The sequence below is a fragment of the Falco biarmicus genome, chromosome 5 (assembly GCF_023638135.1).
Source record: "Falco biarmicus isolate bFalBia1 chromosome 5, bFalBia1.pri, whole genome shotgun sequence".
In the NCBI taxonomy this organism is placed as follows: Eukaryota; Metazoa; Chordata; class Aves; order Falconiformes; family Falconidae; genus Falco; species Falco biarmicus.
This window is the reverse complement of record NC_079292.1, coordinates 34,677,264-34,902,633: the sequence shown is the minus strand read 5'-3', so window position 1 is coordinate 34,902,633 and position 225,370 is coordinate 34,677,264. Positions and strand designations below refer to the sequence as shown.

Here is a 225,370-nt window from a genome sequence, read left to right as displayed (position 1 = left end):
TAAAGGCAATGGCGGAGTGAGCAGTGACCACAGCTAAGTCTCTCAAGGTAGCTGGAGGTCCCACAGTGGAGCTATTGCACAGTAGGTTGATGAGAAAACTCCCCTTCTCCTGCTTCTCTGCTCTTTCCTTTCTCCCCACTTCAGTCTACCTGGAAAGCCCAGTACTCAGAATGGCTCCCTACCATCACTGCTTTTCTGGCAATCTCCTTTTTGCACCTTTATTTCCCCACATACAAGGAGGGCAAGGAGCAGGGTGCTTTCACTGGGTGTCTTCCACCAGGCTGCTTCTCCTGGTGCATCTGCTGCCTGCAGCACCCTGAGGTGATGGCAAGGACAGGCAGCCTCTGTCCCCAGGGCAATTCGTGGAGCTCTGCATCACTGCAAATAGGCCCATGCTCAGAAGAGCAGTAAGAATTTAAGATAGCAGTCAGCAAGAATAGAAAATAGGGGTTCACGCAGTTACACTAACATCAGGTCTTTTTATACCATTAGAGTGGTGTTACCCTGACTGCACACACTAAGGATGAAGGCCATTGTGGTTTTTTTATTCATCCATTTTGTTCAAGAAAGGGCAGCAAGCGGCTACTCACATTTTTACAGGAACTGGAACCTCTGTAATGTGTCTGTCCACTCTGCCAGGCCCAGGTGACCAAAACAGGAACTGCATTGTTTTGGTGTCCCATTAAAGGCCGGTCTAAGCACAGCACTCCCACAGCATGCCCACTCAGCTCACTGTCCACTGACACTCTCGCCCTTGCTCTCACTGACCTGATAAAGCGTGGTACAAATTGAAGTTGTTTGGGCTGTTAAATAAGACCAGCTGTGTTAATTTTATCTCCACTCAAAACACAGCAAAACAAATACACACAGAAAGGGCTTGACAAGGGGAAAGAGAAGAAGGAAATCAATAGGGAAATAAATAATGTTTTTTAAGCTTCTAAGAGGGTATTAAAATAATGCAGATTAAAGAGCAAACAAAAGCTCTGAAGCAAGCTGACGGTGTGCTTTTAAGTGAACATGTGTGGGTTTATACATTCACATATGCCCTACAGGTGCACTTGCCAGCTATCCAACCAAACTGTATAAAAAGTATGCATGATTTTCCCTCCTTTCCCTCCGCTCCATCAGACATGTTTACTATAAAAGAAGCTGAACAAGTTTGCTCTCTTCCTAATAAAAACTGTTAATAATTATTTCAAGCATACAAAAACTTACTGCTTTGCTTTTCCTCTTAAGCCAAAACGATCAGTAAGATGTTCTGTTTATTACTCTCAGCACTTCAGCCATCACCCTGGTTTTTAGACATTGGCTAGAAATTTAGTAGGGAAAGGAATCACTACCATCTCTTCAAATAGTTTATTTGGCTTTTGGCCTCAGTTTCTCTGCAGACATCTGTGAGAAAATTGTTGATAGTCTTTGATGGAGTTAAAGCCTGTCATGAGATGGGTCCTGGAGCAAGTTTGAAGGCCAGCTCCCCCTGGTTTCTCGCATCAGAGACTAAGTTCTGCCAGTCTGGGATTAAAAGATTGAGCAGAAAAGCGCACAGAAGCCCTTACCGCCCCTCTCCCCTTGAGGCTGACAGGGAAAGTGTCATGTCCATCAATAAGTAAGAATGACAGAGTGGGGTGCGGGGGAAGTACAGAAAAGCTGAACCATGGCATGCTGTTGGGATTTAATCCAACCTGGCTGCAAAACTGGTGGTTTTGATAAGAATGGCATGTCCATCAAGTATTTCCTGGTCTGTCAATCTGGTAAGTCCCATCAGAACTCTCATTTCTCACCATATAGAAAAGCACAGGATTATCTCACTGTGAAAATTAAAGAAGTCACATAAAGCTGCTTTAAGAATACCCAGGGCCTTGCCATATATCCACATTGTTTTATACCAAATCCATAGAAGACTGGGCCCATTGTGCATCCAGTAGACTGCCACATTTTGGGATGGGTCTTGCCGCTGCAGTGAAAGTGTTGTCCTTTTTCATAAAACTCACAAGGTTTGTTATGTCCAGTATATTGCCAGTAACCCATACCAGTTCCTGGGACATCTGGAACTGAGCCAGCTGGCTGTACCCAGTGCACAACCTATTGTAGAAGTGAGAAAAACATAAAAAAACTAAAAAAAAATATGCTTTAGTAAGCAAAGAAAGGAAGAATTGCTATTGGTGATCCCCAATTTCCCAACTGCCTAGATGTCAGAAGAGAGCGAGAGAGGCAGAAAGATTTCTTTAAAGATCTTAGTTCTATCCCATTTGTAGATGCCCTTCTCCTAAAAATTTATCTCTGCAAACAATTCCCAAATCTCTCACTATCTTCTTCCATGTAATTTTCATTCTAACTCTTCACTTCCACATCTCTGACAATCAGTAACGGTTAAAACTAAATCTTCTGTCCATTTTCCCTGATATTTCTACTGTCTTAACCTCACACTTCCTCCAGCCCATGATCAGGGACTGTTTCAAATTTTGCGCCCTCTTTTAGTCACTGTATGATCCAAGTCTATGTGCCTCCTCCTGCATAATAGCTCACAGATTCATCCTTTCTCTTAGCAGCTGGCTAAGGGTCATAGCAGGATCCCATCATTTTGCACTTTGTCTGTAATAATCTGGTCTCCAGCCATGTTCCAGCACTACTGCTGCCTTCACTTCCATTCAAAACACTGAGATTAGAACCACGTTCCTGGCTCATTGCTTTGGCTGCATCACCACTCTCCTTGTGTCCTTCCAGTGGCTTCGCATTTTCTGACACAGGCATCTTATCTTTGCCTTTAAATCCTTCACATTTAGCCTCACCCTATCTGTCAAATATATTGGCCTATCAAACTGTCAGCTCCTGCCTGTGATCTGACAAAAATGACAGCCTTGATCATCACGTTTACTTCTTTTTTAGCCATGTCTATGCTTTCATCTGCCTGTCCCCTATGCATAAGGAAAACTACTATGGAGAATTCTTAATTTAACCTCCCCTGCAGGCTTCTGTGTCTGGGGACAGAAAAATAAATCCCGTAACTCCCTTCCTGCACTGGCCAAGCAAAAGCATACCTGCTAAGCCTTGTTCACTTTATACTTGTTTTATCCTTTCATCTGGCTACCGCTGAGTTCACCAACCACGACATGGAGAGGAATTGTATCCTTTGCTGTCTGCCTCCAACCTGCACACCACCGGGGAGCCCCTGCTACTTACAGAAGTGGTAGTGGTGACTGAGAGGAATCTCTCTGGAATTGTTACTGAGGAATGTTTACTAAGGAATCCAAATCACCTTATTTTTGTAAGGGTGAGGGACCAGGCCCATGAAAGGCCTTAGGTGCTTAACTTAATGTTTAGATGCCTAACCTCCCATGGAAATCAGTAGCAAGTACCTTACAGAAACCAGACAATCCCCAGCTCTGCAGGCATGTCTCTGAGGCCTTAAGCCTACTAATGGCTGCAGCGGCAGGTGTGTGTGGTTACCACTGCCCATGCTCAGCTACCGAGCAAGGGTTTCCATATAACTGCATCTCTTCCCAGCAAGCAAAGCTCAGTTTCTGGGGCAGTGCTGTGTTAGTCTCAGATTATCCTGCTTCTTCGTCGGCTTTCTCTGCCTTACACATTATCCTCCTTCTCTTCTCATTTCCTCTTCTGCCAGTCAGTGAATGTCACCCCTAGATAATGACAGTATCCTATAGCCACAGTAATATTCCTGCTTACACCAGCAACGTGCTGGCCAGTTCCAGCTGAGCTTGTCACTCGTCTTGCTCCCTTGGCCTAGTTACGCGTTATGAAAGCACTGCTTCATGCCCTCTGCATATGAGCTTTTCCATTATGGTTGCTTAGCTGCCACAGCCAGGATCTGCCTTTAAGGTAGTGACCTCGTCACAGACTCTAGCATTGCAATGATTGATTTTAGTGAACAAAGGCATTTATTCCCAGCTATCATTATTATTCTGTTTGCTTAGGTCTTGGGAACCTCTTTAGGCTCTCGGCTTGATGTGCTCCGGGAGCAGTTATAGCACTAGATTGCTCAGGACTTTGAGACAGCTAATGGGTATTAATGACTAGACTCATTGTCGTATAATGGCAGAATATGGGGAGGCTGTTATACTCAAGTAGTTTTGGCCACCTCCCCTTCTTTCACAGCGGCCAAAATCTTGTAGCTGAACTGTTTTGCCTAACAAAACTGTGGTCTTTCTGGCAATTTTTCATTTACTGCTCCTACTACTATGACTTCTTGGCAATGAACCTTAGTGTAACAAGAGTTATGATATGGAGTTAAATGACAGAGTATGGAAGAAGTTGTAACTTTATTAACTCTTAGCCACCAAAGTGGAATGGTGTTATATTTGGATTTTTTATTCTTTTGATGTTTCTAGAAATCCCACTGAAACACTACTGACTAAAGTTCAGTCACTCATAAAACTTTATAGATCATTAAAATTTCTGTTTATTCCAGCTCTGAGGGAGATGTAGGTTACACTGTTTTAGATGTTACTAAGTTTTATTCCTTAAGGACCAATAAAGATCAGGCCCAAATTAAATCCCAGAGATTTAGCTTAGAGGTTAATTTTTCCAGTGGACAGCCTGCAAAATTAAATTTTGTCCCAAAGAAATCACATTCATTTATGCTTAATTTCATCTCCCTCTGTGTAGAATATGGACCAAAAGTCAGGTAAACAGGAACCCTTGTGGCTTTGATAAGATCCTTCCCTGTCCCTTACAGGAGGTGATACTTTTTAGTTTAAAACACTAAGTTTAATTCACTCCGGTTCCCATTTCACTGGGCCTTGTACCCTGACTGCTCACAAGTGAGCATACACAATCTTACTCTGGTCCCATTCTGGATGAACCAAGTCCCTGAAAATCAAGACCCTTGAAATTTCTGGATTACAAGTATTGTTTAAATATATGTGTAAGCTACATGGTGCTGTTATGGCAAAAAAAACCCTCTCAAGTGCCTTAGTGGGTTCTTTGGACAACCCAACTAAGGTTTTTCGGCAGCATGTCCAGAGGAGGAAAATCTGTCTTAGACAAAGGGATCCATCATAAGACAGTGAATTTGATCATTGTGACTTGCTTCCACTATGTTGTGGTTATTTGCTTTTTTTTTTTTTTTTCCCCGCTTCTTATCCATAATTGTACATCTGTTTTCTCATTTCCCAGTACTGCTCCAGTATACTGGCTTCCATATATATGCAGACCTGCCGAAGGCAGCACTTAAGCACATCTATAACCTTCGGCATGTGAACTGCCTCAGGAGACCTTAGCTTGTGCTTGACTCTAATGAGTTTTTCTGATCAGGGTGTTTAAATATTGAAATGCTGGCAAATATTCAGATAGGAGCATCAGGTAATTCTCTTCAGGCTTCCCCAGACTCAGTACAAGTTTTGCAGGGTAGTTACTTTTAGGTGCTGTCTGTGTGCAAAGCTGAAAATGCCAGTGATTTTACCATGCTAAATCATCTTCCTGGTCAGTGCGTTCTTTTGCTGTTTCAGCTTTTAGTGATGACTAAACTCGTAGAGAAATCTTCAGCTACTCTGAGGTCAAAAAGCTCTCCGTTCCATTGGAATCTCTATCATTTAACATGCCCTGTTGAGGCTGCTCTTCTCTATAGAAACTTTTTGAAAGCTTTACAGTGTAAATGCATGATTTATGTGCAGTCCATAGTTCACCAGTTTCAAAGGATCTGCTTTTCTGTCCAAGAGCTGCATAAATACATCATGTTTTTCCTTTTTATAGGATTACTTTAGAACAAACACATTGTGTTATGATCAGTAATTAAATCAATAAATCTCTGAAACAATTCACAGCTTTCTGATTTATCTGAATGGTCAGAGCAACATCTTGTGTTCACATTGTGCTCTTTGAAAATTACATATGGCTATGTTGACAAGTTAATTTTTTCCATGCCATCTCTTTCTCACTTCCTAATGAGACTGACGGCTGCATATAGATCAACTATTTTTCATAATGTACTTTCTGGAGTACTTAGCACTTATGTTTTATATCAACTTTTATTTCCAGAAATGAATTAGCACTTCAGCCCAGAAACCCCTCTAATGTACACGTATTTTCCCAAGTTTCACAAATAACACATGCAAATACCTGCACAATGTGTATGTGTGTTTGTCAAGGAGAGGAAGGAGGGTGTATCAAAACATTTGGATCTTCAGCTCAGACAAGCATGCAGAAGTTTGGATGTTTGTTCAAAGTCTATCCAAATGTATCTGAATCTTTTGGCTCTGGAAATCAATCGGAAATCTTGCAAGGTCAAAATTTCTCATGAGATTACCTCTAATACCTCTTCAGCTTCACTCCGGCCAGTAAAAATACCACAAAATACTCTCTTGTCCACTTTTTATCCCAGCTGAAAATGGAAAAGATGAGGAATGTGAAAATTAAACAATTAATCAAATTTTTTCCAACCCTCAGGAAAAGGCTTGGTTCAGTTCAAATTTTTTTCTCAGGGTTTCAGGTTTGCTCTTGTTTTATGCAAACTTGTTCACAGAGTCCAAGTCCATATGTGAATTGTACTCATTCTCGTGGTCCGAACTGCTCCTGTTAACTTTGATGGGCTTAATAACAGGTCCATAGCCTCCCAGTCTCAGAGTACAGTGTTTACTAGGGATTTCTGTCCTTACATGCAATCACATCCCCACTGTATTCCCATTTCCTGCCATTATGGGGTACTTTTTTCAACAGCTCTCCTGACAAGTAAAGAAAACACTGCTCTATACATCTATTTTAAACTGTGCAGAGGCCTACTCAAGCCCATACATCACACAAATTATACTGGGCTAATGTGGGATTTAATGTGATGCAGAGGTATTTTGCAGGAATGTTGCATATCAATGTACCATGCATGGCTTTTCCCCACCAATGATACCCTGAAACATTATCTTCCGCTAAGAAGGAATTCCAGGAGCACTTTTTGCCCTCATCCTGATGCTGCAAAGACCTTCTTCAGAATAGGTGACCTCATGAAGTTCCTTTCATTTCCTAAAGCCTAGGTCTCATGCAGATTAAGAAAAGTTTTAGATTATTTATCTAAAAACATTTCATAAAATCACTGTGATCTGTTACCCCAAGCTTGCATGTAAAAAATCCCACACCATTTTTAATAAATAAAATAAAATAAATTATGTATTAACATGCAAATACCATTCACTGCTTGTACCCAAGGAAGGTTTTGAATAGTTGCTGATTGTCACAGAATAAGTGGTAGCACCAAAAAGAAACATTCCAGATGGAAATTCCTCTTTATTCTTCTTCATTCTGCTTTATACTGGTAAATCACATGTCAAGGAGATTATTCCAAAATTAAACTTTTGCCAAAATGTTCCGTAACCAAAACAGAATAAACACACTGTTCTTGACCACTTCACAAGAAAGGAAATTAGCGCCATGAAATTGCACAAAATATATTATTGGATTGTTTGTTTTTCTCTTAAAGAAGTTCATCATATAACAGATGAAAGGTCTGTAATAATTCAGGAAAATATAATAATATAGTTGCTAGCACAGATTTGTATTTTCACTTTGCTTCAACAAATGTGAGAATGCCAAGTTTTCATTTCTGAAGGTGTCTACATAGCAGTATGCAAAACATACCTGTTTTTTTCTTTCAGATTGTAATGCCATCTCTGTTTATTTTCCCACTTGGACTGCAAAGAAATTAGCAGGGGTTGTATGTTTGCCAGTCATCTTGCTTTGTTCTGAACACCACTATTAATTTTGTCTAGAGTTTGATGATTCAGTTCTTTATAGTCTTCTATACATCTCATAGATAAACACACACACACTGTAACAAAGAAAGAAATACAAAGTACTTAGCCCAACAAGAAACCTTCACTTTTCCAAGAGGTCAATGAAACAGAAGGTGGTTTGGACACTGATGATGCAATTCAAATGACTCATTGTTCTGAAGTCATTGGCTGGCATGAGGCAAGTAACTTTACTGGGATTAGTCCCAGTCTTTTCAGCTCCTGAATTGCAGCTGCACTGAGTTATTCCTGGTTAGACATGGGAATTAAGTTATGGGAAAAAACGGACCAATAATGTTATTTCAGCAGTCCAGAGACATGCCTGCCATTTGGTTTAGAAGTTACATAGATAGGTTTATTCAACATTTTCAAAGATTTGAGTTTATTTCTTAATGGTGTGCTTACCTGTCTTCAGCATTTTTCCTCCATTCCCAAATTACCACTAAATGGCAATATTCAGTGAGACTTCAAGTCATAAAGACCAACGAGAACTTGTAACACCCTAAAATGTGTGCTTCCCATGCAAACCAATTCAAGCTTACCCCATGGTGTTCGAGGTTTAATGGGGTGGATTTTAGAAATTTTGGAACTATGTTTATGCTAGTAAACAGGTTACAGTCAGGACATCACTGTGAACAATTTCCCAGGATCATCTGTTAAATATAATTGTCCAAATACTTCCCAGTTTTGACATAAGACAATTAATACTCTCCCAGATAATGTTAAGGTATGATACAGGGCTTAGCACAGGGAAGACTTTTCCCAGGAGGAGCATGGACAAGGTCGTCCTGTTCAGAGGACGAAACACGTTTACCAATCACAAGGTCTGCCATGGCACTTCTCCCTGAGATTGACACCTGTCCCATTTTCTCTACTGTAGAGATCAACTGTCTGTATGCAGGGTAGCAAGTTAATGTGCCTTCTGGGGATGTGGTGGTCAATGCAGCCAAAAATAGAACTTGAGTGAGTTTCCATGAAGAGAGCCAGATCTTGAACAACTGCATTCTTCACCAACAAAGACCAAGATATATCTGAATTGGACGTGTTTGGAAGAGTCCTTTACATGTCACTTGTTTGACAAATGAGCTACATATCTTCCCTCATGCACAAGAAAATAAATTCAATCATAGCAGATGAATTTTGAGCTGATGGAAACGGATTTCTGGCATATGAAAAATAAATCTGATAGTATTTTTATACTTAGAACTAAACAGCATCTGCACAGATGAGAATGCAATTACATGGGACAGCAAGTAAGAAGTTGAATTCCATATGAGATTTTTTTTTTATCCTGAAGACTGGCATAATTAAGACTTATCACAACTGTTACATTGTGTTAAGCAGTTATAAAATTCTTCCAGTAGTTTGTACATTCCTTGCACACAACTAAATAATTCTTTTTCTCTCTTTCTTATTTTTTCTTTAAGAGAATTTAGTCATTATAAGTGGTGCCAGATCTGTAGCACTGGAAAAGAAAGACCTCAGCTTTATGGAAGGTAAGGCAGTGAGTGGCAAGAATGCAAATGTATTTGTGATGCACTTTCACTTTTTAGCTTTACAATGAAAAGTATTACTGAAATGTCCTTTGTTAAGAGCTGCTACTATGCTCTAAATGCATCTTTCTATGTGTATGAGCGTGTGACAGAGTAAATAATGGAAACATTTATGCATCTGTTTCATAGGGTTGCCTTTTCTTTCTTCAGCAGAATGAGTCATTGCTGTCCCAATGAGGGAACAGCAGAGGAGCTGTCTCCCAAAACCAGTGGCACTCTCCGTATCCGGTGTTCAGGAGGTTGCAACAAAATCGAAAATATCACAGATAGAGAAATTATGGGAACCCAACATAGGTATCCGGGTCAGATTGCAAGCAGGTTTTCTGCCGCCAGAAGACATCCTGTCTTTTCTTCCCTCGAGCTTCCTTTCCTTACTCCTCAGAACCGGCACCACAAATGCAGAAGGCAACTCTATGACCTGTGACAATCTCGGCATCCATTGGCTACTGTTTAAACAACAGCCAAGGCGAATCAGCTATCAGTCCTTGTTTCATGCTCATCCATCCTCAAACCAGCTGCACAGAAGGACAAGCATCCTGGGAACAGGAAAGAGGGTTGGATCTGGAGATAAAGGACAAGATAGCAGAGCTGATGCTCTTGTCTCTGCACCTGCAGTACAGCATGCATGGCAACCTTGATCTTACACAGGGAACCATACCAAATTGCGTCAGGAACACTGACATTTCTGTGATGGGAACAAAATACATACATTTAGGAACTTGACTAAAACCAGTTACATATTTCTTTGGGGAATGCCAATGATAAATTACCAAATTTGGTAACTAGATTTTACAGAAGTATGACTCTCGTATGCGTCCAGAAGAGAAGATTTAAAGCGCAATGGGATAGAGCGCGGTAGGAAAGAATTCCAAATGGCTGCCACTAGTGAAAACACAGTTTTAATCTGTTGTCTAAGTAGAAACATGCAATTTTCCAGAGTATAATTAGAGTTGGTGAAGTTCTGTGTCAAGAAAAGGGCAAAAATGGTTTAAGGTAAGTTAATAGAAAGGCCACAGTTCAGTGCCAATCATTTAAAATCAGTCTCTTCTGACTGCGTATCAAACGTATGCAGACTGCTCTGGTTTCAAGCTTATTGGTTTGGGATTTTCCAGTGCTCTGCGCTGCTTGATCAGGAACACATGAGACCATAGAAGTGTCAAAGGATATCATTGGCAATATCCCAGTAGCAAATCTTTCCTCTTTTCTTGCACGGTCCATTTAATTGAACACTCGTATCAGTGGCAGATTCATTGCAAAACACATTTTTCATTTTTATGCCCTTTTTATGAAAACTGTAAAGTTATATGCTTAAAAGACTTTGGCTAAAAAGTTATGTGAAAATGGGTAACATTTACTTTTGCTAAACTTGGGGTGGAGTAAGCAGTTCACATGTCAATAACCTTGAATATAATGTATTTTTATTAACATTTCTATTTACAAGCTATTACCAGATGTCTGATTTAAAAACCATTTTTGAAAGACTAAATTCAACATACCTGCTATCCTTATGCATCTGAGGGGTCCAGCTATTCATACAAGATACATTTGGGAATACTGAAAAAAAGCTGGCTGATGTTTTTCCTTACTTTTACCTTTTTATGCCAACCTAAGTATATCTTAAGTACATTGCAGAAGCTTTCTACCCACCAACGGGTGTTCCGAATACTGGCACTACCTGAAGTGACCCAAGCTGACAAAAAAATCAGGGCCAAACCTGAGTCCCCTTTTTTTATGGAAGGAAAATTCCCATTGACGTCAATGGGAGTTTTGCCTGACTGCAAAATAAAGAAATTGGCCCCAAATGATATCTCCAAGGGGGCTTTACTCACAGCACACAGCTGTATGTCATGAGCCAGATCTCCAGGATTCCATTATTCTTCTCCCACCCATTAGTGAACTTAATAAGCAAGCCAAAGTAAGAATAATACCTCTGCTCTGGGAAGCGAGGTTAAAAAGTGTGCCACACATTCTGCATGTACATGCGCAGCTTACAGTCATGTCATTGTTCTTGGAAGGAAAGTTATAGTAAGAGGCCACCATGCTTGCTACAGTAAAATGAAGGGAATTCACAACAGGGTCATCAAAGCCATATAGTGCCATAAAAGTTAGCAATGAAAGGACCTATGATTAGATCCAAAAAGTCTTAGGCCCCCGAAAAGGGTTTGTTTGGGGGTTTTTTCAATTCAGTTCATTTTATCCAGTGACTTCTTGATATAATACACAGGACCAGTTCTCTGAAATAAAGATCAAGAGTCCAGGACTCCCCTCCTTCAGAAGATTGCCCAGATCACCCTCTTTTTCTCTGGCCCAATGAATCTTGGCTCCTTTTTTTGCATTTACTTTGACAAAATGGACTAAGAACACTTCCCTATGCTTCCTCACAGCCAAGGATTAAGGCACCCTAGTGGGAGGTCTGAATCTGCCTGTCCCTAAGATGAAGAGCACCTGAATCCAGATTTTCTGCACCTCCAGGCTGAAGATTCACACCAATTAGATTATTACATAGAGGAGGATGGGGAAGGTGTCTTTATGCTCTAGCTTTATAATGAAGGTGGCACCCACAGACAAGTTTTGTGGGGGGTTAAATACCAGGGTGTGCATCAGAAACATCACTGTGAGTCAAAAATCCTGTAAGAAACAGAACTTTAGCAATACCTATTTATGTTCCTTTACTGTCTGAAGTGGTCAGTGTTGATATTTGCTGGACTGTTCTCAAGTTGTGTGTGATAAAGGTCTGACAGGCTTACTGCATGATCCATCCACATGCCACAGCTACCTGAGACCTACCACCTTGAAAGCCTCTGACTCTCCTTTTCACTGATCAACTTATGTCATTGTGGATTAAAGCATGGTGCTTCATTCATTTCAGCAGTTGTACGGGCTCCTGCCAGCATCTTCCAGGTCAGGAAGTGGGCCATTTCTGCACAGTCCAAAGAAGAAACACACACCTTCCCCATAAACATGTTCAGCATTACTGTGAGGCTATCCTCATACAGAAGTCAAATAAGACTCTGGTGTGTCAGCCATTCCTCCCTCTTTTACGTCACCAGCTAACGTAGTGAGGGAACATTCTGCTCTGTCATCCAGATCTTAGATGTTAAACTCTTCTCCTCAAGACTGAAAAAAACCCTTGTATTTTTTTCAAACTCTGACCTGATTTTCATGATCTATTGATGAGTTCTCAACACAGGCGCAGGTTTCAAACTTAATTAAACGTAGGTATCTGTCAAAGAGAAAAAGCAATTAGTATACAGAGTTATGTTTTGAAAATTAATGCAGAAATTTCCCTGACATTGACACAAACTTTAGAAGTGCTGCCAGCTAATGTGATCAAATTGATCTCCTAAAGCTGGAGTGACAACACATGTATCACCTTCACCAGGCTTCTTTCACAAGATGCTTCTTGCAGGAAAAAAACTCTTGTCAGCCTTTGGGAGTTAGTGAGCCTATACTGCAGCAGGCCTGGGTGGCAGCCAGAAAAGGATTGTCTTCAGAGGATCATGGGTAATGCCTTGCTAATTATCTATAATGGTAACCTGGTAATGTTTAATAGTGGGTTAGGCATTGCCTTCCCGTCTGTCAGATGTTATCCGTTCAAGGAGAAAAATATTTGTAAGGTGATTTCACTTATGGTTTCAACATATTCTAAATGAACAATCTTTGTTCTCCCACAAATGGTATTGTGTTGGGTAACACAGTTGACAAGGTTTCATAAATCCTTTTCCAAGTTCAGTTTAATTACAGTTCAATATTCTTTTGTTTCTATTAACCCAGGTAAATAAATAGTGAACTGGCAATTTTGAGCTGTGATCTATGGCATAGTCCCCAATGTACTGGCACACATGGAATTCTTGCAGATCACAAATCTGCAAGAAACATATCTGTGTCTTCCAACAAAATGTCACCAACCCCTGAAGGAATCCATATTTATACTTTGTGTGGTGTGTTACAGCTTCACATTGGAAGCAGGCAGACTCTAAAGCAGCACGCTTGAAACAGAGGGAGAAGGAAGATTCGTTCTTTGAATCTTGCTCTTTCCAAGTACTAGAATCGCAAACCATTTAAACTAATTTATCATATGATGAAAGCAATTACCTTTCCTGCTGCCCTGTTCTTTCCCTTTTCCACAGAATTCCTTTGTTATTCATTATAAAATGATCCTCTGTGCTTTTCCTCCACAGCTTAATACCCCAGTTCTCTGCTAATAAAATGTGTATTTCAGAATTCACTTTCCCTCTTTGTGGTAAAAAACCCTTTTAATCTCTAACTGGCAAAGAGTGACCATAAAATTTAACAGATTTTGGTGAGATCCTTTATCAAAGAAACTTCAAAAAATCTCAGCTGTTACACGATAAGCAACTGCTTAAAATAGACAAAGCAAAGACTGAGGCTAAGAGGTCACTTTTTATAGGAGTATATCTCTGTTGTCCTATGTTAGTCTATTCTGGAATCAGTTTGGTTTAACACATTTACACAGGAAATGGATGAACAAGAAGGCAGCAAGACTATCATATAAAATAAACCACAGTAGCCATAATCAAGATAAATGAAAAGAATTGCAGAAGAATTTCATAATATTCTAGGGTTAAGAAAGAAAATGGAATTTGAAGTTTACTATTGACAAGCGCAAAGCAATGCACAGAGGAAAAGTTCCTTATGGTTCATTAATTTATTAATTCTTACTGTTAAGGAAACCAGTTCTGGGGTGATGGTGAATAAGTACCTACAAAAATAGTGTAATGTTCATTAGTGATCAAAAAGATAGCTAGAACATTAGGAAATATTGGGAAGGTAATTGAGAACAAAATGCATCAATACGAACCATGCAGTATATGCATGTTGAATACGACACACAGTTCTGGTTCCCAAAGGATATAATAGAAATAGAGAAAATACAGATAAAAATGCCAGAGTGATTAGATTGAAACAGTTTCCATGCATGGAGAGATGAGGAATAGTAGGACACTCTTAATCCTTGATAAAAATCCTGAAGCCTCAGAGGAGACTGTGATGGGGAGGGTTAGTGGGACACATTAATTCACTGGCCTAGACACGTGCATAGAAAGCACCACTAAAAGCTACAATAAGCAATGACAGGGGGGGAAACTGGCACATGGAGACTGGAATCTTCTGACTAACAGGATCTGGGGGAGAGTAACAAGGAAAGATAATACTTGCCTTGGTCCTCCATTATTCTTTAAGTATGTTGTCTCAGGCATCAGTCATTGGTTGTACTAAGCCAGAGAGTCTGGCCTTATGTGGTAGTTTATCTGTTCTTAGAATCTCCTCAGGTGAGATTCACTTAATCTCCATTTGGATAAGGGTTTCTAAAGTGAAGAAACCTACACCTGAAGTTGTCACCAGTGGCTCTCATTATGCAGAGAATCAGGCATTTTGAGGACATGATTCTTCTAAAGTAGTTTAGACACCTACCTCAGAATGAGACAAATCGTACTCTACAAATGTTTGTTTCTCTCCATTGACTACAAAGGGAGCCAAAAGGGATTTTTTTTTTATTGTAGATGTTTATATTGAGTCAGGTGAATTTCATCCACTTGATCTATTCTTTTTCTCTGCTACTATTGGAATAAAACTGTTTAGGAGTACAGCAGAGCAGAAACAAGGCCAATTAAGCACTGTAGATGCGCATTCATGACGAGTACCCAAACCACGTTCTGAACTATGATTTCCAGGGATTCAGAAGAGAGGCAAATGGGCTTATGTGGCAGTTCAAATCTTGTGGCTTAACGCTGTTAGGCAGCTAAGCACCATGCAGCCACTCACTCATGGCCCTACAGCAGGATGAGTGGGAGAATCAGAAGAGTAAAAGTGAGAAAACCTGTGGGTTGAGATAAAGACAATTTAATTGTTTGAAAAATTGGAGGGGAAAAACTGACAACCCAGAAAAACAAGCTGACGCAAAAGGAAACAATTGCTCATCACCAACCAACTGATGCTAGCCAGTTCCTGAGAAATGTCAGCCCCCACCAGCCTCCACCCGCCCCCAGCTTGCATTGCTGAGCATGATGCCATATGGTGTGGAATATCCCTTTGGTCAGTTGGGGTCAGCTGTCCTGTCTATGTCCCCTTCCAGTGTCTTGTGCACCCCCAGCCTGCTCACTAGCAGGGCAGTCTGAGAAGCAGAAAAGACCTTGACACTGCGTAAGCATTACTCAGCAGTAACCAAAATATTCCTGTGTTATTGTTTTCATCATAAATCCAAAACATAGGCCCCTACAAGCTAATATGAAGAAATTTAACTCCATGCCAGCCAAAACTAGTGCAAATCTGTATAAGGAAAACCTCCTATAGGTAATTTGTAGTCACTGCCTCCACTATGCTCTAAAGAAACGTTTTTGCTATGTGTCTGGTCAGGATGTAATGAAATGTTTCCTAGGAGTTCTCCAATGGGTATCAGGGAAGGCATGAGACCAGCCCCTTTCAGCAAAGTCTGTCAGTTAACACTGGTGACAAGCTGAGTTTACATGTATGTTACACCTAAAATGCTGAGTAATTGAAAGACTGTCTTGCTATCAGTACTGGCAAGTACCTCCTAGGATTTGCTTTTCACACGGTAACTACAAGTAACACTACCTGCACATACATTGCCAACACACAGGGAAAGAGCTGTCACTACATTTTACCATGCATGACCTCTGTTTTAACCAAAACACTCCACTAAAACCATTGTGGTTATGCTTAAAAACACAACAAGATCAGGTACGCAGAATTTCCATCTTCAGTGGTGGTTCAAATTTCTCTCACGTCCAAGTTCAAGGCAAAAAGGATGTGCTGTTTCCTCTAGATTGGCTTAAAAAATGAAAAATAAATATTTTTCATGGAGTCTTACAGGCTTTTTGGCCTTCCTGAATCACACTGCGTCTGGAATTCTCCACCCTTTTGTTTGGGTGGGAGACCCAAATGGAACTAGCTAGCGCAACCTTTGGCATTCCTGAAGTTTTGGCAATCTGTTTAGGCTAAATAGGTCAACAGGGTGGAAATAGCCCCTAAAGCTTCGAACTCTATCTGAAAGTTAAAACATCACTAGCTATTTTTATCAACACATAGGTTAAGCTCAGGCTCTCATGAAGCATAAAAAACCCCTCATATGACAATGTCCAAAGAGGTCAGCAACCCTGAGTTGGAGAAAGGCAGGGGGAGAGACTTTGCCTGTTGCAGCCCCAGAGCAAACTTTAAAAGGAGGAATTAGGAATGATAAGGAGAGTGTTCTGGACTGTTGTGTTGGCTGCATCACTAGAGGCAGGGATTCTGAGGCAAAGGCAGAAGAGGTGTGGCTGAGCCCTGTAGACATCTATGATGTGACTCCAATGTTTATGGAAAGAGAACTGCAGCCAAATATTTGGAACTCGATGAGCTTTCTCAGCTACAAATAGCAGTTATTCCAACAAGCAAATGGGCTTCATACTAGACTTTCTGGACCCTGGCTTTCTCCCCAAGATCCTCTGTGCCCTGTCTTACTTCCTCATTCAGACTCTTCTTCCACCACTTAAATTTCATAAAAAACATCACAAATGCTTTCAGTATACGAAAACTAAGAAATCTCCAGATGCAAGGGAGTAGGAGCATACCAGATAACCTACTCCTTCCTCCTTCTTTAATATTATTCTTACATTAATCCCATGAGAAAAAAAATAATTTTTGTGCGAATTACAATTTCAGTATTTACATGCTACAAGGCAATGATAATCTAAATTGCCATCTATGCCAGCAAAATGACACTTGAGGGTAAATGACATCTGAGTAAACTTGTTCATGTAGTGTCACTCATCCCAAATATCTCCTAGTTTCTTTTGAAGTTTTAATGAATGGAATTAAGACTATAAGGCTGATCCCAAACTTTGTTCTAACCAAGTCATGTCATATCAGTGACATCACAAAAATTCTTTGTACATAAACCCAGAATCTTTGTTTATCGGACGTGTGGCTACATGATGGTTTAGTTTCATACAGTTTCTTAAAAACTACAACATTCAAGTATTCAACTATCGAACTATTTTAACAAAGGTGACAACAGTTGAATTTAAATATTTCATTTTTAAATCAGCAGCACAAGGGCAAGCATAGATCATAGATATCTGTCTACGTATAAATGAGTGTGTGTGTTTGAGAACACATATTAATAGTTATAAGGAATAATTATGGGAGGGACAGTTTGTTTTAAAATGGGACATGGCTGGATATTCATAGGGAATTTGGGATGTCCATGATGACTATAGAATGAACAAACTGACATTGCTGGTATTATATACTTTCAAGATCATCCAAGATAATTTTTTCCTTGTTTTATTTTAAAGTCTCTGGTGTTTTTTGTCTAGAATCCTGCTGAGTTTATACACTATCAGACTTAACTTTGGTCATCTTGGCTGGTTCACTCATGGTTTCAGTGCTGTCACATGTACAGAATTCCGTATTGGCTGCATATGTTTATATAAATGGATTTACATTTTCAAACTAGCAGTATGAGCTTATGCACCCCTAAATTATGAGAAAAGTCCCAGCACATAAATAGCTGTCTGAGTACATACATCTAAAAGACTCAGAAAAGCATGCAAAGTGGTTAACCTACCAATATATAGGCACATACCAATTTTGCATACTGAATATATTTGCACTAAGAATTAGATTTTCCACTCTTGTTGGTCTATATTTGGAGATGGTGGAGAAAAGGGCTGCAAAAAAAGCTGATTGTATTTCCTTAATCCCAGGAGATCTGTGTTTAGGGTTTTTTTTATTTTTCCACTCAATTAAGTGTCTCAGCAAACATACCTCAGGGTCAGCCTGTACCACTGTCTACGTATGGCAAATGGCTATCATTTATATCAAGGGCGATCAATGCACAAGATACTTCCATACTGCCATGATCTTTTTGCAGCAAAGGATTCCCTTGCAGCAGGAAAACGCCTGATGGTTATGCCAGGTATTTTAAGTTCACTTTATACCACATAAGCAGACAGAAGGATTTAGTCAAGCCTGTTGTAGGTAAAGCATTCCATACATCTGAAAAAATTGCCCTGGATGCCATACTTCATTACAAAGACCTTGATTTTCTCTTTACAGGATTTTAGTTTCATCTGGAGAAAAGCTACAATTTTATTCAATCTTCTTATATACATGCTAATATATTTAGTCTAACACCTCTACATTAAATACAATTCTGTATTTAATGGTTTTGCCAACACTTTTATTATAAATGTTGGGTTTCAAAGGTGTCAAGCTCAGCCAGAAAAAATTGGTAAGTACCACATTTGTCTTGCATAACTCTGTGTGTGTTAGGAGCCTATTCACCTTGCAATAACTTCCAAGATAATCCATTTGGAGTATTTTGAATACCAGAGTGAACTGAGGTCGGACATTATTAGGAGAGACAGAGACAGATTGCCAGCTGGCATAAGCCATTCCAAAAGCTACACTTATTTAAATTACCAAAGGATCTGATACTTAGTCCACTAAAAAAAAATGGAAAACTTAACCAACTGAGTCCTTGTACAATATGTTGTGACCAGATTTTTTAAAACCTGCAATTCAGGGCATGTACTCCCCAGCACTGAGTCATACTGCAAGGGAAGCATCCCTGGCATCAGCAAGCATATTAGTGGATATAGCTCTTACTTTTAACCACATGCAAGACAGACAATATGTTGTGTCGCTTGAGAGGACAGATGCCTATTTCCAGTCACAGGATCTGATGCAGTCCTCTATTACAGCACTGGAAAAATGTTAATTGCCTAAGTGGAAGAGACAGGAAAAACTTTTGCCTTCATGAAAATGCAAGAGAAATGAGCATTCAAAAGTTTGAACCAAATACAGGTACTAGTTTCATTTGTTGGGATCATCCAGGCCAATTTGGCCATTAGAGCAATGACTGTTCTAAACTTTTTAAAAGATATTTTCAGTACTGTAACCAACACTATTATTATTGATCTTCCATTCTAGGTATTTCCATCAAAAAGCAGACATCTTTTAAACTGAAATCTGATGTCTGTGACAGGTTATTTAGCATTTTAGGCACTGGGCAAAGCATTAGTGCAGTCTATAGGCCTGGTTTTCACACATCGTAAAACAGGCCACCATAAGAAATGAAGTTTTTCTGAGGTATCTCTAAGCAGATGTTGGACAGACCCCAAGCAAATTCAGGAAGAGGTCAGTTCTGCTTCAGTCTCTGCCCCCGCTTTGCTGGGTGGCCTTTGAGTACCTGGCTGCTATTTCTCCAACCAGAAAATATGTACACTGATATCCATCTCCTCAGAAAGACCATGAAGCCACTGAAGAAATTACAACTAGTGCATTACAGACAACCATGCACAATCACCAGTGCATAATTACTTAGTAATTATATTTTTTATTAGGATATCAAGACCTGGATCAATGCCATCACAGGTTTTTAGCAGTCCTTAGATTACACGATCATCACACGTTTGCCTTGTTCTGGAATGGTAGCCTTAAGGATGGAAGGGAATTGCCAGGGAGCAGCTGGATTGGGCCTGTCCACTTCAGGACAAGCCAGGAGCTGCAGGCAACCCAGGCACAGGCCAGGCAGTGGCCTTCTGGTGGGTGCAGGCCTACAGCCCCCAAGCAGGGCCATGGTGGTGACAGTGACAGCATTGCCAACCCCCTGGTGATGGCTGAAGGTGGTGAGGGAAAGCAGCAGGGCCAGAGGCCATCCAAACAGTCCCACCAGGCTCTGCAGGGCCTGGGCTGGTCACAGGGCTGCTGACAGCATGGCTGCAGTCAGACATGGGTCCCAGCCTGTGCCTGCCCTGAGCTCCTGATCCACAGGCGGAACTGGGGGTCCTGGATGACCTGCTGGAGGACAGGAACATCTGGGTTACAGAGTCCCCTTCATGCCAGACAGTTCCCATTCATTAAGATCCATCTGAAAACTGCTAGTGACTTGCCTGCACTATTGCACTAGGAGGGCTGCTCCACAATCTTGCACTTATGGTGGCTAAAATATTTCTTCTTGTTCCCAGCTTGATCTGAACACATGATGTATTTACCACGAAATTCCCTTTCAGTCTTCTAGAGAATTTATTTTAAACTCTCCCACAAAGCAGAGCCTCTGACTCCCCATCAGTCAACTATCCCTCCTCTGTTCCAGGGCAGCTTGCTTCCCTGAACACAGTGAGCGCAACTGCTCAGTGGCCGCCGAGGATCGCCTTCCTCCCCTTCTCTCAGAAATATCTCACCTCACACAGCCTATACTCCCTTGTGCCTTCAGCTTTGTGGGGTGGCCCTGTGATCAGCTAGTCTTCTCTATTCTTCTCAACCTTGGGATAGCACATACACCTCTTTCGATGTGTCTATTATTTTTGGCTAATGAACCCCTGGCTTATTTCAAAAACATTTGTACATTTTCCTCATAACATTCATTGTAATTGTCAAAGTAATCCAATGCTTCTCATACGATAATCTGTTCCTGCTGGATATTGGCAATACCTCTTCACTTTGTGGCATCACGAAACCTCATGATCATCCTCCAGACTTTTGTACCACTTTCAATAGTGAAGATAATAAATAAAATCCACCCCCAAATGTGCTGCATTGTTCTCAGTACAACACACTACTGGTGGTCTTACAATTACCAATAGCATTTGCACTCCAATTTGTGTCAGGGAAATTAATGTCCCCAAAACAATGCCTAGTAAAATTATTTCTACATTAATGTTAAAGGGAAAACTCTCAACATGTAAAACTGATCTTAAATATCTGTTCACAGAATAATCGTCTTTATTTCTTCCCCAGATTGAATATCTCCTGTCTTCTATGCATGCCCCTTTTTCTCATTGTTTTACAGCATTCTGCATGTAAACATGTACAATGCCTGCCCAGTGCATTTATCTTACTTTCTTCTTTGAATGATGCATACCCTTCAACAGGTATTTCTCGGTTCATCTGACTCCTCTGTTATGCCTCTTTTTATTTTCTGTAATACTTAATTTCATGTAAAGCATCAGTTGTTCATATTCATCCACTTTCTTTTTGAGGTTCCTTACCTTACTTCTTTCAACCCTTACCTGTTTCAGTTGTTTCTTTATGATTTCATGCAGTTCTGTAGCTAGATTACATGAATTTAGCTGCAGCACTCACTTGAATATGACTCTACTCATTATTAATACTTTATTCCTTTTGATGTTCTTTTCTTTTACAATAACTTTCTACCCTTTAACTGCTTTTTTTCTACCCTTCACCGACTTTCACTGTTGCTGTGAAATAAGAAATATTGAAATAAGAAATAAGAAAGACTTGGAGATTACATAAGCATCTCTCAACCTTCTCTCTGCATCTACCTGTTTAAAACTTTTCTTGTGAATTAACAACTTACTTCCATAAGCCAGAACCCACAAACTGACCCAGTATCCCAGTTTTTTATGTTATCATAACCTCTCTCTCTTTTACTAGAAAAGATAGCAGTGCCACTGAGGTCCCCTGTTTTGCTTCTCTCAGGATGCTACCTGGCTGGCCTAGTGCTAACATAGCAATTTATTTTTCCCACCATAAATTCTTTTTGCTGTTTTTCTCTCTATTTACAGGCATCCCAGATCCCAAAAAAGGGTATGCCACTTTGTCCTCTGAGCTTGTTCTGGTGACAAGGCTGTTGATTCTTCTCAATGAGGAATACCAGTCACCCAAACCTCCGTATTTTCCATGAAGCCATGAAGAAGGTTCTTCCATTTGTTTAAAACTAATTTCATCTCATCTGCATTTCTCTTTCAAATCAGACATGTATCACCTATTTTCTCCCTTTGGTTCTGATCTGCAGCTATCCTTCATAACCATACCTTATTTTCTTGCACCAGTGCTGTCTTCCCCTCTTCCTCCTTCCCATTCCACCTTCCATGTTTTCTTTTGTGTAGCAGCTGTTTTCTGTTACCCTACTGCTCTTCTGCTAGGCAGTCTTTCTTGTTGGATATTTCTTTGGATGTCCTTTTCCACCTAGCTGTTTTCCCCATCTACATCACCAGATGTTACCTGCACCTCCTTGGTTACCTGTGTCATCTTCTCCTGTTCCATCACATCCCACATCCATCCCTGATGTTGAACTTGATCTATGGTTGCACCTTCAGTCATCCCAGCTTCTCTTCTAGGAGTGTGAGTAACATTTCAGCCAAAACTGCCTTCTGTCATAAATGCTCTAGAGGATAATACTCATCCTATAAATTCTGCAGCTGGTAATCTCTGTCTCTTCCTTGAGGCACTAACATCTTCCATTCCCAATCCCTAGCATTAACAAAAAATCAGGGCAAAATGCAAACCCAACCACACAATCCCTTCCTGTATCTTCCTTACTGTTTCATATATTTTTCATTATCTAACAGCAAGAGGACACAGAGAGGTCCCTCTGCATAAGTCAAAATCTATAAATAATGGGCTCAAAGTTTTTAAAAATAGGAATTTAAACTTCTGAGGCTGTGTTTGGGCATTGGCTTGAATTTTCCAAATGCACGGCTGTCCACAGCTCCCAGTGATCTAGGTCACTAGAAAACTGAACTGGTGCAAAAAGAAGACTTCAGGGCTTAACTTTAAGCACCTTAAAAAAAAAAATCAAAGACCATATACCAATAATCTTATAATTTAAACAATAAACATTGCCCAAAGAAAGTGTAGAAGTGAAGCAGTGCCTGAAACACTGGATCTCTTATGTGCCTGGACAGGTAACATTTTAGAAAGGATCTACAGGAAAATACATATCCCAGAAATGCAAAACTCATCTCCATGATATTACTGGGAAGCTTTGCATTTCTAATGTGCACTGAGATCCCAGAAAAACTGAGTTACTTTTGATGGGTACATTCTGAGTCTGGAGTCCATGTAATAAGTAGTACATCCACAAGTTAATGTGAGTCTGAAATGGTATCAAATCTGGAAGTGATAAGTATCTCCCCATGAACTAACATAAAATGGCATTTTATAACAAGAACTGCAAATGAATTACATGGTCAAGCAGTGATTAAAACTACAATTACATAGGGAAAGGAAATACTATACAAATCTGACTAGCACTTTTCCCCATGGATGTTGTAGTCTTTTCCTCATGATCCTGCTCTAGATTTCCCTTGACCAGACAAAGGTAACAATGCTAAATTGAGACAAACAACATTATACTAAACACGTTATGACTAACAGTTACGATGCTAAGAAGCAGTGACATTTTCAGGAGAAGGTTAACTGAGTATTGGAACACCTACCTTCAGGAGTGCCCAAAGCAATCTACAGAATGGAACTGGGAAGGAACCTGTGGCCAGAAACCTCATAAACACCATGATACAATGGTGAGATGTCTACACTGGATAAAGAATGCATCCTATCAGGAAAGGAGGATGAGCTTTGCCACATAGGTATACAGATACCGTATTTTTATCATGGCTGGAAGTCCCAAGGAAGTAAGTGGAAATTTCCAGCCAATAAGAAATGTTCCAGGCTCCTTTTCCCAAAGAAAACTCCAGAATTATTTGGTAATGGGTAAATGTTATTAAAATATTCATTCTTAGTATTATTTTCTTTCCCCTAGTAAAGTAAAAATTATAATAACTTGGTGAAAAACCATAGCTGTGAATTGCTAGTTATTGCTGGCATCATACCCAAGTAGCACAACATTTTTCCTGCCTGCTGTGCAGTATAGCTGGCAAGTTCCTGCAAATTAATGACCTACTCAGAAACAGATATTTGGACAATATTTTGTGAAGGCTGGAACAGTCTTTATTGCTAATATTGAGGGATAAGCAGCTACGCAGAATCAAGAGAACTACAGGAAAGACTATGCAAGTGTAAGAATCAATCCTCTCCATCTTTCCTCATCCCCAACACAGAAGAGTTGGTCATTGACTCCTGATTTCTAATGTGAGCTGCTAAATTTCAGTCTAAAGCTAGTGCTCTAGTAAAATGAAACACACTTAAAACCAAACTTCTGGTGAAAGGGGGTGAAAAAGAAGTTTAAAGCGTCTTTTTTATTTTGTTTGCCTGCCTTTTTGCCTTTTTCTCCTAATATATCCCGAACCTTCACACACACACACACACACATGCACACACACACCAGATTCTGAGAGTAGCAAATGCTACTCAAGAAGGCATCGAGAATTTCTTCTTCTGGCAGAACCATGTTCAGGGACGCATGCTGATTATAGCACACTACATGAATATTGCACAACAGTATTAACCTGTCTGTCATTGTGTTGTGTGAATAGAATAACTGTACTCTCTCAGTTAAAGCACTCCCCACAGGAACTGCAGTGACATAGGAACTGAGCAGACAGCTCTCTCTAAAAAGAGACTGGCACAAAGAAGTTTCCTTTTTTTTCCAGAGAAATTATTACTATTTACATCACTGCATTGAACATTTACTAAAAAACTACTTTAGACAGTACTGATCATGGAAAAGGACTTCATTGGAAATTAAAGTATGCAGGTCTCATATTCTGTTAAAATCCTTCGGATTCAGCGTAATGGAGGGCCTATGCAAATCAGAATCTGTTTACTTATTATACCCTCCTACAGCTGCAAAGCTGTAAATTACTACATTGGTTACTAGGAAGAGAAGACCCAGGCCCAAAATTTAAATATAAGGGCATGTGGGAGGGTATGCACAATCTGAAATGTTTTCATATTTTCTGAAATCTAATGAGTTCAGATAATTACAGAATTGAGAAAAAAAAAATCAGTCTGTTTTGTATCAAGAAGACAATTGCATCAAGAAGACACACTTGGAGCCCAATGCTGAGTAATAAACCACCCGTGCAGTTTCCATTTTTGACTTCTTGCTTTTGGGGGATGTGTGAAATAAGCTGCAGATGACAGTCAAATGCACAGGCTTTGGTAGCTTCTTTCCAATGAATGTATTTTCCTGGACATTTGCTGTTCTGAATTTTTACAGTGTGAAAGTAAAAAGAAACAGTTGTGCAGTTAAACTGAGGTTTCATTTAAAGGAATTGCATGATGGATTCATTACTGAGATGGCAAGTACAGCTCAATCTAGTCAATATGGAATTTCCTTTTTCCATTCTCTAGATATAACAGGACACAACAGGCAGTGAAATAGGCACTTAGTCACTGTTTTTTTACAAATCTTAATTCCTTTATTGCCCAATCTTGCAGTTGTGAACTTGCCAACATTTCTCTTGCCATAATTCCTGCAAAAGCAGGCCCTTAAATGTGAAACGTAATTAAGATGACCTTTAGCTGCCTTCCATAGTTCGCCATCCATAAGACTAGCAATCAAAAAAGAAGTATTAATAAAATAATGTGACATTTGTTTAAAGACACCATATAATAGGCTAACTACATGTGCTAACTATGGGACTGATTCACAACACCATTACATCATTTTATTCCCCACAAGAGTTACCACAGCAAGAAACTGCCATTAACAGAACGGGCTTTCCTATATCCAACACATGCCTTAAGCACTGCAGGAACTACATTTTGAGTACTTACTGAACGGTATTCAGAATTCAGGTCTAAGTTCCCAAGAAAACCTAGAGGCAATGAGATTTGCAGTAAGAGGCTTAACTCTGGCTGCATAGAGATAATTATACCAAACTGGATTCAGAGCCTTGGAGTTATATTTTTACTGACTGAGCATCTACTGTATAAAGTCAGATCCACACCCCTGTCCCCTAGGCATGGATATCTGTCTCACCTTTTCCCCACTCTGAAGAAACCCCACGTTTTTTATTTGGCCTTTTTCTGTATGTTGCTCTATGAGAGTTTCATGGATGACCAGTATGTCCTCTAACTTTATACTGTCCCCCAAGTGAGTTTTCATGCCTTTATATTTCAGACACATGCTTCTTCATTCACACCCTCTCTCCAGAGCTAAGGCTACAGAGATTTTTGTCTTACAAAAGCCTACCTTATGTAACTATGCATTTAGATGATGTCCAAGTACTCTTACACAATAATACACAGTGATGATGAATAATAAGATGAAAGAGAAATATAAACACTTAGGTAAAGGCTGCAAAATGACTATACAGCAATTTTCTGTTCATTATTTTACACTCTTTTCTAGTACTGTCAAAACAGAATAAACCAAAGCCAACCATGACAAAAAGGCAGCTACTTTTTCCAAATAAAACCAGCAGAATTTGACTGGTAACATTCAAAGTTTGAGCAATATCAATGATATTGTACAAAATGAATCAATTTTTTAACCTGAAAAAACAGTCATCTCTTGAAGTAATTGAGCACTGAAGCACTGTGTGACTTGGTACTGGATCCACAATGAAATATAATTATAAAAACATTAGGGAATATAGACTTTCATTAGTGATGTCAGCGGTGTCTAGATCCTGACTTCCTAATTAAGCTTCCAGTCCAATTTCTTCGGTGGTGTTCCAAGCCTTTCCTCCTTGATCATTTGACTATCTTTTAAAACACTGTATCTCCTCGTATGATGAAACAAATAGGGAAAAGAAGCCTCACACAAAACCACAAACACTCATCTCTGGTTCTCCCAGACCGTTCCACCATTCATACCTCTTTATGCTGTACTGTAGCTCCTCAGGATCTGTCTTTGTGCTGGTCCACTTCATGGTCAGCTAAAATCTGTGCATTCAAATCTGTACAAGTACATAGCTTTCATTATTTATTCCTTTCACATCAATGATAATGATGAGTAAGAGTTTCATTGGGCTTGCAAAAGTATTGACACACTCTCAAAATTAAAGGCAGTATTCAATTGTTTATATACTTTCTAGACCATTCTTTTTGCTAACGGCAAGTTTTCATATGTCTGATTCTAAAGACAGATAGCATATACGAGGGTTCAGGTGTGTTTTGCACACCCAAATATATTCTGAAAAACAGAAGTATGATTTTTTTTTCCCTTTCAGTTGCCTGCAGCCTCATCTTCTCAATCTTTTGCCTTCATGCATTTTTTTATTAGTGCTGTAATTTAAATATAAAATGAGTTTATCATTCACCTAAGCTAATCAGATCTGACTCATATGAATGATATTTGGGATTATGCCCTGCATGAGGAGATTCACTACCTCCCTGAGGACATAATTTTACTGTTGAGCTTTACGACCAGGAAGACTAATCAGTCTTGTGATGCACACTTCAGGATTTCATTATTATGAGATTAAATTTTTTTCTCTGAGTGTTGAAAGAAACTGGAAGTACAACTCACTGTTTTATATCCATGTGATGGATAATTTCATATTTGTTTTTACTTATTCTACTTTACGGATGAGAACTGTGTTCTAAGCAAAGAAAGAAGAAAAATTTTAAAAGATTTTATGAAGTATATAAAGTGCTCCAGCCTTTTTAATTGCTTGTGTGATACATATGAGGCAAGAGCATAAGCTCACAAAGCTTCACAACGGTAGCTTCTTCAACAGTACGTGAAGTGTGACAGCCACTTGCCTGACTACTCTCTCAGGTGATCTAAGCTGAAAAATGCTTAAAAAATCCACTTCTTATAAAGATCCCTGAAGTCTGGAGATTCACTCTTGCAGCACTCGGATACAGTTGTGGAAAGAGGAAGCAAACAGTTTGTATTTTCTTCCCATGTCCTGTAGACTCTGAAAACAGACACAGGAGTTACAGGGTGGTTGGTCTCAATTTATTTTCCTAACAAATTTATTTTCCTTTGTTATCATGTCACCAAACATCAGTGTCCTCTTCCTCCATCTTGCGCAGTGAAAAACATACTTACTGCATAAGGTCTTGTGGGTAAAGGGCCTGAACTGACAGTACACTTCCACATCCTAGGATTCTAATGGCTTTTAAGCATAGAAAGACCCCAGGACAGCAAAGTACTGAAGTTCATGCTGAATTTTAACCAAACGTCTGTTATCACTGCTTAGCACAGTACATAACTATGCACTGAAACCTTATATTGGACTGGTTCCTAGCAGATATGGTTTACATGCTTGAAGTACAGTCTGCTTACATGCTTTGCTGAATCTCGTTTACTTATCTTTGGGAAAATAAAATACTATATCACTATACCACCCAAAGCATCACTGGCAAAGAAAAATAAGATACTCAACAGATGTGAGAAGGGCGGTATCTACTGATGGGACAGAATGAACAGAAAGACTGAAAGATTATTACTAATTCACTTGCATTAGCACAGCAAGTAGGAGCCCTAGCCTTGGACCGTGACTACAGAACACAGAGCAGAAAGAGTCTCTCATCCCAAAACCTTACTCCAAAAGGAAGAGAAAAGTGATAGAGATGACAAAAGGCTAGGAAAAATTTCAGGTGGTGTTAAGAAGTGAAACAAATAGATGTCTGCTAGGCAGTTATGGTTGCACCCCAGCAGTCTACCCACTGATACTTTTTTTGCAGACATAGCAAGAGCAAGTTTCAAAGAGAGGTGTGAAAGATAAAAAATGGACTGGTTTTGCAAGTTTTATAGGGAGCTTTTCCCAACTGTATCAGGCTGCATCACTTGACAAACTTTGATTAGAAACATTAACAACTGAAAAAGCACTTTGCTGTGAAATTATGTAGGATGGCCACCAGAGACTCTGGCTTCCTTTCCTTAACTATTAAAATGTTGATAGTCAGCACTATACAGAACTTAAATTCATTACAATCGTAAGGGAAATCATCCGAGAGGAAGAAATAAGTTATAACATCCACTTACTGGGTAATTTTTGCTTTTTTCCTGAATATTTTGGTAACTTCCCTAATGTTTTCATCATTTGAACATTTTCATTTAAGCTTCCTTTGCTCTGTAGTCTCAAGTAAAAAGTCTGGAGTTCTACTTCTAATCAGCGAAGTAATCTAGCATTACTTTCCCCCCCCCCCCCCCCCCCAGTATTTTTAAGTCAACATTAGGTTTCTTGTTTTATTTTAGATTATCCTGTAAATTATTAAATTTACAGAAGTTGTCTATAGAACTTTTACTCTTCATTATTCAAATAACTGAGTGGAAAAAACTTGTTTGCTACTGGGCCTGTTAATACAGGTTGAATTCAGTGGCAGAAAGCAAACAGCTAAAATTGACTTGTTCAAGATTTTAAATGAAGATTTTAAATGAGTAAAAAATTATCACTCTCTGTTAGTTCCAAGAATAATAAAAAAAGTTTTCTTCATACACATTTTTTAATTACAAACTGGAATCTTTTTTTTAAAAAAAAAAAAACAAACATTTAAAAACTGAAGACATGCCCCTGAATTATCTACGTTTGTTTTTTTTAAACACAGCTTGACACGTTTTTCTTTGATACATATGATTTACAAACACTGCATATCAACTCCGTGCTCTTTATTTAAAATGTTTTATAGTTTTATAGCTCATACTTACAAAGTTATGCCAGTAGAAGTGGCTTTCACAAAAGGGATTAATCCTCCCTGGACTTGCATAGAAGTCAGTTAAAAACAGAAGAGCACAATGGTTCTTTCACCCTCCTCCCTCACATTTATGTATTTAAAGGCATTGAACATGCAAATGTTCCTCACTTGAAAAATGTTGCATTAAATTAGTTGACAGAAATTATGTGCAACAGGTCTTCTGTTTTGACCCTCAGTCAAATCTGCGCTTTGTAGTGTCAAGTCCAGCTGCTCTATTTGATATAGAGTGTGATTCGTGTGCTTGTAAACATGGCGTTTGAAAATACCAGGGCTTATTCTGAAACATTCAATTGGATTTTGCTTCAATAAGAAAGACAGAGAAAAAAACCCCAATAATATCAAGAGTAGGCACAAGAAGAACTGCACATGCAAAACTACATGTATAATTCAAAGGACAGATTCAAGCTCTTTTGAGCAGCAAAGCAGTTTAAATCTGGTAGAGGTTTGTTCACATAAAGGCAGCTAACTCAAAATATTCACTCCTAAGGATTATGGTAGAGGAAATGATTTGGGGCCAAGGGATCTTAGAGTGGGTGAGATTTTATCACTGTTAGTGCATACTATCCTCACTAAGAACAATAGAATTTAGCTAAATACAAAGAATGTCACTATGTTTTCTTAACAAAATGTGGTATTTTTGAAAGAAAAAATAAAAATAAAAGAGAAAACTTTGTATACCCAAGCAGTTCTGGAGATAGTAATCCTCATCCCAACCTCAACTTTTGAAGTGCATGGAAAGATGGAATACAGAAGCTGACAGGGAAGATTTACAAGCTCAAACAGGAAGGTGAATGAAGCAGTGCAAGAAAAGCAAGGCAATTTCCACTGACTGATCACCACAGTCTAATTAGAGCAACAGCATTATATCCAGTTCCCTCACCTAACAGTCACTGAGCCATAACGACATAAAAGAAACCACCGAGAGGGTAGGAAAGCAATGTGCAGTGGAAAGTTCCGTGAAATGTTCCTGCTGCAGATGGCTTACAAGGATGCTCAGAAATGAATGCTTCACGTGTATTTTGCCATAAATATATCCCTCGGGAGATTTGCATTAGAGTCAAGGATGTCTGTGTTGAATGGCTTTGGCAGTAATGAACCGCTTAGTAACTTTATATTTAACATGGAAAATTATTTCCAAAGTACGTTTTGGACACCAGCTCAAAAGTATAGCCAGTTTTTGAATTGTCTAACTAATACATAACTCTCACAGTGCATAATGCCAGCAAAACTGTTATTCTGAAGTTAAGTCTTTGTTGTGGCTGTTTCCCATTTTAATTGCATGGGAAGGCTGGGTTGTTTTTTCCAGGATCCATTGCTTGGACTAGGAGATAATGAGTCCCTCAATCATGTATTACATTTCTATAACTGAAGGGCCTAACCCATTTCATGTCTTATAGCTCCAGTTTGGTATCCAGAAGAACACCGTATTTTATTTCTGTTACATTGTCGATGTCATTCATGGTGATAGGAAGTGACGTATTTAGGGAGAAATGTATGAACCATGGACATGCTGAACCATGGACGCAGACGATACAGTGGCATTTGGTTGACAGTAAGCTGGTTGGTTAGATGTGCCTCCTTGTCTGGCATGAAACATAAGCCCTTCATTTCTGACTTCCATGTGACAGTCTTTTTTCTCCAGATGCTCTTTTAATGGTTGTTTCCCCCTTTCTTTTGTAACCTATGGTGTGTTTTGTTTAAGTTGATGCCGCTTGCCTAGGAAAAATGTTAGGCACAGATCATGCAGATCTGCTGTATATGGCATCAGTTGCAGGGAGTGCTATTCAGCTGCAGCCTTACTGTTTACCTTCTTCATATACCCAGGAGGAGCTGGGGCAGTGGGAAACATCTGGGCAGAGAAAATCACTTTGTTTCCTCTGCCAGCAAGGAGATCTGTAAACTCCCAATGGCTCTACCACTGCTATCTATCTCAGCTTGCTTCCGCTCCCCTTTGGAGCAGCAAACAGCAAAGGTGTCTACATTTCTCAGGTACTCTGGGCACTGTGGCAAAAGGTATTCCAAGCCAATGCTCGCCTTGTTACACTGTTAAGTACATTTTGCCTTCCTCTCATTTTCCATTTCATCTGTCTCCAGAGCCTTTCATTTGTAATTATGTTTTGGCCACTGGTTTAAGTGCGCCTGCCTATATAGAGCTAGCTTACAGCTACAGTTTATAAAGAAGTGGAGTTCAGATAGCAGCAGCTTGATATGTCTTCAAGTTGCAGTTCCATACAGTAAAACAGCTTTTACAATGGTGTTAAGTATACAGGATGTAATTTTGAAGGCAAGGTTTCTATTTCTACATGGTGTATGTTTCTTGCTATTCTAGCCTTAAGTTCAGTTCATAGTAACTTACTGTTCCTTTTTTCAATTCACATAGAACTAACTTACAGTAATTATTTGTTAAGGACCTACTAAATAATTTCATTATTCATAGTGCTAGAAATTTACTAATAAACAAGATCAAATTATCTTAATCTTGGTGCTTTATAATGGGGGTAACTGTATGAAGACTTACACACACCGGTGCTGGTTTTTTTAATGATGTATGCATAAAATACATAAATACATAGCTATATATGTCCTCCAGAGATATATATACATGTACATATACATATACATATATATATATATATATGTATACAAAAGAAAGTGATAGATATAGATATATAGTTAATTGGTACATAAACATTTTCTTATTGAAATGATATATCTAAACCCCCCGCCCAAAAAAAAGTGTCTGTAAACAGGGATCCTCACTTCATCACTGGTAGGGTCAACTTCTAACAAAGCCAAGAAAATTCCCCCTATATTTAAGGTGGTATTTTATTTATCACATATATTTGTAGACAACCTCCTGCTTGTTACAGGAATAACAGATAAAAGTAGTTTAAAAAACCCACACCTATACAGGCTGGTCTTTATTGCTTGGTAAAGAAACAAGTTATTTAGTATGACTAAACACAAGGACAGAGATAATTAGGAATGAAGACAGCAAGTCAAATTCAGAACAATGAGGATACTATCCTAAACCACAGCATCACTGGAAAACTTGTCAAAATCATAATTATTAACTACTATATGTTTTCTATATGGTATAGACAGAGAATATAATCCTTGAACAGAGAGATGTGTCTCAGGAATAGTAAATTCTTAGTAATATGGTATTAATGAGGTTATTGCTGAAACACACTGCTGCCTGCACTTTTAAAGGGATTTTGATGGCAGGGACTCAGAAAGAATAGCTAGGGGTCTGGGAATCATTCTTTTGTAGCCAGAGAGGTGACAAAAGCTCTATTCCTTTAGTTAATTAAGGAAGTGACTGGATCATGTTCTACAAGTACCCATGTGGGGAAGACATTTTTGATAAATTGATTTTTAGCGCAGCAGAGGAAGGCATAGTAAGACCCAAAGTTCATACTTAAAATGAGTGGTGTTTTCTAGCCATCTAATAATCAGGCCTCTCATAATCTCTGGTTTCAGCTGACGAGTCCTCAGCTCACAAGATTTTGTATTTTCTCTATTGTATCTTTCTGCAATGATTTGCAATTCTTACTGCTGATTCTCATGTTTGGTTCCCCAGTCCTCAAGGCAGTGCAGCTCTTTTCATCAGCTATCCTGAGCCTTTTCTCAGTTACCTGTTTCCCAATACTGTACTATCAGGAAGTTTCAATCCCACTTCTTTTAAGACTACCAGTGAAAAGATTTCTCCTAATACACCTTCTTAAGGATCAGTCATAACTACCTACCCCCCCAGCCTAATGGTTCTTTTTTCAATATTGCCCTAAATCACCTACCATGGTCATCTTACTGTTGCACTCTTAAATTCCACTTTCTCCAAGCAAGTAAGTAGTTTTCTTTTCAACAGCATAATGAGTGCATTGTAGAAGGACAGGCAGAATATATTCCTTTCATTTCCTTTCTCTAGAGAATTAAGTCATCCTATTGAAAAGAAAAGAAAAGAGGGAAGATCAAGTTAGTTTAGCATATCCTGCTTTGGTAAACCGATATTCCACTTCCCTTTATCTATAGCTTTAATGGTCTTCCCCTTCAAAACCTATTTTAAAACTAGATGTATTAATGAGCCAGACTCACAAGTCTGCAGTTGCATACAGTAGTTTCCTCTCCTTACACAAATATATGCAAAACGCTTGTCTTCAGTTCTAGTACTATCACTAACTCAGTAGGATTGATTTCAAATAATTACTATTAGACCTGTATTTCAGTGCAAATCTGAAAGAGGACAGCCACTGTTGAGTCTGTTACCCTTTCAGTAAAATCACTTGTAATATTTTTTTACCTGTTATAGTTATTTCCATTATGTCATTCCCAGTTATACTTTACTTTTGTAGCTAGTATTAGTCAACTTACTATGAAAAAAGCAGAGCAAATAATTTTTTCTTTTTGTGTCAATAGCTATAGTTTCTTTAACCTCTTTACCATTCAGCTACTTATTTTAGGTCTTTAGCTTCTGTCTTCATCCCTAGGTAGCTCTATCCTTGTGTTTAATGCATCAACACAGTGATTAATTGTTGCAGAGTAATCACCATCTTAACCTATACTTTGTCAGCTGCTTCCCTGTGGCCATCTATGCCCGTCAAATGCAAGGCAACAGACTGCTTCCAGTGAGGTTTGAGATAATGTCTTTTTTCATGATTGAGGTTTGCTTACAGGTAATTTCTGTACATCAGCTTACATGTGGTCACTTGTAAAGCTGTTACTATTCATCACAGGCATGTACCTGTACTTGTAACTCAGTAAAGTCTGGCCTTTTGAAATTCTAAGTCCATTTACAGGTCTGAATCTCTGCATCCTCTAACTGAACTTCCAATTGCCCAGTCCAAGGTTACTTTCTACAATGTCTTCCTTAAATAAAGACTGCTTCAACTACTTATAAGCTTATAAGCCTTTCTAGTGCCCTCCAGTCATGTCAGAAATTGTTGGTGAAGAAATGCGTGTGCCATAACAGCATAGAGATTTAACTCTGACTTCAGAATGATGTTTCCTAAAATACAGCTGCAAAATAAAAGCCTGTCATAATGGCATATTCCACTTTTTTTTTTTTTTCTCTAGTATAAGCAATGAACCAGATTATTTCAGTAAGCAATTATATTTTTCTGCATGTAAGAGTGGGGGAAAATGAGATTCCTTGCACTTTTGTTTAAAATTGTGGGAAATATGAAAAAAGAAAATCAGGCTTCTGGGGAGATGTTTGACTTAAATTCAGTTTTCTAAATGTTTTGACACCAGCAGTGTCCAGGAAGTATCACATTGCACGGAATAAAGCACAGCCCATACACCAGCGTAGAAGCTGCCTCCTTACAGCAATTATTCTCTTTTGTCACCTTTGCATGCTTATGCATGAAGTCTGTGGAAACCAAAACTCATAAGTTGTGAACTAAAATTCCTGCCTCTTAATGTGATCCTATAATGGGATGTCTCCCTGCCTTTCATTTAAGTGAAGCGATTTCAGCCCAAAAGCTGATCGAACTTTGTCCACTTTTTAACTGTGGAAGGTGAAACACATATTTTAGGCTGTAACTTTTAAGCATAACCTTGATACTGACTCCTGTTTTTTCCAGAACTAAAAGAGCTTTCAAGAAAATGAACTATAAAATTTTATTACTTTCCTCTCAGTTATTGGCTAATACTCTCCCCAGGCATATGTTTTCTTGTATTTTGACAGAACTACCTACCTGAGTGAAACCATGGCCCTTTTGACGTCAAAGGTAAAACTCAATTTCATGACTGGATTTTACCCTCTGGGATATATATTTCAAAGTACACATTTCAACAGTATAAAATGTCCTGTAAGCCCCATGCCAACACCACCAGTACCACACATAGTAGGACATTTTTTCATTGGCATGAACAATCCTGGCACCTCCCTTCCTGTGGTTTTGCTTTTTCTGTACATAGGCATTTAGATTTAATTTTTGGGAGAAAATGTTATTTATACATATATCTACATAACATTTCCATCACTGCTGGTACAATATAAATAACACTGTTAAGAAATAACAATAAATTTATGCTCATTTGGGGTTTTACATCGCTTTTATGTTAACCCTAAACAATTTTGTATTGATTTTACATTTATTAAATGCTTTTCTATTTTAAAGTCCATGGCAGTGTGGGGCCTCTATTATAGCAGAGCGGTTCTTGATCCTCATCGTAATGGGTATATTTTCAATAGTGGTAACCTTTCTGGCACTCTCACCAGATTACTCATGATACACTTACTACAGTGCAGTGAGTAATACACATTTAGAAACTGTTTTTCTCCATTCTATTTCATATCACTCTGAAAACCACCAGACAATACATTGTATTGTTTCTATAATGTCAATTTTTCTTGATAATACATTGTTTCTTTACCCCGTTAGGTTGAAGGATTCCTTCTGATGGGAAACCACTCCCGATTTGACTTAGAGACCCGTACTCACCGGAAATTCTCATTTGCTTGGTTCTCCAGGATGTCAGAGAACATAAACCTTCCCCAATACATTAAAGATGCAGTAGCACAAGGAATAATCAAAAGTATATGTTTTCAGAGAGGAAATTCAGAGAGGAAAATTTACAGGCTTTAACACAAAGATCACATAAAAATAGCCCCAGAGATTTAGGGATGATGGACCAATGCTCTTTCTCCAGTCTTTTTTGATAGAATCCTTCTACTTAGCAACAGCTATACCTATTTTATGAAAAAGTGCTTTTATTCTATCAGAATGATTATAATTTCATAAATAGAAGTTGAATCACACATAACTATGCTTCTTTAACAAAATCAGCATTTGAAAATTATTCTAAAATAACCGTCTCTGGTAGAAGACCTCTGCAAAACTACAAGTGAGTAACAGGCACAAGAACTTTTGGCATAGACAGAGCATACTTACAGGAACAGAGTTGAAAGGGCTACTTGGCTTTTGAGAAAACTTGTCCCTTGCAAGCGTATATAATCCTCACCAGAACTGAATAATAGGAAAGTTTATTTAATATATAATCCATGGTTCATAGGTTTGAAAATGTTTTCTTTTATCACAATCACCTTGTCTGAGCATGAATATATGAAAAAGTTTACATGAAAAACGTAAAAACTGAAACTGAAGATCAAAATTATCCAGCCCTTTATAACAAACAAACAAACAAAAATTATACATGGGATTTAAACAGATGTCTTCCATGTACAGGCTGCTCATATTTTCCTGCTCACTGTAGTGTTTCTGTATACAGTTATACTGCATGACATACAATTTTAAAATGCCAGAGAACTGTCATACACTACACTTGTTTTCATTGGGTGAACAACCTGTGCCAGAGCTCCTTGATCAAACACATGCAAGAGTCACACAAAATTCTATTAAATAGAACAGAAAAAACTGCTATCAACACTCACACTTATTGTAAATATTATTTTCCTACTCAACTGATCTGCTTCCTCTCTGATTATTAGGTTTGTATCTACTGACTTTATTGACATAATAACCTTTGCTTAACTTTATTTCTATAAGCCCCATAGAACCATCACTAAAAAGTGCTTATGTTTAGATTTACTCCTATTTGTGGAAAACTGCAGAGCTGTTTGCTAATTCTAAATAGCCTTTTTTTTTTTTCGCCCTACTGAAGAAAACAGAATTTCATGGAAACCACCAAGAGACCAACTCACCATCCCCAAACCTTTATAACTGGTGAGAAAATGTAGTCAGGAAAAATCTCATTTTCATTATTTGCTCTCACAGGGTATTTGCAGCATTGGCACTTTACACAACACGTTTTTTTTCTCTGTAAACTGAGCTTTTTTACCTTTTGAATTGTTGCGAGTCAGCAAACATGGCACATAGTGATATCAGTTTTATTCAGTTTTCAGATTAAAAGTAAGCTTTAACTGTTCTTGAAAATCCCTTCTCAATTCTATGGTTCACAAAGCACAAACTGCCCCACCATGTGAGCTGTGCCTTCAGGTACACCTGACTGACTCCAGTTTTCTGGCCTATCTTCACAGCTCAAAGAGAATTATAGAAGATAAGTTCTGAAGCAGTCGAGTGGCTACAGGGTACTAAAAGCGACATTAAATAAATGAACTATTGTTAGCTATCAGTTTGACTCTCTGCCAACCAGTTAAATGAATCACTTTGAAAAATTAAACAAAAAGAGGTTTAATTTGACATGACTGTTGTTTGACTTTCCGCTTTATTGTTTTAGTAGGAACCCAATGCCGATGCCATGCCATGCCAGCCAGAGAATAAGCACCACATATCTGTCCACTGCCAACCCATAACTAAGGCATTAAACCCCTTCATTTTTCACTTCCATCATTTGCTATTAGGAGTGAGTAATGTGGACCCGTAAGTCTACAATAAAGCTCCTGGATATTTCACAATTAAAATTTCTCTATCCTTTTAAAATGTTTAGCTGTTTTTATTTTCTCTTTATGTAATAAATAAGCCTGGAGGGATACCAAATACAGATAGCTAAACAACTTCAGTTCTTCTAGCAGTTTATATGTGCCCTTCAATCTCTTGGAAAAGGCAAAGGGCAGGGGAGGCAGGATTGTTGCAGTAAAATGATTTATGCAGTGAGTTTGGCTTGGTTGTATAAAAAGTTAATATTGGTATAAATCATCAGTTTGGCAAGTAAAGTTAGCAAGAGGCCTGCTGCCTGACCATTTACAGTTTTTTGTTTCTTCTCTTCAATAGGTTTCTTCTCCTTATTGCTACTTACAGTAAACACTCTGGGCCAAATTTTCCACCCTGTTACAGCATGCGACCGCATTGGCATTCATTCGGTAACACTGGTGTAACCCGGGCAGAAGAATTTGCTCTTCACATTTATAGGCTGACTTTCATCTAAGGATATCAAAGAACAAGCCTGACCAAAATCAAGTTCCAAGATCTAAACACTCCCAAACTTTGGGAAAGTACAGAGCCAGCCTTTGCAGCCAGATCCTTTTCTGATCCTTATTTAAGGCACTTCTGCCTTGAACTGAGAGGTGCAAATTAGTTACAACACTCCCCACACAGGGAACATTGTGAGTTATTAAAACCTGTGGTTTGTTTCAAAATCAATTTCTCATTTAGAGACGTAATTGTGGTTCTAGTGAGCATAAGCCCAAAACCAGTTCTGAATATTTTATTTTCTGCTTAGTGCTAACTCAATTGCATCAATAGTTTTGCCTCACAGAAAAAAAAAACTATCTAAGGAACTCGAAAGCTTAGTTCAAGTTGGCTGCAGGAAGTATTAAACAAAATGAACCTTTACTATGATACACGATATTTCATGTCTTCTGATCACAACAGCAGAACACCATTTCAGTTTCTTAAGTCAATCAATCAATTCAGTCAATGCAATATACTTCATGCAGTATTCAGAAACTGAAAAGTGAAAAATACAAAATTTTCATCACTACGGAAATGAGAAATAAATCATTATTTTAAAAGAACCTGCAGTAGGGGTCATTTGTATGGATGACAATTGGCTTCTGCTACAAGAGTTGCTCTAGGCATGCCCTTGCTTGCTTATGGACGCTGCCAGGTACTGAACTCACCTGGGTGAAGGGCCGGGCTGTGGCAAAGACACCACAGCCTGCTTCAGCGTGCGGTGGTGGGAACAATGGGCACAGGTCTTCTTCCCTCCCCGCAGAGGAAGCAAGGTCATGAAGCTCCCTATGACTTTGTCAATGAGCAGACACTAAAAGAACGACTTGGTAGAAGTAAATCCTAAACTTAATTAATTGCCTTCAATTTTTTCTCATTGATTTCTAAAAACTATCAGGGCGGGAAGGAGGAGGAAGAATAATTAAATAGAAAGTACACAGCCAGGAAATTGAAACGCTCCAGCCTTGGCATGGGACAACACCCTCTCTCTACACAGAACTCTGTGGAGCAGATTTAGATGAGAGCGAAACAATGTTTCCAAAAGCTCTAAGTCTGCCCATGTTGTCCTAAAATATGACCAGAATGCTAATGTAGCCGAGTCAAGCTCTGTTTCATGGACCTCCCACTGAGTTCATGCTTCATGCACTCCACAAAAAGAAAAGTTTTGCATGTTAGGCTAAAATTAACTCTTCCTTTTCTCCCCTCAGAATGGAGAGGCACTACACATGGCACTGTGGGCCAGGGAATCTGATTCCCTCAACTGCTGTCAACACCACTGGGCAGACTGTGAGGAGCAGTGCAACTACCAACAGCAGATTCTCTGCCATCAGTGCTGCACGTTGGGTAGTCCTTCCAGCAAAAGGATTGTCAGTCACAGGATTTCTGTCTGCCCAGATCAACCCCGTGAGCTGCTGAAAAGCTGTGTCAGAGCTGACTTCTCTGGCACATGGTTTTATGGATATCCATCTGATGAATCCTCTTGACAGACTGACCTCAACATTTAAGTGAGTTTTAATTTGGGGTTAGAAATGAATGGATGGTAAACAGTGTAAAAATCAGACACGCTCCTCTCTCAAAATGAGGGACTAAACCCAAGCCACCTATCTATCTGCAGTCTTTTCTATGCCTCAAATATCTGTTCCCTTACCACTCATATTTTACAGGCTGAAATTATTCACTCAATATTTAACAGCAGACAACATCTACTTCTTTATTTTCTGTGGGCAAGAGTTTTATAAAGTGAATCTGAGCTGTAAGCTCTTAAACCTCAAATCAACTACTTTCATATTTTCTAGTGTTTAGCATCAGAGAGCAACCAAAAAAGTCAATAATAGCTGTTTAATGCTTTAATGATCTTGACAGACTAACTGTAAGTTCTGTTTTGAAAGGAGAGAGAGATTTACAGGAAAATTTAAAAGCAGGAATATTATTTGCAAATTACTGAATGTACCACTTTTTCCATTTTAATGTATACCAATATAATTTTGAATAGTAGAAATATGATTACTTGAAGTTTCCCCTGAGAAAATATAGAACTATTGTATTCACTTTTTAGAACATTCCTTCTAACAAAAGAAATATGTTTACACAGCTTCTAGGTCAACATTCTTCAGAAGAAAGTCCCTGTGTATTTTTGTAACAATTGCCTTTTCTTTCCCTTTCATTCCTGCTACAAATCTCAGATTAGTATGCGCTAAAAGTGGGGATTTTGTGGGGTTTGAGATTAGATTTATTAGCTTTGCAAAATCTAATTAACATGCACAGAAACACGTATGTTACAGTCTACTAACTTATACCTTATTTCACAAAAGTAATAACAAGACCTTAACAAAATCACACTGAAGAAATCAAAAAACCCCAAACCCTTTGTTTAGAGTATCTGAGCCCTGAGAGCAGGGAGAGAAGAAAGTTACATTTGAGATCTGTACACACCATCATGAACCTATACATTTTGTTTACTCAAAGGTGAAAAAGAGACAACACACACCATAGTATGGAGTCTGACGAAGACTAAAGAGTATCATCTTTTCCACAGGGGCTCCATGCAAAAGCACACTTGAACAAAGGCACTAGCATTCGCTAAAGATTTTGTGCTGTATCCAGAAAGGATGCAGGCATTTAAAGCAGGACTGAAGCTGGAACTGAGACCCTTAGATCAAAATTGGGATCCAAATACAACCCACCAGTTGTTGCCCAATCTTGAAGTTGCTTAAATTCACTCAGTATATATGAGTCAGTGCTTTCTCTGCCATTGCCAGCCTAGATATGGTCAGGATCAAGAAAAAAACGTGTTCCACTAGCTTAAAATTTCTGAGTAACTGAACAGACATTCAGGGAGACATTTAACACATATTCATGGAATTGGACTTTCTAGGTGCAGCAGTTGTGAGCCATCAAGTTTATTTTTTTTTTAATAGCCAGAGGTGGGAGCACCCGATTTTACAGATCTAATAGCATTTACCCATGAAGTGAGAAATGCAAATTTAACAGCTTAAGGACAAATTTTGAGAGGACTCAGATTCTACCTCTGATGGCTAATATGGAGGCTTATAATGCAAAAAAGATCAGTTGTGATGCAGCAGTTTACAGCAGAGAGTATTTTTCTGAATGGGAGCAATACAGGCCGCTTGTTAACCAGATGGGGTATTCTAGGTTCTGGTGCTTGCTCCTGAGGCTGGAATAGAGACAACAATCAAGTCATCACTATGAGGTATGTGTCCTAAACAGAAGGTACAGAAACAGGTTTCTTCTTGGCCTTTTTGGATCAATGAATTTTGAATGCTTTTCTGGATGGTGTCCCAACTTCAATAGTATGGGCAGGGTGTAATTTAAAGGCATCTTTTGGGAAGTAAGAAATGTGCATTTCCTGCCCTTGGTTATATGAGACTCATGAATCTTAGTAAGTGCCCCTGCCACATCACATGACATCTCAATTTGGAACAACATGCAGGTCTGCACCATCACCACCACAGCACCCTGGGAGAATGAAACTGAAGTACGCAGCCTGAACTTGGAGCCTCAATGTGTTATGGCCAAGTCCCTGTTGTGATCTTCAAGAGACCAAGGCTGTGATGCTCACTTCAGAGTCCACTTTCCTGCATCCAGATTTGCCCCTCAAGCCAATAGCAGTGATCCCAGCTCTTTCAAGTCCTCAGATTGTTAGTCCTCAAGTTGTCAGTCTATTAAGAGAAGCAGAAGGCTGTTGCACTATCAGCAGATGTGTAATCAAAGTAACACACTGAACTTTGAGAGTCTCCCACAAAAAGTATTCTAGACCAGGCATCCAAAGGTAGAAGGATACATCTTTTGCAGCTGTAAGTCAAACTGACTCCTTCAGGAGAGAATCAAGATTCATAAGATGTCCTTCTGGCCCTGTGTGGAAAGTCCCCTGCACAGGCCTTTTGCAGATGTTCTTGGTTCATCCTCTGCCCCCATGCTCAGCACAGCTAACACTACCACTCTCCTCATGATGTGGGATCCAGTCTAGGGGCATATTGCCAATTTTTTAAACAGCCTTCAGTAGGGCTGGTCCTTAGGCTCTGAACTGGACAAATTGCTCAACTCTTATGAGAGTAGAAGTGTGTTCAAAGACACTTTTTAAATAACAGTCTGTGAATAAATTCTATGCTTTTCTTTTAGGCTTAGCTTGGTAGTACTGACAGTACTCTGGGAGGCTTCTTATACAAAAAGCATTGCAAACCTTGCCACTTCAGGTCAGTTAGTCAGGAATCTATCTAACACTTAAACTAAGGGAGCCATGTCCTCACAGGGTGTTTAACTGAAATCTATTTAAACTTTTAAGTTAAACCAATGCAACTTGCTTCTGCAGGCAAACTCAGGGCATGCTGCCCTGTATTTATTCTGCATATGCAGATCCTCCAAACAGAGTACAGGGTGTAAGTTCACAGGTTTCAGAATAGTCCGTTCCATATAATCCTGAATTAACTTGCAAAAAAAAGGCCAGCTTGTGTTTGTTAATGCCATTCCGGCTATAAGTTTAGTACACGTTGTTCCCTCTAATACCCTCATTGTTCCACATTCTTACTCCACTTGAGCACTGTGCTCACTTTTGGTGCAACGTTTATATCTCACCTATCATGCAAAACTCCTCATGCCATCACTAGCAGACCTACCAGGAGATCTAGAGACATTATAGCCCTTATACAGACCTCTAAAAAAAAGGCTTCTTCATTTATTGCTCTTTCCATAGCAAAACCTTTTCACTCAAAGCCAGTACAAGCCAGAGAGCATGAGCAAAGCTGACTATCTTTATTTGTTATAGCTGCTAAAAACCAAAGAGTAGGGTTGTTGTATGAGGAGGGAAGTGAACTGAGGTAGATACAGCAAAGATTGCCTGTCCTCTTGTACGTGTCACTAGTCAGTTATGCTTCCAAGACCTGAAACCCAAATTTTAAGAAAGATGAATATTTAAAAATTAAAAATCTGGTCACTTTTTAACTGAAACTTAACTCGTGTTTCATGTGTGGAATTAGGAGACCTTCACAAAACCTCTTGTCTGGCCTTGGATGATTCTGAGGTATTTTTGTTGGGCCCCAACCTCTATAAACTAGCCACTACTAACAACTTCCTTCTGTGAGAGGCTCTGTTTCAAGCTACAGCAAAACTCAAAGGTTAAGTCCAAAATAAACAGTTCCTGTAAAAGTAAATTGATAAATAGCTCCCCTGTAATCATATAATTAGTGGTACAATGTGTTAACCACTTTTGTGAAAGCAATTTAAATGCCCACTATTCACATTGTTAAAAATACCATTGACCCAGTTGCTTAAAAACAATTGATGAAATGAATGTTGGGCTTTGTTGTGGTTATTAATGTTGGGGCAGATCTTGCTGTGTACGAAATTTGGAGGTTGGGGCAGGGTAGCAAGGATCCACATGTGGCCTACTCACTTATCCCCAGTCATCGAATCCACTAGCCAAACTTCCAATATACTCTTTTCAGTGGAGCCCAGTGACAGAACAAGGGGCAACAGGCACAAACGGCCACACAGAAAGTTCCATCTGAATATGAGGAAAAACTTCTTTACTTTGAGGGTGATGGAGCACTGGAACAGGCTGCCCAGAGACGCTGTGGAGTCTCCTTCCCTGGAGACATTCGAAACCCACCTGGACATGATCCTGTGCAACTTGCCCTAGGGGAGCCTGCTTTAGCAGGGGGTTGGACTAGATCTCCAGAAGCCACTTCCAACCCCAACCATTCTGTGATTCTGTGATACCAAGCATCTGTAGCTATTAGGAAAAATTGTACCTCAACAAATTCAAAACATTTGATATCTAAAGCTTTAGTAATACAATCATACTTCATAGAACATGAACACCCAAGTCCAGTGATTTGGTCCTTGAAGGCTTTCACATCAGAGAACCCTGAAAAAAACCACAGAGTCTATCTCTTATGTTTGCAAACCAAGCAAAACTCAAGGTGACAACAGGGGGTTTAAGGTAATTTTCCACCTCTCCTTGGGAAACAGAGATCAAGATGATTAGGGTTAAGTATGATTAGGTCTAAATTAATATTGGAAATCAGTCAACAGAAACAAATACCCTCATTTTAACCTTACCCAAGATTGTCACCAAGACTGCAAAAATTCTGCAGTCCACAAAATGTTTTGTCTTTGTAAAAGGTCTAGTCCTTATGTGTGAAAACAGTTTTCCACTTGCCTTATGTAAAGCTAGTTATTATAGAATAACATTTCTCAATATGTAGAACATTCATTAAAATATGGACATACTTTGGTGGGCAACTCTCCTAAACAGAGGCTGAGCTGCCATTATTAAAAATCAAAGCTCTAACTCTTGTGCTTGTGAAAGGTGCCCACAAACAATGGAGCAATTGGTTCAGAAGGGTCTACCTGCAACTTATACTCTTAGACATGCACGAAATCCACTGATTACAAGAGGTGCTAATGCCAATACTGCTCACTATTCACTACTGATGCATGTACAAAGCACTTCAGTAGGAATCCTTAACCCAGTGTTTCTGAGAGTAAGCAGGAAAAATGGCATGTAATAAGGATAAACTAGAATATACATATGCTAAGGTGTTTGACTTTAAAAGCTCGTGGAAAAGCAATGGGTTTGATTGATTTCATTTTGAAAGTGAGCTCAGCTTCTAAAAGACTGAGAAGTACTGTTACAGGAAGTTGTAATATTTTACAGTAACAGCAGATATCCAAACAGCAACTAACCACTGCACACAAAATGCCTGACTTGCTAGTAACAGCTGTGCAGCCCATGCCTGTTTTTCTAAATTTTCAATTTTCAATTCTTTGCCTCATGGTCTTAGAGGAAGATTCTTTACCAACAAACAAATAAACCTACCTATATATTATCTTCCACTCAAATGTCATTTAACAATAGTTTGACCCAGATGAGCTGCTCCCAAGCTTTTATATCAGCACATGTAGTTTCAGGAACATAACCCCACTTCTGGCTGATGACCTCCTCATGAATGTTACAGCCCCCCTGCCTGTGAAACACTAACCTTGATTGTTAGTCACTAACTGTGATTCCACAGGAGAATAAGCAGAAATGTCAGCACCTTCACAAATAAATGTATAGTCAATATACTTTTCACTATGAGTTCTCAGTATGAATACAGACACAATCACGTACACAGGTATACAAATGTCCATTCAGGCAAGCCATTAGCTAACGAAGATATTTTTCCTACACCCTGGACAAAGAAAAAGGAAAAAAGAGAAGCTTATATTGTTACAGATATTTCTGTTTTTAAATACTCCAGAAAAGCTTTGAAACTCCAGTAATGGGCCAGTTCCTAGATGGACTATACAAATAATTGTGCAAAGAATCATATCCAGGGCAACAGTGTCAGAGTTTGATGTCTACATAAAGCAGTATTCTGGCACACATGGCTCCTATGATAGACTTGGAAGCAGACAAACTTTTTTTTGAGGAAATAGCAAGCCAAAGCTATTAAATAATAGACATGGTGTTGAAGCCAGTCATTCAGTCCCCACTGATTCAAATGTTCTTCCATACTAACAGGGCTTGGAACACAAGTCATACGGAAGAATGTCTTTTAGCATCAGTGATGAAAATAATGAAAATTTAGACTGGAGCTGTAAAAGCAAGTGGAAAATCTTGATGTAGGATCAGTGTTGCCAACTACTGTTTGTTGTGGAAAATACCTAGAAAGCGACTTTGTCTATAAAATGGACAATGTATATACTTTTACCAGGAGGACATGATAGAAAAAAAATAGCTCTAGATCAACAGGAAACACTGAGAAGGCTGGAATTTGGACTTTAGGAATTCAGCCTTTTGATGAATTCCATTCTACAATTACTCTTGTTCAGAACACCTCCTTTTCTACAAGTCCTTACTATTAAAAAGAACAATCACTTCAAAAGACCATCACCTGTTTGCCGGGTGCTAGCTCCCCTCACGGACTGTATAGTGCAAACACAGTGATTTCTGCCCAGCCTAGAGAAACGCAGCTTAGCACAGACCTAGGAAGAGATGCTAAAGGCAAAACCATCAAGCAGGTAATATTTCTGTTCATTTGCTTTCCGCTCCTTTTCTCACTTTGAGCGTGTATTTCCTTTTAGAAAATGGAATCAGGATGTACTCGATGTTCATATTTTTGTACTTTTAACAGAAAACAAAAGTTAAATCCTTCCATGACAGCTGCAAAGAACAGAGTAGAAGAAAACTTCAGCATGTTGGGAGAGGCATGGGGGGAAGGGGAGGCAATAGAGTTTCATTGCGTTGTTCCGGACACGCAGGAAGAAAGACAAGATGCAAGGGATGTGGTTTATTTTGGCTGCAGCTTTATTAACTCAACTCCTCTGGGAACAACCATCAATAACTTGTACAGTACAGGCCGTCATTCTTTTCATAATCATTCCCACCTGCTGGAGAGCTGCAGTTGGCCTCCTTTCTCCCATCACTCCTCCCATCCCTGCTCCCCCCTCCACAGCTGGTCACCAGCTCACTACTGACCACCGTATCCCCTAAAAAAGGGTAAAGGGGCTGGAAGAGGCAATTGTCTCCTCGCTGTTACAAACTTTAACAATTCCTACACCCCCTCAGCTTTTTACCTTTCTCTAAGTCCTGCTCCAGTTCATTTATCAGACATTCAGATCTTCATGGAGCAAATACCTGTATTGCACATCTGCCTTAGGGAGGGCAGAGCAATTAGCTCAGCTGAGCTTCTCCATCCCTCTGCCCTTTTTCCCAGAGAGTTAACAGTTCACATTTGCTGCTACACATAAAACTGTTATCAAACTCTGTGTATACAGACTCAGCAAAGTGCCTCAAATAGAAATAAATGCCATTTATCCAGAATGCTGATTATCATGATGTTTAAGATTGCTATAACAATGTTTACTTAGATCATTATTTGAAAATAACCATTTTAAATAGCAAAGGAAGTGGGTTTTTACACTGGTCAGAGAAAGTGAGAAGCAGAGAGGAATCTAATTTCCATGGGGTTTATATATGCATCAGATGATCTGCTGACCTCACTTTCTCAACTTTGTTTTTCAGCTCTAAGAATGGGCATGCATGATAGCAGCAAAGAGAGAGCGTTGAGGGCCTGGAATGAGAGTGACAATGTGTTTCATGAGAGCTGTGACAGTATGGAAGTGGGGATGCACCTACTGACTATCTGCACATACAACCAACCCCTTGGGTTGCTCACACATGGAATTTATATGAAATGTGTGCCTGCATGTATACCTGCTTCCCATCTTCCCCGGCAGGAAGATGGGCCTTACGTGTGCAAATCACGTGTGGAGGAACGAAGTATGAACAAATACAGCAAGAATTACAGTCCTATCAAAAGTCTGTCATTTAAGAAAATAGCAAATACACAATCAAAAGCATGCACAGAAAAGGTTTTATGATATAATGCCAGCCATTTATCAGGTAAGAGGCACAGAAGTGCTGTGCAAAATTCCATCTGGTATTCCAACGGTATGACCACTGCACCTTAAAAAGTGATCAGTTTATTTTTATACTTCTGGTCCTCTAACATTTTTTTATTTGTTTTGGCAATGTATCTACATTTTCTAAGAATTATCAGTGAACATAGGAAAGGCTTTCTAGGATCTTCAGTGCAACAAATGTGTTTGGAAATACTTAAATTTCTTAAGCCATTAAAAAGCAGTTGTATGCAGTAGCTATGCTAACATTGTCGTGTCATTTCAGGTAATTACCGCCCTTCTATAAACAACAGCTAATGCAGATCCAGTGACCCTTCCCCCTTCTAAACTGATTCTCTTTTCTCTCTTCTTATTGCTTCAGTAAACAAATTAAAATAATTAAAAACTATACCAGTTGCAGATGCAGTGGTGTAAGACCAGAAATGGGTCCATTCCCATAGACTTCAGAGAGAATGGGTCATTGGTATTCATGATGCTGGCTCCAGGAATACAAAATTAGGAGGACTTTGCATTTCTGTTTTGGTATTTATTTTTTTTTTCGCACCCAGTTAATAAGTAAAGTCAATTGCATAAAGGAAAAATGCATGTATCAAAATGGAACACATTTTCATCTGGCTTTCATATTTTTTAAATGAATTCCCTTGAAAATGAAGTATATAATTGAAACAGAAATTATATATTTATTGCTCATAAAAATCTATCATGTGCAAGATGTTGAATGTTGAACTACTTAGAGAAATTTACTCCTTTGCAGTTTTCACAAGAAGTTCCATTATGGGAACTGATGGATCTTTTCTGGAATCAGGGATATTTGTCTCCATTCCCAAATGCAGAAGAATAGAAATATGGTATTCTATCATTTTGCTGCACTTGGTCCAGGTCCATTCAATTTTTTTCCTAATGTTTTGGAAACATACAGACATGAAAACCAATGTCTGCCTGGCCCAGCAGGAGACAGTAAAATACTTCACAAACACCAGATGGGATTTTAACAATGTTTGTAAAATATAAAATGCTTGAAGCGTTCTCTGCAAACTTAAAACTGAACGTTTCATCTCATTATAAGTCTTTTTTTCACCTAGTGAATTCCTTTACATTTTGTGTTAGAAGACTGACACTAACAGACCTCTGACATTTAAAAAAAAAACCAGAAAAACACCTCTTTGGAAACTAATATTGATACATATGATAAAACACTCGTGTGATGTCACCAGTGTAAATCCTATGTGATCGTCATAAAGTGACTGCATGGTGTCTCAATGCTGGGAAAAAACATAATGACATTTTTTGCTTCATTCTTCTATTAAATAACTAAGGCATTCGTGGGTTTTAAGATATTGTATTATGTTTATGTTTCTAACCATCGGATAACACTTTAAAAGTAAAAAAGCAGACTGCCTATCCATCATCACATTGAAAGAACTAATGAGTCCCTACTCCTCCAGGATTAGGAATGCTGTTGAATGGAAAATTTTAAGAAATCTACATTTGCCACAAGATACAAAATGATTTAAACTGAAATTGTTTGGGGAAGATGAGCCAGCTGCACTGAATTTCTTATAAAAAAAAGGGAAACATTTCAAAAGTATTAAGAAGAGTTATTTAGATGGTTTTCTGACTAATTCTCTCTTTAATCAGTTTTCCTTTCAAAACTTTACTTTCAAAATGTAAGGCAGTAGCAGCTGAAATAATACGCCTTAAAAATGGAATTATACATTTATAAAAAATAGAAAAGAATAATTCATGTCAAACCCATAGTCAAATTCACAACCATTCTGAAACTTCAACGTATTGCCCTGGCAAGGGATGGACAGAATCATCAAAATCTTGAAAGCTTTCCCAGGAAGAAAAGTAATTTTAAACTCTGAAAAAATGAAGTTAATTTACATGCAATAAAATATAATGGTCTAGAAGGAAAACCTGTCTATGTACAATCAGCCTTGTAGCCTACTTGTTCTGTTAAATCCAAGCAGTATCTGAATTAACTGAATATTTTGAAGTGTATTGTACAGAACTGTTCTTATTTCCCTACGAAACATTTCTGCTTATAGGATACCTGCACTTTCCCAAACAAAGGATACACAACTCGCACACAGTGAGATAATTTTCTGCCGCCATCAGACAAAGCAGTTACTCCGAGGTTAGATCTGTAGCTGGCATTAGTAGGCATAGGTGTGTGCTTGCCTGATCCAGGAGCCCTGGCCTCCCTGACTTGGTAAGCTGCAAAGTCAAAGTTTATGGTTTCCTTTTGACAGCAACCTCTTGTGTTCCCAGCAGCCTCTTCTGGGCATGCACGCAGCTGGAGCTGCCACCATCTTAGGGCAAGTGACAGCCAGTGACACCAGAGCGCCTGGAGCTCCTTCTCGCTTCCTGGCAGAATACCGTGGTGCCAACGGGACAGTGGCACTGGCATTGCCCTAGAAGGTGGGTGGTCAGGGCCTCACTACTGAGTGCAAATACGAGCTTGGCTTTGGATGGGGGGCAGTATTCCAAACCCCTGCAACCCAGCAGAACTCAGGTGGGAGAAGAGGGGCCTCTCACCCACCCGGGGGCACTTCTGCATGGGCCTGGGGACAGCTTCAAGGCCAATCAGGATCACACTTGAAAGAATTTTAGGCAGCACCAGATGCAGGTAATGGTGGAAAATAGCTTTTTTGGCTGCTGCTTCTTCAGGAATTAGGTAACTCAGTTCAATGCAGTTTCAGCAATCTTCAACTTCAGCTTAGGGAGCTAAGTGGTAGTAATGCAAAATAGCTTGGTTTAGAAAGATTTAATTCCAGAAATGCCTATTAGCATCTGAAGGTACTTAGTAGAGTCTAGATATTTTTGCATCAGGTTTACCAGATTCTCTCAGTTGCGACTTGTATTTAACTTTAAAGAGGTGTCAAAGGAATTGTGGCCCCCTAGAATATGCCCCTTTTAGTTGTGACTCTTGGATGACTTTATGCACAGAAGTGCAGGGTGTCGACTGAAGTAAAGCCACAAATGAGTTATGCATGGCCATCTTTAAATCAGAACAGTATTAAGTGCCTTTAATTTTCCCTGTCCCTTTGCATTGTAGGCCAGGTTTTCACAGGGTGAAGCCTGATAGCCATATATTTTATGAGCCTAAATTTTTCACCAGCAAGTGCTGAAATTGCATCCTCAAGCACAGCCTTATTTTGAGAAAAAAGACAGTGATATTTGGTATGACTGAGGAACTGGTGAGGACCTACTGAATTCAGTGTAAACTATTCCACCAGCTTCAGTGGGATTCATGTTAACAGTAGAATTATAATTTTACTAAGAAATGAAAGATTTCTTTAGCTAATTGCATACAAGAAATAGCAAAAGGATGGAGTCAGGTATGACCTCTGGCTTGCTTTGTGAAAATCCCACATCAAAGGTCATCCAAGGAAGATTTCAGGAGAGCCAGTGGTGGTATAATATTTTTGTTATGCTTTCTGTAAAGTTGCTTGTTCTATTAATTTAGTAGCAGATATTACCATATCTACTGAAATGCTATGAATTATTAATTAATGATTTTTAGTCTCTTCTCCTGTGGTGTATTATTGCACTTCCTGAGGGATTCATGTGAATTATAGTTTGTGCTTTTGAGTTAAATATTTTTAAAACAGTAACACTGTCAGGATAAAGAAAAGCCAAAATAAATTCTACTCATGAAAATTTTATTTTGGTTAAGTAATGTATATGCATTGCCTACACATTTGGCTGCATCCATTTACAGACAAAATCTGCCTTCATAGAAATTTATGTGCAGAAACAAGGGACAAACTTTAAAAGCTGAAACACTTCAGTAGAGATCTTTTTACAAGAGTACTATAATTTGAGTTACTGAGTTCCACATGTGGCACCCCCTTGAAAACTACAGTAATTGTGAGTGTACAGTCACAGAAGAACTGGGTCCTATATATTCCTTAGTGAGAAAGATATAAAAAGTCAGTGTCCTGAGGGAATTCACAGATTTAAACCTATCTCACTATGCAGTTGTATACTAAAATACTCCTCTATAAAAGGGTGGTCTTTCAGTACTTTTATTTTCCAGTGATGTCATAGATTTTGTATCAATTTTACTCAGTTTACAAGTTAAAATACGCTTGTTCTTCCTCCTGTAAATGCCAACCCTCCAAACTAGGCCTGAAATGTAAAAGTCAGGATAGGTTCTCTCAATTTTATGCTCACCAGCATCACCAGTAAAAGATGCTCCACAGCTGGAGCTCCATTAGAAATGCTATTGTGCAAGACTGACAATAAACCAAACCACTCTCGCTGAATTTGCTGGCTCTCCAGAAAGAGAAAAGCAGCTATAACATACCGGCAAGGGCTCTGCCACCTTTGCAAGAGCTGCAAGCACTGTGTGCTCCAGCTCCCGTCTGCCTGCTGCTCATACACAAGTGTTGAAGGACAGGCTGCAGGCTGCTTCCTAAGGCCCGACTGGTGGTACATCAGTTTGTATTTCGGCCTGCACTGGCTCGCTTTCTGTTTGATTTTACGCTTCAGGGTTTCTTACCCTGAAGGCTTGAGTGCCTTCATGAACTCTGAAGGAGCCCATAACTATAGCCCATGAGTCCTGTATCTCTCCAGGTTACATGAGAACTGCCATCTAGGGACTCCACTCATCGCTAGACTCACCACAGTAAGCTGGCAAAGGTCAGCACACAGTGGAAGCAAACAATAGAAGGATAAATGTGCCATTTTGAGTGGGCACCCTGCCTTTATTCACAGTAATTGTCCTTAGAGTCACCTACAAGGTGAGGAGTTGTCTCTGAATTCCAGTGGGAAATAGGAAGGTGAATCTCCCTTCATCTCCTTTGAAAATAGTAACCTGCATGTCAGGTTTGATGCTGCAAGAAAAAAGTCTGATGGAGAGAATTTTTTTTCCAATTTCTTTTTGGCCATGGAATAAAACTGTCAGTAATTTGTGCTGGTGCGCGTGTGTCCAGATGCTGCTATTCAAGTAACACATCCTACCCAAGCTCCATGTTATGGCTCCATCCGTGTCTAGTGCCTTCGGCTGCACTAGGTTCTCATTCCTGTCTTCCTCTTCTCATCCAAGGGGAAGTATATGAGGTTGAATGAGTCCTGAATTATACTGCTTTTAATGGACCCAAATGCTAACAGCCTTTTCTGCGTTTCAAAATTTACATCTGGAAACAATAATAGAGCCACTTTGCCTATAAGTAACTTTATCCATGCTACTTACAACTTCACATTTTCTTTGTATTTCTATTTTAATAATTTGACAAAGAGATCTCTCAGATGCTGGCTAATTCTCCTTGTCTTGGCTAAAGGGTGCAGTGCACCCTTTCAGCCTCCAAATGTGATCTTTCTGTCTTTTCTGGAAAAAAAAGAATTTTCCTTTGAAGTTACTGAGGCAAGCCAGCGGTGCTGGTTCACCCGCCTGCTCCATAAAACCTATTATTCATAAACTGGAACACCTACTTGATGACTGCAAAGGCACAAGCTACAGGCTGGGATTCAGTACATTTCAGTAAACATTCTCCCATGTTATTATTACAGAAGACAAACATAATGTGTAGAAGAAATTATTTTAAAAGAATTTGTGCTTGTACAACAAATACACCTAATATAAAATGAAGATATAAAAAAAATAGATTTCATAGACTATAGACTGTATTTTAATGAACAATGCATGCTTCTCCTAGGATTTTTTAGGCAGCATATGGAAGATTTTTTTTCTTTTGCATTTTGTGATAGGATCAAACAGGCTAGAACTCAGACCGAAATGAGAGTAGGGTAATCATATTCATATTTTTACATCTTGAAAATTCACACATCCATATCAACAGCATAATCTGTTGGCCAATATATTGAAAATGTGCTAGAAAATAAAAAGCCTAATAAACCTAATGGCTAAAGCCATGCCCTTTTTTGGTTTCAGAAAGCAATTTCTGTTTAGCAATGGCCTTGATTCTTCAAGTGCATCTGTGCTGTGCAGTACCATCTCATGCAGCCACTTGGCTATTCACACGACTTGGGCTAGATCAGCTTTGCCTTTGTCCTGGAAGATGTATCCACTGTCTCAAAGCCAGGTCAGCTATATCAATACTCATATATAAAGGCATGTAAAAAACCCTGTTTTGTGTCATGATATAGCTCTTGTGAGTCAAAATTTCCGCTGACTTAAATTAAAATTAGCAAAATAGAGTAAGAACTGAAAGATTAGTCCCTACAGCTATAGAGTTAAGATAACCGTGGAAGGGAGTGAGTCCCTGAACTTATATTCAGCTCAATGTGAGCTGGTGCCTCTACCATGCATAACTACATCCTAGCTCAACTAACAGACTTTTTTTTTTTTCTCTTGTGGCAGAAAAAACAAGTCTTGAAACCTCACCCCTCAAAGCCCAGTATTCTCCATCATGTGTTTCAAAGCCAGGTATAAAGGACAGAGAAGTTCTTAATGTAGGAATGCTTGCAAAGCAGGTTTTTTGCTCCATTCATTTGCATGCATAGAGTTTAGAGTGGTAAACAGTGTCTACTGAGAGTCCCTTAACAGGGAATGTAAGTGAATTGTGCACAGCCATCTAATAAATGTTATTATATGGGGTGCTCCTAAAGTAATCACATAAAAGCAGCTATTTTTAAAAATCACCAGTTTATTGACTCTGTATATGTATCATACAAAGTCTAACTCTATCTGCATTCTGTTGTCCTGGCAACCTCTGTGTGACTGCTGAAACACTGAAGAGACAGATTGTTCACAAACCTGAAGGACTATTTTCCTGTTTCTGTGTATTACTACTGTCAAGCTCATTTAAGTATCAAAAGAATAAAAAAGTTACAGATGTGTTATTATAACTGAAATTATGTTAAGTAAATGTACAACATGCTACAAATCCAATCTAAGCTCTATTGTGACAAATATTACAACAGCACCTGGAAAGAATGGCAATATCAGCTACACACCTTCCTTCACTCTTCTGACAGGCTCAGTCAGGGGCACATGCCAGTACTACAATTAATCCCTTGGACTACACCATTGATTCAGCATTTTCAGCAAGTATCACCGAACCAAACCTGTAAAATACACACTGACTTCAAAGCCAGTTTTGCCAAAGACACTGTCAATGCCAGTTCCTCCTGGTAAAATAGAGGGGCAACCTATAAAAAGAATCACAAGGCTTCTCCAGGTTATGTCTGTAGCTTCTGACTATGATTTTTTTCTATTTCTTGAAAAACTGCCTAGTAAATCAAGGGTATTTTGACCAGGGAGGACTAACTGTGAATACAGTGTCCTCATCAGGACTATCATCATAGAATTACCAGAGTGCTTTTTAACCTTCCTCCTTATATCAACTTACATTGTAGCTGGGGTCATCACTGCTAACATATGATTTATGTGGTCACCCTGTTTTTTAAAATTTCAGATTGTTCTTTCAGAATTGCCCTTTGTATATTGGGCTGTAGTAATGCCAGAAAAAAAGTCCATCCTGAAATATGTCTCATAATAATTCTGGTATCATGTTTGTAAAGGCAGTTTTCCAGAAGATTATTAGAAAAAGCATAGTCCCTTTTTTCTGATAGCTACCTTTAACTGAAATCACAACACAGGCCTCAAACAAATCTTTCATCTGGCACGTTCATGGCAGGGTGATGGGAATCTGTTGCAGCAAATCCATCTCACCACTTTTTCACATACCATTCAAACTGATCGGATAAAAAGCAAACTCCATGTCCATCCATGGCCTAAAGAGCTGAGAAAATCAGACTGGAGACCGGAGTGAGGGAAGGAAGTATTCACAAAGGCTATGTTTAACCTTCAAAGACCAGACTTGCTAGGCTACTTTAATTGTTGATAGAAGGAGATAAGCTCTACTGGGGGAAAAAGTCAAGAACGCCTAGATTGTGGCTTATACTCCGAATCATCTTCTAAAACAGCTTCTGTCTCTCGTGCATATTGTATGTTTCCCTATTTTCCTCTGGCATTTAAACTTCTCTTTCATATGACACATGTTCTGCCGTTCAGGACTTTGGGGAAGGACGGAGAGTTCACATTCATCCACTCTCTCTCCCGTGAATGGTTGTGCCAAACAGCTCTGTGGTAGCTGTTGGTCACAACACAGAGAGGGTGTTAAAAGCATTCCTTACTTTCATATAGCCGGTGCGGCCTTCCCTCATTGTACAGGCATGTCAGAGGTGATCACGTGAGCCCTCAATCTAAGAGATGATGTCCAGGATTCCTTTTGAAATCATTTGTATGTGGGTTTCCACAGCTTTATTAATAGCTATCGGTACAGGGGACATTCAGTCATTTTCCTCACTTCCTGAGGAGCTCCCTAATCTGCAGCCTTGTACTTTGCACCTGTATCACAACACTTCTCCTGCAAAGGCCTGGCGGTATGCCAAGGGTGAAACTGCAGAAGGTGGATCCAGGTCCCTTTCTTTATACAGGTAGAATGCCATTTTTTACCTTGGAATATAAAAGGCCTTTCAAGATGAACATGGGGTTAAAGGCTATATTATACAAACTCTTTTTCACAACTTTAACCTTTCTCTCACATTTAGGACAGAAACAGAACAATGTACGCTGGAAGGACTTACAGAGGTTATCTGGTTCAACCTCCAGCTCAAGGACCAACTCCAGATCAGGTTGCTCAAGACCTTATCCAGTTGAGATCTGACAAGAAACCAAAGTATCTTGAAATAAATCATGCCCCAAGCTCCAGAGATAGCCAAGAAGAATTGAGACATGGAATATGAAGTATACTGGAATAGTGAAATGTCTAGATAACAAGACTTATGAGGAGTGGCTGAGGGAACTGGGGTTGTTTAGCCTGAAGGAGACTCAGGGGGGACCTTATCACTTATCTGTAACTACCTGAAAGGAGACTGTAGGCAGGTGGAGGTCGTTCTCTTCTCCCAGGTAACAAGCAACTGGACAAGAGGAAATGGCCTCAAGATATGCCAGGGGAGGTTTAGATAGGATATTAGGAAAAATTTCTTCACTGAAAGAGTGGTCAAGCATTGGAACAGGCTGCCCAAGGAAGTGGTAGAATCATCACCCCTGGAGGTATTTAAAAACGTGTAGATGCAGGGCTTAGTGACATGGTTTAGTGGTGGACTTGGCAGTCCTGGCTCTAACGGTTGGAACTGATGATCTCAAAGGTCTTTTCTAAGCTAAATGATTCTGTGACTCCATGATTCTATAGTAGTTTTCTGTTGAGTTTTACACAGGATCTAGGATTGGTTAGACTGCACCCTTGCTTTTCCACTCCCTCTATCTCTTTTCGTACCTGAAATCACAGAAAGCAAAACTTGTTCCTGCCTAGTATTTTCTTTTCTGGTCTGTCTGATGCCCTTTCATGATAAAACTATGAGTACTTCAGAGTGCCTGGACATTTCAAATGCAAGTTTTATATTGCTGCTCTATTTTCAAGGCTCGATTAAAACTATTTTAATAGCCACTTGGTTACATTTTTGCCTCAAAGTGTAATTGTTTGAAACAAGCTACAACTCATGTCTTCTCAGTTGCCTGGAGCGCCTGCTGACCGTGCCGGAGCAGGCTCCGAGAGCGGCAGCAGCCAGCAGAGGGAGCCCCCGCTTTTAGCTTGGTCCTCTCTTCTGGCCAGTGAGCGAAGGCAGGAAGGCAACACCACGCGTACAGCTTCCACGCAGATAAACTCAAGCGTTGATGAGAGACGGTAGCCAAGTTACTTTTTAATTCAAGCATACGCATTTATCTCTTGGATGTGCGTGCGTTTGGCAAAACAACAAATAAAATCTATACCTTCCAGTAATAAGCAGTAAAAAACCATCCTTGGTGTGAATATACAAATGCACGGGAATCCATTCAACTTCTTGACAGATCAACTTGTAGATACGCTTGGAATCTTTTAATTAACCCTTGGCCTCATATGCCTCTTTGTATGTCACTGCTTTTTCAAAAGTCAAAATGTCTTCACCTACTGCTTCATCTTCAGTTCAATCACAGCTTTAGACTCCAACCTTGCAAACAAATATACGCACTTTGTCCATATGAAGAGTCCCAAAGAAGCTGCGCAATGTACAGGAAATAAATTTATTATATATCTGTCACTCTTCCAAAGAGTAGTTTGCCCTTTTAATGTCTTATTGAAATTTAATTGTTTGGGTTGTTCTGGGTTGTTGTGTTTTTTTCTTAACAGCTCTGTTATAACTCATGTTAATAACTCTTGTGAAAACATTAATAAAAGGTAGCATATTTTTCATGTGTTATGGATATGTTTTTACAGAAATGTCTGTAAACAGTTGCAATTCATCTGAATACAATTCTAAACTTGTTAGGTTTTACTCTGGTGAGGTACTGAGATAGAAATAGAAAGAATAACTTTGTATGCCAAACGCAATGGAACCAACAAAAAAGCCTCTATTATTTGGACAGACCGCAATAAATAAAAGCTGTACTTGAGAAACATCTATGTACCTGTTAATAAGTTTTCTTTGCATCTATCAACCCACAGCAATTGTAAGAGATGAAGCTTAGTCTTACCAGATTACTCTGAACTTCTACACCTCAAAATAATTTAATGATAAAAGTCACTTAATGTTGAAATTAATGTTGTCTCTCAGATACATATTCTTAAGAAATATAAAGTATGAGCTCTTACTGTATGGAGGAAGGTTCTCTTAAAAAACGCAGCATAAAAAACTTTGCTGATATACTGCTGGACAACTGTAAAACTGGAGGAAATTCTAAATGTTAAAGCTCCAAAGTAAAATATACCATAAATAATCTTTGATCACCACTGCAAATCTGAATTTAGGATTTCAAAATAGCTTACTTAGTCTAACTTTTCAAACCGTTTTTAAGTTGTTCTCAATTTGTAATTAAGTTGTGCAAAGTTAGAACAGCAAAAACTACTAGTGTCTCAAAATTAGCAGTTACAGTTTGAATATGTAAATAAATAGGAATACCACATTCTGAAGATTTCTGGGCACAAATGAGCATTACTAAAGAGTAGTATCTGATTTGACTGAAATTCACCTGTGAATAATATACTCCTGCCCTAAAAAAAGTTGAATACAATGCTACTGTATACACACATACATATACATATCATAATGCATTACCTGACAAATCCTAAAACACTGTATGGAAGGGGCAGATTTTGCTCTCTGTTACAAATGGGTCAAGCTGCAAGCTGTTGAGAGGACAGAATTCTAAAGCAGAATAAGAGGACAGCTGAATTCTGCATCGCCACCCACGAGCAACGCAGCATCCCTTATGAGTTGTCTTCTCTCCCCAAATCATTGCAATTCTATTAAGCTCCCATGTTCAAAGAAATACTCTGTAAAATCATCAGACCAACAGACCTGACACATTTAACTTCTTTCCATAATAATGTTTTCTAAAATTCTGCATTAATCATTATTATTCTTAATATTAAGGGCATTAAGTGTGTATTTGTTCCACAGATGAAGTTGTGTTCCCTGAAAAGGAAAACCTATAATGGCAATTAAAGTGAAAAAAGTAAAAATACACTGGTTTTGACTTGGTTCTTTTAAATCCACTCCAAATGGTCAAACTCAGAAGTAATTATTTTTCAACACAATGTATTGCTTTCTCCTTTTGTCATTTTCTTTCATTTGTATTTTTTAAATTCCATCTGTTTTTACCATAGAAATATTTAAGAGAAAAATTAAACTTGACCAAACGCTGCTTTCTATACTACTGCTGCTTCGGACCCATTCCAAGTGGCATTAGACTAAAATGATTAGCACTGATTTACTTTCAATCTTCTGTTTTACCTGTCTCATGGGCTCATATATTGAGCCAAATGCAGACCAAAAAATGTTCGTAAACAGAATATACTAAGCCTGGCCTTTTCATATTAGTCCTTGTTTGCCAGAGTTTCCTCTTTCCTGCATATAACTTCTCAAGGCTGTGCTGTACTGTAGCAGCAACTCTAACCATAATCAATGCAAGGATACTTTGGCACAGCAACCTTGATTTAACTATCCACAAATACATAAAATAATTAACATAGGTGCTTTGAACCACTTTCTAGAGGAGTCTATTACTCTTAATCAGCTTCAGAGAGATGCCTGAGAGATTAAATTTGGGTGGTATGAACACTCTCCCCTCATCTCCTACTGTCTCCATTAACTACTAAACAAAAGTTGCCAAACCCTCAGAGGCCTGAGTTATTAACAGAAATAGATATATTGGCTTCCATGACCAGGTCTATGAACTACGAATTTGAACTTCAGACGCACTTTAAAAAGAAATTCCTGCAGCAACCATGCATTTGGAAATTTCAAGGTTAATGACAGCAGCTGGAGGGATATTCAAACCATCCAGGATGGGCAACTCTATTAGCCTTATAAGAATCTTCAAGGTTCCCTGTGTGATCTCCATGGGCAGAGATAAGAATACTCACAGCTTGAAGCCAGAGGCCAGCAAGTGCCTTCCGCAGGTACCTCTGTCTTCAGTGATGGAAGATGAAGCTACAAGATGCAACACCCTGCTCTCCGCTTTTGTAAAGATGTTATGTGTCATGGGTCTATGCTGACACTCTGTTAAGGCGAGGTTTATAAATATAAAACTATTTCAAATAAGTTGCTTGCCTCAAAGGCAAACAAATCCTAAAATAAACGTTCCTGCCCTCAAGCCAGCTAACCAGCCTTGCCAAGGAACAGAAGAGCAATGCAATGCATGTTACAAATATGTTAATGTTCTGTAAGTCCCCAGTTCTGACATTCAGCCCACAAATGTATCTCTGTATCCTTCAGAAACGTTTAGTGCAAATATATAGCAACTCACAGAGTATTAACACTATGAGGGGCAGTGTTTGTAGAAGAAAGGGCATATAAACTTCAGAGTTGTGTATTTCAGCTGGCTTAGTTTATTGCAGGTACCAAGGCTTCTTGCCTTTTCTCCTGCAAATTTTTTGTGTGCCACCTTCCCTCCTCTTCGCTGTAAAAAAAACTCCCTGTCATTCCCCTGCTCAAAACCTCCTATTTGTGTCCCTATTCTCTTTGTTCAAATACAAGGGCTCCTCCAACTCAGCTGCTCTCATCCTCCTATAAACGTCTGTGCTGCAGTCATTCTTCCTTTGCTCCATGCTCCCCTGCATAAGGCTGCATAAGCTCCTTGGCAGCTGTAAGCGCACAGTTCCACTTTTCATCCCTGCTGGTTGCTCTGTCCAAATTCTTGAACAGTTCCCTTCTTCCACCTACAGCAGGGGCCCTGCGTGATTGCCAGCCACGCAGAAGAAACAGCATGTCTTGTACACCCATATAAGCATTCTACATGACCTGTGCCACTGGCAGGCTCTGGCGGAGGCTTTGTGCATGTGTTGAAGGTCACAAACCTGTATTTTGCTCCTTCCCTCCCTTTGTGTCATTTTGCATTACTGCAGAAGGGACTGTATCAACTCAAGAGAGTCAACAGAGGTGGGTAACATGTCCTGCCAGTTTATCACCATGGTACAAAGTGAGGATGAAGCACATGAGTCACAAAAACGTAAGACACTTCAGCATCTATTCTGGTTAAGTATGTACTAAAAAGCTTTATTGATTAATTTTGCCCGAGGAAATATGCAAATAGTTTTCAGAAACTTGTAGAAAAATGGAGTCCGATAAGGTATTTCCTGCTTGATTTTTCCGAAGTCCTAGTCAGGAACAGGAAAAGCACTGCTATCAAGATGATAGAGATGTTTGAAATCTTTTGGTCTTACTAACGGAAGATTCTTGACTTCCCTCTCTGCAAAGAAATCTGCTCTGTCTGTGCTTACACCTCAGAGGCCAAATACACAGACAGAAATAAAAATACAGACCCCTCCCCCCTTCTAGAGAGGAATTTACAGGAAAACAAGGTATTACACCATATTTAAAGCCTTTTGACAATTTGTTACAATTCTGTGCTTCTTAGATACATTTATTTTGCATGGCAGCTCATCCCAAAGTGACTGAAACTATTACAACCACTACAAAAAAAGAAAAAAAAATCCATTATTGTGACCTCCTTCAGACAACTACAAAACAATGCAATCACTCACTATACAGTATCATGTAAATACACTTCAAAAACCACAGGAACCCCAGGGTGTTTGCCACACAGACACAGTGAGAGAAGGAAGGATGAAAGGATTGGACAGAATTTCTACACAAACTGCTAAATTAAGAAATTATTCTATGCTTGCACGTGGTATGTATCAACTCTTGTCTTTTACCCAGAGAAGAATGCAGATCACCACAGCACATAGAGGACACAGAAACAGATCATGTGCCTCCACGCGCACACATATTCAAAGGTTTTATGTTTTACAAGTGTTAAGGAAAAAAACCCCACCTGCAGCCCTCTATGAACTGGAGTTCACTTCCTCACAGATGTGGAGGTATTGACTTTCCACAGGACTCCTGAACTTTGTTGCATTAAATGAACAATATTTTGGAGACCTTCTTCAAAGTCCCACTGACAAGCGCCACAGAATGTAGCACTGTCTGGACTTATCACTGTGCTATAATGCACAATAATGCATTTTTAAATGTTCAGCTCTGACACGTGCTATATATGGAAGAAGTAGCTATTGATTGCTTTTGTGAGGTGAGAGAGTCCCAAGAATACGCAATTCAGGAAACAGTGAAAGGGTTCATCCAACACAACATATCCTTCCAAAATTCACATCCTTCTTTCAGTCCTTCTGAGAAACAATTGAGCTCACTTGCCATTTGGGTTCAAACCTACTACGTGGCTTTCTGTGCATGTAAAATCAGGACAAATCAGTTCAGAGACCTGTTGCAATGATTTATTGATCAGCAGAAGGCACAGTTAAGACTACAATATAAATACCCGACTAGAGGAATGCTACAGGTGATTTGACCTGCCTTGCTGCCACACTCCCATGTGGTACAGTTCTTAAGAAACTGTATCGTAGCTGTACAAGTAAGAAAAACTTTGAATGTGCAGTTAGATACAGCTTGAGAAAAAAGACTGATGAGCCAAAATGAGAGCTCTTGTCTGTTTTCAAATATTAGTCTTTCTGATAAAAAGTATTATTCATCATCTAATGCCTTACCGTTCTTCATGTACCTTTAGACCTAGCTTACGCGTTCTCTTCTTTCTTCTTTTGGCTTTATGTGAGACCTACAAGGATAAGGCAACAAACCAGTAAATGTTAAAGAGTTAAAAAGCATCATTTAAAGTATTGTTTAAAGTGCCCAATTCTTATGTTGGTGAAATACCCATTTAATGCTTTTGCAGCCTGGCTGTAATTCCCTGTCACATCCACCTCAACTCAAAATAATAGAAGGTTCTCTTCACATAGTTTATTTCCACATCTTCACTTTAACACATGGATTTTATTTCCTAAACAGGGAATTGCTGTAATGCTCAGCTTTCATTCCCTCCAAACAAACATTCAGTAAATCTGCATCCTACGTATTTACATTTTTTCCTTGTTTCTTCTCCCGAATGCCTAGCTATTAAAACGTGCCTGGGCAATCCTGACTTTTCCACTAATGTTGCAAGCTTTCCTATCAGATATTTTCAGACTAAAAATAATGTTCATACCAGCATTTGCTTCAAAATTACATGGATAAGTCAACTGTCACTGTATGAATTGTGATAGTAATAAGGTTCTTCTATTTTTGTCCCTTCTTCCCATCAGCAACTTGACTACTGAATAATATTTCAGGTGAACCCAAGTAAATCTTACCTGTCAAATGTTTCATCTTGGTCACAATCGGCATACCAACTACAGAACTGTTGAGGGAAGAGTGCAGCTAGGTGGCACTGTGCCAAACAAAAGAACCAATATAAAAAGACAATTTCTAAAGATGCATGATATGGCGTGCATGAAAACCTGAACAAAAACAAGTTGATGACACATAATCCATAATATTATTGCGACTGACAAGCTGTAGCCATGTGGTAAATTGAGCAAGGGTAATTAAAACTCCTGTATTTCTTTCTGGTTCTAGAAGTGACTCTACCCTAATCATCCTACATTTCAGGTACCAGCATTTATCACTATGTAAAACAGAAATGGTGCTTGCCTTGGTCTGAAGAACATTGCATGGCTTAATACAGTGATGTACATACACATTAGGTTAAGATCCTCAGTGAAACATGATAGATACATGAAGCAAATGAATGTCAACATATATTGATAGGTAAATATGGAATCAAATGAACACAGTATATAAATACCCTTCTGCTGTATGTATAATAACCCTATATAGTGATAAATCTTAAAAGATGTGCACCATGCTGTAGGGCTAACCAGAATGAAAGGACAAATCAAGTGTCATGCAAAAAGGAAAGGATCCTTCTGCACAGATCAGTGGGCAGCTGCAGTACCACTCTACAGTAGCACAGCCTAAAGGCTACTCTTTCAATATATGACTCCAACACATCCAATGAAGAATTTCTTCTCCCAATGGGCAGAAAAAGAAATTCCACCCTGCACAAGAGCTTTATTTTCTCTGCAGCCTAACTGCATGGTTGTAGTGCCTTCTAGGAACTTACCCTTCATCCATAGCCAGAAAAGGGAAAAACAAGCTACAGTCAACTGTAAACTACCTTGTCCTTTGTTGCTATGCTTTTTACTTCAGTGCTGTATTGGACTTGCCTTAATATTTAAGCTGGTGCAGGATCTGTTAATGTTTCTGCTTCAAACTCCATTTCGGCTGGGACAACCGATCAATTCAGCATAAATTTCCATTGTTAAATCCTGTAGCCACACTCTTTTTTAAAATCAGTTCATCCAGTTTAAGCTTACAAAACAGAAATAGCAGTGAATATTTTGGATACCTGATTTTCTTTTTACAGTCCATTATTTTAAAATCAGATTTCACATAACGTCTAAAATCTGTCATGCCGTAAGTAATGAACTAAAAGATGCATGTTAAATATATATCTGCTGTGCATTCTTGACATGAATTGGTACGCTTTTGTGTGCTAACAATATATAATGCAACATATCATTTTGTTTTTTCATACACAACATTCCATAAAGATATCTTTTATACTGATAAAATTTAAGCTGGAGGGTTGTCACAGTATATTTCACATTCAGAAGACAGGGTTTTTTGCCTGAGTATCCAGAAGTCAGGAAGAGATTAGAGAGCTCTCTGCTGAGATCCCTAAGGGGTTTGTTTGCTACCTTGACAAAAGCTGAAGACCACGGATGGCTGTACCATGGATGTCACTTCAAGCGACCAGGACATTATGCTGAGCTGTCAGAACCTGCAGGAAATCTTACAGTTACAGTAGCCTTTTGGAACAGTAACAGCACCTCCTAGAGATGTTACCAAACTGACAAATGTTTTTCCTTTTCTCTTTATGCAGAACCAGAGATCTATGAGAAACATGAAATGGAAATAATTGTACAGCCTAATTTAAATGTACAAAGATAGGAATTATCCATATCCATTCCTACCAAATCCTTTTAATCCTCAAGCTACTCTTCTTTCACAAAATCTTTAAGTAAAATGGAAGTACATTACACATTTCAAAGAAAGTTGCTAGCTGAACAAATGCACTTATGCAAAATAAACATTCAAAGGAGGATTTTTACAGTTAAACCCTCACTACTAATTAATCTATGTCTAACTTCAGATAACTTGCACAAGCTGATAAATTCTCAACACAAAATGAACAAACAGTATACACTTTGCTTTCTAGAACAAACAAATTAACGTGTGCAATAGTCCCAGGTTATATAAATACTGTTTCAATACAGTTATGAAAAATATTTGCTTATTTGTTAACTACAACTATTCTGACTTTTGGCAGCACACAATAAGGACTCCATCTTGCAGTACAGATGCCCAACAGAAACTATTTCACCCTAAAAGAAAGTGAAGTATTCACAATTTATCAAACCATTAGCATGTACGTATTCAGCACAGAATGAAACTTCTTAAAAACCATGAAATTCAGTGACAAAAGTATTGCTGTTTTGCAGTGATACTAGACACGAGTAAGTAACAGTCAAAGTTTTTCGGGAACAGATCTCCTTGACAGGTATCACGGTACATAATGAAAACTCCACTTCCTGCAGAATTTTTCTCCTTAGGCATTTCTTCTGGACAATCTATGCTTTCAACCATTGTTTTTATTAGCTTAGGATAAGGCGATGCTTGGGGAAAAGCTTCCCAGCAGCCCCACAGGCCTAGATATACAAAACATTCTGGCCTGTCTAACCAGCCAGACAGCAGATTCCTTTTTTATTATTTTAAATAAAGCACTTGAGCTCCAGTACAAGATCCTTCTGCAGCTCAGATTACATCAAATGATGGTCCGGAGGTGGGAATAGGGATTATAAACTGGGTAGAATATAAAAGCATGCATTTTGTCAGCCTTTTCATTAGGCTCTCATTTCAAACTTAATTGTAAATTCAAAGAGAGTGTAGCAGAAAACCTTTAACTAATGCTCTCCAATGCATACCGAGTAGCCTGACCAACAATTTAGTCACCAGTCTAAACAGGAATTGGGGCTGGGAGCGGGTTATTAAACCAGCAGCTACTCTCAAGTCTGGAGCTTGCGGTCCACTTTGTTCACACTGAAAACTGGAGGGAAACAAAAAGGTTTTAAGAAATCGGCGTCCTCACCTTTCCCTCATCATTGGCTTTGGCATACTCGGCCACAGAAGAGCAATGCGAAGGCCAGTTTTTGCATGATAAGGAGCGGAAACCTCTGACAAGACGTGGGGCGCTGGGCGAGGGACAGCTCAAGAGCTTTCAACACCAGGCGTGCTGCAAAGGCAGTTTCCCTTGGCAGCCGGGCTCCTTCCCCTCAGCAAGCCTGCGATTTAACCAAGTGGGATCCAGGGAAGCGAGTGGATCCCCATCTCCAAATGGTTCACTCTGCAGCCGGGCAGCTGCTAGCTGACGGGCGGGTTTCCTGGCTGGAATTAAGGCCTGGGTTAGAGCTCCCTTCCCGCCCGAAGGTGCACCCAAGCCTCTGCCCCAGCACCCCAGAGACACTCCGCTAACCCCACCGGCTCAGCACCGTCCCCCCTTCTCCGCCCCAACCGACGCGCTGATTTCAAATGGAATGGCGGGGGTGGTGGTAGGGGGCGTCCCGCCCGTCCCGCCCGTCCCGCAGCCTTCCAGAAACGTCCACTGCGCGGCCCCCTGCCCTGAGGGGAGATCACCGCCCTGAGGCGAGACCAGAGGCGCAGCAGCCGCGGGCCGGCGGGCGGCGGGGAGGCGGAGGCGGGGGCGGGGGGGAGGGGGGAGCCCCCCCGCCTCCGCCTCCCCTCCGCCCGCCGGGCCCGCGGCCGCCCCCGCCCGCTCGCTCCTACGGCGGCGCGGGCAGGGCCCGCCGCGCTACGGCGGGCAAGGCTGGGGCGGCGTCAGCGGGCGCGCGGTGCCGGCTCCAGGGCTTTAAAGCAGCGTGTAAGCTGAGATGCTACCACAGACAGCGGCGCGGCGGCGGCGGCCGCAGCAGCTCCCCGAGCCCAGACGGGCGCCCGCCTTTCGCCCCCGCCGCGCCGCGGGGCATGAGAGCGGCCGCCCCGCAGCTCTAGGTATCCCCCGGGCCCCATGGCGACGTGCCGCGCTGCCCGCGCCCCCCTCCTCCTCCTCCTCCTCCTCCTCGTCTGCCTGCCGGGGCTGCGGCGGGGGGCGCGGGGCGGCGGGCAGCGCCCGCGGGGCTGCCCGGCGCCGTGCCGCTGCGAGCAGGAGGGCGTGCTCGTCCGTGCCGACTGCTCCGACCTGGGGCTCACGGCCGTGCCCACCAACCTCAGCGTCTTCACTTCCTACCTGTAAGTGTGGGCAGCCGGCGCGGGCGGGCCGGGGAGGGGGCACCGGCGGCCGCCCCTGCGCCGGCAGCGGCGGGGCGGCCCCGCGGGAGGGCCCGGGCCGGCCCCCGGCGGTGACTGGAGGAGCGCGGGGTCGGTGCGCTGCCGCGCCGCTGCCTGGAGGCAACACCTGACTTCAAATAAGATTCTAATCGGTTTTTAATCAGCGGGCGGGTTGTAAAGCGTTTATGGGTATCTCGCTATCTCGGTGCCCGGTCCGGCGCCTGGAGGATCGCTGTGTGATGTGCCGTTTAGAGGGTAATTAAAAGCGATTGCAACAGCAGAAACTCGATTCGATCTGCAGGGACTTTATCTTCACCTTTGCTTCCCGGGACAGGGCTTTGAACTGCGGTTGCTGCCAATTTAATCTTTAACAGATCTCCCCTTGGGTTGAGGAAAGGCAATAAATAAAGCGAGCTCCCGGGAGGCGGGCGGCGCTCGGAGCACGGTGGGGAGCCCCGCGCTGCCGCCGCGGCGGGCAGGTGCCTGTGGCCGAGCCGGGCCCGGGCCGGCGCCCCCCGCCCTCTGCCTCCGAGTACCGGGCATCGCCGCCGGGCCGGGCTGCGGCGCGGGGAGCTCCGCTGCGTCTGGGCGCGCCGCATTACGTGCACCGTGTAGGGACAGTGACGGCGTGAGCGGAGTTCTGTATTAGGAAACACCCAGAATCGTGTGGAAACTTTTTCTTTGTTTCCTTCTCTTTGGCAGAAGGGTCATCGTTTAGCCTCTCTTGGGTTTGTGTGTTGAAAGTCTTGGTGCAGTACAAGTGTTATTTTAGTGCCCTCCTTGCTGATTTTATACACTTCTTTATGGTTGCATGTCCAGTAGCTTGTTAATTTCATGCTTATCTTCCATATTCAGCGTACGGTGCATCTGTTTCTGAATGTGCTTGTCCGTCTGTCTACTTTGACATGCCGTTGACACGCTTGCTGCTATGGTTACTGTAAAGATGCTTTCACGGTACTGTGTGTCTGGGGTACTGAAGTGATAATTCTGAACTCACTTATCTGTTAATACCATACTTCAAAGAACATAAAACATATGTTGTATCTGAGAAAGCAGATGAAACTAACCTAGAAATGGCCTCAGAGAAGTACAATGTGACAGGATAGGCAAAGTAGAAATGAAGTGTAACCAATAAAATCTTAACTACTAACTATATGTTAGGAGAAAGTTTAGTTTAGTGAAAGTAGCATTGGTTTAGAAAGAGGGTGTGCAGCTGACTTTTCTGAATATTATACGTGTAAATACTGTTCTGAAATTACCTTAATAAGATCAGTTTTAGCTTATTTTGTCATAAACATTTCAAAGTCAAAGCTATTAGTAGTGTTACGAGGCAGGAGTCAGCATTACTGAATGACCGCTTACAGTACAGCAAAACTTCAGCTATACATAATGAAGAAAACAATATGACACATTCGAGGTCTGCCACTGGTTTCAAAAGCAGCAGGTCAGGATTTGGGGTATACACAAGACGTAATGTTTTCTGGTGCCTTGGAAAGTAATAAGCAGAGAGATAGTTAATGAAGGTATAAAGGCATACATAAGCTGTACATAGCCTGTGCCAAGAAGCAGATGCCCTAAATTCTTGGTTGCTTGCAGGAATGCTAAAAACCAAAAAAAACCCCAAAAAAACCCCCGTAAATATGCATGATGATGTCAAAAATACCGCTGCTGTGGTCTTCTGCCATTGAAAAGATACATACTTCCAGTAACCTGCTTCTCGGTAGGACTGTGATCTGGTCTGCACTTTTGTTTTTAAATCCTCTTGTCCTTCAGCAGGGGAATGTCTTTCTCCAGTCAAGAATTCCGTGTTGTTCAGTAGTTTATACCCTGAAGTAAAAAAACACCACTGGGACAGGCATACCCAGTCCGCGCACAGGCAGTATAACAGTGTAAAATACTGGTTCATACACATAGGTAGCTACACTGACCCTTTTTCTAAATTTACCATGCTGTTATCCTTGGATTGATTAGTTATTGCCTAATTATGCAGACTTGTAGCTCCTGCCTGCCTTCCAATAAAGAACTGTCAAGTCTTATTGTCTGTAGATGGCTAAGCAGTGGCAAATTTTAAAACACGCCTGCCTGTTAAGGAGATGTTTACCTCCTTGAGCTTGGTAGTGGGCAACAAGATGCTCCTTAATTATTTTTTTCTGTTCTTTTCCCCAGAAAAACAGAAATGTCTTTTTGTGCTGCGACAATTTTTACTTCAGATCAAAGCAGGAGATTAAAACTGTGTACTCACATTAACTCTCTTTCCAGCAAAACCTCCATCTACTCTAGTTGAATCTGTTCTTGTACAGTAGACATATCTGATAAAAAATGGTCTGTGGTACTACCTTGTGTTACGTTTGGACTCAAAAAGTTTTTATCTAATTTTCTGTCATTTTTATCTTACCTGGACACGCATAGGAAAAAAAACCCAAAAGGTAAAGGTTTTCTTGGTATGCACTGGAAATTGTGTGAAAAGTTGAAATGTCGAGGCCATTAAGATTTGTTTTATGTTGGGACAAGTGTGTACAGAGCATGATATATTATGGTGACTGAATTTTGCATGGTTTTAATGATGGTGCTCTTGCAGCAGAGCTAAATGTAGTCTACAGATGGACCTGCTACACAATTCTTCATTCTTATTTATATTCCCAGGCAGGATATCTTGCCTCCCATCAAAAAAATCTTTTTATTTATGATTATGTGTCTGCTGCCGTAAACTGTTAGACTTCTTAAGGACAGACAAGGAAAATTCAGGAGTTTCTTTCTGTTCCTTTTTCCTCATTTACTTTTAGGCTAAATAATGTACTCAATGTATTTAATGCAATTTCTGTTGAACAAATGAGAATTCCATGTGCTGATGAAGGGCAGCACTGAGTCTCTGTTTCAAATTAAGAACATGTCATTTCCCTATCAGTACACAGTGAAAAGAAGAAGCCAGGATCTACAGGTCTTTTGCACATGGGACCCTCATTAATTCTCAAACCAAGCCTGTGAGTTGGTGAAATATTGTTACCATTTACTGTGATGTGGAAAACTGAGGCAAAGAAAGGCTTACTCAGTTAAAGTTTATGACAAAGCTGGTAATTAAAGACAGAATGCCTTATCCAAACTCCTTTCTTTAACCACAGGCCCACCTTACTTCTCCTAAATAATTATTCATTAAAGAGAATGTAAAATCTGGCAACTCCTGTTCAAGAATATTTGCTATAATGTGTATAAAACGAAATCTGTTTTCATGTCTCATGTGATGCCAGTATCAAAGATAGCTCTTAAAGATTTTGAGGGTCTCTGTTACACGCCTGGATAGCACCGAAGAGTAAATTTGTTGTAAGTGCCAGGGCTGTCTAGTAGTTCAGATGTTGTGTTCTATGTGATGAAAAACTCTCAGTTGTAAACTGAGTAGAATATGAAAACATTCTGCTTAATATTCCACTTAAAATAATGTTACTAGCTTAGATTGACATAGACATGCATGCATAAATATTGCAGCATATAGTATGTTGCCTTTTAAATTGTAGTTTACTTAGTTATTTGGGCTATGTGTTCGCATTTAAGAAGTTTAATTTTGCGTACACTATAAATATGCATAGTAATATTTGGGAAGATCTGATTCATATAATTTTTAATTCTTCATAGAACTAATTGAAAAAATATTTTTCTTAATCTACAATAACATTTACAGTATTACCGTAAAATCTATGAAGAAAAAATCAGTGCATATAAGGTTCCAAACATAATGGTCTTGGAATAAATTTTCTTCTGCTTCATTCATTGCCATAATATTGTATCGGGTGATAAATACTCTGTAGAGCACACTCAAAACTCTATAGGGTATCTGAAAATGTTTAAGACTACTAAACACACACAAAAAAAAGACAAATAATTTGGGAGAAAAAAATATTTACTTTTTGAAGGCTAAGAAGTATATCTCCAAAAATTAATTACACTTCTGAAATAAGACATATAGTTGTTTCTGTGTCAGAAGTACCCAAAACCGCTAAGACCAACCCTTTGAGGTAAATTTCCACTGTTTTATTTGTTCTGATCTCACAGTGCGAACTCAAGTCTTGTCTGCATCCTCATCTAAGGTATCTTGGGAAAGACCATGGTTTTTCAAAGAGATCAAACAGCAAAGTACCTTCTTATGAAGAAGTAAGCTTTATGAAGTCTCTTACAACTTCCAGATCCCTTGACAAGATTTAGGTGTTAGGTAGTTAGTAAAATATCTGCTTCTTCTTTAAAAGTACTTCTTTACATAGCTACAAACTTTATAAACCATTTTTGCCTTTCTAGTTGAAAAAAAAATTGATTGCTGTGTGGTTTCTGTTAATAATCTTGTCTTGTCCCAGTTGAGGATGAAGGTGAATCCAGGTTCTGGATTTAGAATTTAGTATCAAATCCCCCTTTTGGAAAGAAAACTGAGTATTTCCTCTCTACTCATGACAATGGTAGGTATACAAAGATAAAATGTACACCTATATAAATCAGAGGTACATAAAAACTGAAGAAGTAACAAACTATGTAAAGTTCATGTTTACCAGTTTTCAAGGGATTTGCTTTAAATTTCAAATCATAACTTGTCAACTGAAAGTCAGTTTCCTTGTGAAAAAATTGTATTAACAATTTTTTTAAAAGGAGAATGTCACTCTTCCCGCTTGAGAATACAGTGCTAAAAGTAACTCTTTACACTGCTTCCTAAAGAGCCTTGTGCTGCTTACAAGGAGGGGAAAGACACACACACTACCTCTGTCCTTTGTAGCATTTGCTCAGTGGAAACGCTGCATAAATTGACAGGGAAAAGGAAGCCGTCTTTAAGCTGGTAGAATATAAGGAGTTGGCAGGGTGAAGGCACCTTCAGTTTGGTTTCATATATGGAGTGCATAGGACAATTGGCAGGGCAGAGGGAGCCTGACTCCAGCTGAGAACGCGTGCACTGGGCTGACCTTCCCAGTCAGCATGCCAGCAGAGATTAGACTTTCCTCAAGTGTTCCCTTGTTAACCCAGTCTTTTCTCCGATGTCATTTCAGATGCTTAAAATTGTTACTAATTTTGCAGCAGTCCAGATCACTTTCTTTTATTCTGTTTATTGGCTGAGATAATATTTCATCTACATGCACGGCTTTCTTAATTCCCTGTTGGTTATTTAAATGGTCTGGATTGGTACAATTTATGGTACTTTTCTCTGACTTCCTTCCTTGAACTGTCCAGCAGACCTGATCCTTTTCCCAGTAAAAATCATAGTAAATAAGGTGTGGTTCCTTTGGCTCCAAGTAAACTGGCTGAGGGCAGAACATGATGTCTTTTTGGCGTACCAAAACAGCTTTAGGCATCAGTTAGAAGAAAATGCCCTAACATCTTTAAAAAGAATGAGATGTGATCAAAGCATTCTTAGTCCTCAGAGATTTAGCAATTCATGTGGCAAATCCTTTTGCTACATGCTCTCTACTGTTTGCTGAGAAGACTTGAGAAGCTTCTGTACAATTTTACTGATCAGATGTGATAAATCTAATGCCTAGAAAATTATAAAATAAATAAATGTAGCTGGGGAGGTGTGTGGCCTGAAATTATGTTACTGTTACTTGTTGGAGTACTGCCCTCTTCTCTCTCGGAATCAAGGTTGAAATGAAAAGTCCACAAAACTAAGACAATAAACAGCTTTGACTATATATGACATTGACTTATGGTACCCCTGGTTTTAGTCCCAAGAAGCATTTTTTTTTTTTTTTTCTAAAAGCCTATGGACAGCAGCTTGGAATTTTTGAATTACAGACCTTGGAATGAGTACTACAGCAGCAGCACCCAAATAGAAAAAACATCCTGGAATGTCTTTGCCATGGAGATGAAAAAGACCTCCATAAGCTGCTGCTCAGAGAGATGTCATCACTCAAGCTGAGAGAACACAAGCCAGCTAGTATTATACTAGGTACCAGCAATACCTGGAACTCCAACCAGGCATGAAATGGGATAGCAGTGCAGATCTCCAGAAACGAGTACAGTATGTCCCCAGCCTGATACAGCCTTTGCTCAGACAATGCATTCTGTGTCACCTTCCAGTTTTATTATTTTGCTATATTTTACTAATTTTTAGCTATGAGCTTTGGGTTTTGGGGGTGGCAGCCACAGCACTAAGGTCCATCCAAAAAGGACAACTTGTATTTTCATTGCTAGATACTGCTGCAAAAAACAATTACCTGAAGTGTAGTGTTATCCAACAATGACAGTTACAATAATCAGCCGCTCCCAAATTAACATTTTATTGGTAACAAATGGGTTCTTTGGGCTCAGTTGTGTGATTTGGCTCCAGTCCTGCAAGTACTTACCCAGATAGTAAACTTTAGTGTCAGGGGTGTTCCACTGAAATCACATGTGCAAATGTTTGTCTGATCATGGCTTTGAATAATTCTAAAACAATTGGCCTCTTCCCCACACATCAAATTGTTTGTGTGGAATAGTTTCTCTAAGATGTTCTGCTACATTGTCTCATTACACAGCCTAAAGCATTATGTATATAATAAATAGTTTGAAAATTTTTGAAAGAAAGGCTTTTAAAATCTTACATGAAATTAATATTTAGTTTAATCTGGAATGCACTGACTTTCAACAGTATTAAGTTCTATAACTGCAATTAAGTAATTTTAAGGACTTTTTTGATAAAAAATGCTAAAACTTTTTGGATTACAGCATAAAGTATAGTCTTTTGGCATGTGAGGTATGGTATTGTGCGTTTGTAGATGTGTGTGTAAGGATAGGCTTTGGACAAATAAAAAAAGTATCTGTCAGCCTAAAGCAGTACAAACTATAGCTCTCACCACACAAAATCTCTCCCCTCTTTTGCAGACACTTGAATAAATGCTTTTTTTTTTTCATTGAGTTTAACTATGTTTACTGAGGTTACCAAACTTAAGCATTAAGTACTTAAGTAATGCAGAAGTATTTGCTGGATTGGGACTTAATTTGTGTAATGGTTGTGTATAAAATTAACCCTTTAAGTCTTACAGGGGTTTTTTTGTGCTTGCATCGTAACTTTTTCCATGAAAAGTAAATAATTTGATGCTGGTATTTATGAAGGGAAGGTAGGAGGCAGAAAATTAAAGCTGCTGTTCAGTACTACTACTTCTCTATTTTCTTCAGGTTTTTGCTGTTAGCTCCTCTACCAAACACTTCAGTCTGCCTTGCCTGAGGATGGAATAGTTACATCACTGGTATTACACAGAAATAAAACTTTCCTAGCCCTTGTTTTTGCAGCAGTAGGCATCTTATGATGCCAGTTATACCGTGTCTTCTGAATCCTGTGATAATATAAGTGCTAGTCTGAGTGAATGAGAGAACAGATGTGAGATGATGTCAGCATTAAGGGAACAGTAACAGCACTGATTTGTCATTCACTGAGTTTGTAAATGAGTCTCTGTATACCCTGAGGGGAGAAGTAGGTCATAGCTGGCAAAGGAAGAGAGTAAGATAAGGCAGAGCTCCCTCTCACCCATCACTGAAAGTTACCTGTTCTGAACTACCTTGATGAGTAACGTGCCTTTGGGCTTGATCAGTTTGGCATGGAGGCTGCCTCAGAAATTAAATCTTTTTCCTGTTGGTCTCACACATGATGAGGTTGCAGTTATGTTTTATGGTGGAGAGCAGACCAAGTTGTCCAGTGTCCAGAAATGAGATTCGGCCTTATGAAGGCATAGAAACTAAAGTTTCTTGTGTTTCTTGAACACCTTGGTTCACAGACATTGCCATTTTGGAAGCATGAGAAAAGGGCAGGAACTACTTCTGGGAACAGGGAATATGATCAGGTAGTTGTAGGTGGGATTCAGGTAGAGAGATCTTTGAGTTCTGCTCATGGGTACAGGTGATGAAGTATTTCACACATTTAAGCAAATCGTGTAACTTTCCTGTAGTCTTGCCCTATATATGTGATGGCTGGAACAACGACCTGCGTCTGAGTTTGACTCATTTGGTAATAGCTGATAAATGCTGGAGATCTGTAGATTAAAAACACTTAATGAGGTGCTAATTTGAGTATGACATGGCAAAATAAGGTGAAATCCCAAAGGATTTTCTTCCCTTCATAAGGGTGTATGCCTACCTTTCAGTTTTGCTCATGGCTGTCTATGTGGGCTGAACTCTGTGATATATAAGATTCTTATTGGAACAAGTGAAATTTATGCAGGTGTCTGAATGCAGTATTTGACCTGCTGACAAGAAAATACAGGATCCATATGCTTGGTGCAATATGGAAGTACTGCCAGCACTCATGCTGAAGTTGTGCAAAGACAAGGATTTGGAAGAGGGCCAAAAGAAGTGCAGGTTCAACCCTGCGACCTGACAAGGGTCTCGGGGAGTAAATTCCAGTCCTACAGTTTCCCTACATAAAACCTCACTATATTGACTCTAATCTGCAACAGGCACACACAATTACAGGAAGATTAGCAGAGAAGCAAAAAGTGCATTGTGAGGAGGCGGCAGGTAGCTTGGGAATCCAGCTGTATTGGTGCTGTAGAGTAGTGAAATGTGGCTCTCATCAGGCAGCTCAACCAATTTTAAACACTCAGAAGTGGCAGTAATGCAAATCACCATTTACTTTTGTGCCGTGTGTCTGCAGTAAGACTTTGTAGGGTACGATTACCTTGGCATAGTTATTACCAGAAACGTTTGTTACTAACTGGCTCTAGTGGAGGTAACACCTAAGTATATAGTTGTGACAGGGTAAAGAGTAAGGGTTTGCAGTACTGCCGCTGTGCGCATTTAAAAATTGAGTGTGGAGCACTATGGAAGAATTATTTGTAGCAGAGTAAGGGCTTTATGTGGTGTTATTTAGGCCTAGCACTGAAAAGGAACAATGTGAAAGCTCATGACCTGAGAATAGCATCTGGGAAGTTTTGTAAGTTCCTCAACATATGGAGTCTTCACGTTGCCTCTTACTTGTTGCCTGTACACGTGCAGAATAGTGTGAACTGCCGAGTACCAGAACTTTACTTCTTTCTGGCCAAGAGAGGAGATGTGAAAAGAAAGGGCAGGACAAGCACCTTGGAACATCCTGCCTGTCTGAAGCCCAGAGACAGTGCGGAACATAGCTGAACATATTCTTGAAATCTTGAAGTACATGTTTTTAGAATAAAACAAATGCTTACTGAATACTGATAAGGTGAAAACCTTTCATCTGGAATAGAAAAAAAACATTGTGTGGAAACAGATATATGTGGAAGAATATTGTAGCAGACATATTTAATAGGTTGTTTGGATGGAATATTTAAAATAAATCATTACAATGAATGGAAAAAATAAGACCCAGTGCCAGGTTCATCTCTGTCTGTCATGCCATGTGTGTAATTTAATAGACATGCCAAGAAAGACTTCAGGTAGTTTTTGCTCTGCTTATACTAATGGAGCTAGCTTGATTGTGTGGAATTGGTACTGCTAAAATAAATTTAATTTGAAAAATTTGAAGATCCTGGAAAAGCATTAACTAATGTAATTAAAATGAAGTATTCACTTCAGTTTTAATATGCCAGCTCTTGACAGAAAAGCTTCTGTCATTACTGTGCATGGTGCCTGTCTTTCTGAAATGAAGTCAATATTTTTTTAGAAAAAAAAAAAAAAAGATGTTAGGTATACAGTCCAGTGATCATTATTGCCTTGTTTGTGTCAGGATGTAGACTCTAGCAAGAGAGTTGTGTTGTATCATGTCAGGGAGTTGTGGTCAACTGTACAGGCTTTCCAGCAGTTTGAGGAAGGAGGGATGTTCTTTTGTCTTTCAGGTTTTTTGTTGTTGTCATTGATAGCATTCAGTGAAAAGAGGTTGGTTTTTTGGTTGGGTTTTTTTTTTGGAAGATGCTTACACAGCGCTGTGATACATTCATTCCAAAGAACCATCACATCAAATAGAGTTATCAAAATCACATTTCTGTACATATCGGTGCCTCAGCTGTTCTGCCTTTGATGGCTGCCTCCAGTCAATCTGTGAAGAATCCCTTAAACCTGAAGCCAGATGTGGTCTGTTTTCTACATTTATCATCAATCATGGATACAGCATCTTGCAGTCATATAGCTCTGTGTTCCTGCCTGTCTTACCATAGAGCAGTGCTGTAAGAGCATCAGATTTCACAAGGGATCTGTAATGTCCAGATTCACTGGATGGTATTATTTACAGTGTTGTATCTTTGTGTGGGCAGTATATAGGGAAATGCTGCATGCTCAACATGGTGCTAGTTTAATCTCCTCTGATAAGGGTTTTTGAAAACTAATTAAGATCCAATTTGATTCCCTATGAAACTAGAACTGAGACTCCTTTTAATCATATAGATTGAGCTTCTAATATGTCACAGTTAATTTTATTGTAGAGGTGTCTGTTGGGTCGTGGTGAGTCTAATATAAGGGAAGTTACTCTTTATTCCCCATCTGTATCACTGTATGTTGAATACACAGATTTGTTTTTCATATTTGGTGAATAAATAATTACCTAAGTACACAATTATAGTAATTAGTTGTAAATGACATTCATTAGTGGTTTTGATTATCTCAGCATGAAGAGCTTCTGTTAAATTGTTCACAGCTTTTACAAGGCAGCATTAAGGTGGTTGCTGTGATGTACTGACCAAGATTAGACCAAATAAATAATGACTCTGTGTATCATCATGTAACAATATGAATTTGGTAAATGGATGGATGTCCTAGCCACAGGAGAATTATAACAGAAAGACATAAAGGGAGAGAAAAATACACCTTAGCAGCAAAGCATTATGCCTGTATTCTTTCTGTCAGTAGTATCACTACTACGTTGAAGATAAATTAAATACATGTCTAGCTGTAACAGAATGAAACAAAAATCAGACGTGAAATAAGCCTTCTGTTTGTTCTCCATGTGTGAAAAGGCATTGTTTATCAGAAGCAATTGCAGCAATTAAAACATTTGGTAATCTAACATTTATTAGCAGGTTCAGACGTTAATCTGAGTGTTCTTCTGTGCTATCAAGACTGTTCACAATGAAGTGCCTTGGACCAGTACTAGTCAGTGTGACTGTAGAAGATGGGTATAAAGAGTTGATAAAGCAACTAGTGTATTTGTATGCTGTTTAACTCATGGAGCAGCTCTTGGCTTGTTAGGCAAACTGTGGTCTTCAAACAGTATGACAAGCAAATGCCTGAGTCAGTCCACTTGGGTGCAATTAGAGCAGGCCTGTTGCTACTGCCGTGACCTTGGGTGCGCTTCGGGAACGCACGGATCAAGACTATATAAGCCGACCTGAAATAAACAGCCCAAGGCTGCACCAGGTAGGAAGAATGACACAGAACAAAGGGAGCTCAAAGTTTTTCTTTATGTGCTACGGCACTGTTGTTGACGAAGATAAAATATGAAATAGAATTTCTCAATAGTTAAAGTATGAGAACAAGGCTTTGAAGATCATTCTACAGTGCTACTTCAGAGCATATAATTGTTAAGTATTGTAGTGATGTCATATATATGTTTTTCACTTCTAGTAAAAAAAGACAGGTTTTGAATATTTTGTCTTGTGTCAGGGCAAGTGTAAAGAAGTAACTGTGCACAGAGATTGATCTCAGTGCACAGGGTTTTAAATGTGGAGAAAGAAACACCAATAACATTCAGGCATGTCTTTCCTTCTGTGCCGTCATTCATCAGAATAGATAATGCAGCTTACGTGAAATCAAGAGGTTTATTTCCTATTATTTTTTTATTTCTGTCATATTCGTAATAATCATGTTGACAGGTTTGTCTCCAACTGCCAAATTTAGTAAAAATACATAATTAAATGTTCTCATAGGCAAAATGATGGTTAGGTTTACTGCTGGCATGAGATCATAAACTAATTTTAAAATTGTTGTAAAGCATTCAGAGAACAGATTACATTAACATAATATATTGAGTATTAACATATTAACACCTGACACAGTATTGGTGGATAAAAATTCCAACTAGACAAATGAAAGTACAGATTAGACTATGTAATATCTTCAAACATATGACATGAAACAAACTTGCGGTTTTCTCTAAATAAATAAATAACATTTAAGCATCCTGCTGTAGAGAAAGATGTTTGAGATGTCACAGTATAAGTATATACATAAGGCTCAGTGATACTAAAATGAAAGAAAAGTTGATTTTAATACCAGTTCTGTACCTCGTGCTACTCTTTTAGTATTTCACAAAGCACATGATGCAGTTGATTTTGAAAGATACTAATTAAGCAGAATTCAGCAAGGAGTAGAGTTTATGCTGCTTCTAAAGTCCAGGGGTGGGTTGGGGTACCTTTTGTCATTTTAAAATATTTTATTTTATAGATTACTTAGGACAGCAACACTGCTCACAAAGAAAGTAGCAGAGAGTTTTAAGCCTGCTTAGAAAAGCAGTCAACTCATAGATGTCCTGGGAACTGCTCCACTAGTCAGAACTGTCATGCAGAGAATGTGAAATGTCTTTCTCTGACTCCTGAGGGTTTGCTGTATAACATTGCCTTGTCCTAGGGAGGGCTACTTAGAGGCAAGTGAGCCCCATTTGGACTGATCCACAGCTGGGTCAGTGAAGCACTGTTCCCCAGTTCTGTTAAAAATGGTGGAGATCTGTCAGAACTACCCATTTATTTCAGTAGTTGAAATCATTGGCTTTTCTGGGATCTTAAAAACCTTACATCTGTGTTCTTAAACTTTCACGTGTAGAAGACCTGACAATGTAACTACAAGCTTTGCTAGTTGTAGGTCAAGGTAAAATGATTTGGTTTATTATACATATTATGTTTTCTGGAGACATAAATATATGCAGGCTAATGCAAATGTGTGCATCTTCAGGTTAATGATTTCAGCTGCAGTGCTGTACAGTGCAGAGCCTCCATATACTCATTAAGGCTTACCTTTAAAGTGTGAAATATACTAAGATGTAAAAATAAATGTATTTTTTCTCAGTATCTGAATTTTTCATAATGTCAAAGTGGAAATACTCTTGAAGTTCTGTTATACATTAGATTTTTCCTAGGTATCCTATCTTCAAGGGAGTTTGGCAGTTACATACTTTTGGATACAGCTGCAGATCTAGCTGTTTTGTATTTGGAAGGAAAGACAGATCATGGTGTGACTGGTGTGACATCAGGAAAACAACAGGGGGAACTATCACCTCCATGTCATCTACTTAGTGCCTGGTCCCTTCCTAGTAAGCTTGTGTTTGCTGTCTGCATCTCTAAGTGCCTATACAGCTTTTAAGACCTCTATCCTTACCATATTTAACCTATTAAAGTAGGAAAGAGATGCCTTACACTGGAAAACAAAGCTTTTTGAAGCTTCTCAGCTTACTATTCCAGATCTGGGAACAAGTTTTTCATAAGATTTTTCTGGCTATTGAGTCTGAATTACATCTCTCACATTTTAAGACATTAACTGATAAAATGAAGCAGATTATTTCCTTTCTGAGTTGCAATTAGTAGAATACATACAAATATTGTGTGAGCCTGTATACTTATTTTTTACATTATTTTTTATGTGCTGTATCATGTAAATGTGCCTGGCAGCCACTTTTAAAATCTGCAAACCTATATAACTGTACTGATGAACAGCAAGAGAATGACTGGAAGTGTACAGGCATTACGGAATAAGACAGCTGTCTGAATTCAATCCTCAGATCACTGACTAGACTTCTGTTGTGTTCCTAGGTCCTTCCTCTTTGTGGAAGTGGTTATTCTCAAATAAATCTGAAAAGTGAGTGGTCTTGTTATCACTGAACTGTGTAAGCTCTGATGAAATACAATCAAATTATTGAAGAGTCTACAAATTATAAAGCAATTAAAATGGGCAAAATCAGAGTTGAATTATTAGGCAACCTGTATTCTGAAGGGCAAAGTAAGAGATTGCAAAATGGGTGAGACCAAGGTGATTATATCTCATTCTAACAGCAACCGCACCTAGGTGCTTTGGAAGATATTTAACTGCTACCTTATAAATGAAAACAAATCCCTGTTCCATGCTATTTTAATATACTTGTAAAAATTCTTACTCCTGAGAGCACACTGATCTTTCCTAAATGCTGTCAAAATACCTATTTCAGCTGTCTCAAGGCAACGGTTTTTACAGGTACAGATAGAGTGCTTTTTAATAAAGCTATCAATATTTAATATTTAGTACAGGAATCTCTTTATTATGAAGAGGATTGTTTCTCATTTTGATGAAGAGATATATCTATGGTCTAACAATTGTATTCATCTTCTTTCTAAACAAAACAATCTTAATCTTTTTTTATTGTTGTTTTATGCTCTTACGGTAAGTTTTAAAAAAATCCTTTAAACTAGAGTTCTCAAATCATGGATGTTCAGTCAATACGAAATTTCTTTTTTTCCCCCCAATTCTTTGCTTACTAAAATAAAAAAATACAGAGTAATCAAAAATCAGTGCCACTGCAGAAGCCAACTTTGAGAGCCAATTTTGTTCTTTGCTCTAATTACTGTGCCTGAAAGGACAACAGAATGAGGATGTAGTGGGCATGCTGGGTTTGATCCAAAATTGTATTTGAGGGTAGGTCATGAAATCTTATAACATTGGTGGCTTAGTGAAAAAGATGAGAAGGGGGGCAGGAAAAGCTTGATTTATATGGTTTATTTTCTGATACATTTTATCTATATGCTTTCTCTTCTGGTCCTATCGGAACAGAATCTCCTCATACAAAAGCATAGGAAACCAAAATGGACTTTTTCTCCAAGCTGTGAAAGGTAACAGATTTAGGACTTGCTAGATCTATAAGGAAAAACAATTTAGGAGAGGTAGACCACCAAAAGTGATCTTTCAAGGTGCCAGCACATGTGCTGACTCCAGGCGCTCCCAGCTGAAGCACAATTGCTGATTTCACTTAGCAGGGCAGGGCACTGGGAAAAGAACTTGCTTTCTGCAGCTGAATTCTTTGAGTAGGAGCTGCTTGTCTTTGCTGGTTAAGTTTCTGAATTCACAGAATTGGAAGAAGATAGTGCACAGAATTTTCTGGCAGATCGGAGTTGGAATAGGAAGCTCAGAAAAAATGTGCTTCCATATTAAGAGTCCCACTGCAACAGAGACAGTTTTAGATGTTAGGGCTGGCTTTCCCCCCCTCGAAGTCAGTGTTCCCACCCTCCTGCTCTAGGCTTCCTCTCTTTTTGGCTGTGCTGACTCAGCTGTTTGTTGGGCTGTGCTCCTAAGCAGATCTGTGAAATAATCCAGTTTAAAAAGAAACACATTTCTGGTCTTTGAAAAATACGTATCCTGTTTCACTGATCGGTTTTAGAATGTAGCCACATAAACAGCCAAACCAGCACAGCTGAGGGGACAGGGACAACTTGACTGGGAGTTCAGTGAGCAGCTGAAAGGGAGTGGAAAACTTTTCAAGTATCCTTGTACCATTGCAGTTTCCAATGCAAAAATGAACATACAGAAAACCACAGGGATGGAATTTTCTTATCTTTGATTTAGTTGTAGTCATATGCTCATTAGCAAAAGTCCTTTGCCTTGATTAATTGGGTGTAGTCAATAAACAGCTTTTTGTAAAAAATCTATTGAAGATACTTATAATAAGCACAATATAAATTCTTTAGACTATTCCTGATGAGTCTGAAACTCAGCAAAACTGAGCAGGTATTCTCATAGAACTTGAGTTCCTTTACTGTGGTTCAATTTATTAGTCAACCGAAAGAAACTTTTTCACCTAGACATAGCTTTCTAAAAACAATCACACAGAGCAGTCCTTGAATTTGTGAGTCAAATACAAAGTTTATGCACCAAATAATTTAAAATAATGACTAGGTAAAAATCTTTCCCAAAACTGGAGAAAAATACCCCCTCCACTCCCTGTCAAAACACCCACATGTGAAGTGTTTTGTCTGCTTAATGTAAACTTCACCCAAGGCATATGTTCTTAGCCTGTAGACCACACAAGACCATGTTTAAGAGAGTGAAAGAAGACTCGTCAGATACAAGCTTACAGTTGAAAATGCCACCTTACTCTTCAATAGCTATGAAATATATCATCCAGAGCACAGCTTCAACAAATTATTAGCAACAAGACTCTAATAATTATTATTGACCCTATGAAGAGCAGGAGAGCTTTTATGTATATACTTGACATCTTTCCACAAGAATGATTTCATTATTTTAGACACCGTGGCACTATTATGATGCAATAACAGAAAAAAAGCATTGTAAGAAGTGATTGCAGTAGCCAATTTCAAATATATTTGCTGGTTTTACCTTATTCCGTATGCGGAAAGGGATTAGTCTCTTCTGTCTCCCAGCTGCCATTGATTGCTTTGAAAATCAAGCCACTCCGAATACCAAACCAATGCTGAACAAGTAAAACAGATAAAAATACTGCAGTCATGTTTAATAGGTTTATTATCTCATATATCACTTTATCCAAGAAATCCAAAGGCTAGACATGTTTGTGTTTTTAAAAAACCGTAAGCGTTCTCAAATTCAGGGATGGAAGAAATGGTACACTTGGAGCACTAAAGAAAATACACCTTTCTAACTATGAATCATCTCATTGTGTGTCTGTTAACAGTAGCCAAAGACTGCACTTTACATGAGACATACAATAAATATGACATTGGTCAGAACTTTGTTTTGTTACTGAGATTTGTATTTTAACATTTTCAAGCCAGTTCAATATTTCTTGATTACCAAATAACAAATCCCCAAAATGTTTTATAATCACATTCCATACATATAGCATTAAAAGGATTTATATTAAACTTACAGCAAGAGAAACAGAATTTCATTTTAAAACATTGCTTCTCCTACACAGTATTTAAAACAAAAAAAACTGTTTTATATACTTCTGTAAAAAGTGTTTCTTAAAATTTACTTTTATTTGTTTTACAGTTTAGAAAACTCTGCAGGTAGCCTTAAGAGCCTGTTCAATTCATTATCATTAAATCAACAACCAGAGCTTCTTTCTGCCATTCCCTGGCAGGATTAATGGATTTTGGCATGATTTGTGCATTTAACAGTGAAAGCTCTTGCTGGGTAAGCTAGCAAGCTTGACTAATTCTCAGTTGTGCTAACTTAATAAACCTATTTTAAGGTTTTAACTTTGACTAAAGATTATAGGTAATGACTTCATGCTACTACTTTGAATACATGATACTCTAATATGATTATGATTCATAAGTGTAAATAAAATATTGAATATATGTTGTGTGGTACATGTGTGAAAATATGTATGTAATGGGTATTTTACAACATCTGTAAACTGTCATTTTTGTGGTTTACAATGAGATTCTGCAAAACAATTGATGTATTAATATTAAAACCCCCGCATATATTTAAATGATTGACATATTAAATGATACACAGAATCGCAACAGGAACAGATCATTTGTATTTCGAAACAACTTAAATCAGAAAAGTGAACAGTTATGATTTGATGTGATTTAAAGCTGGCTTGCTCAGCAAAGCCATTTTAACCTGTAAAGCATTCCAGTTACTATCAGGTTTTTTACCTTTCCAGACAACCCTAGAATCAGTATTCAGAAAAGCCTAAAGGAAGGAGAAAAGAGAGGAAAAAATATTTTCGGCCTGTCTGACAAGACTACATAAAAAGCTGGTGATCAAAGGGTCTTAAATACATGTTACTGGTGTGACAAACAACATTTTTGTCCCTTTATTAGATTTATTTTTCTTCTGAAAACTGCAGTGGCTAGTGTATAGTTTGTGAAAGAAAGCTGGCAGGGTTGTATTCTTTGATTCCTAATTAACACCTTCAGCCTCAAAAGAGAAGGAACAGAAATACCATAAAATGTTGCAGCTGCATTGTTATTCCGCTTGGTTGGTTTGTTAAAAGTCGGCTGGGCATTGGCAGCTGCAATAAAGGAAAAGCTCAATGGATGTTTTGTATTGTGCCCACTGAAGTGAAAGAAGGCAACCATTTTATTTTCAAATAGGCAGCTGCATAGTGATGTTTAAATGGAGCTAAATGTGAGATTTACTGTTAATTTATAGTAATTGGTTATAAATAAAGTAGCAGTATAGCTTGGCTTTCATCTGTTAAAGCCATAGAACACAAATTGGAGGGCGATGAGTTACGAAGGGTAAAAAGCAAATAGTAAAATACTGGAGCGATAGAAAATGCTGCTTGTAGCAGTTAGAAGGAGTAATGGTATTCAGTTTTGCAATGTAATGCAGCAGCCACCTTGGAAGCAACTAGCCTTTAGATCTGCTTTGAGAAGTAAAGGTAGACATTGCTTTGTCCCACTATAGTGAAAACCAAAATTTTAATGTTCAGATCAGAACCAAATGCAGCTCTGCCTGGAGAGCATAGGTTTGTATTTTGGGTAGTGGAATAAAGGAGGCATTTAACTCTGGTCAGATAAATCTCACTCACATTCAAAAAATGCAATTAGGGAAATATGTAAATCTAGATGTTTCATCACATGCTAGCTAAGGGGTTACCAGTTCTTTCCTTGCACAATGACTGAACTAAAGGACTTCAGTGTCTGTGTAAGAACCATTGTCCCAGCCCCAGAGCCCGTTGGAAACAGAGTCCAGACTGGCCGTGGGAAATACCTACATATTTGACACAGGCCCCATTTCTGAGAGAAAAGGGGGTGGAATAGAAAGTATGGAGATTTTACTGTTGCATTCTAATCAGCCATGATCTGCCTAATTTGCTTTGATCAGGAAGATAAACTAATTTTCCTATAGGCTGGATAAAAGTAATTAGCAATCCAATGCTTTCATGTTTTTGAAAAGGGTGAAGAAAAGAAGAGCAGAAATTGTAATGGTGGGAGCAAAACACCCCTTTTCGGCTCATCTGAAAGCATTGTTAGTTGAAAATAGGATGGTGCCATAGGAGAGAGGCCCCGATTAAGGTGGTTTTATGGGCTGGGATGTCATTGTACACCATGATCTATGATACTACGCAGCTAAACATTTCTGAAGATTAATTTCATATGAGTTTTAGTATATTTAGGTTCCATTCTTTTTTATGGAAAAAACATGTCCCGTATGAACAGTGTCTGCTGTTCTCTGAGGTCCTGTTTGATTTCACAAGGTATTTTGGTATCTTTCTCCACATCGCATTAGAATAATTCCATGGTTAATTACAGTCTGGATCTGCTGCTAGCATAAGGCTTTAAGATCAGGGTTTCTAAGGCCACACAGTGAAATCAAAAATGCCAGACAAAGCCAAATTACTGGATATCCCCGTTTCCTGATTCTGTTAGGTAATAACTGTGCAGTTCTGTGGGTCTGGGCTGTGACTGTTAGCCTGATGCACGTGCCAAGGTGTGCTGTGCCTCAGCTAAGTTTTCTGGGAGCTGTTACTCCTTGGCTTTGGCCATTCCATTTAACTATAAATCAAGATGCCTTGAAAGATACAAAAGTTTCACTGTAAAACCCTTGATATACAGACATAATGAAAACGTCAGGACACAGAACTGCCACCTTTACCCAGGCAGACAGTACTCAGCCTTACTCAAGTCCATAGGCTGCAGAATCCCCCATTTTTAATCCTTGTCTTTAAAATGAAGATTGCTTTGGAAATATTTATTGGCCATCTTAACTAGTATTAAACTAAGAAGTTTTCAAATAATATGTGTCCCTGTAATTTTTTATGTTTGCTGCCGATCAGCAGTCTGGTGCTCTGTGAGTAACGTGCCTATTATCATAAGGGAACAGATCTCTAAATTGTCCATCACACATGAAGAAATTACTGGGCTGCATTGTTTAGCTTTTAGCTATCTCACTTTCACAGGCTTGACTTACAAGGATATAGAAGATATTTCAGTGGTGGCGTAGGGGCATTAAGGGCCTAAATTAACCATTCCTTACAGAGGCCAGACAGAACTTCCATGAGCATTAGCGCCTCACAATTGTACATACTTCTGTGCTATGCAGTACTAACACAGAGAAGAATCATGTAACCTTAGGCTGTACTAAATGAAGGTTAACATCTTCCCCAGTTTTCCCCATCTTTTGCATGAATTGTGTAGTTCAGCAGACAGTTACAGCTACAGTCAGCCTGCTTAATAATTCTGCCTACATAGTGCTTTGTATTTTGAAAATTATATCTAAAAAGTCAGATAAACATAAGGACTCTATTTTATCATTTGTGTTGTGCTTGTATTGTAGTCCACAGCCATAACTGGGATTGTGCATTGACTGTGTTAGGAACAGTTAAAATACAGAGGCAGGCTCTGTAAAAGCTTTTGCAGGAAAAGAGCAGCTATTTCTGATGAATGGGAAAAACATTTTATGGTGTGGATAGAGAAACAGGGGCATATGTTCTATCTCAAAGACGCTCCTATTAAAAAAAAATAATATCCTTTAAAGACTGAGTTTGGAAAATTAATTTCCCCTGCCAGCAAGATGCATTGAGTAGTATTTGGGGGACACCACCACCCCCCGCCATGTTCCTGTATGATAGCACCCTTAAACTGAAGTACGTAACAGATTTTTCAGTTGTGTATGTCCTAAAATATGTTGGCATTGTGAACATCTGCAATGTTTGTATTCCAGCCCACATGATGTCAGCTGCAAAAGCTATGTTAGTTTGAATGTGAGAACATGGTCACAAAAATAAAAATTGATGGAAGAGTTATAAAGAAAAGTAGAAGCATTCATTGTAAAACCACTGAGAGCTGCAGTTAGCCTGGGAATACTGATTTGTTTTGCCTAAGAAGGCAGCACCACCTCATAGATAAAGCATTGATTTCAGATTCAGTCCTGTATTTTCTTCCATTTCCTTATTGCATTGCTTAGTGTCACAGCAAAATTAGTTCATCTCCCACTTTACGGTCTCCTCGACTCCTCAACAGTAGTTAACTCTTTATGTTGTTGTTTGAAAAGTAGTGTATAATGGAATATTGCTGTACAAAATGTGCAGGAGGGAAAAGCCAGCAAGCACACAATCACTTCAGCCCAGAATATTATCCCTCTACACCTTGCCAAGACATATCCTTCTTGGGTATGGATGGGCAGAAGTTGCTCCCCTGGCACTCTCAAGAGCAGAGACAGTGATTCTGTCTCAGACCTTTGAATTGCATCACATTTTCTGTAGGATGTGAGCTAGAGTGCAGTTCCTACAGCTGTTATTCACAAACCTGAGGAAGGACAGGGGATTGCTTTTGTCCCTCTTCAAATTGCACGGAAATTCATTTACTAAATCCTTAGAGCTTCTCAGAATGAAAACCATGAGGAATTCAGAGCAGCCATGACTTACAGGAGGAAAACACTGACCCCAGTTATGAAAGTTGTCCTTCTTCCATAGCATTCTGTTCACTATAAACCCAAGGGTTTTAAAGATGACATTGTCATGGTAATATGGAAATAGATGACTTTCAACATGGTACAGAAAAATAGTTCTACAAGGAGTACTTCACACTTTTGTGGTATCACTCATTTCTAGTCCCAAAGGATTCAACACACATATGAAGTCACATCTATGTAGAGCTTTTTAGGAAGACGTGTGTGAGCCCTACCCATGTTCTGAGCCATCTGGAAACCATCAGCAAAGCACTGAGCCTGACCTTACCTGATCACTAACGTTACCAAAAAGGATGGTTTTTATCTAGAGACACCTAAAAATCTGCATGGGAGAGAAACCTGCTCCATCTCATTGAACCTAGAAAAGTCTGACTACAAGATAGAAATTCGTGTGAAGCTGTGCTCCCTACGCTCTACTTTCATGAACACATCCTGAGTTACAGAGAAGAAGTATTTCAAAAGTGTTTGAAGTGTTATTACAGCCTAAAGTGCATTCACTTTCATTAGGTTTTTAGTAATTTTTAGTAAACCATACTTACTAAGTAATCTGTATTTTTAGGAAGACTTACCCATTCATATTTTATAAAAGAAAGCCCAACAATCAAGTTGCAATGCTTAACATATACTGGCAAAAGTAAAGACAGCTTCTTACTTTCCCACATAAAGAAAACTAGTTTCTTTCATTAAAATAAAAGCTTGAGTAAGCAACCAGGCATTACAGTATGCTTTGCATGTCAGAAAACTTAAATTGTATTGCTGTGGAGAAGGAATCAAGGAAGCATATTTCATCATCTCATTCCTTGCACCACCACTAGTACAATATTGTGCATACATTTTATCTTGTGATTTAGTTGCTCCTGGAGTCTGAACTACTATTCAGCTCCAGACTCACATGCTGATCTAAAATGCAGCTGTATAGAGTAAGCAATGTCTCACTCTCCCAACAGTCAGTGTAGTCCTAAGTCATTGGAGAGCATTGACCAAAAAGTCACCTATCTGAAGATTATATAAATCTTTCTAGATTTATCTGCCTACACTAGGAGCCCAGAAGCCTGTTTCACATGCAAACAGCTAACTTAGTGGTGTTAGGAGCTGAATCACAGCATCAGAGGTCAATGCAATCACCTAAGCATAGGCATCTATCTAGTGCACCCAACTTGCCTTAGGGTGTCCTAGCTGGCGTTCAGTTGTCCCTTCAAAAGGCAGCAGGTCATGTCATAGGTCATAGTAAATACATTTGCCAGGCCCACATGGATGTCTCTGGTAACCAAGGATGTTTCAAATGACTCTAGATGCCTATGTTAAGGAAGCTAAATTGAGTCTCCATTCTTTAATGCAGCTGGAACTTCATTTAGATGCTCACACATACCAGCCTTATGCCGTTTAAGGTGCTGCGAGTTATCTGATGTGTCTCCAGGGGGTACATTTGATACAGCCTCTACAGAAAGTGCATCCCCTACTGTGTGGAGAGTTTTGGTTGGAAGCCAGGCAGGATACTCTCAGTTGTCTCAAGAAGTGGCCCACAGATAAAAAAAATCTGGCCTAGTTTACTTTTAATCAGCCAAGAACCATGGCATATTTCCCCTAGAAATCTTTAAGACACATGAAGAATTGCAGTATTATTAACACAGTAACTTGTAGTGGGGGAAAGGGGCAGAGTTGGAGTAGAAAAACTCTTCTGTTTAAACTTCTGTGATAGGCTTCATATTAGTTTTACAGTGAGTTGGGCTGAGCGTGAATGATCTGTTATGCCGTGTCCAAGCTGCGGAGAGTTTTCATATTTAAATTATGAGGTCTCTTCCATTGATAGTAAAAAATGGGTAGGACATGACCGCATAGATGGACAATAAGGCAAATGAAAGAAGCAGATGCAAGGTGTGGCCTTCAGCCATAGTTCATGTGATTTCACATATATAAATCCTTAACTAAGTTTATCCCTTTCAACAGTACTAGAGGGAAGGGTAATCTTTGTGTATCCTTGTGAGGATTGGGCATTCTTGATGTTCACAGGAAGTTGTCCAGTATGGTGGAAAGGTTCATTTGTTCAAACAATGTGATCTGTCTGGATTGGGGAAATTTGACAGGGGTCTTTTTTTAATATATTTTTAATAGTATTAAAAAATTTGCCTAGCATTGCATCAGTGGCACCTCCAAATTTGCCTAGAGTCTCCAGTATGTGATCTTGTTCTGTTTTTCTTCTTTTCTATGATGCATAAACATTTTAACCTGATATAATAATATTATTAATAATAATAATGGAATGCCTTGTGTCCTTCTAAATAGCTTATACCTTAGCTTTGATACAATAACTTACTCGATGCAAAATGCAGAGAACACAAACATTATTAGGATATAAGAACAGCCTAAAAGAAGAGTTTGTGTGTTTAAGGGGCAGAGGTTCTGAGGCTTTAAAGTCTATCCATTTGCTTTATTTGGAGAAAGGTAAAATAATACAGTGTTGGCCTAAAATACAAACACAAGGTAGTATGTAGCATATTATAAATTATTAAGCCCTCTAAGTGTGTAAAGTTTTTATAAAGTAAAATTGTTGAATAATGATTTTTATAAAATTCTTGCCTTTCAATATAAAACAAACGAAAAGTCTCCTGACATCTGATTAAAGGAAACTTTAGACTGTTTCATTAGATAAAGCAATCAGGTTGTGCTTTAATCAGTTTCATTGTTGCATTAGAAGAAACATACCTTCCACTCTTAAAATAGTAATGTAATTGTAAAGTTGTCAGTCTGGGGTTCCTTTTTGAACTGATTACACTTGATAAAAATAACAAGCCATGACAAATAGCAAGGCTAGGTTTCAGTAATTCACTGAAGAATGTCTCTACCAAGTCTTTGTGGCAAAATGTCTTGTTTGCAGGACAAATGCAGAGTTGAAATAACAACCCATGAATACCACTGGTGAAATGGCTATGTACACAAGGTGAATGCTAAAGTTTTCCCTTCTGAATGGACCTTTTAATCCAGGCATTATCTAGGCTCTGAAAAAGTCTTCAGTGGCCTTACGTACAGATTAATGGGAAAAGCTGAGACTCAGAGTTGGGCTATTTGCAGAAACAGTTTTCAAGATTTACTGATGGTTGACAAATGCCATTTAAGCTTTCAAAGCCATCAATATGCTATTGAAAGGGATTTAGAGGGAAATCCTCCCACTATAGAAGACGAGGACTTTGAAGGATCTCGGTGGAAGCCCTTGGTCTCCCCACCCCTTCAAACCTTTCACTGGCTTCCTTCAGCATATAGAGCCCTGAAACGCGTGGCTATGGGAAAGGGGGGGGAGGTCCCTTTCAAAGGCGTTTGTCTATAACTGAATGTGCCAATCTGCTTTTGTTCGGGCATGAGAACTGAATAGAAGTGTTTCCAGAAAAAGTCTCTTGTGCTCATGGTCAGCTTTTCAATAGGCTTTCTGCTAATAGATTTTTAATATCAGAGCTGGAAATGGTGAAATACAAGTTTGAAAATTTTATTGAATTGAAAAATTGCCCAGAAAAGACTCTCTGCCCTGTAGCATTTCTTAACGATGCTACCGGTTCCTTCTTTAATACTGGCTTTTAAAGGAAAGTAACCTCATACATTACACATGTGACAAGACAAATCACCTGAGCTTTGAGTTTAATTATTTAAAATAATGCCCTGTCTTTTTTCCACAGACATTTTAAATCCTGTTTCTATGTTCTTTCTTTTCTCTGGTTATTTAAAAGCTCATTTTCAAGTCGCATGCCTTTATTTAAAAATGTCCATTATGAGATTAGGTTAGAAAAAAAGACACCTTAGATGATCATGTTTTTGTTAAAGGGGTTTTAATTCAAGATCAGGATGTCTTGAAGTCCTGTTTTTTTCCTGTGCTGTGCTGAATCTGCAGGATTTAAGATGAGAATTCTGAAGGGCTTAATAAAAGTGCACAAATTAAAAAGTGGCAGAACCCACTGGATGGTTCTGGAGATGTGATCTCTCTGGAATCTCCGGTGGATCATGCAAGGATATACTGGGGCTTTATTCAGGAAGTTCCCAACAGGTTTGTGTTTTTCAGGCAGAATGAATGCCAACAAACCCCTCTTTGCCGTCCTTTTAATAGCAACAGTATTAATGCATGTAGAGCCATGTGGTGCTGTCTTCTCCAGTCTGCCACAGGTATGTGAAAGTTGAGATCCAAATGCCAACACCATGACTGAGAGGGGCATCCTTCAACTCTGTAATCCTAACATCACTCCCCACATTGGACAGGAGAACGAAGCTAGCATGTGAGCTGAGGTAGTCTCTTTATACCTTGCGTGTGGTGTGAAGAACACTAGTCTGCATCCCACCAACTTCAACCCCCCCCTGAAGGGAAAGCAAGGCTGACTGGATTCTGCAGAGTGTGGAAAATAGGATAACACCTCTCAGCAGAAGATCTGCTTCTGCTTAGTGAGTGCCTTGACTATCTCTGTCCTCTATTTCATTTCCACCTGCACCATTTTCAAGCTGGCATCTGTTTTGTCACCATTTTGGGGAGGAGTTTAACAGTAGCAATATGTGGCAGGTGCTGTCTTGTGCACTCTTGTGCAACGTGAGACTAGTGGTCATCAGCAGTTGCTGTCATGTAGGAGGTGGGTGTTGCTGTGTTCATTTGTGCGTCTTGTTCATCTCAAGACAAATTAAGCCTGTAAGAGAGATTGCCTAAGCCTTTTAGTTCCAAAATGTTGATTCATCTTTGCCTAGAAAAGAACAATCACCATCCAGATTATTGTGAGTAGTCCTTCTGGTTTCCTGATGGAGCTGACTGGAAAGCTGAACTTCATATGAAAGAAAAAATGAGCAAAGGCTATGGAAAAGAGAGGGCAAGAAAAGAAAAATGAGGAGAATCAGCACACTGCTTTGGAAGCAGGATACCAGGAGTGAAAAGTTAAATACCTGAATAATTGGAGCATGCATGACAACCAAACAGAAAAGAAAGAAAGGCTGTAACAGTGAACAATACAGAAGTAAAAGAAACTGAAATAAACCACTTCCTTAGATTTTTGAACCTACTCACTTGAAAAAAAAGGTATAAGGATGATTCTGTCGGCAGAAAATATCACACTTTCCTCTCTCAGTGACCCAAACTAACGGCATCCCACCTTTAACTCAACAGATTTTAGAAACGATGAAAGGGCTGGAAAAAATATGTAGAAATCTTTCCAGTGAACCCAGCAGTACTACATTCACGACTCCAGGCAAAATGATGTGCTGTTACATGATTTCCAGAACTGTAAAATACTGCCTATTGGGTAGAACCTGGCATTAGGCACTCATAGGCCTGGGATGACGTCCTCCTCCCATGGGAGTCAATGGGAGTTTTCCTACCGGCATCAGTGGAGCCAGGTGTTTACCCCCAGGCACTGTTCTAGTGCTGACATTGACTTGCTGTGTTACAAGTTTTAAGACATGTAAATAATAGGGCAGCTGATTCTTTCCAGCATTTTTATAGCATTTGGAATAGCTAAAGAAAAGAGATCTTGGAAAATTCATTTCATGTGCAAAAAAAAGCAGAGCAGACAGGTGTAATATAGGAGATGCACTTCATCATAGGAGATCTACATATGCACACAGGTGCAATACATTTGGCAGCAACAGTTTACATTTGTTAAAGGCTTGTTTTAGTTTGTTTTAGCTACTGATGTTTTGTAATGTTGTTCAGTATTTTCTCCAGGAAGACCCAAAACTGATGTTTGAAACCTGAAACTGAGACACATCAGTGAATTTGAACAGCACCAGTTAATTGCTTGCCCTGAAGAGATTTTCAGTAACAATCACAAGAAGTGTTGGGTCACTGGCCTCAAAATGAGGTTGCCAAACAGTGGACTATGTAAACACTGTGAATAAAAGGAAGGAAACAGGGATCATTTATTCTGCATCAGAGTCTGCTGCCTCTACTCATACAAATATTAGCTTATCCTCTGAACAGTCCAGCTGATCTCAGTAGAAATAGTCCTGAAGTATTCTGCTTCCATGTATTAATTGTACAGCTCTGATCCCAGTAATTTAAGTATTGGAAAGGGAAATATTTTATACTTTTATACTAGAAGGAGCATAGCCCCTTTCACTGAAGATCGTGTTGCTATAACCACATGAAAAATACATGCCAGCCCGATCTGACACATGAGGTCTTTGCCGAAGATTTCTCCATGGTGGGGTAAGTTGTCTCAATCCTGCTGCTTGACCTGAACTGTTTAAAGCTTGCTCAGGTGTTTCAGTAGTCTGCCTATCTGAAGGACAGCTATTTAGCTACAAGCAAACAAAATGTGTGGAGACCAGGTACATGTGATGTCAGTATAAGATTTAAGGATGTGGTGTTTATGTATATTGAGACTATTTCATAGCAGCCCACATGAAGATATCTCATGATGAAAGAATTTTGAAAACTTAAGCAAAATAGAATTTACCTGATGGAGAAATACAGTGTTTTTAAATGCATTATCTTTGTACGAATCAGGCTATACATATTTTCTGGTGCTTACTGTTGCAGAAGTTTGGGCGTTCAATCTGTCAGTGAAAAATCTGACAGCTTTGTCATTTCTCTGAGCTCTGTAGGAGGTGTTGGAAGAGGCTGTCAGCCAGCCAAGAGCTGGCAGATCTGGAGGCCCATTGTATTTCAGCAAACAGGCTTTGTCAGGCATAAAGGGAAGATGTGTGTATAAAAATAATCTACAACTTTGTATATCTGAAGAAGATTTACAGTATTTGCATCCTAGGTATAGGATCACCCTGCACTACTCTAAGCCAACTGGAAAAAATCAGTTCTACTTCACCTTCCTTGTTTGTTTCACCTCTATACTTCAGTTTGTGGTGGCACAAACAGCAACAGCTCAGGGAACTGAATTGGACTAAAACCATTTTTTTTTCCTGCTGGATTTGTTTTAATCCAGATCAGTTGCCAACTGTGGTTCAACAGCATCCTCAAAAGGAATGGGCAGTGCTGGGGTGGGGAGGAGATCAGGAGCAATTCTTTTGGTAGCAACACTGGACAAAACTAAGTGTGCTGGTAATATGACATCAGTTGGGCTGTCCATGCAATAAAGAGAAGATTCTGTAAAAAATCATTTCAGATAAGCAACAACACAAAGTTGATCAAAGTAGTAATCCAGAGTAGAGCTCTAGTAGATGTGATACAGCATCATTTTCTCTGCTGATACTCTTCAATTACTCTTCAACAACACAAGGTACAACTAAACTACAATAAAAGCTGAAGTGACACTGCTGTGTTAAAACAAGTCCAGTCATCTGTGAGTGTTGATCTGCTTGAGGGTGGGAAGGCTCTACAGAGGGATCTGGACAGGCTGGATCAGTGGGCTGAGGCCAACTGTATGAGGTTCGACAAGGCAAAGTGTCAGGTCCTGCACCTGGGTCACAACAACCCCATGCAATTCTACAGGCTTGGGGAAGAGTGGCTGGAAAGCTGCCTGGTGGGAAAGGACCCAGGGGTGTTGATCGACGGTCAGCTGAATATGAGCTGGCAGTGTGCCCAGGTGGCCAAGAAAGCCAACAGCATCCTGGCTTGTATCACAAACAGTGTGGCCAGCAGGACAAGGGCAGTGATTGTATACCTCCACTCAACACTGGTGAGGCTGCACCTTGAATCCTGTGTTCAGTTTTGGGCCCCTCAACACAAGGAAGACACAGAGGTGCTGGAGCGTGTCCAGAGACGGGCAGCGAGGCTGGTGAAGGGTCTGGAGCACAAGTCCTATGAGGAGCAGCTGAGGGAGCTGGCGTTGTTTAGCGTGAAGAGGAGGAGGTTCAGGGGAGACCTTATCGCTCTCTAGAACTACCTGAAAAGCTTTAGCCAGGTGCGTGTTGGTCTCTTCTCCCAAGTAAGAACTGATAGGATAAGAGGAAGTGGCCTCAAGTTGTGTCAAGGGAGGTTTGGATTGAATATTAGGAAAAATTTCTTCACCAAATGGGTTGTCAAGCATTGGGACAGGCTGCCCAGGGAAGTGGTTGAGTCACCATCCCTGGAGGTATTTGAAAGAGATGTAGGTGTGTCGCACAGGGACATGGTTTAGTGGTGGACCTGGCAGTATTAGATTAACAGTTGGATCTGAAGATCTTAAAGGTCTTTTCCAACCTAGATGATTCTGTGAGTCTATGAATCAGCACCAATGCATAGCAAAATGGGAACCTATAGAATAAAAGTAGTGAAGAAGCTAACCAGAACTTTACTGAAAACTGTTCTGAGATAAAAAGATCAGTCGGGATTGAAGAGGTGGACTCTTGTCTTTGCTGAACCGTTTTTGCCATTTCCTTTACCAAGCCAGAATTTCCTCTACTCTAGAGTATGTGTATTTTGCAGTGAACCAATTTGGGAATACTGGGTTTATATATATGACAACTGCTACATTACATCACACAAAGCAGCACTGTGCAGAGATCCTGCACTGGGAAATTAGTACAGTCGTAGCAGCATCCTGCTGTACGTGAGATAATTAGCCTTTCTGAGGGCACCTAACATGGTAATGTAACTTCCAGCTCTGGACCCAGCGCACTCATCTGTACCTTGGGGACCTTCGCACTGTGCATTGTAGGATATATGTTTCCTGCTCTAAATGCAGGTCTCTTACGCACAGATTTCCAGATACTCAGACTTACACCATCAATGTGTTTGTAGCAGATGCTCTCAAAGCTGTTTGCTTTTTAATTCTTCAGATCCATGCTGTGGAATTGAGTTGAGGCAATTTAAGACCAGCAGAATAAATAACTCACAGTGTATCTTGTTACAAATGAAATCAAGCTGATTCATTTCCACCCTTAGCAGCCTCACTGAATTAATATTGGATATTTTTGTGAGGATGAGTTTTAAAATTGGTTTGTGTAACAATCTGTGCTGTGCATAACTTCCCATTGGGTATTCAGCCCAGTTGGCTGTGTGACCCATAATACTTGATTTAGGAAAGTTGTATTTCATGACTTCAGGGTTGTATTTTGAGTCTTTGTCTACACTCAGATATATTTTGAATTAATTTCTGCTGTAATCAAAATTAGTGTGCTAACAAGCAAACTATACTGTGCTTTTCATAGATATTCTCCTCTCATATAAATAACCATAATTTAGGAACAGCTTCATTGAGTTCAGAGGGATGAAATTGTAGACTTGGAATTAGAAGGAAATTGGACTCCCAGTTTCTAAAATGGATGAATGTGTCCATTAATTCAGAAAGAAAGATGTTTTCCTATGTTTTTGTCATTTTTGTAACAAATAGTTGCAAAAATAAGCAACTTCTAGAGCTGCAGAAAATATTCTGAAACTAAGAGAGACCAAGGGCTTTTTTTCCTAGACTTGATCACTTCTAATAAATATCTTTTCTCAATTAACCATACTGTTCTTTGTCAAAAATAAGGTAAACAGTACCTGATAAACAAACAGGTAATGATGAAGAGCAGAACAAATATTTTAGTAGTTGTCTTAATAAATTACAGTGAAAACTGATATCTTTTCTTGTTGTGGGGTGGGGTTTTTTTTGGTATTTGAACAAGATGAATCAGATATGCAGTACTCCTATATTCTATTTGAATTAGTGCAGCAGAAACAAGTAATAACTCACAAAGTGAAATAATACTAATACAATCTGTGGGCATGGGAGGAAGAGGAATTCCATTCAGTCCTCTTTTTAATTGCTCCTGCTGGCTTCTGTACTACAAAATATTCCTTTACTTATTTAAGCTTTAAAATATGGGAGTTAAGTACAGTAAATGATTGACATGTTGGAATGTTTTTGTAACTTACCCTGGTAATTATTACTTAGCAAACTGAGTCTTCAGTGCCAAATGAACAGCCATGAATCAGCTTTGAAAGAAAATGGAGAATTTCATCTAGGGAGCATTGTGAATTTGAGATACTAAAAAAGCAGAGAGCCAGAATCTTTGTACCTAAAATGAAATGTCAGGTACTTGTCAGATTAATTCAGCACTGTGTGTGCTTGATCTGATCTTTGATCTTTACTTTCTCTTTGACCCTAATTGTTTGCTCTGGCCTGCTCCCTCTGCTGGAGTCTTGGATAAACTGAATGGCAAAATTGTTTCTTGAAAAGATTAATCATGCACGTACTGTTTGCTTTACAAATGTTCTGCAGTCTAGATTTAAGTAAGTCTTTGATGGCAGTTTATATGACAGAATTGCCTACTATGTTCAAGAGTAATGCATTCTGTTTAAAATGACTGTTACAGAGCATCTGCAGTAATAGGCTGTATTTTGGTGGCTGGTGACATTAGAGGAACCACCCACTGACAGGTGTTGGGAGTGCAGAATTTTGGCTAAAGCATTTTGTTAAGTTGTGTTGAATCCAGACATGGCCTATCAGCCTGGTTTGCTGGGATCTGATGTTTAATATTCACCCAACAGGTTATGGGCCAGTATGCGACAGCAGCAACGAGGTGTAGACATAGCCCTCCTGACCTTGATGAATTACCCCTGAGGCTTTCCTAAGTTCAAGGTGCTTGATCCTTCCCACAGATACCTATTTGGAATTGCAGTGGTTATATCTTCTGAAAGCAAAACGCAGTGCTGGAACAAGCATCTCACTGGTGTGCCAAGGAAGGAAAGGACAGTGCAAGGGGGACAGTGGGAATACTGTCCATTTACTGGAATAAAGCTCTTTGTGAGGTGCACAAGCACACATACTGTCTTACTGCAGGGTCTTTTCTCATTAACTACAAAATGTCATTTGCTTTTTGCAGGGCATGTTTTAATACAAAGGTGTTTGGTCTCTGGAAACTATGAACTTCAATGTCAAGTAACAGAAATTTTCTGTAAAAAATAAGTAACAAGCAGTCCTTTTTAAGCCTTGCATCACTTCTGTGTTAATTTTAAAAGCATAGAATGGGATTAGTTGCTGGTAATTGGCTATTACAAATAATATGACCAAGGATAATGTTTTTTAAAATATTTAATTTTAGAACTTCAGAATCAACATGCAGAAGGGCAGAAATATCCATGCTGTTGCCACTGGTTATTTATTGTGAATACCCTGATAAGAGAGATTACCTATTCCATGTAATGTCTGTTATAACTCTTTCCCTTTACTGCTTCTTCCAGCAAAGCTACCACTTTTTTCCATAAGATTTTTCCAAACATAAAGATACGGTGCTTCAAATGTGAATTATACTAGCATCCTTCAAAGAACAACAAATTAAGTTTGAAGGTAGTTGTGAGAAGAAATGCTGATTTAATTGTCAGGAAGTGCTTACAATGCTTATTTATGTATGCTTATACTCTGCCCCGTGCTGCCCTGCATGGGTGTATTAAACATGCAAATACATGTCTACCGATTTTCATGTTGATTTGGGAAGATAATCTAATCTAGGACCATTAAAATGAAAATATGGTCATTGTCTTCTGAGCCTATTGACAGCTCATGCATCACCATTTGGAAAACCGGTGTAAATGCCATGAGGCAGACAATATGATCTAATGAAAAGGGCACTGGACAAATAATTCATCGGTGTTTGATTCCTCCATGGCATACAACCTACTGTTTGGCTGTGAGCATGTCACTTCACCATTAGGTGTCTTAGTTTCCCTTCTGTAAAATGATGGTAATTCTTATTCTGTTTATTTATTAAAACCCTTGAATGAAACCATGTGATAGGAATTTAATTGTAAGAAATAGGATCTACTACTACTACTACTACTACAGTGTTGGCAAATAGATTTATCTCCTTTAAGTAGCTATAGCAGATTAAGTTATTTTTAATATCCATAATGAAACATTTTCATTAGTAGATGGCATGCACTTAATAGCTAGCATATTCTTCCATCATATAGTGGACTTAGTAAAGTATTCTGCCAACAGCAGAAGCAAGAGTGCTGTGTTAAAAAGATAGGCACAGCAAGGAAAGAGCAGTAGTAATTCTCACCCCTTTTCGTTCTTTTATATTATTACATGTAAGATGATGTCAAACTGTAGATGGATTAAAGAAATGGTCTTAGTTCAGGAGCTGTTAGCAGCTGGTAAAGAACTCAGGGCGTGCATTTAGTCTACTGTCAGTATTTTTATGTGAGTCCTTTCTCTTTCAAAGACTTCCATAAAAATAATCATTAATACATCTTGTTGGACTAAGGCAGGCCTAGAAGATTCATAATAATAATCCTAATAATAAGTCTTAATAATTTTATAAAAACCAAACAGGTTGCAACTGTTGGAAAAAAGATAGGCTACAAAATTAATTGTCTTTGGTATTGGATGATTCTATCAGCCCTGCAATGGGTAGACAAGTTTGTACCATTCAGTATGATAGAAGTTTAGCCTAGTAGTAGATTAACAGGTTGCTGAAAGCCAATAGAAGCCTTGCATATATCCCAAAACATATTTTTATTCTCTTTCAAAGGACATGAATGTAATATGGAAAACTGATCTTACGAGATGAATAGTCAGTGAAACATCTCATGTAATAACCACTAATAACAGGTTGATAACTTAGCCTCCAGATTCATCTATTATATGTTAAGAACTAGTTCACTCTAACTTGTTTTACTGGCTTTCGGGAATTCATTGTGAACAACTCACTTTCAAGGTGGTAACTCGATATCTTTTCAGCACTTATATGCATGGACAACAAAACAGGGGTGAAAAAAAGACCTGTTGTATTTGCCTTCTTGGAGTGTGTTTTGCAAATGCTCAAAATTTGCCCATACAGTAACCAAGAAAAAACAGATAGATGCATGGTGCAGTTCACAATATTTTCCGTTCTTCAAAGATTCCGTCACAGATAGGATTCCTTCTGCAAGGCACCAGAGACACAGCGTGGTGATTGATTGGCACAGAGTATAATTAAAATAACATTATAGTGAGCTGTGTTGCCAATGCAGTCACTGAAGCAAAACTTCTTATCTTTTGGAAAGCTGGAAGTTTTGTTCGCTGTTATGTTGCTTTTGTAGTCGGCAGTTGGAAACAGGCTGCAGGAATGCTGGTGGGAGAACAGACGATGTGTTCATCTGACTGTTCAAAATAATGTATCGCTTTTCCAATACAGTACATCAGCTCATGGTGCAGGTAGTTTTTATAAATGTAGATCTGGTACTATTGCTGTTCACATTAGGAGCATTTTAAAACTCAGAATATACTCTTAGAATGCCACTTCTACTGACATGGGTGGGGGTTGCACATGTTTTGGTGGTGAATTACAGGAGTAGTTCTGTTATACTAACTTATTTGAAGATTTTCAGTATTCTAATAATTTTAAGTTTTTCATCACTGTAGCTTGTGACAGTCTACCAGGTTTGACAAGAAACGTTTGCAGTTTCAGCTAATTTGGTTCTGCATATATCTGCACTGGCATAGAAAGGAAATTGGGGAATGGATCTGATTTAATATCAGAACCATTCTGCTGAGGATAGTTAAAGATATAGTACTTTGATTTTAATGTTTTTCACCATTACGCTACAAATCCTGATGTGCAAGCCATTTTCATCCCCTTCTCTTTTCTAGAGAGAGCAGATTGCAGATTTTGACAGGCTAGCACTGAAAGGAGAAATCAGAAAACCTCTTTGATGAACCTTTTGGAAAAAACCCATTGCAGGTGCAGGACATAAGACATACCCTATCACGATTGTTACTGTTTTTCATAGTAATAATATGTAAGCCTACCGTTTACCTACTAGCTCTCTCTGGCTGTTAGCTGTGCTTGATCTAGCTAATGGCCATAAATCTCATACTAGCTATGTCTTCTTGGCAGTATGGTCCAAAGGCTGGCAAGTTTGTTAATAACCTCCTTTATTTCTCTCTGGAGCACCGTGAGGGATTTCTGCTTCGCAGCCCAAACTTTACAGTATTACTGACATGAGATCCAGTGACTGATTGCATTGCATTAACTCTTTTTGCTTGTTTCACATCTCCAACATGCCCCCAGAAGTAGCTCTTGGTCATGGGACTTCTCTCGTAAGTCCCTTACTTAATTCAGTGAACAAAAATCGGATTAAATGCATCTGTGGTGATTCTGACCCAGAAGATTATCTAAAAAATGTAAGCACCGATGAACTACCGCTTTGCCAATCTAACCAATGTGAGGTTTTTAGACAGAAATAGTCACCTATTTAACCAGCTGGTACAGTGGGAAGAAGTAGAGGTTTTGGATTTTTGTGCCTGAAAGTTTCTGGGTTTCCAGATGTATCAGCTAGCCTAATCAAAGATATTAACACTCCCTTCATTAGTCTCTCTTATATCCTTAAACCCTTATAGCTATAGCAATAACACATCACCAACACAGACTGGAATGGTCTGTGTGTTAGTTACTAGTGTGTTAAAAACTAGTTACGAACAATGTTATTGTTGAAATTTGGAAATAATTACTGTTACTTCCACCATCCGTAGTGGTATTGGAAATAATTTCTGTTACTTCCACCATCCCTGGTGGTATTTAAAAGATGCGTAGGCATGGTATTTAGGGACACGGTTTAGTGGTGGACTTGGTAGTGTTAGGTTAATGATTGGACTTGATCTTAAGGGTCTTTTCCAACCTAAATATTTCTATGATTCTACAAAATATGCATAGGTAATGTTTAGTAGTTCTGTTGACAAAAACATCTTTGTACTTTATGTGGCAAGAAAAGAATAATCTGGGAAAAAAAGAACCTGTCTAACAGAATTAGATTAGACTGTTAAATTTTTAAAAAGCTAACAATTGCTGCAATGTAGACTGGGGAGGTTCTCCTCCATCATGTGATGTAGGCACATACTTTACTACAGGTGGAGTTCAAAATGGAGACTAGGACATTGGAGTTCAATGTTGGTAAATCCACCTCTGGGGTTGAAAGATGTTTTTAAGAGAAGTGCAGGTATTGTTGATTTTCTCATTGTGTATCAAAGCATGTAATGAAAGCCACCTTATGTTATTCTGATCCTCTTAAGATGTTAGGGTCTGGTCTGTAGATTGCTTGTGACTGGTGTCATCATGGGGTCCTGTGGGTGATACAAGCAGACAGGTACTGCTGACTACTAATAGAAATTAATATGCTAGAAAAACAGGCTTCAGGTTTCCCTGAGCACTGTTTAGTGCTGGTTTTGCAGAATGTGTCTATCTGAAGATGAATCACTCCCATGTTCCACCAAGGCTGGCTTTTGAAGTCTAAAATGTGATACGTTGTGTTTACAAAAACCCATTAAGACACGTATTGAAAATCTCACGATCAAAATGATAATTGTTAAAATACTGGACTTACCTTGATAGTCAGTATCATATGATTCACTACCTGGATGAGTTTTTCTTTTGCCAAATAAATCCATGTTTTTGTTCCTTTGCCAGAATAAATTCTTTGAGTCTTTATCAAAGTGAAAGGGTAATAACCTGCTAAACAGTATGAAAGAATTAGGTGATAAAGTATTACAGTAAAGAATGAATTTAATAAGTACACGGTTCTCAAATTATACCTTGATTTTGAAGTGAATGCAGAGACCTTAGCCAACAATTATTTGATAATTGTTGTAAAGTATTAACACATTTCCTTTATTTCAAAATCTCTATGTGAAGTACATTTTTAAATTATCCATTTTAAAATTCAGCAAAAGGTCAAACATCAAAATTAACTATGCTGACTAAAAGCATATATTCTGTAATGTGAAACAGACTGTGAGTAATAAGAACTAGATGGAATAGGAATAGGACGTCTACCCACCAAAGTACAGATAACTTATTTACCTTGTAAGCTCTCAACAGCTGGAAGAAATAAAGTTATGTAAATACTACCCAATGTAGCTGGAAACTATAAGCGCTACTACAAACATATATATGTTTAAATAGTGCCCATTATTAAATTATCACGTAACATTTGCATAAAATACGTGCCTCTGATATTTTTATTTTAACAGTTAAAGGAGTTTTGGTAGGTGTGTAAGTCGCACCTTCCACACAGGATTGTATTATGCAGTCTTTTTACAGTTCTTATACTTAATGCAAAACAATTATGATGATACTGTAGGGCATGGGGAAGACAATGGAAAACAATGGAAAAGCATGTTAAGAATAAAATGGTATATGAAATTTAGTCTAAAACATAGCTTGAATGAACTGTGACAGAGCTGACATGGCTGGTTGTTTCCTGTGCCAGGAACTACCGTGGAACCCCATCAGGAAGTGTGCTACAGAGCAGGATCACATTACACCCTTGTTTTATGGTTCATTTCACTTATATAATGCAATTTGAGTACCTGCAAAAAAAGAGCACTCTAAAAAGGGGATGTTTATTATCTGAAAATATGTCATTTCTTTGACTCAAGTAAGTTGGATTTTGGGGACACCTGATGTGCCTAATGTAAGGCAAGGCAAATCAGTATGACCGTGCAGCAGGTTGTACAGCAAACGCAAAATGTATCCATATTCGTGAAATGTAAAGAATGATGCAGATAGATAGTTTATATCTGTATGCTTTTGCCTGTCTGCTTTAGTAAACCAAGTGTGCTACGGTGCTACAACAAAAGTCATAGTAGTTTTCCTTTACTACTCCAAGTAAATTTGTACAGTAGAGTGGTTTATTAAAATTATGTGAACTGAAAGGTTTGTTTAGTGTTCCACCTGATTTATAGAGCCTGATAAAACATTCCCAAATCTTTGGAAATTAAGAACATGCTACAGCCTGTATTTGGGTTGACAAAGCTGTGTTCATACAAAATAATGTTTAACATGCTAACTGGATAACAATTCATCAATTCTGGCAGAGGAACTATTTTTTGTTAATGTAGTACTTAAAAATGTGTGGAATGAACAGCTGGACACCACAGTTGTGGCATGCCATATTAAGTCTCTGTCTGTTTTCCCCTACAGTGATCTCAGTATGAACAACATTACTAAGCTGCCCTCAAACCCTGTGCACAATCTCCGCTTCCTGGAAGAGCTGTAAGTATCATTGTATCCTTGATGGGCATAGTCAGTACTAGACACATTCCTGTGCTTGTCTCTCATACGTACTGTGGGAACCAGATAAAACAGTGCAGGAAGGCTGTCAGCCTGACACTTTTGGCACATGCGGAAACACTTAGTTGAAAAAAAAAAAAAAAAAACCACCACAATTGCTTGTGATTCTGGAAATGAACTTGTAAAAAGAGTTACCGTGAGGCTACAACTTCTCTAAGCAGAGACAGAGCCAAACAAATTAAAATTTTTAAACAAGGGCTGTTTAAAAGAGCTGGATTGCTTTTTGGAAATAGTTAAGCAGCAGGATATTAAAAGTTTGAATACTGGCGCATGTTTATTAAAATGCAAGTAAAGCTATAATCAAAACCAAAACCTGCAGCCTTTTTCTGCCTGTGTCAAGGACAATTGAGTCCACATCTCATAGTATCAAGGCTTCTTGTCCTAATCACTTTTAATTACTGTTTCCTTACTGTTACATTTAGCGTCCCTGAAGGCTGACTGTAAAATGCAGAATCCTGCAAAAAGCTTAGTTGCACTATCTAGTACGTTTACTGACAGGAAAAAGTACATTGCAACAACTAGCTAATCAAGCACAACATCAAAAGAGGAATGCTGTTTTGACGTGATGGTGACTAACCAAAAGTGAAAAGTATTGTGCATTCATGAGACCTGGATTTGGCAGTGACCCTAATTATAATGGCCCAGGCTTAAAAGAAAATTTAGGTTCCTGAGGAATGACGGAGACTCTGTAACTGATGCACCATAGATCTTGTGGGAAAAAGGTGGCACTGGCATTTGCATGAGTACCTCTACAAGCTGATTAAAAGAATTGTCTCGTTATCCAGCCTTTTCTGAAATGTGGTTTATAAGTTTTTAAAAAGTGAAAGCCTCCTTTTTAAATAGTACTTCCAGCTGCTAACACACCATAAAACCCATATAAGACACACAAAGTCATGGTGCTGCTGTTCTTGCAAAGACAACAATCTTTTTAAGCTGTGACGTGTACAGTCCTCTGCAGTTTAGGTGGGTATTGCCCTGACAGCTTTTGGTGTTCTTGCTAACACTCATTTGAATTTTACCACTTGGTCTTTCCAGCTGGCATCTATGAAAAAGAAAAAGAAATTAAAACCATTTTGTAATGCTAACTTTGAACAATGCCCTATTTGCAAGCACGTTTTCCTGTCCTGCCTTATTTTTATTACTGGCAGCATTCGTATTTAGAAGGTATTATTTCTTTAAATTCTCCCTCTTCCTTTACATACATCTTTTATTTGGTTATCATTATCTATTTTGCTGTTGGTGCAACTTTCAAATAACATATAGATATGGACATAACAAGGAGAGATGTCACACACCAAGTGGTAACCGTACGTATCATGTGCGTGTGAAGTGAATCACGCCGCGAAGTCCCTGCTTGTGGATTTTTGCGTCATGTTCATGTTTGCTTGTCCAGTCTCCTGTCAACTATAATGACCCTACTGAAAACTTGCAACCCAATGATTTCTCTCCAGCCATTAACGAAAAGAAGAAAAACAAAAGTTTGGGCTTTTCCTGGAAGGAAATTCTAATACATTAAGCCAAGTTATCTTCACTCTTTCATTTTACAGTCCAAAGTTAGATGACCCAAATAGTAATACTTAGGTCATGGCAGCAATCTACTTCATCTTCCTGATCAAGACCTTTGAAAGTGTTCTTACCTTATTCTTGTGTTGGGCCTACTTTTTCCACCAGAAGTATTAAACTGTTATCCTTACAACCCTCTGTTCCAAATTAAGTAAATCCAGTCCTTCGTTGCTGATAGTACCAGAAGATTATTTCTTTCTTTACTTTGTTTCATTTTACGTATACACTAGTCAGATCCTCCATTTGGTTCACAGAAGCCAATCATTTCCATTTCTTATTAATTGTGATACTGTTTTTTGAAACTCTTGCAGTTTGTATTCACTCTTCAAATAAGCATAGAAGCCTTTGAAGAGATGAGGCAACTGATTACCTCTTCTTAATGCAGATTCAAACCCATTGTGCTGAGAGATTCTTCAGTGTTCAGAGGCATGTAATACAATTCAGTCCAGTATTACACTGAAAAAAATATAGACAATGAAAGGGGAATTGGGTATTCAATTTTAAAGTAGGGGGTAGCAGCCATTGTAGTTCCCATGTTTCCCTATGTTCATTTCTGAGCAGTGATTGTACATATGAAAATTGTTTTGCCCATCCAGGCATTGCCACATGATTTTTATTGCCAGCTTATCTGGGAATTCTTTGTTTTGTTTATGTGGCTCAGTTAAATGGGAGTATTGCAAAATATAAGTTGGCCTATAAGGCAGACATTGTAAAAATAAGAATTTATGACAACTTTATACCAAAGCAATGTTTCCATGAAGTAAAAGTACATCTTAGAAATGTCTGTCTGCTCTTTGAAATACAACAGCAGGAGCTTAAAATGAGTTTTTTATGGTTTTTTAGTGTTGAAAAAAAGCGTTACTAATCCCTTTATTAGAAGGCTGGTTCAAAAATCTGATAAAAGCTAACGACTGATCCACTGAGTTTTAGCTTGGATGTTATGTCCTAGATGCATGGTTTGGCAATACTGATAACTCAATACCCAAAAGCACTGAGATTTTTTTAAGACAGTTAAACCGATTGTTTTGACTCCAAAGCGAGGATGTATAAGCTGAGTCTGTTCAGCCAGTTCTGACCTTCTAGGCTGAATCTGACCCACTCTTCCAGCCAAGGTTAGACACCTCTGCAGGAAGAATTCTGGCAGTCCTAGTGATCATGCCTGGTATTTATCCTTAACCAAAGAGTTTGATCACCGAAGTACAACATATTGAAACTATGCTGTATTTTTGAGGTGTATGGACCTTTAAAAATTGTGGGCAATATTGTGGTACTTTGAAAACTGAACTGTTCTAGCTCCTAAAAAGTTTAGTTTTGAGCAAGATTTTATTATTGTTTGGGGTTTTTTTGTGAAAATGATGGGCCTTTCAGGCCTGATTTTCTCTTAAAGTGCATGTGATAGAACTCCCACCAAGAAAGAAATATGCTTTGGCTGCTTGATTATCAGCAAGTTGCTCTGCATGAACTTGTACAACACCATTAAGTTAAATTCTTCATTATAAATTCAAAATAACTGCAGATATTTATCAGTCTGACTGAGTCCAAGACTCAATCTTATGCAGAGTATTTCTAGACACATGTCATTCTACAATGTGTAAAATGCCCATATTAATAAAGCAGTAAGTTAGAGTAATGCATGAAAACAAGGGTTTTTTAAAAGTGTAAAAAATTACCTATGATGGGTTTCTTAAGAGTTTAAGAGGCAGCTCCATCTGAGTGTAGACATAGCATTTTGTCATTAGTAACACTTCAAAGCAGTGCCTGAATCTGTTTTATCTTATAAATTAACGTCTCTATGAAGAGTGAGGAAGAAAGCCAATAATAATTTAACTATTTGAATCAGACCTAAGTACAAATATCTCCAGCTAGATATATCTCCATACATACATACATATGCATATGCATATGCCTAAATATGTGAACCCACACCCACACATGCACATATATGAGGCTTTTATTTTAAACACTGGAACATTCCACAGATAAGCAAAACTCCAAGTGATTTGTAGTACATCACTATTTTTACTTAAAATAGGGGTTTTATTAAAACAGCAACAAAGGACTGATTTATTACAATTATTTTACCTACAGAGTAAGACAGTTCCAAATAAGTTCCATTTCACAAAATCAAGCAACGAATCTACCTTAAACTAATTGCAGCCTTCATACAGGTGCAAGAAAGTTTAGTCACACCTGTGATACTTCTTAAAATAACCTTGAAGGGAATTAAATATATTTACAAAGTTTTTGAGATTGATCACGGTGTTAATACAGTGGTTACTCAGGCAAAAGTGCCTTTAAAAATGCATTTATTGCAATACTGAAGTGCAGAATTACAGATACGATAAAAACCAGACGTATTATGTGAATCTCACCATGATTTATGTGGAAATCCCTTTACACTGCAGAAGTGGTCAGGAGGCCTCTGTATACATGAAAATTTAGTCCTAAATTACCAGGCACAATCCGTTACCATCTGTTCCTATATATTGTTTTCCCTTTACTTCTCTCTCTGTTTGTTCTTCCTTCCTGCAAAGAGGTTTTCAAAACCGTTAATGGGAGTTAGGTGTTCTTTTCCCCACTGACTTTGAGTGGTGGGACTGAGCTCTCCGGTCATTTACATGTTTGAAAACTGAGAGCATTAACTCCTGGGGTCTTTCACGGTCTTTTATTTTTGTGCTGGTGCAGGCACATTGTGGCCAGCACTGAAGACTGATTCTGTACATTTTTACTATTATGTAAGCTAGTAGAAAACATGAAAGTGCTGCAGCCATAGTGCAAAGCATTAGAGAAAGTGAGGGAATCTTGTAATTTACTTCAGCAATCTTTGGACAGGATGCTTAAATACTAAAATCATTCCCAAACATTAATCTGCATAGATTTTAAAACCTCCAGGGCAAAAAAGTAAAAATACCTGCAACTGACATGAACAACAGTAGTAAAAATAGAGTATCATCTAGTGGTCTTCAACTGTCCACACATGCTTCCTTTAGAGGTCACTTAAATACTGGTTTACAGTTCTTGCACAGCAGGTTTAGTGGAGCTGTTCCTGGTGGTAATTTCGTTGTGCCACCTCTGTCAACTAAAGTTTCAGCAGTAACTTTCATTGCTAAATGACTTACGATCCCATAGGTAATTTCAGAGCTGCACACAACCTAACACTTAAGTTGTGAATTTTATTTATTCACATAAATGGTGAATTTGGTCTCTTCATTTCATACATGCATACATGTAGAGACTTACCTATTCAGACTATGCCACCGTGTTGGATATGTGGTGTTTGTCAGTGAGAGGTACCAGCCAGGCAAGCGGCCCATGGCAGCTTGTAAATTCTGTTGCCGTAATACAGTCTTGTTGATAACTCAGGGCTGTGGCTCCCCAGTTTTGCTTTAATACAGCAAGGGAGGCACTCAAAGTCCTGACAGAGGCCAGTGCACTGGGTCAGCTTGAAATTACCCATACATTGGTAAAAACAGTGAGATGTTTATCTAGTTAATCGGTCGGAAGCAATTACAGTAGTTTTCTTCCCTACTTTATGCGTATATGGTTAGTTTGATTTACTAGAAAAGAACAAACACAGAAAATTCCGACTGTACAAGACAAAAACTTGTAAGCTCTACATTCACAAAACAAGGGCCCTGGTGTTCTAGAACTGTCACTGCCTTTGTTGCTGTCCCTTTGATGCCACCAAAGCAAGCAACAACAAAGAACTCTCCCATGTGGATGTGTCAGCCTGACACCCTCCAAACTGCCTTTTTTGCTCTCTTATCAAGAATGACAAGATGAGGGAAAAAAAAAAAAAAAAAAAAAGAAAAAAAGAGAAACAACAGAGCAAATGCCTTACTAAATCAGAGCTGCTTGCATTGCTTGTTGAATAGCTTGTGCTGACAGACAGTTACTCTGGAAATGTTACGGCAAATTGCACAGAGCAGCCTTGACACTGGAACTACTGTACATCTGTGGTGTAAAGGGGCAGAAGGGGAGAAGATGGAGAAAGAAGATAAAAGAGAAATGAGAAGAGTAAAGATACACATGCAAGCGGAAACAAATGTTCTAGGTTGATATCCAAGAAACCTTGTCAGTGCTGCTGCATTGGTCTTACTGAGCGTGGGTTGAAGTTTATTTTTGGCTTGTAGCTTGTAAATGCTTTCTGGAACTCGTAATTTATTATCCAGCAGTATTAGTTAGGAACTAGTTTAGAATATCAAAAGGAGTCATAGAAAGAGTTTTTTGTGTTTTGCTATCAATACAGATAGTGACATTATACTTAATTAAACCAAGGTGAAACAATGTTTTATTAAACGTCCTATATATCTGTAGATCCTGAGGCCGGATTTTAATTTAAGTCTTAAACACCCTGCGTGCAGTGCAGTAGCAAGCACACAGAAATAATTTCTTTTTTTGTCAGTAGAAGTTCAGCTTGTTTGTAGATTGCTTGATTTCAGTGCATTGAATACTTCTGATACTTCCACGGTTCAGTTTTCCACTTCCTTAGGATTATGGGTAATGAGTTAAGCCAATATCACATTTATATCTAATAGGTTCGCAAGCTCAATAAAACCAACTTCTCTCTAAGTTGTTTTTTTGAGTTTCCAAACAGAAGTAGCAATAATTTTTCCAGTAATTCTTTGGTGTTGCTTCATTGTACCACTCAGAAAATGGTAGTAACCTCGAAAATTTGATCTACACAATTTATGTCCCTTGCTTATCACCCAGGAATGACAAAACAGCTAATACATTTTTCATTATTGACAGTTTGATCATGTTGTGTTGTACTGCTGTAGACTTCTGCCATTTTCTGTTATTAATGATGATTATTATTAGTTCTTACTCTTTCTGGTGATACTGGCACTACTGGGAGAAAACCAAAACCAGCATCAGAAGTGTAAATGACACTTGGAAGACCCCAGCCTAGGAAATGTGATGTATATGGTCCACCATTTTTTGCTTCATCTTGCTGTAACATTTAAACACTGAGAAAGGAATTTTAACAAATTACAGGTTGTTCTGGGATTAGTGATTTGGTGAGAACATTCCTCAAACACAGAAGTAAAGTTATGTCTCTTATTGGTTGTATCCTTGGGATCTGCTGCTGGGAATCAGCATGACATTTCCTGGCTGATGTTGGAGTACCTCCCAACAGTTGGCTTTCCTACAGTCAGAAGGTCAGTGCCTGGCTACCTCTTCAGCAGAAGGACTCTGTTGGAGCCCTGTAGAAGGGTGCTGCCTTCTGCAGTGCTGAGAGCAAAACAGCTTGTTCTCAGCGCTGGCTGTGGACGGCTTTATGAAAGGTGAGATCAGTTGTCTTTAGCAGTTATTGGATCACACTCATGCCGGCTGCAGAAAGAGTCCCTACCTTTTATAAGTGGAGGAAGAAATACTACATTTTAGACTATACCCTTAACTGACAAAAATCTATGATCTGTTTTATCAAAGCCGGTTCAAGATCAAATACACACTGATTTCATTCCAACTGCTTGAGGTCAGTTGGAGTTATTCCAGTTTGCACCCTATGAGAATTTGGCACATGCATTTTAAAAGGCAATTAGGCCCTAAAGCAAGAGCAGACTGTGTTATGTTTGAATTTCCAACTAAACTGTAAGTAGCAATAAATATAATATACAGCCCAATTACGACTTGCACGCTCTCCTCCCCTTTTTTAAAGAAAGGAGAATATCTTTACATTTTCTTCTTTGATCTCTCTGAGCATCAGATTTTTTAATATATCATTTGACCCACATTTATTTTTATATTACTATAATGATTACAGTTTTAATTAACATGACAGTTTGAAATATAAAAAGATAATTGAAATACAGAGTAACACTTAAATTGCTAGTCTAACAAAGTAATATCTCAAAAACATTTTGAAATACGCATGTTGATATCATCCATTAATTAATTAACACAGTAATTAATCATCCATTAATGCATACATTTCTATTGCATTGGCCCCAAAATAATCACTAATAAATATCAAATCAAACCCTTATATCAAAATTTTAGTTGACTTTGAGTAAGTGCTTGAAGAATATCCATATTATCAAAGTATTTTTCATGTAAGAAGCAAGAGCATGTTGTATTACTGATCTATAAATGTATATGTAAGCTGAAAAAAATTATGGTCATAGGGATATATGAGTTCTATATTGGCTATATTTTTATATATTTGGGCTAAATATATGTGTAGTTGTGTGCTTGTGTATCTTTGGTTAAGTTTGACAAGAAACAAAATTGCAACAAAAGATTAGAGATCAGTAATTCTTGAACAGAGGCAATTTTTTATATCCAGAACAAGTTGGTTTAGAAAAATATTTGGAAATTTATGTTTTCCTGTTAAACTTCCCTGTTGCTCCTCTACAAACAGCCATTTCCTTTATTAGAAAAAAGATAATAGTTTTAGGATTGGTACTAGTGCTACTGGTACAACTCCTCAGAAAAGAGTAAATTACTGGCAAATACGATACCCGGGTAGGCTGCAAATGAGAGTCCTATTTCTACTTGTGTCAGCACAAATGCTTCCACAGACATCAATGAGACTAAGATTTCACCAGGGATCTTTATCAGTTATTCAGAACAATTATGGCAGTTGGAGAGGTGAATCAGGCTTCTAAGACAGAAGTTTCAAATTACAAAAGATGATTTCTTATCTGTACCCAAGGTATAAAAGACACAATCCATTATTACATGAATTTTAATGGAATTTTCTGCATGACATCCTAGTAGTTTAGCATCAAATTCAGGAAGATTAGTGCCACATAGCAGCAGAACTGTCCCAGCTGTTGGGGTTTTTCACTGTCCCAGGCCTTCTGTACTTTCAGTTTCTTTTCACAAAAGCAAAGTTTTTTTCACCAGTCTCTAGGTTTTTCTGTACATTTCCTTTTTCTGTTTCCTTTCTGGAGAGCTTGTTAGTTGTAGCATGTAATGTAGCAAATATGGAATGAAACATCTGTTTTCCAAGAAAACCGGCAAACATAAAGCTGACTGAATTTTTGTGACATTATTGATGTTAGCCTACTCATCTTTAAACATACCTATAGATATATGTAAGCAAATTCATGATAGCATTCTCCTAGCATGTGTGGTCTTTACTCTCATTCCTTAAATAAAATCAGCAAACCAGTTAGTGAACAGGGAAGTAAAATGCAGAGTCAAAGGGACATTAAGGCAAAATAGTAATTAATGGAGTTATTTTTGTAGAAATCACTCAGTATCTTTGCACAGATTAAGGATGATTTAAGATTGCACTCACAATTACATTCTGTATAGATACATGTGGACTGATTAAATATAATGCAACACAAATGATGGAATGCTGTATAACCTAATCTGTATTAAGGGGCATGTGCTGGCACTAGTCTAGAAACATTGAGTCGGTCTGGTATTGATATTATAGTTTATTGGCATGATACTAAGTCTGATATATTTATCACGAATTTGAGTGTAATGAACTTCTACCTAACTGTATCTGTTCTGAAATAGAATTACAACAGATTTCACTGGATTTTCACTTCTTAATAGCGGAGTTTGACTACTCTCACACTGCTTATTCCTGTCATATGTTGAGCCACACCAAGATCAGCCCATCTATTCTCCTACACTTCAGCACCTTGCAAGATATGATCAGTATGTTGTTCCAGAAATTTCCACTGTGCTAATTCTGTTAGAACACAGCATGAATATTAATTAATGTAAAACGTATGCTTTTTCCCAAGGAGACTGTTGCCTTCCTTTCATGTCCTTCCTATAGCTTTGATACTACTAGATTTTGAAATACACTTTACAGGTGCTTATTCAGCATTTGCTCAACTAGATCTTACTCGGGCAAAGAAGAAACACAGTCACAACCCCTATCGTACTGCAGACAGTGAGGAGTAGCTGGGTTAGATTTGACACAGGTTCTTTCCACAGTCAGTGGAGAGTTGCTTTCTTTTATTAAATGCCACAGCTTGTTAACTGCAGAGAGAAGACTTTTTAGTGTTTCAAGTTCACCCGGCCATCCCAGCAGGTAATGAGGAGACACTTGGTACCAGGCAAGGCTTGTCCTGGTGCGGAAAACATCCGCACACAAAGCAGTTTTGAGCTGGCAAAGAAAAAACATTGTACTAGAAACATAAAGGAAAAGTTGACTGTGCTCAGTCACAACTTCATGTTTATTTGCTTCTTGCTGAGGAATGAAGTTTTTCTTTTCAGACACAAGCAACAATTGCAAGAAAAAAAGTTTCTGATCATTTTGAGAGCCTTCTGTGAGCGTCTCATTATTTGTATTGTCTTTGGGAATGTTCTCCTGACCTGGTCACCACCATTTCTCAAAACTCTTGACACTGCAGAAGAGGTCAGAATACACCAAAAGGGTAAACAGATGGGGAACATTCAAGGGAGAGCATAGACATGTCTTCTCTCAGATACGACCGTAGACCATGAACTTGACCTGCAGCACTGCAGCTATTCAAGGCAGTGCGCAGAGATTGCTAGCTGGGCTGGACTGCGTTGAAAGATATTTTATAAATAACTGCCGTTTGAAAGGATGGAGGCAACATACTTTCTTTTCAGCTCATTTATTTTACATCTTTTAGAAGGAAACATGCAGTAGTATAAAAACTTAACCTATGTTTAAGTCAAAAGTATCCCAGTATCCTGACTCCAACAGTGGCAGGAAGCCGGTACTGAGGGAAGCATGTGGTAACACTTCACCATAAACTTTTCCAGCCTCCATGAATTTGCAAGATTATATGAAGCAGCATAAGTAAAATCTAGTTCTAGAATAATGTACCTCAAAAAATATGGTCCAAAGTCAGTAACACTGTGTCCTCTTGATTACTTTTTTCATTAAAGAGAGGTGATACATTTGAGCCTGAATGTGCCTAATGAGATATTTCTAAAATAATGTCAGAAATGCTGGAATTCAAAGAAATAACTTAAAAATTGAAAGTCAAAGTTGTTCAAACAATAGAAGCCAGCCATTTGGTTATGTAAGTGCTATAAACAAGCTAGTCCATTCCTGCTTTCAGAAATGATTAACTAAATACTGAACTGTAGAGACAGATAGTATGTCCATCCTCGTCTGTTCAGGGAAAGCAACATTTACCCATCCTGACTAAAATCACTTCCCAAAGTCCATCCAAGGTTCAGTAAAATAACTGGGCAGCTTTCCTCAAATAATTTAGAGTAATGGAAAACAAAATCCCTGAAGTGGAGAAGAGTAAGCCCTGATAGATACTTGATAGGTACTGTAGTGTCAACAAGGGGATTCATTTTCCCCTATGCCAAGACTGAGAATAGAAACACAGTAATAGCAGGAAAAACCTGCAAGGAAGGCATTAAAAATGGTCAGGAACAAATAAGCCAAACTTAATGAGCTTTGCAGCATGCCTTAAAGAACTGTTGTGCTAACTTTCATCCAAGAATATTGAAACAATTAGATGATCCAAATGAATCATTTTTGCTGATTTTTACCAAATACCATAATGCTGGGGAATTCCAAAGGGCTGAGAAGATGCTACTGTTGTGCCAGTGGTCAGAAGTGGTCTCATGGAGCGTGTTGGGAAAAGATAGGTGGTTTGCCTGAAGTTAGTTCCACAGAAAATCATGAAAAAGGTGTCATGTGGAAGAATTTAATATGGTACCTGAAGGTCAGACAACATCATTACATAGAAAATAGTTCTTGCCAGATGTCTGTCTACCTTTTCTGTCATTGTCAGTTTGCTTGGTGAGAGAACTACATGGATGTACGTGTATTTTGTCATTTGTGATACATTTGATGTAGCCCTCTACTGAAATACGTAGCACTATACATGGTGAGCAAGATCTTCTGCTCCATAAGGAGAGGAGTATCATATAATATAGTATTAACCACCATCTGCAAAATTGGTGCAAGCTCTTTCCAAACTGAAAAATAGTCAAACCAGAACTTCAAGAGCGACCTGAGGTTTGAAAAACTCGTGAGAAGTAAATGCAGAAGCTATGTCTACCAAAAAGAAGATGAACATGGTTTCATCTGTCTAAGGTGTTGTACAAGACATATTTAATAACTGAGAATTTCACACATCTGAAAAAAAAAATAGGCTTACCCTGTGACTGCCTCACCTTGGAGCAAGAGTGAGGCAGGTTTGACTCACTCATCTGCCTGCAGGAATTTGGGTGCATATGCCTGATTCTCAGATGTCTGGACATCAGACTCCAGTGTATTTCAGAGTGAGAGACTAGCTCGGCAGCTCCGTCTGAAGCTGAGCGCCTCTGCAGAGCACATTTAAATTCGTCGAATGGAAAGAGGATGAGCCACTTGCTCGGAGTTACAGGTCACGTCATTCAGCAGGTGTGTGTGTGTACAGGGAGGAGCCTTTTCCACAAATTGAAAATGTCTGAAAAGTCTTTGGAGCTGGGATCTAGAATAATGTTTTCTTTCTTTACGGCCCAATTTTTATTTTTACTTTTTGTATGAAAGAGGTATCTAAAGAGAAGGTGTGCACAGGACCCTGTAGGTAGCCTGGGGCAGCTAAACTCCTTAGGAAGACAGTGTTTAAGGGTCAGTCAGTGCTGGATCTTTGGGACTGCAGTCATAAGCACTTGGCCTTTTCCATGAACAGTATTGGCAACTGGTGCTAACTTCAGTGCTGTAGATTCCTCTCTGGCAGCTTGACACCTAAGGCATTTTCCGGATCTAGTCCTGTGGTCTTTCCTAAGGGGCCAGAGGCCAAATGAAATGTCAACTCTGTTATCACATCAGCTGGTCTATCACAACTGTCTACAGTTTTGGTGTGCAGTATCTTAGCTGATGAGAAATACCAATTCCCCCTGGCTTAATGTGGTCTGCAAAGAGGGTTACATCTTATCAACCCGCATTTGTTGCCAGCTAAGAGGAGACACTGGGGCTCTAGTGTCACAGAGTAACTTGGCTGCGAATCTGACCGCTACCAGTCCATTTTCCATCTAGGGTACATTCATGCTGAACTGAGATGTCAAGAGGCTAGATGCAAGATGCTCTGGAGTTGCACTGATGGAGAACATGGAAATACCATTATTTCACATCAAATACATGGCCTCTTTCCTAAACACAAACCTGACAGAATGCAGTCTTTTTCTCTCGAGAGCCGCATGCTTTACCAGAAGTATTTGTTGTACTTACCTAGGTTTGTAAAATACTTTCAGGCGTTCTGAGAAGGAAGGTGCAATAGAATTAGGGGGGAAAGCCTCATATATTTTAGCAAATACCCATTATGCCAGCCTATTACACAGGGAAAACTATGATTCCACCAGTACAGCAATTTTATGTGTAGTTATTTTAAAGTAGACTGTGGTCATTAATATGTGGATGTATTTTGATAGTGCAAATGAGTTAAATATTCACAGATATCACACATGGACAATTCTGAAAGTGCATGCCTTTAAATCCAGTGATGCTAATTGTTGTCAGTATATCTGTATTTTAGTTGCCGATGATTAATCCTTAAAAAGAACAATATGAAGAATTCAACGTGCATTCTAAACCATAAGGTCAATTTGCAATGAAATCACATTTTGCCTCTGCAGTGCAGTCCAGCTGTCAGTAAATCAACTGTACAGTTAAGGACTTCTCTTTTTTTTTTTTTTCTTTTTTTTTTAGTTTTTTCTTTCTTTTAAAAGTGTATTAATGACAAAACAAGGCTATTAAACTACTGCCTCTGGCATCAGTCGCTCAAATGTAACTGTGTTGCACTTTTTAACAACCAAATTAATTCCACATGAAGAGAAAAAGTATTCACTCTTTTTCTTTTCCTTTTTCAAACTTTACAGACGTCTTGCAGGAAATGGCTTGACATACATTCCTAAGGGAGCATTTGCTGGCCTTTTCAGTCTTAAAGTGCTGTAAGTAAACTGTGTGTTGTTTGATATATTTCTGATTTCCTAAATGCTCCAGGGAAGTAATTAACCAGTGAAGTTTTGATCAAGTAAATTACATATTTTGATCAGCTCATTTTGAACAATTCAATTGAAGATACATATGAACATCATTAAATCTTTGTTTTTTCGTATAGAAAGTACCCTAAACACAAAGGTTGGAAAACATTAATGCCATTCTAAAAACAACTTGCTCATCAAGTAGATGTCTCTGTACAATATCAAAGGTAAAAATTGGTTCAGTTAATAGTTTCTTTGTCTCAAAAGTTCTGATTTCAAGTCTAAAAAACTTAGTGAACTTTTCGTGATCACACAAAACTGGGGCAGATTACCTTTTTCTTTTCTTGAGAGCCAGAGGGAAAAAACATTATTGTAAAACACCATGTAATTTAAAATTGAGTTCATATTTTATATCTTGTTCTTTGTGATGTAATTACTATAAGATAAATTATAAAAAATATGACAAAACCTTGTATTATTTGGAGTAGTAAAACAGTACATATAGTTAATAAAATTATTAGCAGGCCACATCTCACGGTATTTATACTAGAGGGTGTCTTTGCCTATGTAAAGTTCACAGAAGCTGCATTACTGGCAAGAACGCCAACCTCCTAGGCAGCATCAAACCAAGCCAGATGCTACTGTAAGAGTATACAAAGCTCTACTGAAAAAATACGTAAGTGGGAAAGAAGTATGAAGAGCTTCCCACTCCATCTACTCTTAAGTTGGCCAGCTGTAGCTCATGTTGGCCTAAGGAGATTTAGGCCTGCCAAAAATGATTTACAGTGTCCCATCAAGTATGCCTTATTTTGAAGGCAGCATGTACTGCTTCAGTTTTGTCCGCAGAGAATCCTTTTATATATGCAGGAGTTGGTCCAAACGAGGATATGAGGCAGTATGAATGAAACCATATTCAAAGGGAGGAAAAGATTCTTTTGGAATCAAAAGTGATTTTTGAGTGTTTGCAAGCTAAATGATGTGATATTTCAGAAAAGATATTTGTCAGGTCATTGCTATCAACTATCCGTTTGAGAAAACTGATTTCATTGGGAAAAATTCAGCAGTTTTTACATAGAAAAATTTATTCAAACCAAATCATAAACTCCTTATACAGGTAAAAATTCTGTTTGCCATAGTAGCATTTTGCTGAGTAAGGATTTGAAAAGTCAGTCCTTCTCAGCTTTATCAGAATAAGAAAGTGAAGCACTTCAGAAGGAAAACAAAATCAGTACACGAGGATGACAATTTCAGAATCACTGGAGGCAATTAGGGGCTCAAGCCCTATTGAGAGCAAATCGGATTTATTCTTTTGACTTCCTCAGCTGCTTTGAAAATCCTGCTCAAAGCTGATGTGTAGCTGTTCACAAAGCTAATATGCTGTAAGTATTTGTTTACTTTGAAGAGAACTGGCATTTGACAGGGGTGGAGTATTTGTGTACTTTCCTTTGTAATCTCGAAGTAGAACCAGTACAAAGGAGGTAAGCTTGGAAGAAAATTTACAATAGAAGGAAATTATCTTTATTGAGTTGATTCTGGGTTTTGTGCTACCCAAAATGTAGGATGCTGCAGAATAACCAGCTACGCCAGGTTCCTACTGAAGCACTCCAGAACTTGCGCAGCCTGCAGTCTCTGTAAGTATACTTGATAAAACAACTTGTAACCTTGCATGAACAATAATGTATGATTACCTATTAATTACCTGTTAATATCATTTAATAATGTGCTGAATCAACATTTTCTTTTAACTCTCTTTGAGCTGCTTTCCAAGAGAATTGTACTCTCAATTAAACATCAAAAGTGACTGATTTCATTCCAGTAGTTTCATGACACCAGCAGCTTCTTTGCAGTGTTATAAACTGGTTCACCGTCTGAGAAGACACTCCTTGCCCTGCAATGCTTTCTGTCTGTCAAGAAGAATATAGTCCCTTGAGCACTGGTCTTTCCCATGGTTTCTTGTTAAGATTCTTTACCAGGGAAAAGAAAGAATCCCAAATGACTCCCTTGGTTTTTTTCATTTGGTGTAATTTTTTTCTGTTTAAGCAGTATGGAAAACACTATTAACTCATGAAACAAAGTGTACTAGGGGATGCTTAATTATATTCTGTGCTTCAGGCAGGTCTCCGTATTTATAGTTCTTGACTGTGCTGTGCTGACTCAGTCCACAAGCCTCAGTTTTAACAGAACTCCTGCCAGAACTGCTAGACCAGGAGTGAGGATTGGCTGCTTTGTGGTACGAATAAATTATTTTGATGTGCTTCTGCCCCATACATAAGGATGGTTGTACGAGGTTGCGCTGAAAGCTGACCTAGCCCAGTATACAGTCTTCAACAGCAGATGCCAAAGGAAAACTAGAAGGCAAAGAATATAATAATATTGCTTTGGTAAACTGTCACAGCTGCTGGAGGTTTGCACTCAGGGACTCACTGAGCCTATTGCGGCTTCTTTGAATTTAATACCTCTTAAGGAGTGGTGTTCTATGAGTTTGTATAACTGCTTTTTGACGCAGTGTAAAACTCAGAATTTTTTGTGCCAGCGTATCTGCTGATCAGCTAGCCCTGTGTAGCATGGTGAAGTACCTCCTGTTATTTACTTGGAACTTCTCATCGCATTTGATGTCCCATAAGTGCAGCATCAGAAGAAAGTGGAAACAGTAGTTCCGTATTGTTGAACACCAGATTTATAACCTCTGTTGCACCTCCATTAGTCATGTTTATCAGACGTAGGCTGTTAGGACTGTTTCTCATGTGGGAGCTATTCCTTTCCTCTGGTCATCCTTGTCACTCTTACCGAACTTCTTTTCAGTTCCCATATATTTGATTTGAGATGAGTCGAGGAGGGGGCAGACCTGCACAACATGTTTAAAGCATTGGCACACCATGGATTTATAGAGGGGAAATATGGAAGCTTTTTTGTTCGCTTTCCTACTAACTCCCCAAACTTTGTTTTGCTTAATATTTTTAACCTGTACTCAACACTGAGCTGTTATTTTCATGCTTATTACAACTGTGGGATCTCTTTCTAGCATGTTAGTAGCTACTCAAGAGTTTGGCATGTAAAGTTTAAATTGCCTTTTCCCTAAGTGCCTCACTTGACACCTGACTGTACCTACATTTATCTGCCATGTTCTTGTTCAATTATCATGAGTTCCTTCTGCTGCACATGCTGTTCAGAGTTTGCAACCACAAGGCCACTCTTGCTGTCTCAATGCAGCATGCAGTAAATAGAGTATGTTTCTGAATTATCCGTAGAATTCCATTCTAACCTGATACAAAAAAAATGACTAAATTTTCTAAAGGATCTACTGATTTTGAATGTGCAGCATAAAATATCTAGATGATTGAAGATAGGCAGGCAGGTTGTTTGGACAGAGAAAAATGTCAGCTGACTCTCTGTGCTTTAGTTGGCCATCTTTTTCACAGAATTACTTTGAAATAAAACTATTTTCCTAACAAGTTCCAAGATCCAAATTTGGAAGTTCAAATAGCTGTCACAAAAAATGTTGCTGTAGTGTGCACTGATCACCAGCGTCACTGGTAAAAGTCTTAACAATGGCAGGAATCGAGTGATCACCTATACCAAGATGTCCAAGTTAAGATGTATTGGTTGAGAAATGCACTGTGTTGAATATACTCTTCTTTTTTGTATATCAAGAAGTTCCACCAGAAGGTTAACATCTTTTGCATATATTTAATTCAGCCAAAATCTGAAGAACAGAATTAATGTAATGAATTGATTTTCAGCAAAATTATGTCATCTGTGTATAACTTACCACTACACAGACACACATTACATTGTATTAGCTCCCAGGTTTTATGTCCATCTTGAACAACATTTACCTCCTTAATATACAAAGCATTCATTAAGGTTTCTAAAGGTGAAACAGCCCTAAGAATTAATTATCTTTTAATTGTTATTTGGTCAGTACCTTTTTTCTTTATTGACCAGACACAGACTGAAATATCTTAGCCATATGCTTTTGAGGTTACGGTTCTTTCCTTTGATCTTTGAAAAAGCCATGAGAAAATGTTGGTCTAGTGACTATATTAGATTTTCTTTCTGCTAAACAAACAAAAAAAATCTTGCTGAGATCACATCACTCTATACACATGCTGGACCAAAACACGATAAGCCAAGCAAACAAGAGTTCCTTTGTTGCTCTGAAAGAGACTGTTGAATTTTCAGCACAGTTTCTAAACAAAATGACAGTCTCACTCAGTCTTTGTTGCAAACATTTTTTTCCTTGGGTGAAGAAGTTGAAGAAGTAAACTAAACATAGTTTGTGCAGTCTATGTAAAGGACTGATATTTTGTGACAGAATTAAAACAGAGGGAGGAGTGGTCAGTGGAAACCTTTAGACAGCTGTGTAGCAGACCCAAGATGGAATGATAGGAGTTGTACAGAAAAGCTACTATCACCTGAAAGACGATCACCAGCAAGAGAGACTTCTTTAGGAAAAGAAAACTATTATTCTTTTGTTTGCTTAAACGGGGTTGTGCCTGTCAGATAAAGTGGTGCACAGATTCAATTTCTTCTTTCATATACTCTAGGAATTTTCTGTTCACAAGGTGGTTCTTGCATTGGCTTCTGATTTACAATAGGAATTATTTCTTGAAACCTTTGAAATAGCAGGAGTCTTTTCAAGAGTGTAATTAAGAGGTTAAAAGCCTTCACAAAGGCAATTCCTGTAAGACAGCAACTTCTTGTATTTATTATGTTTAACTATGCAGGTGGCAAAATTTCTGAAAGCCTCATTAACCCTTTGCTTTAGGTTAGTATAGATGCAAAAAACTGAAAACTGGTGACAGGACTCAAATCTCTGCCTGTTGTGGTTTTACTCAAGAAAGGCAGTCATGTAAAGGGGCAAGTCATAGTAACTGCCTTAACCAATGTAAAGACGATTACGTTAAAATCATTTTTATATAAATATACATATATAACTCTGTGTGTGTGTGTGTGTGTACATGCACAATACACAGGTGCATATATATGCACGCACAAGTTTTCCATGTTTACTTGGAATGCAAATTCATCACAAATTTTTGCACAAAAAGGTATTTCTGGATTATATGCTGTCCTTATTATCTAGTTCCAGGCTGACTATAGGTATCAGTATTAATAGATACATTAATCTATGTTAAATGACCTGTGGTACATTGAACAAGAACTGATGCATTGCAGGAAAAAGCAACAATTTCTTACACTTTCTTATCCAAGTTGTAATATTGCTGGCATGCAGAATGGCTTGACAAATTTGAGTGATAAATATTCATAAATTTCTTAAGGTTTGACCTACTTCTAGAATAGACCAGTCTTCTTTAAACTTTATCCAAGAAATACTATAAAATGAGAAATAGGCACAAAAAAATTAACCAAAAAAACCTAGAATTCATGAATTTCATATTCAACCGCAAAAATCTATGAGAAAACCCTTATACTGCTGCCTCAAAACAAATAACAATATGTTTATTTCTGCCACTGAAGAAAAAAAAAAGGTTAAACACTATTAAAATCTTCTCCCATTTATAAAAGTCTTTGTAGTTCAATAGGCAACAACAGTGACCAGGTACTTTGATCAATAAGTAAGTTCAGCTGTAAGAGCTTGGACAGTGATTGCACAGGACCCCAGTTCCCTTTGTGGCAGGAGGATTTAAGGAAGTAACCAGAACATGTTGATTTTGAGATGTGGTTTTGATCTCCAAGTTCAGCAGAAAGATATCTTCAACAAATTATCTCGATTACTAGTCCTAACAATTCAAATGGCATTTAGTTCTGTTAAGACAAGAAGAGAAAAATAAGTTCACAGGTACTATGGTTGAAAGGGAGGAACACACAATCACTGAGGTGTCACAACTTAAATCTTGGCAGCAGGGTCTGAAAGCCACTTGAATGCTGTCTTCCCTGTTACTCAGCTTGAGCAAATGTATTTCTTTAGAACTGACTATAAGCGGATGGTCTCTGGATTTTGTGTTTCCCACAGCATCAATACCTCCATTCTGCTTTTAAACCAAGGAGCCTTTTAATATACCTGTATAGTCAAAAAAACTTTTACATATGTATATTGATTTGTTTCTCAAGTATCCTTATTAACAGCTTGTTTTCTGTCCCAGCTATTTTCATTTAATGTATGTATTTGTTTAAATAGGTGTCTTTTTTTCTCTAGCAATTTCTAATTACATCCCTTATGTACCAGAATTGGCATATAATTTAACTATTTTTGAATAAGAAGGGATTGGAAAAACAGTCAATGACATAACAATACATACCAATAAATTTATTTTTTCCCTGAACACATTAACACAGATTTTTTATTACTAGCAAGCAGTAAGTTGCATATCTCCATTTGTGAATGTTGCTAAATATAGAAGGAAAGCATAATTGGTGTTGCTGATGGAAAAGCAAAGCTTCTGCTATTCTTTTACTGGGACTATTGTAATACAACCCTTTGCAGTGAATACTACAGATGAAACTTCACTACCTGTTTATTTCTTGTTTAGACATCATTGTTAATGAGCAGCTTTTACTGCTGCATTGTCAGACACAGAAACAGTAAAAATCAAGAACAGATCGGGTACTATCTCATTGCCCATGCCAAACCAGTCATCAAGACCATGTAAAAGCAAGCATTATTTACTGTATCACCTGCTTTCATTCCTGTAAAATTTAACAGGACTTGTACTTTAATAGTGGGAAATGGGGCAGAATACAGCATAGCCCATCTTCCAAAGCACTGGCAGCAGTTGACAGAGGGAAAAAAACCCTGTATTTTCTCCCTGGACAACCTGCAAAATTGGAATTTACTGAAGCAACTTAATTTGACTTTACAAGTAACAAGTATCAATGAAGTTTGTTTAAGATTTCCTAATAATTTCTAATTCACTTAAATTTTATTTTTAATATATTTTAGTAATACTGGAGCACCTAGTAGTGACACTGAGTTTTACCTGAAAGATTATCTAGAAATCATCTTGGATGTTTTTAATAATTTCCTGGCTGGAACAGGTCAGCAAATGGATATTTCATCTTCTCCCTACTTCTCCAAATATTTGACATTTCAAGAGAAGTTTCCATTCTTAATCTTTAGATTCTGAATCCAAACATAGAGTTCAAGACTTTGAAGGCACAGAGTCCTGAAAAGCTTCCAGTTCAGGCAGTTTGCCTTTTTTTTCAGAAATGTTAACTTCAAACAATATTTTTCCGTTTTCATGCTTGTGTTAATATTTCTGATTTTCAGTTAAATGACAAAACAACTGATGAAATCACACCCTCCCAAGAGAACTGTTTTCATGAAAAGACAGGAGCTTTAGCTGTGGTTTTCCACATCACACCCCATGATAATGAAGCCTGCAGAAGGCATTACCCTTCTTAGGAAACCCAGTACCTCAACAGGTGCCCACAAACTCCGTGAGGAGGCATTTCCCACAGCTTAAATCAAGGTTGTGTGTACCCATGCAGGTGTCTGTACACATATGCAAAGATGTCTCAAAACTCACCATTGCAGTCTCCTCATTTTATTGCACATCTTAATCACCCAAGCTACTAGAGTCCTGGGGTGCACTAGGTAGAAGAGTGACTGAAAGATGGAGCACTACTACAACGTCATACCACCCCTCTCAGTCACAGACACGTTTCTAGCTTGATAAGCAGCTGGGAGAAGGATAGAGATATAAGGGTTCTTAAAATCCGTGTGCAACTATTTTTTTGGGGTGCAGTCCCTGGCTCAGCCAGCCGTAAGGCCAGCTGCTTTCACAGGGTGGTGTAAATAGGCTGAGCTAGAGCAGCAATTCCAGGCCACTAGCTACTAGGCATTTGACTCTTTTGTCTTCTGAGTAATCTCAAAACAGGGTTTTTTTTTATCACATTTGTAAGGGGCAAACAAATTTCTCAACCTCAGAACTGCTAGCCAAAAATCATCCTGCATGGCTGAAGCCCACCAGGACGTACACCACACGTGGGAAGAGGACAAGAAGCCACTGTTCGAGTGTTCAGCAGTACAGGGGCTCACAGTAGATTTCCAAGAAGCTCCTCCTGGGCACCATACAGTGACAGACTGTGGCTGCAGCCAGCCTAGCGAAGCAAACAGTGCTTCAGAGTGCTCCCAGGCACTGATCATGACTGTCTGTCCTCCTGCGCTGTTAACAGGGTCCTTGGCACACTTTTGACCCGTGCCAACTAACATTTGCCTGAACTGTTCCCGAGAGCCATCTGGCAGTTTGCATGCCCCTGGGACTGTCCCCAATAGGCGCTTTACGTACAGCCACCTCTCTTGGGAGGCTAGGAGAGGTCACTAGCGTCACACAGGCCACTCCAAGCCAGTTGGCTGCAGGATCTGGAAGCGTTCCCAGCCACACCAGATGCGCTGTGGAGTCCTGATCTGAGTCTGCAGCCAGATTCCTGGGATAACCCAACAACTCCTGCTGGCCCTGACTTTTTCCCACCCAGCATCAGAGCCAATCTTTCTATAAACGTAGCACTGCCAATGGCTGTTTCACTGGACACGGCGTGCTGGCATCCTGGCCCACCATCTCGAATGCAGGTTTGCCAAAACACCTGAGCAGCAGGTTTGGATATGAAGAGAAGCACTAAGGATTGAAACTCCCAAAGCTGCAGAGATGTCCTCATGTAGGACTGAGCAGTGGGACGGAAACAAAAGCTGCTAAACTGTGCCTTGTAACTTTTCTGGTTTGGTCTTGCTGTTGCCGCACAGGGTGCTTTGTATCAGTCCTGTAGAAGACCATACAAGGGCAGAATTGAAAGTGAGCTCTGGGAACTGCTGTGCCGATGTGTTGTAATCAAGCTTTTACAATAATCCTAGCATTTTCCCCTGTGGACTGAAGGGGATATCCTGCATAAAGGGCCATGTTTGAAAAACATGGCTCGCAATAGCCAGCTATATTTTCATTGCATCCACTTCTCAGAGCCAGCTTCTATGTCACTTGCCATTACTTAAATGAGGCTTTAGTCAAACTCCTGTGAAAAAAAACATGATAGGGTCCATGTCACCACGTGCTAGCAGAGGTGGTGGGGCTGCAGGTGACTCCCTGCTGCCCATTATATCGTCCCCAGACAGGCTCTGTCCCCAACTCCTGCCCGTCATTACCCCATATCTTGTGGCAAGGCTTGGCTGTGGCTCCCTGCGTAACAGAGCCGGGTCAGAAGAGGAACACGATAGGAGCGGGAGGAGTGCGCCCCGTCTTTAATCCACCATGCTCCCGATCAGTCCTCATGTGCTCTCACTTCTCTGCCTCCCCTGCCTGTTATGTGTAGCCCCTTTTCATTTGGTTTTACCTCTTCTATTTTAAACTTAAATGTCAAGAAACATTTTGTCCTTGACTTCTTTGTCTGTGGTCATCCCCTTTGGTCCCTTCATTGTATTCAGGCCCTCATCCATTGCAAGAAGAGTCATGTAATAGCTATTTATTTCAGAGGAAAGGATGACCTGGGAGAAATCTCCTTCCCAATACCATCCCTAACATTTGATTTAAAGATGAATGAATGAGCAAGGCATTACAACAAGATACTTAGGAATTCCTTGATCACAAGGTACATCCAGGTTGTAGCCGGACTTGTTCCTGAGACAAGACTCAGAAAAAGGAAAAAAATACATGCTCCCTTAGAAACCTACCGGTGGCATAAAACTAAGTATCCAGTCATATTTAATTGATCAAAAAGTGCAACTCAAATGTTTTTCAAACATCTAGCTTCACTCATTTTAGAGTACCAATAAATTAGTCCTGTTTACAATTCTGTATGAATAATATCTTTTCATAATCTATGCACATGGTCATACCATTCACAGTATGTCACAGGAAACGCCAGTGGGATACAGTCCACATAGCTCAAGCATTTGCTTTGAAAGGTTTAGACATTTTAAGTGAGCTTATGGTGAATTTCATACTGGCTGTTTTATTTACATGCTGCCTATCAGAAAAGATCAAGCATTTCTGCTTCCCTAAACTAGCGCTCTCTGGAATACAATAGCAGCTTTCAAACTCACCACATGTTATCTATATACTTTCAATTATAAATAGGGTCATGTTCATGAGCTAATGGGTTTAGTTCTGGAAGTGCCAAAACTTTGATCAACACATGTAAAACAATTGGCCACAACCAGCAATTTGATCAATGCTTTATACATCCGTTTGCATTACCTGCAGTATGGCAGGAAACATAACTGCTGCTGAAGCCTTTTTAATATCTGCAAGAGGGAAGACAGTACTTGGAAATTTGAAAAAGATTAGATAACAGAAGAGCACTTTAGACAGTCATTCTTATGAGCACTTGGAGGATACATAGTCCAGTTATAGGACCTGCAGCACAAGTTGTAGCTTCTTGATTTCTTCCAAGCTTTAATTAAACAATAATTCAACTGCCTAGAATTTCATTTATGTTACAGCAGTTCTGTTTTTCTTTCTATGTTTTGTATTCTGTTTACATAGCCAGTGGTGGGTTTATATTTGGAAACTTCAGCTATAAAGAAAATCAGTTCCTTGATTTGCTACCAAATATTGGTAAGGTAAAAATCCTGGTCTCTTTGACGACAGCAGAAATAGTGCCATTTCAGCCACAGGATCGCACACAAACAACCGGCTGTTGGCTTCACTGTGCAGCCAGGCATCCTGTGAGTAACTCCTGGGGAATCAACAGGGACATCAGAGCTGCTCAGGCAGGCTTCCTATTCAACAAGATGTTAAATGTAATACAGTAACACAGTTTGAATAAAGCCTCCATTCTTTAATCAATGTAACTGTCAAACTAAGGCAACTGTAACTTCTTAGTTTACATACCAGCATCACCCAGGGAAGAAATTTACTTCTGACTGAACACAAAGAAACCTCATCTACTCATTCAAATTATACCTTATTTGAAAACACAGGCGTAGCATGGTTGTTGCCCGGGGAATGGGGGAGGTACAGCATGAGTATTTCTAAACATTTCCAGCCTCACCCATTTGTTGACAGACCCTTGAGTTATTTTGGAAGCTCTGTCTCTGCTGCCTGCCATGTCAGTTATTATATTGAAAATTTAATTGTACAAGGGCTTTGACACTGAACTTTATAAATTTGTTCCAACTGACCTTGTCTCAGTTATTTGCCAGCCTGGCACAGAGCCTTAGCAGTCATTATTTGTTCTTGTGCAGTAGGTAGGAGCAGCATGGAGCAGAAGATAGAATGGACCTGACATTTTACATGACTGCAAATGAGAAAGCAGCTTTAAATAAAGGGATTAGTATACCCGCCAAAAGAGTATGGCATTTCTCTCAAACAGACCAAATTTAGGTTGTACAGAATTACTGCTTTGTACCCTGGGTGTGGCTGTTTGTTTGTTCTGTAGTGTTTTCAAACATCTATTTAAATTTATTTCTGTTTCACCGTTCACTTAATTACTCCTCTGTACAGACATCTTCAAGAAAAGTTTCAGAACGTGGCTTTCGTTTTCTGAACAAGGCGCAAGTCAGTACAATGCATTAAAAGCAGGAAAAGTGTATCAGGGTACAGATAACCACCTGGATGCTTCACAAAGTTTCCAAAATCTACTTCTAAATAGACTTCTAAATCTTTCCTTGAAAGCATCACAATGGGAAAGCAAAACAGCAAAAGCAAAAGCCAGTGAATATATGACATAATATTTCTATCACCACATCTGCAAAAGATTCAGTAGATTTAATCCTTATTCACACAAGTGTGAGTGCAAGATATCACCTGCAGATTCTGAAGAGGTATGATGTGCAGTTGGGCTCCCTCTGTTGGCTCTGCAGCAACTGAAGTGTATTTAATAACTTCTTTTTCAAAATAAATACATTGCATTAGCAACGCTAATCTCTATTTAAAAATACATTTTGCTCCCCTACTAAAAATTGTCAACTCTAGTGCTCATTAGAATCACTAGAATAAACAATATTTAAGAAAAAGTAAAATGGGAACAAAGACTCGGAAGTGAGTTTTATTTGTGGCTTTTACAATAGGTGTCTAATGTAGAGAAACACAAATCATCTTGCAGCTCAGTGATTTATAGGTTCTGAAAGAGAATCTGTGGATGAGTTTCTTGTGCTTTTTTATTCCATACTTTCAAATAATTGGAAAAGGAAATCAAATTCATACCTGGTCTGTAGAGAGGCTCTGCTCAAAAATTATCAGTGTGTGCTCCCACTGAGCTGATGGCTCCAAAGGAGAGCTGTCCATGGAGAAACAGCTGACAAGGAGACTTGTAAACATGATTTGAGGTCTCAGGGGTGAGGCTGCAAGCAAGATGGAAATGTAGAATCTCTGGGAAATTAAAAATGAATGTGGCAACTCATGTCCATGCCTTGGAGTTGTATTCTTGGTGATAACTTCTGATGGCCATTGTGTTAAGTCCACTGTTCTTTTCTCAGAGTCAATTTCTCTATTTCTTTTTCTCCTAGACGTCTGGATGCCAACCACATCAACTATGTGCCCCCGAACTGCTTCAATGGCTTGGTCTCCCTTAGACACCTGTGGCTAGATGATAATTCTTTGACAGAAATTCCCGTCCAAGCTTTTAGAAGTTTACCAGCACTTCAGGCAATGACATTGGCACTGAATAAAATTCATTACATACCAGACTATGCTTTTGGAAACCTCTCTAGTTTGGTAGTTCTGTAAGTCTTATTGATTGCTTTTTTAGACACAATCTCAGCTTCTTTGCAGGGCTTTGACCTCTTTGTGATAAATTACTTGAAGATGCAATGTTTAGTTTAAATGTTGCTTGAGACAACCTTTAATAATTAAATATTTCCCTATTCCCTCCCCAGCTGGCAAATGACAGGTAAATAGGTATATAGATGGGTTAATTAAACGTCTCTTTTATCTTACAGTCTTAATATTAAATTGATACCTTGGGGCTAGGAATCTGCACTTTTCCTTCTCCATCTGCACTAGGCTTAGTGATACTCCTTTACCAAAAGTTCCATTTCATTTGTTGCAGAAAATGTTCTTTTTTAAGCTTTCTGGACTGTATATGTACTACAAACTAAAGTTTTAAAAAAAATCATCTTGGAGAAACAGATTTTTTACATCTTTTACATCTTCCTACAGTTAAACTAGCATTTTCTAGTTTTGATCTAGCACTTGTTTTGATCCAGCTTAAAAGTTTCCATCTCCAATAAAGAGCTATGTAAGGGAATTAAAAAATCACCTTATCTGGTCAGCAAAACAAACAGGAAGGCATGAATTGTGTGCCCTGTAAGACTCTAAGGCTGAATGAGGGAAGATTAGAAATAGGAAATGAACTGAAGCCTTTCTGGATGACTTGGAAAGAATGCTGTCCAGCAGAAAAAGTACGCATTTCCCTTCATAGAAAGTATATGTAGGTTTGCGTTTTTATGTTTGCATAGCAGTTCAACAAAATGAAACTTGCATAGTTCACACCAAAATCTGGAAGGTACACAGTTTCAGCTTTTTATCTTCTGGGAATGTACCAAGTAGAAAAAATTCTAGACTGGCTGGAGAAACTGAGGTGGAGAAGTTATTTCAGGATAACTTTGAAAAATGCTAGCATTATTAAAGAGAAAATAACATATTCAAGCTTTACAAGCTGTCTGAAACCACAGTCTGTAAAACAGTGTATTTTAGCATATTCTAGCACCAGTCTAAGCATTGAACCTGACATACGCCAGGGTTCTTTATTGGCAGTTATAATCACCATCTCTGCCTAGTGCTTGATGTATTCATATAAGCATATAGGGCATCAAAAATGGGGGTAACAGCTGCTTTGTGTGGCAAAGCCTTTGTCTTCTGTTTACGTGAAGTATCAAACCCATTCAAGGTAAAGAGTAGATGGATTTGTCATTTGACTGAGCTTCTAGACTTATCTCATCCATGCTAAAGACAAAACACTGTCTTGAATGTTGCTCTCTAGATCCCAGCCAGTAATACAGTGATAAGAGGACAGTTAAGAAATGCAGAAGAAAATAATTTCTTTTCATGCCCTGATTGCTTCTGCTCAGTTAAATTTTCTTATTTTAGATCTGGCTTGCTTATTTCTAATCTCCTGGGCTTCATATTGATTAATAATTGAATCATTCCTCATGATCGACAACATCTGATATTTTTGGCCCATCAAAATCTTTATGTGTAGCTCTGTGTTCTTTTGTTTGCTATTTTATACAGTCTGGCAAATTTTCAACCCAGTGCAAAAATGCATGGCAAATTGGAGCAGGTTTGAAGCTTTATCATTAGACATCCAAACATAATTGGAGTTCAGAGGTGTGCTGTTCATGCTAACTAAAGCAATTAAGTCAGTGTAGTAAAAAAAAAAAAAAAAAGGTTGATTAAGTTTCTTCCTTGGAAAGGAAAACCCCACAGAACATTTGCATTTTGCCGTTAGAATCCCTGCCTTCTATGGGCAGGTAGACTCAGTTTCTGTAGGTTCTGCAGAACATGCAGAGACCCTCCCTCTGATCTATAACGCTATTTTCAGAGCAGAATGAAGCATTGAAAGGAAAGTGCCTGGCAGCCCCTCTTTCACAGCCCTTCTTTTCTTTTAAGGTGCTACTCCTGTAGTTTCCCTCCACTATAAGGGTGGAGTGTCAAGAATAAAGTAAAAGGAAAACTGCTGGGAAAAAAGGGCATCCTTTAAAAAAAAAACCCTGAATTGGCTCCAAGTTGTATCTTCTCACATTAACTCACGGACTAGGTTTTTTCCATGTTGGTTTAAAAGACTTAGAAATAGGCAGTACTCTGAGCCTTTGTGCAGGGGGCTGGTTTAAATATATAACAAAATTACTTTCATTTGCGAAACGTTTGAGAAAGTAGTTGATTTTTATCATTTCAAAGGAAGTCAAGTTACAGCACTTATAAGATTGGTTAGTTTACTCATCTCAGTGAAGCTGACTTTTTTGTCCTATGGCTTTGTGTCTTCTTTCATTCTGCAAGCCTAATGCCCATTTCTTGTCTGCTGTATTAACCATCTCCTCACCTGTGCCTGTTCTGTGCCATACCCTCTAATGCCCTCAGAATATACATCTTCCAAATATACACCTCACACCCCACACACAGTTTTTAAGACAACATGTTAAATAACCACCACTGAGAAGACATCTACAGTTACCCAGTGTTCAATATACAAACCCAACCTGGAGCTCCAGGACATACCGTTTTTAAACAATCTAGGTGGTTGTAAAACAAATTCCTTCTACGAAACCAAATGGAAGCCTGCATGGGTGGGGAGATACCAGGAGAAAGGCATGGAGGGTGGTAGAGGTGCCTCCTAAACATGCTTTTGCAAAAGCATGACTTGCATATAATCAGTGCATGCCTGAAAATAAGTTCCTTTTGATTTAACCATCAAAATGTTTTGCTTAAGTCCACTGTGTGCAGTGTGCTTTCCTGACTGTGTGCTTAATGTTCCCCTGCAGACATCTCCATAACAATAGAATCTACTCCCTGGGAAAGAAATGCTTTGATGGGCTCCACAGCCTAGAGACTTTGTGAGTTGACCTCTTATTTGTTTCCTTTTTTTTAGAGTGTTTTCATTAATATTCTGACAGAATAAAAATAGCCTAAAAGCCAAATGTGTCTTTTGGCTTGCCTAATCACTACAGGATCTAAGTAATGGTTTACAATGACTCTATGTAGCAAATCCCATTTTTTACTAGAAATTAGTTTGCCTTTTTAATAAGCATTGTCCATTGATAAGTTGTTTGAAGGACAGTTGAAAACTGTACTAAGCATTGAAAAAGAAATGGCTATTCATAAACAGTTATATTTTCCTAGTTTAGTACTATTTGTTTGTCTTTTTTAATCAATAAAGCTAATAGCTGCATTGGGAAATTGTTGCAATGAAGAGCTTTAACATTAAGAAACTATCTCATCACAGAGGAGAGTTATAAAATTAGATTGTTTGGGGTTTTTTTTATCCCTGGAAAAAGCAAAAGTACCAGGTAGCCAGATTATGCATGTGTTTTACAAGGGGGAGGAAGAGGAATGTTTCAGTTTTTGTCTTTAAAGAGGTCTGATAAAGAATAGCACTGGCAAAGATTGACATTTCCTCAAGTATTCACCATAGTTCTGTTCAGACCCATTCAAATTTTCTTGAATTTTCCAACAAAAAATAATTCTACAGAACACCAAACAGGAACACAGTGCTGATGGTTAGTGCAAACTATTTCGCTAGGGTTAGTCAAATAAAGATGTCTGCTAGAGTAGCCCACAGACCCCAAAAATGCTACAGGGATAATAAAACCTTGTATGTCCTTCCCCCTGGCACCTGCCACAGTCAGCTGCATCATCTTCAGAGATTTCTGATATTTTACCCAACCAGGAGAGAGGCTAAAAGGCCTGTTGAGAGGAACAAATAGACAAAGTTTGAAACATTAAGAATGCTCATCTAAAGGGGACTATTTGTTTTACTCATCCACAGAACTATGTACTGCCCACTTTCATGTTTCATTAAGATCAGAAAGCAAGAAGTTTGGGGCTTTTTTATTTTTTTTTTTGTCACTAGTTTTGATTACATTGATCCCTTGCCACTGAATTACAATTTTACAATTTTGACTTTTAGCCGGCTGTGAGTTGAGAGGAAGTCCCTTAGTGTAGCTCCGGAAAGGGGGACGGGAAAGGGAGAAGGAAAATGTAATTGTTTTGGTTTGTTTTTTTAAGTGAGATTCACATGGCACTTGGTCAAAAATGGGGAAAAACAGAACAATGGAATAAGTAATTGCAAACCCAGTCCCAGCCACCTGGCATGAGACAGATGAAAACATAAAGGACAGTCAGGAAGCTGGGGATAAGTGTAGGTGCAGCCACTTCACTGCAATAAGAGAATGCAGCACTTGCCTCAAGCGCAGTAATTCCATACTGTATAGACCAGTTTCCAGATAGTTTCAAGATAATCTAAAGAGATCTTGGTATAAGCATTGGACGCCAGCTTTAAGATCATTTGTTTGCATCAATGCATAGGTCTGGAAATCACATATCACTGGAGGGCAAAACCAAACTGTACATGCCTGTAATCTCTTTCTGTCAATGAGCAGGAGAGAGAGATTTACAAGCAGGAAGGAAAGCCTTGTTGAGTTCAGACAGCAGTTTCCTGCCTGCATTACTTCAGCCTGATACTATTTCAATTTCAATCTATTGTAAACTGTGATTTGTGTTTTGACTGTTCAGAAGGGCTTTTGCTCAAGTTTTTCAGACTATTCTTCACAAAGCAGCACCAGAGAGCATCACACTAAACTGGCATACCTCAATTTTAATTTCAGCGTCTCCTGAGTGCGAAAGGATGTACATGTCATGCTGAGGGCAGAAGCAAATTATAGTCCATTTCAGCCTACCAGAATAAAGTCTAATTACCCGCAGCACAAGCAGTTCTTAAAGCAGAGGTCACTACCCTAGCTAAACTACTGTTTTTACAATTTGTGGGGTTAGAAACATTCTCCATATGAATACTGATGAATCTTAAAATAACAATACATTTAACAGTAATTTAATGAACTTACTGTATGTTTTCACACATGTTTTAGCCCAAGGAAGATTTCTGCCAATCATTTTTACCTTCCAAACCCCAGTATCTCTTATTTTTACCACTTTTCTATTGGGAAAAATCTCTTCAGAGATTTTTTCATCAGCAAAAAGGAAAAAAGAAAGACTAATACAGCTAGACAGTGAGTCAGAGGCGAATGAAGCCTTTATAGTGAGATGTATTTGCCATGTAAAATGCAGCTCGCCATACCAAGTTGTTGAATATTCTGTGTGATTTTTTTTTCCCATTAATACTTTCAAAGAAATGAAAAGGATGGGCAATTTACAAAACAGCAAATCCCTTAGTAGTATCTGAATCCACTTAAGTTTTCTTTATTGCAGAATAGCTAAGATATAACTAAAAATAGGATGCTGATAAAAAATAGGAATGACAATGTGCCCTAAATAGAGTTTGTTGGAAAACATCCATACACTTTTGAGGATTTCCTGGCTTTGGGCTGTATGTATTTATTCAACACATGGAAGATGATATTTCATTACAAATTCCAACAATTCTGTGTTATCCATTATGCAGTGAATAACCTAAATAATGCAATCTATTTTCACACAGAGATTTAAATTACAACAGTCTGGACGAGTTCCCCACCGCTATCAGGACACTAACCAACCTGAAAGAACTGTAAGTACAGAGCTGATATTAGGAAGGAGGATGTTTTGTCTAGTCTGTGATTATTTTTTTTAAGGCTGGTGATTTTATCAGTAATCCTTAAAAACTGATATCCTAGGAAGAACTAATAAACATGCCGACATGCATAAAAGATAATTTTCAACATTCAGTTTAGAGCATTCAAGTTCTGACAACATTTGCTTTTATACTGCATTGTTCAGTGTTTTTTTTTCCAGGAACTTCATCCTTGGAACACAGTAAATAATAAACACAGTTAATTTAAGTCCCAAACACAGCAGTTGGATTTTGCAAACAATCCAGACTGTCACAGTTTCTAGTCTTAAGAAGAAGAAGGCGTGGCACCCTTTATTAGTCCAAAAGGTTTCTATGTCTTTACCTCCTTCCCTCCCTCCCCCCTATTAAACTATAGCAGTTTCTTTTCAATATAAATAGTCCTTTGTATGCTATAAATACAGCACTTCTGGATGCACAGACCAATGAAAAGAGCTAAGTTTCAGTTATAAAAAAATGAATGAAATTATATTCACACATCATACACACAGTGTACACATCAATGCATATGTTCAGAATTATTTCCATTTGAATAACTTACCGTGTTCCTGGTTCCATCAGCATTTTTTTTTTTTAATAGGTAATTATATACTATTTGGACATGGTTGTACTCCTGCTACGTCACAAACTGATCTTAAAGATGCTTTAAGTAGCTACCTAGGATTTTTTCCAAAGCAGGGATCCCCAGGTAGTGTGGACTCCAGCTCAGCACCTGCAGTGTTGGCAGACTGTGGCTCTGGAGGAGGGAGTGGGGCTATGAATTTCCTAGCCCATCCGTTCTCAGTTGCAATTTTGTCATCTTTTGGCTAAAATAGTTGGTATGAAATCTAGTGGCCTCAAAGGATTGCCTTTTTGCTGACCTCTGGAGTCAGTAGCCAAACATGGTTAACCCAGGTTTGCAGTGAATGCACCTTGCCCAGTCCAGCAAAGTGCCTGATGTGCTTCAGATTACTTACTGGCCCCCACAGGGCTTCACCTCTATGTATCAGTTATTGTTTTAGATAAGCTCCTGGGTGCAAGAAATCTTTGGAGTGTGAAATTGCAACCTGACATCCCAAATCCAGCACGGACCATGAGACTATGTGCTTCAGTGCTTGCTTTGGGCTCTGCAGGCTGACCTCATAAGTACAAGAGGTTGTGCACGCCCTGCTGTTCCCATCCAAGTGGGAGCCCAGGAGCCCAGGCCCACAGGGATTTATCTCACTGCAGGACCACCATAGTAAGGGTGTTTCTGGATGAGACCTCATTTCTCTCTCAGAATTTGTGCCTGGGCTGAAAACACAGACTGACTTTTTGTCTACAGCTTGGAAGCATCCATGACAGCAAGTCAGAGCTGGAGATCTGCTGGCAAGTGACCGGCGAGTCAGAGACATATCTGTTTGATGCTACAGGGACACCATTGTCCCAGATGCTCTGTACTATAAGGTCTCAGCTGTAGGAGTAGTTATCTCTCCAAAGTAAGTGGGTATAGCTGCTACTCAAAATCAATGCTTATGTAATGTTTTCCAGACTAGATTTTGAAGATACCTGTAGAAGCATTTTTCCCAGTGTGGGCTTAATAAATAAAGTCTTTTTACCCAGGGGTGCAGATAGATTTTACTGCTCTTTGGCTTGGTATGTGAACTGGCAGGCTGTAAAGTGCCTTCAGTTCAGATGGGTTTGTATCACTTGGGTAGAGTGCCCCAGGACACGGGCTGCAGCCATGAGCATGCTCTCTTCTGACCAGCTCAGAAGTGCTTCAGGCTCTCTGTGCATAATGCACTGGAGTCAGCTCTTCATCAGAGTGGTGATGGGGCTGCTCCCTCACGCTAACTCAAGTCAACATGGTGATGAGGTGTAGAGGAATGAAGCTGGGTTAATTAGCATTGATAATATACAGCTGTGGGCTGGCTTCAGGGGCGGTGGGTTGGCCGATGTAGATAAGATGCAGCTGTGGCTGGTTAAGATGTTGGGCAGGCGATGAAGAGAGAGCAGCCAAGGAAGAAGTGAAGAGAGAGGAAGAAGCAGAGAGAAGAGTGAGCATGCATGCCCTGGATGAGGCAAAGGCAGCAGAGGGACTGTATGAAGAGTACACGGGTATGAGATGGTAAAAGACCTTATTGCAGCTGGATGGTTGGGAGAGTGCTGCAACAATGAGGGGCCAGATACTGCCCTGGGAAGCAGTCATGCCTTTTTCTTAGCTTTTTCTGCCATGCAAGGAAACCCATTCCATACAGCCACCAAACCAGTCTGTTTACTGGTTCTAGATTAAATGGGATCCTCATATTGTTTAGAGTCTGTGTCTGCATGTGATGCAGTTTTTATTGCATACAAAAGAAGCAGGGATTTAGAGCCTTGCTCTGTAGCTCATCAGCAGTAGCACAATGCCTAAACAAGTAAAACCAATAATGTGGGACCTGTTCAAGTAAGGGCCAAGTGTGCTTGCATCAGTGAACAATTTGAGGCTTTCTAAGTGCATAAATTTAAGCTGGGAAGCCTTTTTCATACCCGACTGAACTAATGGGAGTTTCCCACACAAATCATCATTGTTCTTTTGAAATCTTAGTTGTTGCTTTTGTTTTTCACAATGGAGAATTACTCATATAAATAAAGTGCAGTAATTAATGATGAGACAGAGATTTGGCCTTCTATCCGGCCAGCACAACTACATTGAATAGTTCGTTCATGTCCACATTTGAAACATTTTAACAAAAAGGTGGTTACGGGAAACTTAACATATTACAATATAATGTATAAAATCATTTACTTGATAAATTTGTGCAATCCATTATTATCCCAGCAAAAGAAATAGTTATAGTTTAACAAATACGGGGGGAAATATAGATACTAGCTTATTTTATTTAATTATTAATATTGAAATATTAATGTTATTAGTTCATATATGTGTGTGTATTTACATTCTATCTATATACATACTCACATAGATTTGTAGATACATGACATACAGCTAAGAAGCAGTTTCCTGCTGAGGGCTGAATTTTAAAATGCCATTTTGCAGTTTACTTCATCTGAATGGTTTTCTTCATTTAGAAAAGTGGAGAATACCAGCTTTTTCATTGCTTTTCTTTCGCTTTTTTCAATTCTGCCTTATTCCAGTAAACCAGGACATACATACAGACACTTTTATCACAAACAAAAAAAATTACTGTGCATTGGGAATACAGATTATGCCTTCACTTTCTTTTTCTTAATGTGTAAACCGTTTTTCCTTTTGTAGGGGATTTCATAGCAATAACATCAAGTCAATACCTGAGCGTGCATTTGTGGGTAATCCATCACTTATTACAATGTAAGTGATAAGAGTCTTTTCAATGACTCTTCTTATTAGAGAATGTGAAACTAAGTATCATATTTGTGGCTAATTGTCAAATAGCTCTGCTTGTAAGCACATCATTATACAAGCAAACAGGCTTATGTCTTGCCAGCTTCATGGGAAGAATGGCAGTTTGCATGCTCTATTTAAGCGAAGTGAGGAGTGGTCTCTGGCTTTGACCTTTTATTTGAACTATTTCTTCTAGTCTCCTAGCATTACTGGCGATGTAGAAGCTAGCAAAAAATTACTCTTGATGGATTCCAGTCTGAGTTCCCATGGTCATACATGAGGATGCATTCAATGGGCAAACCTCAAAATAAGATATTGTAAAATAAATGTAAGAAAAATAGTGACTCATCTATGAGCAAAAGCAGCATGACTTTAACAGTGCAAGGGAATCTGTTCTGACTTTTTCACCTGCTAACCGTAAATTTGTCTTAGATCGTAACAAAGTTCTTCATATTTGGATTTCTGTCTTTGCAAACCTGGGAGGAAGAGGGAATAATTTGTTGACTGGCTTCTGGCTTTACAATCAAGAGAACAGTTACTACTTGCGTATTTAAAATGTGAAATGTGATTGATGGATATATATTGGTGGGTGAGAAAATCCCTGAGGTATACCTCTGCTATAACCAGAGGTGCATAGCCTGTGATTCATCATAGAGAGTTTACTCATTTGCTTATTGTATAATCATGTAATATATTTAGAATTGTCTAAAATATTTTTCATAAAATGTCTTTTTATCCTCTTTTTGCAGACATTTTTATGATAACCCTATCCAGCTTGTTGGAAAATCTGCTTTTCAACACTTACCAGAACTCAGAACTCTGTATGTGTTTATTTTTTTTATCTAATTGTCTTTATACATTGCAATATTAAGAGTTTTCCCACACTTCCCTCACAACAATTGTATTGAAATGGTGCTTTTAAATTCTAGGACTTTAAACGGTGCTTCACAGATAACAGAGTTTCCTGATCTGACAGGGACCACAAGTCTGGAGAGTTTGTAAGTGCTAGAGAAGTATTTTTGCTTATTTTTTTTTGGATGCTGTCTTATTCTAAGGAATATATAATGTCCTAAAAAAATATACTTGTTTTGCAATCTTTAAAAATTTATCTTTTTTTTTCTTTCAATAAATACTTTAAACAGGACACTCACAGGAGCACAGATCACCTCTCTCCCCAAATCAGCTTGTGACCAGTTACCTAATCTCCAAGTGCTGTACGTTTCAGTAAGATCATTAACTTTACACTAATGCACGAGATTAATGGACAAATGAAATCATTATGATTTCAAAATTACCCAATTACTGCTATTTCTGTATATCATGTTACTTCTTAGAAATTCATCTCGGGGAGTGTGCTGCCATGTTACTCAAAATGTTCACAACCCACTTATCAGTCAGTATTTCCCATATGTTGCTGAAAAAGACAATTACTTTGCATATTTTTAGGAAAGGGTAAAAGAGTTCTTGTTCAAAAATTGTTTTTTTCAAAAAACAGCAGAACTGCCTGATTTTCATTCATTCTGTCTCTCCTGCAGTAGTCTGGGTTTTTTTTCCTTACTGAGGCAGATAATGCAGTGAAGCGAATGGAAATTATAATTGGGTAGGGAGTGCAGTTTTGTGTCCTTATGCTCCTCTTGTAGTTTCTTTTCCAACCAGACATAAGTAGCTGACTGAAATTTTAATAGACTATTCCTTAGCATAGTTGGGGAATAGTTTTAAATATTCAATACTGTTTTAGCTTGGAAATTTCCTTGGAGTTTGCTTAATCACTAATGAAAGTAATCATTGTGTCTGCTTCTTTGAGAATGAGCCAACAGCACTTTCCTCTATGTATTACATCACTAGGAATGTATTTGGTATTAGTTCTCTGTCCAACATTGAAATAGCATTAATTATAACACATTATTTGAATGCCAGCGTGGATGTCATGAACACTTCCATAAAAAATCAAGTTTTAGTTGACTTGATATAATTCTTTCCAGAATGATAAAAGACTGAAAGTGCGTTGCCAGAAGAAAGTCTGCACACAGACTTGTTTTAATATGTCCTGTATTATTAAAAAACAATAAATAATATCAAAACAGAAGGCAAATAAATACTATAGTAATAAATTTTACAGTTCAGAGTAGACTAGGACTGTCCATCGGAAATTCACTTTTTTTTTTAGTACCACCCTGTATTATTAGAGCTGATATTTAAAAGGTTGAGGAGCCAGTTTAACAGCAATTTCATGTACTTGGTTGCTCTTTCCCCATGCCCATCAGATTGGAATGAGCCTGCCAAACCCATATTTCGGTTTGCACGTGAGTTTTGCTGGTGCCATGAAGCATGACAGTGCACTGAACTCCACAAGTTTCTTGGACACTGCCATCTTGAAGGGGCTTCCTGGCTCAAATGCATGCACAAACACTACAAGCACAAACACTGCTTTGAAAGACAATTTGTGCATCCTACCTAGCCACCAGTACTTCCAAATGTGAATGAGTATGCACAGAGGCTTCCTGGGTGTCTGCACTCCTGCAGTAAAGGTGTATGTGAGAATGCGGGCCCAGCAGTCCTCAAGAGGCTGCCCTCAGCACAGCTGGGTATGCAGCTCAGCAGGGGAACTAAAACCACTTGCTCTCTGGTGCTGCCAAGAGCCTCATGTATTAACAGAGTGGGAAAAAAGTCCTTAAACAAGTAAAATATTTCCTGGAGCTCTTAACAGAAACCAAGGGGAGAAGGGTTTGGGGTTTGTTTTCTTTTTCCTGTGTGTGACAAGGTAGTGTCAGTATGTACAAAATATAAGCTGATAACATACTTTTAAGAAGACCTAAGTCACAAATCTGTGCGTGACAGAATAGCCACAGTCCCCCAGACATACCAAACATTTTCTACCTTGGCCCTAAAGCCTGCAGCTCACTTGAATTCTCCTGTCATGCCTGATTTGGACCACAGAGTACCTGTGAAAAGTAAAAAACAGAGGCCATAATCTTTCCTGCTATAACAAAATATATACATATATTGATGATAGACTTTGTCCGTATTAAAAGCAGAGTAGTATACCTTAAAAACACACACGGCCATTACTTGCACCGCTTCCACAGATCAAATATATAATAGTCTAAATGGCTCTGTTGGAACAGTAACAGTGAAAATATATTTTTACCAAGGAATTAAACAGGTGAAGATGAACCAGTTTTAAAGAATTTGAAACAGGAGTGAAAAGAGATTACTCTTTTCATGATAATATTGGATAACTGTGGAACAGGACATTTATCCTAATTACAGGCATAGGTTATTTTTTTCTGTATTCTTTTACTAGCAAATTTCCCATTCAGTTTTCCCTGAGCAACATAGGATAAGACTGTTGGGTGGTGGGGGTGGGTGTTTGGTTCATTTTTTTTTTTCCCTTCCCTTTTTTTTGCAAATTGCCTGGGTTTGGTTTTGATTAGTTATATTATACTATAAATCAGTCCAGATGTTTCAGTTATTCTGTAATTTGTTGAGTTTTGGCTCAAGTCTTTTTAAGTTTTTTTTCCCCCATGTAGTGATTGATTTCAAAGCCAGTTCCAATATTTTTTTAACCATTTCCCTCGGTTATAACAGCCTAAGGATCAGAGGCAATAGTACCTAATTAAAAGTGTATAATGGAAAGCTGATTACAGTCCATTGTGATTGTTACCAGAGAAATACAGGGTCTTCTCTGAAAAAAATATAGATATATGTATTTTGTAGATTATTTTAAATGGTTTAGATATTTGTCAGAATTTAAACATGATGAATATGAAGTCTGTGATGTAAATCCAATACTCCTTATAAGCAGATAGCCAATATCATTACTGTAAAACACTCAGCAGAAGCCTACACTTCAGGCAGGAAGTCTTCAGACAATGCAAGGGATTTGCAAAAGTAGGATATGGAGTTAATACATCTTGTCTTTTCTCCTCTTCTCGTCTCCTCAGTTAGAAATCAAAATCTGACATCTGAGAGATGATAAATGAGTTTGCACATTTCTATTCTTCTGTGAATGTGGATAAAACAAAGTTATTTTAAATTGAGCATGAAGGTAGAAAATGAAAGATCCTTTTCTTTTAATGTTACTTTGATGATAATTTTTACTTTTCTTGTGTATTACAGGGATCTGTCTTATAACCTGCTGGAAGATTTACCCTGTTTTACTGCATGTAAAAAACTCCAAAAAATGTAAGCATCAAACTACCCTAAAAAGCCTAAAAAGAAGCATCTATATACAAATGTGGTTGAGCATCGTTAGCTTGGTTATTGCTGGCTGGTTTGACATATCCCAAGTATATACCCTTAACACTGTATTGAAGTAGATCATAGACAATCTAAAACACCCCAAAGTGTCCTCCAGGTGTTTTTGAAACTGAGGAGATTCTTATTGCTATTTCAGTGACTTGCATCACAATGAAATTGGTGAAATCAAAGCAGACACGTTTCGGCAGCTGGCTGCTCTTCGATCTCTGTGAGTACAGCCCTAATAGCCATTCACCCAGGTTCCAAAAAACATGTGCTATGTACTGTTTGCTCGCTATATACCCCAAAACAACCTTGTTCCTGTTTTTCCTCACTTTGATCTTTCATCCATTAGGTTATAACTGTGAAAGGAAAACAAACATTGTGAAGTTTAGCATCTGCAGCAGTTAATTCAAAGATGCAAACTTATAGCTATAAAAGCTGTTACTTCTAAATGTTTCTGATGGAGGTGGAGAAAGATACTGAGCCAGAGCTGATATCTGTTGGCAGGTTCACATAATAATTAGCCTTAGGGAACATGAAATCTTTTTACAGAGAACAGTTTCTTAAGAAATAGAGTCCAGTCATGTGCAGGCTTCTAGTTTTCACACAGACAGATGTGCTAGCAGAGTAAATTTTTCAAGTAGATGTTTTCAGAAAGTTTGTCTGTTTAATAACTAACACCATTAACTAACATAATTTTAAAATGGAAAAAAGATTTTGCACTATGAGAGATGCAGAAGCATATTGCAAATATTTGCATGTAATTAATACCTTTTTTATATTTAGGCCTCCTAATCAAGTGTATGAAAACTTCCATATTCACTCAGTGGGTATGTAATTTTCCACTCACTTTTCTTGTAGGGATTTAGCTTGGAACAAAATTAAAATTATTCACCCCAATGCCTTCTCCTCTTTACCATCTCTGATCAAACTGTAAGTATTCGTATATCTTTTACATTCCAGTTTTCACATTTTTCTTGCAAGAGCATACAGAAATTTAATAACTTGCTGTCCCAGCAGAAACTGAGGATTTCTGTATTCTGGTCTGTTGAATCCATATCTAAATGCCTGCTTTCTTGTACTTCACCAATTCCCGTAGGTATTATGGCAAAACTACATATAACACTATGTAATCAGAGTCATTTGAGGTCCATGAAGAGTATCAGTGCATCTGCCTTTCTTCATTCAATTTGTTAGTAGTTTAGTCGCTTGTAGCAGTGGGGAGTATTTCCTGTTAGCTGTGTTTCAGGACTAAGGAACTGGATTAAAAAATAAATAAGAAGCATTTTCCAGTATGCATCTTTATTTCGTCACTCCTCATTTGACAAAATAGTCTTTCTTCTTTTGTAAGTTCAGCCAGAGTAGTTAACGATCAAAACATCAGCAGCCAATTTTTCAGGCCTTGTTCACAAACACTTCTCAGTCCTTACTTTTTCCTACTTCCCACTGTCATTTTAATGCCTCTTCAAGGTTGTCATGGTTTAACCCTGGCTGGCGACTAAGCCCCACACAGCTGCTCACTCATTACCCCTACAGTGGGATGGGGGAGAGAATTGGAAGAGTAAAGGTGAGAAAACTCTTGGGCTGAGATAAAGACAGTTTAATAGGTAAAGCAAAAGCCCCACACACAAGCAAAACAAAGCAAGGGATTAATTCACTACTTCCCATTGGCAGGCAAGTGTTCAGCCATCCCCAGGCAAGCCGGGCTCCGTCACGGGTGATGGTTATTTGGGAAGACAAATGCCATAGCGCCAAATGTCCCCCCCTTCCTTCCTTTCCTCCAGCCTATATACTCAGCATGATGTCCCATGGTATGGAATATCCCTTTGGCCAGTTCAGGTCAGCTGTCCTGGCTGTGTCCCCTCCCAGTTGCCTGTGCCTCTCAAGCCCTCTCGCTAGCAGGGCTTGAGGAACTGAAAAGTCCTTGAATTCATACAAACGTTACCCAGCAGCAACCAAAACCATCCGTGTGTTATCAACATTGTCCTCGTACCAAATCCAAAACACAGCATGGCACCAGCTACTAAGAAGAAAATTAAATTTATCCCAGCTGAAACCAGAACAGAGGTGAATCCCTGAGGCATTGGTTGTTTGGGGAAAACATGGAAAAAAAATGCCTCTGGAGTCGTCCTGCTGTATGGCTGTCACAGATACCTTGCTGCGCATTTGCTCACAAATAATCCAGTAGCTGCTGGGAAACCTAAATTTGGAAAGGGATATTCATTTCTTTCCATGTGCAAAGCCCTCTGAATGGTGCACTGAAAAATGTCCATAAAGACAGTGTTGTCCATGACATCCCTTTTGGGGCCACCCTCAGAACCTCCCTATTTTGTGAGGTAAGCAATAAGTTGTACATTTGGTCACTAGCACAGAACAGTCAGAGAGGGTTAAAGAGAAAAGCTCTTCAACACACGCACCGTAACACAGCGTTCCCTGAAACGCTAGTCTCTAACCACAGTCAGTGGTCATTTTTACCATTGCGGTAGAACCAGAATTTCACCTTTGGTAGTTAATTGTGTTGGGAGCAAGAGGACACACGCTAAACCAGACAGAAGACCAGTCCATCAACATACTTTATCTTATGTCTAGCCCTTAGATTTCAGCAGATAGTCCAAGAGACAGGAACTTTGCTGTTCAGCCTTGGGCATAAAAGCATTTCAGCAGCATTAGACTCCCTTCTTCCTCCTTACTGACTGTTGACCTTATTTTTATTTTATATATATACACACACACACTTAAGTATTTCAGTGTAGACAATTGTGAAGAGGACTGAAAATGTTCATAGAATAAATGGAAGAGAGAGTGAGAAACAGAGAACAGAATACCTCTGGACTTCCTGCCTGATTACTTTACCACATCTCCTTGATCGCTGTCTCTTTTTTCGTTCGCCTGTTTTACCTTCACCAAATTATGTATTTGCATCCATCTGCGCTGTCTTCCCTCAGCTCCTCAGACAAAGCTCAGCTTAGAACTGTCACCTGAACCTGCTCCAGCCCAGACCTGTCCTACCCTGTAACACATCTTCCCCATACACCTGATCTGCTCCCTGTGGAGCTTTCATGGCAGCCATGCCATCCAGCATCCCACTGGATCTCTTAAACCGTGGGAGGCTGTTCTGGTGCTGGCTCTCTTTAATTCAAAAAATCTAATTAACAGATTTTAAATTCACTTGCTAGTCTCAGAACTGGCACTGTGAATGCTTGGAGTCCAAATCTGACAACAGACTTAGCTAACGGCTCGATACTACTGTTAGCTTTCTGCTAGGCACATAGGTGCAGACTCCTGAGTGGTGCTGCAGCTTTACTCTGCTGACTGGGGCCTCTGTTCAATGCAGTCATTTTTGATTGAGTTAGAAAAGTCTAACCTGTTTTTCCAACATGACGCTTCTAGTGCTGAAGGAAAAAAAATTAAAACCTGTAAGCTGATTTTTATTTGCTGTTATGCAGGGATGTGTCATCCAACCTTTTGTCCTCTTTTCCTGTGACGGGGCTACATGGTTTAACTCATTTAAAATTAACAGGAAATCATGCCCTACAAAGTTTGATATCATCTGAAAATTTTCCAGAACTCAAGTGAGTATATCATTAAAACTAATAAGTCACATTTGTGTTCATGTGCAATGGAAGGTGTGTCAGTGTGTAACGCATGTTACTTCGTATTGTCAGTCTTTGATGTGTGCTATTAAAACTGAAGCAAATATGACAAAAATTATAACTTTTTTATTATGCTTACTTTTACCTGAAGGAACTATGAAGAGTTTTGACATATTAACTCCAGTACTTTCTTAATACGAGCCACATCTGCTTCCTAGTGATATGTTTCAAAAGCTGTTAAAACAATATTGCTAGAAGCTTAGTGATATGTCCTTCTTCTACTGGATTGTGCTTACAGAACTTCCATTATTTTTAATGGAACACAGCAAATACCAAGGGAAGAATATACTCCTGAAGTTCCAAAACATTTGACCTCTTTTGTTTGAACATGTTTTTTCTGTAAACTTTTGATTAAGATTCAGATAATACTTTGCCATTATTACTAAAACATTTTGATGCTGGTAATTTTCTGCTGGATGCTCTGTGATAAAGGAAGGAAATGTTCTCTAGAGATCATTTGCAGCTCTGCCAGTCACTAGATGACTATAGAGAAATCACAGTAAAGACAGTTTTGCCTCTGACTTCAGGGTACTTGGGAGTGTCCCCTAACTCTGCCTTGATTTTTATATTTTAATTAGATGATGCCAAGTGCAACATGTTTTTTGTGTATGTTTTACTGTAAAAGGTTTGAAATCATAGAATTCAAAACAATTAAACTGTGCACGTAATTTCAGAATCATAGACTGGTTGGGGTTGGAAGGGACCTCTGGAGCTCATCTTGTCCAGCCACCCCTGGTAAAGCAGGTTCATCTGGAGCAGTTGCCCGGGACTGTGTCCAGACAGCTTTTGAATATCTCCAAGGGTGGAGGTTCCATCTTTATGTCTTTACTAGATTTGCTCTTTGCACTGGAAAAGTCCCATGAGTCTTAGCCAGGAGACAACTCAAGAAGATGTTACCACTAATGAAAAGGGGTGGAGTGTTTGGAGTTATCAGTAAGGGAGTCATCAGCAGAAGTGCAGTGTTGATTAAACCTCTGTGTACAGTACTGGAGAGATCCACACTAGAACACTTCTATGATGGCAGGTTGATATAAACTGAGACAAGAGCTGCAAAAAGTGGTTCCAAGGTTACAAAACAATGCCTTAAAAGTCTTAAACCATGTATTTTTAGTTTGTCACAGAACAGATTGGGCAGTGACTTCATCACAGTGTATGTACTTTATAACATGAACATTCAAAGTTCTAGAGGCCTCACACCTCTCTTACACTAGAGACCTTCAGATTGCTCTCAGAAGCAAGTACCATAAGAAATCATGAATGGCTAAGACTGAGCTTCTGCCATAATTTTTCTTCTCTTACTGACTGCCCACATTTTGAGGCAGGTGACAATTCTAAAATACCTGAAGGTTCTTTAAAAGAATGTGAACACAAGAAAATAGATTACTTCAACATAGTAAATATATAGTGATGTATATACCATGGCCAAAGGCATGAGAGGTGCTGCAGTAGTCCTAGAATAAGCCACTATTCAACTGAATTATGTAAGATTAGATTTTTTAATTCTCTTTTCAAAATTACACTTTATATGACGTTTCCACCAGTAAAATTATGTACATTGCTGAAATGCAACTACAGTGTAGTTAGTCTGGGTAAGTAGTTAGCAAGGATGTGTCAGACAGTAGCTTAAGTCTTAAAAAAAGGTGTAAAAAGCATGATTAATTTATCTAGAGTTGATTAACATCTGTAAGAACCAGTTATAGCCAGTCAGGAGAGAATGGGGTAAAATTCTGACCTGGAGTCTATAGGGCTTTGACCGTAAATCAAAATGAGGCCAGGACTTTACACAGGATCACCGCACAGGCAACGCATGAAGCCCCAAACTTGAACAGAGATCTAAAACAAAAGGAAATTTCACCCTTTGTAACTGTTGGAACTGGACTGGGTTACAACATTAAACAAATTCCTGTGTAAAAGCTTCCTGCTCATCTAAAGGGGTCATTGCTGTTCAATACATAGACACATCAAAGAGCCGAGCATCCTCTGCCCCACCTTCAGCAATGGCATGAGAATGCTCTACAGAGCTGAGCTGAGCCTGCTATGGCAAGCTTTGGGGCAGTAAAGTCAGGCTGCCAGCCACTCCTTCCTTCTTTATCTGATGCTTTGATTCAGCGCTGTAAAGAACTCCGTGATTTGCTCGTATTTTCTTCATAACTGTCCCTTCCCATTCACCATCAGCCCCACACCTTTGTGAGGTGGAAAATGAGCTTGTGATCTCTGCTGCTTAATCTAAAAACAGAAAAAAAAAGAGGCATTACTTGCTGCAGGAAGAAAATTCTCAAGGCTACAGATATCATCAGTAAGATAAGCAGAATATAAAAATAAATTCAGCCAGTGTTTCTAAAAGAGTTTAATTTGACAAAGTCCAAATCTAATCACCCACATCAAATAAGCATCATTCGTAAAAAGGACTGCTTCCAGCACTATATAGCTGACAGTTGTGCTTGGGAGTTTTTTGTGGTTTTTTGTTGTTGTTGCTGTTAAATGTATCTTTTGCAAGAAAGAAATTCCTCTGTCACCAAGAAACGCTGATAGTATTTTTTCTGCATTGCAAAGAATGTTTTGTCCTCTGTGTTCTGGGTCCCAGTCATTCTGTGCAGTTACACTTCGCACACAGATTCAGAAGCATTCACCAGTTTGAGACCTGTATGTATTACTTAGTAACTCAAGGGAAAGAAACTCAAAGTGTTCAGTTTAAGAAAGGGTGCTAGAAAGATCTAGAGAGAGGTTAAGAAATGGGAGTCTTCCTCTTTAAAGATAATTTAAAAGTGGGGTTTTAGGGGTTGGCTGTTTCCTTGAAGTAGTGGACCAGTACAATGTGAGAGGTCCTCACTTCCAGCGTATGACAGACCAGCAGGCTGGTCGGAGTGCAGCGGCGTCTGGACATCTGTCATTATTAAGCACAGAGGGCTGCTGGAATAACCAGGGAATACATCTCCGTTAGTCCCCTGAGCCTAAAAAAGCCCCAGCTGTGCGAATGTCTTCCAAAAGGTCTGAAGCCACAAGTGGCAGTGATCACCTTCCAGAACTGTCAGTGTATCTTCTCATAATTTTTTGGTGTTTATGGGGATTTTTTTTCAGAAAAGGGGCATTTCTAGTTGGGGATTGAGATTGTTAGTCTAGTAGCCTGTGGGTTTAATGATAATAATATATTTAAAATCGCTTCTGGGAAATAAGTTCAAAATGTTTAATCAAGACAATTCCTTATTTTCAAAGATGGCATACACAGAAATTAGTTAGAAATTAAATATTTAAATCTGCTGGCATGAGGTTGCTTGATAGTTAGATCTTGGTTTATCTTGAACTTTTATTGGACTGAGTACCTTAAAAATACCTTACGTAGCTTTTTGTATTGGGTACAGTATCTGTACCTTTTGTATTTCTGTTGGGAATTAGCAACAATATTGTAAGTATATAGAATCTAAATACCCCAGAATGCACTAATTTAAAAATCACTTTAGAGCTTGGGGTTCTGTTTGTTTCCCTTTGTACCAAGCTTTTGACTGGCACGCAAGTTTTAAGTCCTGTTGGCACTGGGCTCGATTCAGACTGATTTCTTGGAGGATTTTTCAGGGGGTTAGACGTTGCTTGCAATGCTCATTATGTTAATTTATGTGATTAACCTGTTGAAAGTAATGTGATAGGAGGACCTAGTTCTGGTTTATTCCTTTTAAGTCAGAATAACTTCTAACCATTTCTTTATCTTTGAATTTTTTCATTTATTGGGCTTTTGGAATTAAGGTGTGTTGTTAGGTTTTACTGTGTACTATTGGTGAACTCTGCAAATTAAGTATCTCTGCTTCCAAAGCATAAAATATTTTTTAAGGAATAGAAGCAGTACTCTACAGAACTTGGATATATGTAGTTCTTTGCTACCCCAGCATTTGCACATCTCCAAAGGAATTAAGTTCAGAATATACTAGAAATGAGCAATTTTCTGACAACAGAAACCCTCAAAATCATTGAAACTCACTGACCTATACTCAGCTATGTGTTAGGAATAACAATGATCTTAAAAGAGTTAGGAATGAGCATCCAGTGTCCTGCAATGACCATGCTCATTTCTAAGACAATTAATAAAGTAAAATATTTTCCTCAGTGATACCTGTTTTCACACACAGTGCCCGATTCATTCACCTTGTGGTTTAGAACACTGCTTTCTTGATCCATGCACGAGAGACAATCTCTTTTTTGCCGTCTTACTGTGAGAACAGTTGGATGTGGAAAGATGTGGATAAAGTTTGAATTCCAAAAGATCTCATCCTCCCAAAACTGCAGAAATTCCATTTGGGAAGTTATGTTTTGGGATTGCCTGTTAGGAAGGTGGATGCAGTTGTGATCTTTGGATCTGCTTTTTTAAGAGAAAACATTAAGAAAGTAACATAGAGAAACTGTTGAGTTACACTGTAAAATCATTCAAAATCATATAACAGAAATACAGCTCTAAGAGTAACATTCGCTCATCAGCAAGGCACATGTCTCCTACCTTCATATCTCCCATGAAAATGCATAAGAAAACTTCATTGTGCCTTTACTAAAATTAGCCTAGAAAGCACCTGCATTTGTGATGCGGAATTTTATTTCTGAGTCCTCATTTTGTATTACGATGACTGATTTTTACCCCTAGGTATTTCAGTCGTGGTTATTTCACCAAGTTCCTTTGTGCTAGCAGTGGAGGAGTAGTACAATCCAGTAACTCTGGTGCTAAACTAGTATCATGGCACGCTTCCTTTTTTTCTTCTACAGGGTCATGGAAATGCCTTATGCTTATCAGTGCTGTGCCTTTGGAGTTTGTGAGAGCCACTACAAAATTTCCAGCCAATGGAACAAAGATGAGAATAGCAGCATTGACGATTTTCACAGAAAGGATGCTGGGTTGTTACAAATTCACGGTAATTGTCATCATTGGCTTTTAAATATACCTGAAGGCTGTGAGCAGCCCGTGATGTTAAACAACTCCAATACTCTTTTACAGTCACGGAGGCAGCCTTTCCCTCTCTCTTGCCTGATAATATGTTATTCAAGCATTCTTATACTTAGCAAACTCATTTTTTCAAGTCTGCCTTTTCTTCAGAAATCTCACTTGTTCATCTTTCCATCTAAATAATAACTATAATAATGTGGGAAGTGAAATCTTCCCTTTATGTGAGAGACCGGGAAGTGGTGCTGGTATGTAACCCCATCCAAGAGCAGGCCAGCAAAGATCTAGTTTCTCGGCAGTCTTGGAAACAGCAATGCACCCTTGGCTCTCCTGCTGCCCACATGCTTCAGGATGAGTCGTGGAGCTTACATGGCTACTTTGGCATAGCTGTTGATATTTTTCTTCCCAGCACTTCCTGGGTACCAGCGAGGGCATCTGCTCTCCAGGACAGATGACTACTATATTTTTCTTCCCCTTCAGCACAAGGTCTGTTAATTGACCTGTTATGTAGGTACACTTATACATGTTATACCATCCTGCTGCTTTCTGTGCCATCTCTGCTCCTGCGAACTAAGTCTCAGTTCAGGGCTAGCCCCAGCAAAAATAGAGCCAAGAATATGTGGTAAGGTGTTGACGTGAGGAACACAGAAAAACTTGGGTTAATTCTTAGTAGCCTGGTGCAACAGCAGAATTCATATTTTGAACTCCTTCCTAGGCAGTTGTCACACTGCAAATTAGGTAATAGAGACCGTATCTGTAAGTGATTATTTTCAGAGAAGTGATGTAACCTTTTAAATAATCCTGAGTACAGTATTTCAAAACCAGGTAGGCATGCATCTGCTTCTGCTCGCAGTTTGGCAGGCAAAGGGACAAGACCAGGCCTTAAATACCACAGATATTTTTGCAATTTGTACTAAAAGAAGTTTTCCTGAAAATTACAAAATCAAATCTGGGTATTTTCTCTCCCACAGATGAGCGTGACTTTGAAGATTTTTTTCTTGACTTTGAAGAAGATTTGAAAGCTCATCATTCAGTGCAATGCTCACCTTCTCCAGGTATGAAACTGCCAGACAGATAGGAGTCCAAGCACAGTATTACCAGATATTCTAGATGCAGCGCAAACTCTGAATCTGATACTAGGATTGTAACATGATGTTTTGCAATAAATTGATGAGATTAATACAAATACTTGGCACAGTAACATAACATTTTGCATTGCAGTCCAGAACACTATGCAGCTACTAAATCCATATAGGAACATAACAAAAGTTTTACCCAGTCCTGAAGCAGATCCTCACTCTGGGCCCCTTTTCACAGGAACTGATCCCCTTAAGGGAATGAGAGAGCAAAGACTGTTCTACCAAGACACAGATGATAAAGGGGAGCAGAATCTGCTCAGTCTTTTGCAAACCTGAAGTAATTCATGTGAACTTCACTGAGTTATTCTATAACTGAGATTCCTGAACAACACACAGTTTAGTTCAGTGTCTAGGAAATACCAAGCACTACTGTACTGGCGTACACAGTCCATCACAAAGGACCCCCAGCACCGTCATTTTTCTTACGGAATGGTGCATCCCTGGCTTCACAGTGTGGCAGAAAGGAAAAAAAAATGCATTGATTGAATTGCAAAGCTACAAGTCACCAATTCCACTGAAACTTTCCTTTAAGGCAAGGAAAGAAACATGTCTTTGAAAGGTCACTTCTAGCTTTAACAGCCATGGTCTTAAGTTTTACTTGCTTGATTCAGCAAACATTTTCTCTAGCCAGTCTTTCATTGTGAAACATGAACAAAAAACCCCAAGTGACAACTCGTAAGTCAGCATTCATTCCAAGCCAAGATCCTTGTTTGTAATAGCAAATAATAACAAAATTTTTAAAGTTATGTAAAGAGGAATAGAAAAGGCAGGAAGCCAAAGAATTTAGAATTATTTGACCATCACATATTCTCCTATGGCCTAAATATAACTACCGAGTTCACAAAAACATTGCTGTCTCCAAGGCAGGTTATCACCAGACCCAAGAGAAAATTTAGCTTCCATGCTGATCTTTCTAATGGTATCTTAGAAAAACATGCAAACTGACACAATAGAAGCCTACTTGATGGCAACAGCTGCAGTCATATGGAGTGCATCTCAGCTGAGGACTTTGTGTCTTCATGGAGAAGCACAGACCACTGTGACGGACTTGCTTTGAAGGAGTATAGCTGGCTCATACCAAGATAAATAATGTTTCTCAGACTGCAGAGCATTCAGCTTCAATGGCACAATATATGCACCTCAATTCTATGAGAATACACAGCAGGCTTCTATCATAATGACCTGACTTTAGCCACAAGTCACCAGAAGACCCTCCAAAAAGGCAGCACTTCCTAATGCAAAGGCAGCCTCAATTTTCTTGGACTGTGTAATGACGTGTTAAAAGGCGGCCAGAGTGCATCTGTCCGTATCCATTACGTCACACTTCACCAGGACTCATTAGCAGCTTGTCCTAGTTTAGTGAGAGGTGGTTTTTTTCAGCTTTTTTTTTTTACACACCAACAAACATCTCAGAATTTCTGGAAACTACAGAAAGTTCACATTGCACTTGTACTGCTAGGCACAAAAAGAAACCCATAGACTGTTCGAGTTGAGGAGCAAAGACTCATGTGCACCAGTAATGCAACATGCAGCATGCATTTAGCAGCATGTTGTCAACGTCTCAGATTACTCCAAAGGAAAAGCAAATTTCCAGCTCCCCTTTTGGACTGAAATTCACTGCTTGGCTGTGCTGAGAACCTGCAAGACACATGAAATTTAATGTCTTAGAAAGCACAAAATTACTTTTCAGTTTACATGGGTTTCCCTTGCCCTTTCTATTTTGTCATTTCAGGTCCCTTCAAACCATGTGACCATCTGTTTGGTAGCTGGCTGATCAGAATTGGAGTGTGGACCATAGTGGGTTTGACCTTCATTTGCAATGCACTGGTGTCTGCTACAGTTTTCAGATCTCCGTTGTGTATGTCCTCCATAAAACTTTTGATTGGTTTAATAGCTATTGTAAATGCCTTGATGGGTCTGGCCAGCGGAGTGCTGGCTAGCGTGGATGCATCAACTTTTGGGAGCTTCGCTCAGTACGGAGCACGGTGGGAAAGTGGAATTGGTTGCCAAATAACTGGCCTTCTCTCCATTTTTGCTTCAGAGGCTTCCATTTTCCTTCTTACCTTAGCTGCACTTGAACGTGCATTCTCTGTGAAGCACGCTACAAAGTTTGAAACAAAATCCTCCATTGCTAGTGTAAAATTTTCCATTTTCTTTTGCTTTATGTTGGCACTAATCATTGCAGCGATACCACTCCTCACTAGAAGTGAGTATGGGGTTTCTCCACTTTGTTTGCCACTACCGTTTGGAGAGCCCACTGCTATGGGCTACATGGTAGCGCTGGTATTGCTGAACTCCCTTTGTTTTCTGGTAATGACTATTGCTTACACAAAGCTCTACTGTAGTTTAGAAAAGGGAGAACTAGACAGCATTTGGGATTGCTCTATGGTCAAACATATAGCCTTGCTACTTTTCACTAACTGCATTCTTTATTGCCCTGTGGCCTTCTTATCTTTTTCCTCCTTACTAAACCTCACTTTTATCAGCCCAGAAGTGATTAAGTCAATACTGCTAGTGATTGTCCCACTGCCTGCATGTCTAAACCCACTCCTTTATATACTTTTCAATCCACACTTTAAGGAGGACTTGGGAAGTCTGCGAAAGCAAACTTTGTTATGGAGGAGATCAAAACATGCTAGCCTGATCTCTGTGAATTCAGAAGACATAGAAAAACAATCTTGTGACTCAACACAAGCATTGGTAACCTTCACAAGTGCCAGCATATCATATGATATGCCTACCAGCAATTCACTAATGCCATCGTCGTACCAAATGACAGAAAGCTGCAATCTTTCATCAGTTGCGTTTGTTCCATGTCGCTAGTTTTCAGTGGCAGTAAAGAAAATACCTGTTTACAAAGTTTTTAATCCTGAAAGCAAGTATTGATGTGTGCATATAAGCTAGAGAGTGCCTCTGAATTATTGTTACACACGTCAGAAAACAGACAATGACAAAACTTGCAGCAGGCTGAAAATCCAATACATGAGCCTTCTCAGCCTACTTTGGAAATGCTGGGATGAAGAAACTGAAAGCTTCTGCATTTTGTCCAGTTGTATCAGCTGCTCTCTTTTAAAGTAGAACTACTCAGAAAGGGCATCAGTTGGTGAAGAGCAAAAATAGCATATTAAATTGGTAAGACTTTTTTTCAAAGCATCACCTGATACAGTTTGTTTTCAGGGACTGGTGGGTTTATTCCTGTTTATTGTAATTTGGTTTTAATAATAGGTTTTCAGTGCCATGGTTGTTTTTATAAGCATCTCTGTATGGCCTGCATTCAGCAAGGTGTCTAAATGGAAGAGTAGTCCTGTTCAAGTCCTAAAGGTTTCTGCAGAATAGATTTTGATGAAGTTCCATGTTTGATAAAACTGATTTAATAGTTTAACTGACATTTGGTTTGGTTTTTAGAAGCCGTCTGACTTGATAAAGCATTTTTAATTGTCAGCTAAACCTACAGAATTAACATGATGTGAAAGAAGTTAATTAAGATCCTGTTAAGTGCTTGAAATGTAATTGTAAATGGCAAGCTATTGTCATGTGGATATTTTTCCAGTGAGGTTCTGCACAGTTTAGTCCTGAATTGCTACTATGCCAGTAGAATTACTCCCAGAATTACTGCTGATAAAATTATCAGATGACTTATAGAATTTGTGGGTGGAAAATACTATACAGAAAGTCATCAATAAAAAAAAGACTGGCATGCTTAGGGCAATTAAAGGACACTAAAGGCACTCACATAGAAACATTCACTTAAGGTAATTTGTCTAGGAACAAAAAAATGTCGTCCTGTTCATGGCATGATCTCTGTCCTGCGAAACAGTGATTCTAGAAACCTTCTAGTTCATGGTCACTAGCCAGTTGAAGATTTAGAGGCCACTGTGTCCTTTTGGCCAAGGACAGCCAATATCCTTAGCCAAGGCAATATCAAGGAGTGAAGAGACTGTATGATCTGTGTTCTTAGCACTGATGCAAGCACTACTGGGATATTTCAAACAGTTCTTGCATTCACATGCTGTAAAGAAGATTGTGAAATTGAAAAGGATATGAATATCATAAACTTAAAACAGCTTAAGAAAGAAGTGATTTGATCACAGTTTACAAGCAGCTACTTTGAGAAACAGAAGTTTGAGAGCAGAGGACTACTCATTCAAAAGAAGAATCTGGTAAAATAGATCGGAATTAGACATTAGGGATATGCAGCATAGAAATAAAGGTGTGAATTGTTGGCAGTGACGGTCATCAGCTAGTGGAACTCTGTCATCAAAAATCTCTAAATTCAAGCTGGATATATTGCCAAAAAATGTATTGGAGCAGCTATTGGAATTCAGGGCCTTCTAATGGCTTTGGCTTAGATTAGATTAGCGCAGAGTTCCTGTCTGGCTTTAAATCTGTTAATACTTTGCTGAATCAATGCAGGTATGTTTACACATCAGAAGCATCCCAGTTAGAGAGAAGAGATTTCAGGTCTTTGTCAAGTCAAAATATCTCAGACAACACAGCCACCTTCACTTCCCTGGAATATCAGTCTTTGACCTCAACCAAGCCATCAGGGGATATTCCAGTATCCTTTTCTCAGGCCTGGCACCTTCTGCTCAAGTAAGCTGATCATTTAAGACATGAAAGTGCACAAGTTTCCTTTTTTTTGTTGTTAAAAATAGCTCCCCGAGGAGTAACATTTAATAGCCTAGTCCTCACTGCTCAGTTAATGGCCATTCAACCTCCAGGTGAATGAGACTAATTTTTTAACATTACCAAGATTAGGCTAGCCCAGTAATTAAGGTAATCAGTTACAGATGATCTCTGTTGTTCATCTGTTACTGTATATAAAACTTCCTGGGACTCAGGATGGATTTTCACAATGAAGAATTTGTTGCCAACGATAGATACGCCTTGATTTTCTTGTCCATTCACACTGGCGTATTTTTAGATTTGCAGTTACAGATGGCATCAGTTGACTTTGGCTGACGTGTTCATCCTTCAGGAAAAGAAAATGAACCGGTGCCGAAGTTATGTATGATAAAGTCAGCTGAGTGCTTATCTTAATCCTTTATCTCCTGTGGCTTTTTAAGCAGTGCAGCGTACAGCTGTAGAACAATGCCTGAAACCACTTTGGATTAAACAGACGATCAGTCAACCATTGCACAATAGCTATTACCATGTTTACTTAGCTTTAATTTAACTGGGGTCCATCTGTGCTGCACTGCTTATGTCAGTGAAATTCCTTTCAGCTCGCTATATTTAAGAAGTTTGTAAAGTGATTTGAGAAGCAAAAGAATGTTATAATTCTAAAGACTAGTTAAAGAAAGCCTCTTTTATCAGAACTGTTTTAGCTTGCAGAAAGTCCTAAAGGCTTTGTGTCTTATTTTTGTAAGCATGTTTGAAATATTTTGATCGGATATTGTAAACTTGAAATTGTTAAAATCATTTAATAGATTTTTAAAGTAAAATGTGTAAATATAGAACTGTATTTATTATTACAGTGAAATGCAACCACAGTAAAGGACATGAGATTAAGCCCTGTACAGTTTCATATTGATATTTACTATATTTTCTGCTCATATATATTACTAAATTCATTATCTGTAAATAATATAATGTAAATGTGTAGTGATTGTAAATAGGTGACATGCTTTCTTTTCTATCAGTGTTCAAAACATACGTAAGTTGTAATAAAATGTGACTACACAGTAAAGAGCATTTAATTAGGACCTAACACCTCACAAAATGGCGTGCGTCCTCAATTACTCCTTCCAAAGTTATTGTAATACTTACACTAACTTCCCTAGTTTTCCAGAATTCTCGGTGAAGTATAAATTACAGGTTGCATGCTCCGTTAGGTGTCCTGGGAGAAAAAAAAAAAAAAGAAAGCATAGTGTTTAATTTCAAGACAGACTAAGTTTTTCACCAAAACTTTGCTCACAGACCCTTATCAACAGATACTGCTCCCTGTGCACGCTGTCCATATCTCAGTGACGGCCGCTCACCATTGCCACCTGCGAGACTGGCACCTCCGACTGTGTGATACGGGCATGCACCAGGCCAGACGACGAGCACGCATGCATGAACAGCAGGTCTCAGACCGCACTGAACCACGTAAGGGATGAGGTTCTGCTGCACTAGGCTGCTGCTTCTGGTGAGGCAGCAAATTCTCCCACATGCTTCCCTATTTTCTCCCCTATCCCTTATGTGGCAGGTGAAGCAGGACGGGGGATTACCAAGCAGCTGGAAAAGTTCATCTGATACATGGAGAGAGGCAGTAGCACATCATGTATGAAATCCATAGGATGCAGATGCTAAGGGCCAGTGAAAGGGGGGCCCTAAAACATAGGACTTGGCAAGAGTCAGGTTGCTCAGGCTGCGCTGGCAGTTACGGCTCAGTTGAACTAAAGACAAGCAGCAGCTAAGCACAGTCATGTCATCATCTAGGCATCGAGGAAAGGCAAGACAATGGATGCATTCCGTTAGGAGGGACAGCAGCACAGGGCAGTTACATGTGCTTTGTTTGTCAGAGACTGTAAGTCATCTCTGTGAAGTATTTGAGGGAAAGAGGTAAAACACCAATGACGTAAAAACTCTTGAGAAAGCAATTGTTTGGTCAGGAATTCGTTCCATATGGTAAGTAACAAATTAGAAAGATTTTGAAAAAGTAAGTAAAATGATCCTAGATGTAAATTGATCTTAGCAGGGAGTGTGTAGGTTCTCAGCGTAGATGAGGAGGTTAGAGAGGATGGGGTCACTTCAGCCAGAAGGGCCCGCAGAGAAGTAATTTTATTGGGCGAGTTTCAGAATAGCCTTACTGAGGTGGGACAGAACCAGCAGTGAATGGGGATGAGAAAGGCATTAATTATCTTTAGGAGTAAAAAACCAGAAGCATGACAAAGACAGCACAGGGGAGTTCATAAGCCAGGGAGGAGAGAAGGCTTCAAGAGAGGATACAATAGGCAGTTTTATGGGATATTGAGAAGGGTGGTGAAGTTTTGTGAAGGATGAAGAGCTCAAAATGGATAGAAAAGGATGGAAGCAGTGTGATGGCTGAGAAGATTTAAATGGTAAAAAAAACAGGCAGTAAAGATGCTTTCACATGCCCTTACTTGTACCAAACAGCATAAGCAGTATTAGAGCTGGGGGCCATAAAGGAGAAGAATGAAATTGTGTTATCTGAGAAGGGGAATACTGTGGCTTGAACACGGAAGGGGAAAAGAATTAACTACGAAGAATGAATGGGCTGTTGGAGAAAGCCTCACTGCAGAAGGGACTTGGTACGTGGAAGAAAGATTTTTATTAATTTATGTACCAAATAGTGAGCAGTAGTGCTTGTGGTCACAACTTGGATGTTCTGGGCAATGTACTATCGCACGTAAGTACAGGTGACTTCTTCCTTAAAGCACTCGTGCCACAGATATATATTGTTATCTGCAATAACACCTGTAGGAGAGTTTACTGCAGGCTCATGTGATGGGTTATTTAGGTGGAGCAGACGGAGCGAGCCACCAGCTCACTGCTCTGGTACGCTAGGTACATTACTGAGTTGTATCTGGGAACTTGTTCTCAGGGAAGTTGGAGATATGTGAATGGGCAGGGAAAAAGAGCTAGTCAGAGGTACAAGTGAAAGCCATAAAGAAGATGGGGTCACCTGTAAGAAAGGTGGATGGGGATAAAGGCCAAGCCTTAGCAGACACTAGCAGAGAAGCACAGAGAATGATGTTGCACATGAAATGCTGTATCAGCTGGGCCTGTGGCTTCAGACCTCATTCCCAGAACGGCAGAGAACATCCCTGGGTAACCTGGTGGTCATACTTGATCATGAATTGAGACCAACCACTTCCTTGCTGTTGCTGCTGCTCCGCGTTTGCTTTCTGCCTAAGTGGCCTACATATACTGGACAGCAAGAAAGCTGCTGCCACAGCACAAAGTATCAAACTATCTCCTATCCATGTGCTCTGTAATAGGAATTCCAGCTTTACAGTCTTGAGCACCACTTATTTCTTATGGCTGTTGTATGAAACACTGGTCTAATAATCTCATCGTCCGCCATTTCTCTGTCATCAGTTTAGGTTGCAGTATGGAAGTCAAGGTCTTGCTGAAAACCTCATTACTCAACCACTTATGAAAAGCTCAAGTAATGAAAAATGTTTGTAGCAAAACTAATGTTCTTTCTTCAGGAAAGCATTGGAAGACAAGAAAGTGGAGACAGAAGAGTAAGAACACGAGTATGGGAAAGCTAGTAACAGAAGACCTGAACTAGGATCACAGCAGCAGCAACAGTGTTAAAAAAACCTTTCCAGATCCACGAGGCACGGTAGTTTTGCAGATGCTCAGGTACTGCAGGAGAACATAGCTCTCAAACTCCAGCAGAGCTGCACTGCTTCCACCAGCAAAGTATAGACCAGCACCTCCACCAAACAAAATAAGTGCCTTGTGTTCTCTTTACGTAAAATGCCAACCAGGGGACAAATCTCTCCTTCCGCCACATTGTTATTGTAAAAAAATAATGTGGCTATTATTGTACCTTATCTAAACTGAGCCTAGGAAATTGATTCAACTCTTTATCTGTCTTTGCTTGAACAGAGTTCCAGAAATTTTAAAGAAAATTTCAAATTTACCCATGCTAATAAAGTAGAAGGAAATCCATGTGTTTTACCCAACACTTGCAAGCGTAATGGAAAGAAAAGGCAGCGCCAACATTAAGAACATCTTGTTCACATAATGAGAATCACAGACTTGTGCTCCAGTGACTCTGGAGACATAGGAAATATGAGTATTTTCCCCCCATAAAACAATTTGTTGTGGCATTGTCAAAATTATCTAAGGATCCGATCTCAGTCACAGGAAAAAACAAACATTAAGAATATTCCTCTTGAGAGCTGGCCCACAGCCAGGATTTCTAAAAAACTCAAGTCACAAAGAGTCCACTCAAAATCCCTATTTAATCTTTTTACAGGTGGCAACATTTTCCACTTGTCAAGCAAAAAATATGCTTCATTAACAAGGGAAAAAACTGCCCATTGTGAATTTCAAGACTTCCACTAAGTATTATGCATGCATATACTAAGAGTCTTCTCCAACTGGCCTTAAAATCTCAAAACCAATACTTCAAGGAAGTTTCAAACATCTCCTTTATCGTCTAGTGTCATTCTTGGTATGTAATCACTTACGTTTTGACAGGTGTCTGCAGTTATTAATTTGGTTCCATGCATAACAACAGCTTCTCAGGACCATCTATAGATGTCACCGCATTTATTATCAGCATTTCCAGTTCATGAACTGACCTTTTCCTTCAAGAAGGAGCTCTCCTGGCCTTCTAAGAAAAAAGGTAGCCATAGTTCTACGTTTGCTCTTTTGTTTGGTGATGACGTGGCTATTTAATACCTGTTAAATTCAGTGTGATCGATCAGCAAGGTGGAAAGCTTATTTGTAGCACTAAGACAGACATTTCTTTAAAAACAGGGTTTATATACTTACCTCAAGTTTCACCTACAGCTGCTTGAAAATCGTAGGAAGCTTGAAGAAAACAATAAACATCAAATTTTCCACTGGACTTGTCTCCATTTTGCAAGCAAATTTAACACCAGCCCACACCTATCTCCAGTCTGTGGAATACAGAGAGGCTTAAGATGCTCCAGTTGCCAGAACAGTCATCACTTATGTTCACACTTGAAGATCTAAAATCCATCACACTAGGTCCTATGCCAAAATACAAGACAAATAGCAGGCCAAAGTTCGCAAGACCTACCCTGCAAGAAAGCATGTCATTTCACAACTTGCAGGAACAGTCTTTAATCTAGCACTTTTCATTCTGACCCAATTTGCTAACTTAATATTTTAAAAGGCAAAAATAGGACTACATTCATGAGAGTCCATTTAATGTCATGCAACTTCAGTATGAATTTCTTAAGGCCAGGAGCTAGTTCTCTGCACCATGGGCAGGATTTAGGAACTTCATTTACAGTATAGTCTTAACTCCAGCAACAATTAAAGTCAATCAGCGTTTCCTGTTGGAGAACAGGAATCCCCACGTGTCTGTGCAGAAACTCCTGTTTGTATTTTTAAATGTCCTGATATGATGGAATACGCTGACTGTGTAAGCCCGGTGCGGAGGGGACATACTCAGGAAGTATACCTTTTTGGCACTATCCCGTTCCTTTGTGGCTCACTTCAAAATGCTGTCGCCTTGAAGGCAACTGGACAATTTCTCTGTTCAGCCACAGATTCACCCGACACCGTTGCCCTCCTGTTCATACAAAAGCTGCTGCTCTGGGTGACGCTGCTACTTCCCCACTGCCACCTCTACCTCCTCTGTCCCACTCCTCTCGTGCTGCTGGCTAAGTAATAGCCAAGTTGTGCTTCTCACATATCGGTTTAGATTCCAGAAAGCTTTGCAGTTTTGGGGACATGCACTCCTGCTTGCATTTATCCCGGTGAAGGGGAGTCTATATCAGCTCCTAGTTTCAAGAAACTTTCTTCCCAAACTGCGGAATAACGATATGAATTACTAGACCTATTGATGGTATAGGCTGTAGGTCTTGGTGTCCTGCACACTTGGAAATGGTACCATCATCAGTACAGAATAGGCTGATGCAGAGGCAGTGACAGGAGTTACCCAGTCATACGTTACAGTAATATACAACAACTGCAGTCACAGGGCAGTCGGCTGAAAATTTTTCACCTGCTTTTGTGGGCAAGTTTGCATTGCTACCTGCAAAGCCAGTCTAAAACCATTTCAGGGAGCCATGTACTCTGAGGACATGAAGACCTTTCTCATTGCATTCATTTTAAGAATTTTAATTTCCCCTGTGCACAGCATGACAACTATTCAACTACATCTCTCTGCCACCCAGGTTTTGAAAAATAAGATATAAAGAAGATCAGTCATAATGTCTTAAATTTTCTCACTCTTCTAGCACAGATCATTACAGTTAAGAAAACCATCTTAATAGGAGAATGAAGCGAAGCTGGAAGGGATCCACGTGGATGCACAGCACAGGGTCAAATCCTGCAGAAACATGGAGTCCCCTGCATGGGTTAAACACCCCCATCTTGAAATAATCTGCAAACTGCATGAGGAGAGCAAAGTACCAGTCTGCGGTGGGGTGTGGGGGTGGGGGTGTGGGTGATGGAGCACAATGGAGATAAACTGATCTAACTGGCTGGTTATTTGGGAAATAACCCCAGTATGCAAAAATGATTACTTTGAAAGGGAGACAGGTTACCAGTCTAGGGACTACATCACATAATAGGGTAACTGCAAACTAATACATCATTCCTACCCTTTGTGAGGAGTTATTCCTCTGTTACTGAAGGAGTAACTAGGAAAGAGAGCCCTCCGATGCCTACCTTGTGAAGCCAAGCACTTCAAAAGCAGAGGGAGTCGGATGTCTCAGTTCTCGCTGAGCTGATCTGGAAATAACAGCAGTCTTGAAGATCTTATGAAGGAACAGAGACCTGACACCAAAACTTCCTTAGCCATGTGCGATGACCAGGCCCTTCTCTTGCTTTCACCGGAGCGTTTTCCGACAAATACATCAAGGGAACTATAGCTGCCAGGCCGTGCTGATGTGATATGAAGGGAATACCTGGAGGAAACTTTGAGCAATGATGCCTATGCCAAAAAAGCAATGGTGCGTCCTGTTGAGGAGGGAAGCAATGAGGTCTAGATTAAACTGATCGGCTCCCAAAAGGGCCATGTGTGAATATGGGAGCAGATATCAGGTATGATGCAGAAGTCCACGGCTTATCTACCTGAAAATTGGCAGACTTGAGTGACATGATACACAGCGTTATTATTATTATTATTATTATTGTTATTATTATTATATATAGGCATCTGGCTGCAGGCCCCCAGCTTCCTGAACAAGAAGTTTCACGACTGAAAGGCCTGAGCCCTCCTTGCTCCAGGCTTAAAAGTACCGCAAGCAGAGCACTTAGCAATTTGCCCATCTTCAAGACAGCAGAGAGGTTCTATAGAGGCTGACAGGTGGAATTTGGAAGAGGCACAAGAAAAGACAACCTGTGAAGAAACTGGAGAAAGAACATTTTAAAAATCTCATTGTCACTAAGTGTATCATTCCAAACAGCAGCAAAGGCAAACTGAAATGGCAGCGGAGGGCTGTGCAACACCCTTCACTGGTATTGCAGAAGGGGGGAGAAAGATCTCCAGTCTTAGATAAAGACATGTATGTGCACCCACAGTCTGAGACTATTTGCAGAGGATCAGTCAAAAAAGAGGATAAAGATTCTCACGCAGAAACAGAACTTTTCCATGAAAAAAAAAGAAACCATTAAAAAACCCACCTTTATACAAGGGTCAGCAGAAAACAAACAAAACAAATCATTGTGGTTTATTGGGTTCATCAAGGGTTAAATTCAGTGAACTGATAAGCTATTCAAAATTCAAATACTCTTTTTCTTCTAATCACTCCAGTTACACACGAATGAGTGATGCTAGCTTGTACAGAGCGGAAACTAAGTCAAAATAAATTACCAGTATTCATTATTTAGTTCTGTCCCTGTACACTGCTTTTCTACCTACAAGAACTGATAGGCTTTCCCTTGAAATACGTTCTCTCTCCCCATATTCTCGACACTCCTTTACACAACACTGCTGGTATAGGTATACATAGGCATTTCCAGGTCTTTAAGCACTTTTTCCTCCTCAGAGGGTTTTAGAACAGTAAGAAATCCATTTTATGAGCCACAGGTGAACTGTTCTCTGTATTGATCTCTCTCTACGTTTATTATTATCTGTGTTAGGAGAGCACCTTAGAGCTTTGGTCGTGGACCAGCATCCCACTGCTCTAAGTGCTGCATAAATACAAAAGGAAAAAAGCTGCTTGAAAGCTCTCAGAGCTAAACTCTGAATGCAAGTAAGCATAAAGAGAAGGGGAAAAAGGGTAAGAAAGCTCACAGGTGTTTCCAGTGTGGAATTCAGAGGCTTTGCAAGGACCTTCTATACTTCAGTGGACTTCAGCAAGCTTTCATTTCCATGCCAAATATTCCTTTTTTGCACAGCTGAACTTCTTACGTGTGTAGGCAGAGAACTACAGCATAGTCCTAAAAACTGTGGCTTCATGGTAGAGCGAAGCATTTCTCACCAGCTCTGAGACCTCATAAATGATATGCTAGGTCTGATTTATTTCTTTTTCAGAAGGTAAATAAATGACAAACAATAGAACCATTGTCCACTAAGTGCCATTCTTACACCAAGAGCCTTTCATAATGACAGCAGCATCATAAAAGTGCTTTGATCTACAAAGGATCAAATGTCTTTGTTTCCTATTAGCATAACTTTCTTTCCCAATGGAGCACAGAGCATTTCTGATAATGGCACTCTATTAGGATAATTAGAAAAAGATTGTTCAGCTCTCTTTCCCCCTTAGAGCTCCCTGGCAAATTTCTCCTTTTGTGTAGTTCAGATTTTCTACCCCAAATGAAATACCTCTGTCATAAGGAAAAAATTTAAAAGTTTCACATTTTATGGCTCAGAAGTTTAGGCTGCCAACGTGATGTTAGCCAGCCATTAAAAGATTCTGAAGGACCCAGACTAAAAATTAAGCCATCACCTTTTAAAAAACTAATAATTTTTTTTAATGTGAGCACGATTTTTGATAACTATGTCATAGATCTTTTAATAAGCTAGCAGGAATGTGCCCTGGGTTTGTTTGCAAGGGAAGCATGAGAAAGCATTACAGGAAAAGCTTGCCCCAAGGGATTTGTGGGTGTAATATGACCAGAAGCAGAATCCATATGACAGATGACAGACGGAGGAAGACACTTGCTAAAAGAGTATTCCCAGACATCCTATTGGAAACCTAGGTTTCTTACTTTGTCTTGCCGTTCGTTGCTCAGGCTTTTTGCCTTTTCCATCAGAGATGCAGATCCGAGGGGCAGCTAGGGCCAGCTGGGGAAAGTTGGTCCTGTTTCACCAGGCACCTAGTGCCACCATGTGCCCAAATGTGCCTCACTGCCGCTGTAGAACATTTATTTCCCTTTTCAGTTTCTGGTCCAGTAAGTCATCCCTCTTCCGGAAGACTTAGAAGGACAATTTGAGGAAGCTCCCATTTTTTGGGACCCCTGGCGGGAGGAACGGTCCCAGGCTCTCCAGTGTTGGTGGTGATGGAGATGGGCACAAGGCTGGCAATGGGAGCCCTTAAGGCTTCAGTGGTTTTCCACCTAAAACACAGCATCTTTGATCAGCAGGGTAGTTGCCAGTCATAGCAAAACACTTGCAACTGCAGAAAGGAAATAATCAATGAAGAGATCAACTAATAAAACTGATCAAAGGGCCCCAGCATTACAAGAGAAAAGGATCTCATCAGCCATGCTAAGGAAAATCATAGCGGGAAAACCAAAGGCACAGAAAACAGACCCCAGCCAAGCAGATCTGGTGAAAATGGGGCTAGGGAATCCTGTACAGAGGACTCTCATGTCTGTGCGGAAGAATGGTCAGGAAATCAAGGAAATCAAGTGTATTGAGACTTACTTTTTTCATACTTTATTTATGCATTTATTATTCTACCAAAAGCACGTTTCTTTTTGCTTCAGCTATCTAAAAAGGTAAGTTTTAAACCCAGAGTATTCGGAAGGGTAGAGATGGGACAGGGATGTCCTGAACCTGTTGAAGTATTACAGTTCCTGATTCCAGAATCTGAAGGCAGGTGGGGCATTAGAAAGCGTGCTGGAGAAGCTGAGAAAACAGTACAGCAGCCCACCGACAGCCCACGTGCACAACCTAAATACTGCAGCCCAGCAAGCGTGCAAATTACAGCAGAGACGTATGACAAGAGACGTACAGTCCTCAAGAGTGAAAATGTCCTAGCAAATACCACAATCTGCACACATTTGACTGTGTAGTCAAATTGGGATCTTCATTACCATCACTACAACAGTTTCTATAAGCCATATGGAAAAATAATCACTTTATTAGGAAAGCATCCCCTCTTTCACCCTGTGTAACTTTATATAACTTGCCCTTTAATCACGGCAGTCCTGAGGTTGGCATTTCACGCTGGCTCAGAGGACCTGAGGGAAAGGAGGTGTGAGCTGCACTGGAGGGCTGCAGCTGGAAGGGGCTTAGGCAGTGCCAGCGGCCGAGCTGCTGCCTCTTCCTGCCTTCTCCTTGTCCATAAAATGTATTGGGAAGTGTCTGATCTGCCCCGGTTACTGTTTGGTGAACTAATGTAGATGCTGTATGAGCCAGAACCATGCCAGGGAGCCTGCTAACAGCATGACGAACTGTTAGCCTGCACTTGGGTCCCTGTCTTGCCCAATCCCATTAATACAACCAGCGTTTCTGGAGTTTCTGGCACAAATCAGATTGTACAGAGGGATAGGGGCCAGGGTTTAGGATTAGCATTTTATGAGTGTGTCCAGCAGATCTGGAAGAACTATATCGCAGGCAGCTGGGTGAATTTCTGACTTTGCTTAGAGACTCCAGTTGCTCCGTTGTCCAATTGCCTGCAATCTAGCAAACATAAACATTCCTGGATAAGGCCCAGTAGCCCATCAGTGGGTGCTCTGTGGCTGGATTAAGGCTTCTTGACTCCAAGTTTCTATGGACAATTCTCTATGGAGCCATTTGTCCCAGTCATGATTAAAGACTTCCACTACACCAGAAATCAGAGTGTGTACAACACCAGGAGTGAACTTGGGTTCTGGCATTGTACCTCCATGTTCTCCACCCATCCACATGTTGGTGAGAGAAGGTCAGGCTGGAACGCTTCTCACTGCTCCATTTCAAAAAAACACTTTTCGTAACTGAAAGCCTCTGGACTGCTCAGTAGGGTTGGACAGAAAAAAGGCAGAAAGGCACACAAATACAACAATCGAGCCTAACTTTGACTGAGGTCTATCTGCTAAAGCCCTGGCACAGGGCCTTCAAAAATAACTCAACATGGCACTTGGGAAGGATTATGCTGAACAAGTGATAAAAGCACAGGCTTTGTGTTCATTGGCACTTTACAAACACTGGGCCACTCACATGCTCATTTCAGACAAAAACATTGACTTTTTGCCTGCCAGATGAATTCCACTGGTCATTTCCCTATCTCCCATCATGCAATTATAAATCCACTTACATTATTTATGGTGCAATATCTTTCTCTCTCCACACTATTCTCCAGACGATCTGTCAGATTATACTGGGGCTTTACAACCAGAACACATGTGGAAGCTGGACTTCCTATTTACCGAGTCAAAACTCCTCCGTTCAGAGTTGGTGTGTGAGTGCCAGATGCCATGCCCCTAGACATTGCTTAGCTGGAGTAAACAGACCCACTACAAAAACAAGGAGCAGAAGTTCTTTGCATTCTAAACAAGATTGTTGCCCATAATCCAGTCTTCAGCTTTATCCAGCTCTCTCACGTTTGGCTTCTGACAATTTAGCAGAAAATATGCCATGGATGGATGGCTGAAAAATGGTTTAAGGGCAAGAGTCCTGCTTGTTTTTTCTGTATCCAGGAAGGAGTGGGGGAAAGAAAAAGAAAAAAAGAGCCTAACCTTTTCTGAGAGAGAATTACTGTCACCAACCCATGCTTGCTTTTATAATGTTGTCCAACTTCTGCTTAAATATGTGTCTGCACAATGCTCTTCCAGTATAGGGCCTTGTATACCCAACAATGCTTTTATCATATATTTGTGCTGTGGGGAGCACAGTCACACACCACGAAAACCTTTGGTTTCAGACTGACAGGGAATGAATGCACCACAAAGACCAACAAAATCCTCTGGATAAGAAAAAGCACATTATCTTCTGCAAATAGGCTGAGCCCTTGCCAGTGGAGAGGGAAAGCTGAAGGCTGGTGTGAATGACTGTTCCCAGTGTTGCACGTGTATCTGAAAACGCTGGTCTATATATTATGAAGTTTATCATAGGTCTCTGCGTCCATGCCGCATGCTCCTCTCAAAGACGGCACAGAATGTCCTATTGACTGGTGACACCAAAAGCTAGTTTGAGGCACAGATGCTGACCTTTCCAGGCTCATTCTCCAGTAACAGAGACACACAGGCTCCTTTAAGAGAATCATTTCAGTAGGAAGCCCAATTCTTATTCTTTAATAGGTGCCTCAGAGTACCCAGGAACATCGGTCTTCTTGCCCGCTACCTTCTATTGAAGACTTTGGCTTAGGAGGCAGAGGTGTCTGTGCTGTCTGCACAGAACTGGAGCATGCAACTGCCACAGAACCTGGTCTTGCTGTACACCACCTCCTGCATCTCATCACACCTTCGGCATACCCTGCACTGGTGTCTTTAGGCATAGCTTCAGATATCTTAAGGCTTTGGGGCATATAATTTCTTAAACCACTGATTTTGTCCTCCGTGTAGGCAGATTTTTAGCTGATCCTCCCTCAATCGCTTTACAGGAACGATGATTACAGATCATGTCTGTAACCATTTAGAGCCACTGCCCTTCTGAAAGCATGCTCCAGCCTTGTTGGTTTGTCTAGGGCCATGTAAGGAATACACCGGCCACCCTTTCCTGCTGCCTTAGCAGGAGATAGAAGAGAAAGTTTGGCTTTTCTTGACTGTACAGAGACTTGAACAGTGCAGGTCTGGCAGTGACCTTCCTACCAAAATCTGTCCAACCACTCCTGGCAGAAAAAGGTGCCTTAATGTCTCTTCTAGAAGAGACAGGGAGTTCACAGAAGGTTTCAGAGGGAGAAGGAAGCCTCAGGAAGGACAGGTGAAAGCAGGTGGGAAGGGCAGACGTGATTACAGGGGATGGGCTGAAAAATAGGGGCTGTTCCCACATCACATCACCGTAACTGAAACTTCCTCACACAAGCTTGTAGGAGCAGTTCTGCCTTCCTTCTGGTGCTGTATTAACTCTAGTCAACACAAGACAAAACATTGTTGCCCTCAAGACCTGTACTTAGGAGTTCCCCAAGCTCCTTCCATCAGCCACACAGTTTTCTCAAACTGACCGGGAAAGGGACTGACCTAACTATAAGTATCACAAATGGGGGACAGATTCACAGTTGTCACAAAAATAAAGAGCAGATACAGAAATCAATGAGGATTATCATCTCAAAGAGTGAATGTTCCTCACAGATCACCTACTGCCATCACATGCTGCAGTAGAAGTGAGAAATTAGTTAAAAATCATTCCCTTTTCCAAAGTTGCAGTTTTCCCCAGCTAAGACTCTTTGAAGCAAGTCACTTACACAACAGCATCCCTGTAATTTCTGTGCTGTTTTCTGCTAGACCAGGCCATGCTGCCTGCACTGAAAGGCTTGTCCCATTTACTCTCTGCCAACATTTTACTGAGCCATGACATGGTCACTTCTGCCAGTACCCCAGGTGCAGCACTGCAAACTTTATGGTTGCATTTTATGTTCCCATTAACAGAGAGCAAACAGACACATAGGTAATTCATTGCCAACAATTTTACAAGGTTAAGTTTCAGTTACAAGCCATATTCTGCTTTATTATCTGCTACTCAGGTAGGACAACAAATAATAGTATGCAATAAAAAAGAAAAGTAGCAGTTAACGTCTATACCCTCTTTTAAGGCAAATTTTGATCTTGGATTCCTTGCAAACATTAAGCCACCTTACAGATAAGGATAAGCTAACACCCCTGCACTGTTCTTCAAAGCAACAGATATCCCCTGACATGAAATACTGGCCGATTCTGGAAAACAGACCTTTTCTGCTGTCATCTCATTCCTGACCGCTTCCTGAGACCAATGGTAGGATGATCCCAAGTCTCAGGTGAAACAGCAGGGCATGTAAAGACACCTGCTCGTTTTAGTCTTGATTCCTCAGGAAAGGTACAGATCCATTACTCCTATGCACTGTAACTACCTCAGTAACCTACTTCACATTTCTAAAGGACTTGAAAAATGCTAAAAAATTTTGAAGTCAATGCTGCTGCATCTTTGTTTGTACTTTACCCAGGCTAGTTAGGAGCATCACCACATCTACAATTACACTCCCATTGTGGGATAGATATATAACTAGTATCTCTAATACGTTAGATAAAGGAAGTAGAGATAGTCAGCCAACAGCCTTTTCATTAGATACGTAACCCACAGATTTATTATCTTGTAACTAAATACCACAAAGACAAAGATGCTTACATTCAACTTACTTAGAAACTATCTTTGAAATCTTTCAGGTGCAAATATGTGACACAGCATCTAGCAAAATTATTCAGATTGTTTCCTTTTGAGATTCTCAGCACCAATAAAATAAATCACTTCATTAGCCAGGTGCTGAAAAGGAGGTTTTAAGCAACAACTTACAAGGAAGTTCCATAAACATAAATGGGCTTGATTACATGCAGTTTGTTAAAAATATCTGTATTCCCACAAACAATATAAATAGCATGCATTCTTCCTATCCCACCAAAATCTGTGTCAGTAAAACAGCCTGTGCTTTTCTGCGATACACAAATTATGTCCTTCAAACCAAGAGGATGGAGTTTTGTTTGTTCCACAACAGTTCAGGAAGCTGATGGCTGTCAGGGCAAAAAAACCAAGGCAGAACCAAAACACAGAAAGCTACCTAGCAGAGATATGACCAGAGTCAGTCAACATAAAACTGCAAAGGGAAACCGGTTTGCAATTGGTTTGACTAGCTGACCATCACTTGGGAACCCTGTCTTTGAAATTCATAGAAATATTACTAGTGGGGAGAAATGTCGTTATTAATCAGCTTGTGTTTCCATATTCATATGGAAGAAGTCTGCTCATAATCCTAAAGAGTCGATCAGATAACCAGTGTACCCTTTCCTTGGCTGAATTGTTCCATGACTTAAACCTGGGTGATCAGACTTATTTATTCACATAAACCAGAAACCTTCTTGCCCTGTAATCCTGAATGACGTTTCATGGGACATGAACTCAAATTACCTTTGAGGTGGAAGGCGCTCAGTCAGGGTCTGACCAGCTCAAGGAGAGATGCAGGTTGATGAACAGGGACATGAACCCATCCCAAAGATCTAGAGATGGGCAAGTCAAGAATTCGGGTTTTTTTCTTCTATCAGAAAATTCAATTCAAGGATATCCTATTAAATACTCTACTTGATAAATATAATATTTTGATGATTTTCAAAATCTTGAGGTGGTCTTCTTTATGGACCAAAGGAAAACCAAAACTGGGCGATGTCCAAAATTGCTAGAAAAGAGTAAAAGAACTAACAGAGTGGTTCTGAGGAACAAAGAACCCAGCTTCTGCAAGGAAGAGACTTTTATTTTGTGATAATTTTCTTCCTTCATTGATCTACCTGCTTCCATGGGGCAGCTTTCTGTGACTGCTCCCTGCTGTGCATGTTTCCGATCGTTCCTCCTCACTAGAGGCCAGCCTCTGGCAGTTCTCTCTGGGTGAAGGACTCCTCCATTTTAATCATTGTGAGAGTATCTCAGAGGGGAAGATTTCTCTAGAGATTTGCAGCTTTCAGATTTTGAAGAGTACCACCATCACAGCAACTGCAGTGGCAATGAAGAGTTTGCCTATCTTGCCCTATCAGGACCATCAATTGCTTCCTCAAACATGTTACAAGTGAATTTTCCTTGATCAAGGACATTTTAAGTCATCCATACATCGCTATCCATACATTGCTAGGAGAAACATGCTCATGATCATTAACTCTACTAGGATAATTTCCCCTCTGTAATAGTTATCACGGTTTGCAATCTTAAAACAGCCAGCTCCAGAGTGCACCAAACCTGATCACTTCTGCTTGTCCCAGGAGATCACTTCTGCTTGTCTCAGGAAGGCTTCCTTTGGCACTGGCTACACACCTAGAGTCTGGGGTGAAGGGGGAACGTTCAATTTGTTACAGTTAGTAAGCAAAATATAAACGAGGCTATACTCTTTTTTAAAAAAATAAAAGGATGCTAGGTAGTTCATCAGTTTTGTCAGATAAATGCAGATTATGCCATCAGCAAGAGGTGGCATGGAAATTCCAGAAGTTTTTGTCTGGCATGGATAGTCTTTCCAGCAGTAAGGGCTGAAGAACAGGCAAAAGTTTCAGGCTGTTGTGGCATCTACTTACAGAGACTTGGCCACTATATTTATCAAATGCTAGAGTATTTATCAGCAAATTTATCTAGCAAATGCCAGAGTTATTATCAGCAGATGAACAACAGGCAGAATGAGGAAAAAAAGGCATCAAGGAAGACCTCTGCTATTTCTCATTGGATTTGCTTCGCATGTTTCTCACCGTGTAGCTGTTGTTCAGATCTTTAGGACTAGAAAATAAGAATTAATCCTTCAAAGGATTTTAATCCCAGGCCCTCAGGGTGATAATTATGGAGAATCTTCAAGGCTGCATAAGATTTTTCGTGACTTCACAGTCAAAGTCTGGAGGGGAAAAAAAAAAAAAAAAAAAAAGAGGAAAAAAAAGGAAGATCTTCCCCCAAACCTTCTTCAAGCTAAAGAGTCCCAGCTCTTTCAGCCTTTCCTTATACGTGAGGTGCTCCAGTCCCTTAATTATCTTTGTGGCCAGTTAGTGGGCTCTCTTCAGTAGCTCCATACCTCTCCCGTGCTGGGGAGCAAGACCTGGACACATCACTCTAGGTGTGGCCTCATCAGCGCTGAGAAGGATCACCTCCCTCAGCCTGCTGGCAGTGCTCTTCCTGGTGGGAGTACAGGAGGCTGGTGGCTACACAGGAAGCATCGCTGGCTCATGTTCAACCTGGTCTCCACCAGGAGCCCCATGGCCTTTTCTACAAAGCTGCTTTCCAGTTTATACCGGTGCCTGGGGGTGTTTCTCCCCGGGTGCAGGGTGTTGCACCTCCCTTAGTTGAACTTCATGAGGTTCCTGTTGGCCCATTTCTCCAACTTGTCAAAATCTATCTGGATGGCAGCAGGACCCTCCGGCATATAAGTCACTCCTCACAATTTCGTGTCATCAGTGAACGTGCTGCAGGTACACCCTGCTCCATCCTCCAGATCGTTAACAAAGATGTTAAATACCAGTACTGACCCCAGGGCTACGCCACCGGCGGCTGACCAGCTAGACTTTGTACCACTGATCACCACGCTCTGGACCCAGTTTTCAGCCTACCTCACTGTCTGCTCATCCAGTCCATACTTCAACCCCTGCAAGCCTTGTTCCTGCAAGCAAGGTTCCTTACGGACACCTAACCTGGTACGAGAGGGCAACATCACAGTGGCTGTTAAGTGGGTTGTCAGGTATGACAGAAATTGGTTATGAAATCTTTAATATTGAATACCAGTATTCACTCATGCTTGTAAGTAGAGCTGTATATCAGAACCTGAGCAGTAACACCTCTTGTACTCTCAACATTAATCAGTACTTCAAAAAAAAAAAGGCAGCAGGCTATTAACTGTCAGCACAGACGCACTGTAATTGTCAGCACAGATTAATTGGGTAAAGAGTCCTATTCTTTCTGTGAATACATGTTTAGTATCTTTGCAGTTTTCTATAACCCAACCAAGAAAAGCTGTCAATAAAATAATGACTTAAGCTAAAGCTTTGCTTTCCCTCCCTCCACTCAAGGCTTGTAATCTAGATAGAAAAGATAAAAAAACTTGTCCCTGTCTTCACAGTATGTCCTAGAAGCATGAAAAGGGCAAGATAAAGCAGCTTAAGGATCTACCATCAAAGCACAGAATGCAATTCATGTGGGAACAGCATTAACACAGGGCTACGAGCAGAAATAAAAACCAGGTAGGTGCAATTATATGACCTATGACCTCAATTCAAAAGCCTGGATGCTGCTGCAAAACAACTTGCTACATGTGGAGGCCAACAGCTGGGAGTCAAAATGTCTCACTGACATCTGATGTGGGCTTAAGAACTTGAGCTTATGAGAGACAGAGACTTTTTACCAAGGCCTGTAGCGACAGGACAAGGGGCAACAGTTTTGACCTACAAGAGGGTAGAGGTTTAGCCTGGACATAAGGAAGAAATGGTTTATGATGAGGGTGGTGAGGCACTGGAACAAGTTGCCCAGAGAAGCTGCGGATGCCCCATTGTTGGAAGCGTTCAAGGTCTGGTTGGATGTGGCTTTGAACAACCTGATCTAGTGAAAGATGTCCCTGCCCACAGGAACATCTGTCCACTCAGCTAACTAGGGATTTGCCTCAGATGGAGCCCATCCCTTTTCTGCACCCCCAGATACCCATGCCAAATGTTCCAGACCCATAAAGCCATGGCAGAGTTATCCAGAACAACTGCATGCAACACCAACAGAGCCATCCACCTCTGGGCCTCCCAGTAGTAGCCCAGTGTTTCAGAACAGCACTAGTTGTACAAATGTGATGAAGATCATGTTTGTTGGTAGGTCTGCTCTCACGGCTGAAGGCTGCTTAGCTTTGAGACTCTGATCAGTTGAGACCTTGGAGAAAATTCCTTCTATTCCGAACCCCAGAGAAAAGTAAGGGCTCAGAAGCAGCCTCAAGCTGAGAGCAAAGCCAGTCATTCAGCGGGACCTCGAAAAAAGTGAAACAGAAAAGAGGTGGGGATAACGCACCTGACAATGCTGCACTCCAAGGAAAACAGAAGAGTGGAATTGAAGCTATGAATAACCTTAGAACATGCACTGCTGAAAAAATAAATGCTCCTTATGTTCTTTACAAGGAGGTAACTCACAGTGAGATCTTTCTTCCTGTTTTTTTTCATTTGACTTACTCACTGTTCCTTTTCCTCTTTTCCCCTTACAAAAGTTTAAGAAACTTGCAGATGAACTGAAGACTCACGTAAGTAAAGGGAAAGGGACATCCCAGGGTTCTGCCTCACAAACCCAGCCACTAGGAACAGTTCAAGCCTTTTCTTCTTTTTACACTTTGGATACCAGGAGGCACAAGGACACCCAAGCACAAGCAGCATGACAGAAATGAAATTAACATAAATCAATGAAAACAAGTCATTTCTAGAAGCACACAGAAGAGGTTTGTACATCAGTGTAAAACCTCTTGTTTTGTCTAATTTACAGGTGGGCAAGTAGGCCCCCAGGCAGTGACCTCTGATTGTAAGAGCATCAGCTGCCCATCACCTTTCAGGAGAACACCAAGACTTACCAGAGGCAGCTGGCAACAGCTAGAGCCAAGTAGCAAGCTGGCCAGTACGTCAGGTTTCTTAACACGACTACGGTGCTCTTCCGAAAAGCTTTCACAAGCTCAGCAGCAGAACGAGAGGTGCCCAGCTGACACCTATAGCTAGCAGGCCGATTGCGTGCGGTTCAGTTTATACAGCCCTTGTCCAATTGAAGCAGCCTTCTCCATTTCAGTCTTCACGTCCTCACCTTCCTGTATACTTACGCTGCAACTCTATAGTTTGCCAGCCTCTTCTACCTCTCTTAAAGGGTTTACACCTCTGCTACTATTGAGATCAGGTAAACCTGCTCGCTCATTTTAGGTAACATCCCTGTGACACTGAAAATTCTTGCATCTTTTTAATGCTTTACACAGAAACACAAAACACACAAGTTTTCAAATCTTTCACCTGAAACAGGGCCTGTAGAATATGAAAGGGAATCCACATCTGTTTTTAAAGAGTTGCTAACTCCCAATAAATATTGCTATATAAAATACAATTAACCAACGGGCCTAGAACAAGTAGGCTCATCCTTGAACTCAGCAAAAAGAGGACATCTTGCAGAAAAATACTACTTCTTAACCCAAAACTTAAAAAAAGTTAGGAAAAGACAAGTCTCAGTAATCTCAGAAAGGTTAAAACTACCTTCTCACCTAAGCAATTCTTTAGAACTTTTCTGCTTACTTCCCTTTATTGCTTCCCTCTGAACTTACTTTCCAACATGCCTTCGCATTGTAGTTGTGGAGAGCAAGTCTATAACAAAACTAGGTTAAAACAGAACTTTTGTGAAAAGTAAACAGCATGCCATCCCATAAATCAATCATTGTCTTGATGAGCACAAAAATTACTAAAACTGATTACCTTCATGTAGATCTTCACTGAATATACTAATCCATACATAATTCCCATGTATTTTTCTTCCTAATAAATGCAGCTCAATCTTTTTGTTCACATTGCTGTGTCTTTGCAATAACCAGGAAGTGAAAATACTGTAGCAATACTAGTTTGGTGCAGTACTATTAAAGACCTAGACTTCTGTTTCCAGAAAGGCTTAAAGGCCAAATAATCAGGTCACTATTCATGAAGCAGTCCTTCTGAGCATAGAACAAGTAGCAACATAGTTTGGTATTAAAAATTAACGTGCTTTCCTCCTAAAGTTATTTTTCTCTTAAGCAGCTAGTGTTTTGCTTGATTGGAGCTATCCTTTATTCCCAGTTATTCACCACTATTGCCCATCATCTGAATTTATTTAGCGATCAGGTGAGATTACTAATTTAGAAGACTAATAGCTTGATTTAATACTTTTGGTTAAATTTCATTCCTCCTGGTGATGAATTAATGCAGTTTTGCAAATGACAAAGAAACCCCCTTGTCAGTTTCATAAACAGAATGCTCTCTTTGCAGCTACCAGAATAGCAGAGCACAGAAAGGATTCAATGGTAACTGCAGCCCTGTGGAAGCAACTAAATCCTTCCTGGCAGTTCTACATCACACAGCAGTGTATTTTTTGTTTCTTGCTTTGTGAAAAGTGCTTCTGCTGCTCTGAAGACTATACAGCTTCCTCATTCTTCATTCCAGCTCCTGAATGAACAATTCCCATTACAATTAGCCACTTCAGCATACCATCACGCCAAGCAAAATTGGGTGAAAACACCACATATAAACCAGGAGTATTTTAATTAAAACAATATGGATTAAGGTCAACAGAGGACAGATTATTGTGGGGTTTTGGTCCCCCCTCCCCTTATCTCCCAAGTGTGTAAGAAGTCATTAATGCAGAGTACACACGATTAATCCTTGACAAAAATGTAAAGCTTAAGGTCTCCTTAGAACAAGACACACTGCCTTTTGTTATAAAGTCACTGTACAGCAAGGCAAGAAAGATAGCAAAGTAACAGTCCGAAGTGTAAGACAAGCCTAAGCTAGGGAATGTGTAAGAGCACGGAGTGCTGTAACCCTCGACAGCATTAAGCTTGTCTAATTTCTAACAGTACAATAGGTAAAATGGTACCCCACTAAAACACTGCAGGTCTCCAGGTGTTGCTGCAGAGAAATATCAACTGTTTATCAGGAAAGTTTTAAAGACAAGTTTTGAAAAAATATTTGGGCAAATGTGTAAGCCAGTATTTACCATACTTGAGGTTTTTAATTAAAAAAATTAAATACTGCACTTTTATCACCACCTTTTTCAGTGAGCTGTACCACATAAGAAGTTTGAAGAAATGAGGATACCACTCCATTACAACAAAGAAAAGTCAGCTTTTCTGATACTGGTTTTGTAGCCTGTAGGAAAAGTTGCCCATTTAAGTGGGTATTTGAAGTTTTATATTTAAGCATGAATTATAAAGTAACAGTTGTCTGCTAAAAGGGCTTAATGTGCAGAATCACCTTCCATTCCCCTAGACGAAACCCCGTATTTCCCACTTTCCTTTAACGACAGTTCTGTCACGTGTAACTTCAGCTAACGTAAGGGTTTTGAAACTTAATTCAAACTGTATGTCACAAGCCACCTTGCCTCATTCTCCAACATAAAGACCACTCCTTCCCTGTCTTTGTAGCATCTTCATAAATCTACACAAAAGGTACTACAACCATCTTTTTATATGATTTCGCACAGGTAGAAAAAGAAGGTGGAAAACCAACCTCATGTGAGCCACCCCATCACTGGTTCAGCAGGCTGGCAGTATCTCTCTGCAATATACACACAGGGACTTTGGGAAGCGGGCCCCATTTCATTAAAGGTGAAAAGGCCAAAATGTAAAATGTCCTATCCATCATGGAAGTGGTATTAATAACAGGAATAGCAGTTACATAACAAACATCGGTGTCCATGATGCAAGGGGAAGAAGAAACCCATTAAGATGCAGTCATTGTTACTCTGCATCCACAACAGGCAGCCCAACCACATTCACCTACCTTTTGGTCAAAATAACAAAACACAACAGATTTTAATTTTATTTTTTTAAAAAATAAAAATAAAAAGGTCAGCTTGTATTGAAAATATCTCTGTAAAAAACACCTGTAATACTGTAAGTTAGTACCAATACAAAACAGATCAATCTTAAATTTCTTTAAACTGTTAAACTTTATTATAAATTAAAATTTCTTTACAAAAAATTGCACATAATTGACCACTCTTAGGTTCTGATGCACTGGCATTTGCAATAGTTTCTTTAATCTTCAAGTTTAATAGTCTCTGCCGTGAGTCCAATGCAGAAAAGGGCAGTAAGCAACCCTCTTAGAGCCTTCAAGTGCAAGAAGCATACTTGTGGCCACGGCAGTTACACTTTCCTTAAGAGCGGCTGCTTTTGTTTTAAATCCTGTAATGAAAAAGTCTCAAAAAAGGTTTAAAAAAGGAAAACCCCAAAATGGACTACTTGCTTTTTACTGTAAACACAGCCCAGTAAATTAATCCCAAACACAGATCTCTCAGGCATCAGCGAGAGTGTCAAGTGAATCAGGAACAGCAAAATAAAGAAAACAGAAAATAAAAAGAAAACATAAAAAAATAATGTCTGTCATTTTGATTAACTATACTTACGTAGATGACGTTATGAGAATCTGGCAGGGCCCAGAAGCAAGGCCAGACAGGGAGTTCATTTTTCCAGAGGAGGGTCACGTTAATTGTTTCCAGGTTCAAGGAAAGCAGACTGGAGACTCGATATGCTCAGCAATACTCATCTGCCTTACACAGATCTTAGGCATGGATCAGCCTGAAGAATCATTCAACTGATTTTGGCATTTAATAGGACTTATGGCTGACCGTACCCAGCGTTCAGTGATTCTTGCTTTCTGTTCTGTAAGTGTTTAAATTTAAAAGCTCATCTAGGCTGACTCCAACCTCTTGGCACTTGGAAACTAGTTTTCTCAGGTTATCAGTTTTACCTCCTCCTGATGCTTCAAACAAGAGTTGCTGTAAGAGATGGGGAAGCAGACATAAGATTTAGCCAAAGCTTGGGCATCACCACATCTATGGATATGGGATATGCAGAAAATTTATATGAAACCTCAAACTAAATCATAAGGAGAAAACATTACATCTTTCCACAGTGTTGCACATAGAGGTAACTTCTGAAGGGCTCTCTGATATAAATGATGGACCTGTAAAATAAACACAAGTATTAAAAGTCAGCACAATTTCATGCACTCAAAATGAGTATTTTGAAGCACAGTAATGTCTTGCGATAGTTTTTAAAAATCTTTTTTTAAAAAAAGTTTAAGAGTCAAGCATTAAATCGCTACTAAAAGCAAAGGCAAGTTTATATCTGACCTTAATTCTGACCCTTGCATGCACACGATTAACTACACGAGGACATTCTATTTTTCTTCACAAGATTCTTGCCTCATTCATTGCACAGGATGGAACACACTCAGGGAATGAAGCAGCTTATTGAATATTTTCCTTTCACCACTCATTATGTAGTCTCAAGGTCTTGCTTATTGCTTACCATCCCAACCCTGCAATGAAAGTAACTGTTTCATAGGCTTTTCTCCTTCAGCATCTATCTATCTGTGCTTTAACAATCATTATGAATCTTTGCAACTTCATAAAAAGAAAAAAATTGTTTTACTACTTTATGGTTGGAAACAGGACAAAAATGTTGGATGCAAGACTCTAGTCTCCTTCAACTACTGGTATCTAAAGTACCAACTTTAATCAAAAAGTCATTAGGGGAGCTATTTGTTGGCATTTTAAATACTCATACCCATTTTTACATTATTTTAGCAAACCTTTACATGACCTCTGCAAGGAAAAATGATGGGTTCTCCGGGAACAGGAAATCCAGAATCTGAATCACAAGTAAGTTTTTAAACAATAGCCTATTTGTTTACTAGAAAATCCAGTTATCTGATGCAGTCACTGATTTGTGTAAACAGCTGTAAGTGCTCACTACATCCCAAACTAAATGGCCACAAAAAACCTCAACTGCACTGTGTGTGCCTACTTCAGTGATTTTATTCCACACTGTATAGTTAGTCAAGTGGCTGCAGAAGAAACTCACAAGATTTCTTCTGGGTGTAATCCAGCTACAATGTACTACAAATGCCTTCATTTTAATTGTTCACTTTAAGGACCCTGTTTCTGATTCATTTGAAATATGTTTTCTAACTTTCTAACCAAACAAAGCAGGGATCTTTTTAAGTCATCAGCCTCGCTATAGGCAGCGCCTTAAAACGTAGTCCATCTAATACAATGACTGAAGCAGGGATCTGCGACTAATTACAGATTACACCAAACCATCAACACAGAGACAGAATTAAGGTTGAATAGGCAACCATGCCTTTGATATCTCCTGACTTTGAACTATTTGATCTTACAAACCAAATAACTGTCTGCTTAGGGGATGTTCTTTTTAAACATTCTAGGAGACAGTAAAAAAAGGACAGAAAAGATTTCATACGTCAGTCTAACAATAGCCATGCTATTAACTATGGCTCATTTAAACCTTTAATACTGTTTCAAAAAAAAAAAAAAAAAAAAAAAAAAGACTACTGACAGAAGAGAAGGATGCTGAGAATCAGCCACTATGGGAATGACACAAAACAAGACACAGCAAAGTAGCAGCTCAGAAACACCACAAGCAGTGGTGAGTCACAAACCCAGGGCCTTGTAAGCCCCCCAATACACCATCTTTCCAAAGGCAGAAGGATATTTTGAAGGTGACAGCAACAATACCAGGAAGATCCATTCTGTTTGAACTGAAAAGTGACTCAGTTGCTGTGCCACAAACCTCTTGTATTTGTATATAGAGCGATAAAAATATTTCACTCCCCAAAGTACCAAGGAACAAGCCTGCTATTTTTGGGGGAGAAAAAGAACTGATGTCTTTGCTGAGGTTAAGAACTACTCAAACTCTCTACATACACTGGCTTGACAGACCCACCCTTCCAACTAGTTGTAAAAACAGTCATTAGCATCTTCCAGCACAACAATGCTTCCTTCACTCTACTGTATTTTGAAGTGCTAGCTATCTCCTCCAGGTAAGAAGAAAAATAAAGCGGAAGAATACAGCCCCCCCCCCAGTAAGGGAAAGATACACACAAACAGTGCACACAGTTACTCGCAATATAATCCATTCTACCTTGATTGTCAAAAGACATTTCTTACACTTGAGGCAAACGCTTCAGTGTTTATACATAGAGTATTACAACTGTCTAGAAACGCTGGGTTTAAGAGACAACCACTGCTTCAGATAAAGCCAAGGTATGAAAAGTTCTACAAAATCTTATAATTACTCATTTTAGTAAGCTGTATTGACTTACTTCTCTTTGTCCCATTAGAAAGCATTCGGCAGCAATGGCTCTGAGGAAAAGAAATATATAAAAATATTTATTCTTGAATTATTTTAAATGCCATTACTGGCAGAACACTGACTGTGGAATGGAATTACAAATTCCTTAAGAAACTTGACTAACTTCCAATGATGTTAATCTACAGTGAAAAGATAAAAATAGCCATTTTTTAAAGACAACCTTACATGAGCAAGACATTTCAGTGGTTCCCCATTATGAACAAACACTGAAGAAAAAGATCAGTTCAGCATCACTGGATAATGAAGATTACTGCTATTGTGATATATAAAGGGGGGGGTAGAGAGGGGAGACAGAAGTCAATAGTTGAATTAAAAAGGCAACTTGTAAATACATCATTCATATTTATCTGCATAATATCCATTCACGTAAGTTTCCCCAAGAGGGAATTTAATTTCTCATTTTAAAGAAGTGACAGTCCCTCTGTCTGTTCTAACAGTTACTGTTTAAATAATAAGCTAATGAAAGAGAGACTTCCAGTACAAGCCCAATTGGAAGGACGTTTCAGATTTACCTTTGTGATGTAAACCTTATAAACAAAAGCAATATCTATGAAAACAGATGTATGACTGTTGCATTACATTTTCCAGATGGCCAGGCATGTTGGGATATTATATGTAAACATCTTGGCTTGCAGTTTCAGAATTTGAACATTGCTCTCCTCCCAGTATCGCAGAAGCAGTCTGTAAAAGGCATTCATGAGAAAGGAACACTGCTCTAATCACTGGGAACAGAAAAGCAATCCAAAGATACAAACACATTACGCAAAGTGTATTATACCTAATCTGAGCCAAGAGTTCCAAGTAGGAAAAAAACCAAGCCACCATATACAGTATTAACTGAACACACACTCAGAACAAAACAAAAAAGATACTTTCAAAGAATAATGAAGAAGCGTGAAATTAGAGGAAATATCATCTTGACACAAGATCCATTTTCAGCATGCACAAGGTAACTGCATATTTGAAAGGAGGCTAACTAGTTTTATAGGCATGTGGCTAGAAGATACTGTTCAGTCAGTTCTGCTCACCCATTTCATGTAGTATCAACACTGTCTAAGGGAGCTGCAAGTTCCATCTAGACAGAATCGCAACTTGGTTTAAAATGCAGCCATTCAACTTCATGTACCAAAGGCAGGTGTGTCATACTCTCCCCATGCCCCCAACCACACACACTTATTTCAAGTCTTGCTTGGAATTCTTTGGGGTCACTGTTGATGATCAGCAGTAAGTGTTTGGGGACTTTTCAAAAGTATTCAATCAAATGTTCGTGAGTTCACTGCAGCTGAATACGGTAAAACATGGACTCTAATCCTGGAAGAGTACATTTGGACATACCATTCAAGTAAGAATCAATGCGAAGCTTACGTTAACTCTTTGTTTCCTGTACGATTTTTTTCAAAATAAAGAAAGGTTTCTCTCTGCTAAATAAATCTCAAGTTAAGACAAGGTAGCACTGGTGCATCCGTTTTCATTTGTTCTATGCTGGAACTATAGTTTTAATACATCATGGAGTAGCAACAAGATTTTAATATATATATGACATTTCTCTGCACACTTGAAATTCTGACCATCTGTACTCATCATGTAAAATGCTGTTAATTCCTGTGTAACTATAACCTTTCTGTAGATAGAACAGAACCCTGTCAAACAGAAGACAGACTGAGATGGTGTCAGAAGGCACAATGTGCCTCAAGCAACATGCAGCAATAGAGGAAGTTTTACTTTTATAGTAGAAAGCAAAGCATGCATGTCTTGCATAAAAAACCCAGTAGTTATGTTAAACAGCTGTTTGTCTTTATTACAAGTATTTTCACATACCTCAGGGCAAGTCCAGGATTAGCAGGCATGGTAGAACAAAACCGTTCCAAGGTTTTGGAATGTTGAGATTTTGGAATGCAGCTCAAATAAAAGAGAATTACCTGCAGAATTTGAATTACAAACATTAATCTACTTCATCACTGTCTGATTTTGCTAAGAATAATGGAATGACAAACCATAAACATTATGACTAAGTTACTACCTACAAACCTTATCCCTCAAGAGTACAGAAATCACTTTGTGTAATAAAAAGTTAGTGTCAAGTTGCTAACACCACATATTTTAGTCCTTCTAGCCTGCTTTTAGTGAGAGAAATGCACTGGATGTTAGCAAATTGGGACCCAGGATTTCTAAAAATTTTATTCTGTCTGTACAAGTGCTCAACTAGGTTTTACTTCTACTTTATTTCTTCTGTTTCTCAACCACTGTAATCTCTATGATCAAAACTGACAGCTTAAAAACTGTTCTCCATCTGCCAGCGTTATAGCTCTGCAGACCCATCTTGCTCGACCACCTCTTCCCTCCCTTACACATTTTCTCTTTCCATTAACAGCCGTTTCATTAACGGCTGTAGTCACAGTTATTAAAATATACCATAATAAAGTTTCTTTGCCTTACACACCCTTTATTCAAAAGGTCACTGCTAGATACTCTTCTGCTCAGAACACCATTCTTCTCATACTTTTTTCTTTTTCTAATAATTCCTGTCTCTCAGTGTTCATATACTACTAGTGCTGTATTTGAACAGGTAAGTTATACAGGTAGCTGCTAAAAGGTCATCAGTCTAATTAAAAACTGTCCACAGACACATTTTTTACCTTATTATGAAACTCGTAATTGGTCCAATAATCAGCAGTACTAAAAGGAATTGGGTATCGTGTGGGGACTGTAACCAGACATCTGTTCACTAGGTCAGTGAAAAGCTTGAATTCTTGAGCTTTGTTGTTGGATCCAACAACTTTGCTATTGATAAAAACAAGGTAACTGGAAGGGAAAAAAAAAAAAAGAAAAAAGATGGTTCTGGTAGCCTTCACTTAATAGTTTTGAAATTAATTTACCTTCCTCCCTTAAGAACTTACTCCAGCCAGATGTTCTGAACAGTCTCCTGCTGCATTACTGCCCCCAGAGCTGCTTCATAAGCATCCAGTGCTTCACCAACACTTGCGTGAAGAGACTGGCACAAACTGTTAATATTAAAAGTTGAAAATGGTTATGTCAAAAACAACGGATGTTCTTACATATTAAGAGTAAGAAACAATGAAGAACTTCCCCATTCTGAGATGCAAGAAAAAACAGTGTTTTCAGTTTAGCAGTATTATGGACTGATTTACCCATTTTAAGAAGTTGACTGATAAGTCTCAACTGCAGATAGTAAGGAGTAACACAGAAACCATTAATTTAAAATGCAGCTCAACTTAAATGGAAATTAAATATTATGAATTGTCCTCTAATCGTGTAGAGTACCCTTTTATTTATTAAGCCTTCTAATAGAGATGGCTCTGACTGCTACAGAACGGAGACAACTCCTGAGTGAGTTTGGAAAGCTCCGGAACAATAAATTTCAAAGCTGGATTAAAACCACTTGAGAAATGGTATCAGAAACTGTTGCAATAAAATAAGTGTTTTGGAACAAATACGACTGGAGATCTGGGGTAGAACTATGCTAATCATGGCAGGGAAAAAGCCCTGACAAGAACAGTTAAAAAAAACCTACAACCTTAATTTTGTTCCACATTTCCTCAAAGAAACATACAGTCAGACCAACATATAGGACCTCAAAGAGAGAGGCAGACACATTGTTTGACCAAGATTCAGCGAATAATCCCTATTTCAAAATGTAAAGTAACAGTGAAAAAAAAAAAAAGGTAAGACTTTCAGTAAGTCACAGAGAAAAACACACCTCACGAAGAGGAAGAATACATGAATATAAAATAAGATAGGCCTGATGTAGCTAACTTGCCACAGAACCCTCCATGACTATGGTCACATAATCAGACTGCCTGATTCTACTCCCACTTTGCCCAGGAACACAAGCTGTATCACCCATTTGCTACTCTTTCTAGAACAGTGTGTGCGTATGTGTATGCAAACATGTATGAAGAGACATACAGCAATCTTTTCAAGTAAAAAATCACTCCTTGAGCTTTGAGGCTTTGCTGATTTCGTTCTATTTTCACTTGGTAAAACTGAACTTGTCTTTTGCCCTCTGTAGCTGAAAAAATGAAAGACAGATACATAGGCCCAAATACACAGGCACTCATTGTACCAAAACTCAACCACAAAAGACACTCGATTATTAGCTCTGAAAGTAATTTAGGTACTTACTTCAAAAGCACTAATTTTCCTTCGAAGCACATACTAAAATACAAGAGCATCTGAGCGTAAGTAAGTTAAGGTCCCCAAGTGACTAAGCTTAAGTTAAGGTCCCCAAGTGACTAAGCTTAAGTTAAGGTCCCCAAGTGACTAAGCTTAAGTTAAGGTCCCCAAGTGACTAAGCTTAAGTTAAGGTCCCCAAGTGACTAAGCTTAAGTTAAGGTCCCCAAGTGACTAAGCTTAAGTTAAGGTCCCCAAGTGACTAAGCTTAAGTTAAGGTCCCCAAGTGACTAAGCTTAAGTTAAGGTCCCCAAGTGACTAAGCTTAAGTTAAGGTCCCCAAGTGACTAAGCTTAAGTTAAGGTCCCCAAGTGACTAAGCTTAAGTTAAGGTCCCCAAGTGACTAAGCTTAAGTTAAGGTCCCCAAGTGACTAAGCTTAAGTTAAGGTCCCCAAGTGACTAAGCTGTGACCTCAAGTGTCTTTCTAACAATGTTTCTACTGTGCAACTACCAAACCTAAAATTGAACTTGTGAAAAAATATTTTCTATAAAAAAAATAATTTAGATTGGTATTAATGGACAACATAAAAAGAATACATTAAGATAGCTTAATCTAAACCTTATATAAGAATTCTTGAAAACCACACATTTTACCTGTTTGTAAGTTGTCCACCAATTAAAAACTATAAGCAACAGTGTTGAAGGAGTTCTGAGGAATCCTCACTCAGTATCTGTAGTATTATCATCTTTGCCCTTTTACTGATCTGAAAAGCCAAATAGCTACTTGTGAAGATGGACAAACCCAGACCTCAGTGTCAAACTTAAGCAGCTTAAGTCAACATCTCAGCAACCACAGTTATACTAGTGGAAGTTACCAATGGCCAATACTTCGGTGCCTGCCAATCCTGGATACTGCTGCTATCAAAAGGAATGGTGGGAGAAACAGGGGGAAAAAAACCAACAAAAAACCTGCATATAACTGACAAAGATCTGTCACCTTTGCAGTCCCTTGCAAAGGAAAAGGTCACTTTGCTGTATTTGCTACAGTGGCTAGTTCCAACTTTTATAGTCTGTTAATAGTAGCTCCAAAAACAGCTGAAAGAGTAGGTCAGCAAAGGTGGGGAGACGAGGGCTAAACTAAGTTAAACATAGCGGGGGAAACTGTTGTAAAATAAAAGGGGAACAACTGAAAGCTAGGAGAAAAAAAGAACACTACTAGCAGTAGCAACCTAAAACAAAAGTAAAACAACAAAGAAAATTTCATAAGATGAACACACCTATTACTGTTTCCATAGGGCAGAAATTCTGAAAGATTTCTCAAGTGGAAAATTTAAGTTTGTGTGCAATTCACAGTTCCATAAAATTGTCTCTGTCGTGCAGCAGGCAGGTAGGTTCTCTAAGGAATGGCAGATCATTTACTGAGAGAACCCAAAGCGATATACCCTTAAGCAAGTAACAAATGTTCTGCTTTTGAAAATGCAATTTACTGAGACCCAATAGCTGTTTCTCAGAAATACTTCATAAAGTCTCACCAGTAGATCTGCCACAGAAATGGGATTTGCTGGTTTACAACATCATCTGTAAGATGTTCTTTATAGAGAGGTGATGTAAATTCAATTGGCATTGGAAAATTCAAGAGATATCTACAAGAGAAAGAAGTAGTAGTAAACGGGAATATCCCTCTACATGGAAGAGTCCTGTGCAGAAGTAACATTTAGTTCTGAAGTCCAGGTCATGGGACATGAAAAAAACATGTACTTTTCCTAGATTTTCATTTAACTCCATCCAGATACAATTTATATAAAAAGCATTATACTGAAATATAAAAATAGTTGAATACAGAAAGCATGTAGTTCCTCATTATGTACAAAGTTAAATGTTGCTTTATATCTCAGACTTCCCCAACCCCACATAAAATAAATCAAGTACAATCACCTATATACAATCAGCTAAGCTGCACTCTCAGTACTAAGTTTAATGTAAACGAGTGTTAAGCACAAATAAAATCTAACACCTAACTTGGAAATAAAAACATTTCAAACATCTGCATAAGCTTTATCAAAGTAGGTGTTCCTTTGAAGGCCTTCAGAGGCATCTGTTTTGACTATAGGGAAGCTGCATATTTCAAAACTTCAGTAAGTCTCTCAATTAGGTGCTAAAATTCAAGCAGAAAATCAGCTGGCTAATTACAAACCTGTGCCTTTTCAGCAGTAATAATAATCTGCTGATTAACAGCATGCTCAAACCCTGGATTGAGCTCTTTTTAGGGATGCAATTTTAGGCTCACAGCTTTGGAAGACAAAACAAAACAACACAACACAACTTTGGCACACACAATTGATTTTCATTGCCCAAATCCAGACTTCAAACCTGCTGGCTGTTTCATCTTCAGATCCTTCTGGTTTTACAATTCAGTGTATATACACAAACAACAAGTACAAATATTATAAACTACCAAATCATAATTCACTGAAGTTTTAGAAAAACATGCCAAGCTAAAACCAGATGAGTTTAAAAGTTTTTGACTGTCTTTTTTTCCAAAAAAAATGCCAGTATTATCAAAATTTAAATAGAAAAAAATATTCTAGGTGTACCTTAAGAGATCCATGGGACCATGCTGTTGGCATGTATTCTCAAAGAAAGCTCCCACAAAATCTTGCAACAGTGGAAGAATACTGCTTGACCTTTCCTGTTTTGGGGTTTTATTTTTTAAAAATAAAATAAAAATTAAACATTAACCTGAAAATGACAAGAACAATTTAAGCACAATAAGTAACAAGTGGTGTGTCTATCTCTGCAGTGCTCCATTGCCTTCATTCTTGAAAGAATGAAGATTAACTGGGTCAGTCAGCAGGTAGCAGAAAAAAAGCTGTAAACATATTAAGCGTTTACTGTTAAAGTCTATTATTCTTGCTTAAGGATATTAACACTGGATTAAAACAATCTGACCTATATATTTATGATTTTATCTAATTCCAGTTATCTTTAGTCATGTCACTAATCTTGCCAATTGTACTTTTCCCATCTATTTAAAGAGTAGTAGATATTACAAAAAATATCAAAAAGATTAATCGATTTGATAAGTGTTTGAAACAACACACAAACTCCAAACTTCATAAAGCCAATAGACCAACAAAGTGAGTTTTGGAGTGGAGTATTACCTGTGAAACAAGGAATTTACAGAACTGATAAAAAATTTCTGCATTCTGAGGATTCTTCTCAAAAGCTCCAATCCACACTTTGTAGGCATTGTCACTCTGCTCCATCTGCAAATACAAGGTGGCCAAACTCTCCAAGAGCTGACAGTTGTTAGGGCAGAGCTCCAATAAAGATCTACAAAGTTCTGTAGCAGACTCCCACCTTAAAGAAAAGTAAAGGTAAGTTTTCAAGACAGCAGAGTTGAGTAGTCAAATTAAAAATGTCTTGAAACAACTTACCTTTCAAGAAGTTTCAGCAAAGCTATCATGTTTCTGTAGAGAGGAAAGCAGATAGCTATTCTTTTGTCAGCCTCAAGGCTTTCATCAGTACATGTTTTGACTGCATCTTTAAAACAAAAGTATAAAATCAATACCTTTATACCTGAAGCAATGTCAAAGTTATTTATAAGACTTAACATAATAAAAAAGTCTCATTTAAAATAATGAAAATACTTAAGTGTGGAAAGGTATTTAAGAGTGCTGCTTTTGCAAATTATTAAAAAAAGGAAGCTGATAATCTTTGGAAAAGCTTTCTTAACACTTATCACCAAAGTGCAAAGACCAAAGTCTTCCACAAGTTTCATCCTTTGTTCATTTAAAAAACAGAAAACATCCTGCCAACAAAATGTTAAAGCCATATTACAAATAGCAGCGTATCACTATATTTAAAACTATATTCCAGGATTTCCAGCATAGCTGCTGAAAGTTATTAAGGCAAAAGCTAGTATAGGATATTGTATTTCTTCTCAGCATAATAAAAAGCTACCCAACAATGAACACCCCATTATCATGGCTAGAGACCTTCACTCCCACAGCTGGGCTACTCAGTCTATCCTTGAGTATTTCCACACTGCATTACCACTTGCAGCATAGATACAGCCTCAGTGGCAATTCAATATTACTGCTGGCTAACACACCAAGTACTGACGTTTATACATTGCTATTATGAAGTCCACCTCTGGCAGCACCACAAGTCAAGAATTCAGTTTCTTCTAGTATCTTCATTTTACATGTTTAAAAAAATTAATCAGTTTACTTAAAACTTTGAATGAATACAAACACATAGATTTTCCTGCCTCTTCTAAGGCAACACTAATCTTCCAGGAAAGAAACTTTCCAGTAGATATACCCCATGGAGGGAGGGAGGATAAGGGAGAGAATGACAACAGAAGCTTGGCTTGCCATAAAGCTAGTTTTCTTGGGTTTATGGAAGCAATGTCGTACTGTCACAAGCCACTGGTCTTTATCTTAATAGAATATCATAGTTCAAAGAAAAGGCTATGGTTTTGAACCATAGATGAAAAACTCAGTGTATGTATTAATTACCCAAGAACACAGACTTTCTGAACTGCTCTGTTGAAATAAACATGAAATATTCACTGGATGAATCCCGATGGCTTAACACAGTCATCGGCAATACTGCGCTGCCTTGAAATTCTAAAAGCAAGTAACATATTAAGTCGTTTACCCCCTTCATCTTACCTTCAAACATAGCTAACAGCGTATCAGGATCGGTCTTCACATCTTGAACTGTCTGCCATGGTATTAAAAACGGCTCTTTGTTCACAATCCTTGAAGGACTGACGTTAGCTGGATCATAGAACTTGACTGGGAGAATGCCGAATTCAGTTAGATGTATGTAAGCCAGCCAAGCCAAGCACCGGTCACTTGCAGTAAGGCGTTCCGATATTATCTTTTCATTTGCTGATTTTAAAGCATTCTGTAAAGATCAAAAAATGTATGTTGTATTTCAACCATAAAATCTTTAAGATCTAGCAATGAAAAAAGGAAACAGGAAAAGTAAGTTTTAATATTCTCAAATCTTTTCCATAGAAGTAACAGGAACTAATTCTTTACATCACTTTTATATCTTCCTTATGTAAATGTGTGACTGTTTTCAAATCATATTTGTAATTCCTAATAAAAGGTTTAGAAAAACTGTATAGAAGATTTTTATTTGGAAAAGTGAACAGAGATAAGACTTTGAAGACATGCATCCCCCAACATGTGCTCCATTTTTCTGCTTAATTCTTGGGCAATTACTTCCAGTTGCACAGAAATAATAAGTTAGCTCTAGCGACAACTCATTAACAAACTGGATTCAACTTGCTATACCCTACTGGGGCTTGTGGGTTTGGGGGTTTTTTTTGTTTGTTTGTTGGGGTTTGGGTTTTTTTATTAAGTTCTAGTTTTACAGCTACTAAGTTAGAGCTATCCAGGTCTACTGAAAGCACCACCATCTGTATACATATTGTTTAAAAAAATGTTGGAATCATTACTGAAAACAAGGATACTGCTTCAAAATTTTCCTACCAGTCATATACAAAACTACAATAGCCCAGTAAATTGGCAGATGCCAAATAAAATCATTAGAGCATACAATTAAACAAAGCCTAATTACAACTGCTCCTAAAACAGAACAGAATCTCACAGCCAGTGACGTGCCAACATTTTTCTGGATAAATGCAGTACATTCAAAGAATGTAATTTGCAAGTACTTTCATTCCTTTGAAAGTTAGGCAAAATTCAGCAGGACGCTTGTCCTGTAATGGGCAAAACCTGAATTTTCAAAAATGCCACTTACTCACCCGTCAAAATATTTGCTTCTGAAAACTTGAAAGCAAGTCTTCTGAGCGACATGTTGCTACTTACTCTGAATTAGCATTTAGTTAGAAATTAACTTCTCTTAAATATGGTTAAATAATCTCTCCCCAAGACATTCTTTTCAACTATGCATTTCAGAATGTATACAGTAATATGTTTGCTTTTATAATGATGCTTTGGGGAAAGTAAGGGAAACCAGTGTATGTTATTCTCCCATATACACTGGATTTCCACATCAATTTGACACAATTGTGTTTTTTCTCCCTGTCTTTTTGTTCATTCGGTCAAACATTCAGAGTTACATGTACTGCTGTGTTTAGAATAGATTCTGGAGAAAATCAACACAGCATTACATTTTTCTATTTAAACTGGAGCTAGAAAAAAAGCATTACAGCCTTGAACTACACAACTGAGAAAAGTGTTTTAGGGTGTCGCAAGCAACAGGCGCCACCTGCTGGTAAGAATGAACCAACCTTAATTCAAACCACAGCAGCACTCGGCACTCCATTTCTCTCACCTTCATTCACCATTTCTATCGTTCACAGAACAGTAAGTGTCCTAAATTCTTTCTCCAGTTGTAATAAAAGCCCGAGATAACTCCAAGATTTTGGAGTTCATGGGATCAATACAGTCTGATGGGATAAACAGAGCCTGATTTAACAGTCTTCCAGATTTTGGAGGGCAACACTCCTAGATAAATAACATACTATGTCCTTCCCCAAGAGCTACCGGTTGATAATTTCTGTAGCAATAAACATACGAGTACCAAAGGCAATACATTCCTCACAGGCCCTTCCCTGCAGAAATGCATTACACAGCTTGCCAGAAATAAAGTAGTACAGCAATTCTCTTGGAATTATTTTGACACGTAGTTGGTCTAGGCTATTAGTTACACAAGCAAAGCAAAACAAGGTAACAAGCCCCCCAGAGTATATCCAAATTTTACAATGGCATCGTATTTCAAAACAGAAGGCTCCAGGAGAATTCCTTCAGCAAATAAGGGAAGGAACAGTTATTCTGAAGTTGACACTATCGGAGCAACAGGTATTAGAAAAGTGAAGGTATGAAGAAAATTCCTGGGGTGGTAACCTAGAAGTTACCTGCAGCAGAACAAGAGCATTCTGATGTCTTCCAGTAAACAGGCTTAAGTGAACCCTGTACAGGAGAGTCTCCAGCAGCTGAAAAGACAGGAGATTTGGGTTTTCTTCTCCCTCTGTCACTTTCATTAGGAACTGTAGCATCCTCCCACATATGTAGTCTTTTCCATCAAAGGAATTCTCCAAATTCAAAAACTAGAGAGAAATAATTCATATTAATAATAAGAATACTAGTTATCCAAAGATTGTGATTCTAAGCTTGACATCTTTCACCACTTTAGGAACTGTATTTCCCCCTCTCACACCAATTTTTCAAATTAAACCTCAAAATCCACTGCTTAAATATTAAAGATCAAATAGTTGAAGTTAAAATTTGCAAGTTTAAGTAACAAAAAATAAGAAATGTAGCACCTTGTTTTTCAATAACTTATAATGCCTAAGGAAAAGCAATGGTTTCTACAAATACCCTGCAAACAGAACTTCAAATGGCTTCATCTTCTGATCAACTTAGGATTTTTCAGAAAGCTATAGCGCTTTTAATTTCACGCTTTCCCTATCATATGTACTGGTTTTTCAACAGTAAAAACCGCACATTTCACGTGACACTTTTTTTAACTTACAGTCCACCAGATTTGGTAAGAGGGAGCATATTCCACTGCTGTTTCACACATTTCCTGTATCTCCTCCTTGGTTCCTCTTTTTGAGAAGAGTCTGAGGTAATGACACCAAATTTCAGGATTTTCTTTGTTGTTCTCAAGGGCTCGAGCCAAAACATTTAAAGTGGAATCTAAACACTCAGACGATGAGCTGTAAAAATTAAAAAAGTAGTCACATCAACTGTCTTAGCATTATCACACAATATCAAATATGAAAATGGATGCTTATAACTAGAATGGAAGTGACATACAGTCAAATCAGGTTTTTTCACATATGCTGACCTTTACTATGAAAGTTTTAAACTTTTAGAAAGTTTTCATCCTTCAAAGGTCATTATTAGGTGCAATCATCACAGTGCATGGAAAAACAAGTTTTCTAGGAAAAGAGTGTCAATTCAAGTAAGATTCCATTTTAATTGAAAAAGGGTAAGATTCATCTGTAAGCAAAAGTCTCAAGCTACCATCATACAAGCACTTAAATCAGACTAAAAAGTTTAAACAGAAATTTCAAAAGCTTAGTAAAGTTAGAATATTTTTGTTATGTATTAGATTTACTTTCTGCAGCCACTACATATAAGCTTTTATTTCAGGATTCTGTGCATGTCATGCATTTTTTATCTGCCTCTAAGCCATTGAAAAAAAGGCTATTTTACTTTTTGAGATAACTATCATAATACCAGCAAAGTAACACAAGATCAGCTGAAATAACCGACTATATTGCAAACCACAGAGCTGAGCTTTAATTCACAAACAAACTTTGATAAAATCATAGAAAGCTTCTGAGGTCATGTTTATTTTGGGAACATCTTTAGAAATTGTGTACATATTTATGAGAGGAAAAAAACCACACATCCCAAAAAACTAACACAGTTAACCATGTAGAAGGCTGATGCCTTCCCAACCCCTTCTATCACTACTGCCACCTACTAAACCACTCAGTTACTTCAGAGTACTGGGGAAGGGGAGGGTAGAGGAGGTGGCTGTTTTAAGATGCGTTGCCTTCCATTAGATTTTCCCCCTTCTTCTCTTGGTCTTTTTCTAAGTATGCTTATATTTAGAAAATGTGCTCTTCTCACCCTGCCCCTTGCTAGTAGCATTTTCTTTTGAGTACCGATCTTTCTAGTTCTACACCTTCTAGTGTTCAGGCAGCTACTGACAGAGCTAAATTTATCTTTTGCAATATTTTCCATTATCCACATTTACACAAGGCTTTTAAAAGAAACCTGCTCCTCCCCATTCTCTTTTCTCACTGCTGCAGCTACTTAAGCCAGTACCATCATGGCAGGATTCCTACTGAAATTACCTGACTGCCAATAAAAACATGGTACCCTGCAGAATAATTTAAAGGAACAGAAACTGGAAAACCTGAGAAATCCAAGAGTTAAAAAACTACAAAACAAGAAACAGAGTGCTCAACTAGACCATTTCTACAGAGATAAAACCGCATCACAAAGCCGTTCTTATAAGAAAGCTTTCTGACTAAAGTAATTTCAAACATAATTCTAACCGTTCACTCTGTATAGGAGAAACTGATTTAAGTTTATTGGTCCAGTGTATCAATGGAAGTACAACATTCCACTGTAATCTTGGTAATGCATTAAGCCATGCACTTCTCAAACACAGCTTCTCCCACACTGCTTTCCTTGAACATTCATTCTGAATCAGAACCTACCTAAAGATAAACTGTCATTGTAATTTATTACTTGCGTACTAGACCGCATACAGTAGGAAGTCTAATCTATTTTTTAACCTGCTTTCAAGTAATAAATTATTTGTGGCATTGTTGAAGAAACAACATCAGAAACTCGATCACAGCAGCACGGGTAAAGCACAAAATCAAATAGAAAACGTAGCAGACTTACCCTTCATTTTGATTCAAGTATTTGTATGCAAGTTTAATCCAAAGTTGGACATCACAGGGGTTTTCTTGGACACTTGCCTCCAAGTTTGAAATGTCATCAGTCTCACTTGTAAAATACCGGATATCATCTGGAGTCACCACGGCATCAAGAGCGGGAGCTCTTTTTTTATGTTCTGTGGGATGAGCTGCAAACAAAAAAAAGAAGAAAGAATTTAAGTGTTTCTGTTCAAAAACGCAAGTGACCTGCAAGATCAGAACTCACAAAAAGGGTGCATTATATATTTCAAGTACAGTCACTGACCAGAGCAAAATACAGTTATTTCAATATCCTCTAAAAGTTAGAGCCATAAAGTCTGTAGAAAACTGGTTACATTTCAAATACAAAGGCAAGAAATAAACAGCAGTAAAAGGCTGCTTTGATCAACAGATACCAATTAAGGTAGTACATTAGGCAGCATTAGGAAACAGACATATCTGACAAAGGAAAATTTATCTCAATTCTGAGTCTCTGAAAGTCCTTTTTACTGGCTTCACCAACATACCCTAAAGCTCCCAGCTGCATGAGTCACAAGTGAAACACTGTCAGGTTACTGATACTCTAGCAAGCTTCCAAGTCTCAAATGCCATTTAAGAGCAGCTTTTTTTAACTCCTGACCTCAACACTAAATACTAACTCTGTACAAATTTGAGATAACCGAACACATAAAGCTAGAAGACCTGCAAGGGAAAATTTTTTTTAAAAAAAATCCCAGTGATCTATGGGCAAAGCTTAAACATTCTAGGAAAATAGCTCCTTTTGTTCCTTTCAGAAAGGGGTAAGTAGAAATTTCACCTTAGCTTCCAGTCACACATTATACTAGCACGGGTTTTTATACTAGCACTTTTTTTTCCACACCCCTTTTAACATAACAACTTCAAATCAAAGTTTATCCAAAATCTTATAGAGTTTTCACGCAGGAAATATGAAGCCAAGAGAGCTATTAAAAGAACTGGTTTTTCTAAGAAAAACTTTAAAAATTAGGTGTTGGAAAGAGGTTGGTAGGTATTTCCCTGCAGTACTTTTTTCATCCAGATTACCATATTTAATAGGTCCAATCAACTGTTCCTCTTCACTGCTGCTACTATCTAACAGAGGTTTTCTCCAGTACTTTGGTCTCCATTTCCTTTTATCTTTCCATGTTGTAAATGGAGGTGCTGTAAACAAAGTAGTAATAACTCTTTTACTTTTCTGTATTCAAGATTAAAACATCTTTTCTAATGAAAGTTTTAGATAAAAACATGCTGTGAATGCAACACAAGTGTATAAGTGTCAATGCTACTTATTTAAAATCTATTGTGCTCAAGCGCATAAGTCACTTTTCCAGACTGGACTCCAAAACTATTACTGCCTTAAAACAAACTCTGCTGCCTTAAGTTTACCATAAGCAGAATTTATAATACTGAGATAAATAAACCAAGCAAAAAAAAAAAACCACCACACTCTTGGTTTACAAAAATCATCAAGATACTTAATATAACTGAAAAAGTTTATATTGTATTTAATCTACCATTTTACTTACTGTGACTTTTACTCTCATTGACATTGCTGGCCAGAAGAACAGCCATCTGATCCACTGACATACGGTCTCTGTTTATACCAAAAAGCTTTTCAACATATTTTTCTGAAACAAGAATATTTATACCTTAGGTAAACACCTATATGAAAACGGATAGGGAACTTAACACCAATTTAGCACAACCTATGCTGAATTCATGAAACATGACTGCTTCAGGAAGTATGGTAATTTAACATACTAGAACAAAGAAATTAAAAACTAAAAAAAATTATGTTTGGTAACTTGCCTACATGGATAGTGTGTATATATATGTATATGTAACAATAGTGTTGTTATAAAATTCCAGCTCCACTGAAACAGACGAGCCCAGTAGTTATAAAAAGAAATGAGGAAGGGGAGAAGGTAAGATTCAATGCTCATTGCTCCCTAATCCCCTGAATCCAGTAAAAGCTTTGAGTGAAAATATTCCATAGGTAAATCATTTTTTTCCTTTCTGTAGACACCAAGGTAACTACCAACTGCAAAGGACTTAATTGGACAACTGCAGAAACCTGTTTTTTCATGTAGCTGTATCTTTTACATTGCTTTACATAAAAGTCCTTGCAACCCAGAGCTTTATTAAAAGCCATTCCCTTCAGAAATTAATCTCTGCATACAAAAGTGAACAGAAGACTCAAAAACCTGTGGCAGTGCCGATTTCCTCATCAGTGCTTTTTTCGGAACAGCCAATCAGTTCTAAATTGTAAGACAGAATATCCTGAAACAGCTGCTTACGGTTAAGAGTGCAATCTTTCATGTGCTGCCTAAAACAAACAAAGAAGCAATTAATGTATTTATCACAGCAACAATTTAATAAGGCTTATAACTAGAAAGCTGGTTTCAGTACACACTCGGATGAAGCATGAAGAAAATTAGACCCACAAAAAACACAATAGCCCACTTAGAAATTTCTGCTAAATATGTCTGGGTCTTCTCTAAACTTACGCCTGCATCAGTATCTTAAATCCTAGTCTTCATTACTGCACTATGGCCTTACTCTTTAAAATAAACCTTTACACACTCATTTCACATACAACACAAAAACACAGTATTTGGAACTTTCCAGTTCCAACAAGGTAGTTAAGGTATCACCTTGCATTTAAAAAGATTCAAACTGTGGTTTGATGGTAACAGCTAAAAGCTGATCCAATAAGCTGTCTGCCACCGAAAAAAAGCAAAAAAAAAAAAAAAAGCGCGAGCTGAAGTCCACTCCTATTACATTTTTCAGTAGTTAGGTTTCCGAACTGAGTTTATTCCTGACCAATTCCCATGCATTTGCTCTTGTACCAGCTTTTTAAATATACTGTTCAACATAACAAGCTATTTTTAATGTAACTCCACACCAGGTTTCAAAGTAACAACATTTAGCCAGCGAACACTCACGTTCCACTACTACAGTAGTGGAGGGTTGGGTTTTTGGTGGGGAGGATTTGGGTTTTTTTGGTTTTTGTTTTTGTTTTTTTACATAATCACATAGTATTTGGTATACACTTTATCTCAGTTAGCAGTATGATACATCTTCAGTGTGCTTAACAGTATCAATCACTACCTGAGGTATCACGGTCTGACGTTTCACTGACACTATAAAGCAAGAGGAGTCCCATCTGAATTACAAGGCAACCAAAAGGTGAAATATTCTCTAAGAGTCCAAAGTGCTTTTCTAAACTTACATCTAAAGAGTCTCCTTTCTTCAAGGCTTAAAAGTTTTTCCTGCCAACCAAATATCTGCAATAAGGCATTAAAAATAACTTTTCTAGAATTTGTGCAAAGGATCATAAACTCAGACCTTTTGAAGAAATTAAAAACATGTGTAGTTTCAGCTTTGAATCAGACACCTAGAAGAGATGTTTAGTTCAAATGAACAAATTTTAAAAAACTCACCACTGACAGTCATCATCATTACATGTGCCTGTTAAATCAAAACGGCAGAAACACTGTTTTGGCTCAATCATATTGCTATACGTTACTGAACTGAGGTACAGTTTTTCCTTGGTTCGAAAATATGGACTAAACCTAAAATGAAACAGTGAATTATTAAGACACAGTGTACATGGTAAGACATCAGTTTTACTAAACAAAACTTCCTACAAATAATTGCTACCTCTATATTAAATCTCATTATTTCCAACACCCCACTACTAACCAAAACCATCACTGATCTGCGAGTTAAGAGGAAGGTGAAAACAGTGAGAGAGGGAGGGAATAAAACAGTAGTCCTCAATCTATACAGATTCTGTTCTAGCGTTCTCTTCTGCCTTAAGTGCAGATCTTCATTCATATAAAAACAGAAAGCATAGTAACAATTCAGTAGGGAAAGCAAACTACTAAAACTGAATTTCAGTTTAGTTCTAGGAAATCTGCACTCATGCCCTAGTTCAGCATAGGATTAATATCAAATAAAAGTTATGAAGAGAACCATTAAAGATTAACCTGAAAACAAGAGTGAAAAAATTCACATCACGTTTTAGAACGCATAAACAAAAACCAATCCGAGCAGAGCAGGCTAATGCTTGTTTTAAATCTTTAGCTGAAGTTCGACTATAACAATTTTGGAATGGCTAGCTCCTTAAGGAATAGAAGTCATAACCTACAAGTAGTTAAAATGAATACTCCTGTAAAACTAGCATCCTCAATCTTTTGCTACTTAACAGTATAGAAATAAAAAACTCAAAGCACATGGTCGGATTCAACTGCTCCAGTTTAAATTCCAGACTTCAGTTTTCTAAAATTTAATGGGTAGGAGCAAACATGTGATGGTAACTCTTGAAGCTAAGAGCTAGATGGCTCTCTAGTCAGCAGAGAGATGTGTCAAACTGATTAGACTTGCAGCTGCCTCCTTTAAGATGTGGTTATGCCTCTTTCCACTGAGCAGGAATCCAAAAAAATAGATGACTGGCTCAATCTCAACTCAAGACAATGTAACTCCTAACCAAGTTTAAAGACTGCATAATTAAAATACACTTATTAATTTTTTCCTGGATTTTAGACTGCTTAATACTGGACATAAAAATCCTGTTTTCAAATGCTTAACTATCGTTTTTTAAATTACTATATCGAACAACAATCCAGTTGCAGGGAACAGTCTGCAATACTATGTAAAAGCGGCAAACTGCATAAAAGCAAGGGACTCGTGCATAACAGGAAAAGTAACTACAATTGTCCCATTCCCGACAACAGACAAAACTGTTTCAGGATAATAAAGACTCTCAGAGGAACCTGTCTTTCTGTACACGCCTGGATACCAAAGAAGAGTGGTAAAGAATACCTGAACAAGAACACATATATGCAGAAGTCAAAGAGCTGCTCTACAGTCTTCATACCTGTAAGATTTAAATACTAGAAGAGGACTATGATACGGTCCAAATGGAAATGGTTTCACTTCACTTTGTTTATTTTGAGATGTAACAAAATCCATGTCCACTGAAATTTCCTAGGAAACAGATAAACAGATATACAGTAAGTGCAATACCAGCTAATAAAGACCATCTTCACCTTTAGTTTTAAAACTTTTACCTGACCACACAACAGATCTTCCTTAGGTACAACAAAGGCAGTACTTTTCAGTAGCAGCTCTTTCAAGCTGTCAGCTTTAGCATAAAGTTTTTTCAGTTCATCGATATTCAACCCAAGGAACAGCTCAGGCTCCTCTGATGCCTTTTTAGAAAGTTTGTTTATAGTTTCTTGTTTTGGAGTGTCCATGTGTTTAAGATTTGGTTTAGTGAAAGAATTAGATTCTCTGAAAGATCTCCTTCGTTCCCGGTTTGAATTAGACAGAACTTCATCATCAAAGTAGTTTTCTTCACTGTCCAAAGACAATTTATCCTGTGTAAGATCATGAAGTGATGGCTGAGGTAATGAAAACTCAGATTCCTCTTCTGTGTGAGGTGCAGTATTTGATTGTTCCTTGGTTTGAAGTGCACGGGCTTCTTTCAATTTCTGAATCTTTAGAGCATATTCATACTCTAGTTGCTGTAGTCGTTTTTTCTCTAGTGCAATCAATTCTGCTGAATGCTTTTTTGGACTTGATGCAGGGGAGTTCTCCAATTTCAACATTTTGCTTGGCTGGAAAGAAAAAAATTCCCTTTATTTCATTTTCACATTTACTGATCTATTGACAGGAGGTAAATGAAACATGGGCAAGATATTTAATTCAGAGTTTATAAAAACAAATTTCAAACTCTTGCCAGAAAATTTCAGCAGACAGCAGGAAACCCACAAGTGTTTGCCACAATGCAAATGGCAGATTTTTTTGATAAAAATTACCCTACACAACGTACAGGGCTTCAACAGAAGTCCTGGATCGTTTTAAAAGGCAAGTTATAGAACAAGTATACACAATAGTGTTGGGAGGCATGGGGTGCAGGAAAGAATAATTTACAAAAATATTTTGGCCTTGTTTTTCTCTATTTTGTTTTTCAAAGCAAGATCAGACTTCCACTTCAACATCTTTGCTAGGTAGTTTTAACCAGATCACCTATGTCTACAGACAGTAAATTATTTCCTACATTCATTCACAGGCATATAGCTCCCTCTCATTATTTATCTATTAATTGCATTCCCCTGGCACAGAATTGAAGACTTTGAAGTTTTCTTTTTTAAATAAATGCTTTTTCTGTTGAATTCTCAAAAATATAGGAAATCAATAGGAAGATTCTTGCAGTGCTTTTCATATTTTCCTGAAATCCCATTTGAACTAAGTTTCCTAACCAAAATTACTAGTACTTTTCAAGTACAGCATGGTTTAAAAGCATGCAGACTTACTACAAGATGATCTTGCTCCAGTTTTCGTTTCCCAATTTCTTTACTTGCTACTGCTTTTGCTCGAGCAAGTTCTTCCCCATATTTTAATGCCAGAGCTTTTTTTACTGTAACTCGTTGCTGAACTTTATGAATCTGAAAAAGAAGAAAATAATACAGTAAGATACAAATTTTCTGATATGGCTACACAGTAAAATATAATCACAAAAGACATGGGAATTAATTAATGATTAACTCAAAGAAAGCCTACAGCCTCCAAAAATCAGGCTTCCCATTTCAAGATCTCCAGCTCCAGGAAACTGAAACATTTCAAAATTAAAATTACTTGTTCCTGAAGCTTCTTGAGAAACATCTTGTTAGCATTCAGTATCTTCTCTGTTGCTTGTAGCTGTTCAACCAGTTTGTTAATTTTATTTTCAGCAATTCGAACATTCTCTCTCTTCTTGGCCTCTTGTTGCAACAAATGTTTCAAGACAGATTCATCCTTCATCAACAGCAGTCTAGAAGCAGAAAAGCCACATAATGAAATCTTTTCCAAAGGTAAGTTTCTCAGAGCTACTGCTGTTCTTCCGAAACCCTAGTTATTTAAGAACCCAGCTCTTTTTTTACTTATCAATAAACAACATTGTTTCTCCAGACAGTCTTAACGTTCATCAGACTATAAATACAGGAAAAGCTTCAAACAGCATACCTATTCTGCAGAAGCACTCATTCCTTTACATGTATCAGGCATACCCCACTGAAATGTGCTACCCTCAAAGTGTACTGAGTAGTGAAAAGCATACTCGTTTTTTCATACTTCAGAGATGTTAGGTGACAGATGATATTCTAGTCACTGAACATAAACACAGCTGAAAATGGTTAGCATGACAAATACTTAAGTTACTGAACACCACACTGGCACTTACAACACAATTCCTTTTGAACAGCAATAGAATTCCAAGACTGAATAGTTCCAGACAACAGAAAACCAATCATTTCCTGAAATTCAAATACTGCATGTTCAACAAGATTATTTCCTATTTTCATCCTACTAAGCAAACAAGGTAAGAATTACAACAGTGAGATGCATACCTGTTTTTCTTAAGCTTTGCTTCTGCTTCTGTGACTTGCTTTGTCACTACTGCTATTCTCCCAATTCCATCAACTTCACCATCAGAATTTGCAGGAGATGAATTGTTCTTCAGTGGATCAGACTTAATTAAGCATTGCTTCTCACGACTAAAACAGACATGTCAAAAGCAAAGACATTCACTAGTTTCAACATTCATTTTGATGTGTACACCCAAGTTTTAAAACCTTCAAAAAATTACAAGGACAACATTTCAAGTTAAAAGAAAAAGAACTTTGCACAACTGCTGTCAACTAGTGTAAGTCAGTTCAAATCCAAAGACTTTCTCTAGACTCCTATGTTGTCTTCCTAAAAACTGAGCAGGGGAAAAACCTGAAAATGATGGCAAGATTTTCAAACTCAGAATTTCCTTCCAGTTACAAACACAGGCTAGTAAAATGTATGTTCTTTATAGTCCTTTACATTAACGATTAAACTCAGTTGTACCTGGCAATCTCTTCTTTTAGGAGTCTGTATTCTATCTTCTTTTCTTCTGGTAGAGCCTCTGGAGTTCTCATTGGATCATTTTCTTTTTCTGATTTCGGAGGGGCTTTGATTTTTGATGCCTGTTACAATGAGGTTGAAGTCAATACTAGTCACACTAGTTTAAAATACTACTAATGACTATTTTTAAGAGCCATTTCAGCACAAACTTAAATCTGTTCAAGCCTAGTAAGATCTTTTACACCAATATTTTTTGGTAGTAATTAAAGATGCATTGAATTTTAACTGAAAAAATTAAACCAAAACATATTACAAATTCTGTCTTCAGGATGCCATCTTAACCAAAAAAACCATCTGAATTAGGTTGTGCAATCCAAATTACAATGTAATGGTCAACACAGGAATAACCTACTCACTCTTGTCCATTTCTGATGCAATCCAGAATTTCTTGACCAAATTCTGAAGTTTAAATTCCATATACAAAGCAAAATCATTATAAACTATTAAATGCTGATAGTGTTTACCTCAACATTTCTCCTTGCTTCTTTTATCATAGATTCCAGTCCTCCAAACACGCTGCTAGTTGAATTAGATGGCTCTCCATCAGACTCACTGTCATCAGAGTCATTTAATGTAACCACAACAGACTTGTGTTTTGGAAGCTGTGGGGAAAATGCAAAACATTTTATAGCAAGAGAAAGTTAAAGACAGATACAACTGAGCACATACTTACTAGAAGAGAAAAAGGAGGCTAACTCCTTTTGTTATCATGACACACCAATTCCACACTGTTAGAAAAAAAAAAAAAACAAACCACACCTAAGCATTTGTGCACCTCCACTACAAGACAGATACTGTTAACATGAAAGGTACTCCAACATTTCCAACCTATTGCCAAGTATCTGCAGCATATTTACATTTCCACGGCCTTAGCACACAAATCTTAAACCCTTTATTCCTATACTTCATGAATTATTTCAATTGTAATGAAAATTATGTGACATTTGCAAGCATTTTTTTTAAGTAACTGAGGTAACAATCAAGTCTGCATTAGAAATGCTGTGGCAGACAAAGCCACACAATTGCAATGCCTCTTGTCCTACAGTTATACTTAGCTGACCTTATAGTGAGTTGCTCAGGCAGTTAAATTGGCAGAACACCGACAGCACATAAAAAGCAAGTGAAACATTAACCACTTTTTGCCAACATCACTAACTGAAACAGCTCACTGAAGATCAGATGACTGCCAATTCCAGCACAAAGAAAGATGCAGAAACAAGCAGACAGCCGACATCAAGCTCAAATGCTCTGGAGTTAACGGCTCAAGAAGAAGCAGCTCAGTTCACATTTCCAGGACTGCTCTTCCCATCTCCCAGTTTAGGTCTGGACAACTACAGTCACACATTTAACTTTTACCTCAGGACAGGACCTCTTCAGTGCTCTAAGTGTCTTTTAGAGCACACACCCTACTAAAATCGCCTACTTTTTAAAGTTAAATACCCAATTTCCATAATCATTTCTTTTTGTTATTCTCTTTCTGTAGACTTCTTAAAATAAGGATTGCATCTACTACTACTGAACATACTACAGATGCATTATTTTTGCACCACCATAGCACAGGCAGATGAAACTCCAGCTTATACAGGTGCAAGAAAACAAAACAAGGCACTGGTCCTTGCCTCACCAATATTCTCCAGCTGTAGCTCCATGGAAACCTAAATTAATCAGGCAAGGCACCCCACCCTTCTCATCTTCAGATACAACCCTCGCCTATCACTGGCTCTTGGTATTAAAAGGCCAAAGCTGCTTTTGGCACAGTTCTGTAGGATAAACAGTCCCTAACTGCCTTCCTTCCCCATTTTTCATCTAGAGGAAAAGCTGGTAACAGGAAGGGTCAGTCAGCTTTTCTCCAGGTGTTTTTTCCTAGGGTTTTTTTTTTATGTGATTCAGCAAAACATTTAACAATCAGTAAAGGAACACCAGACTTCCATCACAATGCCTTCAGTAAGATCAGCTGCTACTGCAGGGGAACCATAGCTACAGCTGTAATGAAGGATCTCCCCATAATGTTCCAATTGATTTTCCAGCCATGGTGAACAGACCCCTGAGTGTCCATGACTACTTTGAAAAAGGGTTACAAGATGTCATTGAAAAAACAAACCAATATCTGTAGGCTATTTCACTATGCAGAGGTCCTCAACTCCACATAAGAGATCTCAAGGTTTGTAAATTTAAAACCTCTTCTGAAATATAGTACAGCACACAAAACATTCAAAAGCTACCAAGCCCCCAAAACTACTAATTTCAAAAGCCTCCATAATTTGCCTTTATTAGGCATTTGTGATTTTAAGATTTCTGCATATATCCAAAAATACTCACAGAAAAACTATCAGTTCTTAAGTTCAAAACTGAATTCTGAGTTCACTTTAGGCTCTAGTAAGAAAAACCAAATACTACAAAAGTTAAAAGAAAACCTAAGCATTCAATACAAATTGCTTCTAAAAGCTTAAACTAATATGAGTAATTGGTTTCGTTTTCACATCAAATTGCTTTCAGAGGACAGAAATAGCTTGTGACTAGGCTTCTGTGAACATTATTTGGCCATAAGTTCCTTAAAACACACACTTAGTTTATATATAAATATTCTATTTTAAAAAATTATTAATACAAAACACTTTGTTTCCACAACCATTCTTGTAAAAAGAGACACTAGCCAAGCCAGCCAATTCAAATACAAGGTATTAATCTGTCACCTTTAACTAAGCTAACTATCATTAGCAGCAGGTACTGAATTTCAGTTGTAGGGTTTTTTAACATTTACATAATGCCTTTCAACAGCACAGCTGGTAAGAGATATTTATTATGTTACTAAAAAACAAACCAACAGCTCCCCAGTAACATGTTTTCCCTCATTCATGCAGCAGCAGTTAATGAAGTCTCAGGACAATAGAATATGTGGTAATTTAAGGGTTTTTTTCAGAATATGTTTAGTATTTAAACATAAGAACACTCAAAAAATGTAAGTGAACATAATTATTGTAGAAAGGATATAAGTATATCCAAATTGAACAATAAATTCCAGCTATATCTAGAATTTAAAGTAGATCATGAAGATGAGTATAGCCAAAAAAAGATATGTCCACTTTAGGCTTAAGAGCACAATTCTCCTGCAGAAAGGAAAGCAGGCCTCAGAATGCCCAAAAAAAGAACATTCATGTTTACCATCTCAAGCTTTTTTTCTTTCATTATGGCATCAGGTGACCAAGCAATCATAAGGTCTGTATTTATGAGCAAGAAAACTGCTAGCCAGCTACAATTACACTTGACAGTGCCACAATAGACTCACAGACACTATGTATTCCTCCAAATTTTAGTAAAAAATTATTAGAGACAGCATCCACTGACAGAAAGGCAAAGGTATGGACTCAATCATACTATTCATTAGAGAAACTGCATGGCAAAGAGCTACAACAAGCTAAGCTTTGTAAGATGCATTGTTAATCACAAACTGGCCACCTGTGTATGGTTCACTGCCATAAATTAGGAGGGCTTCCAGTCTGGCATGACACAGGCAAATATGTTTTTAGAACACGTTTCCAACAATCCAAGGAGACTGCAGCTATCACAAATCAAAAGCAAGCTGTGCATACCTCCCATGACCATTCGGTCAAGTTACAGAATATGGCTTGAGCTAATGTAATGAAGTCTGCTGCTGCCTGAAGAGAATACTGTCTTCCACCCTGACCCACAGACACGCCATCTGCCACTACTTTTGTGCTGGCTCCGAATGCTCACAAACTGTTCACTGAAAAAATTCAACTCCCCCTAGAAGGAAAAATACCTCCCACCTCCCAAAGTTAGTTTTCTAACCAGTTAAGCACGTTAAATAAGTTCAGCAACAGGACTGATGCTCTAGACCCCAGTTTAAAAGAAGGGAGATTTGACCAGAGGCAGAAGAAAGAGCAAGATCACCCCTTTTTTGGCAACAGTGATTAGACTGGCTCAGCTAATATTGGATAGCACCCTTCAGTCTATGCTAATCTGAAAAAGAAATTAGTTGAACTATATGTCTCTTGGTTCAGATTACTGCTGGCCTATGTTGATGCTTTCAAGCTGTAAATTCTTACTTCAGCATCAAATTGTTTCTATAAGAGCGTATGGATTATCAAAGTCACTAATAATTCAAATGTTTAGCTGAAGCTCCACCATTCTGTGCTGTATCACTAGAAAATCTTAAATCTGCTGTTCATTTGAACAGAGGACAACTTACACTCAGTGTCTTATTGATAAAAAGCACCAATATTTCCTTACTGTAATCACTGCTCGTGGAGGCCTTGGTACTCTAATGAACTTTGTATTTTGTACTCGTGGCTGAGACACAGTATTAATACTGACAGCAGACAGATTGCTTCTTGGCACAGACTGAAAGTTATCCAGAACAGGAGGGGAAGGTGGACCACTGTTACTTGAAGTTTCCTAACAAAAAACAAAGATACAGTCATAAAAACACACACTATATACTGTTACTTTAAAAGACATAAACATAAATAAGGTTGTTCCATACATGTTTTAGAACTTGGAATTGTGATTTAGGCAGACTATCCAAGCATTAGACAAATCTTGCAATTCTGCAGTAATACCAAAAAAGGCACACAAGAATATGCCAGTCGTTCACAAGTCAACTGCAAAAGTTCTGCAACGTTTTAATGAGGTCAAAAACACCCTGAAATTTCAAAACCACAAACCTTGTTTCTCACTCCAAAAAAAAAAAAAAAAGAAAACAGTTAACCTCTAACGCCTTTTGCTATAAGGTTGAAACAAAGTTAAGCATCTTGTTTTCTGACAGCTGATAAAACATTTTTCTTCAGAAAATAAAATCCCTATTCCCCTGAACATACTCTATTTTCAGTACCTTGAAGTTTCATAATTCTTTCAGAAATAAGAGACACTGCAAGGTACAACTCAAAGGGTAGCTTTTGTTTCATTTTGGGGGCAAGGGCAAAGGGTAATGAAAAGTTTGAGTTGGTTGATTTTTTTTTTTAAATGATCAGAAGGCAGCATAAAAAAGCCTGTAATCCTCACTTAACAGATCACATTGAAGTTTTGGTCAATATTGCCATCTAGAGGTTTACATTAAAAAAAAACAATGCAGTACCTCAGATCTGAAAGCTCGTTTGTTGGCCAGAGACTTGAGTAATTCTTCTCTTAAGAGCATCTCCTCTTCCTCTTCTTCATCAGCAAATGGAGGTTTTGGTGGCTGTTCTGGCTCTTCAGGGGGAAGAGGTGGAAGAGGTGGAGGTGGCTCAAGAGAAACACAAGAAATACCCTCCACATAAAGTTGGCTCAAAGATGGTACAGGCTGAGATTAAAAAAAACAAAACCACAAGAGGCTGAAACCTGACAGTTTATTACTACTTTATGATTATTTAGCAGAGGACAAGACCTAAATTATTTCATGGTTTAAAACTAATTTAAACTGCAGGGGATTTAGATCACTGTCAAAGGCTGCTGCTAAACAATAATTACTCAAAGATGATAATGGAAACAACAAGGTTACATTTGGATACTAAAGTAATCCAAACACACAAACTAAACAAATGAGAATTCAGAACCAGAGACAGTCTAGCCACAGAAATATGGCTGGCCAGATAAATTTACAGTGCTTGAAAAAAAAACAGTCCTTAAATAGTTTTGTGAATTTGTCGTAGCTAACAAAATTACATTTTCCCTTAGCCAAAAATTCAGAGGATGTCATGGCACAGAGTGGCAACTTTCCACTGCTTTACTAAGAAGGACAACAATCATTCAGTGAAGAAAAGTGGTGGGGAAAAAAATGCTAATTAAATTTCCATGTGGACTCTTAGATAAGAAGACAGCATATAGTCAAAATGCCAAAGTTTGAAAAAAGGACCGTGATGAGCTACTGTTTTGGTTGTTTCCCCACATCCAGGTAACAAGTCAGAGAATAAGCATATCTGCATACATGGCCTAGAGATAAGAGGCAAACTTGCCCTGCACTAACAATGCCAATTCATTATTTTTCTTACGTGCTTCAGTAAGTTTTTGCTTTCCGTTATGAAACGGCATAGCTCTAAATGAAAAGAAAATTTTAGTTCAACAGGGAGAATTTTCAGTAAACAGGAACTGAATCAGCCAAAAAATAGCTGAAAGTTTCTGAAAAGCAACCGCAAGTCTATCAGATAGTTCAAGGGAACCACCAAATAGAGAACTGTATCAAAAACAGAATCTAAATTTAATCCTAACTTTAACATTTTAAATAACATACAAAATTAGAATTATCAACATTTTCAAAAACACCCTTTCAAGGTTACTTACTGGAACTGGAGGTGGCAGTGGCAAGGAAATTGGTGGTACTGAAGGTGGAAAATAGCCTATTGGACACTCAAAGAAAGGAGGCTGCACTGGAGAAGAAGCTGTAATTAAAAAACAATTGACTGTAATTACCTGCCAGATTTCTCACTGAACACCAACTCATGCTTATACTTCAACTGACTTAATGCAGCAGCAGGAGATAAATGTTTTTACTATACACCAATTCAAAAGGTAAATGCATTGTCATGTCTGGTGTTACTTCTTACATATATCTATATAAAAAGAGCAGGTACTTGTCATTTTTCTATTTTACATACAAAATGCTAAGTACAGCCAAACAGTACTACTAAGGTAATGACTCAGCCCTCATTTGGTTTAATTTGCAACAATCTACCACCTTAAACTAGGTATCTGAACACAGAGTCTCCCGATTCCTGGCTACCAAAAATACAATACAGATTAGGAGAGAGGTACACCAAATGCACAGCTGACACTGAATTCTGATACATAAAACCAGAGCTTGAGATGCTGCATCAAGAGAAGATGCATGTAGCTTACATGTCCAAAACAGCAGCTGCAGTATTCTAGCAAATGAGGAAGGCTGACAAGAAAGGAGAAAAAGGAGGAAAAAAAAAAAAAAAAAAAAGAGATGGAGGATAAAAAGCAAGAGAATAGAAATGGCCAATAAAGCAGTATGCTTAATGAAGCTTTCTCAGCATTTCAAATGTTGAGATGGAACAAGGAAACCTGAATACCTTAAAGTCACCTCAAACTCAGGGTCAGTAAATGATTTAGGCTGGAAGACACCTCTGGAAGGCATATGTCCCAGCACAGGTGCTCAAAGAAGGGCTGCCCCTGAAGTCAGATCGCTAAAGTCCTCGTCCAGTCAAGTTCCAAGTATATTTGAAGATGGAGGTTCTACAATGTTTCTAATTAATCTGTTCTAGTTTTTGACCATACACTGTGAAAGTCTTCCTTTGTATCTAACTAGAATTTATGTGCTACTATTTAAATGTTGTGCCTTGTCCTTCTGTTGCACACACTGCAGTTTGGCTTTGTCTTCTCTGTAACTGGCCACTAGACAGTTGAAGACAGCAGCAAAAGCCCTCCTCAGCCTTCTCAACACAAACTCAGCTCTCCCAGTATCTTGCAATAAACTAACTGCTCCAGTCACCAATGAACTTTATGAAAAACAGACCTGAACCAGTTTGACTTAAGTCAAGAAGGTCCTTTGCTACATTCGTAGTATGTACTTTCTCCTACCATGAAACCACAAGACTGATGCAGTCTCATCAGTATTTAATAAACCCACCCACCCATTAATATTTACAGTGCTACAACCCAGGATGCAGTTTGCCTTTACCACCCAAAGCCACACTGCTGACTCACTTTTCTCTTCATGTTCATTGGGACTCCCAGGAGCTTTTTTGCAAAGCTTCTGTCTATCCAGTCAACACCCTGGGGCCCTTTCTACACAGCTGCTTGGTAATGTAAAGAATAAAGTCTGTACTCGGAACAGTATAACCTTTAAGACCTTCATAATACAACTCCAGCAAAGATGGGAAAGAGAATCAGCATTAAACCAAGACAGAATAACTCACCTTAAAATGTTAGTTCTGTAACTGCCACATCTCAAAAGGAAGACTTTCCTTCTAAAATGATGACTCATTTCCCACTTTTTAGCTATTTTTACCAACCACCATATAAGAAAACTAAATAAGTCTTACCTGGAGAGTTAGTTTCACTATCTGTATCCATAGCAACTTCGTCATAGTTATCATACTGATATATGCCTCCTGCACTATCTGTAGACTGCTTATCCAAAGACCATCTCAAGTCTGTATCTGAAGACTAAACACAAAAAAAAGTGTATTTTATGTAGCAGGTCCTATGGTATTCTTTCAGAACAAGCCAATTAAAAGTGAATTTTAGAAACACACCCTTACAATTTTGTCTTCCAACTGCTTTATAATACAACTTACTTGTACAAAAAGAGCAAAGCGAAGATCACTTTTTAATCAAATCCATTACAGGTAATGACTTGACAAATTAACTACCAGTCTGAAAACTGGATCTCTTTGGGGAGGAGGGGTGGGGGCTGTCATGATACATAGAAACAATTTTTAAACAACTCTTACATCATTATCTACCTGGCAGATTGCCATGGTTATATATTTCTGAAACACTGAAAGAGAATTAAATGATTTATTATTTCTGTTAATCTGTCACAGCAGTTACCAAGACCGAATTGCACAAGGATCACCTTCACTATGACAAAGACTGTGTGTTTATGTGAAACTTGTTCCGATTGTGCCAAGGCTGATGTTTCAGGTGTAAAAGTCACTTACTGTCCCAGAAGGAGCCACATACCAACTGAAACATGCCAGAGACTGTCAACTAATAGATTGTTTAGAGAATGCCTAATGCTATATGGATGCCAATCAATGTTCAGCAAACACTGAAAATATGCACAACAGGTAAGTATGACTTCTTAGACTCCTCAATTTCTATCTTTCAGAGGCATACAGTAGACACTGGTAGCTTTTAGAATTTCTACTTTTTACAGTTAAACACTTTTAGCTCAAATTTTCAACTCATCATTACAAATGGGACATTTCTATAATATGACCTCAAGTAGGGAGTCTCAATTCCCTTCGCTGCAGCTTCATTTCTCCCTATACCATCAGTAGCTCCAAGCACTTGAAGCACCTAGCTGCAGCAGCTGTACTGCTTCCATGATGAAAGAATTAATGCTGAATTAAGTATTTTTTTCTGTAATATACCAACGTTTTAGAGACAGAACATTAGCAATTCAAGTGCCTTTTGCTAGCTTCAAGATGACAGAGTGAAGACAGCATACAAGTGCAGCATGATGACCACTGCACTAACTCTATTCCTTCATGAATTTGACACAATCCTGTCATCTTGTAATGAGGCTGAAGTAATTGTCTTCCTTTCATGTCTGAACGTATTTTGTACCTTGACAAATTAAAAAACACTACAAAGAAACCAAACCTCAGATGACATTTTGAAAGAAGCAGGCCACTGAAGTTATATAGATACAAAAGGTTTGAAAGTGTGGAGATAAAACTACAGTCTAAAAGAAGAAAGCCAAGAAAGTTTGGTTGATTGGTTTCTGTTAAATTACAGATTGCTCTTTCATCACAATGTTCAAAACACCTTTAGGAAGAAAACGTTTTACCAATGACTTGCAGATGTACAACTCATATAAAACTCATCTTACCAAACACAAAGGGATGCCTGTCAAGCATGGGATTAAAACACTGTCAACACTGAAATACTTTGAGCATTTCTTTTTTGGGGGGACAGGGGGAAGACAACACAATCTAGAACCAGGAGGGGCAAGACAGAAATCACTCATGAATCCCAAATTAACACCTGAACACCACGTAAAAAAAATTGTTACCCTGCTTCTCGATCTCCTCTTTCCTCCAACTAGCTTCATAAACCGATTGTATTGCTCTTCCTGATTTGAGAGGTCCCTAATTTTTCTGATTTCTTCTTCTCTCTTTCTTCTCTCCTCTTCCTCTTCTTGCTTCCTCTGGTCCTCCTCTTTCTGACGCCTATCTTGTTCCTTTTGCTGCTGCATCTTCTTTGATGTCTTCGACTGTTGTTTCCTCAGTCCTTGCTTGGCTTTAAATAAAAAGATTGTGATTAACTTCACCCTACCTTAACTGTTCCCCCTACTCCTAAGATTCTTCAAGAGCCTTAAGTAGATGTACGGGGGTTTAAAAGGATTAAAGGCTCATTGCCCAAGGCTACACATAACATAATATGTTTCTTTTTATTTCAGTAGTCATGCCATTGATAAACATTTCAGTAACATTAAACTTATTACCTGTAGCACTAGGTTTTTTTGTTGAATGTGCTTTTGTACTGGCTTTGACTTTCTGTGTTACACTTTTCGTTTTTGTTAGTTTTTCCTTGCTTTCCTTCATCACCTGTTGTTCTTTTTGCTGCCATTTTTTACTAGCAGACTGAAGTGCAAGAAGCCTAAGTTGCAATTCAGACATCTCCTCCTCATCATCAAGCAGCTTCTACAGAAGAGAAGGATAAGACAAAAAAACCTCAAGAAACATCATTTAACTATTTTTTTAAAAAAGTCTTTTGACATCAGTCCCAAAATTTTCACAAAGAGAAAGCTTAAAAATCCTATTTTACTGGTAAGTGTCATTCCTTAAGAACAGACTGACTCTACTACTGAAACATTTCTGGACTGCAATTTGGAAAAAGCCATCGCAGTATTGTACTGTGATTATGCCTCATCTACAGAGGAATACTTTCTTACCTTTTCAAATGTTACATCTGAACTGCTAAGCTTTCGCCCTGAGGTTTGTTCTTTATCTTCTGTACCTTCCAAAAGAAAAATAACATATTTGAGGGAGCTGTTTCTCATGAGACAGAGCTACATTAAAATTATGTGCAGAATTTAATCCACACAAACATATTTTATCAGTATCATTGGTACCTTGTATAAAACAGAATAGCAGTTGCATCTTTAAGATCACATTTACAAACATTAATATAAACTTGGCATGTCTGATGAAATCTACATCATCACTATGCCATAATCCTAAGGCACAACCTGTCATTTTTTATTAATTCTCTGCCTTAAGGTTGACAGGTACTTCCCCAAGAAGCAGAGGAAAACAGATTTGGAGACAGGGGGAAAAGATGACTTCTTGCCATCTGTTTTATGCTACCATCTCATATCAGCTGTTGTCCTGAGCATCTCAGATTCCACTGGCAACTATTTTGAGTAACTGGTCAATCTTCTGCAGAATTAAATATAAAGGCCCAAAGCTGCAGCAAGAACACACTTGCTTTATTTGATGTCAAAGGAAAACAGAAAAGAGTTATCCTATGGAAAGGAATAGAAAATAGTAATGCTTTCCCACTAAACATTAAGATGTTGACATATTAATTTTTTAAGACTGCCCAAAAGCCGTATCAACCTGATTATCACATAGCATAAATATATACACATTATTTGTGTATAATATACATAGTAATGTATATTATACGATTAATTATTGATAATAAATAATATAATGTACTGATTCTAGCTAAAAACCATTAATATAGTTGATGGAAAAATTATAACTATATTATTTAAATATAACCATGCATCTATAGTGTTTATCTGTATACAAGGAAGGAAATTTTGTGAGAAGCTTGGACACCTATTCCTATTTTACCTTTTCTTCAAAGATTCCTTCCCACAATTCAAATGGGTTGAAAATAAGTTTGTACTCCATACAGCTCTTCCTAGCATTTCATGAAAAGCCACATTCAGAAAGGCACTGTTTAAAATATACCAAAACCTTGTACCTCCACAAAAATGGTATGTAGTAAATACTGAAGATCTTCCTGCTTGCACATGCATGCATTTTTTAACAATACACGTACAAAAGGAAGAAAAATAGTATCTAATACCATATCTGTTCTAAAAGTGTTCTAAAGTCAAATTCAAAAAAGTTCTTACACTAAGCAAAGATCCTAACCATCCAGTCCACAGGATGAAAGTAGGGAGACACGGATGGTACAATCGTTTCTGAGATGCGGACATATGTAGGGACATATTACACAAACCAAAATGCTCTTTCAAACCAGAAGGGGATCGTACAGGCTGAACAGACTAATGGGCAACAAGGTAAGGAAAGCAGGGAATACTGTGAAGCCTCTGTACCACACAGAGTTAGCTCTAGAAAGAGACAAAAACTTCCCCGAGTTTTAAGACAAGTTCTTCAACTTAAATGGGTCTGGAGAAACATCCAGTACACCATTTAAAAATAAATATAATTGGAAAACCAAGTTTTGCTAGTTTATCAATATATGCATAATTAAGCAGTATACATTCATTTGCTACACATGGATCTGCAATAACTCAAATCAGCTGGGTTTTTCTACCTTGGAAGCCTGTCTTACATTATCTTAAACCATCACTCATACGTAACTTCTGCTTCCAGATCATTCCTATGTCATACATTTGAGTGGTGTGCAAAAATTAAGATGTTCTTGATGTGCATACTATACCATCTATTTTCAACCTCAGTGCTTCTAAGTTTTAAAGTTGGATTTACTTAGAGATTGTGTTGCTTTTTTAATAGCTCTTTTACTCCTGTCTTGCTGTGTTCTCTTCCTGCAGGCTACTGGTTTTTCTTCTACAGTCAAGATCTGTCAATATTCCTCATATCTCCCATTAAAAACTACATTACCTCTTAAACACCACCAGAACCTATTTTTTTTCTATTAATGGGCAATATACAAGGGGAAAAATACCTAGAATTAAGGTTGTTTGGCTACTAATTATCAGTTTCTTCTTTCAGTTTTACAGACTTTGTCTTCTAAATTCTCATTCTGAAGTCATGTATAAATTATTCTGAATGAGTGCTCTAGAGCTACCTTTCTTCATATTCCTACTACTTACTCACCTGTATCCTTAATCCATCCATTTACTACTTTGTCACTTCCCACTCAAATTGATAGTTCATACATGTTGACTAATTAGCTAACATAAGATAAGCCGTATCTACAAGCACACCCTTATTAGAACTAGATGAAGGCTCAAGCACAACCAGTTTGAGCTGGTTGCCTTATTTTGATGCAAACTTAAAAGTAAGCTCAAGGGCTATTAACACAGTTCAGCTGGATGCAGTAACTTGTTTCTTGCTAACTGGCTCATGCATCTGAGCAATTATGCTCTTTAGCCTGCACTTCAGAACTAGCTGAACAAGATACTTATTCTACCGCTACATTTCTTCTACAAATCTTTTCTGTTTCTGGCCCATGATTTCTTCACTATTTGTGAATATCAATAATGACCAAAATAATTCTGGTGAAAATATCTCATGAAGTCTTGCTACACTGAAGGAAACACATAACAATGGCGAAACGCAGAAAAAGATGTCTCTAAATGTTATCCATTCATCTCACAAAATACCCACATTTTGCTTCTGCATAAAACAAGGGAAAAAACTTTCAGTGAAAGCTAATGATTTGTGTTGTGAACCGCAATCAAAACCATCATGTCTTGTTTCTATGCTTTCTGCCAAACTATCAGTTAGCCTAAGAAACCATGTAAGTTAAAAAACAAACAAAAAATATGCTTCCAATCACATGTATGTAATTAAAGGAATTAAGTACATTAAATCTGTAACTTAAAACATTTGACATTTTAACTAAAATTAGTATTTTAAAGTAAAATTTTCCCCAACACCTAATAAATCCGAAAGATAATAGCAAGCAAAAATAACTTCACAAGCTATAACAATTTTACAAGTATTTACCTTGGCCGGATTCTGTGACTTCAGATTTTTGTGATGACTGTTTTGTTCCTTCTTTGCCTTTTTTTAATCTGCTCCTCTCAGCTGGAGTAGGCAGTTTTTGTCTGAGAGGTTTCAGTTCAAATGCCTGAAAGGCTATAACTGGATTTTTCTCCTCAGGAGATACTTCTTTTATAGCATCCGTTGTAATACTGTCATTTTCTACATTTATTTGGTCCTCAGCATCCACTGTTCTATTATCATCTTGTTGTTCGTTTTCTTCCCTGTTGCTCAGAGCTAGTCTTTCATCTTTATTAATGTATTCAAGCTCTAACTGTATCTGTTTATACTTCAATAGCAGATCTTCAAAACTTTCTTCCACAGAATTTTCATTTTTAGAAGAGTAGTTCTGCTTTCTAGATGGAGACCTTCCAAAAGTTTTGGCTGAATTACTGGTCAAGAAAATTAAGACAAGAACATGTATAACCTTAAAATAGTGGTGATATTACCACTGAAGACTAAATTATGACAAATAGAACTGAAGATCATTCTTACCTATTTTAATTTTACCTTAAGGCTAGCTTGAAAAATATCCCTTATAAATATGAGCAGCATGCAAAAGATTTATCCATTGGTATATACTGACAGCTTGCTTAAACATTTTCTCAAACAAGCAATTTAAAATATGCTACTTATGACAAGAATTTCATGAATTGCTGAGAAGTTTTGTTTCTTGCTCACACCATCCTCCCAGAAACAACAGCTGTAATGCTCAGATGTTTGCTGTCACAGACAGCGAGTCAGGGTTCCACAGTTCATAACTCAAGTACTGACTCCCCATCTGACATTCTGAAAAAAGGGAGGTTAAATTAATTCTCACTCATTTTATCATTTCATAAAATGCCAAGTCTAGCCACAGCACAATTACACACTGGCTAAAAGACTTGTAATCAAAACATTTAAATAAAAACACTAAAAGTGGTTTGGGAATTACTAATTATTCAGAAAAGGTTGTCTATGGATGCCCAAGGGATAGATTTTCTTGACAACATGTTGTCCAACACAGGCAATGGAAATATTCTTAAACAACCACAACCAGAATAAAACGTATCACTATTAAAGAGATTCACTTCCTCTTACCTTAACCTGACACTCGAAAAGCTAAACTATCCTGTAAAATAATCATGCTCAAGGGGAAATCTTTTAGGATACCGAGTCAGGTTTGATTCACTTGACCATCAGTATCAACCCCACTGTGGTAACAACTGACTCACACCCAGTTATGCAAAATGCATTTTCATCAACATCACCTCCTAAAACAATAAATGGAGTAAAACTAAAAGCTAAAATAGGTATCCTCTGAATGCAGACATACTGAATCCAGAGGACGTTGACTTTATATTTGAATTCTGCTCACACATGTATCAGTAACTCGGATGTTTAATTTTGCTACATTAACTTCTAATGTAAATATAAAGAATCTTGGTATGTATTCTACAAAAGCAACTTCTGTACTACCAGTTTTGTTATACAATACTTTCTTAGGTATCAGTACAAAAAGCAGAAACTAGTAAAAATAAACTACGTATTTTGCCAGAAGGCAAACAATCTATAAATACATTGAAAATACTAAAAGCTGTGTGCAGTATAACACTAAATTATGTAATAAACATATTTGTCAAATTCACTTCCAACACATTTCTGCTTCCAACAAGACAGCTACATTAGTGATTTTGTGAGTCACAGGAAAATCTGAAGCTAATTAAGTGATTTAACAGCATTTATAAAAATAAGTCTAACTATTATTTAGTACTAGAGTCATCTAGAGTTGGGTTACAAGACAAAGCTTTGAGATTTTTTTGCTCAGAATAATACAATTCCTAGAGCTCCCACAACGGTATTAATCAGAAAATTCTGTGCTTCACATATGTAGAAGTTTTTGTTATATGTGGTTCTACACACAGATTGCAAGACTACATGAAGTGCTATGAAAGGCAGACAAGCATATATACATAAAAACAAGTTATTTCTTCGATCAGTTCAAGTGAAAATTCATCCTACAACCAGAAAGACCAACTGAAGAAACTGGGGGGGTTAAAAGTGAAGAAAAAAAATGTACACTGTGTAGAATTCAGAATTCAATGGAAACAGAAAATCATATTTTGACCCCGTATTTCAGACTCAAAATTCCACAATTCCCTACGCAAGAATTTCTGCAGAATGACTATCCAACAGCTTCATGTTAAAGTTGCTAGGAATTAAAAGAGAAAAGCCTATGAAAAGCTAACGCCCAAAGAAAAGTAACAAGAATTCTTTAAGTGTTCCACTGTGTCATTTACTCCATTTATACATACACTTCTACAAAGCACTGTGTGAAGTACTAACTCAAGGATAAATAAAAAAAGCTTAGTAGACACTTAAACATTTCACTCTCCTGGGGGAATACCACTCCAGGCCACAAGCCTCCTTGTCACCAGTTGATGAGAAGGTCCCTTCTGAAGTCACACATCCATGAACTAGACCCCTACTTCATTAATATTACCAACATGGAGGTACCTTAGTATTTAGGAACACTGTAATATAGACTCCTGTAGGTGGCAAGGATATGAAAAATACAGAAAAAAAAACTTACATCGAGAGAAAACCTTGGGCCATCCTTAACTACACAACCCATAAACAACTGAATGCCACTTTAATAAAGAGCAACAGTATTAGAACCTTCTCCACATTTAAGTAGTGCATCTTAAAGTATCAGGGGAAAGAGCTCCTCGTTTTCCATTTCTGGTTTGAAAATGGAATCACCAGTTTCTGAATGTTCTTTTAATTAAAAGCACAAAGGAGATTCTTTATCCATACCAACAAGCACTGCAAGTCTGTTTAGGATGACCAATATGTTTGCCCTGGAAATTACTCATTACACAGAAAGTAGCCATTTTCTGGTACTCAGAGCAACACTGCAAATTAAGAGACTTAAAATCTATTTCAGCACTAGAACCATCTTAGTGTGCGACCCTGGGCAAGTCACATCATCACTTACTGCCTCTCAAGAGAAGATCCTTGCATGAAGAGTTCTTACTCCAGTAATGCTTCAACAAATGAGATTATATAAAGCATCTCTACCACTAGCTTACATATCCCATTCACATTTTTTTTTTAAACTAGTAACGTGGATAAATAATCTTGCATCTAAAATAACCTAAGGATCCAATGAGTAGCTTTCAAAGCCCTAATTGCCAGCACAAGTAGGAAAAATTCCTGTTCCTGGGATCAAACAGCACAGTCAAGCAAACGACACACATTCTTTGACTACTGGTGTGGAAGACAACAAAACACTGCAAGATTCTGGAGAATAGGTTTTATCTACTAGTTCTCCCACTCAGTGCTTTTTCTACTTGCCTACACTTTCAGTTCGGCAACAATGCAGTTGCCTCAAGTTTCAGTACCAGGCTGCTCGTAAGTTACACTTGGAGTCCATTCTTTATGTTTCTCTACAGCAAAGCTGGAAAACGAGAACAGCTTCTTCCATCACTTCCAGAGTTCCTACTCCTACAAGGAGGTAATACTAGAACTCCATTAAAAGTCACCTAAGCAACTGTAAGAGCAATCAGTAGAGAACATCCTGTAAGAAGTGCTGCATATGGCTTTACCGTGAAACAGAGCTTTCCTATGTTACCCAGACTCTCATATAAACCACATTCTGTGCATACACTCCCAGTTCAACTTTGGTTTAGCTTTAAAGCTCGTTTTAGCTACGTGTAACAGCCCCTGAAGAGCTGAAAGGGAAAATGAAAAACCTCTGGATCCTTCATTGCCCAATAAGGGAAATTAACAAGCTTACGGTTTTAGCTTTACAACTGTGACACTAATTACATACACGAAAAACGCCACACCAAAAACTGACCCTGCTTCACAATATTCACACTTCGGGCTAAAAAAGCAGCCACCTGGAATCCAATCGACTAAAGCTCTGTCTCAGGCTACGCTTTTTCTTTCTCCCTACACGGGGCAGATCGGCCAGGTCGCAAGCCAGGTCACGGCAGTAATCCGGCTTCCCAACAGCCTCTCCTTGAGAAGCAGGGCCCGCTGTGCCTGCCAGCGCCCGGGGCCGGGAGGGGAGCCTCCCTCTCCGTTACCCTACGGCAGCCCCAGCGCCGGAGCGGGAGGGAACAGCGTCCCTTCCCAGGGCTTTCGGCCACGTAACGCGGCACTGACACACCCGGGCCCACCCCAGCAGCACGGCCTCCCCGCCTCCGCTCCCTCTCACGTCTCAAGGATACATTTTCGAGGCGAGAGCTCCCTCCAGCCCTGGCTGCTACTGAATCCGCCGCCGCCTCCCCCTCCGGGCGGCCTCCCCGGAGGGTTGCCTCCCCGATCGCCGCCGCCTCGGCTCCCACCCCAGCGCCCTCCGCCCCTGTAAGGCCGCCCTCGAAAGCGGAATCGGTCCAGGGCATTGTGGCTGCGCTCCCAGAAGGAGAGCCGGGGGCCCGTCTCGGAGTGCGAGCCCGACGGCATCCGCGGCGCCGGCATGGGCGGCGGATGGGAGCGGAACGAGTCCTTGGGCCGATACCCGCCGTGGCCGTGCAGGTGCCCCATCTCCGGCGGGGGCTGGTGCCGCGAGCGGGGGAACGGCCGGCCGGAGGAGGAGAGGGAGATGCCCCCGCGGAGGCCGGGAGGCGGCCTGCGCCTCGAGTAGGGCCTGCTGCTGACGAGGCCGCCGCCGGGCGCGGAGCTGCCGCGGCCGCCGCCGCCGCCGCAGGGCCCGAAGCCGTTGTTATCATCGTCGCTGATTTCGCCGTCTTCCAGCTCCCCTTCTTCCTTCGGGGACAGCCCGCTAGGATCCAGCGCCGCCTCCGCGGGCGCGGCCGCCGCCTCCGCGGCCGCCATGGGGCCCAGGCCAACGGGTCTCGGCGAGGCAGAGCGCGGCCCGCCTCGGCCGCTCGGGCGGTTTCGTTTCCTGCGCAGGGCGGCCCCGCGCCTCGCCTCGCCCCCCCACCCCCCACCGCTGCTCGGCTCTGCCCCGGCCATCGCGAGCTCTCGCGAGACCTTGGCCCGTCTCTTCTGCCCAGGCAAGGAAAGAAGGCGCGTTACGCGGGGGGAAAAAGGGGGGGGGCGGGGGAAAAAGGGGGGCGGGGCAACACCCCCGCGCTGGGTATCCTGGGTAATGTAGTTTCCAACTCGGGAAGCGGCTGTGTAGGCAGGGGGCGGGGAAAGTCGGCGGCTCAGCCTATCGCGGGGCGGGGGCGGGGGCGAGCGCCAATGGGGGTTCGACCCGCCATGTCGGTAAAGGAG

At 38.9% G+C, this 225,370-nt stretch overlaps 2 protein-coding genes and 2 long non-coding RNA genes across 16 annotated transcripts; 1 reads left to right on the top strand and 3 right to left on the bottom strand.

Annotated features, from left to right (window-relative positions):
- Positions 1–61,393: 61,393 nt before the first annotated feature.
- On the bottom strand, positions 61,394–67,678 carry LOC130150268 (uncharacterized). The gene is made up of 2 exons (XR_008822178.1): positions 67,625–67,678; positions 61,394–66,662 (listed from the first exon to the last, which is right to left on the bottom strand). It is a non-coding gene; the product is annotated as an uncharacterized LOC130150268 (long non-coding RNA).
- Positions 67,208–160,417, top strand: LGR5 (leucine rich repeat containing G protein-coupled receptor 5). 3 transcript variants are annotated; one of them, XM_056341009.1, is made up of 18 exons: positions 67,209–67,626; positions 105,661–105,732; positions 119,143–119,214; positions 120,807–120,878; positions 131,648–131,863; positions 134,621–134,692; positions 137,293–137,361; positions 140,639–140,710; positions 141,493–141,564; positions 141,673–141,741; positions 141,886–141,957; positions 144,863–144,928; positions 145,140–145,211; positions 145,847–145,918; positions 148,432–148,557; positions 153,382–153,527; positions 154,528–154,611; positions 156,428–160,417. In XM_056341009.1, the coding sequence occupies exons 1-18, from the start codon at positions 67,406–67,408 to the stop codon at positions 157,516–157,518; spliced, it is 2,736 nt and encodes a 911-aa protein (XP_056196984.1). In that variant the 5' UTR covers positions 67,209–67,405; the 3' UTR covers positions 157,519–160,417. The 3 variants fall into 3 exon arrangements, with proteins under 3 accessions (XP_056196985.1, XP_056196984.1, XP_056196986.1); XM_056341010.1 differs by lacking the exon at positions 140,639–140,710 and having other exon boundaries at positions 67,208–67,626; XM_056341011.1 differs by lacking the exon at positions 131,648–131,863.
- On the bottom strand, positions 148,568–166,450 carry LOC130150266 (uncharacterized). 6 transcript variants are annotated; one of them, XR_008822173.1, is made up of 6 exons: positions 166,027–166,450; positions 164,155–164,282; positions 163,962–164,061; positions 160,465–160,534; positions 152,741–152,983; positions 148,568–150,864 (listed from the first exon to the last, which is right to left on the bottom strand). It is a non-coding gene; the product is annotated as an uncharacterized LOC130150266 (long non-coding RNA). The 6 variants fall into 6 exon arrangements; XR_008822177.1 differs by having other exon boundaries at positions 152,773–152,983; XR_008822175.1 differs by lacking the exon at positions 148,568–150,864 and having other exon boundaries at positions 150,881–152,983; positions 163,848–164,061.
- A 15,311-nt stretch (positions 166,451–181,761) lies between these two features.
- On the bottom strand, positions 181,762–225,121 carry ZFC3H1 (zinc finger C3H1-type containing). 6 transcript variants are annotated; one of them, XM_056338960.1, is made up of 35 exons: positions 224,359–225,121; positions 220,106–220,525; positions 217,105–217,169; positions 216,655–216,853; positions 216,223–216,449; positions 214,523–214,646; positions 212,799–212,896; positions 211,618–211,821; positions 210,774–210,938; positions 206,987–207,124; positions 206,466–206,584; positions 205,982–206,128; positions 205,233–205,407; positions 204,911–205,042; positions 203,663–204,211; positions 203,470–203,579; positions 202,031–202,162; positions 200,792–200,913; positions 200,114–200,215; positions 199,632–199,748; positions 198,556–198,739; positions 196,658–196,844; positions 196,041–196,232; positions 193,819–194,056; positions 192,577–192,682; positions 192,301–192,499; positions 191,734–191,828; positions 190,672–190,782; positions 187,907–188,011; positions 187,646–187,811; positions 186,828–186,928; positions 185,589–185,690; positions 184,960–184,999; positions 182,734–182,796; positions 181,762–182,608 (listed from the first exon to the last, which is right to left on the bottom strand). In XM_056338960.1, the coding sequence occupies exons 1-35, from the start codon at positions 225,104–225,106 to the stop codon at positions 182,471–182,473; spliced, it is 6,120 nt and encodes a 2,039-aa protein (XP_056194935.1). In that variant the 5' UTR covers positions 225,107–225,121; the 3' UTR covers positions 181,762–182,470. The 6 variants fall into 6 exon arrangements, 4 of the variants coding, with proteins under 4 accessions (XP_056194935.1, XP_056194936.1, XP_056194938.1 ...); XM_056338961.1 differs by having other exon boundaries at positions 217,105–217,163; XR_008821910.1 differs by lacking the exons at positions 181,762–182,608; positions 182,734–182,796 and having other exon boundaries at positions 185,589–186,320.
- Between the last annotated feature and the right edge of the window lie 249 nt (positions 225,122–225,370).

What these genes read in the sequence shown, in the direction of transcription:
- ZFC3H1 (XM_056338960.1), bottom strand. Translation starts at nt 225,106, where the DNA reads ATGGCCGGGGCAGAGCCGAGCAGCGGTGGGGGGTGGGGGGGCGAGGCG. An exon ending in AAGATCTGTTGTGTGGTCAG is followed by an intron (nt 203,580 to 203,662) that starts GTAAAAGTTTTA and finishes TCTGTTTCCTAG; the next exon opens with GAAATTTCAGTGGACATGGA. An exon ending in ATGCTCTTGTTCTGCTGCAG is followed by an intron (nt 194,057 to 196,040) that starts GTAACTTCTAGG and finishes TGATCTTTACAG; the next exon opens with AATGCTTTAAAATCAGCAAA.
- LGR5 (XM_056341009.1), top strand. Translation starts at nt 67,406, where the DNA reads ATGGCGACGTGCCGCGCTGCCCGCGCCCCCCTCCTCCTCCTCCTCCTC. An exon ending in CTCCACAGCCTAGAGACTTT is followed by an intron (nt 134,693 to 137,292) that starts GTGAGTTGACCT and finishes ATTTTCACACAG; the next exon opens with AGATTTAAATTACAACAGTC. An exon ending in TTACCAGAACTCAGAACTCT is followed by an intron (nt 141,565 to 141,672) that starts GTATGTGTTTAT and finishes TTTAAATTCTAG; the next exon opens with GACTTTAAACGGTGCTTCAC.